The sequence below is a fragment of the Artemia franciscana genome, chromosome 5, assembly GCF_032884065.1.
Source record: "Artemia franciscana chromosome 5, ASM3288406v1, whole genome shotgun sequence".
NCBI classification, from domain to species: Eukaryota; Metazoa; Arthropoda; class Branchiopoda; order Anostraca; family Artemiidae; genus Artemia; species Artemia franciscana.
The window spans coordinates 23,820,010-24,064,824 of record NC_088867.1 but is presented as its reverse complement, the minus strand read 5'-3'; the positions used below and the strand labels follow the sequence as shown (position 1 = coordinate 24,064,824).

The following is a 244,815-nucleotide window of genomic DNA, read 5'->3' as shown; positions in this document are numbered from 1 at the left end:
AAATCCATCAAAAGGATTTGCAAGACTCTTTTTTGTCCCCTCTTCAAGTGAAGAATTGCCTAGTATACATGAATATATAAATGATGTTTAAGGAGACTTGGAGATCAATTATCAATGATTGGTATTGTAAGATTTTCTTTTTAAAAAGGTATTATTATTATTAGTCAAATCCAGGGGGAGAGACCCAAAGGTCCACGAGCAGTAGCAACATTCCCACGTCCACTAATAACGCAGTCTCTACCAGGAACAAATTTTCTGTGCCCATCACTAGCACTAACGAAATTCCCGTTCAAGAGGAAAATTTTGAAATAAAAATGAAGTCTTTAAGGGCTATTTAAGATTATACACACTAAATCTTTTATTTACAAGAAATGTTAACAATGCCAGGTGAATTATTGAGGGACTGAGAAATACTTTTGTGGGGGGGGGGGGGAGTGGTAGAAAAGATTTCATAATGAAGAAATAAAGTTTACATACACAACTATCAGTCGATGTTGTTTTCTTCTAAAGATGGCAAAGAAAATCAAAAGTTTATTTTAATAGTAAAAACGGAAAATTCCCAAAGAAAAATGGTAACATCCAGAAGGTTTTAGACGATTACGTTTCTAAAATAAAAAAATAAGGTGAAAAATACTCTGAAAATGGTAGTGGTTTAAACCATATTTGCCACTGGGAGGTTGGACGTTCACTTAGTGTTTGCGACTATACTTGTCCCGTAGTTGGATGAAAAAGCCCTCAAATTTCTTCTCCGCTAAAGAAAGAACGTATAATTATTGGTTTATGGTTTATTATACGCTTTGACCAAGATAATGAATAATTTCAGGCAGCTTTAGCTGCATGGCATCAAGTTTTGCGGGAAAATGCAAAGAAAATGGAGACCAAGAATAAGATAAGGAACATTGTTTGCTGTTTCAGCTAAGTAAACGTTTGCTGGAAAATAAAGCATGGAAGATAGAGCATTCAATTTTTGGACACTTCTAATCTCTACGTCTAAATCGCTTAATGAAGCACTCAAAGAAGTGAAGAGTAATTTTCAAATATTAAGATTTTAAAAATAACTTAGGATGTTGAATTTTTTTTTCTTATTCGCAAATGGGTTTTCCCCTATGCTTATGTGGACTTATTTCAATGTTTTGAAGAAAAGGCTTTACCAGAAAAATAGTTGTTTTTTTTATAATTTAATTTAACAAGAAATTTCTTAAGAGGAACATGAATTGGCACACAAATTTTGGAAAATAATTCAGTCAAGTTTGTCAATTTTTTCGTTTATAAAGATTCAAACAGTAGCATCCCAAATAGAATTATGCGTCCAAAAAAACTACACCTTATTCTGTTTGCTATTATACGTTTTTAACCTTTTTTTGCTGAATTTTAGCTCGTTTCTTTTTGAATTTTGCACCCATTACTATACAAAACTGCGTAAAGAGGGTTTCATTATAAACCGAATGCCTGCTTTTTCCGAATCCTTGAACATGTGTATGGTTGCGCAAGTTTCCAATTAACTAATTTAAACAATCAGATTTCAGTTTCACTGTCCTTGGCCTTTTTTCCAGAATATCTAGCTGAACGTTCGGCAAACGGTGAAAATTGGTTTGTTTATTCAAAATTTGACATCAACTTCTAAAATGCATAACAAAACATATAATTTTCGGAATAAGAAAGACAGGAGATAAGAAAGTAAAAACAATGGAATGTTAACTTCAGGCAGCTTGACTAAAAACGAAAACAAACTTCACTCACAACCTCTTAAAAATTGGAAGCTCATTTACATGGCATTACATAGTATGATTATGCGTATAGTTCACAAGCCCAGATCGCTGCTTCTGTTTCCTCTGCTCGGTCATCTAGAAAAACAAGATTAGTATGTGAGAAAACCTATTAGGGAATACGCATATCACTAATAGTGAGCACACAAAGGCAGATTCTAACTGAACAGAAAAAAGATCAGCAACCAACAGCAGATTTAAAAGATCTAGATTTTGATTGATTGAAAAAATACTTGGTTATTAACTAAAAATATATTTGTATCAATCTAAAAATACTGAAAGATTTCCGTTATTCTGAATCTTGTCTCTATGAAGAAAAGGGGAAAGAGAGAAAGGTTATACTCATCCAATGAAAAAGAAGTATATGAACAGTCAGTGGTTTCAATTAAAGGTGAGAGGTGTGTATCGGGAACAGCGGGCATATGCCCCTAAATTATCCCTCACTTAGATTTTGAGAATACCACTTTCTGGGGGTATCTTTACTGAAAAATGCCTGTTTTGATACTTTCAGAGAAAAAAAGAGAAGAAAAACAACAAAAAATTGACCCCCCATAGATATTAAAAAATTCTCTCCCCTTAATTTTGTAAATTGACACAACTGTGACCACTAAAAGATCGTATTGGGCCGTACAATTTATAAAAAAAAATGAATAAACAGAGGAATATCGTCTTTAAAAAATAACAGAGAAATAAAACAAAAGGAGAAATTAATATATAGGATCTGTAACGCTGAAAAAACTTAGCTGTAATCCTGAGAAAAAAAAATTAAATAAAGACTTAAATAGCGACGAACACCATACTGCCTTTAATCATAAACATCAACCAACAACAAGAAAAACAGGGAATAACTTTTGCAAGACAATGGAATTCTGTATTTGAATGGATATTTCAACCCTATGTCCAAGGGTCGTCCTCAGAAAAACATAAATACATAAACGAAAAGAGACTTACAATAACATGCAACCATCAAAACTAAAATGAAAATTTTTAAACAGACCCAGCATCCTTACTTCAGCGAAGTTCAACCAAGACTTTCATTTTAGCTTTAATGGTTGTATTTTAATGTGTTCGATTTCTTTTACATTTACTTTTGTTCTTATTGTTGATGTTTATAAATAAAGACTGGTCCATAACTCCTTCTGAATTACTGCAGCCTAGCTATGTACGTCACATGGGTAGCTATGGCAGTATTTACATAGGTTCTGGGACCAGACTGGATACAGAATGCGTACAAAAAAGAAGAAAAAAAAGAAGAAAAAACAAAAAGACAAACCGATAAAAGGATAATTTTCAGCAAATCAATAATGAAAATTAAGCAAATATTTCGGCAAATTTGTCCGCGAAGTTTGTTTCTTTTTTTGTTTCCATTTCGTTTCTAAATTGAAAAACCTCGAGTATTTTTTTTTTTTTTTATTTTTTTTTTTTACCTGAAAGAGTCAAGTTCTATCACCTTCTCTTGTTGGCACCTTTAGGGTCACATTTACTCCCCAGACAGCATTTAGAAAGTATTTGGAAAAATAATGAACCATGAGGAGCCGTAGCATAATCAGTTAACACATTAAACGTCCAAGGCACCTAAAACACCCCAAGAAGTGTACAGCCGATATTCCAAAAATTTCTATTGTTACCTTGTCTGTGACATAAGGACTAGGTTAGTGGGTCCTAGACACATAAATATTGTACTATGCTCTACTCTATACTATGCTGTGCACTTACCAACTAGGATAAAGCTAGCATAAGTACTTAACACAATGCAAACACATAGAAAATTCAAAGAACAGGGGAAAGCAAATTTTCATCAATATTAAAAGCACCCTAAAATATCTGGTCAAAATGAATGAAATGCAAACATGAAAAATAACTTAAAAAGATTAAAATCGAATCAATCACAACTAATATTTACAATAAAATAAAGAACAAGCGGTTTTGTACAGGCAGGGATGATAGATTCATTTGAAAGGAGGCAGGAAATAATAAATACTAGAGGTAAGTTGGCGCCTTAGTTAAATGTCAACGCATCGCGTACATACAACACAGTGGCATTAATTATGGGGAGGGGGCAGGGGAGCATCCAATTTTAAATTATAAATAAAAAGGTTGATCAAACAGTTTATAATTTTGCGTATAATTATAACTTCTAAAATTATACCTATTTCTTACTTTGCATTGAGGATTGCCATTTGGGACAGTGCAACTTTCTAGACACTTGAAAAGTTAGTCGTCAACTACACAGAATAACTACTTACGAAATCAAAAGCAGAAACCAACTATCACGACGGTATCCCGGGGGGGGGGAGAGGAGGGGTACGATATATAACCTTTGCCCTAGAAATTTTTGCCCAATTCTTAAAAACGTATGACAAAAATTCATTAAACCCCTCCTTCTGAACAAGAATTCTGGATACGCCCTTTCCAACCATTATTCTTTAGCTATCTAAAGAAACAATGATTGAATCCGCCATATTTTCCCAGGCAATTTCAATCAGACTTCATTTTTTTTCTAACAATATTATTTTTGGCTCTGTCTTATCTAGTCCTGATTTTAGATTAATGATATCCTTTCTTTTTTCTGAAATTAAACGGTGGATTATAGATCAAGCCTTTCTATTTTGAGGTTTCGAATTGATGAATTACTAGGATTTAGTTCCTGTTTCACAACAGAATTTAACAAACGGGGTTATAATAGATAAAGAAAAAAGAGAAAAAATTATAAAAGGCAACATAATACAGAAACCAAAAATGAAAAGGAAGACATCCAGCTAATCAACTAAAACACTAACCGTGACACACTTTTTCCAGAAACTAATTAAATGGAAATACTTTTTCTAGTTCTTACTAAATTTTTTTTTAGAAATCTTTAGCTACATTTTTTTGACAAGACATTTATTTCTGAAAATTCTTTTTTGACAATGGAAACATACCATAATCCCTTTGTGAAGTATTTTATTATTCATTCTAACCACTTGAAAATTTATTTTCTGTAAATCTTTGACCTTTAAGTAACAGTTACTACTCTGGATATCTGTTACTACAGCTTTATGGCATGCTTCGGTTAGCTTAAAGCTATCAAAGCGCATAAGAATATTTATGGTTTTACTAGCGCCAGAATAGTCTACCTGATCTTTTAGGTCTGAAAGTTGTTTTGAGAGGACGAGAATAGCTTCTTGAGTTGTAGCCAACTGGCCTTGAAGGGTTCGAAGTTCGTTCTGCTCGGATACTTCACTGTCATCCAGCGACAAAGCTCTCAATCTGGGGAACCAATCCAAGTTCTTCTCCTAAAATAGCAATAAATGATAGAATTTGGCAAAGAAAAGTAAAATACAGAAAGAGAGAGGATTGCGAAAATAGAAGTAAGGTAGGTTTATTATTGTTTATATTAAGTAAACTAAAAGGTATTATCGTATTAATGTAGCTGCATTTCTAATTACATCCAATAGCTTAACGTGTGCCAGCATCAATTATGTGTCCCGACCTCATAATACTTACCTTACCGATTTGTCAAACCTATTAGGTCTAATAGTTATTGATAGAATTATGGTGTATTTTTAGCTTGTGGCTTTTTCTTAGTTTTCACATTACTACCTGTCCTAGAAATTCTCATGCCAAAAGTATGGCATGTTTTAAGGCTTACTTTTGAAGATAGCGTTTGAAAAGGATTAAGAATAAAGGATTAAGATTAAGAAAAAAGGATTATGAAAAGGATCATTCTTTTTTAATATACCACTACACAGAGGTGGCGATAGGATTGAATTTAATAACTATTTAACAGTTTTACTTATTCTCGTTGACCTTGGCTAAACTTTTCGCTAAGAAGTAATGATGAATAGGCTATTTTAAAAAATGGATTTTTAACAAAGAACTTTTATTGTAAGTGTGTTATTGTTTATTATTTTCTTTGCTGAAAACGGCCCTTAGATATAGGGCCGAAATATTCAAATAGGTTTTGTTTGTTCACTGTCTTGGGAAAAAAAATTCCTCTTTATTCATTATAATAACATTATATAACATTAGAACATTAGAAAATACGTATTTTCCTCGTTTCTATCATATCGTATGCAGAGTCTGAAACCTTAGAAAGTGAAATCTAAAATTAAAAAGGTTAACTGTGGCGTTTCACAAAGGTCTGTGTTAGGACCATTTTATTCGTTGTACAAATTAAATGATCTTAATAAAACTATTACGGATATAGCTGATTTTGGTTTTGCGTAGTTCGTGGATAACACGTAATTAATCGCAGTTGCCACTATAGGATAAAATTTATTGAAATTGGCTAGGATTAAAAAATGAACGTTAGTAGATACACTTTCATTAAAGCATAAAAAAAACTAAATTTCTCTTGTGTAGAAGACCGCGTAAGTAGTGACAGTGCAAAAAAAAGTACCTCGGAATAGTTGGCGATGAACCTTTGTTTTAATAATAATACTGGATAAATTGGTTTAAAAACTTGGTATGATGCCTACTTCGAGGTATATGTTTCAGCCAGTTATTAAATGGATGCTACATTTTTCATTAGTGCACCCATTATTTATTGTGTGAGTATGTGGCGCCTTGACTTCCTTTTTCTCAGGGCTAGCCGCAGGACTTTCCTCTGGACTTTCTCAGGATTTTCCTTTCGAATTTAGATAGTTCAAGTATTTAGCAACATAAAGCTATGTAAGCATTGGGTGACAAAAAACAGAAAGAATGTCTAAGAGATAATTGCAAATATTTATATATTTTACCTTTTTATGAAATTATTATATTAAATCTTATATGAGTTTATTTATGGCTAGGTCTGAAATGAGCACTCTTACGGATTGTTTTCAATTTATTTTAACGCAAGTTCACAGGAGCAGGGTATACACAACTCTACATTGCGTTGCCACCAAAAGCAAAAATAAATCACCTTTTCTTAAAAAAAAAAAAAAAAAAAAAAATCACCAAAAAACATCAAGACAAATTAACGGAAAAATAATCTTCAATATGCCTAATACAGCCATCTCTACAAGTTTGCTTCTTTAATGATTAATAGGTGGCATAATTATGGTTGCCCCCTATGATTCGCTATTTTGATAAGTAACAACGATCCTTCTTCTGCCAAACGATTGCTAGATTCATAGCATTGTCACAAGAATTTGCCTTGCTGCTTTCTGAAGTTGCAGCTCAAACAGAGTAAAAGCACTAATCTTATAATAAGATCCCAGTTTTTTAGGTAAAATCCCCATACCATAAAATCACCAACGGTAGCATCCCTGATTCCACAGAATTAAGGAAATCGAAAAGTGTCACAAGACCTTGTACCTTATCCGTTACCTGATTTATAAAATGATCTTCTAGATGAATTGAAGTAAGTGAAGAAAGTCAATGAAGAATTTCGTGCCTCCTTGAAATGTACATGTTCGGATGGACAGAGAAGAATAGCATGTCGTTAATGATGCGTGTAAGGGTGAATGTTTAGATGTCTGAGAGTGAAGTTACAAGGCATTTCTGACTGAAGGAGATATGATTTTTTATGGGTTGATGGGTTGGGTTTCAGTTTTGGGGCTTGAGAGGAAAAAAAAAGTAAAAGGAGAAAAAAGGTGTTTTTTTTTTCGTTTTATTTTTGCTTCTTGCTTGCTTTGGATGGAAGAATAAGAATCAGCATATTGGTTTACATATAGCTATGCAATCTTATACAAACTTCTACTTTAGGAATGATGTAACTTGCGTTGTTCTTAACTCTGTATGGTCACTTTCGGATAAGAAAACAAGAATAAAAATATGTGTTTGTGAGAAAGAGAAAAGAGAAGGCGAGAGGAGAGGGAGAAAGAGGAAAGAAGGAAAGAAAGAATTAGAGAAAACCCTTTGCAAATGTATTTTGCAAATTTGTTTTCTAACTAAATTCTTTGTAAGTAATTTTTTAATCTTTAATGTTTAGAATTTTAAATTTAAATTATAATTTCAATTTACTTTAAACTCTTGATTTAAAATTTACTTTGAATTTTGATTTAAAATTTAATGTTAGGTTTTGATTTGAAATTTACGAGCTTATTAAAATTTCATTTTTTAATCTTTTGAAGTAATTTTGTTTTTACATAACAAATTCCTTACTTGAATCATGTCAGCAACAAAACTTTCAGGACCAGTAAACTCGGTAGGATCTTTAGTTTTAATAAGGATGAGGAAGAATAGATAGTGCCACATGTTGTGCTCGCAACGAATGTGATATTCAAAAGTAACAGCCTTGTTGTCAAATGAGGTCCGCTCCAGTCCTGAAAGAAAAAAATTCATATTATAAATGTGTAAATTAACATAAATTTACTAAATAAACCATATCTAGGGGAGAAATTCCTCCCCCGAAAAGAGCCTATGAAAACTGCGAAAAACAAGATATCTTTGCGCTATTGTGAATCCCTCCCTTCACATTTATGCCTATGGCGTTAGAGACCATCCAGTGGCGCTAATTCATGAGAATATGGGGGGGGCATGTTTATCGTTCCCCCTTGCATTCCAACAACTAGGATCAACAGTTATTACAGTAAATGCAGAACAATAGCTTTTCCTTTCGTTATTCTGAATCCTGGTTTCTATTAGGTCAGAACCCTCCTATCACTTCCGGTTTTGTGCAAAAATGTTTGTTGTTACAAAAATAAGCAATGCTATTGTTAATTATTTAGTAAATTTTGGAAAACAAATTTTTTCCGTAAAATTAAAAATGTAACTTTTGAATTTAGATTGAAAATTTGCATTAACGAAGCTTACTAGACAATACAGCAAAATCTTAAATGTTGGCAAAATTCCAAAACAAAACTGATGAGAGTAGTACATTTATCATTTTCTAACAGGAAAACGTAAAATTTTGGGGATCAGTGCAATAAAATGTGTCCTAAAAGTGACTTTGCCAGACAGAAAAGATAAACTGACCAAACACTTTTGCAGTGTTATGCGTTAGCATTATTGGTCCACTTTTCAGACAAAATGATTTGAGACGAACCTTTTTTCTTTTCTTTTTTTTAATGAGAGGGAAAAAATGGGGCTTGGCAAATTCAATTAATCACACAAATTCAATTAGTTCATTTCAATTAAACAAACTAGCAAAAATCGACTGATACAGACAGCATGACACAAACCTGGGAATTTTAACATTTCAGTGGAGGGGCATCAGAACGAAGACCTTCCCCGAAGTACGTCCCTGCTAGAAAGTACTGCTTATATAATTTTTCCTATATCAATTAGCAGGATCATATTGAGGATTTTTGTTGGGGGGGGGGGGGTAAAAAAACCGTGTACATATACTACATGAGATTCACATGCATTAAATTTATTTATTGGGAAATTAAATTGGGGAAAGGATTCAAACCGAGTACCCCCCACCCCCGCTCTGGATACGGCCTTGTCAATAAGTAGAATTATTTTTAGCTCACTAGTTTAAAAGCTACGAATATTGCATACATATCCAGAGTATAAACTTGGTTAATACACTGAACCATAACGTATTTGATCCATGCAAGCTGCTCCTATGTTGCCTGAGCTTGTTATGTAAATATTGACATTTGAGAACGACTTCATTCAAAGCTTACAAAAGAAAACAAACAAAGATGGGCAAAACACCTTTCTTTTTATTTTAAGAGCTCATCCATGTTAGAATGGACCTTGGCCGCTGTTACTAAACAATTTTCTGAGCACTTGAGCCACCTATCCGTTGTTTTTATGAGATTATTACAGATTGGGCATCACTGCTTTTATCATCAATTGCAGTTAAGTCCGTTTGAAAAGGAAATGAGGAATTTATGGGGTGGGAGTGGGGAAGGGCAGTAAAAAGCCGTATCACACAAAACATAGGAAATAACGCGAAACCTAGTTAGAGGGGAGTCAAAGATGAAGGCTTCTACCATGCACACGTGCCTACTGATTGACCTTTTTAGCTCAAGGTTTGTGCCATTCCATAGGCCTGATCTTCCGTTTTAAACGGGCAAGTGGATCCGCTAATTAAATATATTCCCGCATCTGGTTTTACTACATGTTGTTCTAAGCCCGTTCTAAATAGAAAAAAAGGTACAAATTTCAATTACGAATATATATTAGTGCCTACACTTGGCCATAAATTACCGAAAAAAAAGGAAAAAAGGAAGCTTACCACAGATAAAACAGGAATTTTTTAGGATTTCTTCTCTTTTGTCTTTCTCAGTACGCTTGTCGGCAAATGTGTCAATGATAACACCGAATATGAGGTTCAAAACGATGACAATCATAACGAAGAAGAAGAACATGTCATATACGACACGGTATATGTAGCCAGGCTCCTTGAAAACAAAGAGAAAAAAATTAACTAATACGAATCAAACAATACCAAAAACAAGTTCCTTAAATGATGAAGAAAAATAAATGAACAAAGAAGAGACGCCAATAAAGATAAAATAAGATAATTACATTGCCACAACTCAGGAATAGGAGAGAGAGATAGAATGAGCGAGAAAGAGAGAAAGAGAGAAAGAGAGAGAGAGAGAGAGAGAGAGAGAGAGAGAGAGAGAGAGAGAGAGAGAGAGAGAGAGAGAGAGAGAGAGAGAGAGAGAGAGAGAGAGAGAGAGAAATGTGTAGGCTCTTCAGTATAAAAAAATAAAGTCCCATAAAACTTTGGGCAGCTGATCTGGCTAACTTAATAAGTCAAAGTATTGCCACCTACAAAGTATTGCCACCTACAAAGTATTACAAATTTAATGTTATTATATTCTTTTATATAGATTTCAGGTTATTTTCATTTTAAATGCCTTAAATGAGTCGTCGGCGTGGCAAGCATTGCAAATTTACCGAAAAGAAACTTTAATCTTGAAATAAAGAATATTCAACATAACAGAAAAAATAATGTTTGGCTAAATAACATTAATACATTTTATTAATTATTTATTATAAATTTCAGTGGCTAAATAAAATGCAATAATGCAACTCAAAAAGTTATTCAATTTACTCAATACTACAAAAGAAAATCACTGGTATCTTTAACAATATAAGGTATGGATTATTGCAGATTATCCTATGTTTGTTAATGCCTTAATGAGTACTGCATCTTAGACTATTTGGACATGTAAGATTTGCATATGGGCACACACCTTGGCTGTCCAAAAGCAAAACTAAAAAAAAGAAGACTAAATCTAGAATATATTTTTCATTGCGAGGGGTTGAGTTAAGCAGCAATTAAGGTCAAAATCAGGCTTATAGTTGAAGGAAAAAATAGGGCATTAGTAAGCAACTTCATCTGAAAAGATTTAAAAATATATATTTAACATTAAATTACCCCAGTCAGAAAAGTCAGTAGATATCTCAATATCAGGGGTTGGCCGTAAGGAAATTCTCGGAAAAAAAATGAATTTCGTTATCTCGTAAACAGAAAAGTGACTACTCAAAGGCGGTCAGTGCCTAGGTCAAATGTATCGGAGAGGGTACATTCGCTACCTTATCACAAACATTGACCTCTGAGGCCAGCAAGCTCACAAAAAGACTTTATTATCATTGATTACTTTAGTTACGTATACAAAAAAGCAACTTTGATTACGGTACTTAGAACAAAGATTCTACTGATTTAAAGCCAAACTTCGTCAAAGTACGAGCATGGGTAACTAGTAAGAGAGTATTTGCGTTTGGATAAACAAAATCGCTGATAAAATGCACTTAAGGTCATCAGTGGCTTCTTTTTGCTTTTTCGATGGGCGATGAATCGCTTCTGATTTCCTCTTCAGAAAAAGTAATTCAACCAATTCAACTTTTGACCTTTCTCCTATACGCGATGAGCATTTAGGGCTAATTCTAACATGCTTTCAGTCAAGCCAACATTGACTCCTTTTCTTCATCCAAACATCCACTTAAATCTTTCAGAGGAGCATCAACAACTTCTTTCTCCTACTCAACCATCTCTTTCCTTCGTGAAGGATCTGTCTCTAGCTCAGCTGTCTTCTGCTTCTTGTGGGCCATCTCCTCAACTTTAATTTTAACATCTTTCTTTTCCGTTTTTACCTTTCTACTTCTTCCTGTCTTCGTATAGCTATCAGCTATATCTCATAACTAGCTCTAGCTGGTTTGAAAAGCAGAGCCGCTTTTTTCTTATTGCTGTAAATTACCGTCTCTTCTCTTAAGAAAGTGCCTCATCGGCTCTATCTGATCTGGTAAGACAGAACAGCTTTTTTATCGGTCCTCTTCTCTTAACGACGTATCTCATCGGTTTTGGCTGTTCTGACAAGTCAGAGTAGCTTCTTTTATCACTACAAGCTATGGCCTCTTCTCGTAATAACGTACCTCATCGCCAATAAAAGCTTTAACATTCACGTTCCGAAAATGTAATCCTAGCGAAATAAAACTCCATCTACACAGCACGCAACGCAGTTTTTGCAGGCATGGCAACGTTGAGGTCTCGTACAAATAGAGGTGGGATGGTAGGGTGTTTAAAGGATTTTCACCTTCCAAGAGTTTTAAGGGATTTGAGAATCCTAAGATCGTCGCACCCACCTGAGGAACTTTTTAAGGGGCAGTTTTATTTTCTCTACTTTTATGCTATTTAGTACACAAGAAAAACAACGTTTGAGCAATTACTGGGAGCTACAGAGGATTTTTTTCTACTCTAGTTTCACTGAATCGAAAAAACTTTGCAGTATAATTTTGGAGATAAATATTATCCGGAAGATGGATGGAATGAATTTACAACTTGAAGGATTGACAGACATTCCAGAAAAGTGCTATTACACAAATGATAAATTTTAGTTCTGTACCTGATAATGCCCGGGACCTTCATGAAGAAAAAAATACAAAATAACTAAATTAATTTGCATTTCAACTCTTTGAGGTAGACAGCACGTGCTCTCCACCCACTTTCAGTGTTGCAATAACCAATACCCTTTTTTGTCTCAGAGGTATCTGTGTTTGCCCAAATGCGAACACCGTCTTTTTTTTTTGTACATTCAATCTTTTATACACTGGTTGTATCAAAATACGGAACAAGCTGATTAAGCAACCTTTTCGTTTAATAATAATAACAATAAAAAAAAGACAAATAGCCTATTCCATTGGACAACCATATAACAAAACAAAATGCTGATTTTTTTTTTGTCTGAAGAATTACAAAATTGACACTGTATTTACAAATTTTAGGAATAAGACTAACTTGGCTGAATTGATTATTAATAACATCATAAAAAGGCTAAAAACAAAATATATCATAAAACAACCCAAAAAGCTGAAGGATCCTACCTCTGGGCCTATTTTTCGAAGAATATCCCCCACACCTCCACCGCTTCTAACTCCAAGGTGCAAAGCCGTAATGATACACATTAATAGGGTATCACAAGACCGTTGCCTCGTTGATTCACCTAATTGAGCCAAACATTCACTGCTTTGAGGCAAACCTGAAATATCCAAGTTTTGATTAAATATGATTAATTATCTTTTGATTACATTTATTGCTTTTAAATTAATTGTTTTTAATTATTTGATATGTCTAGAAGCAAAAATTTTGGGCCCATTTTCGGGCGGTTCAAAAGCATTTCTTGTGATATCGAAGTGTCAAGTGGTTTGAATAAAAAACACTTTGACAATTTTTCAATCCAACCAACAATAAAATATAAAAATAAAACCGCACTCCTGAGGCTTTCTGTGGGTCCCAGTAATGGGTTAAATTGCATGGTGATGCAGACCATCATCATGGGAGTATCCTCTATTGGAGGACAACTGCGACAGGGCGTAGTATATGTATCTAAAGTATGCCCAAAGTATCAATTGACAACGGCCTCTGCAAAGGGATGACCAGGATAGGCCCAGGATTGTACAAGGCCTATATTCTACAAGAGGCCCCAGGGACTTCTTGCTGTCGGGTTCTAAGCCAGCTTAAGCGCTTCGGTGTAGACTTGGGGAGATGTGCTGGTCCCCATCCTGCACTTATATCCGGGACTATTGCTTTTCCTTAGGTCAAAATAATTTCAATGATATAAAGAATATGAAGAATGTAACTTGGAATGCTAGGACGTCAAAAAATGACTATCGTATCAACGTTTTGACAGACGAATTCAGACGAATTTAACTGGACTTATTGGGAGTTTCCAAAACTCATATCCCAGGGATAAGAAGAATGAAATTCGGAGATATAAAATCGGTTTACTCAGGCACGAAGGATGGGGTACATAGACAAGGAGTAGGGCTCATGATGAATAAGGAAGCTACTAAGTCTTGTTTAGGCTGGGAAGGTAATAATAATAGAATACTAATTGCTCATTTTATGACTAAAAAGTGCAGGGTATCAGTCGTAGTAGTGTAAGCCCCCGTAAAACCGATTGACGGAGATATTAGTGACTTAGATGAACTTTACTTACAGTTACAGGAGCATATAGACTGGGTCTCAGGTAGAAATATGGCGTTTTTATTAGGATATTCTAAGGCCCAAGTCGATAGAGACAGGAGTAGATGATATCCTAGCCAAGGTAAATTTGGTGTAGGTATAACAATCTAGTTATAAACAATGCAGCGTTTGGTCATAAAATAGCACATAAGTTAACATGGTATTCACGTGATGGTAAGACAGCAGACGTTATTGATTATTTTATTATAAACCGAAGACTGGCAGGATCAATACAAGAAACTAGGGTATATGGGATTGATTTTTTTTTTATGTTAAAAGTAAAGATCACCAAATGGTAGTGTCTAGGGTTAATTTAAAGCTGAAATTTCGGAAGAGTAGCTACCTTCCGGGAAGTTATATTATTGGTAGACTTCAAGATGAGAATTTGAGAGAAACTTTTTAGGAACAGTTGAATACTAAAGTAAAGAGTTTAAAATTTGACAATGTGGACGATGGATGGATTAACTTTAGGAAAACAATTTGTGAAGTTGCTGATAGTATCTTGGGGAAGAAAGTTAGGACCACAACTACGAAGATTCGAGAAAAGGCTTTATGTTTAATTGAGAGGAAAAGGGGCTTGTACAAGAATTATCTGAGTGATAGTCATATGAAAACAAAAGGAATGTAAAGAGAGAGGAGAAAGCTTTAAAACATGAACTAAGGAGATGTGAAGTGGAGGCCATGAATATGAATTGTCGAGGATCTTGAAGTTGCGGCTGGACGGCATAATAGTAAAATAATCTACTGGCATATTTATAAATTAAAAGAGAGTAGTCAATCTGGACTTGTCCCAGTTAAATATAAGAACTTGGCCACAATTAGTGATATGGAAAGGGTTAAAGAGAGATGGACAAAAAAATTTGAGAAAATGCTAAACCAAGATACAGTTGCAGGAAAACATATAGAAGAAAATAAAAAAAGTTGGTGCTACCTTGGCTGTAAAGGAATGATTTGTTTTGTGAGGAAGAATTACCGACAGTACTAAAAGGATTAAAAAACAATAAGGCTCCAGGTGCTGAAAGTCTGATAAATGAGTTTCTTAAATATGGTGGCTCAGAGGTTAGAAATAAATTATTGAAGATTATGAATAAGATTTTTGAAAAAAACGGAAGTACTTAGCGATTTTAGAAAAACCTTAAGTAGCCCACTGTATAAGAAAGGTGATAAGAGTGAGTGAGGTAATTATCAAGGCATTGGCCTGGTCTCTGTAGGTAGCAAATTACTTAGCAATATCATAAATTTTAGACTGAGAGATGCGTTAGGCAAAGTTTTAAGAGAAGAACAGTACGGTTTTAGAAAAGGTAGAGGATTTGTCGTCCAAATTTTCACTCTTAAGTTAATAATTGAGAAGAGCTTGAGTTATCAAACACCTTTGGTCTTCACTTTTATAGATTATGAGGAAGCGATCGATTCTGTTGATAGAAGAGCTTTAGCAAAGTTTTTATCCGTGTATGGTATATCAGACAAATACATTAAAGTGATTAGTGCTATGTACGAGAACAATATTGCTGCGGTTAAAGTAGGAAATGAGGTCAGCAGCTGGTTTCGTATTAAATCAGGAGTTAAGCAGGGTTGTATTTTATCAACCTGCCCATGAATCATTTTGATGGATTTTGTCTTATGAAGCACATGAAAGGCAATGGAAAATTCTCCTGAACTTAGATTATGCTGACGATTTAAGCATCCTAGATGGGAGTACAAGCAAAATGAATGAACTTTTAGAGACTTTGCAAATTCAGGGTGTTGGAATAGGTTTGAAAATGAGTTTTAAGAAGACTAACTCACCAAGGCTAGGAATAAGTGAAGATGAAAAGGTGACGTTGGCCAATGAAATGATTGATCAGGTGGAAAGCTTCACTTACTTTGGTAGTATTATTAGTAAAGAAGGTGGGAGCAGTAAAATAATAAAAGTAGAATAGCCAAGGTTCAGGTTTTTTTTTCACAGTTAAAAAAAAGTTTGGAGGAATAGAAAAATAAGGGTGCAAACCAAGATTAGAATATTGGAAGCTACAGTGATGACAGTTGTCAAATATGGCTCAGAAGCATGGGCGCTCCGAAAAGCAGATGAAGATTTGCTACATATTTTCCACAGAAATTGCCTTCGGATTGTTCTGGGTACCTGGCTGAGAAAAGTGTGGATAAATCCCACTTTCTAAGGCTGTAATGAGAGAAAGGTTGAGATGGCTACGGCACGTTCTGCAGATGAAGGATGGCATATTGTCAAAGATTGTCCTTGTCGGCCAACCGTTTAGGGCTTAACAGAAAGCAGATCTTCCGCGGTTGGGGTGGAAGGATGTCATAAAGAAAGATTTATAGGAGATGAGATCTCCTGGGAGGGTGTAAAGAGGGATGCTTTGAACAGATTCAGATGGAGGAGGAGCAAGCGATGCTGTATTGGCCTCAGCCGGCTCGGTGCAGTGGCGAGTTGTTAGTAGTAGTAGTAGTGATTTTCTTACAATTATCTTAATCCTCTGCTTCCTCGTTCTATCCACACTTTATATCTGAAAAAAAATATTTCCAAGAACTGTATTTTTAGGTAATCTGTATTTTAGGGATTATTGTTCTTTCAATTAACTTAATTGTCTGCTGTATTGCTCTATCCCATACTCTAAGCCTGAAGCAAATTCTTTCCAAGAACTCAATCTTCAGATGGCATGTATTTTAGGTATGACTTTGCTGACAATTAACTTGATCTTCTGTTGTCTCGTTAAATCCCATACTCTAATTCGAAAAAAAATTTGCAAGAACTGTATCTTTAGATAATCTGTATTTTAGGGATTCATTTTCATTACTCCTCTCCTTCCTCGTTCTATCCCATACTCTAAATCTGAAAAAACATTATTTCCAAAAACTGTATATTTAGATAATCTGTATTTTAGGGATTATTGTTCTTACAATCAACTTAATTCTCTACTAACTCGCCCTATCCCATACTCTAAACCTGAAACAAACTATTCCCAAGAACTGCATCATTAGATAGTGTATATTTTAGGCATTATTTTGCTTAGAGTTAACTTAATCTTCTTCTGTCTCGTTCCATCCCATACTCCCATACTGAAAAAAATTATTTTTAAAAATCAAATTTTTTAGATAATCTGTATTTTCGGGATTGATTTTTTTCACAATTAACTTAATCGAGGGCCGAGGTAGACCCCGGTCCTCTAAATCTGAAAATATTATTTTCAAGAACTGTAGCTTTAGACAATTTACATTTTAACGAATGTTTTTCTTACAGTTAAAAAATAAAACATTTCTCAAAAATGAAGGTTTTAAAGAATATTAAAATCCATGTTAAAACCTAAAAAGAGCAGAAATGCAGACATATAATTGGTTAAACTTAAAGCGAACATAAATTACTATGAATTAGTAAACGAAAATCGAAAAGAATAAACTAAAGTGAATTGTCATGCCAAACTTACACATAACAGGTGAAACCGTCCATTCTTTGCTGTTATTTTGATTAGTGTCAAAATTTTCTTTATTGTTGCCGTTCTTATTATTTTGAGTATTATATGAAGTAAAGACCACACCGTTCACAATACTTATTGTTTTCAGCAGATTGCGAATAAAACTGGAGCCTTTCAGGGGTTTGAGAGGAAGGAGGGAATAACATTACTCTTATTTGTGGTAGTAGTCAATGTTTTGACAAACGTAGAACAAGCTGCTCGCAATGTAAATCGCTTTCAGTGAAGTACAAGTGACAGATTAATCTTCATAGGCTTCATAGGGTTTGAAGGGGCAGTAGCCTTACTCTTTTTTGTGTTCACTCATGTTTGTTTTAAGTTTGACTTGTTTATTCCTTTTAATTTCTTTTCGTTGTAGATTTCATCTATTCAAAAGAGTATGGGTATCTTACAATACTGGAAACTGGTGCTAATGTCGACAAAAAAAGCACCAATGCCACCTAGCGTTTGGCATTTCTCGGCATTTTTCATAGCGATAATAAGACAAGATTAGTGTAGTTTGCGTAATCATCAAAATTATTGTATTAATAAGTGTCTGATGTCACTTTCTGAAAAAAAACGCAATTGCGAAACTTGAAAATAATGCAAAAAAATGCCAAAGGATAGATGACGTTGATGTTTATTTTTTCTTTTAGACATTAGTGCCACTTTCGACTCTTATAAGTTGCCCAAACTCTTTGATCAATTCATCCACGGTATTATTCATTTTAATTTATGGTCGTTTTAGGTTTGTTTAAATACTCATTCATAGCCATTTCTGACACCTGAGTCATTACATCACTAATTAGCTCGTTTTAGATTTTAACAAGGCACTTTCCTTCTTTAAATATTTTTCCATGATATTTTTTTTTTAATTGACCTCTGTTTGTTTTCGACTTGACTTATTTTTACATATTTGACATATTTTTGAAGTTAGTTATATAGCACCCCCGTCCCCTCTTCCGAATTAGTGTTGGACCAACATTTTTGTCTGTGGAGATACGCAAATAGTCAGATGAAGATACTCACCGGATTCAAATTCAGAGACATCGCCACAACTAGGCCGAACAATTGGCTCAATTTCCAGTTGGAAATCATCTTGAAAAAATATGAATCCGACGATTGAAAATAAGTAGACTAGAACAAAGCCGAGGGCAGCAGTGAGAATAATTGATCGTCCGTTTTTCGTAACAGATTGAATGACATTCTTTAGTGTTTCTTCCCGATAAATCACGTCCAAAAGCTTAAAAAGAATACGAAATAATGAACACAAAGCATTAAAATACACACAAAAAAAAACAAGAAAAACGAATGAGTGCGGGAGAGAGAGAGAGAGAGAGAGAGAGCGAGAGAGAGAGAGAGAGAGAGAGAGAGAGAGAGAGAGAGAGAGAGAGAGAGAGGAGAGAGAGAGAGAGAGAGGAGAGAGAGAGAGAGAGAGAGTCGCAAATCTAAATTCCTAATTAGCAAATAAAACCATACGAACGAACTTTATGTCTAAATCATATTAAATTATTATATCTTACTGCCCTAAGATCAGATAACTAGAAATTGCCGAATGAAAATGTTTAGAAGTGAAAGCAACTTTTACCTAATCGACAAGCATTCTTTTTAGCGCACAATTTTCGGTAAGTCTCCTTCCCAAGAAACAGCTGAGGTTAAAACAAGGGATAGGATATGACAATAAAAGCCAATGTGACGCTTACAACGTTTTCTTTCTATTGCACACATGAATTCTTGTTGTGATAATAGGTCCAAACACCGTAGATGAACGTCCGAGTCTGAAAAATAGTTGATCGGCATAGAAAAACATAACTATTGAACATTTTCCAAAATGTTCAATAGTTATATTTTTTCATACCAACCAACTGTTTCCATCTCTGTTACAACTTTCCATTTTTCAGTTCAAATACTTCATCACTTTAAACAAATACTGCTTCGCTTTTCCATCTCTGTTTTTACATGTAGAAAGACTGTAAGTCATTATAATAGTATTAAACACCTTCGACTAAATAGAGTATTCTAATTTACAAAATTTATGAACTCTGTTTGAACCGATAGTTGCTTCTATGTTTCAACAGCTGTTTTTTTTTTTTTTTTTTTTTCGAGAAAGCACATACAAGCTAAACATAACACTTTAGAAAGTACAAAAAATGTTTTCAACAGAAAACGTTTGTTCGGCTTTAATTGTATATTCTTACACTAAATTTACCCCCCCCCCCCCAAACAAAAACACCATACATAGAAAAACATTTGACCAAATATTACTTGCGATTCATTAAAGCTTAAAAGTAATAGCCAAAAACAATTTTTTTACAACTTAACATAGCACTTTTTTTTAATACCACCGATAATTCAAATTAATAATATTTACGGACTTACATTTACCAACTTGACGATAAGAATATAGCTGGATATAGCTGTAAGGTGCATACACAAATTGGATGGTTTTGCGGGTTTGTATTAGTTTTTGTGCCTATTCCTTATAAACAATATAGCCAATACAAAACCCAGCAAAACCAGTAACTTAAAAAAGCCACTTTAAAGGCTCTTCCCTTACAAAAAGAAGAGTAAAACTCGGAGCGTAGGAAATACCCATTTCTGGTAAAAATATTGTTTTTCTGGGGCGAAGTAGCGGGAATTAGCAAAAAAAAAAGTTATCAAAAAAAAAGGTAAAATTTCATAGCCTTGCCTTTCAGACAACAATGCTAGGGTAAAATGCCTAATGTTATGCCACGGACGGACTAATTTAAAGAAAATTAGGATTAGGAAAAGTGAGTTTAATTTTTTTTGCTACCCTTCCAACAAACCCCAATTACCACTCTCAAGATTAACTGGGATGGGAGGAGGGGTTTAGCTCACCCCCCCCCTCTCCCCCCCAAAAAAAAGAAATCTAGTAAGTTGGCCATGAAAATGCAAGCAAAAAGATTATTCTATCCTAAGAAAAAAAATAAATCTATTTCTGTGGCTCGTAAACCGATTTAAAAATGCAGGTAAACTTAAAACTAACCTCCTCGCAGACACAGATTGTTTTGGAGAGACAAGCGTTAAGATTAGAGATTCGTCTGAATTTCTGAGATGAATGAAAAGACATTTCTGCACTCCATATACATTAGCTGCACATGCAAACGTACTAATTTTCCTAGGTCTCTATTCTATACTCTAAGTTAATATATATTGCAAATTAATAGATTATGATTAAGGTATAAACAAATTACAATATTTACCAAAAATGCATAGCAGAAGGGATGAATGATGAGACCGACCAAGCTGACCACTAGATACAGGAAGTGATATACCAGCTCGTAGTTTTTTACAGCTTCAATGAAAGTGTTAGGAAACATCCCGTAGTTGCCCATAATGCTCACTATATGGACAACCTTGATAACCACCTAGATCGAATACATGTATAATGACGAAGCGAAGAAATATATATACAAATAAAAATAAAAATATAAAACCATCAATATATAAATGTATACATATATATATATATATATATATATATATATATATATATATATATATATATATATATATATATTCTCAGAAACAACTTGATATTTTTTCGGGAAAATTGGTATTTTCGGATATCCTTGCATAAAAAAAAGATCTAGATAGGTCAAAAGTCTGAAAAAAATTCGTCAAGAGCCTTGATTTTGCTTTTTGTAAGTGGCTTCATGTTTAGTACATGAAATTTTAAAATGAAAGTGTTCTTATATTGCAATGACGGCACGTACTAACATAAAACTTTCCTTATATGACGTTATATGATATTCATATTATAAATAAGAAAGCTAAGTTTCCGTAAACGTAAAATAGCGTAATCAGTTATTTATTTATCGCAAAGTCCGTAGGAAGGCACAAAAAAACAAAAAAATTCAGTTACAGTTACTATAAATGATGATTCTTTGGAACCAACACCAAAACAATCAAACGTGATAAGACGTGAAAATCTACAACCTTGACCATCAGTTGCCACAGCACTAATACGAGCAACTAAAGCAAAGGGCATTGCTCCATTGTCTAAAATAATCAAAATCAAAAATCAAGAAGATAGACAAACGATTAATGATTACAATATATATTACATCATTGACATTTCAGGTCACAAGAACGATCTAAATAGGTCAAGACTTTAAGGAAAAATTCATATTTTTTCCCAGGGTGGTTGTAACGAGCCTGTGGTGACGTTATGACATCAAAAAGCGGTGACGCCATGACATAAAGAAAAGGATATATTCTATGCAGTTAGAAGACGAGCGACAATGAAAATCCATATATAGAACCCTGCCGCGAGCCGAGTACCGGTGGCGAAGCCACCTGGCTCAGTAGTCATAATTAAGATAGAAACGGTTTAGAGCCTCAGCTTACCAGAATTTTTTTTTTTTTTTTGTATTACAGAGAAAGTTTCGGTCCTAGGGCAATTAAAGTTACCCCTAAATTAAAGAAAATTCCCTAACACTAAGAAAAAGCCGAATTTTTTAACGTAAAGCGTGTCATAATTGTAAAGTATTGATGATTAACCGTTTAAGCTTCCTCGGCTGCACTGGAATAAGAAGCCAGTTACAGCTACACTAGACATTAAATGACTGATTCGTGAATATTAGCAGCAGAAACATCCTATGATTTCGACGATTCTTTTATATATATATATCGTTCATACATTTATAATTTTTTCATACCTATTTTATATTTGTTATTCCTTTCATAGTTATTCCATTTATGTTTATCTTTTATATTTATTATTTTCAAACACTAAAGCCGAGAAATAAAATTTCTCTATTGAAAATGCTATTTTTTTTTTATATCTTTTTTGGATAATCTTTTTTTCTGTCTTCTTGATTATATTCCCTCTGAAATATCAACTTTTTGACAAGCCTAAAGCTGTAACTATCACCAGAAAGATGTTTGTAACCACCAACTGTAACCACCGAAATGCTTGCATCAATGGATTCATTAGTTTCAGATCTGTAAAGTCACTGAGCCAAAATTTTAACATTATTTTAAGAGTTTCCCTTACAGAACGATACAGCAAGACTTGAAAGTAGGAAGAAGTTTAACGATTCAAGATTCATTTATCTAAAACAGCTTTCATAGTATTGGCAAAAGCCTCAACTAAATTACGTTACCTCTTACAGCCCAGGAAAAAAAGAAGAAAAAACTAATCATGATTAATGACACCTGTATAAAACGGACTAAATGAATTGCTGAAGCGATTCATTCGCTTCATAATGGATAGGGCTGCTTCTTTTCAAACAGCCATATTGGCAAGGGTGGATTGCGTCGAAAGTTCACGATACATAAAAGATTTGATGACCTTGGCGAGATTTGGAGTAACTGGAATTGGAGAGTTGTTCAAATGATTTCGGGTCCTTCACTTTAGGTATAGCCCGAACATATGCTCTCTTCCATGCTTGAGGGAAGATTTGATCGTTGAAGGACTGATTTATAACGGGCGCCGAAGATTTAGCCAGGAATGGTGGATATTCAATTACAAGTTTGACTGGCAATTCTCTTGGATATGAAGCACAGTTCTTTTTTAACTTCTGCAGTACCCTACAAAGTGCAAATTCAGGTATCTCAGCAAACTGGAAGTCCAAAAGGTCAGCTGTCAGACTTTCGACATTTGTTTGAGTGAGTAATGAGCAAGTCGAACATATATTTGCGATGAATGTCTTCACTTTGGCTGACGTGACGACAGAAGAATTTCATTGTCTTTTTGTACTTTCAGGTCATTGCTAAAACTCATACCAGATAGCTTCTTGACCTGGGAGTGCCATCTTCAGGGGGGTCAACCGTCAGAACTAGCAATACTTTACCGCGAACGCATGCATTCTGTGCCGTCCTGTTAACTTTCACGAAGTGGTGGTTACAGAGTTTCTTCGCAGCAACGGTTTGACTAGTCGCATGCTGTTTGCAGCGGGTCATGATTAGGGTTTAAAATTCCTTCGTTATCCAGGGCTTGTCACTGGCACTTACCACGAATATTTTAGTGGGGAAATGTTCATGATATTTCTACAGGAGCAGAAAAGTTAGTGACTCGACTTTGAGGTTGATATCTATTAATAAGCAAATTTCGTCAAAGTCGAAGGTTCCTATCCATCTCCTGAAAGAACAGAAAAACTCCTTAGTCATGGGCCAACTTGTAAACTTCTTCTTCTTTGGTCTGGGGTAAGTAGTGTTAGCTTACCACAGGGTGACGAAGTGGTCAGAGCTTTTTAATGGACCGAGGGAACGGGGAGGGAGGAAAGTCGAGCAAGCTGGACACCCATTGTTTGTGAGTTTGATTGAAATTGCCGGTAACTACGAACGCAGGAGCAGCGTACTGACAGCACACATTGTCATTAAACGTTTGTAGACAATGTATCAATGTATCAGGATAGACCGTAAGATACAAAAATCATCTTGAGAGAAAGTTCGGCTTGCATTCAGCCTATATCACTTTCATGACAAGTGTCTGTAGGCTGGCTTAACAGCTTACACGGTATGTTTTGTCGAATTTACACGCCAACACCTCCACCGCGGAACGGCAAGCCTCGACTGGGTTTTGAATTAAAAGTTTTATAACAATGTATTCGGCCAGTTTCATCAGCAATGTCATAGCATTCAGTAGCAGCTCTAATCGGGCAACTCGTTTGATAAGATCTTCTAGCTCACCTACCTTGTTGTCATTAGAGACCTTACATTACATAGCGATTGTCACGTTACGCGGCAATCGCGTCTTTGCTGTAAATACTTCAAGTAAGGTTTCAAGTAAGGTGAGTCTGAAGCAGTCATTATGACTAGTTCTTCATGTCATGGTAATAGCGGAGGAGGAATCATGTACGGAGGTGAACGTTGAACTGCCGTTAATATTCGACGTCTCTTACTTCCACGAGGCCTCCATTCTTTTCTCTAAAATTTTCAACAACAGACCGTTGCTCAAACAGTAGCCACGCGCTACACACATATTAACAATATATTCATTTTCGTACGGGTTCCCATCTAGCCCATGTCCGCCACATAGCATTCAAGGTTCTCTCTTCAGGAGAGGCGGGGAGGGGTTCCCGCCGTCTTCAATCACTTTCCAAATAGTATCTGTTCATTCCCTCAGCTCAGGCCAGTATTCTCAGCCCATTTAATTTTTCACTATTTTTTTCTATAGTGACCCTCTCATATAAGGTCTATGGATTATCCTCAGGGTTTCTGGTTGCAAATCTATAATTAATTAATTTAACGCAATGTTTTTTTTTCCTCAGCTTCCTAGTCTGGGGTAATACCATTTTACTGACTACCTGGGCATTTTTGTTGGTAAAACTTCCTGAGCTTGTGAAAAGCCTGGACAGTCAAACCCAAGACACAAACATAGACAGTCAACTAAATATTAGTCAACCAATATTTAATTCATTTTTTGTTAGCCCAACTGTCTTAGCTTTTAAATGGGTTCACTCGCCTAAAACTCTAGGCAGAAAGGCCCATTTAGGCTTTGGACGCTTATTCCTCTTGCAATGCCAGTCAACTTGTTGTTCAACTAACATTGAATTAAGTTTTTATTAATGCAAATATCTAAGTCTATGAACTGAATCAATCGATTTGCCTGATACTCATTGCAGATGGTCCCAATTTGACTTTATACGCTTGTTCGCCCGTCATCCCACGCAAATTAACGGTCCTGTGTCAATTCTATATTCTTGGTTCAACCTGCCTAAGACCATAGGGAGGCGTGCCTTGTTTACCTCTCATTCCGGGCAATCTAACGGTTCTATGTAAATTCTTGGTCAGCCTGCTGGGACTCCAGGCCTGCCTGCCTTTCTATAAGCTAACAAAAAAGTATTGGTCCAATAAGAAAGTCATACTTACCCCAGCCGTTTACCCGTACCATACAACCAAGCACTTGGAAAACTATAGGTTCTATGGCTATCTTAGTTCTATGACTATCTACCTTAGTTCTTCTGCAATAGGAATGATGCATGGACGGATAATAGATAGACTTATCTATCTACAAATGAACTAACATCATTTTTATACAATCCCAATAACGGGGTTAATGCCGGATTTGCCTCTCACTCAATCAGACTATTTGTCTTGGCCTTTTCTACAATTAGCCATGGCTTGATGCCCACAACTACTTGATTTTAATTCAACTGCTGATTTAAAATAGCATCGTCACCCGGAGTTAAAGAGTTTAAGGAACATTATAAATAATAATAAAACAATATGACGTAGTTCCTGAATAATTATTATATTCATTCAAAGGATATGATTCTGAAAAGCGACGAGCAGCTTTACAGTACTACCTAGGTTCAATAGGGTTATAGTACTAGTTTTAATTCATCCATAGTTCAGATACTATCCACTGTAACAAACCATGTCTGTGCGTGCTTTATAACAAGGGGTTAGAAACTAGATCAAATATTATCTGCATTTTAATTGTCTCTAATACATTTAAGGCTACATTACATGTGTGCATATATGGTTCAGCTGGCGACGAAGTCAACATTTAGTTTCGCGTACATTTAACGCGTATATTACATATATATGTTATCGTGAATGTCCGCAAATTGGTGAATATCGACATTCACCGTTGAATGTCCAAAATACCTTTTTTTTTCTCCTTGAATTTAGTCAGCGTTCCCAGTCAACTTTTTCAATTTAATGCAAGGTTTGATGATGACAGGATAAGTTAGGTTAAATTAGGTTTGGTTAAGTTAGGTTGGGTTAGATTAGAATAGCTTAGATTAGGTTTTTAATCCTTTTCTGATATTTATAACCAAATTTAACCTAATCTGACCTAACCTAAACTAACATAATCTAACCTAGCTAACTTTAACTTTCATCAGCATAGCTTGCATAAGACTAAAAAAGCTAAGTCACAAAGCTAATCGAATCCAAGCAGAGAAAAAGGAATTTCGGACATTCGCTAGTAAATGTCGGCATTAACCAGATTTCCATTAACTAGATTTAACTAGGCATTAACTAGATTTCGGCATTAACTACATTCGCAGTAACATACACACATAAAGTACCAAGGACATCAAAATGAAAATATGTATTCTCTTGGTTCCAACTTCGGTTTGTTCATACCTGAAATCGACGATTTTCTAGAATTTCTCTTTTGGTTGGTGCGCAACCGTAAGATATTTTGTTGTTTAAATTATCTCCTTTGTTGCTATACTTGAACCGTAAAAAAAGACAAGCGAAAAGTTTTTTTTTATATATATATATATATATATATATATATATATATATATATATATATATATATATATATATATATATATATATATATATATATATACACAAACAAGCCCAACCAAAAGGATGCAACACCAATTTATCCACAGCTAATCGTCGATTAATAGAACAATCAATTGCATGATACGATCATTATGTTTAGTCAGGCTTTTGAACAGGGTAGTAGAAATGTTATAAAACTAAGTAATAAAACTATTATTTTTGAACCAGAAGTAAATAAGGATCCTATTTACATGTCAATAGTCAAATAAAGGGATAAATATAACAAAAGAGGATAGCCTAGCTAGTCTTTTTAAAAATATATTTTTGTAGATAAATAAATTAGCAAATATTTTCAAGTTTTTAATCTTGAATAGCATATTAATGAATAGCTTAAGATTTATAGCAGCGTCTATCTTTCGCTATAGCAATCAGGAAAGTTATAGTTTCAAGAGCCCAAAGACGATATATTTTTTTCGCTCATTTTCTGCAAATTTTTCAAACACGTTCCTTATTTTCGAAGTTGGCGCCCGCTAAGGGTAAATCTACCAAAGTGCATATGGAGATCTTCTTAGTGTCTTTGGTAATTTAAGGTTAATTTAGGTGCAAAGTCAAAATACTTTTTTTTTCATCTGCTCCAGACTTCAAATTCCAAAGTCGGCGGATCGAGTTCTGTCGTCGATGGTTATTTGGTTTGTAACAGGGGTCAACGGTGTGACTCTGTAATCAAAGCCAGAGTCGAAATACTTCTAAATGGGTACCTGAAGAAATCTGGAAGAAAAACATGGGAAGCGTTGGATGATTTGCCCCAACACCCCAATGCACTCCCAGCCGAAGGCATTGAATCAGGAGATCGGTACCTGCACAACATAGACCATTGGTCAGCATACCAAGAATTTTTTTTTTTAAGTTTTTCCTCGAATCCCTTATCAAAGTGTTGCTCCTGCAAAACATTTGTTGGCGAAGTTAACATTGTATAACACTTTACTTTGTCTACGCAAATCTAGTATATACTTAAGGATAATGTACTGATGATAAAAAATACTTTTTAGACCTACCCAACCCCCCAACCCGGAATCTATTAAATTTTACTACTTTACTACAATCAAATTTTTCGAATTTGTAAACTTACTTTGAATTTTTTTTTCTTCATGGGAAGGGGAGAGGCTGACACCCACCCCTGCATTACCCTTGATGCTATTCCAAATAATTTCAATATTGAAACTTACCTTTAATGCACCAAAAAATACAAGCGCAGGATGAGGTCCAAACAAAATCACAATTAGCAGCACAAAGGTGCAAAAAGCTAAGTCCTTTGCCTTTTGTTTATCTTTGTAGATAAATGACGTCATCAAAGAAATTAAGAAAATGCTGAAAATGAGATTAAAATATCTTTGCAGCGTGTAGTAAGTACCTACAAAAGAACAGAAAATAAATACTAGATTTAAAATTCGAAAATAATTATTGAGAGCAAATCAAAGAAGATTTGACGACAAAAAGACTAAGATGTCCAAGGTGTACATGTTTCTGTAGATACCGCATGCCTTAAGGCTCATTTTTGGCTTCTTTTTATTCCAAATTTGGTTGTGTAAGTCTTTCAATATTTATATCGTCTACATCAATATAAAGATATATTAATATATATTTTCGATATATTTATTAGCCTATAGGGCTCCGCATCGCAAATTTTCTTAGACTTTACTTTTGTTTACTTTACAGTCAAAAACAATGGAGGGAGATCACAATCATGAACTTTCCGTTAATGCTAAATTTACTTTTACTTAGAATTTCTGTTAAATTTACTGTCTTTTAAAGTTTCGATTATTGAACTAGATCAGAGGGTACAGGAAAAGATACGACAGATAAATCAAGCCCATTAATATGAATTTAATAGGAATTAGAAAATAATAGCGGCACTGAGATTGCAGGGATATCCAGTAAAAAAAAAATTAATTCAAAGCCTAAATTTCGTTAACTTCACGACTCGATTCAGCCAGAATTTTTCTGAATGTAAGTGGGCTATTTTGTTTATAAAGAGAAAGAGAGGAGTGAGTGAGTGAGCTTGTGAGTGTGAGAGAGAGAGAGCGAGAAACAGAAAGTGAGAGAGCGACAGAAAGAGGACGAATTTGTTAGGGGTAGAAGTGCTAATAAAATTGTATATCTAAAATATGGGAACAAAAGAACGCTAGTGATAAATACACTGAGACAATTAATGCTCAACCATTGCTGCTTTCTTGTCAAATACAATGATCAAAATGACTGTTTGTGGAAAAGGCAGTAATAGTTTACTGAAGGTATTCAGGTAACAATGCGTTTTGCTTGTGGCCCCTGTTACTACGACCTATTTTAGAAATTATGATTTTGGCCGGTGTTTTTGGGAAGGAAGCAACAACGCTAGAACGCTACATCAAACTTTCCAATTGGAACTGCCAAATTTCCCACAACCCCAATTTCCCACAATCGCACCTAAAAACATGCTTTTTACTTTAAAATATGTACAGTTGCACTTACAGTCAGCTACAATTCAAATATACATCTCATTGTAAAGTGCATACATAAGACATGAGATTTTCGTTTAAAAAGATTCGTACAAAAAGTTGTTGTCACTAGCAGGTCGTCAGTCGCCATTCCCGAAAACCCGACACAAAATTTTTTTTTCTTCTTCGCCAAGAAAAGATGTGAAGAACTTTGCGTTCTGGCTGAACGTAGCAGACCAAAAAGAGTGCTGGTGAATAGGCAATGTGTCGGTAACACAATTACCTTCTTCTCAAAAACGTCAGCCAAAATGATAAAATGTGGAAATAGCTCTTACAACAACCATCCAGTAGTTTTTTACTGTCCATTTATCTACTATCCATTTTAAAATATCTATTATTCAACCTTCGAGTTTTATATTCTTAGTACAATAGAATAATACCCCCAAAGGAAAATACATGATCAATGAACACGAACGATAAAGCACAGAAACCACTACGAAAAACCAAGAAAACATTTTAGGAAATCAAGGCTATACAAGACCTGTCTCTAAAATTGCAAAAGAAAAGAAGACATTTTAAAAAAGATACAAAACAAAAAATTAAGAAAACACTCTTGTTCCCAAATACACTAGAAAGTAAATATTTTTTTTCTATATTTCTATATTACTATATTAACTATATTACTTAACACGAAAAAAGAAAGCACGGGGTAGCTACGATAAAACTCGTCACTGGATATATAAAATAGGCTACAACAGCTCTTTGTTTTATTTTCATTTTGTCTCCGTATTTTCACTTTTTTTCAGTTTTGTGATTAAGATTATGATTTTCTTATAATACTTAATATTGGTTTTATAATCACACTCCTATTCTCGTCTTAATATTTTTATAATTTTTAGGTACCAGGATCTTTTTCTTTCTTTTACCTTTTCGTGCCTTGGAGAAAACCGCATTTTTTCTTTAAATTTCGTTTTTATTAACAAAACTTTTTATCCTGACTTTTAAACTATCCAAGGGCCTTCCAAATATTTCATTATTTAGGGTTATCGATTACAATTTCTGAAACTTAATTAAAAGACAAGGCCTACAAAAAAAAAGAAAAAAAAGTATGTGATAATAGACAGTTTGGTTGAATCAGGTTTGTAGAGATCGTGTTGATTCAACCATAAGTATGTGAAATCTCAATCGTAAATAGCGCAAATTGAAATAAATTATCAGGTTACGGAAAAGTAAAGATGTGATCCTTAATGACATATAACATTTATCTCTTATCTCAGAAGTATCCAGGCATCCAGAAAGAGCTGCAAGTCATCTTTCACATTTCCTACTGCCCTGACGTCTTCCCACTGGGGACGGACTATCTTGTGAATGTGTTTCAGGCCCCGTTGGAAGATGCGAAAAATCTTTTGTCTCACCATAAAAAAAGAGAAACAGTCTTGTCTACAGGCTTTTCTAGAGGAAAATTTGTATTTTATAATATGCAGAAATTTTATAATAAATGGATTTTCTGGATCGTTTCCACCTTAATTGACGTTTCTCCACTGAATGTTTTTTTTTTTTTTTTTTTTTTTTTTTTTTTTTTTTTTTTTTTTTTTTTTTTTTTTTTTTAATGATATTATAGTTCAGTATAAATTTTTCTCGTGTTTCCATATTTTGAATATTTACGCCATTTATTTCTTTGTCAACGAAGATGCACAATGCCAGTTTCAAAGATTCTAGAATTTTTTAAATGATTTTCGTGATATATATTCAGTTGGGTCGTATAACCACCATTAGAGGGTGGGGAGACTTGTGATACAGAAAAGGGAAAAAAGATGAAGAGAGAAAACTTACGAGAAGCTTCACCGAAGAATGGATAGAAGAATATAATTATGACGTTCACCATCAGGGCAAGATAAAACAGGATTCTACCAGATTGACTCATTTGCGCACTTGTCCAATATAATGTCGAAAAACCTGTAAGTATAAAGGTAATGAACCAACAAAGTCATTAAGTATAAGAAGCATAAACATTTAGTTTTAATTCTAAGTCAGTTTCTAAGAGCTTGAATTGCGGCCTCTTTTCTGTTAAATTTTGTTTCACAGACACGGTGGCTAGGAATTCATGTTTGGAAAAGTCTATCAACCCTGCGTACTCAGGTTCTTAGAGATATTAAGAAAAGCTTAAAGTTGGCAATGGTAAGATTGTTCCAACCCTCGGGTGATACTCTCGCAAGGCATTGCTAAACTACATTCAAATTTTGGTGATCATTCTGTTCTGTTTTTATGGGGTTTTACCCACTTCTGAAAGAAAAAGATCTGTATGAGGTTCGCATTCTTTATTTTAGATACTGCAAATCCTGCTTTACCTTCCGCGATGGTGTCGTAAGACCGCTTTGTTCAAAAATACGGTGGCACCAATATACTTTCTTGTTTTGAGTCTTTAAGTACCAAACTGAAAAAAAAAATGCGGCTGTTTCCTTAGGCACTTCAACAATTTAATCCGTCTGATCTTCCACAATTTTTGTTCTGCAATTCTTGCTTTTATTATATTACTCCGCTTGTGTTGTTGCATAGTGGGCCAGAAATAAGTTAATTTTATTATTACAATAATGGCCTAAGCTCAGGTCATTTTTTCCAATATGACAGATTTTTATTAATTTTTTTTTCAAATGTGACTTTATTCTTTTCCTCCTCCAAAGTTTTCTTCGTAACATTTGTGTTGTTTTGGCAGCACTATCCCATGTAGGAGTGATTTCAGGTTTGAGTTCCTCAACACCGGAAGTAAAAAGGAGTACATACGGAATAAAAACAAGAGAAAAAAGGTCGACGATGTAGTCGTCCCCTCACCTATCCCCATAAACAGAAGTAACGCAGGGGAATCTGTGATGATCACTCTATTAGAAAACTGTCAAATCTACTACGTTCCATTATTATCTAGCATAATCTTATCATAAGCATTGCAATATCAATGCCTAAGTAAAGAGCGATGTGGACACAATGCATTATTCATTTATTTATTTATTTATTGTTTAGACCAGGGCACTTCGTATCGAAAAAGTTGTCGTAGAAACTTCGAAAACGGCTCATTCGACTCGAAATTGAAAGGACTAGTGCCCTTTTTAAAAGTCAAAAGGGATTGGAGGGCAACAAACCCCCCTACTACGCCCACCATTTCCCCAGACACATTCAATTGAAATTTTGAGATAGCTATCTTGTTCAACGTAAGTGAAAGATCCGGAAATTGTGTCTTTGAGGATGACACACCCCCCCTTCCAGCCCTCAGGGCAAGGGTTGTAAGTTATGCCCTGGAGACATTTAAGGTTTATATAGAAAGGGTGATCATATAAACTTCAGATGGGGCTCATTGGATTAGTAAATATAGATATAATAATTGATATAGTTCTAGAACCATCTTTAAGATTCAGAGTGATCGGAGGGTGGATACCCCTCACCTCGTATTTTCCCGAATGTATATTATAGAAATTATGAGACGGCCATTTTTTTGTTGCCGAAACTTCTAAAAAGGCTCATTGGATTGGAAATTGAAGGGGCTAGTACCCCTTTTAACAGTCGAAAGTGATTAGAGGGCAACTAGCCCCCCTTTCACGCCCACCATTTCCCCAAACATATCCAATCAAAATTTCAAGATAACTAATTTGCTTGGCGTAGTTACCCCTACAGCCCTCATGGCAAGGGTTGTAAGTTATGCCTTGGGGGCACATAAAGTTTCTATATAAAGCGTGGTGATATAAAATTGGAAGGAGACTCATTGGTTTGGCACTCAGAAGTTCCAGTACTCTTTTTAAGATTCAAAATGATCGGAGGGTGGATACCCTCCCCATACCTCGTATTATTCCTGAAATACATCCGATAGAAATTTTGAGATGGCCATTTCTTATCGTAAAAACTTCAAAAAAAAACAACAAACCAATTGAAAGAAATTGAAGGAGCTAGTGCCTTTTTTAATAGTCGAGAGCGATTAGAGGGAACTAACCCACTCCCATGCCCAACTTTCCCCAAACACGTCCAATCAAATTTTCAGATGGCTATTTTGTTCAACGAAGTTAAGAGGTCCAAAAATTACACCTTTCAGGGTAACAGCCCCCTCCCCCCACAGCCCTCAGGACAAAGGTTGTAAGTTATGTACTGGGAGCGTATAAAATTTATAGGAGGGGTGGTCGCATAAACTTCAGAGGGGCTCATTGGATTGGTAATCAGAAGTTCTATACCTTTTTTAGATTCAAAGTCATCAAAGGGTGGATACCCCCCCCACACCTCGTATTTTACAGAAATGCATCTGATAGAAATTTTGAGATGGGCATTTGTTGTCGTAGAAACTTCAAAAATGGTCATTCGATTGGAGATTGAAAGGCCCTTTTTTAATAGTCAAGTGATTGAAGGGCAAAAAGCCCCCCCCCCCCGCCCATCAATTTCCAAAACACATCTAATCAAATTTTGATATAGCGATTTTGTTCAGCATAGTTGAAAGGTCTGGAAATTATGTCTTTGAGGATGAAAAACTCTCCTCCCCCCTCTAGTCCTCAGCGCAAAATTTGTAAGTTATGCCCCGAGGGCATGTAAGGTTATTTTTTTATGGAAAGTGTGGTCGTATAAACTCCGGAGGGAATCAGATGTTCTAGTTCCCTTTTTAAGAGTCAAAGTGATCAGGGGCACCTGCTCATCCCCTCCATACATTGTATTTTCCACAAATGCATCCAATAAAAATTTGATTTAGTCATTTGTTCAAAAATAGTCCAAAGATCATATAGTAAGGCTATTGAGGTAGATACCCCCCACAGTCTGGGAGTAAGGGTTGTAAGTTATGCCTCAAAGGCATATAAGGTTTTTATGAAAGGGATGGCAGTTCAAACTTTAGAAGAGGCTCATTTGATTTGAAATGTATAGTTCTAGTTCCTTTTAAGAGTCAAACATGACGGAGAGCAACTAGTCCCCCTCCCTGACATCCTCTTTTCCCAAAATGCGTTTAATTAAAATTGCGAGATAGCCATTTTGTTACCAATAGTCAAAAATCATATAGTAATGTCTTCAGGGTGGACACAATCCCCCAGAGCCCATTGGCAAGGAATGTAAGATATGCCCGAAGTATATAAGGTTTTTATGGGACGGGTAGCCGTATAAACCTTGGATCGGACGAATCTCATTTGATTGGAAGTTTGAGTGCTCTTTCTAAGAGTCAAAAGTGAGTAGAGGGCAATAAGCCCTCTCCACCAAAGCCTATCACTCCCAAAAACATATCTGATGAAAATTTTAAGAAAGCTGTTTTGTTCAGCCTTGTTGAAAGTTCCAGTAATTATGTCTTTAGGGATGACAACCTCTCCACAGTCTTCAGGACAATGGCTTTAATTTAGGCAATTCGTTCATTGTTCACACATAGTATATGTTATTGAGAAAGGCATGCACGTTTGAACTTTACTTTTCAAGAAAAGGAAGAGTATTCAGAAAATAGGGTATCGTCAAGGATTGGTTTAGGTATTAAATTGGGACTTTCAGAGAATACTTAGAAGGGAATATCATCTCAGCAAAAGGCAACATGTTCATAGTTCTGCTAATAATACTGCAACGGCTACATTTACTACTACTACTACTACTACTACTACTACTACTACTACTACTGCTACTACTACTTCTATTACAACTACTTGTGGGGTTAAGAGCGTTGAGATGAAAATTTTAGGAAGTATATGAGCATGCAGGTTATCAAAAGGACATATCAGCAACGTCATAGCAATGACTAATTCTATTAAGTTGAAAATTCCAGCACTTGATGAGAGGGAAATTCAAACGACCAAAAGGCAATAGGTTAATACAACTGCTGCTAGTAGTACTACCGCTATTCTATTCTATTACTAGTAATACCAATACTACTACTGTGACTACTATTACAACTATGCCTAAGGGTATGAAGGTGAAATTTTCAAGAAATTTTGAGGGGGATTGATGAACTGATTCAGAGCACGCCCTCTGTATGCGGGTTGTCAAAGGGTGTAACAGCAATATCTTAGAAATAGTTTGGGGTGTAAAGTTGAAACTAACAGTGCTTGTTGTGAGGGATTTTGGACTAAACCCCCCCAAAAATATTTTTTTACTGCTACTGCTACTATTGCTATTAAAACTGAGGATATTAAGGTGAAAAATTTGGGGCACATATAAACTTTATGGAACTAATTCAAAATACGCTATGCCCACGTAGGTTGTCAAGCAGACGCGTCAGAAATGCTTGAGGAACGTTTGATGGTATGTATAAAGCTGAAAATTACATCGTGTGTTGAAGAGGATGTAGAAAAAACAAAAGGTCTTATGCACATGCTGCTACTAATGCTGCTACAACTATTGCTATTGCGCAAGATCAAGGTATTAAGGTGAAGCTTTTTAGAAATATTTAGGCGGATGATGAACTAAAACAAAACAAACTATGAACATGTGGACTTTCAAAGAGGTAGCAAATCAATATCAAAAGAGCAACTTATATTATTAATTCAAACCTTTAAGGGTAAGTTGTGTGGGACTTTGAACTAGCCAAAAAGCTCTGTGTATACATTTAATACTACCAATACAGTTACCGTAATTAATGATGCTAAGAGAATCAAGATGAAGCTTATATGGAACGTTTAGGAGTTTCAATTAAACGAAAAAACTTCCAGGTTTTCAAAGTAGCATTTAAGCAACGTAAAATACACCACCGCTCTATTATAGCTAGACATATTTTTGAAACTTTTATAGGAGCTAATTTGATTCAGAATCAAAAGTTCTGGTGCTCTTTCCAAGAGTAAAACAGACAGGAGGGCAAGCAGCCCTTCTTTCAAACCCTCCATTTTCCAAATGCATCCAGTCAAAATTTTGAGACAACCACTTTGCTCAGCGTAGTAGAGTGGTCCAGCAACTATGGCTTTAGAGATATTAGCCGTGTCAGTAAAGAGCTCCATTAAGACAAGAATCCACGCCCGAGGTGAAGTTACTTAGATTAAATCTGTTTTGCTTTAGAACCTTTTTGAAAATAAATTACGATTGCGTTTTTTCTGTCTTCTCATCTCCTAAAATAAACTTCTACTACCATTGTCTAAAATTTGGTTGCATGATTTACCAGTACCACCGTCAAAACTAATTTCAGCTATGCTACGAAGTGGCCACACTTGTATGCAGAACATGCTCACATCCCAGACACGACTATCTAGATTGCATTTACTTCTATTTTATTAAAACAACTTACTCCTGAGTTTTTTCTGCCATCGCATCTCCTCATATAAGCCATCCACTCTTGAGAAAAAATCGGACACCTTAGAGCCTTTATCATCTCTATCACAACTTTGAAAGACTTTTTGCTTTGTTTCTTCGACTATGTATTCACATATTTCAGGAATTGGGAAAACAATCTGCTCCAGTCGCTTATCCTCCCTTTCAATCTAGAAATACACAAAAACATTTTTATGTTAATTATGCATGCTAATGAAAGTTTTTTTTGCATTAGAGCTAGACATAGCTGGTTTAAAACAACGTGAGACACCGAGCCTCGATACGATACTAAAATGTATTCAAGCCCTAATCAGTCAGTTCCTAAATGGTCCATGTGAGCGTGCGTTTTATTTTCTAGCATCTTAAAGCAGAAAGTTTCAGATTACGGCTTTAGCAGCATAAAATTTCAGGTTAGGGGTTTAGAAGCTAGAATTTTCGGATTATGGACAAAGAGGCTTCAAGTTTAGAAGCTTTAGTTTCACGTTGTTGAACGGGACTCAGTTGCACGGTTGTTCAGTTACACGAGCATTCAGTTGCATTGGGTTTCAGTTGCACGGGAGTTCAGTTACACGGAGGTTCAGTTGCATGGGTGCTCAGCTGCAGAGGGGTTCAGTTACACGGGTTAAGTTGCAGGGGGGTTCAGTTACACGGGAGTACAGTTGCACGATGGGTTCAGTAGATTGTGGTTCAGTTATACGAGGTTTTAGTTGCAATGGAACCACTCTGAACAGATTGAGACGGAGGAGGAGCGTATTCAGCTGTGTTGGCTTCAGGTAGCTTGGCACTGCATTAAGGTGCTAGCAGTGTAGTATGTAATACTTGTGTATACTAGTTTCTGATTGGTAAATAGTTTTCATAGTTTTTAGTTCAGAAACTGAAAGGTGGATAAATTTGATAGGTTGTCTGGTCTACAATGACAAGATTTAAAAGGAATTTTCTCACTAGAAAAAATCATATTCTCCGAGCATTATTAAGATTTGGCATTTTTCTTAAAATTACATATCTATATCTTTGAAATAAAGATAAGAAAAACATGTAAAAAATTATTAAGAAGTGGTGAAATATTCAATATCTTCCTATGGTATATAGAATTAGATTTCAGAAGCAGTAGTTAAAAGTATGAATATATTAAACTATAGTATACCTTCTAATCAGCCCCATTATACAGGTTTGCTTCTGATGTCTAGTTTTGAAAAGTCTGAGCTAATTATTTTTTTTCACATAAAGTAATCCAGCATGGGATCTACAAACATAAGCTAGTATTACTGGGCCTGTGCTGTTAGTCTATTAGTAAAACGTCGAGACGTGCCCAGGGCAAGTCTGCTGTGAGACCTTGATTTAGGGGAAAGGTCCTTTCAGGGTTGAAGTTCCAGCGAAAATCAGGATCTGGGAAAGTTCTCACAAGTTTTATTTCCACCTTACTCCAAAGGTTCTGTCAAACTATTGCTTCCATTATAGCAAGTTGGAATCGAGCAAATAATAGTCCAACGTGAGCCACTATAATAGTTAATGCCTTAACCAGCAATTTTCAGTTCGAGACGATACTTCGTAAAAAAAAATCACATTTATGTGAACAAAAAGTGTGTGTAATGGCTTTCAGTAGCATTATTATAGCCAAAATTAAATCTCGATATGGCAACTTTAGTTTCAGGGGGTAAAAACAACAACGAAGGTGACACAGATTAGGGATTCTAGAAAAGTATGGGGCCCCAGAGCCCTGAATGGGGATCTTAACTAATTGTACTACTGGTGTTTTTATCTATATTTAATAATCTATTTTTAACCAGTCACTAAAAAAGCAAGAAGACCAAGAACAACATAATACAAAAAAAAGAAAGAAAAGAAAGGAAAAATACCGGACAAGCACTTAAAAGAAATTAAATCAAAAATAGTACTGAAGGAGGGACGACCACTCGTGCGACAGCCTTGAGTTAAAAATTGTCGATCTATTTTAGAACGGCCCCTGTAGCTTTATAACGAAGTCTAATCCATGAATTACGCGCCCACAAAGGCAGTCTCAACTGATACTTTGCAAGACCGAATTTGCTTAATATTAGATTTCCAGAAAGGTACAACATACAGAATATGCGGCAGCCCAGTTGCATTACATAATCTAGCTAAAATCATACATCAGTTTATTTGCCACAATGCTACCATATGATGCGTAAATGACTAATTAAGAGCGAGCGGATAGCTCACCCAGGAGTTGTGATGGGGAGGCCCAAATAAGTAAACGTGGCTTAATGGACAGTAGCTTAATGGATGTATCACCATCTAATAGATACAAAAGTCGAAACTTCCAAATTTAAAACAAGAATCTCAGGATTAGCTTCAGTGAAAATAGAAGCAATTTTCTGGTATTTATTCAACACTTCAAAATTCTCCTCAAGGCACACTATGGTCCGACATGGCATTAAAACGTCATCAGCATTATAAACTAGGCTTAGAAACCCACGAACTATACATGAAAACTCGACGTAAAACCTAAGTTAGGTATTGTTTTCTTAGACCACACTGCCGTTCTATGACGAAAAAATAAATTGCAAATGGGGATAAATCCTTTTTTTCACTCTCTAAATAAATGGATGTATCCAGATGTGAAAATTTATTTGTTCGTCATAAAACGGCAGTGTGGTCTAAAAAAAGAGTACCCAACTTATGGTATTAGGTCGAAAATACATTGTATACATGGCGAAATGAGACCAATCGAGTGAACAACTATAAACTCAATATTTCGTTTGCAATTAGAAGACACAGAAGTCTTTGCCACCTTCATTGGAAATTTGTTTCACTTTTGGTCAAAACTAAAGAAGGAAATTTACATCAAGACATTGAATGAACTTTTTCAGCGAAATCTCTGAAAATAATCTTGAGAATAATCCGAAAGTTCGTTATTTTGTGAATGACCCGAAAAGTTATTTATTTTTTGTGGATAAATATACTAGCTTTAATTATATTATTTTAGTGATTCTACTGATGACGAGCGAGGCATCTGGATTTTTGTACCTGTTTTTTCACTGGTTAAATAAATAGATCTATCCACATTTGAAAATTTATTTGTTCGTTAAGAAAACTCAATTGACGATTGTGGATGCATTAGTGCGTTGTTGAAAAAAATCAGGTGAAACAATAGATCCCTGTCTCACTCCATTATAAACTGGTAATAAAACATAAATATCACACAGGCCAGGAAACTTTTAAATTAGGTTAAACTAAGATCTGACAGAACAAGGGATGTTGTCAGAAGAAAATAACGAAACACCCTTAATATGTAAATTCTGGCTTGTGTGCTTAGTGAGATTAGTGAAACCAAGCTTAGTGATCTTACATGGATAAATGCAACATGGATCTTATCTATATTTATTCAGTATGGGAAGGAAAATGGCTTTCCACCAAGGCCGTATCCAGGGGGGGGGGTAAAGGGTTTGAACCTCCACCCGAAATGTTTGTCTGACTCGTAAAAACGTAACAAGAATGGAAATCAAAAAATTATGCGTTTTTTTTAGGTTTTTGTTTGTAATACCCTCCCCCCCAAAAAAAAATCCTTGTGAAAAACATCCCCCCCCCCAAAAAAAAAAAATCCTGGATACAACCCTGCTTTCCACACAGGGATTTCTCTTTTTGTTGCTTTTTAATGAAGGGAAGGATTTTCTTCTTTTTTTTTTTACGAAAATACAAAATAAAGATAATTTTATAAATCTAGGAAAGGAATAATATAGAGTCTACGGCCCCTAGAATACTAAATATTAAATCGAGCCATATTAAAATCCACCAAGCTTCAGTTGTATCCGGAGTTAAGTTTTTTGATTGAAATAGGTGACAGTTTGACATAAACTATGGTAATTCTTAATCTACTAGGAATCAAAATTACAAGGTCGCTACCTCGTCTGAACCCATTTAAATCTTACCTCTATCTGACCTGTATGGGAAGCAAAATATGATAAGGCAGCTTCCGAGTCTGAGTCTTCAACAGGTTTCAATAAGGCACTCATTTCTTTATTATGTTTTGCCAATTTGTGACATAGAATGTAGAGGTTGTGACCCATTTCTTTGAAGCCTGCTCCATGCAAACCTTCCTTATGGCCCTTCTGATAGGCTGCCACAGCTGCTTCAATCTGAAATTATACACCCTTTAAAATCCAGATTTAGTTGGGTATGTTCTAATCAAACGAAAAACTAATGTGAATTAAGTTATTTTCGCAAGATCGAGTTGAATGGGAGATTGGAGTCGGTTAAATGAGGTTCAGTTAAAAGGTAGTGAGTTGAATGTGGATGACTTAGATTGGTTCGAAGTGAATTTAGGTTGAGCTGAAAAGTTACCGTTTTTAACCATAGTACCTACCTTGTAATATAAAGAAAAAACTTCTAAATGAAAAAAGTACAGCAATAACAATGTTTAACTTGAAATCAGGAAAAGCTTTTCAGCTTAAAAAAGACTATACTGAATTATGAAAACACCATCGAAATTAGAATTTAACGTTATAAATTGTAGACGCAAGGTGGCTTAAAATATCGCAAATTTGGGGTTCGGCTCCTAACTAGTGTTATTTGGGGTGAAATTATGTTTTTTAAAATTATGAACATTCCACTAAAATTATAACTTAATATTATAGTTTGTACATGCGAGATGACTCGAGTTTCCACGAATTAGGGGTTCAACTTCTAACAAGTATTTCTTGTGGTAAATTTCACTGAAACTACAATTTAATATTATTAATAAAAGTTGTAGACGCGATATGACCCAAAATCCCAAAAATTTGATTTTTCCCAAAAAAGGAAACGATTTTTTCCCAAAGAAGGAAATTCCATTGAAGTTGTAGCTTAATGTTATAGCTTGTATATGTGAGACGGCTAGAGTTCCACGGACCTGCAGTTTAACTTCTAATTAGCATTTTTTGTGGTGGATGTATGATCTTTCATGATTATCGAAATTTCACTGAAATTGCAACTTAATATAATTAATAAAACTTCTAGACACATTATGACCCAAAATTCCAAAAATTTTAGGTTTAGTTTCTTACTAATATTTCTAGGGGTAAATCTACGATTTTAACCTAAAAAGGGAGATTCCATGGAAGTTGTAACTTAATGTTATACCTTGTATATGCGAGATGGCTAGAATTCCCACGGATTTGTGGTTCAACTTCTAGCTAGGATTTTTTGTGGTAAATATATGATCTTTCATAATTATCAAAATTCCACTTAAATTGCAACTTAATATTATTAATAAAACCTCTAGACGCAATATGACCCAAAATTACAAAAATTTGAGGTTTGGTTTCTTACTAATATTTCTTGGGGTAAATCTACGATTTTTTCCTAAAAAAGGAGATTCCATTGAAGTTGTAACTTAATGTTATAGCTTGTATTTGAGAGACGGCTCGAGTTCCCACAGATCTTGGGTTCAACTTCTAGCTAGTATTTTTTGTGGTAAAAATATGATCTTTCATAATTATCAAAATTCCACTGCATTACAAATTAATATTATTAATAAAACTTGTAGACGCAATATGGCGCAAAATCCCAAAAATTTGAAGTTTGGTTTCTTAACATTTCTTGGGGTAAATCTACGATTTTTTCATAAAAAACGAAATTCCATTGAAGTTATAACTTAATGTTATAGCTTGTATATACGAGATGGCTCGAGTTTCCACGGATTTGGAAGCTAGTTGAGGACTTGTAGCTAGTTGAGGACTACGGACTTGTAGCTAGTTTTTTTTGTGTTAAATATATGATCTTTCATAATTATCAAAATTTCACTGAAACAACAATTTAATATTATTAATAAAAGTTGTAGACGCAATATGATCCAAAATCCCAAAAATTTGAAGTTTAGTTTCTTATTAACATTCTTGAGGTAAATCCACGATTTTTTCCTAAAAAAGGAAATTCCATTGAAGTTGTAGCTTCATGTTATAGCTTGTATAGCCGAGATGGCTCGAGTTACCACGGATTTGGGGGGTTCAACTTCTAGCTAGTATTTTTTGTGGTAAATATATGATCTTTCATAATTATCAAAATTCCACTTAAATTGCAACTTAATATTATTAATAAAACTACTAGACGCAATATGTCCCAAAATCACAGAAATGTTAGGTTTGGTTTCTTACTAATATTTCTTGGGGTAAATCTACGGTTTTTTCTAAAAAGGATATTACATTAAAGTTGTAACTTAATGTTATAGCTTCTATAAGCGAGATTGTTCGAGTTACCACGGATTTGGGGTTCAACTTCTAGCTAGTATTTTTTGTGGTAAATATATGATCATTCATAATTATCAAAATTCCACTCAAATTGCATCTTAATATCATTAATAAAGCTTCTAGACACAATATGACCCAAAATTACAAAAATTTGAGGCTTGGTTTCTTACCAATATTTCTTGGGGTAAATCTAAGATTTTTTCCTAAAAAGGAGATTCCATTGATGTTGTAACTTAATGTTATAGCTTGTATATGCGAGATGGCTCAAGTTCCCACGGATTTGGGGTTCAACTTATAGCTAGTATTTTTTTTTTTTTTTTTTTTGGTAAATATATGATCTTTCATAATTATCAAAATTCCACTGAAAATGCAACTATTATTAGTAAAACTTCTAGACAAAATATGACCCAAAATCTCAAAAATTCGAAGTTTGGTTTCTTACTAATATTTCTTGGGGAGATCTACGCTCAATTCCAAAAAAAAGAAGATTCCATTGAAGTTTAAAGAATATCTTGCCCAAGATTTATCTAATGCGTATTATTGATTCAACTTTCAATTTAGTACAAATAAACCCCTTATCTATACAGATTTCATATAGAATAATTCTGTTTCTTAAGCCCTAATGAGCACAAAAAAACATTTAATATATACAGTTCAAGGTATTTTACCTCGCAAAGTAATGATTATATTTGCAACATAAGTAGTAATTAGTGATTTACTAACTTCTCAGTAATGTGTGATTTATTCTGATATGCAAGATTGCTAATTTACGGTCCGGTTTGTCAGTAGAGATGAATTTTTATCTGTATAAATGTGATTTAAAATATATGCAATTGAAAATGTGGCATACAAAATATGAAAAATTAAGAAGAACAAAGTTAATTCAGAAAGAATAGAAAGTGGACATCTGAAACATCCGAGTATATTGTACAGCCTCCATGTTTAGACTGAGTAGTTGTCAAACCCCGAAATTGGTTTCAATAAATCTCTCCCGTGGATATACGACCCTCCCAACTAAAAGGATTAAAATAGGGCAATGTTCAAGGTTTTATTATTAATACCATATTTACACAGCATATTAAATTCCAGACAGAGACAAAACTTGACAGAGTCGGGAACAAAAAACACTTAACGCATAAATTTAAATTAATCGTACCCCTGCTAATATTCCACTTATATAGATCTAAACCAAAATCTTCAATTTTCTATTTCAAACTACCCTCAAAAATAAAATGCAAAATAATAGGTAATTCATCTTTTCAGACTCCTCAGCACAAAAAAAAAAAAAAAACTAAATTCCAGAAGTTTTACTATATTTATTCAAAGCATCAACAGGGGAAAAGAGACCAACTCCTCCCAAACACGCCATACAAAAAGAGGCGTACAGATGTATGTACAAGGACATATACATACTTATACCAATATACACATACATATATGTAAACATACACATACTAATTAACAAATTACCCTTTCATTAGGCATCCTTAATTTTATTCTTAGTGTTGATAGGGGAAAAGAAACATCAAATACTTTGAACATTTTTATGCCTGGCAAGAAAGGTATTAAAGCCTACACGCAGGGGAGCTTCGGACCTTTGCTCCTCATCTATTTTTATCGAGTGTCACTTTTCATTATTGTCCCAAAGTAATGATAGTATAATTTATATAATATAACATAATAAAATTTATTTAATATAATAATAATAACTATATTAAGATATATTATAAAGGCTATTTCATCGGTGCATTAAGGATGACAATAAAAGCGAGCTTTAACTGATTTTTATGGATTTTAACCCATTCTTGCATATATTTACTATTTCTTTATTGTAAAGTAGGAATTAAAAGAAATATTGGTAAAGGATAAAGATGAAACACGTTAAGTTACTTAAATTGATAAAATCAGTTTAAATGGACTGTCCCCACTGTCTAATAAATCCCCACTGTCTAATTATTATCACTTTAGGCTTTCATTTCCACATTTATTTGCTTCCATTTCATATCAATTTTCGTTTGTTTATTAGTAATACCTTACCTAATCAAGGTACCTAAGTAATACCTTACCTAATCAAATATTCCCAAAATCCTTTTAGAAAGGATCGTAGCTATACAATTACTGTCCATTTGAACTTTTCCTCTGTATTCATTCGCTTTCATTTCATGTTCGTTTTCACTGATTTATTAGTAATAGGATACTAGTGAACCTATTCAAGGATACGTAAATATTCACAAAAAAACTTTTTAGACATAATTCCAGCTATCTACTTAATATCAGTTTAGGAGTTCATTTCTGTATTCATTCGCTTTCGTTTCATATCTGTTTTCATTTATTTGTCAGTAACAAGATTACCTAATCAACAAGTGGTAACCTAATAACAAATGAACCTAATGAAAGATAGGTAAATATTCACAATAAAAAAACTTTTCAGAAAGGATCCCTGCTGTCTACTTACTATCTATTTAGGCTTTCATTTCTTTATTCCTTTGCTTTCATTTCATATCTATTTTTGTTTATCTAGTATCAACAGGACACTAAGGCTGTTTTCAGGGGAAGGTGGGGGGAGGGACTCCAGTGAGCTCTACTCCAGAGCAGAATTCACTTTTCCATCAGATATGAATTGCTATCAGAGCAAAAAAGGAACTATCCTCTGTGGACGTCTATTTTATACGGAAAAAGACGAAAAAGACGATACTAGATACGAAAAAGACGAACAAATTGGACTAATCGCTTTTCGAACCAATTTTATTTGACTTTTTACTTTAACATTTTCTTCGACTGATAAAACTTTTAGGAATCAGCTCAAACACAAATTCCTGTAACTTGGTGTTTCATCTATTAAGCTCAGCCAGCTTCTTCAAAAATTTTACTGAAATCTTATCAATGACATCAATTCACGAAAATTAGAGAGAGACGGACAATTTTTTTCTCCATGAAAACACGAAAAAAGAGTGTTTTTCAACGAAAATATCCAATTCAAAATATATTTATTTTTTTAATGGGGATGGGTATAAAAATCAAGGGGGAGCACCCCCCCCCCATTGACGCCATTGGACCTTGTCACTGATTAGCCTGTATAATTTAGTAAGGAAATCAGCAAAAAATGACGTGTATTATCACATATTACTTACCATCTGTTTGGGGTTCATGTTGCCTAAAATTCTCTCAGCATTCTCCGTATCTGTTCGACTTTCCATAATGGCTAATAAGAGTTTAGAGGCATTATTCTTCAATTCTAAAATTTTGGTTTGATCTACAAGTACATTAATATCAGCTGTTAAAAGGCCAACTACTATGTCTAAGCCATTTGATTCATGCATTGCTATACAATTCTGGTTGTCATGACAAGGTCCCTGAAATTAATAAATATTAGTATTAAGAAAAGAGGTAGTATTAAGAAAACAATAAGCTGTACGAAAACTGTGGTTGAATCCCACTTTCTAGGACTATAATGAGAAAAAGGTTGAAATGGCTAGGGCACGTTCTGCAGATAAAAGATTAAAGATGCCAAAGATTGTCCCTTTCGGCCAACCGTCTAGGACTAAACGGAAAGCACGTCGTCTGCGGTTGGGGTGGGAGGATGTCATAAACAAAGATTTAAAGGAAATTCGAACTTCCCGGAAGGGTGTAAAGACGGAGGCTTTGAAAAGAATGCGATGGGGGAGGAATGTGCGTAGTTGCGTTGGCCTCAGGCGGCTTAGTGCTGCGGTGAGGTGTTAGTAATGGTAGTAGTAGCATGGCTCCAACCCTATGCTTTCTCAAGGTCAGATCACAACTTGCACTTTACTGAATAAAAAATAAATGAATGTACATTGTCAGTTCAATATACATACATTCTTTCAAATCTTAATAATTTTTCATTTATCAAAGTTATAAAAGTGAAAACATTTAAATTCATTATTTTTTTTTAGCAAAGTGCAAGTTATGTTCTGGTCTTGAAAAGGCATAGGGTTTGTAAGCCCTACTCAGATTAATTTCTGCTCGTTTTGAGTTTGACTCGATTATTTATTGTAATTTCTGTTCGCTTTGGGTTTCATTTATTTATTGATGCCGATTTGTGGTAGTTTTATGCTTGGTAGATTATTTGATTCTATTTTTACTCAGTTTTAGTTTAATGTAGTTCTTTACTTTTCTTTGAAAAAATTATTCAGTGGAAATTTTTTTTCTTTAATTAATTCAGTAAAAAAAGAGACTCTTTATAAATAGGGAATGAATGAAATACAGAATCAAAAAAGAAAAAATAAATGAAGCACAGAGGGGAGTTTAAATAAAGAATAAATGAAGAGACAATATCGTTGCACTACAAATCCAAGGGCGTTGCTCATATCTTCGTAGCATTATAAGAAAGGTAAATTAGATTTTTAATCATATGTAGACATTGATCGATAAAATAAGTTATGTAGCCTATCAAATCAGTCAAAATAGTATATAGCCTACTTCACCCTAGAAAAAAAAGCAAAAAAGGTAGAATTAAGAAATTTATTCTTGATGAGTTTTTCTCCTCGAGGATTTCCGATCAATATGAATCTAAAAAAAAAAAAAAAAAAAAAAAAAAAAAAAAAAAAAAAAAAAAAAAAAAAAAAAAAATAATACAGCCAATAAAATCAAACTAAATATTTTGTAAAAATTAAGGGAGACCATGTTCTTAAAACAAATGTGAAAGAAATGAAATAAAAGGGATGATAAGGTTTTTAACCTATTTTTTATTTGAGGACTTAAACCTTGATATAGAACTATATACCTAAAAAAACAACCATATTACAACAAAGTAATAGTTAATGCGTAGCTAATCGAATTATGCAGCTAATAAAATTAAGCAGAATAGTCTCTAGACCATGCATTATTATGCATCCAGGAAAGAAATAATCCGAAAAATAAATCATGTTACCTGACAATACTCCGTGAGGCTTTCAAGAGTCTGATTAATCAACGATATGTTCTGCTTGTTTATATAAAGTGCAAGGAGGCCAAGGCTACCAGTTGTAGAGCCACAGATACAGTCCAAAAAAACTAGAGTCTCTGATATAAGGTTGTAGTTGTTTTTGCTATTTTGTGTCCTTAGAAAGTTCTGTAAGAGAAAAAATTCGACAAAATGAAATTTAAGGTTAACTGTTAAGTTTCGGATCAGTTACGAAGCTGTATTTTCGGAAAATTAGTTACAACATACCAAACCGTCTTTCAGAAAAATCACAAGCTAAGTGCTGTAATTTCGACGTGATGATATAAGAGTAAGACGAGAAATTATGAGTAGACAAAAGGAAGAGTAAAACGAAGTAAGAGAAAACAAAAATGAACAAAAACGTAAAACAAACGAGATAAGAGTAAATAAAAGTAAGAGCAAACGATCAGACAAAAGTGAAACAAAGCAACAGCAAACAGAAATAAATAAAAGAGTAAAAGAAACAAATTAGAGCAAACAGAGGTAGATAAAAGAGTAAAACACGAAAATAAGTATATATAAAATAAGACTAAAAGGCCAGACAAAAGAGAAAAAAACAAGAGCAAAACAAGTGAAAAAGGACAGAACAAGAAAATAAGAGAAGATATTAGAACAAACAAAAAGAGTGAAGTAAAATAATAGCGGAAAAAGTAAATAAAAGAGTAAAACAAAAACATTAGAATAGATAAAAGTAAGATAAAAAGAGCAAACCAAAAAGAGTAAAGTAAAATAAGAGTAAACAAAAGTAAATAAAAGAGTCAAACAAACAAGATAGGAGTAAATAAAAGTAAGAATAAGGAGCAAACAAAAGAGTAAAACAAACAAAATACGCCGAAAAATTGGCTTTTGGAATTACGGCTTGTTTTGTCAGAATTCAATCCGAATGTCACTTCACCCCACATCCAAAAGCAAAAACAAGTAAAAACAATTTTCGATATCGTGAAAAATCAGGGCATAGACGGTTCTAATACTTTACGAGTTTGTTTACTAAAAATTCTACGACAAAGAAAGCAAAAGAAAGCGGAACTAAGGGGAAAACTTAAGACATTTCAGGAAGCGACACAGACTCAAAGGCTCTCCTGCATAGAGCACAGGGACAAAATCTCCAAAAAAACAAAAAATAATGATAATAAAGATAGAATTACCTATACTTTCATGATTTTCAGAGGGCATGATTTTTTTTTAAGAAGAAGAAGACGATAAAAGCAAACGTTACCTTAATCTAAGGAACTAGGACGAGGGGCGTCAATTGCCACCCCCTCCCCTTCAAAATTTAAGACCAAACTATTTTTTGTATTTTCATTGAGAAATCTAGAGAAAAGTTTTCCCCTCTCCCTTGATTTGAAAATTAGCTTTGTTTCGTGTGATGATTAAATAAAGAATCAAAGAAAAATTCCTGTTCGCCTCTACAGTTTCCTGAACTGACGCCCTACGAAACAAAGAGAGATGGATGGCAAATCAAACATGCATGCACATACACAAAAACAAAGTAACGCACAGATACAGTAATATTCATAGGCATGGGGATGGAACCGAAAAATTAATAAGGATGAGCATATACGTCACACAAAGTACAAAAAAAACGAAAGTGGGAAAAAAGGGAAAAACACAAATTTTGCTGAGACTGCAGTTCTGCCATGTTTTTCTTTAGTTAGTTGGCTTGGTCTGTGTTTCGGCCCAACACTTTCCACTACCTGTTCATCCCTAGTGAATCAAACCGTGAAAAACCTAAGCGTCGCTTATGGAAAAACATCCCAAAACAAAAGCCGTTACAACCGCAACGGTTTGTGCATGATTTATAACGCTTATTTCGCCCCTGTGCTTTTGTTTTTATCAGACATGGCTTATCAGTTGCGTAAGAAAGATCATCATACTCTACGTGCGGCTTATTTCAAATATTGCAAATTCCTCCTCCAGCTTCCTAGATGGCACCGAAATAAAAAAAAAAATAATTGCTCGATTTGGTTTAATAGATGTGCCTTCTCAGATTTGGTCTTCCAGTGATGATTTATGTAAAAATACTATCAACTTTATTCACGTTTACGACCCTCTGCAGCCTTTTTTCCTTACTGATACTGGCTAATTAGTCCATGTTGTCTTTTGTTAGTTTGAATTTTTTTTCCTTCGCTGTTTCTCGTTTTTGTTTTTGTTTATTTATAATACTCCGTACTTTGTGTTTTTTTTTATACTTTTACGGGTAATAAAGTCCATTCATTCATTCATAGAAGATAATTTGGAAATTGTAAAACAAAAACGAAAAGAGAAAGATGGCTAATTATAGATCTATGCTCACATACAAAGACAAAGTATGATCCACACACATGAGTAAGCGTGCGCACAAGATCAGATATATACATATACACAAGGATGAGCGCAAAAATCTAACAATAAACAGGAGGATTTTGTACGAACTTGATATGAAAAGATAAACAGATAAACTGCAAAAATATTCATGCTTGGATTTCTTACAAAGGAGGTGTACAAATCAGAAAATGCTGAATACAGAACAAATAAAGGAAAAAAGTAGCCTTAAGATAGTACGCTGATAAAAATATTAATAGTTGAAGATATCGGTTGGAATTCCCACAAAGGAGTTGCAAAAGTCTCAAAATACTGAAGGCATAACAAAGAGATGAAAACAGCTAAAATAATAATTAAACAAAAGAAAAAACTGAGCTCATAATAAACAGGAAAAAAGAGAAAAAGTGTTCATACTTGAAGATCTCGGTTGTGATTCTCACAAAGGAGCTGTAAGAATCGCAAAACAGGTCCCATGACATTAATCTTAGGTGGTAATTCGACTGCTTCTTTTCCTGAGGAGTCAGAAGGGTTTTCTGCAAGTAAAAAGAATCAAGAGTTGAGTACAACAGGAGCAGACCAACACAAGCAAATATATCTCGCAGATAATAAATGTGTATGCCACCGTATCATGTTTGCAGATCCGTTATGATTATTGCAGGCTATTAAGATCGTGACAGGAGCGGAGCAACACAAGCAACTATAGCCCTCGTTTTCAGACCACTCATATTCAACACGAGGTTCGACACGAGTTGTGCAGATTATAGTTTTGAGTGCCTTGTATGTGAAACACAGGTAAATGTCTTCTCAGAACCCATGTTCAACCATGCTATTCTGGTGTGTTACAGTTTTGAGAAACCCGTGTCCAGCACACTTGGAACCCGTAAGATGATTAAATAAAAAAAACAAGTTTTTTGAAATGAAAGTAAGGAGCGACATTAAAACTTAAAACGAACAGAAATTACTCCGTATATGAAAGGGGCTTTTCCTCCTCGACACCCCGCTCCTTACGCTAAAGTTTTTTATTGTTTTAAAAAGTAGAGTTGCGAGTAAGAATCAAACGTAAAATTTCAAATTAAGAAATTAAATTTTTTAATTTAATTTCTGAAAGTTTTTGAATTAATGCATGTCTGATTTTGGCTCTCCGTACATAAATTATTAAAATGAAATTTGCATTTTAATTCTTTTTTTGGCTAAATGGCTTTCTCTTAGTTTTGATCAGACAATTTTGAGAAATAAGGGGTGGGGAAGGAGATCTAGTTGCCCTCCAATTTTTCGGTTACTTAAAAAGGCAACTAGATCTTTTAATTTTTAACGAACGTTTTTATTAGTAAACAAAATACGTAACTTAAGAATTAACTTACGTAACAAACTTTTATATTCTTATATTTTTGATTATATATATGAGAGGGTTGGTCCTCTCGTTAATACCTTGCTCTTCAAACTAAATCTTGTTTTGTCCCAATTCTTTAAGAATGACCCCTGAATCAGAAAGGCCGTAGAATAAATAGTTGAAATTACTTAAATTTTTTTAGCATAAAAAGCGAAGTATTTATCTCCTCCTAAATACCTCGCTCTTTATGCTAAAGTATTTCTAGAACCCCTCATATGCGTAATAATCTCTGTTTAATTTTTAGTTTTAATGCTTCTCCTTACTTTCAATTGAAAAAACTTTTTCATGTTTATATTTTCATTGTTTTTTTTTTATAGTAATGCTAGAAAGTCCTGCGCCCTTTTCATTGAATTTCTCTTCCCCCATGAAATATTCCTCCAAGGAAAGATCCTCCCATATAGCCCCCTCCCCTGAAACCCACACCCAAACAAAAAAATCCCCTTGATAACGTCGGTACACTTCCCAGTAACTATTACTGTATGTAAACATTGGTCAAAGTTTGCAACTTGCAGCCCTTCCCCCAGGGACTGTGGGGGGTAAGTCATCCCCAAAGACATAGTTATTATGGTTTTCGACTATGCGGAACAAAATGGCTATCTCAAAATTTTGATCCGTTGAATTTGGGAAAAATGAGCGTGGGAGGGGGCCTAGGTGCCCTCCAATTTTTTTGGTCACTCAAAAAGGGCACTAGAACTTTTTCTTCCGTTAGAATGAGCCCTCTTGCAACACTCTAGGACCACTTGGTCGATACGATGACCCCTGGAAAAAAAAACACAAATAAACACGCACCCGTGATTTGTCTTCTGGCAAATAATACGAAATTCCACATTTTGTAGATAGGAGCTTGAAATTTCTACAGTAGGGTTCTCTGGTACGCTGAATCTGATGGTGTCATTTTCGTTAAGATCCTACGACTTTAAGGGGGTATTTCCCCCTATTTTCCTAAATAAGGCAAATTTTCTCAGGTTCGTAACTTTTGATAGGTAAGACTAAACTTGATGAAACTTATATATTTAAAATCAGCATTAAAATGCGATTCTTTTGATGTAGCTATTCATATCAAAATTCCATTTTTTAGAGTTTTGGTTACTATTGAGCCGGATCGCTCCTTACTACAGTTCGTTACCACGAACTGTTTGAAAACTCTTTATAGTTTTGCTGGATTGAACACGATGACCATGGAAACAGTTTTGTCGAACCTACAGAAGACACGCTTCAAACCAGTACCTGAAAAAAAAAACAACTTATATCTCGCGGATAATAAATGTGTATGCCACCGTATCATGTTTGTAGATCCATTATGATTGTTGTAGGCTATTAAGATTATAACAGGTTCGGAGCAACGCATGCGATGATATCTCACGGATAATAGATGCATATGGTCCCGTATTACAGATGTGCTATGATTATTATAGGCTGTTATTTATAAGGTCAATGTGTAATCAGAGAGCTTCTGGAATATGATCTGTGTGTGCCAAGTAATCGTCCAACTTTGTAACCGCATTCTTCTTTCTTTTCTTTTTTACCTGTATTAAGACTATAAATATACTGTAGTTAACGAACATCCCAAAAATACTTTATTTTCGGATATAGAAAAGTGTATGTCTTCTTGCTTATTTTTCATGTTATTAATCGTCTAGATCTTGATAAAAATCAAAATAAAAAATTATTGAGCAAAGGAAATAAACCATAACTTTTTCTGTTTGGAAATCAGGATTTCCAATATTATTTCCCAAAAACTATTAAGAGATACAAAAATTTTGCTTGGATCTTCGAAAAGATCCAAAAGATTTTGGATATGAAGTTCTATCAGTATTCCAGTTTATTTGATTTCTAAGCTTCGATTTCTGGGGCATTTTACTTAGAAAGAATATAGGGGATTCGCAGAATCAAAACTTATAAATAGAAAAGGTCCCAGGAGAAAATTTATCTATGGAAAACCTTAATAGGGTAATATCTATTCATCCGCCTTGTAAAAAATTTCTACTTTGAATAGGAAATAAGTTACCTCTTGGATATCTAAAATGGGAAGCGTCATGACAGCCATGGAAATTATTTATAAGTGAACCAAGCAATTTTGTATACAAGAAAGTTTATACCGTATTACGATCTTTTTTTTTTTTACATACTTTGTACTAACTTTTGCAGCTAATATTCTTATTGCGCTCTACAAATTCGCTTTCACAGTGACTACCCCAACGCTTCACAATAAATTACACGTTTTTTTTATCCATAAACTTACCCCATTACGCACAATCGATTATATCGTTTATTTTATTTTTTATTTATTTTTTTTAAGAAGAAGATTCAAGAAAAAAATTGATAGTATTGCGAAATGTTTAACACAAATGATACAAACGATTGGTTACTTTCGTGCATATAAATTACTATTTAAAAGGAAAAAGGCAATCTTTAATTTGTGTGGTGCTGGGATAGAAAAACTTCAATAAATGATTCAAAAATATTTCCTCTAAAAATATGCAACGGTATCCTCAAAATTTGTCAGTTAGCCCACAGAAGTTCATATTTTACAAATCAAAGTTATTCTCTACAGCAGATTCTTGGAGAAAATATAAGAATTTTTAGACGAAAGTAAAACAGTTCAAAATAGGGATGAAACCTTCTTATTGACAGTGAATAGATATAAAATTATTTAACTGGATATTTCGAACACATATACAGTGTTCATCATCAGCAGTAAAACTAATGATGCTAGTTTTACTGCTGATGATGGACACTGTATATGTTCGAAATATTCAGTTAAATAATTTTATATCTATTTACTGTCAATAAAAATGTTTCATCCCTATTTTGAACTGTTTTACTTTCGTCATGGAAAGGCAGTGTGGTCTTCGAAGTTATCTAAGAATTTTTAGAGACGCTTACGAAGAAAATAGAAAAACAAAGTCTTAAAAACTCTTGTCTAAAACTAAAGAAGAAGAAGACGCAAAAAACCTGAAATACCTTTCTTTTTCATACTTGGCTCGTCGTCAGTTGAAGGATTGGATCCTGCTCCGTATGTTTTAATCTCTGTTTGAGCTTCTCTCATTTTCCCACAAATGACCTGAAAAACAAATTTGTAAAAAACACAGTAAAAAGATGAGCATATGGTATAACCTTTACAACGTTGCCGCTACCACTGCAGCCATGACAGATAGTTTATCAGCTGCCAAAAATAACGACATAAACTTAGAAAACAGATGTGAAAGGCAGTTATGCAAAAATGTTTTTTTTTTTGCCATGATAGACAGTTTATCAGCTGCCAAAATACAAACACAACGACAAAAACCTTGGAAAAACAGATGAGAAAAACAATTATGAAAAAAAGGAAAAAAAACTAAATTGCCAAATTCCGAATCAACATTAACTAAGTTAACGTCATTATAAAACTATACACTCCTTGTTTAGATTACACATACCTAACAAATTATATATGCATCACAAATCTTGTTCAGAATCGTTTTTCTGCTGTTATTTTTTTTATGGGAATTAAAGAGAAAATTACATATAGATATATAATGCACAAATATATGTATAAACATTACACATATATTATAAATAATTATAAATATGTAAATTTAGAAAGTCTTCAACTTTGGACTAGATGACCATACAAGGCTCATTCTAAAGGTATGGTAAGTTCCTTTTACGTCTCCCCCTTAGAACAGGAATAGTGTTATTTCGAAGAAGTAGCCTTCTTCAGGCCCTTTATTTATTTGTTACGGGCCCTTAACCACCTGTTGAAAGAAGACTTACTACATTAAAAACTGAAACAATCAATGCTAAACTTCCCTGGACTAGTACAATTTTATAGTGTTTAGTTGAATGTTTACTCCGTTTTGACATTCATTTTAAATTTTCATGATTAATAGATCAATAAAAATAATAATAATGCCTATATATATAGTGAAACAATTCAAATCAATAAAAGCTTTCTAGGGGACGAACAACCTCGAAGCGACAAGCGGTTTTTGGCCCACTTTCAGGTCCCCCAAGGCCCTCCTCTCTCCCACAAGAGTATCTGGAATCCTTTTAACTTGAGAAAAATTCCCTGAAATTTTGACCAAGAAAGTCCTTTGTTTCATAAAAAAAACGAGCGTAAACAAAGTAATTTGCACTATTTATGGCCCTTCCCCCAGAACAGTGTAGGGGTCATGAATATCTAAAAATTTTGATCGAGTATCTTGGGAAGGGGCTACAGGGTGCCAGGCAGGAAAATGGTGCAAGAAGAGTTGGTTTCCGTCCAATCCCTTCCAACTCTAAAAAAGGACATGAAAACTTTCAATTTCTAGTCGAATACGTCCCCTTAAAAGTTTTTACGATCATACCTTCCACATGAAAATGCAAGGAAACAAAAGAAAAGAGGAAGGAATAATGAAGAAAGGAAAGAAAAGACAGGAAGGACAGGAAGGCAAAACATACCGGATAGGAATAATACAAGGAGGGCATCCGACTCTTTACTTGAATATTCACCATTTATAACAGATGGAACTTTTTTATAAACTTTTAACTATTTATAGACTCTCTTCATGTTATGAACCGAGCAAGAGACCTGAATATTATGTTGTGTTCTTGTATCTATGGAATATTTTTCCTAACTTTGCTCCACGAGAAACACATTGGTGTTGTACTTTTTTTTTTCTTTTTTTTTTCTTTTTTCTCGACTGTCAATTTCAGTCAGTTCAGAGAAATTGGTACTCATTTTCTTGAACCGTGTTTCTGCTATCGACTGGAAGGCTCGGTTCAAATAGTACTCAAGCTGTGGGAAGATTCCCATTGCCCAATTGTCAAATTATCTTTCGAAAGTAATCGACTAAAAAAAATTATACATCCAAAATAGGAGCATTTTCCCAGGAGCCAAAAAATGCTGACATCCACTGTTTCTCGTAATGTCAGGGTGTAATTCTCTTCAGCTTGTGATTTTATTTCTATGTTTGGGGCTGAGGTAGAGGAAATTTATGATTATCTCAGTGTTTATCAGCGAAATTTGAATTTAACTCTCCCTTTTTTGCTCTCATACAAAAACAATTTAATCCCGTCTGAGTAAAGTGTGATTTTCAGAAAACAATAGAAAAATGCATTTCAAACGGGGCACAGAGACATCCATCGAGGAGTGGGGACTGAAAATCAGAAATCTTTTGCAATTTTTAAGATGGTACCGAACAAATGGCACTTTTGAGCTGACCCATCGATTGACAAAAAAAAATAATAAAAAATACAAGTCAAATGCTTGAGAGACAACCCATTCATCTGAAGCCTAATAAAAATGTAATACCTTTAAAAATTCCTGAGCAATTTCTGGGTTTTGCAGCTTATTGTAAATACTCTTTTGTATAACAGGGTTACCTCCCTCCAAAAGAGCTATGCCAAGCTCAATGGCACTCTGAAATATGGCAGTATTTGTGCCACATTTCATGATGAGCTCAACAACGAGATCTGACGCACCCTGGCTATCTAATGTGCACTGAACTTCATGAAGGGTCTTTCCAGCTCTTCGAACCATCATACCTGTAAGTTATTACGAATTAATGGTAAGTTAAAACACACTGGAACACAATATACTAAAATGAACAAAAATCTGTTGTCCTTATTTGAAACACAAAAAAAAATAATTAATTTTTACATCTTTTCACTGAAAGGAAAATAAGTCATAAATATGTTTGTTCTTAATTGTCTTGCAACTTAAATCACTCACAGTTCTACTTCAACTGTTCAACTGAAGAAACTACTATATCTTCCTAATAGACATTACGCATAAGTTTCACTTCCATATAATAGTGTTGACCTGACGAATACATTCCATTTTGGTGTGAAGTTTGACTCACTGCCTATGCCACAGGGCATTTCTCAACTGCACAAAAGTAAATACACCAAATGTATCTTTAATAGTCGTCCGATGGTTAACCAGTGGATAGATCTTTACCAGGAGATATGTGGAAATACAGCCAGAATTCGATAGCAACTGCTGCGAGGCCGATGAAAGAGGCTTTGTAGCTAGAAGCGTTGTTACCCAATTAATGAACAAGATATTATAAGTTGCATATCAGCATTGCGGCCTTGTGTGTCAATCGAAGTGTCCAACCGCTTTGCCAACGCGGTCGTTTTTGGCACAATTTAGAAGCCCTGGTACAATGCGGTACATTTGAAAATTTTTGAGTACAATACGATATTTTTACATTTTTGATTTTACTTGCTCCTTTATTTCTCAGATGTCTGCTCAAGTTTAATCGAAAACCTTCTTCTTATTAAGACAAATTTTTAACCTGCTGTTCAGGTACTACAAACTATTTTCTTATTGGACAACCTTAGTCGGAGCGGTACAACTTACTTCAAATCATACCGTCATTGCACGTTCTGCTAACCTGTCAATGACAGCATCAACGAACACTGATAAGAGAACGCATTCCTATACGACCATTGACAAGTTTTCAGGGCGATTTAATCCACTCAAGCGAGATATCACTATCCCAGATGCTCTGTTTCCAATTGTTTCCTCTGCAATAACCCTAGGCGTAATATTTACAAGTGACTGCTCGTTTAAGCTGCATGTAGACAATATTGTGCACAAGGGTCACTATTCAATCCAGAGTTTAACAAGTATGCGCAGGTTAGGCTTCTCTGATCGTCAGCTGCTTCTGACGTATACAACCTACATCAGGCCTTTCCTCGAGTATTGTTGTCCCGTTTGGGGTCCCCAAACTCAGAACATAGCTTACATGGCAGATGAACTAGAACATGTCCAAAAACGCACTACTAGAATAATACTTGGACCCAGTTTCAGCAGCTACGAAAGTGCCTTTGAGCTCTTGAATTTGCCCACCTTATTCGATTGAAGACATGAGCTAATAATGAAATTTGGGAAATCACTATTAACAAACGAAAGCACCGATCCATACTTCCACCATCCGCATCAATCAGCAGACTATACTGGGTATTACAACAAACTAGAACCAGTCAAGTGCCGTACGAACAGATTCGCAAACTCTTTTGTACCATATTTCGCAAGAGCATTCAACAAGTGTTAATTGTAATTTTGTGGTTGTAAAAGTAGCGTAATTTAGCGTTCATTTTTGAGTGCTACGATAGCTATTTAAATAAACGAATACGAAAAATAATTTCATTGTTACGCGATGACTGTGTTACTTCCCAATATAATATACTTTGTAAAATACAACTGTGATACTTCCTAATGTTTCTGGCGGTGGCACTTTCCAAGTGTTTGACAAACGTTTGGACAATGAATTTTGACCTGATCTTTTATGAGGACATTGTGAGTATATTTTGTATGTTTGTCAGAACATAGGTTTGTATTTATTTATTTTATTCAACCAATAGAGTTCAGTTTTGGATTCACATCGAACCTAATAGATCATCATCAAAGGTGAGTGGAAGCAAGTCAACAAAAAAAGTAATGAATAGAGACATGTCATTATCTAGTAAAGTTGTCTTCCTCGGTAAATTAAACGTTCAGGATCCGATATACATCATGAATTAAGCTCAGGATGAATATAGGGGGGGGGGAGGGTCCAAGTACTCGTCTCTGTAAATAAGATTGATTAGAAGAGATATTGAAAAGAAGTGCATTACGCCAGTAACAAAGTAAGTTGGTACGAAGAGTTCAGTCTTTGATGTAAATCAAACGTATTTTGCCGTCTTCAAAAGGTGAGTGAAAGCTGTTTATGGCATTTTAAGTGGAAAGAAAATAATTTGTCGAATAAAAGTAAGGAACGATATTTAAGCTGAAACAAACCTATATACTTCCTAAGAGTGCAGCAGTCTGTTCATAGCTCTAAAACATAATATTTACAGAAAAGTGGAGGGGATGTAGAGAAAATTCGAGAGACTTTACGGAGAAGTCGAGAAACTACTCTAAATAGTACTTGAATAACTCTTAATTAAAGCTAATTTTTTTGGACCTTTTTAAACAGAATTACAGCTGAAATTTAAACTAAGTAAAAATGAAACATAAAATTCTTGTAATTGCTCAAAAACAATTTAGGTAGCCAATAATTGAATTGCAATCCAACGGGCGGAAAATCGTCTTTTTTTAGTTAAATGTTTTATAGTAAGAATGCCCGCTTGTTCCCATCATATGGCCTGTATGTCAAATAATTTAGTGGAACATTATAGTTCAACAGGAAGTCCAATTTTAAAGGCAGAATTCTATAGTATGAGGAACTCATCTTCATCCAAAATTCTATCTCCTGAACGCCAAATGCTTTTTGATGTATCGCTTGGCCTGATATCTCCATTTTACATCCAATATCCTGAAAATCCCATTTACCGCTCAATATAATATGAAATAAAACTCTCATTTTTATTTAATATTTGAGAGGATTTGAACTGGATCCTCATCCGTAGGCTCCGATATAGCAAAAACTCATTAATATTTTAAGGGAGCCCCATATTCGGTTCCCTAACTCCCTCTTTCTCCTTTTTTCTCGGACTTTCTCTTCACCCTCTCTTTCCCTCACTACCTATCTCGTTTAATCCGAGAGAGAGAGAGAGAGAAAGGAAGAAAGAAAGAGAAAGAAAGAAGAGAGAGAGAGAGAGAGAGAGGAGAGAGAGATGAGAGAGAGAGAGAGAGAGAGAGAGAGAGAGAGAGAGAGAGAGAGAGAGAGAGAGGAGAGAGAGAGACGGAGAGAGAGAGACGAGAGAGACGAGAGAGAGAGAGAGAGAGAGAGAGAGAGGGGGGGGGTTAATGAAATCACGTAAATAGAACTTAAGTATAGTTTGTACATACCACCTGGGCCGGCAATTTTCTTAGAATCTGTTGTCTGTGATTGTTTGTTAGCTTCTTTTGGTTTGTTCATGACTTCTTTGGGCTTGCCAGGGATTTTTTCTGTAGGTACTATCTCTATATCAGATCCTAAATACTTTTCAATTGCAGTTCTTCTTAGTCTTCTTCCCTGAGGATAAACAATAATAACAACAATAGAAAGGAATAGCCAATATATATTTACGTCATGATGACTAAGGTACAACTTAGCTTATTCACTATACAATTTATAGTTATGCTATAACTTATACTTATCAGCTTATGACACCATACAACTTAGCTTATTCAGATTTGGGAGAAAAGAAGAAAAAAAAAACAGAACTAGAACAGGGAAAATGACACTTTAGGACAGATAAACACACTAAAAAAATATCCATTATTTTTGAATAGCCTTTTTTAAATCTGCAGTTCGGTTAAGGAGTTTTTTTTAGGAATTATTAAAAAGTGGAAATATGCAGTAAGATCGCGTAGTCAAACTTGTCAATCACATACCCATTTGTTTCACTCGTTATCGCTATTGGGGTTTTCCCTAAGACACTGACCGTAGATTTTTACGAAAAAGTTGTATGGGTCTAACCTCTGCAGTTTCACAGAAAATGTGGACCTTCAGCTACACTACTGAAAACGAAACGGTATTTTGGAAGCTGTGTATCATCATTGCTTGGAGCCATAAAGGATGATGTTTGGTTTTTCTTAAGCCAGAGCCAACAGTACGTGAGCTGAAGTGGAAATATACAGTCTGTGTTAGAGAGCTGTTCCAAAAAGCTCCTATTTTTTTGAGCCAAGCATATGCCTTCAAGTGGAAAACTCCATGCAAATAGCTTAAGATATACCACAGCTCATTTGCCGCATCATCAAAACATTTACTTTAATAATAAAAACAAGAGCCAAGAGCTAATATGGCACTTGTGACGAGGTTGGAACCTAAAATTAGACTCGGTACTAGAGTTATAGATTTCATCTTCCTAGCACGTCAAAAAGTTCTGAACTCACCAAAGCACTAGAAATCCCTCCAACTCCCCCAAAGAGGTCGGATCCGGTCCGCTTATGTCAATCATGTATCTATAACTTGTGCTTATTCTCGAACTCACCAAAGCACTAAAAATCCTCCGAACTCCCCCAAAGAGAACAGATCCAGTCCGGTTGTGTCAATCAGGTATCTAGAAGCTGTGCTTATTCTTCCCATCAAGTTTCATTCCGATCACTCAACTCTTAAGTGTTTTCCAAGATTTTCGTTCCCCCCCCCCCCTCCATCCCTCTGTGTTCCCAGATCCAATCCGAATTGAAAATCAAGCATCTTAAACATGAAATCTCTCTATATATCAAGTTTCATTAAGATCCGATCACCCATTCGTTAGATAAACATACCTCAATTTTCACGATTACCCCTCCCTTCAGCCCCCCCCTAAGATGGTCGAATCAGGGAAACGACTGTTATCAAGAAAATATGGGCACGTCCCTGACACGCCTACCAATTTGCATGGTCCTAGCACGTCTAGAAGCACCAAACTCACCAAAGCACTGGAAATACCCCCTCCCCCAAAAGAGGGCGGATTTGGTTCGGTGATGTCAATCACGTATCTAAAACTTGTGCTTATTCTTCCCATCAGTTTTCATCCCGACCTCTCCACTCTAAGACATTTCCCAGGTTTTCAGTTTCCAGGATTTCTGTTTCCCCCTCCAGCCCCCCCCCCCCCCCCCCCCATTGTCCCCGAATCCAATCCGAATTGAAAAAGAAACATCTGAGAAATGAGATCTCTCTATATATAAAGTTTCATTAAGATCCAATCCCTCATTCGTAAGACAGACATTCATCAATTTTCAAGATTTCTCCTCCCTCCCCTCTCCCCTCAGATGGTCGAATCAGCCGAACGACTGTTATCAAGTCAATTTGTGAGGTCCCTGACACGCCTACCAATGTTCATCGTCCTAGCACGTCCACAGCAGCACCGAACTCGCCAAAGCACTGGAAATCCCCCCAACTCTCCCAAAGAGAGCAGATCTGGTCCGGTTATGTCAATCATGTATCTAAAACTTGTGCTGATTCTTCCATCAGCTTTCATCCCGATTTCTCCCCTCTAAGACTTTTCCCAGATTTCCGGTTTCCAAGATTTCTGTTTCCCCCTCCAACCATCCCCGTTGTCCCCAGATCCAATCTGAATTGAAAATGGAACATCTGAGACATAAGGTTTTTCTATATATCAAGTTTCATTAAGATCCGATCCCTCATTTGTAAGACAAACATACCTCAATTTTCATGATTTCTACTCCCTCCGCCCCTCAGATGGTCGAATCGGCGAAATGACTGTTATCAAGTCAATTTGTGCAGGTCCCTGACACGCCTACCAGTTTTCATCGTCCGAGCACGTCCAGAAGCACTGAACTCACCAAAGCACTGGAAATCCCCCCAACTCCCTTAAAGAGAGCAGATCCGGTACGGTTATGTCAATCACGTATCTAGGACCTGTGCTTATTCTTCCCACCAAGTTTCATCCCAATCACTCCACGCTAAGCGTTTTCCAAGATTTCCGGTTCCCCCTCCAACTCCTTCCCATATCACCGGATCCGATCAGGATTTAAAACAAGAGCTCTGAGACACGAGGTCCTTCTAAATGTCAAATTTCATTAAGTCTCGATCACCCATTCCTAAATTAAAAATACCTAATTTTTCCAATTTTTCCGAATTACCGAATTGCCCCTCTCTTAAATAAAACTCTCCCAAAGAGAGCGGATCCGGTTCAGTTATGTCAATTACGTATCTGTGACTTGTGATTATTCTTCCCACCAAGTTTCATTCCTGATCCAACCCCTCCCAGTGTCACCGGATCAGGTCGGGGTTGAAAATAAGAGCTCTGAGTTAGAGGTCCTTCTAGATATCAAATTTCATTAAGATCCGATCACCCACTCGTAAGTTAAAAATACCTCATTTCTACTAATTTTTCCGAATTAACTGCAAGCTATAAATACTTGGTAAATACCAAATACAATAAAAATTAAGATAACCAAAAAAGGACCATTCCCTCACGGGTCCAAGAGTGCTACCATCTACTGACCCTATCCATTGTTTGGGATTTCACAATAAAAATTAAGATAACCAAAAAAGGACCATTCCCTCACGGGTCCAAGAGTGCTACCATCTACTGACCCTATCCATTGTTTGGGATTTCGTTTGAGTTTGTTATGTCATTTAATAAGACTGGGAGTAAGGCAGAGTAAGGGCATGGCACATACCTCTTACACTTACAATCATCTGTGATGCTAAAGAAATTTGCTGTTTTCTTAGTAGTTTATCAAAAGATAAACAACATCAATTTCAGTCATTAAAAATACTTTGCTGTTCGTTGGCTTGGACGTTAACCTTTAAAACAAATAGAGCTATTTTTTGATGAAACGGAACAAAAAAGCGTTACATCTGATTCAAGAAATCAATTCGTCACTATCACCTGACACAGCGCCACCCCAACTCCTAGTTGGTGGGGCGCTTCGCTCCCGGTCGTCATTTATATTCCCTGTGTCCCGGTCGTCATTTGTGTCCCGGTGTCCCGGTATGTAATTTCATCAGTTGACAAACATGACGTCAGTCGGCAAATAACATCATGACGCATACAGCTCAATCCTTATAATGACGTCAGTCGACAAACATGACGTCAGTCGACACACAAACATGACGTCACTCGACACACAGACACACCGACAACTTATTTTTATATATATAGATAGATAGATGTCCCGGTTTCCCGGTCGTCAATTGTGTCCCGATGTCCCGGTCTGTAATTTCGTCAGTCGACAAACATGACGTCAGTCGACACACAAACATGACGTCACTCGACACACAGACAACATATTTATATATATATATATATATATAGATGATTGCCCTTGAGCTTTGTTGATGGTGATTGCTAATCGAACATTCCCTGTGTCCCGGTCGTCATTTATATATCCCCCTGTGCCCCCGGCGTCCCCGTTGTAGTTGTATCCCTGTGTCCCGGTCGTCATTTATATTCCCTGTGTCCGGTTGTTATTTGTGTCCCGGTGACCCAGGCTGCAATTTCTTTTTGAGTGTCCCGGTCGTCATTTATATTCCCTGTGTCCCTGTGTCCCGGTCGTCATTTGTGTCCCGGTGTCAAGGTCTGTAATTTCGTCAGTCGACGAACATGACGTCAGTCGACAAACAACTTCATGACGGCATTATGCTCAATCCTTACAATGACGTCAGTCGACACACAATCATGACGTCAGTCAACAGACACACACAAGCAACTTATTTTTATATATATAGATATATATAAATATATATGAGCCACGTGCAGGAAGGAGCATGAACGTATGGAATGTCTTGTTTTATTATGTTTTAATCCAATATTTGTTTTATTTTTAAATTTCAATTAATCAATTTATTAACTGTATTATTATTTATTAGTTTTTAATAGATTGATTTGTTTTAATTTATGGTTGCTCCACAGAATTGCTATTGGAGGCAAAGAAAATTACCATTTTTTTCTCTTTTAATGAGCTTGTGAAAGCTTTGCTCTTTTATTCTTATTTTGTGTGTCCTCAACAGGAGTATTCCTTAAGGTAAAACAAAAATTATTATTTGAATTTATCTCTTTTGTTTATTAGTTAGATTGTGAGTGTGCTGTGAATCCGTAATTTCGAACCAAATTGAACTGAACTGAATGCGGTGTCAAGCCAGTACAGAATAAAGTTGTCTTTCAGTAAATACAACGTATTTCGAGACCATCTTGAAGGAACGTTTCATCATTTATTTTTGAAAAAAAATTTTTCTCGGAGCATACCATTTTAAATCTTGAAAGAGTTAACAACTACAGAGTTTGATCAATGGCAAAGAAACCAAACCAAAGTGATACTCCCCAAACATTTTGTCGACAAAGTCGCTACAACATTTGCTACAACCAAAAGTTGCTATAACACACTATATTGTCAAAGTAACTTAAATCTAGAATTTTTTCGAACTTTCTTCAATTATCATTCTTCTACAAAGCAACATTCTTCTATTATCTAATGTTATGTTTTCTAAGTTGCATTTAAGGTTTATTGTCTCAAATGTCTAACTAATATTTTTATGAGAAAATTAAAGCCATGTATCTAGTTTATGCTGAGTAAAAAAGGGAAATGAAAAAGCTTCCCTAGTGGGAGAATTGCATTTAATAACGTGGGATTTACTTTTATATTATATCTAAACGGCCTTTTCCTAGATCAGCCCCCTTCTCTACCTCACATTTCAAAGTGAAACCCTGCTTATTTTTGTGGGTGATAGGACTTGGGCAATCCTGGTCAATTGTCTCAAAAATTTAAAGTATAATTTTACAGTGACAAAAAAAGAGAGAGAGAAAGCGTAATGTGAACTGAAATGTGAACCAGTAACAAAATCCATTTCAGTTAGCAATTATCATTCTATTATAAATGCCTTCCCAACTTAAGCAAGACTTAGCAGCTTCCTTATTTATCATTACTCATACTCCCTGCCTATGCAACCCATCCTTCCTGCCCGAGTAAAAGTATTTTATATCACCTAATTTTATATTTCCTACCCATTCTATGCAAATAATATGAAGAAGCGTGAGAAAATAGAAACTTCCTAATAACGGTTAGTTATCGGCAACTAATGGGAGTTTGAAACCTCAGGCTAAATTTATCGAATTTTTTTAATAGATCAAGCCATTATTCTAAACTAAAAACAATTTGATACATAATTTTAAATTTTGAACAGTTGACTGGGAGGGAAATTTACTCCTCCCTGTGAAAATTCCTGATTATAAGGATATTAAAACCTTGATAGGAAATGCAACTGACCTCTTTTCTAAATCTCGATTTCAATGCCATCATTTCTCTAAGGGAAATCAAGACCCTGAGACAAAGTTTTTCTTCTTGAGTTTCAAAAATCTTCTTCGTATGGGCAATCAACCTGTATAAATAAGTTCAGTAAACTATGATATATAGAATCAATACGACCTTAAATATGGCTTAAATCATCAGTGGAAACAAAACAAATCTATAAAGGGGGGAGGGAAGCAAATATTTTGAGTGAAGAAATGTATGTTGCATCAAAAAGTGGCTTGAAATAATATATTCATAAATTTGTTTCTGAAAACAGTTAGAAGCTAAGCCACAGCTGAATTTAAATTTAACAAAATACAAAACAACCAATCAAAGCGCATTGGAATACAACTTAGGCATTTTAATAGTTTCTGATTTGAATGAAGTCGCATATTCTAAAGTTTAAAATATATAGGAACCATTTTTAAAATTAGATTGACTATGCTAAAAATAATTAAAAACAGATAAATTATTTACCATCACTAAAAAATTGTATTTTTATTTCCTCTTCTTTTTTTTTACCTATAACTAGAATCAATAGGGTAAGTCAACCATAAAACAAAAATAATAAGGCAAGGCGTTTTGAGGGGTGCTAAATATTCAGAGGACTTTTCTAAAGATAAAGGAGGGAAGGGCTCAGTAGCACCAATTGGGGGTAACACGAAATTATTCTTTTTGGTGTATGTAAAAAAATTGATTAAGTAGCATCGTGACACAATTTCCGCCTTTTTATAAACTTTGGATTTTTTTTTATTATTTTTATTAGCTTTCGATTTGAAAGGAGATTGAATGTTCTAGAGTTCAGAAGATTTCAGAAAACTTTTCCAAAAATGTACATTATAAATTTTCATTTCATTCGCAATTATTACAAGAAACGTAACAATTATTAATATTATAGAACGAAGGAAAACACAGAAAAAGAAAGAAGAGGCAAGAAAATATCAAACCGGTTTTCCCCAAGACAAAAAAAGGGAGAAAACCTATTGTGTTACAAAATTTGCAGAACTTGTATAAAACCTTCGAATTTTTACAATTTGTATAGATCATATTTTCAACTGCAACTTTTGTTTCCTATGCAAGATAAATATGTTCTGTTCAGAGCGTTTGTTTCATTTTTTTTTTTTTTTTTTTTTTTTTTTTTTTTTTTTTTTTTTTTTTTTTTTTTTTTTTTTTTTCATTTAGTACTTGATTTACTCATAAATTTGTGCATACACAAGAATGATAATAAAGGTATCTTTAATACAAGATCTAGTTTAAATACAAGATAAGAGAGAAATGCGGTCAATCAGGAATAAGGTAAGTACAGACTATCTTGCATACTAGGTGATGAGTTTGAATTTGGTCTTAAAAATAAGATTTGGTTTAACAAAAAGCACTTTTTTTCTTTTTTTTAGCTATGGAGTTGCAAATTATGAATTTAAGAGTGACTAAGTTCATACTAAATTAAAATCCAGCAGATTCTTAATGTTTACTAGAGACTTAAAATCTAGATACTTAACATTTACATTCCTGTATAAGTTTTTGCTAAGTCATTTTTCTGCAGTAAATCATATGATTAAAATGTTCCAAAGCAGGACTATAATGCTGTTACCATTCGATAGCTGAAATTCAGCTTTATCCATCGAACATATTACAGTTTTGACATTTACTTTGCATTTTTTTTAGACACAAAAATACGTTGAAAAAACACGGAAGATCCACAAAAATAGTAAAATAATCCCGTTCTCAGGTGTCTCGGAGAGGGGCAGCTTTTTTGTTTTTATTACTGCCATTTACCCAGTGTGGTCTAACAAGAGAGGTTTTGATGTTTCTATATAAATGTCATGTAACAAGGTCAGAACTAATGTAAATGAGCTGTTAACCAAATATACCGAGATTTTCTTCTTTTTTTGTCTAAAAAAAAAATCTGGGTATAAATGGTTCACAATTTATTTAATCACTTCTTATCAAGGGCGTATCTAGGATTTTGCTGGGGGGATAGGGTATAAAAACCTTTAAAATGCACCACAAATTTGTTTACATTCATTTTCGTTACATTTTTACGAGTCAGGCAAACATATCGGGAGGGGGTTCAACTCGTTCCACAAAACAACCCCACCCCCTACCGAGGGTACCGCCTTGGATCTAAGTAATACAATAGCCCTGGCTTAGAGAGTGGGTTGATCTGAATCTAATAATCGTAATGATATAATTATCGTCTTTAATGTGCATACTAGAGCTAAAGGTATATTTCATCACATACACAGCGAACATAAACCTAAAATTCAAAAATTGATCTTCGTAAAATGAGACTAAAAGTTTTATTCCCAAGTAATATATAAATCTCAGATGACAGGTGAAGTGGAAAACGCATGGTTCTGCTGCTAGATAAAGTAGAAGAGGAAAAGGTAGTATTTCTAATAATATAACTCACTTCTTAATAAAGCCAATTTCTTCGCATTTCGTTTTAGCAGACGTTCCTGCAATGAACAAAGCTTCTGGGCGGTAGAATATATCAACAAGGACTGAAAGTTCTGCTTCAATAAGCGGCGCGAGTCGAACTTGTAATTCATCAACAATGCTTGTAAGACTGTCAATTATTGTCCGCTCTTGTTTTACTATCTAAAATAAAAAAAAAGGTACAATCAGCGACAAGTTAACACCCCACCTCTAGTTAGCAACTTATCCTAGTCAATATCGTTTTTAGCCTCTAACCTAAAGTAAAATTGTCTTACGAACAAAAGATGTACCAATTCCCTGTATGTCATCCTTCACCCCTGAAGAAAATGCTCTTTTGTTTTAGAGAATTTTTACAGCTTTTTACAGCATAGAACTTTTTTTTTTAAATTCATATAAAGAATTTTTACAGCTATGCAAATTTTGGCTAAATAAGTCTCGTTAAGAAACCAATTTGATGAGGCGCTTTTTTTTTTTTTTTTTTTTTATAGTACTACTAGTGACAACTAAATTTTTATCCGAGTTGAAACCTATAGTGTATTAACCTTTATACGATTCTGGTTTACAAGTCGTTCCTTGCGATAGAGGATAAACCCATAATGAATAAAATTGACCCCTGGTCTGTGGTTTAAGAGGGTTCACAGGCCTTCTTTGTGCCTTTGATCAGTCATAGCGAAAATTTTTGGATCATTCTCCTTCGACCACGGGGAAACATGCCTAGGTTTTTGTTAAAAATCTGGTAAAAGGTCCTGGAGGGACCATGGAACCATTTTGTGCCTCAAATTATATAGGTTAAAATAATTACACGTTTTCAATCGAAAAACAGAAAAACATTATCGACTAAAAAGTTGGTAATTGGAAAATGGGACGCAAGATCCGGCCCATTGTGGTCCACCAATCAAATACATTTAAAATCACTGCATGAATCCGCTTTAGACAAGGTACAACATCCCTACAAAGGAGACACCCGAGTTTAACACAGCTGTGAGTGCTTTACCTCCACCACTATCTATTGAATCAAAACTTAACAAATAGCAACTGTTTTACAAGCATTTTACTGAATATGCCAATATCTGAATGCAACAACCAGCAAAATCAGCTGGCGACAAAACCCCTGATTATATTCCCCTGAAAATTTTCAGCAGTCGTAGCATTAGTGAAGTAATTAATCCCAATCAGACATTATTTTTAGATATGTCAAATAATTGTTGAGTTCGAAAAAGGACATTTGATAAAGAAGATATAGGGCAATATCCTCCCTCTCATGATAGCAAACCAACTGCCAAATGATCCGTATTTACTAATCAAAATGAAAGAAGTCCTTAAATAAAGAAATATACGAGTCCTACTTCAGCCCTTCGAACCTTTGTTTAGTATTGTTCTCTAGGTCCTCAACAATGCTGTCCACCAACGTGCAGGAGAAATTCACTATTATCTGTTAGACACAATTTTATGCGTACTAGCCATTTCTTTTGAGACGATGGATGAAAAAGCTTCTGCAATTTCGATTTTTTTTTTTCTTACGTTTATTTTGCCCTTACAAGAGCCGGTCATTATTTTCGACTCTATTTTTTTTTCAAAATATCCTTTAAGGCTGTAAAGAAGACCTAAAAAGTTTAAGATATATATATATATATATATATATATATATATATATATATATATATATATATATATATATATATATATATATATATATATATATATATATATATATATATATATATATATATATATATATATATATATATTTATATATATATATATATATATATATATATATATATATATATATATATATATATAATATATATATAAATATATATATATATATATATATATATAAATATATATAATATATATATAAATATATATATATATATATATATATATATATATATATATATATATATATATATATATATATATATATATATATATATATATATATATATATATATATATATATATATATATATATATATATAAGAAAAAATTTCTTGAATGGTTTTTAAGGTAAAAACAGTGACAAAATCCATCAAGAAATTTTTCAAAATCCCTCCTGCCTACAACTTTATTACGCGTGTCTCATGCAAATGCGTATGTTAAGTGTATTCTATAGACATCAAGCACGGAAAGTTTCGTTTCAATGAGCAGCAGAAGCTGAATTTGCGATCCAACAACATTACTTCGATTATTAAACTTTAAATTATGGTATGCTCATAGCATCAAACTGCAGAACACGGAGTGGACACGTCAAATTATCCTACTTGACATCAATTTCTATCGTAGGGAGAGATCGATATTAGCTTCAATTGTGTAAATTATTTGATGCTGCGATAATCATGGAGTTTTTTCGACAAATTTAGTTCTCTAATATTGCTTAGAAAGAATCTTATAATGCTTGGAGTGACAAGCACATATACGGAAAAAGACGAAAACCAAACAAAAAAGAACACAAAAGAGAAACAAAACGAACAAACACGAAAGAGAAAGAGAAAAAAGAACTGTCCTCTAAGTGAGACCTCTCAACCTACCCAATTAGGACACATATTGTTATATTAGTAATTTCAGATAATCTTTAAATGAGATATCGCTATTCTATTCAGGAATTCGGTCATTTGACATTTAAAAATCAAGTTTTCGTCTAAAATTGAGATAAATCTTGTACATTTATAATAGAGAAAATAGGGATTTCAATCAATTTATTTACTTACCGGGCTATCTTCTCTTGCTGTAAGGGGATCCCTTAACCACTTTGCAGTTTTGAAACCCCCAATGGTTTTTGAGACCACGGTTGCTAGTTGGTGCTCCAAATCCTGAGGAATAGATATACTGACTTGTTTACCCGTATCACACATCACTCGAAGGCAGTTTTCGACGTTACTTCTCTTATTGGAACTCAGCCAGGAACACTGACAGAGTGTGTAAACTGCTTGGAGTAACTGAACGAATACAGGCTGACGACTCTGCAAAAACATTTATAACTTCATGAGAACAATGTAGTTACAAAAATGGTTTAGATTATAAAAAAGTTTTGTGTTATGAATCTCTAAATTCTTCAATCAAAAGTCACACATTTTATTTGTCCTTTTACTTCACATCTTGTTTAACAGATATTGAATAAGAATTAATTAACATTTGTGATTATACCGGTATATAACAGCTTTACAGTTATTTAACTGCTGAAAGCAGTTTCGCCGAAAGTAAAAGTTTTTGTCCATATATTTGAACTGCCTGAATTTTGTGCAGTCTTTGCCGAATCACATATTGTTTAAGGTGGTTTTGCCGAATCGCTTTTGCATTGTCCGTTTTGTCGAAAGTTGCCGATTTGTTGAACGCGACCTTGAAGAAGAAAAAGACGATCTTTCTTATCTTGATGAGCAAGGGATTATAAAGCCCGCATTGAAGTTTCCCAGCCATTAAATCTCATTACTGTCGTTCCCAAAGTTACAAAAGTTCATTGACCCTTCACTCAATATAAGAAAAATGCATTTATTGTAGAGAATTAATTGTGCAGAAGATGGTAAGCTGCCTCTAAAGGTGCATCTATACAGAAAAGTATCCAACTGTGATCTTGCATTTCCTATTCCTAAAACTGATTATGTCTGTGAAGAAAAAAGGTGGTAGAAAAAAAACAAGAGCTAAGAGCTCATATGGCACTTGTGACGAGGCGAGAAGAGCTAAGAGCCAAGAGACCATATGGTATGAGCTCTAACAAAATTCTATGAATCAATAGATTGATTTAAAAAGGAAAATAAGAGGCTTAATGCCAGTCAGGATTTAAAATAAGAGCTCTGAGTCACGATGTCCTTCTAAATATCAAAATTCATTAAGATCCGATCACCCACTCGTAAGTTATAAATACCTAATTTTTTCTAATTTTTTTCTCCCTTTAGCCCCCCAGATGGTCGAATCTGGGAAAACGACTTTATCAAGTCAAATTGTGCAGCTCCCTGACACGCCTACCAATTTTCATCGTCCTAGCATGCCTAGAAGCACCAAACTCGCCAAATCACTGAACCCCTCCCCCCAACTCCCCCAAAGAGAGCGAATCCAGTACGATTCTGTCAATCACGTATCAAGGACATTTGTTTATTCTATCCACCAAGCTTCATCCCGATTCCTCCACTCCAATTGTTTTTCCAAGATTTTCCCCTCCAACTCCCCCCAATGTCAAAAGATCTGGTCGGGATTTGAAATAAGAGCTCTGAGACATGAATTCCTTCTAAAAATGAAATTTCATTAAGATCCGATCATCTATTCGTAAGATAAAAATACCCCAATTTTCACGTTTTCCAAAAATTCAGGTTTCCCCCTCCAACTCCCCCCAATGTCACAGGATATGGTCGGAATTGAAAATTAGAACTTTAAAGCACAAGATCCTTCTAAATATCAAATTTCATTAAGATCTGGTCACCCTTTCGTAAGTTACAAATACCTCAATTTTCAAAATTACCCCCCCCCCAATTCCACCAAAGAGAGCAGATCCGGTCCGGTTATGTCACTCGCGTATCTTAGACAGGTTGCTATTCTTCCCATCCAGTTTCATCCTGATCTCACCGCTTTAAGTATTTTCTAAGATTTCCGGTCCCCCCAACTGCCCCCCCCCCCCAATTACACTTGATCCGGTTTTAAAATAAGAGATCTGAGTTACGAGGTCCTTCTAAATATGAAGTTTCATGAAGATCCGATCACTCCTTCGTAAGTTAAAAATACGTCATTTTTTCTTATTTTTCAATTAACTCCCCCCCCCCCAATAGAGCGGATCCGTTCGAATTATGTAAATCACGTATGTAAGACTTCTGATTATTTTCCCCACCAAGTTTCATCCTGATCCCTCCAATCTAAGCGTTTTCCATGATTTTAGGGTCCCCCATCCCAAACTTCCCCCAATGTCACCAGATCCGGTCAGGATTTAAAATAATTGCTTTGAGACACGATATCCTTCTAAATATCAAATTTTATTGAGATCCGATCACCCGTTCGTAAGTTAAAAATACCTCATTTCTTCTAATTTTTCAGAATTAACCCCTCCCCCAACTACCCCAAAGAGAGCGGATCCGTTCCGTTTATGTCAATCATGTATCAAGGACTTGTGCTTATTTTTCCCACCAAGTTTCATCCCGATCCCTCCACTCTAAGTGTTTTCCAAGTTTTAGGTTTTTCCCTCCCAACTCCTCCCCCCAATGTCACCAGATCCGGTCAGGTTTAAAATAAGAGCTCTGAGCCGGGATATCCTTCTAAATATCAAATTTCATTGAGATCCGATCACTCGTTCGTAAGTTAAAAATACCTCTTTTTTCTAATTTTTCAGAAATAACCCCCCCCCAACTACCCCAAAGAGAGCGGATCCGTTCCGTTTATGTCATTCACGTATCTAGGACTTGTGTATATTTTTCCCACCAAGCTTCATCCCGATCCCTCCACTCTAAGTGTTTTCCAAGTTTTAGGTTTCCGCCTCCCAACCCCCCCCCCCAATGTCACCAGATCTGGTCAAGTTTTAAAATAAGAGCTCTAAGACACGATATCCTTCTAAACATTAAATTTCATTGAGATCCAATGACCCGTTCGTAAGTTAAAAATACCTCATTTTTCCTAATTTTTCAGAATTACCCCCCCCCCAACTACCCCAAAGAGAGCGGATCCGTTCCGATTATGTCAATCATGTATCTGGGACTTGTGCTTATTTTTCCCATCAAGTTTCATCCCGATCCCTCCACTCTAAGTGTTTTTCAAGATTTTAGGTTTCCCCCTCCAAACTCCCCCCAATGGCATCAGATCCGGTCGGGATTTAAAATAAGAGCTCTGAGACACAATATCATTCCAAACATCAAATTTCATTAAGATCCCATCACCCGCTCATAAGTTAAAAATACTTCATTTTTTCTATTTTTTACGAATTAACCGGCCCCCCACTCACCCCCTCCCCCAGATGGTCAAATTGGGAAAACGACTATTTCTAATTTAAGCTGGTCATGTCCCTGATAAGCCTGCCAAATTTCATCGTCCTAGCTTACCTGAAAGTGCCTAAAGTAGCAAAACCGGGACCGACAGACCGACAGAATTGGCGATTGCTATATGTCACTTGGTTAATACCAAGTGCCATAAAAACGGTACCGAATTACCTGAAAAGGTCAAAACCTCTTATGCAAAACCTCTGAAAGGAAAACTAGAAAGCAAAGAAGAAAGAGATAAAGACAGGGTTTCGGATGATCTTGTATTGTGTTTTGCTAAAAGGGGATGTTTCGTCCTTTTTTTTACAGAAGGGAGATCACAAGCTTTAATTTAGCTGCTATTCTTAGCTTTCGCAGACAGACAGCAGAGCTAATCAAGGAAGTTTACTGTTGTTTGTGGTAAGAATGTCTTGCTGGTAGAAGTGGAAATGTTACTTGGTCAGGTTCATGTTTGTCTCAAAATCGTAATTAAATAATGAACTACATGATGCAAGACATCCCCAGGAAGCATTCAAACGTCCAATGCAGGAGGTCTATGATTTTCCCAGCGTCATTAAAGGGTCTTTGAAGCACAAGGAAGTCTTTTCGCTTCTAGACTTGACAGAAAAGCTTTTGATTGTTCAGCCCCGTGGCCCATTTGTGACTATTCAAATGACCAAGCAGAAACTTTTTGATTACGCCAAACTATCCATTTGCTTTAACTATAGCTTAGTACCATTTTTAAAGGTGAAGATGCTACAGTTTAAGCAAGGACTAAACAAAAGGGTGTTCTATAAAACTTCTTTTGCGGAAACTACTCCTTCTGTAGTGCTGATCGCATCAGAGGCTAGCCTAAAGAGGCCACTGTCCAATGTGTCAGCAGTGAGTGTTGTGGAAAGGTTGCTGCCTCTTGTACCTTTTAGCACAATAGTTGTGTTGCCAACAGCAAAAATAAAAGACATAAAATGGCTTTGCCGTTTCATTCCAGCAGCAGATGTGGCATAGGTGAAAAATCTTATTAGAAGTTGTAAGAGAGCTGAGGTACCTAGTACTTCATCTGAAATCACAGTTTGCCCCGAAGCAGCCTCTACCTCCAAAGTTTAAAGCTTGAATTACAAGGAGCTTCTTGCTAATTGACACCTCCCGCTGATCTTTTCCTACATTTAATTGTAAAACATCAAGTTAATTCGTCAAAATTTAAACTTGTCTGTCAAATGACATACGTTTTGCCGAAAGTCGCACTTCTAATTCACGCTGAGCCAAATCCGTTTCGCCATATCTTACTCATCTTCCTGAAATTTCAGGTGGTTTTGCCGAAGCTTTTATCCATTCCGTTTTATCTCAGGAGCAGCTCACATTAAACCAGTAAAAATAAGCACAACAATATATGCAATTTTTCTTCTTAGTTTTAAAACAAAACCAGCGCTCTAGCTAAAACTGATCCTGAGAAAAAGATACCACAATTTTCAAACTTGTTTTTCTCGGATTTTTGAAAAAACAGATTCGGCAAAACCGCTTTCAGCAGACGTGTTGCCTATGCTTATCTTCTTTGACCACAGCCAGGAGTATTGAGAAACGGTGTAAACTGCTTGCATCAGCTGAATGAATACAGGCTGAGGTAATAACATTCAACACATCATGAGAACTCACCATAAGAAACAAATAAAGTAACAACAAGCAAAGTTTAAAAGAAAATTAGAAGTTTTGTTGAAATAACTGTACACAAAAAAGCTATATTACTTCTGAAAATACCTATAATTGATAGCATTTCTATGGAAAAGTTTAATTAACATTTTAAAACTCTGTTACAATCACACCAATAAATAACTGTTATTTTAAAAGACTCCAATGAAGATGACGATGCGAAAAGAAAAGGAAACGAACATTTACATTTGTGCGTCATTTCTTCTTAAAAACGTAAATACATTTTCTTTTTTGCGCGTGTGTGTATGTGTAAAAATAAACAAGCTATTCAACATTCCCAGAAGTGTCAGGTGTTAGAAAACCACCTTAGGGAGACGTAGTTTCCGCATTTCTTTAATCTGCTATATCCCCTACTTATATCCTAGCAAAAGCATGTTTTCAATGACTTATTTCTTGAGGTAACTAAATTAAGTTTAAATTACTTCTACAGAGGTGTCTTGGGAAACCTCTGCAAATTACAGAGGGAAATTACACGAAATGGGAAATTGCATGAAGGACTGAAATTTTTATATGATAGTTAATTATATGAATAGGTAATTTTTATTTATTATTAGACGAAATATCAGATTACACGCGTCCACATACATAAGATAAAAAACTGGGTCTTAAGACTAATAGCAATGATTTTCTTTCACACACTAGGGATAAAAAGCCAAAACCTTAAAATCCAATTGTTCTACTGCTACTAGTATGTATAAAGAGGTTCATTTAAGGTTATCCTTATTCGGAAATGATTATATTGCTTGTTATTATTGCTTAAGATAAGAAATTCATTTTGTATAATAGTAACAACTGTACAAGCAACAATAATATTACTTGCATAGTAATAACAATCGCAAATCATCAAGCGACTTAAATATAATAACAAAATAATGATATAACATAAAAACTACTTTCATGAGAGTTTTGATTGAACCATTGAATCAAAGTGACATTATTTTGGCCATGTAAGAAGTTAATAGTAATCCTAATTTTATTAAAAGAAATGAAAAAAAAAATAAGACTGAACCAAAATAAGAAACTCGCTTCCCATACTTTTCTTTCCTAGACCGTCGAGGACTGCTGAAATATACAAAAGCCCGTCTTTATCATTCAATAAAATAAATAAAATAAAAAGCGAAACTAGCACATTTCAAAGGAAAACTGGGCAACAACTGAAACGTCAGAAGCTCAATAGCGAAGCTAAAACTACTAAAATTTTAACTGAGTTCCTGTAGGTGCAAATATAAGAGAGAAGCCAATAAAAAAGCAAGACAAAAAATAATTGCTGTAAGCTAATCCAATCTTCAGTGTAACAATTAGCCAAAGTAATATATCTTTTATAAAAGACACCTAGAGCAGTTTCTTTGTTATATTATACTGTAAGATTTTACTGTTATGATAAATACGTTGAATTATCCTCGAACGGATTACTCATGATCCTCCAGGAAACCGAAGTATTAAAAAAAAGAAAATTTGTAGGCACAAGCACATCATTCACTAATATTCTGCAATTCTATGCGAATTCCGCTATTCTCTTCCAAATCCCAGTGTATTTTTCAAAATTTTGAGAAAATGGTAAAACAGTGATTTTTTCATTTCTGGAAATGGAGAAATAGATGAAGATAGAAAATTTCATAAATAAGCTTGACAAAATCCACTTTCTTCCCATCTTTGCAACCCATTCTATGCTGGACATGGATACTAGTTTTTGTCATTTTTGTTACGTCTGTACTAGGTTTTAGCCGTGGAAAACCGATGAAACCTATTTTATTTCCAGCTGATACTAGGTTGCATCTCAAAAAGTGTAAAAGATATAAAAACTTTAAACCATTGAATTCGCCGTTTTACGATTAGGGAAGGTCCATCCTTAACTCAAACTTAAGTTTTTGCGTGGATACTAAGTTTTGCTGATGACAGTTGAATTGCTTGCTGGGAAGGGCTGTTAATTCGGAAACCATCTTCAATGATTTTATTTTTTACGAATGAAATGGCACCACCTTGAAGTAGTTTTATTTCCCTTGATCTTGAGTTATTTCATCTTGCTGAAATGTTTATTTAAATTATTTTTTTTAAAGCATATTTTACCTTTACTTCTCTCTCATCATCTCTAGTTCTTCTTTATGTTTATTTGTTTGCACGTGTGAATATGTATTTATCTTGTGTGAATTAGGTCACCTCTTAATTATGCTTTATAGGGTGTTGCATTCTCGATTTCAACGCTAACTCTTATGTTCTTTGAAACTAGGGTGGGACGAAAATATCCTTTTCCGAATCCCGAGAGATGGTGTGGATCTCTAGGATGAGTCATAGATGATGCATCTGTCGATGAGCTCTCAGCAAAAAGCAACGGCTCTATCAACCTAGTCTTGACGAGATGCCGGCCAACATGTGAAAGAATGTCGTCTGGGATATTGAGAACCAGTCGGTTAAACCTTTTCCCGTGAATAGTATGGAAATAACAGAGAATCGTAATAAATTGAGTGCCGCTAAAGATCGTTGGCCTAACCCAGGCATGCTACAAAATCATGCCTGTATCCAAATCAACAGGGAAATCGCGCCTTAGTTTGAACGTTGCAGACAAAAGTCCGACCTAAAACCATCATAAACGGCCACCATCCCTCTTGAACTGTTCATAATTGTCGCAGACCTGATAACTCCTTTGCTTCAAGGACACTTTGTTATAAACCACTCCCAAGCTGAAGCGCGGAGCTCAGTCAAAATTCTGGATGAACACGGTAAAATCTGACCTAGAACCAATTCGTGGGTTCAGACGGCACGGCAACCGATGGAACCAATCTCGGGTTTGAAATCGTTGCCCCTTTGATCCTCGACCGCAACCAATGGCATCCAACCACCTACCACCTCCCAGCACCAAGAAAAGCTGCAAAGCTTGTATCCTGATCCAAATACAAAGTTTTTAATTTTATGGATTCTTTTAGGCAATGAATTAAACTAGATTTTTATAGAAGATAATTAGAATTCAATAGAACAGTGTAGAAGATGAGCATGCAGACCCAAATACCCTGATTATTATACATTTTCTCGGGAGGGGGGGGGGGGGGGGTAAACGATCCTTACAGATATTCTATAATCATTCCTCTAGTAGCCATGGGGGCTGATATAATGAAGAAGCATAAAAAACCAAATTGTGCGTCTCAAAACTATGTTTTTCATAATCTTTGCCTTGATGCTTCCCATGCACGCTATACACACACACACACACACACACACACACACACACACACACACACACACACACACACACACACACACACACACACACACACACACACACACACACACACACACACACACACACACACACACATACACATACACACACACAAAAAAAATCTTAAAAAAGGGAGATAAATATAAAAGCATATTACAAATAATTACACTGGTCAATTGGGCATACAGGCCATTGCGCTTCATTAAAACATAAATATGAATCTGAACTCTATGATTTTTGATAATCTCAGCCTCGAGGCTTTTCATGTATATTATACACAATGAGCCTTAAAAAAAAGGAAAGACATAAAAAAGCAAATTACAAATAACAGGGCTGCGGATATGTCACAACATGGCTTGCTTTTATTCTTGCACGCATTTCTTAACTTACTTCATGCCAAAATTCATTTGAACAGGAACTAGTTATCCTCCTCGGCAAAATACCATATTGACCTAAGAAATGCTGGGCAAAGAAAACAAAATTATGACCACTTTTAATTGTCATTTAAAGACTTAGGATATTATAACATGGATTTGGTAAGGATTTAATAACTGAGTTGTCAATAACTGTTCTTGGTTCTTTATTTTCTCAATTTTGATTTGCTGATTCCAAAAGCCTTAGAATGCAATAGACACAGAATGACATTGTTTTATAAACATTTCATGTGTCTTTTCTTTAAGGACAGAATACATTTTATAAATAGGCCTTAGAAGAGAAAACAATCTTAGGGCTAATGTACACAATCATCTACATTTTTTTTTTCTCATTTACTATTAGCCATAGTTCCAACCGTTTAGCAAATTATGAATATTTTCACCACAGTAAGCTTAAACCTCCAGCCTTAGCCCAGTCCTACCCATTGAGCTGATTCTGAGCATATTTCTCTTGGGAAACATAAATCCTCTGAGATTTAGCCAAATAATACCCATTTATCTAGTTATGATTGTTTCACCCACAGGAGGCCTAAATCCTCTCATATTACGCTGACCCCACCAATTTAGTCAACTATGAAGGTCTTGCCCAGGGGAAGGCTAAAACCCCCTGGATTTAGCTGACTCCAACACATTTACCTAATTATAAATGTCTCACTCACAAATTGCCTAAATATTCTCGGGTTTAGCCAAACACTACCCATTCAGCTAATTACAAGCATTTTGCCAATGGGAAGCCTTAATCCACTCAGGGTTAGCCAAATCTTACCAAGTTTTCCAACTGCGAATTTAACCAATTAAGAACATTTTGCTTGCAGGAAGCCTAAATCCTCTCGGTTTTTAGCAAAATCCTACTCATTTAGCCAATTATGAACATTTTACCAACGGGAAGCCTAAATCCTTTCGAACTTAGCCAAATCCTACCCATTTATCTAATTCTTTACGTTTTTCCTATAAGAAGGCTAAATCTACCAGGAGTTAGCCAGGATCTGACTCAAAGTGAGAGTCTCGCAATATATGATCATTGGCTGACTCAAAAACTTTGGTTGCAACACTTTTAGTTGTTGTTTTTTGTTTTGTTTTTTCAGTTCTACTCCTGCAGATGATAAGGGCTGACCAATGTGAAAAGAATCACGTCGGCTATTTACTTTTAAACACACAACAAAGGTAAGGATGTAGTAGCATCCTTTAGCTGAAATGATAGGATGCGCAACGGAAATAACATTTTTTGATACCCTCCTTATTGACTTGCGTAATTAAAAAAGACAAGAAAAATGGCTAATCTTTTTTATGTGAGTAATTCAGCTGCATCTATTCAATCAAACCCATTTGAAACCTAATTTGTTCTTTTGTCAACGGGTTTCACTATAGCTAGGAGCTGTATTGAAAAAAAAAATTGTTCCCTGTTTGAGAGGAAAAAAAACTAAACAAGAAAGATCAGACAACTAAGTTCAACAAGAAATCGATTATGTGCTTCATGTAAGCGTGTTTGTGATTAGTATTTTTCGGCCTTCTTTACTGGCAATTTTTTCAATTTGCTTCATTGTTCAAGTTTTTCTTTAGTTAAAGAATTTAATGTACTCCTAAGAAACAGCAGGTTGCATTTCGAACGCAAAGATTTACGTTCAGATATAAAGGCTTTTATTAAGTAAAAAAAAAAAGGTTTGAAAATTTTAGTTGGTGACACTTAAATTTATTTATTTAATTTTGCAAGTATTTTTAGGAATTTTATAATGGTGTGATCCATGTGGTTCAGATTTTTTATCAATCTTAATTTTTGGCATGTTTCTAAGAGGTCATGGCCCCCTTTTCCTCGCCATCATCAGTGTTACATAATTTTTGTTGTTAATTCTTGCAACTGAATTTTTTTTATATATTAAACCTCGAGATACAATCTTTGTTAACTAAAAATCAAGTTCAATCCAATTTTCACATCGATATATAAAAATTATAATTTTGTAATTATTGATGTGATGAAGAAATGAGAAAGAAACGGGAACACGAGAAAGAACAATGTAATGCTCTTCTCTTTTAGGGTGGATTAGAGCTGTATTAGAGCTGTCAAACTCTAATCCTTTGAGGTACCAAGGAAATCAAATGAAAAACATTTTTTGCCCCCCTGGACCCATCTTAGGTCTATCCATACCCAAAAACCGCAATTTTCAAAGATTTTTTTTGGTTGTTTGAAAATTACAAATTTTTGGTAGAGCGCCATATTTTCATCGGTGTTGCCACGTTCAACCATGAAAACAAATAATGAAAACCAATGGGTTAAATTTGACAACGGTTTCCATCCGTAAGTTAAAAACATTTTTTTGCTAGTAGAAAAGCATAGCCGGCTCAGCGTTCCATAGCTTATTTGTATTATTCCCGATTAGCAGAAAGCTGCCAGACCGTTATTCGCGAGAAGGCAAAAATTGGCCAATCTTGGAAAACGAATCCACGTTGATAGTGGAGGGTGTACCTGGCTAGCGGTTTTTAGCACTAAATTCAAATTATAACGCTCATAAATATAACAAAACTTTCCATTTTGACTTTCTTTGTCATGTTATTATAAATTACTTCAAGAAATTGATAGGCTCTCAAAAAAACTTGCGAGATAATAACTAAGATCAATAATAAAACTGGTTAATTCATAGAAAATGATTGCAACAATGGAAGCGTGGTCAGTTTTTAAACCATTTGTATTTTATTTCGTTATTCTCAACTAGTCGACATAGTTTTCACTAGACCGTCTTATAAGCCAGCTTCGCTTTCCGTTGGTTTTTCATGACTGACACTTTTTCCCGCTAAGACAAGTTTTGTTGCGAAAATCTCCCTTAAACATATACTATCAGTCGATTCCCGAATACGACTAAACCTCAAAGGAAAACTTCTTCTGCTGTTAGTTGCCATGCATTTTTAGCTTATTTTTTACTTATATTTCACCTATGTTTCTATTTTTTAAATTTGCCAACCCGATACTACCAAAAACTGCATATGGAGATACAACAAAAATTGAGATGTCCATTGGTATTTTTTTTTTAAGATAATTATGGCTATATTTGATTCTAGTGAACCAATCTGAACCGTCCTGAACCAATCTGAACCGTCCTTGGTACTTAGAGAAATATCTTGCAAAATTTGAAGGGGTACCCATCACTAGCGTTTTCATCTCCAATTATTGCATTTTCCAATACGAATCGCAGGAGAAGAAATAACGTAGAATTTCAAAATCACAACAAAAAAGGTAACTTTAATAACATACTTTTTTTTAGTAATCATATTTGAACAGTTTAAATATTTCAAGACGATACGTTTTGTTTAATTTAACAACAGTTTCAACAATTTAATAAATTATCAGAGATTTCAAACATGGAAAAATTATAGTACTTAAATATATAGTAATTAAACTGTTTGAAATCCTATCTCTTTTGTTGCATAAAAAAAATTCATATACTTATTCAAGAATTTAGGCTAATGTTTTTACAATATCACAGCGGAAAACCTTTGTATTTTGTTATAAGACTTATGGATATTCATTACTTGAATATGTCTTGTCTCAATTAGTAAGTGTTGTTATTAATTTTCCAGGAATAATGATTAGTTATTTAATTTTTCCGATAATTCATTAGTTCATAATATATCGACAAAATTTATAAACTAATAATTACTTACAATAACTAATTAATTGGTTTTGTTAATAAATTTCTAAGAGCCTCCGTATTGGCAAACTGTCTCTGTCTGCCTTTATTGTGGGTAATAAGTAAAATATAAAATCTAACAAAGATTTTCTAATCACATCAGGCTTTCTAATTTAAAGTCTTTCAAGGCTGATTCGTCTCAGGTTTGTTATTGTAACTTTAATGATACCTGGAGTCTAATAAAACCTTCCTAACCATCTCAGACTTTCTAATCGAAAGACGTTCTAATCCAAATTATATCATGTTTCTTAATGCAGCTTTACTAACACCTGGAGTCTCAAAAAGCCTCTCTAATCTTCTCAGTCCATCTAATCAAGAGAGGACAAGTGTAGACTTCGCCGTCCCCTGCCACACCATCATTATTGTCAATATTACAATTTTTGCCGAAAACTATAACAATTTCAGCTTTTCTTGTCACCCCCCCCCCCGGCGTGTGCCCCGGGAGCTTGTCACCCTTAGCCCCTCCTCCTAGATCTGGCCCTGCCTAAAGCATCTCAGGTTTCTTAATTTAGCTTTACAGACATGTGGAGTCTAAAAAGAAAATTTTTCTAATTATCTTAGTCTTTGTAACCTATATCTCTCAGGCTTTTTAATGCATCTCTTGGCATTTGGAGTCTCATACCGTCTTTCAAATCATCTCACTTTATCTAATCTAAATTATCTCAGGTTTCTCAATGTAACTTTACTGACGCTTAGAGTCTAATAAAATCTCTCTAATCATCTCAGTATTTGTAATGCAAACCATCTCAGGGTTATCAATGCAGCTTTAGAAACACTTGGAGTCTAATAAAGTCTTTTTAAGTCAGCTCAGTTTTTCTAATCTTAAGTCCTTGTAATCTCGATCGTCTTAGGTTTCTCAATGTATCTTTATTGGCATTTGCAGTCTAATAAAGACATTTTAATAATCTCAGTTTTTTCACTCTAAAGACTTTCTAATCTAAAACATCTCAGTTTTCTTAATACAGCTATACTCACTCGCAGAGCCTAAAAAGCCTCTAATCATCTCAGTCTTCCTGTCTAACGTCTTTCTAATCTAAAAATCCCGAGTTCTCGATGTAGCTTTACTGACATTTGGAGTCTAATAAAGTTTTTTTTTTTAGTTAGTTCAGTCTTTCTAATATAAGTCTTTTTAATAATCTCAGTCTTACCAACTTAAAGATTTTCTAATCTAAAACATTTCAGTTTTCTTAATGCAGCTATACTCACTCGTGGAGGCTAAAAAAGTATCTCTTATCATCTCAGTCTTCCTATCTAACCTCTTTCTAATCTAAAACATCTTAGTTTTCTTAATGTAGCTATACTCACTATTGGAGTCTCTCTGATCATTTCAGTCTTTCTATATAACATCTTTCAATTCTAACAATCCCTTGATTCTCGATGTAGCTTTACTGACATTTGGAGTCTAATAAAGTCTTTTTAGTCAATTCAGTCTTTCTAATCTGTCTTTTTAATAATCTCAGTCTTTCCAATTTAAAGACTTTCTAATCTAAAACATCAGTTTGCTTAATGCAGCTATACTCACTCTCGGAGTCTAATAAAGTCTCTCTAAACATGTCAGTCTTTCTATCTAACGTCTTTCTAATTTAAACCATTCTAGGGTTCTCAATGCAACCTTACTGAAACTTGGAGTCTAATAAAGTCTTTTTAGTCAGTCCAGTCTTTCTAACCTGTGTTTTTAGTAATCTCAGTCTTTCCAATTCAAAGACTTTCTAATCTAAAACATCTCAGCTTTTTTAATACTGCTATACTCGCTCTTGAAGTCTAATAAAGTCTCTTAAATCATCTAGGTCTTTCTATCAAACGTCGTTCAAATCTAACAATCCCAGGTTCCCAATCTAGCTTTACTGACATTTGGAGTATAATAAAGTCTTTTTATTCAGTTCAGTCTTTCAAATCAAAGTCTTTTTAATAATCTCAGTCTTTCCAATTTAAAGACTGTCTAATCTATAACATCAGTTTGCTTAATGCAGCTATACTTACTCTCGGAGTCTAATAAAGTCTCTCTAATCATGTCAGTCTTTCTATCTAACGTCTTTCTAATTTAAACCATTCCAGGGTTCTCAATGCAGCATTACTGAAACTTGGAGTCTAATAAAGTCTTTTTAGTCAGTTCAGTCTTTCTAATCTAAAGTCTTTCCAATCTCAACCGTCTCAGGTTTCTCAATGTAATTTTACTGGCATTTGCATTCTAATAAAGTCTTCCTAATTATAATCTCAGTCTTTCTAATCTAAGGAATTTCGTCTCGGTTGTCTTAATGCAGCTGTACTCACTCTTAGAGTCTAATAAAATCTCTCTAATTATCTCAATCTTTCAAATCTAAATAATTTCAGGTTTCTCAATGTTAAATTACTGACAGAGAGCCTAACAAAGTCTTTGACTAAAACTAATAAACGATTTAAGACTTACCGTTGCTACAGTTTTTGTATCTGAAAACGGGCTTTTGAAGAAAGTAGCAATAACGTTCACCATGGTCGCAGTGACATAGTTTTCCAACGCCATATTTGCAGTTCCATGATCGTAATTTGGATCCGACAGTATTGTCAAGTCTAGAACAAAGCTTTTCACAAACAAATCCCAAATACGACAAGACGCGAAAATGTCTTTAACTTCAACTTCTGTATCAATATAACAGTGGTTCAGGAATGTAATGTAAACATCTTTCACCTTAAAATAAACAAAATTCATTATTAGTTTTTGGGGTTCGTCTGAAAGACTTTTTTTCCGCTTGTACTCTTTTTTCTCTCTATATATATATACTGCATTAACTAAAAAAAAGGAAATAATTTCAACAAACTATTGTCTAACTGAGCAATAATCACGATCAGATCAAAAATTCTAAAATTTCAAATAATTAATAAAATCAAAAGAAAATAAATTTGAATTAAAAATATGGCTGAACTAATATAATTAGTAATTAATTTATTATTAAACAAACAGAAAAAAATTTGACACGTCAACATATGTAAATATGGAACTATTACAACTACAAATTATTGAAAAGCATTCATTATTTATATGGCGGTATCAAATACATTATCTTATAAAACGCGAAAAAAATTAAAAATTCGAGTTTATACATAAAACATAAAAAAAAAATATTTAAAAAGTATGAATAAATGAATTTTAGTTTAATTGAAGTACTGTACTGAACGAAAAAAAAGAAGATAAAATCCGAAAAAAAAAACTTATCAGATAAATACACCAGAGCGATTAGTGCTATGAGTTGGAATATCATTGCTGCGGTTAATGTAGAAAATAAGATTAGTAACTGGTTTCAGATTAAATCAGGAGTTAAGCAGGGTCGCGTTCTATCCCTGTTTATATGGATCATTTTGATGAACTTTGTCCTAAGAAGGACAGCAAATTGAATGGGGGAACATAGAATCAACTTGGGCAGTAAAACTCTCCTTGACTTAGATTATAATAATGATTTAAGCATCCCAGATGAAAATTTTTTTCAATTTTAACGAGTTTTTAGAGGGGTTGCGAGTTCAGGGTGCAAGAATAAGTTTAAAATTAACACTAAGCAGCCTAAGTCGCTAAGACTATGTAGAAGCAAAGATGAAGAGGTGAAGTTGGTTAACGAGAAGATCGATCAACTGAACAACTTTCAATTACCAAGGTAGTATTGTTAGTATAGAGTATAGACGACGAGTGCAGTGAAGATGTTTGAAAGCAGAACAGGCAGAGGTACAGGGCGTTTTTCCAAAGTTGAAAAAAATAATTGGAAGAATAGGAAGATAAGTCTCCAAATGAAGATTAGAATATTGGAAACTGCAGTGATGATAGCGTTCTAATACAGTTCTGAAGCGTGGGCGCTCCGAAAGACGGAGGAGGAATTGCTAGATGTTTTCCAGCGAAATTGTCTACGGTTTGTTTTGGATATCCGTCGGACTGACCGTATTACAAACAGTAAGCTGTACGAAAAATGTGATTCGACTCTTTCTTCTAGAGTTAAAATGAGAGAAAGTTTACACGTTCTGTGCATGAAGGATAACGCATGGCCTAAGATCACCCTTGTTGGCAAACCATATAGGGCAAAACAAAAAACAAACCGTCCCAGAATAGGGTGGGAGCATGCCATAAGGAAAGATTTAAAGGAAATTGGAACTTTTTAGGAAGATGTAAAGAGGGGGGGGTTTTAATAGAATGGGATGGAGAAAGAGCGTGAGTAGCACTGTTGGCCTCCGGTGGTTTGGTGCTGCAGTGAGTTGTTAGTAGTAGTAGTTAATAAGCAGAAGTTTTATTCGAAATTTTTTTAATTATTTTATTTTTATTTCTTAATTTTTATTTTACTATTGTATCCTGTTTTCACTTCTTTACTTTTTATTTTAACTATTGCATCGAGTTTTTATTTGTTCTATATATTAAATTGGGTGTACTAAAGTTGATTGAGTTGAGCAATTCTTTTTGGACAAACCCAAGCAGGCTATCAGCTATTAAAATGTTGGATCTTGAATTTTTCGAATTTTATTTTAGTCCCAATTCAGTTACTTCTCTTATTTTTTTTATTCAGTTTCCGTTCGTGTGTAACTAGCAAAGCTTTGTTACAAATTAATGACAGTGTTATTTGTCATAATAATTGGTATAGTAGTGCTAATTGGTACACCAATCCTACAGCCCGTGTTTCTATTTCTCTTTTCCGGAATTCAGAGTGGGTAGAAAGTGGGCAAATTTTCGGCCGACTAGAAGAATATATCGGTAAAAGAAACCAAAAAGCGTTTTTGTATGATTTGATCTCCTATAAGCCCTGGGAGCCAAACACAGAATTGTTCTTGTCAGCTTTAATAAGCAGAATACACCATTGAGTTCAACTTTCGGCACACTCACAAGCATATTGGAGTGTCACTCTTTTTCTTTTATTTGAAAAACTTTCTTTTAAAATTTAATATGGAAGATATGCAATTTGAGCTATATGAGCCGGAACAATTTTTTCTCAATCAAAATGGAAATGAAATAACACTTTCTGGATTTCCTTAACCAAAATCTGCTTGTAATTACCAATAATTTGGATGCCATCTGCCAAAACCTAGCAACTGCATTTTTCAAATTTTTGAGAAAATAGCAAAATAGAGATCTTTTTTAAATTCTAGAACCGGCTAAATAGACGAAGATACGGAGTTTCGACAGTAGGTTTTCAAAAATCCGCTTTCTTCCTGTCCTCGTCGTTTCTTTTTCGGTTAATTCCAATAATGATTCCATTTCCAAAATAATTCCAATTATAGTTGTTGAAAATCTGGGCAAATCCAATTTTAAACCTGTAGATACTAGGGGTACTTCAAAAAGTATAGCAGATTAAAAATTATATGGATTAACGCAGTAAATAAGTAAATAATTGTGCAGTTACTGTAATTATAAAAAAGCGTAACTCTGGTACACGAAATGAATGGTAGACATTACCGACCAAGACTTTTATTTTTAATGTTTTAATCTAAATTAAAATTCTTACTACTAAAAGCACTCAATGATGCACTTAGAACAACAAAAAGTAAATTTTACGTCTAAAACTGTAAAAATAACTCATTATAATATAAGTATTTGTAGTATTTATGTTCTAAAAAAAATGCAATGAATGTGATTTATGTAATCTTTGATGAAAATGCTAAAACAGGCTTCCAAAAGAACCTACCTCTGGTAAACAAAATGGATCGCAGACAATAGCGACCAAATTCTCTAAAAATTCTCACTACTAAAAGTACCCAACGATACACTAAGAACAACAAAAAGTAAATTTTACGTATAAAACTGTAAAAATCACTCCTTATAATATAAGTCTTTGAAGTATTTATGTTCTTAAAGTATGCAAAGAGTGCGATTTATGTAATCTTTGATGAGAATACTAAAACAGGCTGTCAAAAGAACGTACCTCTGGTACACAAAATGGATTGCAGACAATATCGACCAAATCCTCTAGAGGCAGCATGCTTTGGGCTTTCAGTTCGGTAAATAAATTTTTACCGATTGTGCAATATCCAAGAAGTCGAATCAGCTCAATATGGTACCTAAAAGGTTAGTATGACAATTATGATAAATTCCATTCAAATTGATTAAATCGCTTCAGCATCAAATGAGGCGTCTCAGCTGAATGGTAAGCCCGCTAGACTTAAAATCCCTTTTCCGTGGGGACAGGAATCCTGGTGTCGCTGTTTATTTGGTTTGGAACGGGGGTTAGTGCCGTGACTCTGTAAGCTTGGCCAGGGTCGACCCAGCTTTAACTGAGTATATACAGAAATTTGGGGAAGGTAAATAGAAAGGGTGTGTAAAAGAAAGGACTGACTGGCCTCATATTTCCATTGCACTTCCTGGCTGAAAGATCATGAAAGAGGAAATCAGCACCACCAGTAGGGCTATCAGCCCAATGTGGTACTCTTTACCTTTTTTTTTTACCTTCGTCATCAGAATGACATAATCATACATCACTAATGAATAGTTTAGACACAAGAAGAAGAACTCTATGAAACTTGGTCTGTGATTTTACAGATTTGTTTTGATTGTTTTAAATTTGCATAGGAAATTCTGCATTTCCTAAGATCATTAAGAAAAATTTAATTCAAATTAATCAAAGCACCCGACCATCAAAATGATACCACCCAACTTCAAACGAGCAGTTCATAAGCAAATCAAAGAACTCCATTTATTTTTGCTTGGGATTTTAGGGATTTCATATTTTTTGGGACAAAGTTTTAACTTTGTTTAGAAAATCTCTTTGTTAATAACATTTATAAGATAAATCCCATCTAAATTGATTACACCAACCCACCATTAACATGAAAAGGAAAGACATAAAAAGCAAATTACAAATAACAGGCTTGCGGATATGTCACAACATGGCTTGCTTTTATTCTTGCACGCATGTCATAACTTACTTCATGCCAAAATTCACTTGAACAGGAACTAGTTATCCTCCTCGGCAAAATACCATATTGACCTAAGAAATGTTGGGCAGAGAAAACAAGATTATGACCACTTTTAATTGTCATTTAAAGACTTAGAATATTATAATATGGATTTGGTAAGGATTTAATTGCTGAGTTGTCTGGTTTGATTTGCTTTGCTTGATTTGCTGGTTCCCAAATCTGTAGAATGTAATAGACAGAATAACATTGTTTTAAGAACATTTCATGTGTCTTTTCTTTAAGGATTAAATTAAAAAAACAAGTTTTTTTAACTGAAAATAAGGAGCGACATTAAAACTTAAAAAGAACAGAAATTACTCCGTGCATGAAAGGGGCTGTTCCTTCCTCAACACTTCGCTCTTTACGCTAAAGTTTGACTCTTTCTCTCAATTCTACTTATATAAAACAGTAAATAATTTTAGCGTAAAGAGCGGGACGTTGAGGAAGGAGCAGCCCCTTTCATACACGGACTAATTTCTGTTCGTATTAAGTTTTAATTTCACTCCTTACTTTCAGTTAAAAAAAATTATTTTTTTAATTTAATTTCTGAACGTTTTTGAATTAATGCATGTTTGATTTTGGCTCTCCGCAAATGAATAATTAAAACGAAATTTGCGGATTTATTTTTTTTTTTTTTGCTAAATTGCTTTCTCATACTTTTGACCAGACGATTTTGAAAAGGGGTGGGAGGGAAGGCCTAGTTGTTCTCCAATTTTTTGGTTACTTAAAAAGGCAACTAGAATCTTAAATTTTTAACGAACGTTTTTATTACTAAAAATATACGTAACTTACAAATTAACTTACGCAACGAACTTCTATATTCGTATATTTTTATTATGTATATGAGGGGATTTTCCCCCTCGTTAATACCTCGCTCTTTAAACTAAAGCTTTAAATTTGTCCCAATTCTTTAACATTGACCCCTGAATCACAAAGGCTGTAGAATAAATAATTGAAATTATTAAAAATACTTTAGCGTAAAGAGCGAGGTATTTAGGAAGAGATGAACCCCCCATATCCGTAATAATCTCTGTTCGTTTTAAGTTTTAATGCTGGTCCTTACTTTCAGTGGAAAAAACTTTTCATATTTATTTTTCCATTGTTTTTTTTTTAATGATGCTAGAAAGTCCTGCGCCCCCTTCATGGAATTTCTCTTCTCCTATGACAAATTCCACCAAGGGAAGATCCTCCCACGTAGCCCTCTCCCCTCACCCCCACCAACCAACAAATCCCCCTGAAAAGGTCTATATACTTCCAAATAACCATTACTATATGTAAACACTGGTCAAAGTTTGTAACTTGCAACCCCTCCCCCGGGGACTGTGGGGGAGTAAGTAAGCCCCAAAGACATAGTTATTATGATTTTGACTATGCTGAACAAAATGGCAAAATCTCAAAATTTGGATCCATTGACTATGGGGGAAAAATTAGCGTTGGAGGGGGCCTAGGTGTCCTCCAATTTTTGTCACTTAAAAAGGGCACTAGAACTTTTAATTTCCGTTAGAATGAGTCCTCTCGCGACATTCTAGGACCACTTGGTCGATACGATCACCCCCAGGAAAAAACAAATAAACAAACAAACAAATAAACACGCACCCGTGATCGGACTTCTGGCAAAAAAATTCTAAGTTCCACATTTTTGTAGATAAGAGCTTGACACTTCTACAGTAGAATTCTCTGATCCGCTGGATTCGATGGTGTTATTTTCGTCAAGATCGTATGACTTTTAGGGGTTGTTTCCCCCTATTTTCCAAAACAAGGCAAATTTTCTCAGGCTCGTAACTTTTGAAGAGTAAGACTAAATTTGATGAAATTTGTATAAATAAAATCAGCATAAAAGTCCCATTCTTTTGATGTATCTATTAGTATCAAAATTCCGTTTTTTAGAGTTTCGTTTACTATTGAGCCGGGTCGCTCCTTACAACAGTTCGTTACCACGAACCGTTTGACAGAATATATTTTCTAAATAGGCCTTAGAAGAGAAAACAATTCTAGCGCTAATGTACACAATCATCCGCATTTTTTTTTTCTCATTTACTATTAGCGATATCCACAACCTGTTTAGCAAATTATGAATATTTTGCCCACGGGAAGCTTAAGCCATCAGACTTAGCCCAGTCCTCCGTTTTTAGCTAATTCTGGGCATTTTGCCCTTGGGAAACATAAATCTTCTCGGATTTAGCCAAATAATACCCATTTATCCATTTATGATTGTTTTGCCCACAGGAAGCCTAAATCTTATCAGATTAAGCCAATCCTACCAATTTAGTCAATTATGAACGTATTGCCCACGGGAAGGCTAAATCCCCCAGGTTTTAGCCGACTCCAACCCATTTACCCAATCATGAATTATAACTTGTCCATTTATCCAATTATAATTTGGGCCAACCACTGGACCCTTGTATACCCCAGGGACTAATTGTGGTTATTAGTATTCTTTTTAAATTCAGAACGTACTCAAATCATGCACAAAACAATAATTTTCTTCCTGAAGAGAATGAGGTGAGTAAACAACACATATGTTTACATATATTGCACAATGTACATATATTACACACATATTACAGAAACATATGTTTGTTTATATATTTTTTTCTTATTATTGTTGGCCTTTATTTATGTATATTCTGGTATTAAAGGGTAATTGAGTGCGTGTTTTTGTCCTTCTTTATTTTTTGTTTTTTAAATAAATAGGTTGAGAATCAGAGGGTTGCAGCCGTCCAACATCAGGTTTTTTGAGCCTTCCCCAGGCGGTTGTGTGTATGTATAGTTTTTGTAATTTAGTAGTTAATAAAGAGTTCATTCATTCAATATGTAATTTGATTAAAAGGGAAACAGAATATTGTTGTTAAAATTATAAAAATCTAGACTTTGAATATTTCGCTTGGGTCAAAATCAAGTGGCTCACGAAAAATACAAAAAAAAACTTTTTTATATGCATTTTTAGACATATTCCTATTATCCATTGCACTTAATCTCACTAAACCACCTCAAACCCAAAAATAAGGTATTTGAAAAAACAATGAAAATTCTTTTTCGAAAACCAGTTTTCAAACTGTTCATGGTAACGAACTGTAAGTAAGGAGGAACCCGGCTCAATGGTAGCCGAAATTCTAAATACGGGATTTTAATCCCAATAGATACATCAAAAGAATCGGATTTTTATGCTGATTTCAAATATATAAGTTTCATCAAGTTTAGTCCTACCCGTCGGATTTGGCTTGTTTTCAAAAAAGGGGAAAACATCCCCTAAAAGTCATATAATCTTAATGAAAATCACACCGTCAGATTCAGCGCATAAGAAAACTCAACTGTAGAGGTTGCAAGCTCATACCTACAAAAATGTAGAATTGTGCATATTTTGCCAGAAAGATAACAGATGCGTGTTAATTTGTTTCGTTCTTTCCAGTTTTTTTTTCATTCGAATAGAAATTAAAAGTTCTAGTGCCCTTTTTAAGTGACCAAAAATTGAAGGGCAACTAGGACCCCTCCCACGCTCATTTTTTCCCAATGTCACTGGATCAAAATTTTGAGATAGCCATTTTGTTCAGAATAGTCGAAAAATATAATAGCTATGTTTTTGAGGATGACTTAATCCTCCACAGTCCCCGGGAAAAGGGCTGCAAGTTACGAACTTTGCCTATTATTCACATATAGTATTGGTTATTGGGAAGTATACAGACATTTTCAGGGGATTTTTCTGGCATGGGAGGGGAGAGGCGGTTACGCGGGAAAATCTTTCCAAGAAATTTTCATTGGGGAAGAGAATTGTCCATAAAGGGGGTGCAGGACTTCCCGGCATTTTTAAAAAAGATCAGAAAGATCAGAAGTTTTCCACTGAAAGTAAGGAGCAACATTAAAACTTAAAACGAACAGAAATTATTACGTATTTGAGGGGGTTCACCCCTCGTTAATACCACGCTCTTTAGGCTAAGTTTTTTTTTTTTAGTACTTACAAAACAGCTATTTATTCTAATTAAAAGGCCTTTATGATTCAGTGGTCATTCTCAAAGAATTGGAACAAAATACGAATAAAGAAGAATACAGAGTATTGAATAACAACTTCATTCGACGTTGCACTTCGATCTGAAATGATCTTCCGCGTGAATTTGTCCATAAATATTTCTCGATTGACTTTTCAAAAGAAGGTTCAACTTTCATTTAAAGCTTCGAAAAAACACTAGCCGTAAAACAGACGTTTAGTTATTTAGGAATAAAAAAAACAAAACAATTATTTACAGTACATTATATTAAGCAGTTATTTGACCAGACCGAAACCGAGACCAGTCAAAGTGATAAATTCAATTTTTTCAGGTACCTTCCCTTTCGGCTCAATAAACTAAGGACTGCTATTTATTAATACGTTGAAAAAATGGCAAAAAAACACGAACGCTAAATGATTCTTTTTCTTTTTTTTTTTAAACTAGCATTAGTTGTTAGTTTATAATATTTTCTTTTCTTTATACGTTGAGGGCAAAAGAAACAAAAAACAAGCAGAAATTGCAGATTCAGTCATAACTTAGCCATATTTGAGTATATTTAAGACTAATCAAAACAAAGAAAGGCAAATACAAATAAAATATGGTATATTTACCTTAGCGGACTAGCATCATCTGTTCTATGTCTTTCTGATTGCATCATTTCAAGGAAAGCTGAAAATGAGGGTCGATCCGAATAAAAAACAAGGACATCATCTGCACCACACAACTAAAATGAATACGAAAAGGTTAGAAAAAAACAAACCAAAGTAAACATATAGTTTGAACAGAAAAGAGACTTGACAAAGATATTCAACTACTAAAGAAAGCCAAAATTACTTCAAGGATGGCTGAAAACGAGGCTCATTCCGTAAGAGAAACAAAAGACATTGTCTGCACCAAAATCTAATTTTTTTTCTTGGGGGGGGGGGGGTGTAATTTATTTAATGCATCAGAATTTATGTATATGCATTATTCATACTTTTTTACGGGTCGGACAAAACTTGGGGGGATCAGCCCACTATCCCCTCCTCTGGATATGGTAGCTAAAATAGATAAGAAAATGTTAGAAAAAAATGCTGCTAACGTCTAGTTTCAATAGAAAAAAATCCAATAAATTCGTACAACTAATAACGCAAGGCCGAAATTATTTTAATGAAGGCCAAGAAGTCCGAAAGAAAAACAAATCAGAAGACAAGGACATCATCTTCACTACAGAACTGAAACGAATACGGAATGGTTAGCAAAAGCAAAACTATGCATATGTCTAGTGTGGGCGGAAAAAAGACCCCATGAACTCTTACAACTTATAACGGAAGGCCAAAAATAAGGATTGGTCCATGCAAAGAAATATTAACTAGACCACATTAATGAAAACGGAGTTTGGACAGAAAAATATTTAGTAAACTCATTCGAGTTATAGGGGTAAAAAGAGTGTCAATTTGTACTATTTATTTTGGAGGAGAACTTCCACGAAGTAACTGTAAGTTATTTGAACTGATGTTGTCTGATATTGAAAATTAACTATTGCTTGTTTATCAAAAATTCTTGGGGCAAAAAATAAAATACATCTAATAGGATAAGGACGTGAAATACACACAACACACACAAAATACATATTTCCTTAGCCAGGGCCCTGTATATTTCCCCTATCAGTTTTTTTTTATTTAAACGAAGAGTAACCTAGGCTTAACTATTCAGTCATTTTTCAGTTTAAGAGTTTTATTAGAACGCCCTTGCCCCCCCTCAATCGAATACAAAAGATCTAGTTTTTCAATCAGACACTAGATCCTCTATATATATAAAAAGCTCAATTTAATAGAGAGGTAGCCACATTTTGAGAGCCGCATTCAAATATAAATACATTTCAAAATTATTCTTTGCTTGGATATTTAGGTTGATGAGAAACCCATTTTTTATTGATTTTTTTATGGAGTTCTCGCGCTGGAGTGGCCTACTATATCGTCTCTAACCTTGTATGTGCTTTTTCATTGATATATCAGCATTTTTGTTTCAGTTGTGTATGGGCGATACAGTTTGTTTTTTGTTAGCCAGTGTGGAGCACTACTTTTTATATTGTTGAATAAATATCGTTAATATTAGTCACAATAAACTTTATTCATAAGAAAGTACAATAAATATTGATGTCAACAAAAGTTGATGTAAGCTAAACTTTCCTAGATACTTTTTTCAATTAACAAAAGACTTTAGACATAAGGAAGTAGAAGACGAAAAAAAGAAAATTTAATATCCTACGACCTAAATATAAGTCGAAAAGATATGCTACAAAGTTCTATACAAAAAATGCGTGATGATGAACAAAAATTAAGATATTTAAAAAAATCAGTTTAAAAGAAAATTAAGAGAAAGAAAATTAATCTAAGAATAGTTTAAAGAAAAAAGAATGAAGTTTTGCAACACAATTGAAAAGTTACAAGGTAGAAAACTTTCTACTGGCAAAATTATATCGCACTAACACGACAAAACAAATAATTTGGTCAAATACCCATGCATCAGAACTTATTCCAGGTACCAAAACCCAGTGGATAAAAAATAAACTGGAAATTTGTTATCCTAGATGATATAAACAACGAGCCCCAATTAAAGGGGATGGACAGTATCAATTAAGCCACAATCCAAATTGGGCCCCAGGAATAAGCGTGGAAACCTAACCTACACAAAAAAAGAACTAATTTTTAATTATTTCAAATATTTCCCTGATTTTAAGTATTTCAACATTTTGTCTGGCGATTGTGTTCTTTCCCCTCGCCAAATGTCAAAAAAGGCACATCTAGGAAAAATGTCTCTAAGTCTCACCAATTTTGGTTGAGATCTGGTAACACCATCTCCTAATTCTAGAGATTACTGCAGCTACTAACAACACATTTCAGCACAAAAACATCTAAGGCTAACACAGCTGCGCACGCTCCTCCTCCATTCCAATATATTCAAAAGGTGAGAAGAATTTAGGTATCCCTTCGTGAATAAAGTCACACATGGGTGAGACCGCAAGACATAGTTGAGACACTAGCTCCTAGTTCCCAGAAAGTAAATTGACATCCAAAATGCTTTCCTGGTATATGCCCTGATGGTATGAATTTAGGCAGCGCAATACACATTTCCAATATATTTAAAGTGGTCATTTTTATTCATTTTATTATTCATTGGGTCTTGATGAAAAAAAAAATCTGAGCATTTTTTTTTTCAAATGAGTATTTTTGTTAGGTTCCTATGACCTATACAGCGGATACACGCACGCTAAATGCATATAAAACAGGTGGGAGTGTCGAGGGCATATCCATTTTGGTACTCGCTTTATCACACTTTTTGGTCTCTTCCCAAGAAGCACTAAAATGTTTTCTGAATTGAATATATCCTTTTGTCTGTTTGGATATCCGATGTTTGGATGAAACCCAAGGCCAGCAAATAAGCAACATCTGAGACTATAGGCCGGGTATCGAAAATAATTTGACCGCTAAGCCCAACAAATAGAATACTTTTTATTCATCAGTCAGAATTAGTTTTAGAGATCGGACTGCAAATTCATCCCCACCTACGATTTATATTCCTCTGTAAAGGACCAATGAGTACAGACAACTTATATGAGTGAAAACTGGTGCTAGAGTCTAAAAAAGAAACAAAAATAACCAACAGAATCTAGAGTTTGGCTTTTCTTGGCATTTTTTCAATGTAATACTAAGCAGAATTAATGTAATTGGCAAAGCTAGTGTACTAATAGCGTTCTGGCCACTGCACCACCACAAGACGCTCAGTTTCTGAGAACAATTACGAAGGTTGGAAAAAAAAACCAAGAAACGTCAAACACTATACGGCGTTTTTTTTTTTTTTTTTTTTTTTTTTTTTTTTTTTTTTTTTTTTTTTTTTTTTTTTTTTTTACAGTGCCTGTTTTCAATTTTACATGTTGCCTATGCTTTTTGGCCGAGGCCATATTTCAAGTGCAATGACCCTCTAAACTGGGATTCCTGGAATCCTAGGGTTCCACGTTAGGTTCCTCACATAAGCGATAACAGGCTTTTTTTTCTGAAGACATGAAGACTGGCATTCTAACACCAAGTACCCAGGCACAAAATCAAATAAATCGAACAGTGACAATACATCCGTTAATATACAGCTTTGACAAACAAAAAAATTATTTCAAACTTGTCATCATTTACAAAGTACCAAAGAAAGAAAGATCGGGGAAAATTCAGGAAAGGGTCCCAAATGACAATGTTTTTCGTCATTATAAACAGAAAAGAGCGCAATATGACTGCTCTAAATCAAAACATACTGCATACAATGTATTTAATTATTTCTAAACTCATTAATTACAGTCTTAGGCTTTTCAAAGATTCTTTAGTTAATTTTCTAAAAATTTCTTAAGTCATGCAATCAACTAAAAGGCACCACAGGCTTGTACGCAGAAGAAGGGGGAACACCCCCTCCTGAAATTCTAACTTTTCCCGAATTTCTTACTACTCCTAAGTCATATTCTCCAGATTTTTTTTTAATCACCCCCCCCCCTAAAAAAAAGAATCATGCATACATACTTGCAGCACCACGTTCCTTTCCTTTCTTTTTTCCCTGCAGGTTTTTCTTTTTTTTTTTTTTTTTTTTTTTTTTTTTTTTTTTTTTTTTTTTTTTTTTTTTTTTTTTTTTTTTACTGAATGCACTTCTAAACCAGAAGAAAATTCATAAAACTTATTTAAACAATTTGCTAAAATGTCTTCCGTCACAATATCAGTATCATCACCATACTAACTTTATTTCTTTTTTTCTTTCTTTCTTTTTTTTTTTTTTTTGATACTTACAATTTGAACTTTACTAATAGTCACTTGTTATTCGACTCAAAACAGATATTTATGTTCAATTCGAAATTTGACTGCTAAGTATAAAATAAAACTTAATAAAAAGCAAGAAAAATTCAATAAATATAAATACAAAAAAGAAAAGCAGAAAATATCAACTCCGAAATAATAAGGTCCAGACAACGGCTAAGGGCTTGATTTGTTGGTGTAATAACTCTAAAGAAGAAACTTGAGGTCTGAGGTTTGCTCAATATGAATTTCAATACAGCGGACAAAAATAAAGAAAAGCAGAAAACAATACTTCAGGCATTATAAAGTCCTGGTAACATCTGAAGTAGAGAAGGCTGACGTAATAACTTACTGAAGAAACTTGAGGTATTAGGTTTGCTTGACTTTCAATACAATATGTATGTATGTATGTATTTATTTATAACCCATCATACAAAATAATGAAGTGATGGAGTACATTGAAAAAAAAAGGAAAAAAAGAAGAAAGAAACAACATATCGTAATTACATTCTAAAATACAAACAAAAATAATTCCACATCAAAAAGCAACATTTTGCCATTCATGGCCAGTTTGCTTATTGCACATGTGTACATTCAGCTCAGCTAACTTAGCACACGGGTCAGACAAGCTATATTTTTTCCTCAAATAGGAGTTGCTGGTCCACGGAGGAACTCGTAACAGAAACTTAGCAAATTTGAAGAAAATGCGTTTCATCCTAAGAAGGTCAGATTCACTAAATATAGGGTATAACGGTACTAAATACAGAATATGGGGCAGGACGACACTATTGTAAATTCCCGCAAGATGGGCTCTATTCAAATGAAACTGAGAACTAACAATTGTACTATATGCACGACGGATTCTCGTTTCCATACTTTCTAGCATCAATAGCCTAGTTTTCTTCAGATTTTTTCCAATAGGAAGGCCAAGATATTTCAACTTAACACAAGGCTTTACTTCTGTACTATTCAGATCTATAGATATATCATCTGATCTAGTCGCATTTATTTCATTAAAAATCAAAACATCACATTTTTCAGCATTTAGGGAAAGTCCAATATCACTGTAGTTTTTACATATCTCCAAAAAACATTTTTCTAGCCCACTGGTAGTCCTACTAATATTAAAAACATCGTCTGCATAACATAATATCGACAAATCAGTACCTTTATATATACAGGACGAAGAAAGTTGGCACTGAGCTGGAAGCGTTGCATTGTTATAAACCGTGGGAGAAGTAACGGCACCCTGCTTAACCCCGATATGAATTGGTATATCATCAGTCAGCAAATTGCTTCCAGGTATACGTATTTTTGCTTTCATATGGCGGTACATGTACAAAGAGGTCTAACTAAGTCTAGCGATACACCACGGTTCAAAAGCTCATTCATTGCTTGGGGATGCAACAACGAATCAAATGCTTTACTAACATCGTATGTTCCAAGCGCTAGAGTACCACCGGATTTATCTGCATCGATCAACAAATTGTACAGACATTTTATAACATGGAAGCAACCAAGCTTATAAAGAAAAAGAGAAAACAATACATCAGACATTTTGGCAACGCCTGATGGTCTCATTGGTTGGCGTAATAGCTAACTTAAGTAACCTAAGGTAAAAGGTATGACTTTTAAATAAAGTAGATATAAATTTAAAAAAGCAGAAAACAATACCTCAGCCATTATAAGATCCTGGCAACGCCTAAGGACTTGATTGGCTGGCGTAATAACTAACTGAAGAAACCTGAGGTAAGAGGTGTGCTTCATGTGACTTTCAATACAGTGGATAAAATGCTGAACAACCTTCTCGCTTACTTCATTACAAAGAACTTCGTTGTCTTCAAAAATGGCACACATAGTCTCTGCTTCTAGCAACTGCAACAATAGTTTGTATCTAGAACTTATACTCAAAATACAGATTTTAACTGATTTAGACACGAGCTTTTCCAATCATCATTAAAGATAGAGAGAAAGAAAAAAACGAGAGAGGGGCAGAGAAACAGAGAAAAAATATAAAAGGTCGTTACTGTTTAATATTGATTTCTCGGCATTTTCAATTTGAAAAAGAAAAAACAGACATAAAGAAGAGCATACGAATCAAGTTTCAAGATTTAGATACAGTTTAAATAAAAGTTAATACATAGTTTAAATTTTGTATATCTATGTAGTAAATATATATGCATAATATATAAATATAGATACACTTTTATAGTTTCTATTTATATATGACATAGTTTGAACAAATACGGATTCACCATCGTATTTGACTAAAGAAAAATATTTTGTTGAGACAGTTGGACTTAAATCGATTCCTTTCATATAGCCATCCAGTCAAAAATACAACTAATTATTGAATTGAGGCTAAAATGGGTTGGCTAAAAGTAGAGGCCTAAGACTAATATAGCCACGCCACTAGCAAGATGTCTAGAGAAGGTCTCTACCTTCTTATCTTGCTGGTAAGTGCAATTTAAGGTAAATTATAAGATTACTTCCTTAGATTATCATTTTTATATCTAAGGAACAGTTAAACTTACACCAGGAGTGAGAAACAGATCCAAATGTTTATGAAGCAGATTTTGATTGGCATTATTCCAACGACAAAAACTCTGGAGAAACAAGTGAGCTAACTTCATCAGTTCATTCATTCTGGAGTCATCTTCAGTATCGTAGGGGATGCGTAGAAAGTCTAAAACAACCATGTGAACACCCATGTTTCGGAGTAGTCTTTGCTCATGCTTCTTTGGCTTGGTTTCGCCACCAGATAAAACCCGAGTACATAGTTTGATCATGCGCATTAATATCTAGAATAAAATTTGAGTCTGAGATAATAAAATATAGTCAGTTTTAGGGCTTTCTTTTTCGACAAATTGGATAACAAAACCAATATTTTAAGGCAGGCATTAGGAATAATAATTTATAAATAAAGAAACTATGGCACTAGTTTCACTTATCCTATTTGATCTGTTCTGACCTAAATTCTGAGTACATCCAAACCAAGCAAAACTCAGAATACAACTTAAAATAAAGCTTTTACTTCACATCAGACGAAGATATTAACTAAAAACTAAGATTTGAATTAAAAAATAGTTTAGAACAGCTATTTTTGGATTGTTTACTATCACACAACGAAGCATTTGCAAATTTGGAAATTTCTTGTCAAAGATTTAGATGTGAATCGAATTAAATGATTTGATTAAAACGACTAGCCATAAATTCATCTTAAAACCAATTTAGAAATACTGACGGGTTTTTTGTTATTCTGCATCATGTCTGTACGAAGGAAAGGGGAAGATAGAAAGGGTTTACCCCCCCCCCCCAATCCAAAGTGTTTGACATTTTTTTTTTCTAAATTTACACAAAAGATATCATTTTATTACTAGTTTCATCAACTAGTATATAAAAAAAAAAAAAAAACGAAAAACAAGCGTGTCTGTTTAGACCAGCTTAACGTAATTTAATGTGAAAATATATAGTGAGCAAAATCTCAACGGGGGGGGGGGCAAAATATTCTATTGGGTGAGATGGGTGCATAAGTGTCAGAGTTGAACGAAGTTGTTTGTGTAGTTATCTCTTCCATATACTAAATGAAAAATATGGGAAATACAGACATTAATAAAAACAAAGTAAAAAATCATCTGATGCCACTTTAGAGAAACTCGACCCCTATATTGACTTTATATATATATATATATATATATATATATATATATATATATATATATATATATATATATATATATATATATATATATATATATATATATATATATATATATATATATATATATATATATATATATATATATATATATATATATATATATATATATATATATATATATATATATATATATATATATATATATATATATATAGAAAACATAACAAAACAGACAAAGGAAATTGTAGTAATTAACAGAAAGTCATTTTATTTACCTCCAAAACCAAACCCTTTAGAAGAGACGTACTCCCAAATAAAAGAAAGTAAAAAGTAACTAGAAACAAATCGGTCTTCCCGACGAAGTTTCACCCAGAATTTACAAAAATTTTACATGTATTGCCCATTCCAACAAGGTACAATTACCTCCCTTACCTCCCAACATTTCTAGCGAGGGACAAGATTGCGAAAGGTACCCCCTCCCCCCCAAAAAAATTTAATATTAGATACAGCCCCGACTAGGTACAATGTAATTACCTGTTGAATGGCTTTATAATTGTCTTGTTGGGCTTTATCTACAGGAGGACCAATATCCAAATCAATAGCTGATTCAGATCGATCGTCTTTCGTCAGTTTCCTCGTAACTCTACGCACAGAGGATTTTGAGCTTTCTTTGTCTTCCATGTTGTTATTATTATTGTTATTGTTGTCACCTCGATTGGCAATGTTCTTCCCTTTGTAGACCCAAAGCTCGGACTTTTCCACAAGAAGCCGCAATTCATCTAAATCCTTTCTGATTTGCTTATAGTGCTCAATATCGCTGTCGGACACAAGAAGTTGCACCTGCAATGATGCCTATTATTTTCAGACACATCGAAAAACGGAACGAGTGAAAGAGTGAAAAAAACAAGAAAAAATGATTAGTAAATTTTTACGACCAGAAAAGTCTAAAGTATATAGATTCCAGAGACCTTTCTTTCGTCCTTTTTCCATTAGATTTATTCATTTTAACTTTGCTGAATACTTTGTATTATATAACTTAGACTTTTTTCAGGATACTTTCTAAAATAAACGAGCCTTAGTGCTTTCACACATCATGGTTCTCGCGTGCACACTTTGAATTCTTAAATTAATTATATTATTAGCATTTTTTATATCAGTTACATTTTATCACTTAAATTTTCATCGTTTTATCACTTTTTATTAATTATATTCCATTCAGGCTCCTCACGAAAATGTACAAGGTTAGAGCTACCACATACCGTGGTCCTCGTGTGCAGACTTAGCATTCTTACAACAGTTATATTATCATCACATTTTACATAAATTAAATCTTATCATTTTATCACTTTATACTAATTATCATTTTATTCAAGCTCCTCTCGCAAATGCTCAAGTCTTAGACTTATCACATACTGTGGTCCCAACGTGCACACTTTTCATTCTTACATATATTTTATCATAATCACATTTTAAAAGTTACATTTTGTCACTTATATTTTTATCATTTTATCACTTTATATCAATTACATTTTATCCATGCTCGTCTCGAAAATGTGCAAGTCTTTGAGTTCACATACCGTGGTCCTCGTGTGCACTCTTTGAATTCTTACATATATTGTATTATCATTACTTTTTACACCAGTTACATTTTATCACTTATATTTTTTATCATTTTATCACTTTATATCAATTACATTTTATCCATGCTCGTCTCGAAAATGTGCAAGTCTTTGAGTTCACATACCGTGGTCCTCGTGTGCACTCTTTGCATTCTTACATACATTGTATTATCATCACTTTTTACACCAGTTAAATTTTATCACTTATATTTTTATCATTTTATCACTTTATATCAACTACATTTTATCCATGCTCGTCTCGAAAATGTGCAAGTCTTTGAGTTCACATACCGTGGTCCTCGTGTGCACTCTTTGCATTCTTACATATATTGTACTATCATCACTTTTTACACCAGTTAAATTTTATCACTTATATTTTTATCATTTTATCACTTTATATCAATTACATTTTATCCAGGTTCCTCTCGAAAATGTTCAAATCTTAGTTTATCGCATACCGTGGTCCCCGCGTGCACACTTTGCATTCTTACATCAATTTTATTATCATCACTTTTTACACCAGTTGCATTTTATCACTTATATTTGTATCATTTTATCACTTTATATCAATTACATTTTATCCATGCTCGTCTCGAAAATGTTCAAGTTTTAGAGTTATCACATACCATGGTCCGCGCGTGCACTCTGCATTCTTACATCAATTATATTATTATCATTTTTACACCAATTACGTTTTATCATTTACATTTCTGTCATTGTTGTTGTTTAATTGACGTTTGAGTGAATCAACCGCTCGTATACGTGCGATCCTCTTTTAAACTTGGGCTGAATCCACGTCACTTTGAGAAACACACAAATAAAATTTTGGCACAGGCCACGTCAACACTTAAGATATCTTGGGAGAGTACTAGGACGTTGTACAGAGTGTTCTTGCTTAAATTACTGGCACTAGTATGTATATCACATCTCTATTCTGCTATTATTGCTTAAAACATCTGTGAAAAGAAACTTACTCAGAGTTAAATAAGGCTGAAATAACAAGAAAAAATAAATAGATAAAAAGGTTAATACAGTAAATATTAGAAATTAATACAGTTACTACAATTAAAACATCTATAAAAGTAATAATAAACGTAAAACGTAAATACGAAATAAAAAGGTCAATACAATGAATATTAAAGTCAATTCTATTTTAAAAAATTCTTTGAATCAAAATAATATATTTTCTTTTATCTGTTAGCATAACCATACTCACATCCAAAGCCTTTGGAATGATCAAAAGCAATCTGAAGCCAGACCCAAGGAAAAAACAAATGAAACGTCGAAATATGAAAAATACGACTATATATGACTTTATACAACTTCATGTAAAATTCTTTTGAAATTCTAATTTCTTTTTGAAGCTTTTCAGCTAAAGCCCCCTCCCAGTCGCACACAAGAATCTTCACTCTCCCTCCAAAAAAACGTAGTTGGGAAACCACATAAGATGTTCATAATCTCCTAGGATTGAAAAACCCTAGCAATAAATACTTCCATTCGTGCCAAAGTCCCCAAACAATTGCCCTTTGAACCAGATATGACAGAAATACAGTTCCAAAACTTTTTCTTTTCTCAATCTCAAACCTAATCTGAAATGTATACGATTTAAACATACACGCATTTCTTCCGGTAGTATATACTACATGTTAACTACTCCATGTTAAGCCTCCCTCCTTAATCGACTAGGCTTTGGTGGGCCTCCACACCGAAGTCCCTTTTTGTGGTGCTCATGCGCCTTGTAATCCAGGCTTGATATGGGCGTTTACCTTAAAAGCTTGAAAGTCCCTAAAATATACAATAACAAAATATAATGATTGATTGGCACCTGTTTGAAAGCCTCGATAACTTCTTGTCGTTGGCTGAAGTGCCGAAAGAGTAGGCGCAAGGATCCAGTTACCAAGGATATGGAGTCATGCAAGTTCAGTCCAAGAAGAACACGAAGAAACAATTTCCCACCTTGTCCATCAAGGTCCAGAGCAGCGTATTCACCACTGAAACATAAGACATTGAACTTATTACAACAGACTCAGGTCAGTTTTGATGCGTAATTTACTGGTAGAAGCCACATAAACTAAAAACAAGTGATATGCAGGGTACTAAAATGTCAAAGAGCACAACAATAGAGGATTATAATTCTTAACACAATGAGTTTTAATAACCACTGCAATCAAGTCTGGTTTGAGCTTTAAGCTTGTTTGCAATCCTACAAATTAGCAATTACAGATTTTTATGGTGGATGTTATTTCTAATTTTGTTAATTTTACATCCACTGAACGACGACCGTCAGGGTCGTAGCTCCACAGTTTTTATTGGGGGGAGGGGGGCATAAAGGTTCCATATCCAGAGAGTCGAGGGACATGGGCTATACAATAATTTCTTCTCCGAGTTATTTGGATGAGGCAACTCCCCCCTGCTCCTCCCCTCCCAAACGACGCAATTAATGACCGTCAATAGTAAAACACAGAAAAACGACCGGGAGCACAATCCATAAAAGACTCATTTGTAGTTTCGACGATAGTGCGCAAATTACCTACAAATGATTAGCATTTAATATTTCCCGGAAGGGTCAAAGACTAATCTTTATCTTTTTACGATTTGAAGTGTTTTAGATATTTTCCGTCGACCTTTTTTTGGAGGGGGGGGGGCGATACATGTTTGTTTGTTTGGTCCTGTAAAAGTTTGATGTTTTTTTTGAAGTTTTACAGTTTTGGACTTGGAAAATCTTACTGTTAGGAAAATATTTCATGATACAACTTGTTTTGCTAAACTAAAGATTTCAGACAGATTTAAAAAATAATTTTCTTTTATTCTAATATATCTAATATTGCAACTTATTTTAACGGTTTTTTGCACAGTATACCTACAACAATATATTCTATAAAATTACTTCAGAAAACAGTTTCTGATATTCAATAATATCTACTCTACTCTCTTTAAGAGGGCAATTAAATATAAAAAAAACAAGTTTTTTTTTTTTATTAATGAAAGTAAGGAGCAACATTATAAGAATTAATAGGAAAACTACTTGGACTCAACAAATCAAGAAATCTCTTGACAAATTAGGCCTCTCTTATTTGTGGATGGAAGGAAAGGGGCCCGGAAACACAATGCCTTCCAGAAATTATGCAGAGATTGAAAGACAAGAGATACAAGAGTGGGGTTGTTTAGTACGTTCGTCGGAAACACTGAAAGAATATAGTAAAGTAAAGACATTTTTGGGGAAGAATACTTTAAGTTAAATTTACCTATTAAATATTTAAAATTATGGATCCAGTTGAGGGAAAATTGCCTTCCAATGCATGGGGAACAGAGATTAAAGAAAAAGGGTACAAATGGTAAGTGTGGGTATTGCGGAATTGAGGATAATAAATTTGCCCATTTCCTCATGGAGCGCCAGGAGCTTGAAAGTCTTAGGGCTGAAATTTGGGGGGACCATCGGTTGGTGCTACTTTCTGATATCCTGAGGTCTTCGAAGCCTGGAACCATATGCAAAATGGCAGGATATGTGGAAAGGGCGGGAGAGGCTCAGCCCGAGTGAATGAAAATAAGTATTGTTTTATATTGAGTGTGTGTTCTATGCAGTGTTGTATCATTAAATCATGTTGTGTATGACCGTAGGGCTCAAATAAACTTTTTCTTTCTTTCTTTCATTAGAACTTAAAACGAACAAAAATTATTGCGTATAAAATGGGGTTCTCCCCTTCATCAATACCTCGCTCTTTACGCTAAAGTTTGAATTTTGTTCCAATTCTTTAAAATGACCCCTGAATCACAAAGGATAATTAAAATAAATACCTCTTTTGAAAGTACTAAAAGAAAAAAATTTAGTGCAAAGAGCGAGGCATTGATAAGGGGGCAAACCCTTACATATACGTAATAATTTCTGGTCATTTTAAGTTTTATTGTTATTCCTTACTTTCAGTTCAAAAAATTTGTCTTTTTGTATTTAATTTCAGATCGTGTTTTAATTAACACTGGAAAATCTGGCACTCCCTTCATGGAAAATTCCCTTCCCCCATGAAAAATTCATCCAAGGAATGGTCCTCCCACGTAACCTTCTCCCCCTCCCCCCCCCCCCCTCACCAGAAACAAATCCCCTTTGAAAACATCTGTATACTTCCAAATAGCCAATACTATAGTAAACAATGGGCAAAGTTCATAACTTGCAGCCATTCCTCTGAGGACTATGGAGGATGAAGTCATCTTCAAAGACATATTTATTAGATTTTTCGACCATGCTGAACAAAATGGTGATCTTAAAATTTTGATCGGGTGACTTTGGGAAAAAATGAGCATGGGAGGGGACCTAGTAGCGCTCCAATTTTTGGTCACTTAAAAAGGGCACTAGAGCTTTCAATTTCGGTTCGAATGAGCCCTCTCGGGATATTCTAGGACCACTGGGTCCATACGATCATCTTCGGAAAAAAAACAACAAAAAAACAACAAATAAACACGAATCCATGATCTTTCTTCTGACAAAAAAATACAAAATTCCACATGTTTGCAGATGGGAGATTGAAACCTCTACAGTAGGGTCCTCTGATGCACTGATCTGATGGTGTGACTTTCAATAAGACTATGACTTTTTGGGGGTGTTTCCCCTTTTTTCAAAATAAGACAAATATTCAGGCTCGTAACTCTTGATGGGTAAGACTAAACTTGATGGCACTTATATATTTGAAGTCAGCATAAAAATCCAATTCTTTTGATGTATCTATTGGTACCAAATTCCGTTTTTAGAGCTTTGGTTACTATTGAGCCGAGTCACTCCTTCCTTACAGTTCATTACCACGAACTCTTTGGTAATTGTGTTTGTATTTCTGTATGTATTTTTTCACGAAAACAGCCCCTTTTTTTTCTCTTTCTTTTTTTTGAGAATTGGCACACTAGCATTTTCTGACCTGAAAAACGATCCTTCATTCCGACGAGCCTTCATTTTTTCAAAACATTTTTCGTAATAATGTAATGTTTATATTTATTTAAAGAACAATTTACATAATTTTTCCCAGGGGTGATCGTAATGTTTTTGATATAAACGACGCATGCGTAATTATACAAGATGACAAATTCCCCCGAAAAGGTAAGGAAAAAGATGTGGAAAGAAATGGCTGAGGTAATGATGAACGAAGATGAAGCACAACGAAATCTCTGGCTAGAAGAATGGCGACAACGAGCATCATAACGAATCACATATGAAAATGCAAAGGAAAATGAACACAGCGAAATCTGCGATTAGACAAATAATAGCAAGAATCACGCCGAATTACAAACGAAAATGATGAACAACGCAATCTTTGGTTAGAAGACAAATCAAAATCTCAGTGGAATGAAAGAACGCGTGTTTTTGTGCAGATTAAAAAAGAAGTAAGTAAGAAAATATAATATAACAGGTGTATTAAATTAATACAAAGTACTTCAAAAATATATACCTACCTATAGTTAAAAATATTCCCAGCCCTTTCTTCGATTGATTGAATATCAATAGAGTTTTGGAAATCAGCAATAGCGGCATCTCTATCACCATCGATCCGACCAAAATCTTTACGGAATATACTGAGCAAGCAACTAATACGGTAATCAAGACGGACATTCATAATAAACTAAAAAGGAGGCCAAAATAAAATAAATCAAAGCCAAGCAAATTAGGGAACTAAGTAGAGAAAAACATGCACAAGGCTACGAAAAATGCAAAGACTAGAAAGTGGGGCATTAAGTTCCAAAATTGCAAAAAAAAAGAAAATGCAAAAAAATAAAAAATCATACAGGATGGACAAAACAACAACTTGAAAGTAAAAAGGAATTACTCACAGTCCTTTTTTTTATACTCAAAGAAACATATTCTTAATACAAACATCAGTATTTAACTGCTTTTACTGATTCTACGTACTAGTAACACAAAAATGTAAAAAAAACGTAACATTTGAGGAATAGTCTATATTGTTATTTTGACAAAGTTGATTTCCAGCGCACGAGATTACTTCAAATCCATATTTAGCATTTAAAAAAGTCAATCCCTGTTCAAAAAACTGTTTGGACATTTATTAGTAGTAAATAACGTTGAATATTTGAATCTGTTTTTTTTTTTTTTTTTTACATTTATCTAGGTTCTAAGTAAAGGTTGGTCTTGGGCAAAATAAAGAAGTAACAAATAAAAGCTTCTTAATTTTTTTCTTTTGAAACAAGACAGATTAAAAAAAAAAAATTAGACCCCCCCCCCTGGACAAGTTTTTACTTCTGTTATAATAAGATCTTCTCTTTATATTCCCAGAACCCTTACCTAAAGATAACAGATTCACAGATTTTCGTTGATAATAGTAAACAAGTGTCTAGGCAATACAACGTCAATTGCCAATACGTTCTACTAAATCTCAAGAACATTGCTTTTATTTGATTTCAATGGACATATGAATCCTGAAATACAGCAATAACGGTGGACAGCAGTATACGTTAAATGCTTACGAATAAAGCTTTGGGGACTATACAAACTATTCATGACAAATTGGTTGGAAATAACAAATCTTCTAGGAAAAGATTACTATCCAGAGCAAGTAAAAATAAAAAATACGAAAAGGGTAGGAAATTATTAGGCAAAACTGCTAAATTATGGGAAATAAAAAAAAATTGAAATACAGGGGGTAAAAGCAAAGGCCAGAGCCCTCTCTCCCACCTTTTTCATATCTGATAAGAGATGCAAATTCCTGCACTTTGAGCGGAGGTATTAGGGATAAAGTTCAGGGTGGTATAGTTTATCATACACTGAAATAAAGGATGTCCTCCCCTCAGGGACGTATTGACAAAAACGGTTAGAAGCGAGAACATCGAGATAGTTTGAATCAAAAATGCAGTTTTGTTAAGTTTTAGTTTTTAAGAATCTCGACTCCCAAAAAAATATATTCTGGCCCCTAAATATTAAGACAAATTTCACATATTGTACAGCCCATAGAGGTTCAAACTCAAAGCCAGAAGGTGTTCAGATATATCATGAGATTCGATTGGCCAGATTTGATTTGAGTTTTCATGATTAGTCAGTGTGATCTCAGAACCTATTTACATGAGATTTTCATATAAACAGATGAGTGGACGTATATGCAGAAGCCAGTCAATGTGGCCACATTACACGGATACTTTAACAGTAAACTTGTTCTTTTATGTAGCAACAAATTGACTTAGCAGCCTTATTAGGGATGTTTTCAATGACAAGTGAGGCCAAGTGATGACAAATGACTTTTTATAATCTCTGCATAATGCTCATAGTCACATTCTGCCTCAGGTTTTGTACTGACGGGAGGGAAAAGGGGAAGCTGTAATTGTGGTATGATTTCATTTGCAATCAATTACCAAAGGCCTTCGTATTTCTCATAAATTTCAAAAACCCTTTAGCAAATTTCAGTTATAAATTTTCTGAAAAATTTACTTTTTCTGTCCTCAACGATTTATGGGCAAATCGGCTAATAAATCAAGAGTCATGGGCAACATGGTGAGGATAAATTGATCTTCGGGCTAGTAGGACCCAACTGTAGTAACTACAGACAGACACTGGGAAAACAGTATAATCGGAGGAATTTCAAATCCAAATATCTATAACGCATTTTGCTAAAAACATAAGGATTTTCTGCACAAAATAGACTTTTGTCAGTAGGGAATTCTCTAAGACTGCAGGTAAAAGCTTTTCAACATTTCATACCTTATGCAAAAATCCTTTTCTTTTCTAATTTAAAATTTATTTTCTTTCTTTTAGTTTTAATCCAAACACCGTTTAAAACATTTGTCAGCAAATATAATGCCTCACTCTATAAAAAAAATTCCGAACGAATTTACTACGAGCTTACTACAGAAATAAATTTGCTTTCTAATTTACTGATGCTTGAAAACCCCCAGCAACCAACAGGAATAATAGAAAAAAGGATAATTCGCAGAAAATCAAATCAAAACGAAGAACATTTTCAGCCAGTTAAATGGAAACATGCAAGACGCACTCGTGACAATTCAATTAAAACAAATTTTGAACAAGTTTTATCACAAAAGTTTTAGCAACAAGTCCCAATAGGCTAATTGAATGAAACAGAGCAACAGATAAGCTACATCAATAGCATAGACAGAAACCATGCTCAATTAAATGTTTGAATGGCTAACTTGATTTTTTTTTTTTTTTTTTTTTTTTTTTTTTTTTTTTTTTTTTTTTTTTTTTTTTTTTTTTTTTTTTTTTTTTTTTTTTTTTTTTTTTTTTTTTTTCACCTTCTCTTGTTACAATAGTACGATTTGTCTTGTCACCATGGCTGTTTTTTTTCTTCTTCTAACTATTTATTCGTCTTAAACGTTTTCATTAATGTTGAATGCGGCTTGGAGAATGTCCTTGCCAAAATATTTGCTTTCTCTTTTGTCGCATTTCATTCAATTTTACGACACTTCCTCGTTTTGGTTTTATTTTATTCTCTGCGATTTTCCATTTTTCATGTCTGTTTAATGTGGTCTTATAAATCATTGGCATGAATAATGCAGAGAAGCTAAATGCAAAGACTAACTCTAAAGTATAATGCAACCCCACACAACCTATAATTTAAATCCAAAGAAGAGTTAATAAGTGAAGTGAATAAAATAAAAAAAAACCTCGAGTATTTCAATAATCTTGAGCTTTGTGTCTAAAACGATGGGATCCTCGTGAGCTGAAAAGGTCGACTGAGATTTCGGCAGGGTGTCGATACCAACTGTACTAAGTGCCAAATTACCAGCCACCACGCTCATGTCTCCAATGGACCCTTTGACACGGCCCTCCTCTGCAAAAGAAGAAGGGTCTTAGTCAAAATCTGTACGTTAATATGTTTTAAAATAAGCTGTACAGAGAGCTCAGATATCTTTCTGAGTGATACTGGCAACAAAACAGATAAAAATAACAGAGAGATCGCAGTGGTTCAACTACGGTTTTGCTAGCGCTTTACTGTAAATTAAGATTGATGCGTTTTCACGCAAAAAATGGACGTTTTTATGCAACCCATAAAATTTCATCCCGTTTTTGCAGCAGGCTTATGTGTCATAACGGTTCAAAAGCTGTGTCAAAGCATTTTTAATAAGTCGACAAAAAACGCGTTCTTTATTTTGAATTAAAATCATTTTAGAATTACGCAGCGCAAATAATTGAGAAACTAATCATGCTTATCAGAAGCCGTTTATTAATATATGACCAAGAACATGAGGGCCATGCAATTTTAATCCTCAATGTCTGGGAGAACATTTCGAGGGATAGGAACATAGAAGATAAGGATTATTTATTATCAATTGTGCACAGCTAGTCTATGTTTTGAGTATTTGAGTATCTTTTGAGTATTTTTCTTGGCTTTTCATTACTTAATTTAGCCTATTCCTATGCATATACTGTTTAAATACCTCGTAATATTTTTCACGCTTCAACGGCTGCAATGAACCGTTTTTGTGTAAACATTTTTGCGATTTTCCTGCATCCGCTGCCCGCGAGCAGTTTAAAAAAAAAAAAAAAACAAGAGCCCACATGGCACTTGTGATGAGGTCGGAAGAGCAAAGAGCCTTCAGCCCCACCAGATAGTAAAATCGTGGAAAACGACTGTTATCAAGTAAATTTGTACAGGTCCCTGACACGCCTACATATTTTCATCGTCCTAGCACTTTCAGAAGCACCGAAATCGCCGAAGCATTGGACCCCCCGCCCTCAATTACTCCCAAAGAGAGCGGATCTGGTCCGGTTATGTCAATCATGCATCTGGAGCTTGTGCTTATTCGCAAAATCACCAAAGTACTAGATATCCCCCCAACTCCCCCAAAGTAATCGGATCTGGTTCGGTTATGTCAATAATGTATCTAGAACCTGTTATTATTCTTCCCATCAGGTTTCATCCCGATCTCTCCACTCTAAGTGTTTTCCAAGATTTCCGGTTTCCAAGATTTCCGTTTCCTACCTCAACCCCCCATGTCCCCGGATCCGATCCAAATTGAAAATAAAGCGCTTGAGATATCTTTCTATATATAAAGTTTCATTAAGATCCGATCACCCATTCGTGAGAAAAACATACCAACTGGACCCCCCCCCCCAGATCCCCTAAAGAGAGTGGATCCGGTCCGGTTGTGTCAATCACGTATCTAGGACTTGTGCTTATTCTTTCTAGCAAGTTTCATCCCGATCTTTCCACCCTAAGCGTTTTCCAAGATTTCCGGTTTCTCCCTCCAACTCCCCTCAATGTGACAAGATCCGGTCGGGATTTAAAATAAGAGCTCTAAGACACGAGATCCTTCTAAATATTAAATTTCAATAAGATCCGATAACCCGTTTGCAAGTTAAAATACCTCATTTTTTCTAATTTTTCTGAATTAACCGTCCTTCCACTCCCCCCAGATGGTCAAATCGGGGAAGCGACTATTTCTAATTTAGTCTGGTCCTGTCCCTGATACGCCCGTCAACTTTCATCGTCCTAGCTTATATGGAAGTGTTCGAACTAGCAAAACTGAGAACAAGAGACAGACAGACAGAAATCGCTGTATGCCACTTGGTAAATACCAAGTGCCATAAACAACCACATCTTTGTGAACCAAAGATTATGGTTAAATTTAGGCCTACTCCTAATAGAAAAATTTTTTAATACCCGATCTAGAGGTTAAATTTAGCGCCACGTTTACAATGAGATTTTATTAACACCGAGATTTAGCTAAAGCTGATTTAAGCCAAACTTTTTCGTGTAATTTTTCAGAAAAAAAAAATTCTATAAAGAATCTGATTGTCCCAGATTAACACTAGCAAACCATCGGTATTAGTAAAATCTTATTGTGAATGGGCCTTTATAGATTCAACTAGAGGTATAGAAAAATTATGTAACCTATGTGGTCATCTAGATGAAGCCTTAATATTAACGAAGAATTCTCATTTATCAATATTCAGAGAGTCCAATCGAACAAAAAAGATAGATAATCAACAGAATCAGATAGTCCCATTCGTGGATGACTAATCAAACAGTTCGTGGCAACGAACTGTAGTAAGGAGCGACCCGGCTCAATAATAACCAAAACTCTAAAAAATGGAATTTTGATACCAATAGCTACATCAAAAGAGTCGCATTTTAATGGCGATTTTAAATATATGAGTTTCATCAAGTTTAGTCTTACCCATCAAAAGTTAAAAGCCTGAGAAATTTTGCCTTATTTTAGAAAATAGGGGGAAACACTCCCTAAAAGTCATAGAATCTTAACGAAAATCACATCATCAGATTCGGCGTAGAAGAGAACCCTATTGTAGAAGTTTAAAACTATTAATTATAATAGACATCCACATTTTAAAACTAGAGATAAATACCCCTCCCCACCCGTATCTCTAGCCTCGCCTTGCGCAAATTAGAGAGCGCAAATTATCAAATTGAATATACATGTATTATTCTTTGTAAAAGAAAATAATTTAAAAATGTATTAGGCAACATTAACTTTCTATCTATAAATGGAAACTAACGAGAGCCAAGGTATTGACTACGGTTGTGTGCAATATTTCTAAATAAATGATTATTTTCACTTTGTTAGGATTTCATAAAGGCACAGACTATAATTAGGATTTATTGAAAGAGTTGCTTCAATATTAGCTAACAAGAGGATTATTTCGCAACGGAATAGTTAACTTACTTTCAATTTGCATAATTTTCCCTCAGTTGCTTTGACGTTCTCATTGAAGAAACTCTAATAGCTTCTTTTCCCTACGTAAGTCAGTAGCGACAGTTGTATTTATTATTACTGGTGGTGGTTTTATTTGTTTTTAGTTTAGTGTTTTTTTTTTTCTTTTTATCTTGTGCTGAGGACGTCTAGTTGAGATACAGGCGAAATATCCGCGTTATTTTAGTCTTTTCTCTCTACTGGCCACAGTCTCGTTTGAGATTTTTTTTTTTTGGGGGGGGGGGGAGTTTTATCTCTCTTTGTTGTTTGTTATTTAGAAAAACAACGAATTACAGCTTATTGAGTCTGATGCACGATAAACAAATAACTAATGTAACGGGTTTCAATAACTATAATCGAACACAATTTAACAACTGCAATCGTCTACTGAATGCTAAAAATTACAATAAATAATTAATTACATTTCGGAGAGCCCAAATCCCTTTTCGGTAATTTGGGGAAACCTTAAAATTTCGAGAGTAATGGAAGCACTATCCTTCCCAAATATTTTCTTTCCAGGCGTAGGCTTCTTCTGAACGAAAAAAAATATAATAAAAGGTACTACAAGGGCATATAAATAGCAATTCTCTAAGAGCTATCTTCGCGCGTTCGGCCCATTGCTGTTCCTTTAGTTAGAAGAAACATGAACCATCACGGGTATCCTGGTGTGGATTTACCAGCCTCTGCAGCTTATTTTGTATATGAGTTTTGGGTATATCAAATACATTTTTTTTTTTGTCCAGATCCTTTTTCCTCCAGTGAATACACAGGAGACCTACTGTAAAGATATAGGAACCTCAGCTTTACATTGGGGTTTTCCACTGAAAGCTTCATGAAATCCGAATAACATACTGATACACACGTCTCATAAAAAAAAGGAATCTTAATGATCCTTCTGTCAACCATGGGAGCAAACCTTACCATAACAAACATGCACATACAAAAAAAACATACTTTTTAATTCTCCGAGAGCCGCCGCGACGTGTTCACTCGTGTTTGTTCCATCAAGAATAGCAAGTAGTATTCTTGTCAAGCGAAGAAGATCCTTAAAGCCGTAGAATCCGAAATAAACAAGTTCGCGAGCCAGTTTCACCACTTCAAATGTGAGAATGTTGCGGCCTTTTTCGTCAAATGTCCACATGTCACTTGATAATTCTAGCAAGTAACTCTCAACGAAACTAAGTGTATCAGCAAATTTCTCATGAATACCAGTTACAGATTTACTGCTTAATTGTTTTGCGTCATAACTAGAGAAAACAAAATGACAATTAATCAGGATATAATAACAAACCCTTATCCGACTACGTAATAGCTGAACCCTTACGGACAACTAGGTGAATAAAAACAATGACAACATCTACCCAAATTTACATAAAGCTTATTTGTAGATCCCTGAAGGTGTACCGCAATTAACAATCACTATTACTTTTTGTTCTCGGTATATACGTAATTTTATCTATTTTTCCTTTTTCATACAATTGAAATTTTTGTTTACAAGCAATATCACTTATGCTGCATTTTCTGAGGCTAGTAGGTATAAATTATCCTACAAATAATCCAACCGCGCTTATGAACTTGCTCCCAGCCTTTCTTAGTTGTCATCACATCTAAAGGAGCCTTCTTTTTACAATGTAACGTCTTTTTAGAAAATAAAAAAATTATTTGGCTTTCTATAAACTTACTATAGGTTATTCAAATGTTTAGTCTTTTTAAACATATGAAGTAGAGGTAGATATACCTGAACAATTTTTTTTAAGCTTGTATAATAAATTTTTCTTCTTTTTACAATATAATGCCTGCCAGAAAATAAAAAACTTATTTGGCTTTCTAAATGTTTATTCCTTTTAAACATATGAAGCAATGGTAGAGATACCTGAGCAAATTCATTTTCAAGCTTGTATAATAAATACGGCTTATTAACTAATAAGTTTAAAAAGGTCACATTTACTTATTTAGAACATTGATCTACAGGAATATGCTGGAACAAAACAAAAAATTTGCCCGCTTTTATGAAAATTGCCCAGTTTGCAGCCCTTTCTTATAATTCAGGATTTTGGTGTCCAGCTTAAAATTTAGCAATTCAGAGTTCGGGTTTTAAACCCATAAAAAATCTTCTTTACTTATAAATTTTTTTTTAGAAATCGTTATTAATTAGCCCATTCACTGGTAGATCTCAGATTTTTGGGTCAAACCTTGAATTCAGGAGTCTGCAATTCAACTTCCAGGCTATGCACTGAATGATAAAAAAAAAAAAAAACTAAATTCGTCTATCTTTAATTTTGTAAGAGATACTAATAAACAATATAATTTAAACAATGATGAGCTATTACTTTGTAAATTGTTTACAATTTATGCTAAAATTTATAACGTAATACATCAAACAAACAAAAAGAAATAATAAAAAAAACTAAATTCGTCCATCTTTATTTTTGTAAGATATACCAATAAACAAAATAAACAGTGATACACTATTACTTTGTAAATTATTTATAGTTTATAATAAAAAAAAATTACGTAATACATCAAACAATTCAAAATTTACAAGCAATTTATAAAAATAAATAATATATCAAATACAAGGGTAGGATTCAGCTTTCATACATAAAGCATCAGAATCTGACAATTCAACTTTTGTGTTTTAATATACATGGAAGCAGTAGACTGCTTCGCTTATCAAATATATGCAATACGCCCCATTATTTTACCAAGCTTTAGCCAATCTCTTCGTTTTATTGTCTTTTAGCAGGTAAAATAAAAAACTGTGAGGTTTTACTGTTATGGGTGGACCTATAAATAGATGGATAGATATTTATTAATTTATAGTCAATAATATGAGCGCATAGAAAATCGTATGCAAAGATCTATGGCCGGGAAGACAGGGAGACTACTTCATCCACCTTTTTTTTAATCAATATTATTATTTACTTGCAGTACTATTATTTTATAGCAAATAACATCGAATGTCTCCTGCAAGGCCCTATAGCCGAGAAAGCAGGAGGCTATTTTGTGTTTTTTTTTGTTTTTTTTTTTTTTTTTGTGGTATCCTTTAATTTATTCAATAGCATAATTCAGTTTTCGATTTTACAGCGCATGAAAAGGAAAACCACATTCCACAGAAAACCTCTTAAACCACATAATTAATTAAATAAAAGAGGTAAAAAAGAGAAAAGAGAAAAAGGAAAAGTAGAATAAATTAGAGAACAAAAGGAGGAAAATTAGACACAAAGCAACATTCAAATAAAATGACAAGCCTACGGCAGACATGACCGAAGAGTAGCCTACCAAACTTTTTCTTTTAAAAGCAAATTAAGAGTTTTGCAGTATGTCCTGTTGTTTCACCCAGCTCTATTGATCTATCTGATTATTTTATTTTCTGATAGTAGCAGGAAAAAGAACATGTAAGGTCTTATCATCATGGACAGACTTATAGACTACTTTATAGCCAGCTACTAACAATGCGGAGTTCATTTAGTCACGAGCTCAAAAATGAATTGAATATGTTCAAATGGTTGATTAAGCTAACAAATTATTGGTTCAAAAAGAACACTTGAGTCTTCTCTAGTCTCCTGCCATCGTCTTCTCTATGCGGCAATCAGGGCCCTATCCGGGAATTTGTTCAGGGAGAATTTTTAGCTTGTATAAAAAAAATACAAAACGCATCAAAAATTTGTTGATATGTATTTTCGTTACTTTTTTTTAAGTCAGAGAAAAATTCTGAATCTGGAGGGTTCAGACCCAGTAAACCACCTCTCCTTAGATACGGCCTTGGGGGCAACCACCAGGATTTGCTTCTCCAGTTGTTCCTGACACAAAAGATGGTGGATGTTGGGATAGAAGGTGAAAGACATATGGGTACCGAAGTGTCAAATTCATAAAATAAAGGAGAAAACAGAAAATAACAAAAAGTGCAACAACAACAAAATAATAGTAGAAGGTGGATCATACTCCTTTAGGCCCAGATGTTTAGTTTTGCAGGTATATAATATCGCAAAGAAATACTGTTACGTATAGAAATACCGCATAGAAATACCGTAAAATCTAAGTTATTCCCTTTTACCCAAAGACTTCACCCCTAATGCGGTTACAGTAGAAGTCTGTAAATTGAGCTGAACTTGAACACTATTCCTCCTTCTCAAAAACGACACCACATATTTAATAATTAATGCGAAAAACCCAAATGGCTCATGGTCACAAAAAAAAAGGAAAAAAAGAAAAGAATATAAAAAATAAATAAGAAACAATTAAAAGAATCAATTAACCAAAGCAATAAAAAGACACACACAAACACAATTAAGAACCCTTGAGAAAAAATGTACTTCCAAACCAGCGGTCGATATGCTTTCTCTGCGCAGTGAGCGCACTCATGCTCTTGCGCTTTTGCTTCAACATCATTGTTTATATAATTAAAGAAGTAAAGAGAAATAAAAGAATAAATGACAAAGACAGAAAATCTTACTCTTCGATACTCAGTTGCTCTGGGATTTCCGACCAGAGTCTGGCATATCTAACTTGGGTTACAGGCTCTTGAGGATCTCTATCAACATGCATGTGCAACATTAATCGACAAAATGAGGCGCGCAGTCCACAAGGAAGTTCAGTGTCAGACATACATCTACAAAATGAATATTTGTTTAGTAGCAGTAAATGAGTTTTAAAAAGGAATACAAATACACGCGAAATTTTTTCATAAACAATGCTTTGAGCTCACTTAGAAGGTGGCCAAAGCAAAAGCATCAGACAAAATGGGATGAAAGAGGAGTGTTTTCCAGTATGTAAGTCATAGATAGGCCCGCCATAGTTCAAAAGGCCGAAGATAGAGACTTAGAGACCCATTTTCATTCGAAAAAGAGACCATCTCGGAGTCACAGCTTGCTTTCAAAATGTCTTAGGAAAGAAAACAGTAACACAATTAGATACTCAGATTTCCTGCAAAAGCCTTTCCAAAAACCATCATACATTACATAGATTTTGAAGATAATAATATCGAGGAGATGTTTGCCCTTTCAATTTACGTTCCTCACTCTCAATCAGTCGAGAACCAGAAGCAATTTTTTTTTTTTGTGTAGCTTATAGTACATTTTTTGTCTGTATATTCATACACGTAAAGTCGAATATATGTCTGTCTGTGTATCCTGTAAGAATTACTACACTGTTTACACAGTCACCAAGAAACTTTAGGAAATTGTTGAGTACACTCTTGCGACGGTTTTAGGCATAAATTCCCCTCTCCAGGGCCCTCTTAATCATTCGAACTCTTTTCGCATAGACTGAAATTAGAGATCTCTCTGAACGCGAATGCTTGTCTTTAATGTACTTGATAGAATAATTATGTTCAAACAAGTGCTTTAACGTAAACTCTTTAAAAATGCAAAGATTTATTAACAATAAACATATTTGCATGTGAGAAGGTTCTCTCGGAGTGAATATATAGTCCAAAGAAAATGGTAAACTTATACGAGTAGGATCCTCAACGATTAAACATGGAAATATAGGAGTTATAATATGCTAGCACGAGCAACAGTTTTGTGTCTGGGGACTAAATTAAAAAGTAGGAAATTATAAGGAAAGTTGAATAATTTATATAACTATCTTCAATTTTTTTAAGATTAGGTCTTTTTTTAAGTTACCTTTTAAGTCCAAATCCAGTCTACATGAAGTAGGTCTAGGTTAGCTTGAGGACATCTTGACCAGTTAAATAGGCTAGCTGCCTTAAAAGCAGTTGGGTCTAGTGGCGACGAAATTCCAGGGTTTTTTTACCACCCCCTAAATTTCAAAGTATCATTTAAAAGACAAGCATGCAATACATTAAGGTAGGTGAAAAAAGTAGCAAAACACCAGAAGCCAGAGGGCGCTGGTCATTTCCCTTTTTGACATAAGTGGCACTTTCCACTCTAGGTTTTCAATACTCTTCGATTCTATTACAACTGTTGACAGAACATAAACGGCTCTAGTATCACTGTCTTATTCACCCACTATAATTTTGGCATGTCGTTCTGGGTTTGTTAATAAGCATTTCCTCTAATATACAGTACTGTAACTTCATGGCACTACCTCTTTTTCCTTTTCTATGCTGAGCTAAATGAAAAACACCATTTTGGGAGGAGGGATACCGGAGCCTAGGGTCAATCCTTTCTTTGAAGTATCAAAGACATCAAAATAAAACATATTGTAACCCTAGATCCATTTTATGTGTACTTATCCCGGAGAACTGTGACTCTTTTGCATTTTCTTTAGGCCGTTTCAAAATTATGAGGTTCTTAAAACAGTATCATGTTTTCATCAGTGTTTCTAAATTGAACCGTGAAAATAAGCATTAAAAATCAGCAGATTTCAAAATTCAAGGGAATACCACACTACTGATATGCTGCTTCCCTTCACATTTTAGAATATTAATTATCCAACAACACCCGACGGTTAAGTTAGTATTACTAAACTGTTTTTGTTTGTTTTTTTTTTTTTTTTTTTTTTTTTTTTAAATTAAATTTAGAAATTAAAAAATACGATTGTTATTTTACATGCGAGGAAAATTATCAAAGGGGGAATTAGCGGGGGAATTTTGAATGGGCACGGGGGGAGGGGATTCCCCGCAAATAACTTTTTACGGCAGAAATTTTCCACGGAAAGGTAGTTTTTTGCAAGGGGGAGGGGAATTTCCCGGAGCAAGAAATTTTCCATGAATTTCTTTTCTTTTGAGATCACAACAAGGCACGACGGGTAAGGTAGTATACAATAAAAGGACACTCAAGCGCTCTCCGAGTAGCAAACCGACTGAGCTCTAACATATGCTAACCAACTGGATGCAGAGAAAAAAGGTATTATAAGGATAATAGATTAGCCTATTTATTAATTTTGTTACATGATCAAGTGAGAAAAAAACCACGTAGACAGAAAATGGACAATAGAAATGAGTCAGAATTTGATTTTGGTGTGATAATAGAAAACAGGTTTTCGAAAGGCATCTAAAGATGTTATTACCAGTCACATCACAGAAAAACACTTAAAACCAGATATTACCACAGAACAGTCGATGAAAGAAAGTTAACAGTCTCTAGACTATTAGCATCAAGTGTGATGGCCAAAATACTAACCAAATTATTTTTCAACGGATTGAGAAGAACGTAAGTTTACCAGCGAAAACTTTTACACAATTAACATTAATAATTTGGTTGTTCGGTTGATAATTCGGAAGCATCTAGTTACAAATAGTTAAAATAGTTAAAAATAGTTAAAGCATCTAGTTAAAGTTTATTTTCAAAAGATAAACATATACCTGATATTGTTGACACTTTGTCACGCCGACTTATATAACAAAATATGACGTATTCAGATTACAAATTTCAAGTTTTTTTCCAATTTTAATAATAGACAATGATGTAGAGCGTCGTTGTCCTTTTATGTTCTTGTTTTCTAAACAACATCTCTTGCTTTAACCCAGAACTAAAAATAATAACCAATTTACTAGGGTCTTAAATTTAATCAAATAATTTTACTAAAGTTAGTTAGTGATTTATAATGTAGGAAATGAGAAAGTAGCAACGCCTACGTTTTAGAGGCCAGAAGGACCCCAATTCCTGATGCAGAATAAGACACGTGGTTTTTACATTAAGAAATGCCAAATTCATATCTTTTGCTTTTCAGAGCTAAAAGCTCCCTCAGTTTCCTGTCCGATAACCAAAATAGTGATATATTTTCAGGGTTGTGAATTTATATTTCATTCAGTTATCCCTTTTGAATTGTTTTAGTTATAATATATGTTATAACTGATTTAAAAAATATGTATAATATATCGAACTGTTTCCAAAGTAAGTCAGTAACTTCAAGCTGCGATTTCTCAAAGTTTATTTTTAAGGGATTTTACTAAGATTTCTAGCAGCCATTGCCAATCACAATGGATCAAAACTTGTGTTTTCTAAAACTGGATTAATTCTTTAAGATAATCACTCGAGGATTCGACTAATTCTACATTATTTAACAATTGGATTACCAAACCATTGGTTTCCTTATTGAGATTTCTTGCTTTAGAAAGTGATTTCAGAATAGAAGACAAGTTACATGTAGGTTCTGTTTTACTTTTCTCGGTTAGTCGTTTTATGAGTTAATTAATTTGACAAGTGAAAAGCTCCTCAAGTGAAACTCCGTACTCAGTGAACCCTCAATTTGACAAACAGCCAAGTAAAACTATCTTGCTTGACTCAAAAAATATAGTTTATGTAATGACGGAAGATTAGGAAAAGACTTTTTTTTTTTTCTTTCAATCTTGATACTGAAAAACAAGGAGGATATCCATCTAACGAATAATCGTACCTAGTGAATAGTAGCATAATTGCAGAACCGTTCCTGGGCGTGAGGAGGGGGAGGGGGCAACGGGGCCAGCTGCCCCAGGTGCCGTAGCTGAGGAGGGAAGCCATGGCTAGGGGATTACCCACTTTGATCCAATTTTTCAATTTGATTTGGCTATTTGCTTATATTTGAGCAGTGACAGGGATGCTGTGACTCATTTTTCCCTGGGCATCACCAACCCTAGGAACAGTTCTGCGTAATTGCATAGTAAGGTTTCATAATTACAAAAACATATATATACCTAAAGTAACGTATCTACCGAAGGGATTCAAGTTCAAATTTTTTTGTCTTTTGTATGGGCTAGCTACTCACACAGCTGACAATTATCTAGAACAATGGTTCCCAACGTTCTTTGGCTAAGCTCAACCTGCAGCACCTCTATAATCTTAGTCACCCCCCCCCCCTCACCTCACCAGGACAAATAATCATTAAAAACGTCTATTCACTGGGATGCCGGACATCGTAAAATAATTAACAGCCCGGCAAAGCTTGAAAAAAAAAAAAAAAAACACCTACTTCAAAATTAGCTCCACATTTAGATCTTTCGAAAAGGCATTAATAGCGAGATATTGTCTATCTAGGCACATATTTGAGTAAAGATCTAGTTGGTGTCTATAGTAATTAAGAATCTTCAAGTCATCAGCTAATTCGTTTTTAGCTCCAGAAGCAATGTCACTGATCACCCTTTGCCGAATGTTTTTTCCCCAGGCAAGGGCCACTTGAAGCTCCGGATTCTTTTCTTGACCAGATTCATCTACTTCGTGTACTTCAACAAAACTAAAATTTAGAGTAGATATGTATTAACAAGGGAAGTAAGGGATACTTAGTATATAAGAGCAAGGACTACTTAGATCCGTTAATTTTTTTTTGCCAGATTCATCCACTTTGTGCAATTCAACAAAACTAAAATCGACAGCACTATCTGATATCTAGCTGATTGACTAATTAACACTGAGATTATCTCATCTTTCAAAGAAAATTTCGAGAAAAAAAGAAAGAAATAAAGTCTTCTATATATAATTCTCCGAAAGAAAAAAAATTTCTTTTTTTGCAATACGTTGACAATTATTTTCTTCCTTTTTTGTTTGATCATTTTACAAACGATGAAGCCATGCCTGGAAACTCCACAAACTCTGGTTCAAACACAACTATCCCCAGGCCTTGCCAGACTCACCTTGCAGAGACTGAACAACAGACAGTGAAAGTGCTAAAAAAAAATAATTTAAGTACTCATAGTCATATTAGAATTATGTATTTTCAAGGTACAAACAAAAGTCAGAAAGAAAACCTAAAAAAAAATCAATAAAATCTACAAGTTTGAGAATGAAGAATATACTTCAATAAATTATGCTAAAATTCGATAGAGTATACTTAAATTACGCCAATAGGAACAACCTATTAATTTACACTTTGCTGCTAGTCCTTTTACAGATCTGTTATTGTCGGCAAAACCGATCCTGCTATACGGAACTGAAACTTGGCCTGCACCTGTATCTGTCCAGCGTCGTCACAACACTCTTCAATCCAAGTGGCGTCGGACAATCAAGGGAATCCTAAGGACAGACTTTGTCACCATCAACCGCCTACGAAGTATGACTTTAGAGTCACCTTTGTCACACTTGGTTGTCGAGCAGAAACTTCGTTGGTATGTCATCTTTTACGATTGCCCGTCGACAATCCGGCTAGGATTCTTTACGACTTTAAACCAACCAGCAGTGGATGGGAGCGTCCAAGAGGAAGATTCAAGTTCCAGTGGAGTGATATTCTCGGGAGTTTCCTGGACCAAGCTGGAATTTTGTTGTCTGATGCACAGTCCCTTGCTGCAGACTGCCCCACGTGGAGAAGGCTTACGACACTCTCAAAGCCACCCCGGCATGAGGATTAAGTAAGTAATATTTGAAGAAATACTGCCTTAAGAGATTTAAGATTATTAAATTGCATTTAATATCCATATGGATGGGCTAGTCCAACAAATTCTCTTCCTTGAGCTTCGATTTATAGATTTAAAATTTTGCCTAGAAAACGCTGCTTCGCCTATAGATAGGGCGTTCAGGTCTTTTTGAGCCTTTGAATGGTTGAAATGCGTGTTATTGATTTTTTTTTTAGTATTTGTTTCATTTTTGTTTCTCTCCTGTTTGTTTTTTCTGGCCATAGAGCCTTACGGGGGCTATATTCTATATTGAAGTGTTTTTGTTGTAAATTTATTGGTCGAATAAATTGATGGATAGAAGTCCAAAATCCCAGGAAATTAACTCTGGCTTGCATTTAATAACTCAAAACACAAAACCAACTATAACTGAAAGCAGAAGATTTTTAGGGCACCAATTTTCAAATGCCTGGCGTCACTTAATTACTGCCAGTCAAAGTAAACCCCTCCAAAAAAGAGCAACAAATTACTTTGATCCGTTTCAGATACAGAGCAATTTTAAATGCTGCAAAAAATAGCATAAAAAATTAAAAGTGAAAATTTTCATTTTCAATTAAATATCAAACAGTTCGTGGTAACAAACTGTAAATAAGAAGCAAAACGCCTTAATAATAACCCAAACTCCAAAAAACGAAATTTTGATACCAATAAATATATCAAAAGAATCGCCTTATTAGGCTGATTCCAAACATAGAAGATTTATTAAGCTTAATTTTACCCATGAAAAGCCACGAGCATGATAAATTTGCCTAATTTTCTAAAAAAAAAAGAGGGAAACACCCCTTAAAAGTCAAAGAACCTAAGTGAAAATCACACCGTCAAATTCAGCGTATCCGAGAACCCTACTGCATAGGTTTCAAGCTCCTGTCTTCAAGAACGTGGAATTTTGTATTTTTTGTCAGGAGAAAGATGATGGACTCAAGATGATGGAAAGATGATGTGTTTGTTTGTTTTTTTCCAGGGGTAATCATATCGAACTATTAATCCTAAGAAATCAGGAGAGGGCTCATTTGAACAAAAATTAAAATTTTTAGTGTCCTTTCAAGTGACCAAAAAGATTAGAAGGCAACTAGCTCCCCTCCCCCATCCATTTCTTCCCCAAAATCGTCCAATAAAAATTTTGAGATAGCCATTTTATTCAATGTAGCCGATAAGTCCTAAAACTATGCTTTTAGAGATAAATGCCCCTAGGCATAGGTTGTAAAATTTCCCATTGTCTACAGATTTTATTTGTTATGAGGAAGCCCACAGACACCTTTCGGAAGAGGGGAGGGGAGGAGGATTAGTGCTTGGGATGGGTTTTTTTTGGGGATAATTTTCCGTGTGGAGGCAGATTTCCAGGGGTAAGCTTTCTAGGGGAAATTTTACACTGGGGGGTTTTGTCAGAATTCCTATATGAAATTATTTTTATTTGTTTTACTTTCTCTTTGCCTGCTGCTCAATTGTGCATGTGGATATGTTTCGGGAGAATTGTCTAGGGGATTTTTTCAACGTGATTGGATATCCGGGAAATAATCTCCACGGAGGGGGGATTTCCAGAGTAATCATGAAAATGAATAGAACTTATGGCTTTTCCAAATGAAAGTGTGCTAAGGAGAATTTTCCAGTCTGAATCTTCTGCAAGAAATTTTATATAGGGTAGGAGAGGGAGGAATTTTCAGCAAGGATGGAATTGTCCAGAAGGAATTTAATGTGGGAGGACCTTCTCAGGGAGGAGATTGCCGTGAAGAAGGGAGGATGGGGAAATGTTCATGGACAGTGAGCGCCAGATTTACTGGCGTTATTTGAAAAACGATCAGAAGTTAAATAAAAAAAAAGTTCAAATGAAAGTAAGGAGTAGCATTAAAACTAAACAAGAACAGAAATTATTCCGTATACGAAGGGATTGCCCTCTCCTCAATACCTTGCTCTTTACACTAGTTTGACTGTTCGTCCAAATTTTTTAAAAACTACAGAGACACAAGGGCCGTTAGTTAGAATAGGAAGCTTTTTTATAAGTGCTAGCCAACTTTAGCGTGAAGAGAAAGGTATTGAGGAGGGGGCAACCCTTTCGCATACGGAATATTTTCTGTTCATTTTGTTTTAAAGCTACTCCTTACTTTCAGTTGAAAAAAAAACTTTTTTTATTTATATTTAATCAAACAGTTCGTGGTAAAAAAAAACTAAGTAAGGAGCGACCAGGCTCAATAGTAACCCAAATTCTAAAAAACGGAATTTTGATACCAATATATACATCAAAAGAATCAGATTTTTATACTAATTTCAAATATATCAGAGTCATCAAGTTCCGGAAACCCTGCTGTAGAGGTTTCAAGCTCCTACCGGCAAAAATGTGACATTTTGTATATTTTGCCAGAAGAAAGATCACGGGTGAGTGTTTATTTATATTTTTTTTTTCCAGGGGGAACGTATCGATCAAGTGGTCCAAGAATTTCACAAGGGGGCTCATTCAAATAGAAATTAAAAGTTCTAGTGCTCTTTTTAAGTGACCAAAAATTGAAGGGCAACACCCCCACCCACACCTCGTATTTTCTCGAAATGTATGTGATAGAAATTCTGAGATGACCATTTTTTGTGGTAGAAACTTCGAAAACAGCTCATTCGATTGAAACTGAAAGGACCAATGTCCTTTTTAATAGTTGAAAGTGATTGAAATAGTTGAAAGTGATCCCTCCCTCGCCCACCATTTCCCCAAACACATCAGATCAAAATTTTGAGATAGCCATTTTGTTCAACGTAATTGAAAGGACCAGAAATTATGTCTTCGAGGATTACAACCCACCCACTCCCACAGCCCTCAGGGCAAGGTAAATTATGCCCTGTGGGCATGTAAGGTAAATATAGAAAGGATTATTGTAGGAACTTCGTAGGGGGCTCGTTGGATAGGTAATCAGTGTCCTTAGTGTCCAAGTTCTAGCGTCCCTTTTGAGATCCAGAGTGATCAGAGGGCAAATAACCCCAAACCCTCGTATTTTCCCAAAAAGTATCTGATGGGAATTTTGAAACGGTCATTTCCTGTCGTAGAAACTTCGAAAAAGGCTAATTGGATTGGAAATTGGAGGGGCTAGTGCCCATTTTATTAGTCAAAAGGGTTTGAAGGGCAACAAATCCCCCGCACGCCCATCAATTCCCAAAATACATATATTTACTTTTGAGATAACCAATTTGTTCCGTGTAGTTGAAAGGTCTGGAAATTATGTCTTGGACAACCCCCATACCTACTCAAGACCAAAACATAATTTGCACTTTACTGACAAAAATGGCTGTGGATTGTCAGATTAGTATAAATATACTGATATATTTCCTAAAGTTTTAATAATTTTCAATTTATTAAAATTAAGAAGTTAAAACACTTTAAACGTATTTTGTTTATTTAAATCATACAATAAATAACCGATTCAGGCTTAAAACGAGCAAGAATTAACATGAGTAGGGCTGACAACCCCCATGCCCTCTGAAGACCAGAACATAATTTGCACTTTACTGAAAACAAAGTACATTTAAAAGGTTTTCACTTTGTTTTAACTTGTTTATAATGTTTTTACTAGAAATATCAAGGGGAAAGTCCTCCCCTTGCAATCCAATTACAGCGCGAGTGTCTGGTGCCCGTTTTAAGAGTAACAAGAGATTGGAGGGCAAGCAGCCCTTCTCTCAAGCCCATTCATTTTCCGAACGCATCCAGTCAAAATTTTGAGACAGCTATTCTGTTCAGCATAGTAGAACGGTCCAGCAACTATGTCTTTAGGGATATTAGGCATGACAACCCCCATAACTATGCAATTTGCCCATTATACTTTAAAACTGAATGTTACTCTAAAAATAAATCAAAAGGCATTGTGTTAAATGTATTAAAAAGGCATTGTCTGGATATCAAATTACGCTTGAAATGTTTTCACCTTTCTTACTTTCATAAATGAAAAATTATTAAAACCTTAACGAAGAAATGTCAGTATATGTCAATTTAACTGACAATCCATGGTCATTTGTTTTTTGTTTTTGTTTCAGTAAAGCGCAAATTGTGTTCTGGTCTTGGGCTAAGGCATTGGGGTTATCAGCCCTACTCATGTTAGTTTTTGCTTTTGAGTTTGACTCGGCTATTTATTATAATTTCTGTTCGTTTTGAGTTTCATTTATTTATTGACAGTGATTTGTGGTAGTTTTACTCTTGGAAGATTATTTCACTTTATTTTTGCCCATTCTTGGTTTAATAAAGTGCTTTACTTTTCTTTGAAAAACTTGTCTTGTGGAAAAAGTTTCTGAAGTTTAGTACAGTAGGATCAGGGTTTCCATGGGTAGAATGAAATTGCTGCTTTTATTACTTTTTGATCGAAGTATTACTTTTTGAATACTTTACTTGAAAATAGTACATTTTAACACTATTTCGCGAAAGCAGTATGTTTAATCCAAAATGGTAATTTTTAAATAATTTTTCAGATCAACTTTAAACTATTTCGTGTCGTCGTGAATTTTTCGCTTCATTTTGCAATACATCATAAAGAAATTTCAGAATCGTATAGTCTACTTAAAGATCTCAGACATTAGATGAATTTGGAATGTATCCAACAGTTGGTAGAAACGAACTATAAGTGATGAACGACTTTGACCAAGAGTTACTGAAACTCTAAAAATGGAATTTTGATAACAAAAGATACATCAAAAGAATTGGCTTCTTATTCTGATTCCAAATATTTAAAATTCATTATTTTTAATTTTATTCATCAAAAGCGACGAGTCTGAAAATATTTACCTAATTTTCGAAAAAGGGATGAAATACCAACAAAAGTCAAGCGATCTTAACGAAAATCTAACCATCAGATTCAAAATATTAGAGAACTCTACTAGAGATTCCAAGCTCTTATCTACAAAATGTGGATTTTTTTATTTTGTGGCAAAATTTTACACGAAGGAGGGGGGAGGAGAGTTGAAGGAGATTTCCTGCCATGATTTGAAAGACAGTCAGAAATTAATTTTTTTTTAAAAATCAAAATTTTTCCACTGAAAGTAAGATGCAAAATTAAAACTTAAAACGAGCAGAAATTGTTCTGTGTATGAGGGGGGCTGCCATTTCCTCAACCCTCGCTCTTTACACTAGAGTTTGACTTTTTTCCTGATTCTTTAGGAAATACTACTCAAACATAAATGCCCTTAATTTTGGTTCTGAAATATTTTTAAAGAGCTTTAATACTTAAGCGTAAAGCGAGAGGGTTAAGAAGGTATAGCCCCCTCATTTACAGAATAATTTCTTTTCGCTTTTAAGTCTTAATGCTGCTCCTTACTTTCAGTTAAGTTTTTCTTTTTTTATTTAAATTCTAAAAGTGATGTAAACAATTAGGTGAAAATTTTAAAACAAATGAGTTTTTAGGCGCTCAAACATGTAAGTACCAACAACTATGCAACCTCCAATGGAGCGAAGTTATATACACTAGCTCATTTTTAAGCTAGTACTGCAGCAACTCTAACTATGTGAGTAAGTATAAAAAAAAATTATGTATGAATTTATGTGCATCTATAAACACAAATAAACATATATGCCTTATTTGAGCTCTTTGCACTTGATCAGATACAAAAGTTGAGAGCTTTAGAGAGCTGCGACAAAGGAATATCATTTTGCCTTTTATATCATATTATACTTGAAATAAAGAGTGGAGTGAACAATGACTGGCCAGGGCTTCGGATCCTTGACTAGTCATCGCCACAATCTGCTTTTTCTTGCTATGTTTCTTCGATAATCTCTCTTTTCTGGTATGTTCAGGGACAGTTGAGACAGATGTAGAAGTCATAAAAAGGGTGTGAGGGGGGGGGGCTATTGAAGAAAGAGCTCGGTTAAGGAAGAATGCTACTTCTATACTTCTGAAAATCAGTGCCCATTCTCATGGGTGCTACTGGGGTCCTGTTTCTACTGATCTACCCGCGTTCATGAAGGGTATTATGTCTCTGTCTCACAGCAGAGCTTCGACCGAATCCCAGATTTGGCATTAAAATACGAACATCACTTTGAAAAATTACTGCCCAAAATATTTCCAATATTCTGCATGTGAAAAGCCATATTCCTAGTTCCGAAACTTTGACAGTTCTAGCAGAACTGATCAGGAGCACAAGGAAACGGATTGATTCACACACGACTGAACGAAAAAAATAAATCCCCGTAATACAATATGCATTAAACACATCTCATTTAGTTATTTTAATTAAATAAGTACTGAAATATTGGACACCCGTCATAACCACTGCTTTAGTAGTCGCACACATTAGTTCTGACGAAGTTCAACTTTGCGATAATGTTTTGCGATTCGTTTAGCAACTGAGAGTTCCAGGTCTGCTACTTTAAATTTAGCAACAGTTTGTGAGTTGCTCTACCATGGAGGCAGGCAGAGTAGATATTTAGCAAATTGGAAAAGCAAGGAAATGATTTTATGCTTGCCAGTTTTGGTCAGCAGCTTCCAAAAGGGAGTAGCGTGCTACTTATTAACTTATTATAGTATTAACTTAAAATCATTTAAGTTAACTTTCTTATTTAATGACTCCTAAATTCTTTTCTGCGATTAATATCATTTTAATAACTGAGAGACCCTTTATATAGTATGATTTGAATCAATATAAAGAAAAATAGCAAATATGCAAAATACAAAAGAAGCAAAGGAAAACTGTTTTTTTAATCAGAACTTTGAAGATAGCTCCTTTCAACAGCTCAAGTACTGTTTTGAAGGATTGGGTAACTGATAATCTTATAGTACCCAAAACGAATGCATTTTTGTTTGTGTCGGTTGCATTATTTGAACAGATGATTACCGCAATTTAGAATTGACCTCGGCTGACCGTTTCCAAGCAATAATTTAATAGTAATTGACCGTTTTGTAGAATAATAAAAGAGACGAAGATGAGAAACCTGTTTGAAACACAGGCCAACCAAAAAAATCTTCCACTTTTTCGTCACAACAAAGAGAAATCTACCGAATCGCATGCGCGTATTAAGCGAAACGTAACACAAGCTACAATTTTTTGTAAGGTTTTTCGTTTTTTAATAGCATTAATTCTGTTCAAGCGGCAATCCTGTGTAGGACAGAGATTAAAGGGTAAAAATTCAGAAATTTATAATTTGGACTAAAAAATAAACTTTGAAAAAAAAGTGAAGATATTTAAAAGGCTACAGCGCAAGATATCGGTTAGGGATATTTTCAAACGAAGGATATTATTGTACCAAGAAATTTTATATCTGTCAGGTCAAAAAAGCAACCAATTCCGTAGAATCATTCCAGAAATAGAACAACTTTATCATTTTTCCTAAAATAGAAAGTCAAGCCTAGGGCCTGAGTATGCATGCTTAATAGTTTTTATCAACAAAAAAATTTGAGTTTTTTCCAGATTTAAACGTTGTTCATAATTTTCGTTAAAGAAAACTTGAACTATGAAGGTGAATTTTTTCCCGTTAATGCAAATAAAATCCAACTTGGCTTGTTCACATAAATTTTACGGGTAAAACTATGTATGAGAGGTTAAAATACATCGCTAATAAAAATAACGAACAAGAAGAAAAATAGAAGAAATAGAAGAAAAAACGATAAATACCTGGTAGATATCAATATATCACGGTTGGTATTCTTCAGAACACTTTTACAAATTAACTCTTGTGTGGCAGGAATGGCAGTGTGATTTGAAACACAGAGATCGCTCAGGTAGTCCAAAAACCTGGAGTCCCATTGACTAGCATTATCACGAACGAGGCCTACAAATGTTTCTATTTCGGTTTCGGTTACATGCTTCTCTAATAGCTTCCTATTGTTGTGAAGTAAGGCAGTGATTGTGTCCTCAGCAAGTATATCATAGCCAATTTGCTTCTGCATAAATCCAAAATATTTGGCAATATACTCCTAGAAAGACATTCATTTGATGAATTACATCTTCAAGGGGTCTACCAAATTTCGAGGTAAAGGGGGCAACTAAGGAAAGAACTATATATATTTTGTTTTCAAAAACTAAACATGCTTGGTTTTAAATATTGTGCTGAAATGCTTACAGCCATGACTTTTAATATAAAATATGTTTAGATATATATATATAATATATGGAAATTTATAATATATATATATATATATATATATATATATATATATATATATCAGGGTTCGGACAGGTCGGTTCCTTTCAAATTATAGGCTCTGTCCTATTTTTATAGGATTTCCTGGGCCCAAATATAGGCCAAATATAGGATTCGGAAGTCCTCGGGATCAAATTTGTGGTAGATGGTGTGGGATGCCTGGTCACATAAATTACCAAGTTTCATCCTGATCCCTCCAATCTAAGCGTTTTCCATGATTTTGGGTCCTCCCAAGTTCCCCCCAATGTCACCAGATCCGGTCGGGATTTAAAATAAGAGCTTTGAGATACGATATCCTTCTAAATATCAAATTTCATTGAGATCCGATCACCCGTTCGTAAGTTAAAAATACCTCTTTTTTTCTAAATTTTCAGAATCAATCCCCCCTCCCAACTACCCCAAAGAGAGTGGATCCGTTCTGGTTATTTCAATCATGTATCTAGGACTTGTGCCTATTTTTCCCACAAAATTTCAGCCCAATCCCTCCACTCTTAAGTGTTTTCCAAGATTTTAGGTTTCCCCTTCCAAACTCCCCCAATGTCACCAGATCCAGTCGGGATTTAAAATAAAAGCTCTGAGAAACGATATCCTTCCAAACATCAAATTTCATTAAGATCTGATCAACCGTTCGTAAGTTAAAAATACTTCATTTTTCTATTTTTTCTGAATTAACGGGCCTCAAACTCCCCCCCCCCCAGATGGTCAAATCAGGAAAATGAGTATTTCTAATTTAATCTGGTCCAGTTCCTGATACGCCTGCCAAATCTCATCATCCTAGCTTACCTGGAAGTGCCTTAAGTAGCAAAACCAGGACCGAAAGACAGACAGGCCGACAGAATTTGCGATTGCTATATGTCACTTGGTTAATACCAAGTGCCATAAAAACACTATGCGACAATGAGATTAACCGAACAGACGGACCAAAGGATGATGAGGCGATAAACGATAAAAAGCTGATTCCGACAATCTTCCATGCAGGAGGGCCAACTTTGCACTTATATCAGGGACATCAAACTTACGAATTATCTTACCATTGCTATACCAAGGGGGGGGGATAAAGTAAAAATTTATAATATCTGAAATAACAAGTCCGAATCTGATTAACATCATTTTTCTTTAGAAGGGGATAAAGACCAGATAGATAAAGGACCGATTGATCACAGAATGTAGCATATAGCCTACCCAGTGCACGTCTATTATACTTCCCTCGATTAGCAACTATCTTAGAATAGCCCATTTGAATAACTGGGCCGTATTCACATCAGCCAGCCAGCATTCAGCCAGGAAACACATAAGTCGCAAGAACTCCAGTCTCATTAAGCAGAGACTGCTAGCCTATATACTGATCTTTGCTCATTTCGGACAGGCCCAACATGACAAAAAACAAAACATAGGCTACTAAGTCAACACAACAGCATAGCCCAGGCAGAAGCAGCTTACCAAACCCAACACAAAGCATTAGTTAAGTTCAAAAAGCTCAACAGTTGTAATTAATTATCAAATTACACCAAAAGACAGAAAATTGCAAATCATGAGCAATGTTCTTAGTGCTCTTCAGCCGAAAATATAGGAATAATAGAATTTTAGCCAAAATATAGGTAGTTTATAGGAGTGCATTAAAATATAGGAATTTATAGGCGAGTCCGAACACTGATATATATATGTATATTTAGATATAAATGAAATATTAAAATTTAAATTTAATTAAAATTTATTTTTTTAATTCGATTTTTAATTAAATATTTCAGCCTTTAAATAAGTTGAAAAAAATATAAAAAATGTTAATAAATGTTGTAATTAAAATAAATAAAAATTTAAATATAAGACTGAAAACTCCATCAGCGTACCACCACTATCAAGATTAAAACGACCCATAAAAAAATAACACTCAGTCAAAATAAAAGAACTTGGAAACAATTCGAAAAAGATCTATACAAAAAAAAAGAAAAAAAAACACATAGTAGTCAACGTAACAGAACGTTGTAACAGAAAAGTTGATTGGCCTTCTTACATCAGTCCTCTCATGCAGCTCAGAATAATCCCTTTACCTTATTGGAATCATCTCTCTGGTGAACCCTATTTGATAGGCAATGAGCCCATGCAGTCATTTACTTGTTTATTCTTTTAAATATGATGTACTTTGATTTTAATTAATTAAGATAATTCTCTTGTACAGGGTGCAATACTATTTTCATTTTAGGTAATGAAAAAGGTAAAGGATCCGGCACTAAACTGGTGCCGGTACCAGCACTGTAGTCCAAAGCGCGGTGCTGATCACCATCTCTTTTTTTTCTACTTATTAATTTTGCAATTTTAAAGGTGGTTTAAATTATTCTAATTACTATTAATTTACCATTTTTTATTATTCAGTCATTATTCATATTATTTAATTATTATTTTTTATATTATTTTATTGTTATTAGTTTATTACTTAGATCTTTATTTTACTATTTAAATGTGGTCTTAACTATTTTAATTACTATTAGCTTATCATTTAATTTTTATTATTTGTATCATTATTCAATTATTATTTATATCATTTAAATACTATTATTTACATTATTACTAATTTATTATTTAAATTGCGATTTCACTATTTTGCAACTTCAGAGTATTCCGATTATTCTTGCTGTCCCTAGAATCTACATTAACTAGTATATGTTTAATATGTAACTCTAATGCTGATAAATGTTATGTCACTAAGGTCTTGGACCACACAAAGCAACATAAAACTAATAAGATTTTCAACCAGTAAACAAAATGCAAAGGGCGCAGTTAATTCGGTACGACCTCCACAAAGCCGTATTTGATGCAAGAAGAAGGTTTTACACAATCACAAGAAGAAAAAACTAAAACTGTAACAAACAAAAAGAATCAAATGCAAAAGCATAATCATCCTGATAAAAAAAAATCGAAAAACCGAAATATGAAACTAAAATACCTATTGGAAATAATTTTACCTGGTTTTTACGATAGTTCTGCTGACTGAGCTTAAGCAGACGATAGCATAGTCTACAAAGCGTCTTGTAAGCAGAATGTTTAGCGTCCTTCAAATCAGACAACTTGAATGGTCTCTTATCTGTGGCCAAATCGGGAAACTAGAAAAAAAGAGGATCAAGGCAAATTCTTATATTTTTTTCCAGTACAAACAGTTTACCTGCATTTCTTATGTTTCTGATTGGAACTAAACCACATCGTATCAAGGTCAGTTTTAATGCAATTAATTGTGGTTTTCCAATCCAGCTTTCCAACTGGAGATAAAGTGTGCCTACATTTTTTCGAAATCATTTTAATTAGCTTACAGTATTCGCTTTTAGAATTTTCCGGAAAGTATATAGTTTTATTTTTATTTATAATTTTAATACGATATTTCTTCGAGGATACAAGGAGGCTAGATGAGACCAAGAAGAGACCAAGTATTACACCACATCGTATCAAGGTCAGTTTTATTGCAATTAATTGTGGTTTTCCAATCCAGCTTTCCAACTGGAGATAAAGTGTGCCTACATTTTTTCGAAGTCTTTTGAACTAGCTTACGGCATTCGCTTTTAGAATTTTCCAGAGCGTACAAAGTTTTATTTTTATTTATAATATTAATACGAATAATATTAATACCTCGATTTCTTCGAGGACAGAAGGAGGCTAAATGAGACCAAGAAGGTTGGAAAGACAAGACCAAGTCGTTAAACTAGTACAGAAATACAGGTTAGCCAATTAGCCAGATGTATTATCTTTCAAAATCACTTATTGATCTGTGTTTCCGAAATCATACTTCGGGAAACCAGAGATATATTAAATATTTTCCAATTGACTTTTTTAAAGTTTTCATCAGCTATCAATTTGTTATACTTTTAAAAAAAATGGAATCCAAAGAAAAATTGAGCAATTTTTAAAACAGCAAACTACACTGAAATTCATAAATAGAATTTTTTTCTATTTCTTAGATTAAGACTTTTTTTCAGCATTTTTATAATGTCGTTTTAAAAGGTTGAGTTTTACTTGTTGTTTTAAAGTTTGAACATTCTCAATATAGGACTTAGTCTTATAGTCATTTAAGCTAATGCAACCTTGCTTAATATGCAACTCGATGGCATTTGACATTTCTTTTCCTTTACTTGTTATGAGGATGGTCCAAATCAGTTCCGTCTAATTTCCATGGAAATATTTCTTTTCCTTTTACATATTAATATTATTCATTAAAATTTGTTGCTCCAATGTCATATTCGAATATTTTTAAAGAAATTAGAATTCATTTTAGCAACTGAAATTTTCACTTAGAGCACTATGGTATAAGGGCATTGGTATATAAGGGCTAGAGGGGGGGGGGCATTTTATTTCGGGCTTTATGAAACTAGGGGTTCTGGGAATATTGTGCAGGAAATGCGGCATATAACTCAAGCCCCATTTATTATTAGAAACTTTCTACCGAGCGTTTGAAATAATCCCATATAATACTCATAAGACCACGGTGAAGATTCTTTCTCGCGAAAGAGCAATGAGGAGTAGGTTATTTCTATTTCTTCTTTCCATCTTTCCAATTTTTTTTAAAAGGGTATTCTCTCCTATTTCATTTCTTTGAGTCCTCTTCATACTATTGAGTAGATGCAAAGATTGTTTCTAACCTGCTATTTATGTCAACCGAAACCACACTATTTTGTTGACTTTTTTTCTATTTGGTGCTGTTCTGTATATTTTTTAAAAATAGTAGAGCATATTACACTATATACAGTATAGCCTACTTAGTATAGTGTATATCATGAATAAATCGTTATTTGCCCCCGGATGATAGAATTTATCACAAATATCACTCTCTGACGAACTTCCTTTTTCACAAGCTTTTCACTCTTTCAATTAGATTTACAGTCTTTTTATCTACGGCTAAACTTCGTTAGTCGGAAGCGTAATTCAACTGAATGCTAGCATCGAGATGGCTCAGGATACAAAAATAACGAACCTTTTTTGCCTTGCAAGTCTTTTTACATCGGTTCAATAGTATGCGTTGCTTAGATGCGCCAACACAAATATCTTTGAAGCTTTAAAAAATTGATCCTGCGGGGTGTGGCTACAGGGATATTAATTTACGCCAACGATAAGTATACAAAAAAAATTAACATTTTTATTTTTTTATAAAATGAGATGAATCGTCGTCATTTGGGTCTACTTATTGTAAATAACGTTTTTTAACTGCAATATGAATTTAATTTAAAAAAAATTAGATTCAACAATTACTTTTGTTTTACAATCAGCCATTTCATCTTATTTGACAACCCAAAAGCTTAAGTTAATCGAAAGACATACCCAGATAGAAAATCATATTTAAAAAAAAATGTTTACTCTTTTTGTGTGAGTGTATTTTTTAGATCGACCAAGCTCAAGCCAGAAAGCTTTTAATTGATCTTGAAAGAGTGAAAAGAAAACTTTAATTGACTTCAAAATTTTTTCCTCAAGTCCTTAAGAATCCGAAACAGAGAAGAACTATAGGAATCAATGATCACGAATGCGCAAAACATATTTTTCATATAGTTCGCCTTTTTTTTCTTTTTTTTTTAATTCGAGCAACTCGGAAAATCATAAATGAGCTATTTGAGCTATAATTGAGCCATCAAGGATCACGAATGTGCGGGGCATATTTTTCATATAGCTCATATATATTTTTTATTATTATTATTATTTGACAAGCTCCCAAAACCATAAATGTGTGCTTCAGAATTGCCCGTTGCTGTCGGTAAATTATAATGTTAAGGAATATCGCACCTGAAAAATCATAAAAACTTTCTTCAAACCTACCTATTACTGTTGGTCGTTGCTACACTGTTGCTAATTTGTACTGTTAGATAAAATGTCTTTACTATGATACTGTTGATAAATTATAATGTTAGATAATAAGGAATATGGCGCGTACCTAAAGAATCATAAATAAATACTTTAAAATCGCCTGCTACTGTTGGCAATTATATTGTTGCTATTACAGTAATAATAATTTTGGCTGTTAGATTCTTAGCCAGCTACAATTATGGTGTTGGTAATTTGTACCGTTTGATACTAACACAATATCATATGTACCTAAAAAATCATAAACATAAGCTTCAGAGCAACTTGTTACTATTGGTAATTACACTATTACCATTATACTACTGGTAATTTCTACCGTTACGAAAGTAACCTTATACTGTTACATTGTTGGTAATTTGTAATGTTAGAGAATAAAGAAAATTCCACTTACCTCAAGAATCATAAAAATATGCTTCAGAATTGCTTGCTCTCTGAGTAATTTTTGTCTATCTCGATTCGGATTGGCTACAACAAGTTCCAATGCATCTGGACGATTTTGCTCCGCCTCCAGATTGGCAATAAAATATATAACTTCTTGTACAAGAGATATGACACACCTAGAAAAAAATAACTAGACCTACGTGGCCTGGGCAACGTGAAGTGTTGCGGCAACCTTTGTCCGGCTTCGCCGATAAAAGTGTTGCGAGAGCAACACTTTGGTTTTGTTTCTTCGCTATCGGTTAAATTCTGAAGTTGTCAAAACTATCAAAGCATTCAAAACGGCATATTCAAAGCAGAACACAATCAGTAATCACATGATCAAGTTCTTCAGCGTTGAAAAAACAACAGCAAAAGAATATCGGAAGAAGGGACTAAATTGAGTTTGCAGCCAGTTGAACTTTAACCTTTTCAATCGTAGACATCGTGACCGATGGAAACTTGGAACATTATCTTATATAATCTAGTTGGTATTATAAAGCTATTCGTGACTTTTCAGGATCAAATACCATAGATGTGCACCAATTTGCACAAATTTTTAGCCTCTGATGAACCTCCTCTAGCAACCGATTCTTACTTACAAGTCCCTCTCCCGTGATATACATCCAAGTTCACCGGAAACAAATAATGGGTACACCAACTAGCAAAAGTTGCAAACCCCTTATCGCTGAAGTCATTGTAGCCTAACAGCTGATTATTACTTACAACTCCCCTACATGTCTTACAATCGGGAACCAAGTTGTTCTTACCATCAATTACACCAGAAACAGATAATAGGTACACCAATCAGCAAAAGTTGCAAACCCCTCATTGCCAAAGATGATTATAAGCTAATAATCGACTGTTGCTTGGAAGTCCCTTACATATCTCACAATTGGTATCGGCCTATTTTTGGTTCAAGTGTGTACCTTACCACTGAAGTTGTCAACCCCTTGAAACTTTCAAACTGGTGTATGTCATGAAGGAATTTTTGTAACAAAAAATGGATGACATATACTTTAATCAGCTCATCAAGGTCTATCGATTGTCATTGAAAAAAAAAATTCTATCTGTCTTAGTTCAAAAGTTGACTTTTTTGCCGGAGGCCAACTTTCTAACACCACCACCTAGAAAGGAGCAAAGGATAAGCTCTAATTTCTTTAGCAATGAGAGAACTTTTAAAGTTTAAGAGGTATATCTGATACCATTTCTCTATTGCAATCCCAAGTAGAAAAAAAAAGAATGGTAAAGTCAGCTGAAATCACGAACAGAAATGGCTAGAAACAATAGATGGCAGCACTTTTGGACCCGTGGGAAAATCGCACTTTTTTGTTTCTGTAAATTTTTCTATTTATCACTCAAAGAAGATATATTGGCTGTGGGGCCGGGGAACTACCGCATATATTTAACACTTATAGATTTTAGTCCATCTTCAATTTGAAACTGGTGCCTGCCTGCTTGCCTGCTAGAACGGAGCTTTCCACTCGAAAGCAGAAACATGGTTTGATGAAACGAAAGCTTGGCTGCACAACTTCAGATACTCCTCTCTGACATAGGCTATATAACTCCACTTCACTTCGCACACCATAGGCTCTGGCTCGAGGACAAGCAAAAACCATCCTTTTTGGCCCCAGGCAAGAGTTCTACGGAGCTTTCCAAAATGTAATGTCATATTCATCAATCCGGCCTGAGGTCCACACTTTCCGTAAAAACCGCACAGGTTAGACCCTTACCAGTTTCCAGGAATAAGCTGAGATCGGCGGCATAGGAAAAAAAAAAAAAAAAAAAAAAAACGGGACAAAACCAAAGTGTTGCTCTCGCAACACAATTAGACGAATATTAAATACGAAAATTAGAAAAAAAACAATTAATGAAAATCTTAAATGGAAGATTCAGAAAGTAGATTTTGAATAAAATAACTTACTAAAGTTTTGTTTTACACTTATAAATAAACAAATTGACTTTAAAACTTTTAAACTAACTTTAAAAATTACACAAACTTTAAAACTTATAAACCAACTTTAAAACCTAAAAATTAACTTGTTAACTTTAACTTGGAAATAATAATTTAAATCAAGAAAAGAAAGTAATAATACAGACATCAGTTAAACGTTATGTTGTCAGTTAGGAAGGAAGGCAGTGTATGGCCAAGACAGGTAATTGGGTAGTTGTTTTCAATTCAGCAACAACTCTCACACAATTGAGAGCTAGAGTAAAGAAGTTTAAATAGGAAACTCAAATTTAGACCTCAAATTTTCCCACTTCCTAAAGGCCTGATGCATTTAATACATATATTGATTATCCGGCACAGTTGTGAGCATAGTTATTTTATATTTTTGCTAGTGACAAGTCATGCAGTCGGGCCAAATTTCCAAATTGCTTTCAGTTAATCTTCGTCAATTTTGTATTTTCTTCGTCAGCTGGCCTGCAGGTGACCTGACCAAAACAACCTGCCTCAGAAATAGATGAGATACCCAACAAGTCCGGTAATGCATATTCTCTTTAAATATATAGGTATTTCTTGTATCCATATTGACCATACGGAACATGCTTAATAAATTCTCAAATATTCTTCAAATATTCAACTCCCAAAACCATAATCTTTCTCATTCACAAAAAACAGACTCTCTAACATAAATTCTAAACTAGGCTTTATTCAGGCCCTTAACCTCCCCCTGTACCACCAAAATCAAATTATCCAAGGCAAGAGCAAAAAAGAAAGAATGGGGAGATGGAGATTCACAAACAGGAGGAAAATGAGAAGAAAAATAATATAAACTTGCAAAGAGGGTGGTATAGATGAAACTACAGTAAAAGTCTTCTTCTTCTCGAATATTCAAGATACTCACTTTCGATCATTTATGGAGACTGTTCCATCATTCACACTGGAAACGAATTTCGTTAAAACATTACAAGCATCATTGGCAAAATCCAGATCTCTAACTTCAGTTGGGGATACAGGCACAAGAGCAAATGCTTCTCTATCGTTCTCCCCAGATAAACCAACCTAAAAAAAAAATCCATTGCCTACAATGAAACAGGTTTTCGATCACAACATCTACATTTTACAGGCACGTATTTGAAACGGCAATATTTCAAATGCTAACGATCCAATTTTTAAATCAAATACCAGAAAAAATTCTTTCTTTTAGTCACATTGACAAGCTAAAAGGTTAACAAAAAAAAAAACACTGTGAATTGAAGAAAAATCAATATGTTGAAGTATAAAAAGAAACAAATCATTTTAGGTATTACTTGTGGTATTTTTGGTACTACTTTTATTTATTTTACATGTTACCTTTAGATGTGGTCAAATATAGTTATACCGTCATATTGACCTGAACAAGCTTGAAGCTACTAAACAAGACACGAGGAATTAATGAAAAATCCATATATCAACAAAAGAAAAAGGTTTTATACACATTTTATTTCAAGTATTCAACCGTAGTTTATATAACAATCTCCTTTGTCTCTCAATTCAAACGCTACATGTATATATATATATATATATATATATACTAGCTGTTGGGGTGGCGCTTCGCGCCACCCCAACACCTAGTTGGTGGGGGCGCTTCGCGCCCCCCCCAAGCCCCCCCGCGCGCGTAAGTCGTTACGCGCCATAATAGTTACGCGCCATTGTAGTTGTGTCCCTATGTCCCACCTGTGAATATAGATATATATATATATATATGGTTTTAACTACGTAAAACTTGCGAATATACAACATTCTTTGCTGTCCCATTGTCTTTGCATATAAATAGATTGTCAGGTTATCCCCCTGTTTCCCCCGGTGTCCCCGTTGTAGTTGTGTCCCTGTGTCCCGGTCGTCATTTATATTCCCTGTGTCCCGGGTCCCGGTCATCATTTGTATCCCGGTGTCCCGGTCTGTATATACATTCGTTTTTTAGTTTTGTTTTTCTCCTTTTTTTTTCTTTTTTAGCTTATTTAGATTTTTAGATTTTTTAGTTTTTTTTATTAGTTTTTAGTTTTTATTTCTTTTTAGTTTTTTTGTCCCGGTCGTCATTTATATCCCCCTGTTTCCCCCGGTGTCCCCGTTGTAGTTGTGTCCCTGTGTCCCGGTCGTTATTTATATTCCCTGTGTCCCGGTCGTCATTTGTATCCCGGTGTACCGGTCTGTATATACATTCGTTTTTTAGTTTTGTTTTTCTCCTTTATTTTTTTCCTTTTTTTTTCTTTTTTAGTTTATTTAGATTTTTAGATTTTTTAGTTTTTTTATTAGTTTTTAGTTTTTTTTTCTTTTTAGTTTTTTTGTAGTTTTTACCTTCTTTTTAGTTTTGTTAATTTTTTTTTTTACTTGTGTCCTGGTCGTCATTTATACTCCCTGTGTCCCGGTGCTTTGTTGATTGCTAATCGAACATTCCTTTTGTCCTGGTCGCTTTCTCTTTGAGTGTCGTCATTTATTTTTTTCTTTTTTAGTTCTTTTAGTTTTTACCTTTTTTAGTTTTTTTTTAGTTTTTAGTTTTTTTAGTTTTTTACCTTTTTTTAGTTTTTTTAGTTTTTTAGCTTTTTTATTTTTTTTATTAGTTTTTAGTTTTTTTGTAGTTTTTGCCTTTTTTTTTAGTTTTTTGTCCTGGTCGCTTTCTCTTTGAGTGTCGTCATTTATTAGTTTTTTCCTTTTTTTTTTTTAGTTTTTTATTGGTTTTTACCTTTATTTTAGCTTATTTTTCAGTTTTTTCCTTTTTTTTAGTTTTTTTTTATTTTTTATTTTTTTTAGTTTTTTACCTTTTTTTAGTTTTTTTAGTTTTTTTAGTTTTTTAGCTTTTTTACTTTTTTTATTAGTTTTTAGTTTTTTTTTGTAGTTTTTGCCTTTTTTTAGTTTTTTCAGTTTTTTTTTTAGTTTTTTATTGGTTTTTACCTTTATAGTTTTTTTAGTTTTTTAGCTTTTTTATTTTTTTTATTAGTTTTTAGTTTTTTTTGTAGTTTTTGCCTTTTTTTAGTTTTTTCAGTTTTGACGTCACCTAATCCAGTTTTTTCAGGTGACGTCACCTGACACATCCATCCACACATCCATCCACACATCCACAGACAGACAACTTATTTTTATATATATAGATATATATATACTAGCTGTTGGGGTGGCGCTTCGCGCCACCCCAACACCTAGTTGGTGGGGGCGCTTCGCGCCCCCCCCAAGCCCCCCCGCGCGCGTAAGTCGTTACGCGCCATAATAGTTACGCGCCATTGTAGTTGTGTCCCTATGTCCCACCTGTGAATATAGATATATATATATATATATGGTTTTAACTACGTAAAACTTGCGAATATACAACATTCTTTGCTGTCCCATTGTCTTTGCATATAAATAGATTGTCAGGTTATCCCCCTGTTTCCCCCGGTGTCCCCGTTGTAGTTGTGTCCCTGTGTCCCGGTCGTCATTTATATTCCCTGTGTCCCGGGTCCCGGTCATCATTTGTATCCCGGTGTCCCGGTCTGTATATACATTCGTTTTTTAGTTTTGTTTTTCTCCTTTATTTTTTTCCTTTTTTTTTCTTTTTTAGCTTATTTAGATTTTTAGATTTTTTAGTTTTTTTTATTAGTTTTTAGTTTTTATTTCTTTTTAGTTTTTTTGTCCCGGTCGTCATTTATATCCCCCTGTTTCCCCCGGTGTCCCCGTTGTAGTTGTGTCCCTGTGTCCCGGTCGTTATTTATATTCCCTGTGTCCCGGTCGTCATTTGTATCCCGGTGTACCGGTCTGTATATACATTCGTTTTTTAGTTTTGTTTTTCTCCTTTATTTTTTTCCTTTTTTTTTTCTTTTTTAGTTTATTTAGATTTTTAGATTTTTTAGTTTTTTTATTAGTTTTTAGTTTTTTTTTCTTTTTAGTTTTTTTGTAGTTTTTACCTTCTTTTTAGTTTTGTTAATTTTTTTTTTTTACTTGTGTCCTGGTCGTCATTTATACTCCCTGTGTCCCGGTGCTTTGTTGATTGCTAATCGAACATTCCTTTTGTCCTGGTCGCTTTCTCTTTGAGTGTCGTCATTTATTTTTTTCTTTTTTAGTTCTTTTAGTTTTTACCTTTTTTAGTTTTTTTTTAGTTTTTAGTTTTTTTAGTTTTTTACCTTTTTTTAGTTTTTTTAGTTTTTTAGCTTTTTTATTTTTTTTATTAGTTTTTAGTTTTTTTGTAGTTTTTGCCTTTTTTTTTAGTTTTTTGTCCTGGTCGCTTTCTCTTTGAGTGTCGTCATTTATTAGTTTTTTCCTTTTTTTTTTAGTTTTTTATTGGTTTTTACCTTTATTTTAGCTTATTTTTCAGTTTTTTCCTTTTTTTTAGTTTTTTTTTATTTTTTATTTTTTTTAGTTTTTTACCTTTTTTTAGTTTTTTTAGTTTTTTTAGTTTTTTAGCTTTTTTACTTTTTTTATTAGTTTTTAGTTTTTTTTTGTAGTTTTTGCCTTTTTTTAGTTTTTTCAGTTTTTTTTTTAGTTTTTTATTGGTTTTTACCTTTATAGTTTTTTTAGTTTTTTAGCTTTTTTATTTTTTTTTATTAGTTTTTAGTTTTTTTTGTAGTTTTTGCCTTTTTTTAGTTTTTTCAGTTTTGACGTCACCTAATCCAGTTTTTTCAGGTGACGTCACCTGACACATCCATCCACACATCCATCCATCCATCCATCCACAGACAACTTATTTTTATATATATAGATATATATATATATATATATATATATATACAAGTAAGATTTTGGGATAAGAAAAACTTCTCCGTAAGAAAAGGGGTTTCAATCAAGATTACCAGTCAGCGATCTAACTAGCTTGGAATACAAGTGCAAGTAACAAGTAAGATTTTGGGATAAGAAAAACTTCTCCGTAAGAAAAGGGGTTTCAATCAAGATTACCAGTCAGCGATCTAACTAGCTTGGAATACAAGTGCAATGGTAAATGCTTTTCTGTCCTTCTCCCAAGAAAAAAAAGAACACTGTTGATATTAACGTTTCCTAAGTAAAAAGAGATTCAATGAATATATTCAAAATCGTCAATCGAATAAGACAAGAAAAAAAGAAACATAGTTGCTATTAATGTTTTCTTAATAAAAAGAGATTTGATGAATATTATCAGAATCGCCCATCAAACTGGTAATGTGGACAGGAATGCATTCTTCAGTTTTTCGCATTACAAGTTAATAAGATGTCGTATGTTCCATCTTCTAATCCAGAGGATGTTGTAAGTTCTGGAAGTTCGAATAATTTGAGAGCTCAATACTCAGTAGTGATTCTTACAATCAGCATTCCAGCCTTAGTTCTGAAATTATTTATGCGTGACAAACAGAAGGTTTCTGCGTTGCGTTAAGAATAATAATATATAAATACTTTCGTTAAGTCATCGCATGAACAAATCAGACGAATTCATTGTTTGTAACAGATGTACTAACCGACAGACAAACAACTACTAACCTACGTTTTCAACTGTTTTTCACACTTTGCTGACTACTCAAAATAGCTTTAAGCTAGATTTTGCAAAGGGGAAAAGTGACCAATAACGGGACGACTCTTGAGCCGTGCCCCTAGAACTTAGCTAAAGTGAAAGCCAGTGTGTTCCTGACACTTAGGGCAGCTTTGCTAAAACTATTTTACCAGTGTAGAACTTGATGTAACAATTAGGTGATATTTTTTAGGGGTTCCAATTTGGTTTTACACAGACTTTGGTGACCAATTACGGGATAAACGGAATATAATGGCGGTAATTTTTTTATGAACCAGAAATATATTTAGGGGTAAGTATTATACAGCGCAATGAAAGGCTTTAAAGATATTCTGTCAATAGTTCTCAGAAATTTCGCTCGATAAATTTTTGGCCCTTTGTAGGTCAAATTACAATTTTCGTACTTCATGTTGATAGTAGCTGCAGGGTTCTGGTACATTTTGATTTTTTTTTTTAATAAATTTCATCAAAATCACGCCGTTTTTTGGGGGGTCTTTAACCCCCTTTTTTCTAAAATTATGCAAAATGTGACATGTCATTAACTCTTGATGCAGAAATTTTGAGCTAATAGCATTTGTATATTTAGAATAATTCTAAATATATGGTCCTGTATGCATACATTGCAATTCAATTTCTGCCCTTTAGGATTGTTATTTTTGGTGACAATAATCTTTCTTTGATCAAAGTTTGTAACTATGTAACTGTTTTATCGAGGTTCTCTTAAGTGAGGGGAGACTGCAACAAGAGACTTGTATAGTTAATGCAAGTCTCTACACAACAATGCATAATCAAAGGAAGTCGCAAAAAGAAAAAAAAACTCTGTTGAACGAAGCTTAAAATGGTTGTCTATATCAATCGTTAATTTTATATAGGCTACATGTATCTTTAAGAATAAGTGAACCCCGCTCAGCATTGTAGTATATGATACTGAGAATGAGTGAGCCCCCTCCATATATTCAAAACGAGGAAATAAGCTTCTCATAGGTCTTTGGCGTTTTGCAAAAAGGACCTTACTCCACTTTTTTTTTGAAAATGATTTGAAAGAAATCAAAGAGATCAATCGATTGGTCCATTCAAAATAGGTTTATCTTTAATTCAGACCGAGTTATAAATCATCCCAAAAGGGCGTAAAAAAGAGTGCAAGTCCCTTATCTTCTAAGTAATGAACAGCCTTTCTGACATTTCTAGTGAATTACATTTGAAAAGTTAAATTGGGATCTTCCTTTAGAGTTTCAAGTTTCTTAAACTCTGATTTGCGAGGAAGATTTTTTTATTGTGCGTTTTTATTTTCATTTGGCTCTACTGTATAATTAGTAAAAGTGGACTTGGACCCTTTTTACAAAACATCACAGAAATGACAGTTAGCATTAAGTTTTGGTTACTATTGGCATGAACTGCTTGATCGAGGAAAAACAAAGTTTTGAAATATAGGTTCCTAGTCTTAAATGGTTAAAACAGAACCACCTGATTAACTTAATCCATGCACATGATAAATGGATAAATTATATGGAAAACATAAGACATATGAAAAACAAAAATGTATAATACTCGTGTGTCAATCCGCACCTCGTACTTATACATCAGGAAAATGAATAAAAACACGAGAAACCGAAGAAGGAATTTTGGAAACTAATGAAATTGAAGAAACCAAAATAGAAAAATTAAGATGATATTTACAAATAAATTAGAAGAAAAGGCTTTTTGTGTGGTAAAACTTCTTTTTCTTATAAAAGTGAACTGTAGTGTTTCTTAAAAAAGTGTTTCTTATAAAACTGTTATAAAGAAATCTTTCCTCTTATCTAGTAAAAGGTTCTTAAAAATAGACAGTTATAATAAAAAAGCCATATGGACAAACTGCTTTAATACTACAGTTAACTTGAGATGTTACAGCTTGGATATGATTTTTGAGTTATTGGAATTTGTTTTATACAATACTTATATAAGATTTGGGGGTGATTTGTACAAGCAAATTATGGGAATTCCCATGGGGGGGAATGCCAGCCCATTTATAGCTGACTTGTTTTTAAGTCAACTAGAATATAAATATATGATGGATAAGAATAATCCAATTAATTTAAAACATGCTTTGTCAAATAATAAAAGATATTTAGATGATATTTTGGTCTTAAATTGTAAGGATTTCATTGATATTTCTAAAAATATATATCCATCAGAGCTTATTCTTGAGCCTAGTCATGGCGCTGGTCATGAAGATCATTTCTCAGATTTAAATATTAATATTTGTGATAATAATAAATTAAGTTTTAAAATGTATAATAAAACGGATGATTTTGATTTTGAAGTGATTAGTTTCCCATTCCCTGAAAGTAATATACACTCAAATATCACATATTCAGCGTTTTTCTCACAGTTACTTCGTTATGCAAGGATTTGTAGTAATTATATTGATTTTAAAAATAGATGTAAAATCTTAAGCCAAAAATTGATATCAAGAGGTTTTTCTGCAAATAAATTAACTTGGCAATTTAAAAAATTTAGTTTTCATTATAACGAACTTTTAAATAAATATCAAAAGAATTATCTAGAAATACTTCAAGAAATTTTTAACTAATTTCGGAGGTTCGAGAAATGTTGTCACAGCGCCATTTATTTTGAATTGTGTTTCTAATTGAGCGGAATTTTTAAAAATTAGCCACATGGTAAAGATGAATTCTACAATTGTTTAGTTCATTCAGGTTTTTTGCAATGTGTTAATATTTGTGATTTGGTAAAATTTATAATATTTAGTTTACCTATTGTTGCTAAAGGGAGGGATATATTAACAGGATAAGCTTGTTTTGGTTTTACTTGGTTGTTTTACATTTGCTGTTTTTTTTTCATAGGCATGTATTTTGGGGGTGATACCTGATGCGGGGATGCCATGGATATTCTGTGGTAGCCACAACACTGTGCTGGGTAGAGAATTTAGAGTGGCGAAACCCTATATAGGCCAGTGTATTCTCCTGATGAGCCCTTATGTTGGGTGTTGCCTCTGAATTATTTGACTATATTATTTTTTCTATTGTTTGGTAAATGACGACTTATACTTATTGACGACATGACTGCCTGTCCATGGATTATTCTTTATGGTTGATTGTGTGTGGCTATGCTGTTTGACCTATGTGATTGTATGGATGAGTATGGTTAAGGCCTCATTCAAGTGCTGGTCTATATTAATCACTAATTTAGGAAAACAGTCTTCCTTTTCTCCTTCTGTCTCTTTTTTTTTTTTTTTGTGTTTGTGCTGTAGCATTGGCGATTTCTCTTTTCATGATAAAATAAAAGGACGGGGAAAATCGAGCAAGAACAAAATTTGAGGGATGAAAGCTGTTTGTACTTTCATACTTTCTAATTAACATGTTTTTATAACTCACTCTCGCCCTCAGTCCCTCATTCTAAGCGCTTAAGATTTTGAGTGTTTTGTATGAATTAACTTTTAAAAATGTCTCACAGTTGTACTTGAACGAAAACGTGACTTATCTTATAATTTAGGGATGTTGATCCTACAACCATGGGTGACCCTTAGAGCATTTAAACGTGTAAAAATTTTTGTAGAAGGTAACTAAACTGTTATTGAAACTATATCCACCATGATCATAAAGCTGTACGTCTTTCCACGTTCCTTGCAACAGTGTCCCCTCCTAATAGTGTACTAAACATTGAGTTCCTGAGTGACACCCCCCCCCCCCTGAGTACAGATATGATTAATAACATTATTCTAGGGGTTAAAGCATAACTTTATAACTAAGTAACAGCAGAGGTTAAAACAAAAATTACCATAGACATAACAGGCTTCTCTTCATCCCCATCAATAGGTATAGATGTGCTAGTCACCCACTTATCACTAGCAACAAGGCGAAGTTTCACGTAAGAAGACTGAGGGACAAGAGAATCGGCACGACGAGCGACTGAAGTTTGGCCCAAGTCAAAAACTGTTCCAACATCGTTTAAACTGTCCGACGGCACTAATTGTAAAACTATATCGTCGGGTATATCTAGATGAAAAGAAGGTGAGATTACTGTACCAAATTAGAGTTAAGCAATTATATAGAATAAAGATGAAATCCGTGAAATATTTCACAACCAAAAGACTTAAGTTTGTCCAGAGGCCAATTAAAAAGCTTGAATTTATGGAAGTAGTCTGCTTCTGAGCTGTTGTATTGCGGAAAAATTTGAAAACATTATACAGTAAGCCTTTACTCGAGAATTTTTAATATGTGGTACCGTTTCTTCTTTTCTTTCTCAATCTTCACGATTACCCTTGGAAGTAGTAAGCTCGAAAGTTTATATATAAATAATCCAACACCACCAACAAATATTTTCGTACGAAATTGTTAACGAGTGATTGGGCCATTAGGCATAAGACCCAGCTTGTCATAAAAAGAGGGACGATAAAAATTATCCCTTTTCTGTAAATTTTAGAGGCATACTCGTAGTTTGTTTAACGAGTTTTTTTTTATATCGATCATACTAAAAAACGAAAGACTTTCGCAAATTGTCACGACTTTAAAGGGAAGCAAAGGCAAGGTTACATTTAAGAAATATTTACGGTACGTTTAACTTTTACATTTATATAGGTTAAGTTAGTAACCTAATATAGTAGTTTAGAAACCTAATATAGGTTACGTTAGTAACCTAGTATAAACGTCTACAACATAAGTATTAATTTAATTAGGTTTATATTACCTTACTTTAACATTAGAACCTTTACATTGGATAGATAGATTAACACTTGTTCACATGCAGTCAACAAGCAAAACCAAACTACAACAGCACATTCAACATCATATACTCCCCACTAAGGTCTAAAGCAGGGAATACAGAGAGAAAAGAAAGAATGAAATTGGATAATGTTAGGTTAATTTTGGGCCGATAATAACGGTCAATCTTCACTACCGAAAAAAAAACACAAAATAGATTTAAATGCACAGAAACAAAACTGCAACTTATAATTGAAAAATATTCGACTACGGAAACATATAAAGAAAAACAATATATTTTAATTATACGGTATGCTTCTTTTCAGCACAATATTCATTACCCTGACGATGCACCCTACTTCCCTCTGATGGAAACATATGCAGCCCTAATTATATATCTATTTGTTGTTCTTTTTATTGATAGGTTCGTAATAACACTGGTTACTCAGCGTTCAGACAAGATATTCAATTTAGCTTGAGAGTTGAGTGATGTGTTGAATATTAGACAAAAAAAAAATAAAATACTATTTTAAATGAGTTTAAAATGTGAATAACAATAGAAGGAAACATAATAACCTGATTAATATAGATATGCTGTATGTTACAAAGTAAAAATTTCCCTGCTTCAGATTTTTTTAGTTTGATTGCCTATATTTCTTATGGCTATGTATGGGGCAATCAGGGTGGCTGGGGATGAATTGTCACAAACGCGACAAAACTATAAAAAGAGCATAAAAATAGTAATATGAAACTGCCTCTCTTTTTGTTCTAGCATATCTCTTTCTGGATAGCCGCTATTCGGCAATGTTATTAATATATATTTGTAGGTATTATTATTATGAAAGAACTTTCCAAATAAGTTAACTACAATTTTTCTACAATGATCTGTTAAAAATCAATCCGGTATGGTCTAGTAGCTAGATCAGTGGGCTATTTCCAAGTGGTCCTCGCCTTCGGATATCTGGGTTTCAGCTAGCGGGCCAGGGTTAAATTCCAACCACCAGAATTTTATTTTACCGTAAAATTTAAGACTCAAAACGCCAAGCCACTGTCCACATATCTAAACAATAACTTCATCTCCTATCTCAGTCATTAGACAAAGCCAGACCGTGATGCAACTACTCCAGAGAACATTTAAACCAAGATGAAAATAACCGATATAAGATTTATCATGGGTAGGCACGCCTGTGGCATTCGTATTCACAGCCTGGATGGCAGAAAAAAATCAAGACGAATCGAGCGTCAAGGGGATAAGGAAGAATGCAATACGGTTGAAGAGATAAAAAAAAGAAAAGGAAAAGTATTTAGTCTGGCTATTATAATGCAAAGTTAAAGATAACATTGGCTTGAGAATGAAAAGGAAAAAAAAGAATGAGTTGATCAGGATAATCAAGGTAAAAATTATTTGAACAGTGCAATAACGTGATGACATTTGATTATTAAGTTTATTTCTCCATGTAGTTCTACTTTAAAAAGAAGTTTTAAAAATAACATGAAAACCCCAGTATACGGGGATGGTCTTTTTTTGCAAATTTCGTTCTTGCTTTGAAAATCAAATGTCTCTCGAAATCCAACTTTTGGACTGATAGAAAACCCTTCTCTTAGATAAAAAAGAAGTGGCAACATTATATTTATCAAAAATGAAGAAAAAAATCAAGCCAATTGCATAACTTTCTCCACAGGTCATTAGGCTATTTCATAGCGTTATAAACAAAACTTTATTCGTTTGCTGCACCTTGTGAGAAACCAAGAGGATTACAATCTTTAAAACTGAGAAATACTGTAAGTGCTTGAATTGTCAAATAACGGGGATAGCTCTAAAGGTGGATAGGATAAAGATATTCAAAAGCAAAAAGGGGCATTATAACATTGTATTGGCTACCACTCAAAGCCTAAGCGAGGACAATTTTCTTAGAAAGCCAAGCTAATTACACCAATACAGCTAAAACGAGAACTAAATGTAAAGAATCAAAAGAAAAAAAAAGAAAAATATTCTCCAAAAAAGAAAAGGCGAGAAGTCCGTATGACTAAAATCATTTGTTTCGGCATCTGCAAAACTCTTTTGCTATGTCATAATAAAGCTTAATAATTAAGCTACAGCAAATTATGCAATCAAGGCCACTGTTGGATCAAGTAAAGGATCATATCCCCCTCCCTCTGGCTCCAAACATGCCCTGCACCCAACAAAGCTTGATTAGCAGCCGACAATAAACACGGAAATTTCCCTATTTTCTAGAATTTAATCCAAAGTCAAGCCATAAGCCATGCCTGTGAGATAGGACAGTAGCGAACCACTTTGCCATCTCACCCCCTTTCCTTCTATTTTCACAATCATAAACAGTACAGGTTCGCACCATTTTTTAAATTTGCTCGAGCTACTGGGAAACATACAAATAAGCGCTGAATCAAAGGAAATGGGAGGAGCTTTAATGCGCGCCGAGACCCTTGGTGACAGATATTTTTTAGTTTGATTCTACTGCCTAGACATGTGTACTGTGGTCAAGATCGAGTAGCTATGAACGTTGTCCAGGTGCGACAAAAAGTTAATAGTATTATGAATAAAAAATAATTTTTCTGTTCCAGAGGAGATTCAATTTACAGTCGAAAAGACAAAGCATCTTTCATCGAAAACAACAAGCATCTTTAGTGAATTGACTTCTGTAGTCACCGTTAAACTGGGGAAAATGGAGGCAAATGACCAAGCTAATCAGTGTAAGGAATACGAACCCTATCAAAGCGAAAATGGTGGCTTAAAAAACACCATTCTAATCACCAACTCGTGGTTAAAATGGGAGAAGCTTTTCCAGGCTCAAACTTAATTATGATTAAATTTGAAACAAAAAGGAATTAAAAAGTGATTTCCACGAGGGGGGGGGGGCACGGTATGTTTTCAAAGAATATCATAAAAATTCCAAGTTATTGGCTATTGGGTATTTGATGATTGTTAAATTTTTATATTAAGTTTTTTCATCCATACTAAATAAAAAATAAACAGAGGTGGTTTTAGGAGAAAACACAGGGGGCACTTACCCCAGGCACAGAAATTCTAGGGGCACAAAATTTCTAATAAGTAATTCAACGGTTGATATCATCTTTTTAATTTTAAATTTTATTAATAAACTAGCTGTTGGGGTGGCGCTTCGCGCCACCCCAACACCTAGTTGGTGGGGGCGCTTCGCGCCCCCCCCAAGCCCCCCCGCGCGCGTAAGTCGTTACGCGCCATATTAGTTACGCGCCATTGTAGTTGTGTCCCTATGTCCCACCTGTGAATATAGATATATATATATATATATATATATATATATATATATATATATATATATATATATATATATATATATATATATATATATATATATATATATATATATATATATATATATATATATATATATATATATATATATATATATATATATATATATATATATATATATATATATATATATATATATATATATGTTTTTAACTACGTAAAACTTGCGAATATACAACATTCTTTGCTGTCCCATTGTCTGTGCATATAAATAGATTGTCAGGTTTACCGACTCTTGAACATGCAACATATAATGGTCCGTGGGAAAACAATCCGTATTCAGATCTATACCTCATGATTCTAATGATTGCCCTGAGCTTTGTTGATGGTGATTGCTAATCGACCATTCCCTGAGTCGCCATCGTCATTTATATATCCCCCTGTGCACCCCGGCGTCCCCTTTGTAGTTATGTCCCTGTGTCCCGGTCGTCATTTATATTCCCTGTGTCCCGGTCGTCATTTGTGTCCCGGTGTTCCAGTCTGTGATTTCTCTTTGAGTGTCCCGGGCGTCATTTATATTCCTTGTGTCCCGGTGTCCCGGTCGTCATTTATATCCCCCTGTGCCCCCCGGCGTCCCCATTGTAGTTGTGTCCCTGTGTCCCGGTCGTCATTTACCTTTTTTAGTTTTTTTTCTTCTTTTGTATTAGTGTGAAATAATTCAGACGTCATATGCGGACAAACACGCAACGACATATGCGGACAGACAGACATAACCCACAAACAACTTATTTTTATATATATTTATTCATATTTTTTTAGTTTTCTTTTTCTCTTTTATTTTTCAGTTTTTTCCTTTTTTTTAGTTTTTTTCTTTTTCAGTTTTTAGTTTTTTTTTCGTCATTTGTGTCCCGGTGTTCCAGTCTGTGATTTCTCTTTGAGTGTCCCGGGCGTCATTTATATTCCTTGTGTCCCGGTGTCCCGGTCGTCATTTATATCCCCCTGTGCCCCATTGTAGTTGTGTCCCTGTGTCCCGGTCGTCATTTACCTTTTTTAGTTTTTTTTCTTCTTTTGTATTAGTGTGAAATAATTCAGACGTCATATGCGGACAAAAACGCAACGACATATGCGGACAGACAGACATAACCCACAAACAACTTATTTTTATATATATTTATTCATATTTTTTTAGTTTTCTTTTTCTCTTTTATTTTTCAGTTTTTTCCTTTTTTTTTAGTTTTTTCTTTTTTAGTTTTTAGTTTTTTTTAGTTTTTTATCTTTTTTTAGTTTTTTTTATTTTTTTTTATTTTTTTTTAGTTTTTTTAGTTTTTTAGCTTTTTTAGTTTTTTTATTAGTTTTTATTTTTTTTTGTAGTTTTTGCCTTTTTTTATTTTTTTCAGTTTTTTTTTAGTTATTAGATTTTTACCTTTTTTTAGTTTTTTTTAGTTTTTTAGCTTTTTAGTTTTTTTTTTTTTTTAGTTTTTTTTGCAGTTTTTACCTTTTTTAGTTTTTTTCTTCTTTATTAATATTTTTTTAGTTTTCTTTTTCTCTTATTTTTCAGTTTTTTCCTTTTTTTTAGTTTTTTCTTTTTTAGTTTTTAGTTTTTTTTTGTTTTTTACCTTTTTTTAGTTTTTTTAGTTTTTTTAGTTTTTTAGCTTTTTTAGTTTTTTTATTAGTTTTTAGTTTTTTTTTTAGTTTTTGCCTTTTTTTAGTTTTTTCAGTTTTTTTTAGTTTTTAGTTTTTTACCTTTTTTTAGTTTTTTAGCTTTTTTAGTTTTTTTTCTTTTAGTTTTTTTATAGTTTTTACCTTTTTTAGTTTTTTTTCTTCTTTTGTATTAGTGTGAAATAATTCAGACGTCATATGCGGACAAACACGACGTCACTCGACAGACAGACAGACAGACATAACCCACAAACAACTTATTTTTATATATATTTATTCATATTTTTTAGTTTTCTTTTTCTCTTTTATTTTTCAGTTTTTTCCTTTTTTTTTAGTTTTTTTCTTTTTTAGTTTTTAGTTTTTTTTAGTTTTTTACCTTTTTTTAGTTTTTTTAGTTTTTTTAGTTTTTTAGCTTTTTTAGTTTTTTTTTATTAGTTTTTATTTTTTTTTGTAGTTTTTGCCTTTTTTTTATTTTTTTCAGTTTTTTTTTAGTTATTAGATTTTTACCTTTTTTTAGTTTTTTAGCTTTTTAGTTTTTTTTCTTTTTAGTTTTTTTTGTAGTTTTTACCTTTTTTAGTTTTTTTCTTCTTTTGTATTAGTGTGAAATAATTCAGACGTCATATGCGGACAAACATGACGTCACCTGATCCACAGATCCACAGATCCACAGACAACTTATTTTTATATATATAGAAGATTAGAGGGCAATAAATGAAAATAATTATATATCATGCAATGAGAATAAAAATATAAAAACATGAAGATCATTACAGGCAGTCAAACAACCTAAGCTTCATTTATTGTGCTTTCAATCACCAGCAAAATTTGTCTTTAAATTTAAAGCCTTTTTAATTTACCCAGGCGATACGTATTACAATCTTCCAGCTATCTTACCATAGATTGATCTGTCTATCATATTATGCTGCCTGAATAGTTACTACAATATCAAACTACATCTTCTGTAGTAATAGAAAGGTTTCCGAAATAGTAGACACATCCCACATTTTAAGGAGTCGCCAAATTTTTATTGAACGGGGACAAAAATTAAAATAAATACAGTTGTCAGACAAAAAAATTTTCCCAATTTTTCAGAGAGAGGGGAGTCATTCCAACCGATGTCAATATTATTAGTGGAGAGTACCTTCCACCATGTTTGCTGGCATACGGGTTTTCCCAGGTCCAAATAAACAGCATTTTGGGCTTGATTTGGATCTCAGTTTACAATTGCCAAGCCCTTGAAACATAAGATGGAATACAAAATGTGGATATAAATATAAAAAAAGGAATACAATATATAGAATATGAAATATAAGACGTACCTGAGTGTCTTCTTCGGTTGGACTCTGCATTAATTATAGCCGGATCTAATTGAGCACCACCAAGATAGAAACCTGTGGCTAAATGTTTAAATCGAAAAAGTGAATTCCAATGCGCGGCTCCACTTTGACAGGGGTCTAATTGTACTATTTCTACTTCCCATAGAGCTTTACTTGAAGTAGCAGCAGTCGCTGATGAACGTCCTAATTTTCCAAGGATAGAATTAAACTACAGTCAAAGCCAGTTTATAGGAAGCCAGAAAAAGCTAGGTAATGGGAAGTATGCTAGTATATTTGTTCTATTTATTATGCGTCCAATAGAAAATTAAAAAAGATAGAGCAAGGACAAGGAAAAATCTGAAGCAAATTCTTCCAGTTCAACTTCGCTTGGAGCGGTAGCCATTCCAACCTCTAATTTTTGGATAACTATAACCAAACAAATACGCAAAAAAACAAATGATTTCTCACTGGTGTCCCAATAAGACCCTTCTGGGGATGTGAGGAGGGCCCATCTCTAGAATATTTCACGTAGGGTAGAAAATAAAATAAAAAGCCAAATAATCCTAATACTCATTTAAAATATTAATTAATTCTGCATCTTCATTCTGTTTTTTTTTTGCAGGGAGGAGGGAGGTTAGCTGTTTCTTTCTCCTTCCTTGTCCTAAAATACATTTCCAGGATTCAATTTATATATTTAAGACACTTTAAAGGAGTCGACAATTCCAACACAAGTGATCTCGTAGGGGATTCATCTCCTTTTCCAACATACCAGTTCTCCTTTTCTTTACATCCGTCTTTTTCTTTCCCTTCTATCCTAAATAAAGATTTAAGTATCGAATTTTTCCCTTAAAATTTAAGACAAAATTCTAAATGAAAGTATTTCCTATACTTTGGGTATGCCTTTCCATAGGAAATCCCTAAAATACTCCATGAAATGTAGTTTTGTTGCCTAAGAGACTGCATCGTTAACAATATGGCCAGTTTCTTATATGCATGGTGTTCTTAAAGAAGATGTACATAAAGCTACAGTTTTTAACACTTAATTTTAGACACAAAGCTACATAATAATTTTCATTTTTGAAATATTTCACGATAAACTATTAGAGATTAAGAAAAAGGCAATGCTAAATAAGAATGAGATTGGCTCAGAAAACTGAAATAGGCAGGCTTTGTTTATCAGATACTCCCTGTTTGATAAAAGAAGGTATTGTACCTATAAGTACAAATATGCTATTCTTAAATGATCAAGTGTTTGCCCTTTTCACACTTCTTTCTTGGCCCTGGTGCAGTATATATTTAAATATCGGAAGTAATGTTCAGGCTTTGAGAGATTTTTTTTACATTGGTTTCTATTTTATTTAGTTCTTTGTTATATATTTTTTTCGTTTAATGCCTATTTATTATTTATACATTTTTTAGCATTGTTCTTTTTTTTTAGGTATACCAGGATACAATCTGGACCACTATTATGTATAAGACATTACTGATTATACACAGGATTACTGGGGCTACAATTTGGACTGTAAATTTATTTCTGATGTGATGATACATGACTCTTACTTTAGAGACGTAGAGTCCACATACAGAAGTCTTGTGGTGGCACAGTAGATATTTGGAAATTTACAAGAAGCAGTCCAAAAAGGAACGTCCGCTCTGAAGATTGACGGTTACAACAATCAACATTCATAAATTCAACTGAAAAATATATATGCAAAAATATATAAATATAAATGCAAAATTAAAATCAAATATGAATCTCTCGTCCTGACGAAAACCATTCCATTCCCAGTAGACTGTTTCAATTGAATTTTAAGTTGCTGCAGGAGTTCAGCCACTTTCTATTAATTTTTTTTCAGTTTAACTTGTATGTTCGTTAATGAAAACATTCTTTTCTAGCGGTAGATTATTTTGTTCATTCAGCATTTACACTTACTAATAACAATATGGATTAGCTATTTTATGGGTACTAGGTTTTTTTGGCTGTTTTTAATATTGAAAAATCAAATACACCATCATTCAAGTGAATTATGCAAATCCTTATCATCGCATCAATGAAGGAAGCAGTTATTTCTCTTTTTGGATTTTTCTTTTGCTATAAAAAACTTCTTGGCCCCTTTAACGTATTTATAGTTAATATCTTCTGCTATATATATTTTTTTTTTATTTTGACAACCCCTTATCAACAGTGAAACATAAGGAGTTGCAGTAGTTTGATCTGATCACGCAGTTTCTAAAGTGGGGCGATATCCAAATAGAAATTAATTCTAGTTTTTAATGAATAATCTAAATGGTTTAGATCAAATTCACACAGCCCGCAGTCCGCAAGTTCTATGAATATAACTCATCAAAACAAAGTGAAACTACAATTTTTTGACTAAAATATTCAGTACTGAGTTGAAATTTTGGTATTTATTAATTAAACGAAACATACTCAAGATTTGCGCTTAGGTTAGATCTGAGAAAACCGGTTTCATAGCAACAAAGGCAAGTGACGGGTGATTTGACACACTCATCTCAAATAATATCCATTCCATTAGAACTGAATATGTTGAAGTTTTATAATTTAATAAAATATTTATGGAAGTATTTCTCAGTATAAGGTTCCATCCTAAAGCTCCCTAGGGGGAGGGGAAGATTTCCTTTTCTCCAACGAAAATACCAAAAAAGGGCGATTTTTCCAAGGAAATACCAAAAAGTATCTTTAAAAATCTAGAGAGGTGGGGGGATTTAGAAGAACTCTTTCTCCCTAGATATTATAACTATTTTTTCTTTAGGCTCACGTAATGATGTAGTTTTGTTGTGTGTTATATATTCATATTTATATTTTTTTTTTTTTTTTGGTACACTGTATCACCATCAACACCCTATATCCATTGGACTTTTTTTGTACAACTCAGCAAGCAATACTTCTGGTGTACTACAGGTTTGACTTTGTTTGTGGTGTCCGAAAATATTTTATTACAACTCCTAAAGTTTCATTCTATCACATTTAACTCTGCAAGACAGGAAAAAACGAAAATATGCAAAACAACATTTTATATATTAATGCTACTAAATTAATATATGTATATATATATATATATATATATATATATATATATATATATATATATATATATATATATATATATATATATATATATATATATATATATATATATATATATATATATATATATATATATATATATATATATATATATATGTATATATATATATATATGTATATATATATATATATATGTATATATATATATATATGTATATATATATATATATATGTATATATATATATATGTATATATATATATATATATATATATATATATATATATATATACTAGCTGTTGGGGTGGCGCTTCGCGCCACCCCAACACCTAGTTGGTGGGGGCGCTTCGCGCCCCCCCCCCAAGCCCCCCCGCGCGCGTAAGTCGTTACGCGCCATAATAGTTACGCGCCATTGTAGTTGTGTCCCTATGTCCCACCTGTGAATATAGATAGATATATATATATGGTTTTAACTACGTAAAACTTGCGAATATACAACATTCTTTGCTGTCCCATTGTCTTTGCATATAAATAGATTGTCAGGTTTACCGACTCTTGAACATGCAACATATAATGGTCCATGGGAAAACAATCTGTATTCAGATCTATACCTCATGATTCTAATGATTGCCCTTGAGCTTTGTTGATGGTGATTGCTAATCGACCATTCCCTGTCCCGGTGTCCCGGTCGTCATTTACATCCCCCTGTTTCCCCCGGTGTCCCCGTTGTAGTTGTGTCCCTGTGTCCCGGTCGTCATTTATATTCCCTGTGTCCCGGGTCCCGGTCGTCATTTGTATCCCGGTGTCCCGGTCTGTATATACATTCGTTTTTTAGTTTTGTTTTTCTCCTTTATTTTTTTCCTTTTTTTTTCTTTTTTAGCTTATTTAGATTTTTAGATTTTTTAGTTTTTTTATTAGTTTTTAGTTTTTTTTTCTTTTTAGTTTTTTTGTCCCGGTCGTCATTTATATCCCCCCTGTTTCCCCCGGTGTCCCCGTTGTAGTTGTGTCCCTGTGTCCCGGTCGTCATTTATATTCCCTGTGTCCCGGTCGTCATTTGTATCCCGGTGTACCGGAGTTGTGTCCCTGTGTCCCGGTCGTCATTTATATTCCCTGTGTCCCGGGTCCCGGTCGTCATTTGTATCCCGGTGTCCCGGTCTGTATATACATTCGTTTTTTAGTTTTGTTTTTCTCCTTTATTTTTTTCCTTTTTTTTTCTTTTTTAGCTTATTTAGATTTTTAGATTTTTAGTTTTTTTATTAGTTTTTAGTTTTTTTTTCTTTTTAGTTTTTTTGTCCCGGTCGTCATTTATATCCCCCTGTTTCCCCCGGGTCGTCATTTATACTCCCTGTGTCCCGGTGCTTTGTTGATTGCTAATCGAACATTCCTTTTGTCCTGGTCGCTTTCTCTTTGAGTGTCGTCATTTATTTTTTTCTTTTTTAGTTCTTTTAGTTTTTACCTTTTTTAGTTTTTTTTAGTTTTTAGTTTTTTTAGTTTTTTACCTTTTTTTAGTTTTTTTAGTTTTTTTTAGTTTTTTAGCTTTTTTATTTTTTTTATTAGTTTTTAGTTTTTTTGTAGTTTTTGCCTTTTTTTTAGTTTTTTTAGTTTTTTAGCTTTTTTATTAGTTTTTAGTTTTTTTTGTAGTTTTTGCCTTTTTTTAGTTTTTTTAGTTTTTTAGCTTTTTTATTTTTTTTATTAGTTTTTAGTTTTTTTTGTAGTTTTTGCCTTTTTTTTCTCTTTGAGTGTCGTCATTTATTAGTTTTTTCCTTTTTTTTTTTAGTTTTTTATTGGTTTTTACTTTATTTTAGCTTATTTTTCAGTTTTTTCCTTTTTTTTAGTTTTTTTTATTTTTTATTTTTTTTAGTTTTTTACCTTTTTTTAGTTTTTTTAGTTTTTTAGCTTTTTTACTTTTTTTATTAGTTTTTAGTTTTTTTTGTAGTTTTTGCCTTTTTTTAGTTTTTTCAGTTTTTTTTTTAGTTTTTTATTGGTTTTTACCTTTATAGTTTTTTTAGTTTTTTAGCTTTTTTATTTTTTTTATTAGTTTTTAGTTTTTTTTGTAGTTTTTGCCTTTTTTTAGTTTTTTCAGTTTTGACGTCACCTGATCCAGTTTTTTCAGGTGACGTCACCTGACACATCCATCCACACATCCATCCACACATCCACAGACAGACAACTTATTTTTATATAGATAGATATTTATATTTTGTGTACATACCTGTAGCTCGAAGGAATATATAATTAACATCTTTGTATTCATCACATGTTACGAATCTCTCTTGCTCTGTGTGAAACAAACGAATAACGTCACCTCCTTTTAAAATTTCCTCCTGATTATCTTGGTAATCGAGGAACAAATTGATTTTCCACGGCGTTGGAGTGTTTAAAACATTCACCTATAAAAAGATATAATAAAGAAAACAAAAACCTTGAAGTGCCAAGAACATCAAAATAAAATCCTTTTTTGCACCTCGATCCATATTGACCCCTACCCCCGGACCCATTAATACGAGAGAATCGCGATTTTCTACTATTTTTCTTTTGGTTGTTTCAAAATTATGAGGTTTTTTGGGGAGTAGAAATCTTATCAGCAATGCTACGTTGAACCGTGAAAATTCAAACATCAATAGCATGCTAATTCCTAATGTCTACTACAATTTCAAAGGTAAGTTACAAATTAAGTTGTTTGGTACCCCATGTTTTTAGCTTATATTTTGCTGATCATTCAGACAAGTCTCATTTATTTAGATTTGGCACCCAACACAATCTAAAACAGCATAACGGCATGTGGAGGTCTTATTTGTTAAAAATTGAATTTCCGACTTTTCTTAATTTAATAACATATAATTAATAGCATTTCTAAATCTATATAGTTGTGCAAGATTCAGTTTAACCAATTCAAACAATCAAGTTGCCACCCTTCTTGTTGTATTAAACTAAAAAAAGGAAAGTAGGTTACAAGTCCAGCTTAACCAGCCCATGACACTTCCGTTTAAACTTTAATTTCTAGTTGAATTATCGAATATTCCCTAGCATTATCTAGCTCAAGTAAGCTTAGCTAATGAAGCTCTTTTTATTGTCTAAATGCTCTGAAAAAAACTAAAATGCTTTCAGTTTTTGAAAAAAAATCACATCCACCATTTTAAACTCAAGGGCATATTTTAAGTTATATTTCTGTTTAAATAAATACGATCTTCTCCTACATTAATATCATTTTTTTTCTTCTCTAAATGAGCCAATTAAACTTTTAAAACTTAACATTTTTCTCATTCTTTGCATAAGGTAAGACAAACATAATATTTCCTAGAAGTACACTTAAACAGCGTACAACTTCGAACAAGAAGCTGGCTTTTTCTGATAAAAGGCAGTCTGCTTGGCAAATACTTTTAAATTAGAACATGCATACCCAAAGAAGAAAATATTATAGATCAGCCATCAATAAGTGTATAACTCGAAGTTGGATGAGCTGAAGTCTCAACAGCAAGTTTCCCACAAATCCAGCATTAAAAATATTCAGTATCATTAAGTTAAACTCTCAAACTTAAGGTGAGCGCAGGGAACGCTCAAAATGAGCATTAATTTGCCAACAAGTCCTGAGTCATAGTTGCAGCAAGAGCATACCCTACAGTAGAAGAAATTTCAAAAATGGGTTTTTAAGAAACTGTCTAGAGACAAATATTTTCCATGGGATACTATTTCTAAAATAGGAATTTTCTTCGAAAAAAAATTCCTGCATATGTGCCTGAATTTCACCGCTCAACCAGTTGATTTTCACAGCAAATGGTAAAAGAAAGAAGAAGATAAAAGTTCGATACTAGAAGTAGCTCAAAAGCCCCTTTATTAAAAAAAAAAACTTTCCGTGAATTATTTTGGTTTCTCGAAACTTGATTAATAAAACTTAGGCTTCGTGCGTTGCTGTGGTCTCAAAGGAAGGAAATTCAAGAAAAATTTACCTTACAACCCTTCCCGACAATTCTGTTTCACTGGGAAACCAAGTCCATAAATCAGAAAGATGATGATGCATTGAATCGATAAACACGAATATCGAATTTTTATAACATCATGTTTTCCGCATTAGCGTTAATCCCAGACTGAATATAGTTGTACTTTACTCTACATTTAAATGAATTATCTAAATAATTTATTTTGCTTAAATATGCGGAGTGGGAAAAAGATGTGCAAGAAAAAGAAAAAAATCATGCCTAAAACCTTCGCAAGAGTTTGGCCTACTCAACAACTTTTTACAGCTTTTTGATGAACGGAAGAACGGTGCAGTAAAGCACACAGGATATTCGATTTTATATTTATGTTACCGTGAATGTCCGAAATCTTGTTAATGTCGACATTCACTGCTGAAAGTCCGAAATTCCTTTTTCTCTGCTTGGATTCAATTAGCTTTACGAGTCACGTTTTTCTGTCTTACGGAAGTAATGATGGTAAAAGTTAAAGTTATGTTAGATTCAGGCACGTAAGCAGGAATTTTTTTTTTTGGGGGGGGGGGGCAAAACCTTCGAAACAGCAGATATAAAGTAGCACTTTTTTATTTAGTAACTAAATAAAGGCAAAAAGCACGTATGTCGGAAAATACGGATTAACTTTATCTATACTTTAAATCGTAACCTTCGAGCAGAGCTAATAGCAAATTTCTCCAAAATTTCATCGACTGATACGAGAACATCTCTGTGGACATTCAAGAGTGCCAAGCCATTCAGTCGGTCTTCACTCATCCAACTGCGAAGATACGTTTTGATCCTTTTCATCGAAGAAAATGACCTCTCAACACATGCTGTAGACGTAGGAATGACACAAAAGATGCTCAGTAACTTGTGAATATTCGGAAATATTCCACGTTCGCACTCAGCCAAGCTCTGCAATGCTGTCTTCGGGAAAAGACTGGGTGCTACTTTCAGCCACTTAGCTCGCCATAGTTCAAGCTTAGCCATCACAGCGGAGTCTGGACTCGTTAGATTTGAGGCATGACACAAAAGATGCTCAGTAACTTGTGAATATTCGGAAATATTCCGCGTTCGCACTCAGCCAAGCTCTGCAATGCTGTCTTCGGGAAAAGACTGGGTGCTACTTTCAGCCACTTAGCTCGCCACAGTTCAAGCTCAGCCATCACAGCGGAGTCTGGACTCGTTAGATTTGAGGCATTATAATTTGATCAGTTCTTTAAGATCGCTGCTAGGCTGTTTCACAACAAAAGATGGCAGTATTCCGCTGAAGCCTTTCAGCGTGACCTTGTGCTTTGTGAATCGAGATTCAAGTGATTGTATTAGCTGATCTACAAATGGGAGGAAAATGGAGACGCGATAGTAAAATTCTATATGTTTTTCTGCCGGGATATCACTTGGGATTTTGACAAGTTTCCTCTTTCCTGGCATGACAAGAGTAATTTCTAGTTCTCTGCATAGCCTAGTTGCTTCCAGAAACAGCTGATGAAACCTTCCCTCGGCACTATTTCGGATTTCTTTGAACATTTCTGTTTCACTTTCGACGCACTGAATGCACATAACCATCTGTATAACCATCTGTGTTTTCAGACTGCAGCAGCTTAGATAGATTCAATGTATACCCAAGAAAAAAATCCATCACAATGAGGGTCACTATGTAGTCCAAGCTCAGGATGTTGTTGAGCAGACTTCTGGCTTTCGACAACGTTACCGAGTCCCCGTCCGTCTGTATCTCCTCTAGGGCCTTAAAGATCGGCACAATCAACTGTTTTGAGATCTGAATAGCATCATTTCTGTCGACCCACCTAGTTTCGCACAAGCCTTTAAGATTAAGTGCAGTATAAGTTTTTAGGATAGCGCTTCGCTTTGCACTAAAGTGGGAGAAATTAACTGTTTCACGAATTACCATCATAAAGTGCTTGATTTCAGCTATTTTGCTCGAGTCCGTGAGGACCAAGTTTAGGGAGTGAGCGATACAGTGAACGTACTTGGCGAGCGGATATTTGCTCGAAATAAAAGCCTGGACCCCTGACAAATGTCCAATCATGTTTGGAGCTCCATCATAACCTTGTCCCCTGCAGAGTTTCATGTCGAGGCCAAGTTTCTCAATTCGACTTAGGATAAACTGACCAAGGCTTTCATCGCGCAAGTCCTTAGCAACAGCGAAATCGATGAACTCTTCCCTAATCTGCAGCGTTTCACTGTCCACAAATCGAAGCCCTGGAGCCATTTGTTCCTGCCTTGATATATCTGTAGTCTCGTCTGCAGGAATGGTAAAAAAAATTGGCAGATTTAACTTGGTCAACTATTTTTTCGGTTATTATCTGCCCACAAATATCAATTAATTCATTCTGGATTCTTGGGCTGCAATACTGAGCATTGCCTGCACTTCTCTCAAAGATATCTTTCATAACTGGATCGTCCTTCATCCGATAGCGTATCAAGGTCCTGAAATTTCCATCGTTTTTTACAGGCTCAACAAAGGTAAATTTCCCAGAGTCTTCATCACCACGCAGAGCAATACCCTGTCTTCCACACATATGGCTTTAAAACAAGCTGACCTAATTTTTGATGGAAACCTCGTCCGGCTTGGTCAGAAGCAAACACAGTACAATACTTACAGAAAAATCCTTTTTTTACTGCCGAAAAACTAGCCAAACATACTTATCCGTCCAGCTAATCTAAAACTTCCTTGTTTTCGTTCCTATGACTTGAACTGGGAATGGATGGTTACTGTTGGGTTTAAAAGGCCCTTTGAGTAAGTTGTACTTTATTTCATCGGAAAGCGAGCCTCTTCTGTCAAAGAAACTTCCTATGTCAAGCACAATGTCAATATTTATTTCAGCTTTCGTCACTTCAGCATTTGCTGATATTTGCTGAGCTGAAGTCCTAGGTTCAGTTCCAAAGGGTACGTTTTCGTGAGGTGGAGACGAAGGCTCATTACCGACGGCAGTATTCACTTCGCTATTGCCATCTCTTTCTGATTCAACATCACTAATTCGTCTTTTTTTTTGCTCCAAAGTTCGCGAACACTCTGCTATTTTTTCGGCATTTTCACATTTGGTAACGACCTGTAAATAAAGAACCATCGGTGGCAACAGTAATGGAAAATCTAAAGAAAAAAAATTAAGCATGTTTGGTGACAACATATAGATCATAGAATATTCACTTTACGGTAATTGTAACACTGTCAAATTTATTAAGCTTAATGGCACCCGTTAAAAGTTAGTAGAACGTGTAAACTTTTATTATTTTATAATAAAAAAAGCCCCCTGTCCAACCAGAATCGATCTGATCTTAGCGGAAACTGCACTGTCTAATTCTGTACTCCTAACATTCTCTAAACAGAATTTCCAAGTCCCTAACTAAGAAATGCAAAATTTCTGATGTTACATGGTTTATCAATATTATTTAAATTTTTTTTTGCTAGTGTATCAAACAAGCAATCGTAGAAATTCTGGAGGAATCTCATTTCAAGATGTGTTGTTAGCTCTTTAATAGTATTAAGGCATAATTTAGGGCTGTTGCTCCCGGGACTATGGGTGCCATTGTATCCGATCTTTCGAGTATTTTAAACAAAATGGCGATTTTAAAACGCTGATCCAGTGGAAATTGGGTATATAAGGACCCCTAAGGCACATTTGTTGTTGGTCGATCTGTTCTCCAATCGTTTTCAGTGAGAAAAAGGAACTAGAAAAAGAGCTCGGTGTTTCTTTTCGCGGATGGGGACAAGAAGACTGAAGCCTCAAAAGTACGTTTTAGGCTCAAGTTATGTTCATAGCGATTTAGAACCAGTGATTAATCTATTATGTCCCACTGAAAGGGAAATTTTAGGGTTAACAGTGCAATATGGGTGCTGTGGGGGGGTAGTTCTTCTATTGCGAAAACGAATGAAAAACGATAGTTTCCAAAATTGATCCATTAAAAGCTGTACTTTATCCTGAAAAGGGGGGATAAACGCCCTAATATCAAGGATAATTCTATTTTGCAGTGGAAAGCACTCTCTTTACAAAAAAAAAAATAACAATACAATCGCTAATTAGGGGAGGGTGGGGTTGGTTTGGACAATGCCCGAATGCACCCCACTGTAGTTGTCCGAACCAACCCCACCTGAAAGAAAAAGCCTGAAACCTCACCTACGCCTCAAAACTTACAGATGGCGCCAAAAACCAAAATTGAAACAACTTAACAAAGTCTAAGTTAAAAGTGTCACGCATTAAGGAAGCTAAATGTTTATTAATATAGGATAAATTAAATCTCAAAGTAAAGAAGATACAGGATGCCTTACCTTGGTTTTTTCAGTTTTTTTTTTTCAAATATTTCCAAAACGACTGCACTTGGGGTAACAAAACTACATACGCAAGTAGAATGCTAGATGGCAGGTCTACAGTGTTTTTTTCTTCATTAGCAGACGGTGCTGTAGGAAGAGAAGCGCTTGTCCAGATTCAGCCCGCGTCCGAACCAACCCCACTCTCCCCTACTTCAAAGACGGTAAAAAGTTAGACAGAAAATGGGTTAATAATTGGGCAGTGACTTGACCAGATAATGGTATGCTGTAAAATCACAAAAAAAGGCTTCACACATGATTCTTAATAAAAGCCCTACTTTTGTCAGAAATCCCAAGAAACCATGCGAAAATTAAACATTTCACAAAGTTTCGGGGGGGGGGGGCTGGGCCCGAAGCCCCCCCCCCCCCCCCTGCGTACGTGCCAGGTTAGATTAGGTTATGTTAGTTTAGGTTAGGTTAGATAAGGTTATGTTAGGTTAAGTTTGGCTATATATATCAGAAATGGACTAAAAACCTAAGCTACCAAACCTAATCTAACCTAACCTGTCATCATCAAACCTTGCATTAAATTGAAAAAGTTGACTGGCAACAATGACTAAATCCAAGGAGAAAAAAAAGTATTTCGGACATTCACTAGTGAATGTCGACATTCACGAAATTCGAATATTCACAAAATAAACAGTCAGGGGCAACAGTCATTTGCCCCTTTCCTTTTTAAAGAACAAAAAGTAAACAAAAAGTAAAAAAATTTTAAACGCTTATGGGGGATATGGCACCCTCACTCAGTTTGTTTTAGTAGTAGAGCATTTCTGCAATAGATTAGCTCAGTTTATTTAAACCATGCAAAACACAAGCAGTACTGAGCATTTTTCGTGGGCATAATGTGAAAAAAAAAACCGTTACTCTTACTTCTTTAAAGCCGGCGTCAGTAATATGAAACGATTAAAAGGGTGATATTTAAAATAAGTCTGAACCGGGCATTTGAAGTATTGCGTTGGGCGGAGGTACATTTCAAACGAAAATAACGAAGGTACAATTCACACGAAAATAACAAAGGTAGATGTTGTTCAGACGTAACACCTCCACAAAACAGAACGTGTTAGATGGTTCGACAGGATACGGAGCATGAAGATCCTCCAATCCTTTAAGTTGTCACCCCTGTTTGAGCAGCTTAGCATGATCATCTACTTCAGCTGCTTACTCAAACACCCGCATGAATCATTCTCGAGGTTGACCCAACTGCAAATGGCATGAAACACCCCTGAGATAGGTCACGCACAAGATGGGCGGACGTAATCCGCGTTTGATCTGCTTCTCGGACAGAAGGTTCAATCATTGCCCCAGGACAAACACTCTGAGACAACTAACCGCACCTCTACGCTGGTGACGTTGTCGAGCAGGAGCTTTAAGTCAAGTAAGTCAAGAATTCTGAGACATTCCTGGATTTAGTTTTGCACGATCATTTTGCTTGTTGAATAATAGATTTTCCTACACTGAGTAAACTGAATTCTCCCATATTTAAACTACTCCTGTATTGAATTAACAACAATGAGCGACATATTTTGAACATACAAAAACTAAGCAACGTAATACAAATACGTTACGTTAAAAAACCCTACATTAAGCTACCTAAACACGTCAACAAATAACGTAATGTACTTACTTCTTTGAAGCCTGGCATGCCAGGTAAGTCCATAGAGGAAACGTGAAGGGCTTGATGGCTATTACCAACTGGATTAAAAACGACAGGCTCTCCTATAACAATAATATCACCATTCGACCTAATCTTGTAACAGGGTGAAATATAAAACCACGATCCTTCATTTCCTGAAGAATCTAGATAAACTCGCATCGCGTTCTTCTCGACTAAAGCAGGTAATCTCTTATTCACTGTTAGGAACTTGTTGGACTTAATATGGAGTAGCTGAAAAGGATAAAATTAATTAACTGAGAAGGAAGATAAAAGGATAATGGTAAAGTCTTAAAATAGAGCAAAGAGTAAAAGAAAACTAAGAATAAATTAAGTATAACGTTAAATGCGAAAGGCAAGGGGTAAACAAGAGAAAATAAGGGAAAGTATAAGCTATAATAAGCCATCACATTCTTCTTAATTAAAGCATATAATCTTTTATTCACTGTTAGGAACTTGTTGGACTTCATATGGAGTAGCTGAAAAAAGATAAACTTAATAAGTCAAAGGTATAAAGTGAAAATGAAGGCAAAATGACAGAGGTATAATGACAAAAAGATTAAAATGATATTAAAAGGATGAAACAATATTAAAAATAAAATGCAACTAAGGCTGAAAGGGCAACACGCATCCGATTATTCGCAACTAAAGAAGGTAATCTTTTATTCACTGTTAGGAACTGTTTGGACTTTAACTGGACCTTAAATGAAAAGGATAATGATAAAAGCCATAAAATAGGGCAAAGAGCAAACTGAAAAACTAGGAACAAACTGAAAAAACACATTAGAGGGGAAAGGCAAGGGGTGCAACCTTATAACTGTTTGCAAAGGCAAACTTATAACTTAGTTTTGATTTGGGCAGGGCAGTGCGATCAGCTACGGAAAGTGTCGTATAACAAAAAATGGCATATTTTTATATTTACACTGAAAGACGGAGGAGGGGATTCCAACTCCGATACTTTAACATAATTGTTTGGTTCTCACAAATTCTCAAATGATCAGTTGTATAATAGATAACCCTTATCAATGCTAGCTAACAATAATGTAATAAATAAGTATTGAATTCCCAAATTTTCATTTTTAAATTGGCCACGCCCAAAATCAAGGAGTTTTCTAAAATCAAGGAGTTTCCTCAGCATAAACTATAACAAAGGCATCAAGAAAAATAACAATTTGACACCATAAATGTGTTACTATGATTTCAAAAAAATATGATCGTTCAAAAAAAATCAGAGAAATTCACAAAAATCACAAAATGAATGCAAGGAAAATAATAAAGTATAGGCAATAATAAAGGTATCAACAAGAATTACAATTCGCGATTTATACTCTTTGTTCTTTGTATTATAAATTGACACCAAAACTTTTATTATACTAACTAAATGGTGAATTCTAAATAGTAAAACCGAAAAATTTTCTGTGGCTATACTTTAAATCTAGGGTGAGGTTGTAAAAGGGGGTATTATAGGGGTCCACACATTGAATAACCACCGAAGATAATATAAAAGATAAAAAATACGAAAAAAAGTCAGCAAAGGATAAAAAAAAGATTAAAGAACTAGAAACATATGAAAGAACAAGAGACGCTAAACAGCTGGATATTTCTTCATACACTGAACAACCATCAAAGATAATGCAAAGGATAAAAAACCGCGGTTAAAAGACACGCAAAAGATATAATAAAAGATGTAAAAAGGGAGCAGGTGTAATATAGCTATTGATTAGAGCAATCTTGCGGAACACCATTGGTTAATAAACTCTCGAGCTTGACCGAGTGTCTTCGAAAGTCCTATTCCTGAGATACCACTTTTCCATACCCTGGAAAGGTTCTCTACTTCTTATGGTTGAAAATGTTTATGCTTCGTCTTCTGGTTTCTAAAAAGCATTTGTAACAGTTTTTTTTTACTAGAAAAAACTCAATCTAACAGCATTTTTGTATATGGCAGTAGGTTAAAACTTATTTCTTTAATTTACAAGTGCATAAAAGTGCAAAATTGATTCTTCAATTTGACCACTCAAAGGATTTTTTTTTTCCTTTTTTAATATGTTTTCTTCTATTTACTCTTTGTGATCCCTTTATCCTCAATAGCTCTGAGGTAGCACAATGGATTGATGCTCAGCTTGACAGTACAGGACTCGGAATTTGATTCCTGCTGCCGCAAGGTTGGGCAACAGGCTTTCTACCTATCCCTGTAAAACTGATCAGGCAGCAAAAACGTCGATTTGACGCCCTTATGCGCCATCAATGGCTCTAGAGGATCTTAATTCTTTTAACCCTTCTTCTCAATATTTAGAAACAGCTATTCTAAATATTCTAGCCTGTATTTCAGAAGTCAGAACAAATTATGCCTATGTATCTGTATTAATGAATTAAGACAAGAACGGTAACTTAGAGGAACCATTGTTGACAAAAAAAGTTTCTTCGCAGCAAGAAAAGTACAGCTATGTCTGAACAATGAGAAAAAAAAATATTATAATTATATAAACTGTACAAACTATTTCCACAGTAGTGCCAATCAAACCCGTCAGCTACCAAGATTCACCCTTATGACACACTTACACATTCTCCATTTTCACAGGATTGTTTCTTCGGTCTTGGGGGACCATTTCTGGCTGTGAATGAACAATTGAAGAAACGAAAAAACGCGTATGAAACAATACGTCAGGAAATAAATCAATGGAAAAAACGCAGATGAATTCATTATCCGTCAGGACCGTTTCACTCTATTACAAAGACATTAGTGCATAGTACAATACGTTTAAGTTCATTTCACATTAGTTAGTATTTATTCTATAACTTCTGTTGTTAGTCAGTTGTAAATTACTTCATAATTACTAGCTACTTCACTTCTTTTTGGTAACTCAGTAATAGTTTAGCTTTAACACTGGGATCTAGCGCTGATTTGACCCAATAAGATTTTTCATAGAACTTTCTGATTGGCTGAAAAATTCTACAAAAAATCCTGATTGACTCAAATTAGCCCTATTCAAAATCTCAGTATTAGTGAAACCTCATTGTGAAAGGGACATTTGTGCAAGCAAAGACCTTAAAATACAATAGCCATGAAAAACACTTTTTCAAGGAATTTTCTTGAATTTAGTCCATTTAATTTATTTTAGACTATAAATTTCATGCATTTCCACAAGCTATAGTTGGGCAATATTCGTTATCCATATATCGTTCGAAATATCGATAATAAATATCGAAACGTAAATAGCAATATACTAAACCATACTTGAAATTTTTAGACTATTTTTGGCTTTTTCTACCATCTACCAGTAAACGAACACCCAGTAGTAAAGACCCAACATAGAAAAGTTTTCGCATATGTCCGAGAAGAAGAAGAATAATGTATTGAATTTAATGATCCATGCATATTTAGTGCGTCTGATCATGCCTTATCGACTTCCCACTAACTTTCGTTACAAAAAAAAATAGTTTACTTTTTAATATTTCATTTTGTATTATTAAAAGTTTGAACAAAATGATACAAAATCCTTCTTAATTTCGATTTTCATTATTGAACTTCGGAAAGACCAAGAGTTCATCATACCCAAAAGCGGATTGGAAATATCGATACGTCAAATATCGAAAGTAAAAAATGTCGATAATAATGCATCAAAATATCGCCAAAACACTACCGCGACCTTCATGTGATCCGTCTTCAATGCCACGAAGAAAGGTTTCCTGATGTTTCTTTCCAGAGTGTTCTCTATTATTCTAAGTGTCCAAGGAGAATCCACAATTGCCGCGTGCAGGGCGGTGTTGACCTGCTTGTGAATTGCAATGATTTTCCTATATTATTTGGTATATTTTCAGGCAATAAATCTAGGGTTTAACTCACGAAAAGGCTTACCCATAAACATTTCCCCCACGTGAAATTTAACTCGTCTACGTTTCGTTTTTTAAGTATACATTTAAATTAAAACAAATGTTAACAGATAAATACATTAATAAATCTATATTTATATTGAAACAAATTCTCAAAATCTAGAAATGAGAGTGCCAATTATGTTTTTATCATCTTTGTCCAATGAAAATGCAAAAGAATGTGTTTTTTAGATGAAATACCAAAAAAACAAAAAAAATGTCGATACCTTGAAAGGCGAAGCCAAAAAATCAAGGCTGCCCCCTCCCAAATAGCAGTGCTGAAGGCAGGGAGGGAGGAGTGGCAAAACAGAGTGTGGGATCTTACCCCCTAAAATGCAACCTTTGTAAAATATAACTCGTCTTGACTTTCGTCATCTAAGTTTATGGGCATTCGCAAATCGCTCTGGATTCACCAGTTCCAAAAACTTAAGGATAATATATGCGCCAAATCTCATTATTTAACCGATCCACATCGATGGCAAACACCACAATATTCTAGTTAGCATAAGCCTTTGATTGTGATTAATTTGTATCTTAAACTAAAGCTTTTAGATTAATTAAATAGGCGTACCTGAACAGCGTTTCCATAATAAACTTCTGAACCATAAACTTTTTTATTCTCCGTCTCGTTTTGCTTTCGTTCAACTTCGGCTGCATGCTAAAAGGACAGATAATGAAGAATAAGACATTGATCAAATAGCGAATAGACATAATAAGATACAAACAATAGGGAGTAAAATCTGGAATGGTTGATAGGAGAACTAAGGGAATAAACAGAATAAAAGAAGGTAACAAATATTAGATTATTCATCACTTCAAATTTTCAGTCCCCCCCCCGCCCTTCCAAAAAAATGAAACGTACCAATATTTATTCTAATTAACAATAATTGTCAAATAAGCGAAATAACAAATTAAGTAATATAAGGAGGTTACATACTCAATAACTCCCGCGTCTATATTACAGATGGACAATGGTTTCATAAACACCATTTCTATCGATTTGTGGCCTCTGAGAAAATTAAATTCAGACTGAGATAAAAGATAGAGTTTCAATCCTGAAATGGACATACAAAGAATCTACTGAAGTAATAGATTAACGTTATTTTCTAGTCCTAGGATGGCTCATTAGGGGTGATTTGTGCTCCTTGGGATATCTCAAACACTGGGTTAAAGCAAAAGCTTTGGGATTCTTTGTCCTAAATAATAGAACTTCAACCTAGATTCCAGAGCTATTGGGTTCCAAAAAATCTTTCAAAGAGATCTAGTATTCATCACGTACTACAGTTTAATTGCGCAGAAATCAAGGTCTTTCAGAGATGGATGAGGGAGCGTATGAAAACAAGGAAAAGATCGGCAATTATCCCAAGGAAAAAGATTCTAGCAGAGTGGGGGACAAGACAAAACAACAAAAAGTTCTACTTGTAATCAATTTTTATGACAATCCTTCGTCATTAGTACATGTTTTAATAAGTTCAAATCATTCACGAATCATGGAAAATGGCCTCACCAAACGTATGGCCCTGATTGTTTTACGCTTTATATTTTATAGCTAAAACTAAATGTAATCAACTAAAATCTAATCTTTAAGTGTGAGGAGGACAAGGGGAATACCATAGTTGTTTAAACCCCAGTTCTAAAGACCTAATTCATGATCATGCCATTGACCAGTACAGAAAAGTAATTCAGACATTGAGATTTTTGTTATGGGGAGGGAGATTGATTTTCCCTTCGATCCTCACACGTTTTCTACCCCTTTGTGACGAAAATGACGAATTTGGCGCAAGCGAGGCCACAAAGCTATCGAGTAAAAATTCTAGGATAGCCAATTGATATAAAATTATCCACAGACTATACATTGAGCTTTCTAGTTTCAGAGGCAGTAACAAGGGTGCCTATCAGAGAAGGGCCGGGAACTTAGTTGTCCACCACCCCTACATTTTGAAAAATACCTCCTTTTTGATATTTTCAGTTAAAAATACCTTTCATCTGGCGAATTTTAATGAACAAAAATAAAAACAACACACATCATATTACACTGGTTTGAGATATTTTGGCTTTTATAAGACTGTCTTTGGGTTAAATAGATTTTATAGAAAACATACTTGAAAAATATACATAGAATATCCTGTTTAACATAGAAGTTGAAACATCCACCAAAGTGTGACCAAATGGTCCAAGGAGGACAAGGGGATACTTACTAAACCCGCACAGCTAATTTTTTTACATTTTCGAAATCTAAGAAGGGAAGGTGAAAAAAATGGGGTAAAAATAGGATGCACGATAGAGGGTATGATAAAATGTTTGTGTCAGAAAAGTACCCTTTTTTCGAACATTGCGAAATTTCGTACTTATCGATTTAGGGGCTTCCAAGAGCGAGAGAACTGCATTAGAAAAACTTTTATTTCACTTTAATATTTTAATATGAGAGTAATGTTAGTTGATAAAAAGTACTATAATTAAAAAACTTCTTCCATAAAAACAAAATAAAGCAGAAAAAAAGGCTAAATGATTTTCCAAGCGTAAAACTACCACAAATCACCATCAATAAATAAATGAAACCCAAAACGAACGGAAATTACAACAAATAGCCGAGTCAAACTCGAAACGAGCATAAATTAAGGGGAGTAGGGCTGAAACTCCCTGTACCTTCTAAAGACGAGAACATGATTTATATTTTAAAGAAAACAATCTTTATTTCGAGCTCCCTGTTCCGATTTCTCATTATATCGATAAAAAAAGATTTAATCCCCATCATAACCAGGATGACTGAAAACAAGAACAAATAAAACAGAAAGAAACAAATTAAACAGAAAAAAATTTCAAACGTATTTTATTTTTGATAACCAGCAACCCACATAATGCGTTTTGATTTAGCCAAACGTCCCCCTTAACAGTTCCTGAAAATTCCAAATTAATACCATTAGGCTTGGAAAAATGATATCACTAACAGCAGTGGTACTTCTAACAAAAATAGTAGTAGTATTCACATAGGGCATTTTAATTAGTTCAACATATCCCTCAACATGCCCTGAGATTTTTAATCTAGTACTTCAAGTCGTTCTTGAGACACTATTGATTCAGTCTTCTTACAGCTAGCATGTACTTATTGTGTTTCAGTTTAATCCAACATAACCCTCAACATTTCGTGAAACTTTCTTTTTAATATCCTTAGCCTTGAAAGTAGTATAAATAGTACCAGTATTATGCACATACTACCTTATGGTTAGTTCAATATCCCCCTCAACATGCACTGAAAGCTTCAACTCAATACTCTAAGCGGTTCCTGGGATATAGCTTTTACGCGTGATTAAAGCCTGCATCCACATAGGGTTTTTCAATTCAGTCAACACGCTCCTTGCTATTCCCTGAAAGTTTTACCGCAATACACTTAGCTTCAGTAGTACTAGTAGTAGTTGCAGCAGTAGTAGTCGTAATAGAACTGGTAGCAGTTTTAGCAGTAGTTGTAGTGGCAACAGTAGTAGTATCAGTCGTTGTAGTATGCACGTTTTGCATTTTGGTTAGTTCAACATCACCCTCAACATGACCTAAAATTTTAAACTTGATACTCTAGACCATTCGTGGGATACTGATTATACATCTTTTTGACAGCCTCCCTGCATAGATTTTGATTTAGTACAACACCCTCTTAAACATTCCCTGAAAGTTTCACCTTTTTACCCTTAGCCTCAGTACTAGCAGTCATAAGTAATAGTAGCACAAGCAGTAGCAGTAGTGGCAGTAGCAGTACGCATCAAGCGCCTTTTGGCTTGTCCAATATCCGTGTCAAAACGTCCTGAAAGTTTCAACTTAATACTCCAAGCTGTTCCCAAGAAATGACTCATACATCCTTTTGAGAAGCTGAATGCAGACAGTGTTTTGATTTAATTTACGATCTCTCCTGAAAATTTCACCTTAATAACCTCAGCCTCAGTAGAAGTAATAGCCGTAGCACTAACAGAAGCATTAGTGATAATATGCACATAGTGTCTTTTGGTTAGTTTAACATTCCCCTCAAATTGCCCTGGAAGTTTTACCTTAATACTCTACAAGATGAGAATACTCTATACTCTACACTTAATACTCGACAAGATGAAACTAAAACAGAAGAAATACTTAGCAAGTGGGGTCTTAGAAGTTATTAACTTAATACTCTAATCCTCTCCTAAGATATTGCTTTTTTGAAAACCTGCATGCATACAGTCTATTTTGATTTAGTTGCATCTCCCCCTAAACATTCTTTAAAATTTTTACCTTTATGTCATTAGCATCACTAGTTAAAGTAATCGCAGCAGTAGTAATATGCACTTAGTGCCTTTCGGTTAGTTCAAAATCCATCTCAACATACCCTTGAAGTTTCAACTTAATAATCTGAGGAATTGCTGGTACATCCTTTTTACAATCAACTTGCTCATTGTGAATTTTGATTTAGTTCAACATTCCCTTGAATATTCCCAGAAAGCCTCACCTTAATACGCTTAGCTTCAGTAGTAGTAGAAGTAATAGCATTAGTAGCAGTACGCCCCTAGCACTTTTTTTTAACAGCCCCTCAATGCAAGCTGAAACTTTCAGTTTAAAATCGTAAACGGTTCCTGGGGCTTTCCGGATACGTCCTTTTGAAAACCTGTGTGCGAATAGTGTGTTTTGTTTAAACCTGCTTTAACATTCCATAACATTTTTGCCTTAATATCCTAAGCGTTAGTGAAAGTTGTAGTATTAGTAGTAGCAGTAGTAGTAGTAAGAGTAGAAGAACTCGTAGTAGTAGTCCTAGTATTAGGAGCAGTAACAGTGGTAATAGTAGTAGCCGCAGTAGTAGCAGTTTCCAAGATATTACCAATACACCCTTTTGACAACCTGCATGCAAACAGCGTGTTTGATTTTTTTCAAATTCCCCAGAATATTCCCTGAAATTTTCACCTTCATACCCTTAACCTTAATTGTAGCAGTAGTTAACAGTAGTAGAAAGAAGTGGCGTTTGGAAAAGAGTGGGGCGGAGGAGAAGCGTGCTCAGCTGTGTAAGACTCACACTGCTGTGATAAAATTTTTAATCCAAATAAAACCAGATCTTTTTTAAATTAAAAAAAAAAACTAATCTATTCAGTCAATCAAACAATTCGTGGTAACGAACCTTAGTAAGGAGCGACCCGGCTCAATCGAAACTCAAACGGAATTTTGACACCAATAGATATATCAATAGAATCGAATTTTTATGCTGATTTTAAATTTATAAGTTTCATCAAATTTATTCTTACTTATCACAAGTTAAGAGCCTGAGAAAATTTGCCTTGTTTTGGTAAATAGGAGGAAATACCCCCTAAAAGTCATACGATCTTAACGAAAATTGCACCATCGCATTCAGCGTTTCAGAGAACCCTACCGTAGAAGTTTCAAGCTCTTATCTACAAAAATGTGGAACTTAGTATTTTTTGCCAGAAGACCGATCACGGGTGCGTGTTTATTTATTTTGTTTGTTTGTTTTGTTTATGATTTTTCCCAGGAGTGATCGTATCGACCAAGTGGTCCTAGAATGTCGCGAAAGGGCTCATTCTAACGGAAATTAAAAGTTCTAGTGCCCTTTTTAAGTGACCAAAAAATTGGATGGCACCTAGACCCCCTCCCACGCTTATTTCTTTCCCAAAGTCAACAGATCAAAATTTTGAGATAGCCATTTTGTTCAGCGTAGTTGAAAAACACAATAACTATGTCTTTGGGGCTGACTTACTCCCCCATAGTCCCCAGGGGAGGGGCTGCAAGTTACAAACTTTGACCAGCGTTTACATATAGTAATGATTATTTGGAAGTGTACAGATCTTTTCGGGATGATTTTTTGGTTGGAAGGGGGGTTGAGGGGAGGGGCTAAGTGGGAGGATCTTCCCTTGGAGGAATTTTTCGTGGGAGAAGAGAAATTCCATGAAGGGGGCGCAGGATTTTCTAGCATTATTTAAAAAAAAAACAATGAAAAAATAAATATGAAAAAGTTTTTTTTTCAACTGAAAGTAAGGACCAGCATTAAAACTTAAAACGAACATTGATTATTACGCATATGGGGGGTCCATCTCGTCCTAAATAGCTCGCTCTTTACGCTAAAGTATTTTTAGTAATTTCAACTATTTATTCTACAGCCTTTGTGATTCAGGGGGTCAATCTTAAAGAATTGGGACAAAATTAAAGCTTTAGTGTAAAGAGTGAGGTAATAACGAGGGGGCAAACCCCCTCATATACATAATGAAAATATACGAATATAGAAGTTCGTTACGTAAGTTAATTTGTAAGTTATGTATATTTTTTACTAATAAAAACGTTCGTTCAAAATTAAAAATTTTAGTTGCCTTTTTAAGTAACCGAAGAATTGAAGGGCAACTAGACCTCGTCTCCCACCCTTTTTCTCAAAATCGTCTCATCAAAACTAAGAGAAAGCCATTTAGCAAAACAAAAATAATAATACGCAAATTTCGTTTTGATTATTCATTTGCGGAGGGCCAAAATAAAAACATTAATTCAAAATGTTCAGAAATTAATTTAAAAAAACAAAACAAGTTTTTTTGACTGAAAGTAAGGAGCGACATTAAAACTTAAAACGAACATAAATTGCTCCGTGTATGAAAGTAGCTGTTCCATCCTCAACGTCCCGCTCTTTACGAAGAGTTATTTACTGTTTAATAAAGTAGGATTGAGAGAAAGAGTAAAACTTTAGCGTAAAAAGCGGGATGTTGAGGGAGGAACAGCCACTTTCATACACGGAGCAATTTCTGTTCGTTTTAAGTTTTAATGTCGCTCCTTACTTTCAGTCAAAAAAACTTGTTTTTTTTTTAAATTAATTCAATATTAAATCGACACAAGTTAAAATGCTACAGGACCCAATAACGTAATAGAATTATAACATTGTACAAAAGCGAGGATCAAATTTTGTTCACACTCCACACGTCACAGGCAATCGACTACAATTCGGGAACAGGCACTGTTGCTTGGCAAGGAAGTCTATTAGTAGTAAGTAATAATATTAGTAACAACATATTTCGCATGTAAATATAGGTGTTGCGTTAAATTCTCTACGAATTGCCAGAATCGTACATTAACCTTTACATTCATTTCCATGATGAACAGAAAAGGCGGTAAAATTGAATATTATTTTGTCACAAACAATTGAAAATTTTAAATAAACGAGCAATACTGGCGAAGAACGCCATCAAAGAAGAGCGTCTCAAAAATAAGAGACACAAGCAAGACCGTAGCCAGAAGTTTCGTTCGAAGGGGGTTATTTCTTTAGGGAGGGGCGCGGGACATAAAAAATTTATGAGTTGGACAAAATGTGGGGGGAGGGGGGTTCTGGGAAGAACGACTAAGAACGTAAAACACACAGTACGTTTTTAATGAGAAAAGAAAATAATCGTAATAAAAAAATTTCGGATAATAAAAAATAGCGCAAATTTCGGATATGACTTTATAACAGAATTCTCTACCAGTATCTGATTGCAATATCGTATTTATTGCAACAACTTAAACTATTATAACACTTTGAATTTGACAAAAGGCCCTTGATAGAACTGTATTTGTTTATGGAACACTTCCTTTTGTAGTGACAGCGCATATAGCCTTGCCCACCACTTCCCGAATTAGCTGCAGCCGCTTCTCTCAGCGAAATTTCCTAAAAATCAAATTTCATCCATAGAAAATAACTTTTTTCTACAAATTACAAACTGATAACGTGTGTAAACCTGCGTGAGGGTACCATTTTCGTATGCAAGTTTATAGAAGTCGGAGCCTTCTATTACAATAAAACATCCAAAACGTTTCAGTTATCTATGCGATCAAGGTCGTATCAGGGACTTGTATTCGTACAATATCACCAACTTGAGTCAGACGAAATTGTTTTGTGAGGATCGCAAAATTTTTGTCGATGGCAGTAGAATATTTCCGTTCGCTACCCCTCTTGCTATAGAAATTAACTTGCGTTTTTCAGCCAGAACTTGATGCGAAAACCTAGTAATTTGCATGTCGTCTTCGAACTTTTTCTTTGGAATATGGTTTTTGGTAAGAATACCGCATATTTTTTTTCTGAAATACTACTTTTATTTCTTTTTTTTGCTGATCCTCGGTTTTAAAAGCAATGGCAATTTCTTTAAGTTGTTCTCTGGTTTAGTATTTGCATTTGTTCGCTAGGCAAAAAAGAAGAAGATGCTATGACTATGACGAGGCTTTCCATGAACTATCTTAACATATTTCCACATAGCAAAGATTTTGGATATGACCTAATTACAGAATTTTCTATCCAATATCAGATTGCAACATGACTGGAGCACCGAATGTTAAAAATATTGAAAGAACTTGATGCGCTACATCTTACACCCTCTTTGTTTCGTTCACTAGAGATAAGGATCGGATTTTAAGGATTGGAGTTTTTTCTCTCTTTTTTGGACATTTACCAGAGCAAATCTCTGATTGTCGGAATTAACCGGTAAGCGTCCGAATGCATAAGAATGTAATCAAATATTGTTCTTTCACAGACGTATTTGGTGTTTGTTGACATTCACCAGTGAAGGTCGACATCCACAATTTTTTTACATTTACGGTAATACGTACATATCTGAAAATCATAGAAAACAGCCGTAATTTGTTTTGATTTTAGAAATTTTGTCTGCTAAAGGCCCATTCACGATGAGGTTTTACTAATACCGGGATTTTTTCTAGCCCTAATTTTAGATTTTTCAGAAAGTTTTCTGATTGGCTGATTCATGTTAGAAAATTTTGTGTTTCACAAGTTATGTTCGCTGAAAGTTTATTTCTTTTTTTTTTTTTTTTTTTTTTTTTTTTTTTTTTTTTTTTTTTTTTTTGTTCAATTTGTCGAGCAGTCTTAAACGCGCTCAGTTTTATAATTTTTGATCATTGACATTAATGGTTTTTTTTATTTTTTTTTTATTCATCATTATTCAAAACCATTCTATCTCATTTTCATTTTATGGTACTAAGAACACATAAAATCTCTCCAGAAACAAAAGTAACATTCGCGAGTGCATTTCAGGTAAATTAATTAAAAGAGCGTGTAAATTTTAATTTTTCTTCGTTTTGGAATTCCTTTATTCATTAACAGCAATATCCGTTCATTTTAGAAAAAAATACTCGTTTTCAATAGTCGAAAGATCTAATGAATATGCCTCCGAGTCCTTGCCTCTGGGGCTACAGGGGTCGTGACAGCCCCAGAGGCATGTTTATTTGACCTTTCCAATATGTTGAAAAAAGTTATCCGCAAATTTTTAAAGAATGACATGGGAGAGGGGGAACAGTGGTGTCTGGGGGGGGGGGGTTCAAATTAGCAATTTCAAAGCAAATGAGCCCCCCTTCCCTTCCACCCAGGTTTCTTCAACCACCTCTTCCAGACAAACTGGCAAGAGGAAAAAGTAATACGCACGAGCCACTCTACTCTTTACCTAGTCAACTCTACCGTGTTGACTCAGAAAACAAAGGAGCGACCTATAAAAAATCTACTTGTCTGCATTCAGAATCAAAGCAAAATACAGGGACAAGCTGGAATTAATTTTTAATGCCCAAAGAAGAGTTATATTGGCTTTGTTATATTTCACTATGGCATTTTTCTTCTTTATCAGAGGTCTATTTTTGTACTTTTATAATAGTATGTCAAAATTGTCAGTGGTACTGTCAATTTCTCAATAACAATGATAATAATTTGGACAACGACTGTTTTATTCAACCCTGAAAGGTTTGGGCTTACATTTGAGCAAAACAATTTAGTACCAATACGAATATATTCATTTAACACGATTGATTTTTATATTATTTTTTTAGGATGTATGCTAAACGTAACGAAGGCCAGGCAGCTGAAAGTTAAATCATCTAGGACTTCTAGATATTAAATAATATATTATTGATTAATCTTTTATTAACATTAATAGATATAAAATATGGCAGATACACTCAGAGTAGAGGTCTATTCTTATTCCACAGAAGCCAAAAGCAAATATACACAACAAATAACAATAAGTTCCTTTTATCGTCCACCTCCTTCTCAAGGAAGAATCCTCAGACACAATGCTGACAATGTTTATCAATTTGCGCGCACACAGATGATTAAATAAGTCAATACATTTTTACATTTCAATAATTTTGATTAAGCTACTTTTTCTGTTTTGTAGGGCCTTTCAGCAAATACTAGTCGTTTTTAAAACAAAAAAGATAAAATATATCTTGAAGCATAAAGATATGTCTTTTCCTTTTTTTCAAAGAAAATCAGAACAAGTTTTTGTTTCACTCAACTAAGGCTCTCAGCTTCCACATTAAGCGGAAGTTCAACTTCCACACCATCACTCTAGTAAGAAACGTGCGAGGGTAAACGACTCTATTAAGAAGCGAATCCAAGCGTTGAATACTTGGAATTTTTTTGGTATCATTAGAAAAAAAAAGTCTGAAGAGATTTAGATAAAAGGAACACACCAGATGATGTTTCAGAAGCAAATTGAATTATTTAATATGCAGAGTTATTGTAAACAGATTCTGCTAAATTGTCTATTTCTAAAATGTCTTAGGCTAAAAATTGATTGAAAAAAAAACTTTTTTTATACATTAGCAAGTGCTAGGAATACAGAATAATGAAAAACTTACATGCAGTCTTGTCATCAGCTCTGGATCCACAGGGTTATTGGTGCTTGCTGAGTTTTGCTTGGCAGCTCTCCAAAATTGTTTCTGGGCAGAATATCGGTTCATAGGACATATTTTAAAACGACAGTCTGAAAAAAATAAGCTAAATGAAACCCAGGTATATAAAAATCAAATTTGCAACAAAACAATATGTGTTCAATTTCTGTGGTCTATAATGCGTTCAATATATTTCTCTTGATAGACAAGTCATTAATTTTGGGAAAACTTTAGGATTTAGAAGCAGGAAAGTTTTGACTTTGGCCGAAGGTTGTTGCACGTGGGAAGTCAACTGCCACTACAGTCTGCCCTCCAAGAAATTAAAAAACAAGGCATAAAAATACATTTTGCTGGATTTTAACCACCTAGAGAAAGTGTGCTAACCCCCTCCTTCAGGATTGAACCAGCAGGCATGTATGCCTAAAACTATAGGACGACCAAAGTCCCAGTAAATCTTCACTATGTTCCGTATTATATCTTACGTTTCAATGTCTGGCGAGTCTTTGAGAAGTACTACCTTCAGGTAGCTGTGAAATATGCAGACGGATATTTTATTTAATTTCATAAAGAGTAAAATTTCAATGATCAAACAGTTTGTGGTAACGAACTGTATGTAAGGAGGGACCCAGCATAATAGTAACCAAAACTCTAAAAAACGGAATTTCGATACCAATAGAGGCATCAAAAGAATCGAATTTGTATGCTGATTTCAGATATATAAGTTTCATCAAGTTTAATCTTACCCATCAAACGTTACAAGCCTGAGAAAAATTGCATTATCTTAAAAAAGGGGGAACCATCCCCTAAAAGTCATAGAATCTTAATGAAAATCGCACCATCAAATTCAGCGTATCAGACCACCCTACTGTAGAGGTTTCAGGCTCCTATTTGCAAAAATGTGGAATTCGGCATCTTTTGCTTGAAGAAAAATCACGTATGCATGTTTATATTTTTTTTCTAGGTTGATCGTATCGACCTAGTGGTTCTAGAATATCGTAAGAGGGCTCATTCGAAAAAGTTCTACGGTCCTTTTTAAGTGACAAAAAAATAAAGGGCAGCTACGCCCGCTTCCATGCAAATTTTTCCCAAAGTCACCAGATAAAAATTTTGAGATAGGCATTTTGTTCAGAATAGTCGAAAAATCTATTAAACTATGTTTTTGAGGGTGACTTAATCCCCCACAGTCCCCGGGAGATGAGCGAGGTATTGACTGGGGGCGAGACCCCTGATATGCGTATTAATTTTTGTTCCTTGTAAGTTTTATTGTTGCTCCTTACTTTCAATTAAAAAAACTTTTTTTTTATTTCTGATCGTTTTTTTAAATAATGCGGGGAAATCCGGTGCCCCCTTCATAGAAAAGTCCCTTCCCTAATAAAAACTCCCTTCATGGAAAGATCTTCCCACGTAACCCCCTCCCCTGACCTCCCCCTATCGCCAAAAACATTCCCCCTGAAAACGTCTGTATACTTCCCAATAACCAATACTATACTTAAACAATGGGCAAAGTTCATAACTTGCAGCCCTTTTCCCGGAGACTTTGGGGAATTAATTCACCCTCAATTATATGGTTTATAGATTTTTTTCGACTGTGCTGAACAAAATGGCTATCTCAAAATTTTGATCAGGTGACTTTAGGAAAAGACTGAGCTTGGGGGGGGGGGGGGGGGTTCTAGTTGCTCTCCAATTTTTGTCACTTAAAAAGGGCACTAGAACTTTTAATTTCCTTGGGAATGAGTCCTCTCGCGATATTCCAGGACCAGTGGGTTGATACAATCACAAAAAAATAACAAATAAACACGCATCCGTGATCTTTCTTCTAGCTAAAAATTCAAAATTCCACATTTTTGCAGATAGGAGCTTGAAACCTCTACAATAGGGTTCTCCTGATACGCTGATTCTGATGGTGTTGACTTTCTATGACTTTCAGGGGGTATTTCCCCCTATTTTCGAAAAAAAGGCAAATTTTCTCAGGCTCATAATTTTTTATTGGTAAGACTAAACTTGATGAAACTTATATATTGGAAATCATCATAAAAATTCGATTCTTCTGATGTATCTATTGCTGTCAAAATTTCGTTCCTTAGGGTTTTGGTTGCTATTGAGCCGGGTCACTCCTTACTTACAGTTCGTTACCCCGAATTGTTTGATAAAGAAAGAAAATTCGAGATGGCTAGGGCAAGTTCTGCAGATGAAGGATGACAGAATGTCAAAGATTGTCCTTTTCGACAGGTTGTTCCCAGTTGAGGTGGGAGGATGCCGTAAGGAAAGATTTAAAGGAAATGGGAACTTCCTGGGAGAGTTTACGGAGGGAGACTTAAAGAATCAAAAGTGATCAGAAGGCAACTGGCCCCTCCACGCCCTCTTTTTCCTAAATGCGTGTGATCAAAATTCTGCGATAGCCATTTTTCGGTAAAACTCCAAAGGTCAAATAACTATGCCTCCATGGTTGACAAAGCCCTCCCCAGCCACCGGCGCAGGGGCTGTAAGTTGTGCAAGTTGTCCATTGTTAACATATAAGGATTTTTACGTAAGCGGTGGTCGTATAAACTTCGGAAGAGGTTCTAGCTCCCTTTTTAGGTGTAAAAAGTTATCAGACGGCAACCAGTCTCTTACCACGCCCTTTTTTCTCCAAATGCTTCCAATCAAAATTTTGAGATAGTCATTTTTGATAACTACGGTCCCGGGCTTGACAACCCTCAGCCGCCGGGACAAGGGCCGTAAGTTATACAGGTTGCTTATTGATAGTGGATAAGGTTTTTATGGAAGGGGTGGTCGTAAAAACTTTGGAGGAGGTTAATTCGATTGGAAATCAAAAGTTTTAGGGTCCTTGTTAAGATTCAAAAGCGATCGAAGGGCAGTCATCCCCCATCCCTCCGCAAAAAGCCCTCCGCAGCCAGGTCAAATAACTATGCCTTCAGGGTTAACACACATCCCCCCAGCCTCCGGGGCTAGAACTATAAGTTATATATTTTGCCCATTGTTAACATATATGGATTTTTATTGGAAAAGAGGGAGTGTTTGAGACTGGGTGTTCAAAAAGGCTTAGGATATTAAACTGAAGCTTTAAGGAAATTTTGAGAAGGATGCCGAACAAATTAAAAACACATTATGTGCTTGCTGATTATTAAAAGGAATATCATTAATATCCAAAGTTCAAAATTTCAAGGTATGCTGAAGAGAGATTTGAGGATAATCATCCCCCCTCCTTACCTTTTAGGTGCCTCCCCCGCTCAACACTGATCGAAATTTTGATGGGAAATATTTTATTCTGGGTGTATCTGAAAGGGCTAAGGGCGTTAAGGTAAACGTTGGAGAATGCGGTGGGGCATGCTATATTGAATCAAAAGCACTACGTGCATTCAGTTTATCAAAAAGGAGGATCTCCAATATTTTTAGAACGACTGAGGGTATTGAATTGAAACTTTCAGGACATGTTGAGAGGAGTGTTTAAAAGGGGTTGGAAGGCCACCAGCCCCCTCCTATGCCTTTTTAGTTGTCCTTCCTTCCAAAGTATTTGATCAAAATCTTGAAAAATTGACATCTTGCTAAAAATATTCAAAAGCTAAAACAACCATGCCTATTGAGATGACATAATCTCCTGCAGCTTTGGAGTGGGATGCCTAAAACAGAGGCCTAAGAGCAATGTAGGCACAATGTATTATTTCATTTTTTCGTTGTTTTTTTTTTTTTTTTTTTTAGACCAAGGGACTCCGTATCGAAGGAGTCGTCATATAAAATTCGAAAAGGACTCATTTAGTTGGAAATTTAAAGAGCTGCTGCCCTTTTTAATATTCGAAAGTGATTGGAGGGCAACTAACCGCAACTAACCCCCTTCCACGCCCGCCATTTCCTGAAACACATTGAATAAAAATGTTGATAGCCCTTTAGTTCAACATAGTTGAAAATCCCGGAAATTATGTATTTAAGGTTGACGACTAAGCATCAGCACTGTTTCTGTTTTCTGTTTCTGTTTTTTCTTGCCTGTTTCTGTTTCTGTTTTTACAAAAAATAGAACAGAAAACAGAAACAGGCTACCTGTTTTTGTTTGACCTGTTTCTGTTTCTGTTCTGTTTTTTTTTTCATCTGTTTTTTTCCGTTTCTGTTTTTTTTTTTATCTGTTTTTCTGTTTGTTTTTTTTTTTTTTTTTTTTGAATGCCGCGCTATCTAGCGGGTATGATACCGAAATCGTCCTTTGTCAACAAGAAGAGTAATTTCTTTGATATTCAGGTGAAATCATAGCGACATCTAAACTAGAAGCTCGATTTCCTTGCTAACCTTCGTCTAATTTTGTGTGTTGGAGCAAGCATCCTAAAGGTAAAAATTATGAATAGTTAAATTAGACCAGCCATGCTAGTCTATTTGAACTTTTGTATGTATGAGGGTTCTAGGCTTATTGTTATCAGTCAGCTCATTCCAGATACAGCACAAGCCCATTTAACTTCTTCCTTTTTTTTTTCTTTTTTGTACTATGCTGTAACTCAGACTTATTTATCCCTAGTACCACACAATTGGACATGCAGAATTCAAATATCACATTGATTTTTTTTCATTTTTTTTTTTAAAGAATCATCACAACATTGTCGATAACTACATTGTATGCAAAAATTAGTCCTTCCTTCGTCTAATCTTTCGTCTTCGTATTTGTGCGCTGGAGCAAGCATCCTAAAATTAAAAATTATGAACAGTTAAATTAGACTAGCCATGCTAGTCTATTTGAACTTTTGTAGGCGTTTAGGGTTCCATGCCTATTGTTATCAGTCAGCTCATTCCAGATACAGCACAAGCCCATTTAACTTCTTCCTTTTTTTTTTCTTTTTTGTACTATGCTGTAACTCAGACTTATTTTATCCCTAGTACCACACAGTTGGACATGCAGAATTCAAATATCACATTGATTTTTTTTTACTTCATTTTTTTATTTTTCAAAAGAATCATCACAACATTGTCGATAACTACATTGTATGCAAAAATTAGTCACCCTGAATGGGTGTATCAGGATTCTTGTAGGACAAATGCCTGTCTGTAATTTAAAAAAAAAAAACTGATTCAAATGACTTTCAGGTACAACTGCAAAACTGTCATGGATATTTCCTCTGATGAAGAGGTAGAAGTTTTACCTAAAATCATAAGGAAAAAGCCAGTTTGGGCTAATTATGGTGTGAAAGACAAATGCAGCATCACCTGCAAGGTTTGCAAAAAGACTATCAAGGCTAGTGGAGGTTCTTCAACTAATTTTGTCAATCACCTGGAAAATGTTCATAAGATTAAGGTGAAAGTACAGTCATCTGCCTCTACTGCACCAGCACGGCAGGACATGGATAATGTTGCCAATGGCCCAGAAGCTGTTGTTTGTCGTACAGTACAGGGTTCATTGCCAGGATGTGGGATAGCTGAAGAACAGCCAAAGAACCAAAAGAGCAATTTTTCTTTCTCTAGAAAAGGAACTAGAGATATCTGTTCTCTGATGTTGCGCAACCGCTCAAGTCAACTTAAATTGACAAAACAGTGTGTAAGAACAGTACTTGCAGACAAGTTACCACTTTCCATTTTTGACGTGCAAGCCATGCGTTGACTGATACACTCCTTGACAGGCGGTATTTTGCCTCCATCGGGTCGTACCATAAAAAGGCATGTGTTTCAAGCAAAGAAAAAGAAACTGTTGAAACTGGAATTGGATATGAATCAGACACGAAAGGTATCTATAACATTTGACTGCTGGTCATATACAGGGCGAGGATACTTGACAGTGACTGTACATTACCCCAAGCTAGTCAGTGGAAAATGGGTTGTTCACAGTTGCATCTTGCACTTTAAGCGTCTCAAGGTTCGGCATACAGCAGCAAATATACTTGCAGCAATCATAGTAGCCCTGAAGAAATTTGAACTTGAAGACAAATTGATCTGTGTTGTAACTGATTCTGGCTCGAGCGTCGTAAAAGCTTGTCAAATTGGTGGAATTGAACGTTCATCTTGCTTTGGCCACTGCCTCCACCTCAGTGTCACAAATGGCCTCAAATTTTGGGGAGAAATGAATTTGACGTAGAGCAAACACCGGAATGTGATTCAGATGATGAAGGTGAACCCGAACAAGGCACTAGTAGAGAGCAACGTTCCTCAGAGATTGGTCTGACAGAAGATGACCTTCCTGATATCATAGATTCAGACATTGTTGACACTGCTTCAGATGTATATGACTTGGAAGAGTACGACTCCGAAACAGAAACTGAATGGGATGAATGGGCCAGTGGTGCAAATGATTTTACTGAAATTGAAGACTCAGTCTCGCTCAATGGTGCACTCAAAAAGTTGCGTCGGACACTCAAGCTGCTAAAAAAGTCAAATATTCAACACGACCTCTTTGAAGGGCTTTGCAAAGAAATAGGACTAAGTGGTCACATCCCTCATGATATGAAAGTGCGTTGGAATAGCACTTACGTGATGATTAGTTCCATGTTACACAGAAAATCTGCTCTACAGAAATTTTATGATGTAAATGTTCGCAATGCGAAAATTAGAGAACTTGAACTTACTGAGCAAGACTGGTCACTTTTAGAATGTGCAACAAGTTGTTTGAGCCCTTTTGAAGAGGCCACCGAACTGGCTAGTGAGTCCACTTACACTACTTCAAGCAAAGCATACATGCTGATCAAGGGATTGGTGAGCTTCTGTGAAGCGAGATCGAAGAGGCTGCTTGAGAATCGCCTGTAGGATCAGCTGCTTATGCAGTTAAAAAAGTATTTTGTGCCAAATCCTAGATTCAAGTTGGAGCTCTACCAGCGTGCAGCTTATCTTGATCCTTGTACATATGAACGAATGACTTTAGAAGAAAGAGCGGCAGCAAGACAGTCCCTCATATGTTTACTTTGACCACCAAAAGGTCGTAAGTACCAGTAGCCTATAAAGAGTGGGGGCTAGAGATTTTTTGACAACCGTGGTATATAAGTCTGCTATTTTTGCTTATTGCCTTTCTTGGCAGGCGAATGGCGAATAGTGTTTGTTTTCTTTTCTGAATAAATGTATACCTATACCTATTCTTATTGAATGTAGAAAAATCTTAGTAATGTCAAGCAAGTTCGAGAAAACGAAAGAAATGTAAAAATTTTTGTCCCTGGCTTAGGCAGGGTTTAGGGGACGAAAATTTTTGTTTCTTTGCCTTACTGTTGGCTCTTACAGAAACGCTTTCTGAATTCTATGGTTGGAGAAGTTAAGGGAAACTTGAAAATAAAACTATATGTCATTAATGTAAGAGGTCTTGCTATTTTTCCCTCTCCCCTCTCCATTCCGTTGTCCTTCTGCCTCTTGTTTTTAGCCTAATTAAGGTGATGCTTTCTGCAAGGTAACGGATCAGTTCGACTTCTTGAGTCAGAATCGATTTTTTTTCGACAATCTTTTATAATAAATGAGTGACAAAGAATTTGAGAAAAAATGCAATTCGGCCGTTAGGCCTAAGAATTTTTGGTTAAATTGCACCCGATTGGACGCATTTTATGACAAATTTTGCCAAATTTCGAACCCCCCCCCCTAAAAATACGCTAGTGTGTTGAATTACAAGAAGTTGCTCATCTTTTGTATGTAACTAAAAGGATTTAACAAGAAAATGTTTTCTTTCCTATTAGAAATAGAAGAAGTAAGGAAAAAACAGGAAAAACAGCTGTTAAAACAGCTGTTTTCTGTTTTTTCGAAAAACAGAACAGATTACAGAAACAGGTCACCTGTTTTTGTTTGACCTGTTTCTGTTTCTGTTCTGTTTTTTTTCTAACTGTTTTTTTCTGTTTCTGTTTTTCTCAAAAACAGAAACAGTACCGATGCATATTGACGATCCAGCCCTCAGGGCAAGGGGTGCAAGGTATGCCCTGGGGGTATATAGCATTTATACAGAAAGGATTATCGTATAAACTACGAAGGGAGCTCATTTGATTGGTTTAAATCAGAAGTTTTAGTGCTCTTTTTAAGATTCAGAGTGATGGAAGGGTAGATACCTCCCCCCCCCCAAACCTCGTATTTTCCTGAAATACATCTGATAGAAATTTTAAGATGGCTATTTGTTGTAGTAGAAACTTCGAAAAAGGCTCATTCGATTGGAAACTGAAAGGGTTAGTGTCCTTTTTAATAGTTGGAAGCGTTTGGAGGGCAACAAACCCCCCTCCCACGCCCAAAATTTCTCCTAACAATCCAATCGAAATGTTGAGATAGCCATTTTGTTCAACATAATTGAAAGGTCCAGAAATTATGTTTTTGAGGTTGTAATATATGCCCTGGGGGTATATAAGTTATATATAGAAAGGGTGATCGTATAAACTTGGGAGGAGGCTCATTGAATTGGTAATCAGAGTTTCTAGTGTCCGTTTTAAGATTGAGAGTGATAGAAGGGTGGATATTACACCTTGTATTTTCCCGAAATGCATCTAATAGAAATTCTAAGATGGCCATTTGTTGTCGTAAAAACTTCAAAAAAAGGCTCATTCGATTGGAAAATGAAAAGGTTTGCACTATTTTTACTAATCTAAAGTAATTGTAGGGCAAAAATCCCTGCCCCCACGCCCATCAGATTCCCAAAAAACATCTGATAAAAGTTTTGAGATAGCCCTTTTGTTCAACGTAGTTGAAAGGTCTGGAAATTATGTCTTTGACAACCCCTATACCTTCTCAAGACCAGAACATAATTTGCAATTTACTGAAAAAAAAAATGATTGTGGATTATCAGTTTAGTATACAAATACTGATATATTTTCCTTAAAGTTTTAATATTTTTTTATTTGTTTAAGTCTAAAAAGTAAAAACATTTTAAAGTATTCTATCGTTTAATGTCGCAGGATACAAGGACTAGAATGGCTTTTGATTCTTCAACGGGAAAGTGAACGCAAAACAGATATTTTTGTTTAAAAAACACAAGACACGATGAGTTTGTTCTAGAAGAAGAATAATAACTGATAAATGCCCAAGGGGCATATAAAGTACTTAAAGAAATGGGTGGTCGTATAAACTTCAAAAAGGGCTCATTGGATTGGTAATCTGAAGTTCTATACCTTTTTTAAGATTCAAAGTGATCGGAGGGTGGATACCCCTCCCCCACTCTCCACATCTTATATTTTCCTGAAATGCATCCGATAGAAATTTTAAGATGAAAAAATTTAATGTCGTAGAAACTTCAGAGCTCATTCAATTGGAAACTGAAGGGGGCCAGGGCCCCTTTTCATAATCGAAAGTGACTAGAGGGCAGCTGACACTCTCCCATGGCCACCATTACCCAAACATCTCCAATCAAAATTTTTTGATAACCATTTTGTTCAGCGTAGTAAAAAAAAGATCCAGAAATATTGTCTTTGAAGATGACAACCCCTCCCCCCCAACAGCCCTCAGAGAAAGGGTTATAAGCTATAGGGTTGCTTACAACCTTGTTGCTTACAACCTTGTTGCTTACAAGGGTTGTAAGTTTTACAAATTTTAATTAAAAGTTTAATTAAAACATAAAGTTTTTTAGAAAGGGTGGTCGTATAAACTTTGGAGAGGGCTCACTGGATTGGTAATCTGGATCTGGTATACTTTTTAAGATCCAAGGTGATCGGAGGACGGATAACCCCCTCCCCTTCCCCTCCACACGCACACCTCATATTTCTGACAGAAATTTTGTGATGGCCACTTGTTGTCATAAAAACTTCAAAAGAAGCTCATTCGATTGGAAATTGAAAGGACCTTTTTTAATAGTCAAAATTGATTGGAGGGCAACAAGCCACCCCTCTACACCCATCAATTCTCAAAACACATCTAATCAAAATTTTGTGATCGTAATTTTGTTCAGAGTAGTTGGAAACTATGTCTTTGAGGATGACAACACCCCTCCCACAGTCTTCAGCATGTCCCAAGGGCATATACGGTATTTATGGAAATGATGGTCGTGTACACTCGGAGAAGGTCAATTAAATTGGAAATATGATGTTCTAATTCCCCTTCTAAGGGTCAAAATGATCGGGGACACCTGCTTCCCCCTCCGCCCTATGCCGTGTTTTCCACAAATGCATCCAATAAAATTTAGAGATAGCCATTTGTTCAAAAATAGTCCTAAGATAATATAATAAGGCCTTTGAGGCGGACAGAGTCCCCCAGAGTCTGGGGGTAAGGGTTGTAAGTTATGTCCCAGGGGCACATAAGGCTTATATGGAAAGGGTGTATTTCTAGTTCCTTTTTAAGAGTTAAAAATAATAGAGAGCGACTATTCTCTCTCCCTGACATCCTCTTTTCCCAAAACGCATTCAATTGAAATTGTGAGATAGCCAGTTTGTAACCAATAGTCCAAAAATCATATAACAGCGTCTAAAGGGTGGACACAATCCCCCAGAATCCATTGACAAGGGTTGTAAGTTATGCCCAGTGCATATAAGATTTTTGTGGAACGAGTTGTCGTATAAACTTTGGACCGGATGGAACTCATTTGATTAGAAACCCTTTTAGAGAGTCAAAAGGTAATGGAGGGCAATCATCTCCCTCCACCCAAGCCTATCATTCCCACATATACGAACATATACGATCGAAATTTTAAGAGAGCTATTTTGTTTAGCTTTGTTAAAAGGTCCCGTAAATATGTCTTTTGGGATGTCAACTTCCCTACACTCCTTAGGACAAGGGCTGTAAATTGGCCATTCGTTCATTGTTTACACCTAATATATGTTATTGAGAAGGTATGCATGTTTGAACTTTACTTTCCAAGAAGAAAAATACGTTGTAAATGTTTTCACTTTTCTACTTTCCAAAAAAAATTACCAAAACTTTAAGGAATAAATATCATTATCTGTCAATTAAACTGACAATACACGGTCATTTTTTTCCCTAAAGCGCAAATTATGTTCTGGTCTTAAGAAACCATGGGGGTTATCAGCCCTACTCGTGTTAATTTTTGTTCGTTTTGAGTTTAACTCAGCTATTTCTTGTAATTTCTATTCGTGTCAAGTTTCATTTATTCATTGATAGTGATTTGGGGTAGTTTTATGCTTTGAAGATTTTTACTTTATTTCTGCTCATTCTTGACTTAATGGAGCTCTTTACTTTTCTTTGAAAAACCTGTTTTGTGGATTTTTTTTTTAATTAAATATTAAGAAAGGGAGGGGTTTTTTTTATTCTATATGTATTCGAAAAAGCTAAGAGTATTAAGGTGAAACTTTGGGGAAGGTTGAAGGGTATGTTAAACTAAATCTTAGCATAATATATGCATCCTGCTTATCAAAAAGGTGTGTATGCAATATTGCAAGAACAGCTGAGGGTACTAAGTTTAAACTTTCAGGGCATGTTGACGAGGATGTTAAAAAGTAGTCGGAGGGCAAACAGTTCCCCTTCCATTCCCTTTTAAACTGCCCTCCCACCAAAGATATCTGATCAAAATTTTGGAATAAGTCATCCTGTTCCAAACAGTCAAAAAGTCAAATAACAATACATCGGGGAGGGAGACACAGTCACAATGGCAAGTGTTATAAATTTTTTTCTGTCCATTGCTTATATACAAGGCTGAATATTGGGAAAAGAAGACACGTTTGATCCTGAGTCTCCCAAAAAGACTACAAATATTAAGGTGAAACATTTAGAAAATACTAAGGCGAATGTTAGACAAAATCAAAGCAAACTATATGCAGAAGCAATTTTAAAAAGACACAGCAGCAATATCTAAGGAACGGCTAAGGGTATTAAGTTAAAGCTTTAAAGGCGTATTGAAAGATGTTGAAAAATAAATGAAGGGCAACCCCTCCCCTTCTCCTTTTAGATGCTCCCCTAATACTGATAGATATCTTAAAAATCCATTTTATTCAAAATAATCACAATGTTTAATAGCTATGCTTCTGGGAATGCCATACCTCCACAGCCCCAGGGAAAGGAATGTAAATTTTGCAATTCAACCATCTTTTACATGCAGGATTTATGACTAGGAAAGGGTGGAATGCTTGATTCTGGATGTGTCCGAAAAGTCTAAGGGTATTAAGGCAAATGTTTGGGAGATGTTGAGCTAAATCAAAAGACTTTATATGTATCCAAGTTATCAGAAAGGCGTATATACAATATCTGAGGAACTAGTAATCATATTAACTTAAAATTTCAACGTCTAGATCTATTTGTGACTGCTTTCAGAGAATGCTGAGGGGGATGCTGAACTTTGAAACTTTAATACTGAAAGAAACATCACCTTGATATTTTGTTACTTTGATGTTGAAACTGAGAATGTTGAAAAACTTGAAACTTTGGAAATAAAATCGAATAAAAATTAACTCTTTACAAAACGGATTATAAAAATAAAAAAATAAAATTCTTTTGTATTTACAACAATCATATTTGAAAATACAATCTTGAATAGTAGTGAAATAAAATCTTAAATTATTGAGCTTTCGGCAATTAATATCATTATATACCAAATAGTGAGTTCAATTTTATTACTTTTTTCAAAGAACTGTTCAAGATACATAGTCTTCAATAAAACGCAAAGGATGCAATCGGCTTTTACAGTTAGGGGAGGGGGAAGGGGTTAGTTGCCAAACTCTCGCTTGTAGTGATTTTTTTTTCGTTTTTAGTTTGATTTAAATATTTAATTTAAGTTCCACTTGTTTCAAGATATATTCATCCATTTATATTAGTACCTGTTGTATGATTTTTTTTTATTTAATTCCTGTTCATTTTGGGTTTCAATTACTATTTCATAGTAATTTCTGGTCATTTTGAGTTTGAATTATTATAAGAATTCATTTCTCTGTTCTTACGTTTGATATGGCTCTTGACTTTTCTTTGAAAAACTTCTTTTTCGGAAAGTTTTCTTAATTAACTTAAAATAGTTTTTAATACTTGACTAACATTATTTTTTTGTAGCCTATGTTTTGAGACACCTTTGAAAGAAAAATTGATCCTCAGGCAAGTAAGATTTATTATTTGAAAATAACTTTCTTTGGTGTCTGATTATCTTTATTTTATAAGTTCTTTTCCGGGGCGTCATTAAAGGAAAATGTTACATCTTAAATAAGTAAGTTTTTCTATTTCAGAGCAAGCGTTATTATTACTTGAGTAATTGTATTTACTTTTTTAGGTTGCTTTTGAGACACCATTGGAGAAAAAAGGTGAATCTCAGGTAATTGCGTTTTAGTATTTATTAATTGCGTTTTAGCAAATTTTGTTTTAATTATTCATCTGTGGAGAGCCAAAATCAAAACATGCATTAGTTCAAAAACGTTCAGAAATTAAATAAAAAAACAAGTTTTTTTAACTGAAAGTAAGAAGCGACATTAAACGAACAGAAATTACTCCGTGTATGAAAGGGGCTGTTCCCTTCTCAACGCCCTGCTCTTTACGCTAAAGTTTAATACTGTTTAATACAGTAGAATTGAGAGAAAGAGTCAAACTTTAGCGTATAGAGCAGGATGTTGAGAAGGGAACAGCCCCTTTCATACACAGAGTAATTTCTGTTCGTTTTAAGTTTTAATGTTAGCGACATTAAAACTTAAAACGAACAGAAATTACTCCGTGTATGAAAGGGGCTGTTCCCTTCTCAACGCCCTGCTCTTTACGCTAAAGTTTTTTACTGTTTAATAAAGTAGAATTGAGAGAAAGAGTCAAACTTTAGCATATAGAGCGGGACGTTGAGAAGGGAACAGCCCCTTTCATACACGGAGTAATTTCTGTTCGTTTTAAGTTTTAATGTCGCTCCTTACTTTCAGTTAAAAAAACTACTTTTTTTTATTTAATCAAAACTTAGCACGAACAGAAATTATTGCATTTATTAGAGGGACTGGCCTCTCCTCAATCCCTCGCCAATTACGCTAAAGCTTTTTAATACGGTACTTTACAATACTTTCTTATTCCAATTCAACGGCTTCTTCCAGGAGATCGTTTTTGAAGAAATAGGACAAAAAGATAAGCTTTAAAGCAAAGTTTAGGGGATTGAGGAGAGGTAACACCTTATCATTTACAAAACAGTTTCAGTTCATTTAAAATTTTAATGTTGCTCCTCACTTTCAGTAGAAAAACTTTTTTTCATTTAATTTTTTTGTCTTTTTGAAAAAAAAGCCAGGAAACCTGTAGCCAATTCCATCATGAAACTTCCTCCTGTGTATATTTCTTTGGCACATTTCCCTTGGACAATGCCATCCTCATAGAAAACTCCCAAAAATTCTCCTCACTTTCATTTGTAAAAAAAAAGCTTGTTTTTTAGCAGATTTCTGATTGTTTCCCAAATTTCCGGTCTTACTATTGCTACTTTTGCTCTTACTATTAAACAAACTTAAAAGGGTTTATGTGAATCCAGGTTGTCAAAATAACAAAGATACTCTATCTTAAGAGCAGAACAGGGTATTATTTTTTTTCAGGCGAACTTGAGGAGGTGCAAAACTAAATCAAAATATAATATGGTGTTCCATGATACTAATAAAACACCCATTTCCCAACAATTTTTCCACCTAAGCTCCCCCTAATCCACTCCAAAAATCTCCTTCCTCAAATCCTTTAACCCTTCACACTTCCCCAGAAAATGCAACAAGTTTTCCTCCCACTCTCTACATGTTGGGCAACTGTAAGGACTATTCTCCATTCTAAACTTTCCCAAATATCTTTTTCTTCTTTGGCTAAGTGGTATAAAACTACCTCTACAAGAAATTATCAATTTATTATCATTCCTAGATAACCCAGCTCTTGAATATATCTCCTCTCCCCACGTCTCTTTTACCCTAAAATACAAGTCAAGAGAGCCAGAAGTTCGGATCTGGCACCTGTCCCTTCTGGGAGAGACACCTGCATTGCCCATCCTGCCCCAAGGAACATAACTGCCTGTAGTTATGTTAATTTGGAATCTAAATTCAGACTTATTTTCAACTGTCTATCTTTACACAATTTTCCAATAAAGAAAGGGCTCACCTCTAAATTTGGCAGGAGGAGTAGTCAAGTCACCACCCTTGGGTTCAACAACACATCGATCATCAACAAGACTAGAAGAAAAATACACATAGTTAGCAAAACTTGGATAAATCAACTGTAATAACAGAAACAACAGAAAGCTATAGAAAGTAAATTATCCACAAGAAAATATGGATGCAAAACAACAAGTATGAGAAGAAAAAGCAATATTAATTGAATTCATCTTCCCTCTGTAAATTATGCTACATTATTTTTGTAATCTTGTAGTGTTTTCCTGTTTAAACAAAAGATGAAAATTTTACCATTACACCATACCTGAGAAGAAATTCTGCAAAAAATATAAGTAACATCATAATTCTGGTTTCGTGAATGGATAAACCTGAGACTCATGAATCTAGTGATATGAGTATCATAACCTTTTGGTACAAGTTACAGCTACAGGCTTGTCACAAAACGGCTAGTTTCAGAGGGAATATACCATAATTGTCAGAAATAGTAGATAACAAACATATATGATCAAAAGGATTCATTCTTATCACTGACAAATACAATTTAATTCAATCATCAATGTAAGGCAAGAATTGTGTCTAATAGGCTAGGATTTAATGGTAATTTTCTTTAAGTTTAAATAATAAAAAACAAGTTTTCCTAGACTGCAGACAGCCAATCATTGCCAAGTCTCAACCATCATCAAATCCCAATGACCAAAAACTGTCTGTGTCATGGTTGCCTTACTAGGAGCAATCTAGTATGGAACAAACCCTTAGTAACCAAGCATTTAAATACATTATTGAAAAAAACTGTTAAGTGAGAAAAAAAATGTCATTTAAAGTTCATTCAAGAATGGAAACTATGAATTCAATTAATCTTAATTGTAAAACTTTATGAGAAAAATAAATCTATGGGAATTTAGATAACCTTAAAACTCTTAAAATGGTGTAAGACCAAAATAAAAATCATATCAAATGAAAACTACAGCAGTATAATAAGCATTATTGAAAACCTAAAGCCCCCCCCCCCCCATCAGCTCTGAACAACAAGGAAGCTAGAGCATTGGGACATAATCAAAAAAAGGAAAAAATAAGTAAATTATAGCAGAGTTGCATTTGAAAATGTGTTAAATACAATTAATCTGTAGATTCTGTACATAATGAAGTAAGAATTGTTATTTCTAACCATTGTATACAGCCAAAAATTAGAGCAAAGATATCATCTTTTGAAGGTCTGTAACAGGATTAACATTGAATTTATAAGGTTAAAGCAACTATTATAATCAGAAAGAGCATAACAAAGCATCAAATACTATGTTTACCTTATTTGTAGGTCATTAACATAAACTACCCCAAATTTTCCCCTCCAAAATAGAAGTAAATATGTTTTATTTTTTTTAGTTAGATTACCTATATCCTAATGCTAACTTAGATAATTAGTATTATTAATTGAAACAGTGGTAGGTTTGTATGCATACGGGTATGAGGCTTGGGCAGGCCTTTGGGTATGTTTCTATCTTTCAAGTTGGGAGCAGTGAGCTCATGGGTGTTGAAGTATTTATGGATTTGGGTTCTAATGGGCATTTAAGTATTGTTGATCTAAGGCTACAGCCAATATGGAATCATAAGAAGGCTGGAAATAAATCATCATAAATTTGACTTTAATCTTAAAAAAGCATAAAATTAGCAACCTAAAATGTATCTCTTTTTCCAAGCATATCTCCTTCTTTAGACTCATCATTCTGCAGCTTAACCAAATATTATTATAGAATTGGACACTAGGTATTTGTCTAGAGAACTAACTGGAGAAAAGGAAACAAACATGTTAAGAAAACAATTCTTATTTCATAACATGCAGAATAATCATAGTTAATACATTTTGCAGACAGCCTTGATATACTTTCCTGCCAACTCCTCCCCCTAATGTGCAAATATATACCCCAAATTAGATATTTTCAATACATTCTGACACCTGTAACTTGTTGTTCCTTTTTTTGTTTTGTCACAGTTGATTCAATTTACAGGTACACATGTTAAAACAACAAAGGCACATTAGGAGGATAGATAGGAAAGATATAATTTGAATATTGCCATGTTGAATATTAATCAGAAGGGCTAAGACAAAGCATATTCCACCTAGTTCAATGTTCATGCTGTGACCTCAGTTTAATCCTTATCCAACTAGGTAGTTACAAGTGTAAGAATCTAAGAAATAATTATTATCTATCTAGCTTAATATTTTATCTTGATACTAAGTGTAGTTGGATATCATTTTTGCATTCCATTCTATAGAATATAAATTTTTAAGAATTTTCATTGGGCAGATTTTAGCTTACTTGCCAGATAAAATAAAGTATAAGAGCTAACTAAGCTCTTTAACTAGGTGGATAACACTTTATCTTAATGCTTCTGATATTTATCCAACTAGAATTTAATTATCTGCCTAGTTGGATGATATAAGACAGGCTAAGATAATGTAAATTTTTACTTTCTTTTCAAGAATGATTACAGCTTCTTATTAAATCTCTCCTAAGTATTATCCACCTAGTTAGATGTTCATGCCATGCCTAAGTGAAATAATTATTTGGCTAGTCAGATATTACAACTAATTTGTTTTGAGAATTTACTTACCTGCCTAGTTGGATCTATATCATAAGGGCAAAGATAAAGCATTATTTATCTAGTTGGATGCTCATGCAACACATAAGATAAATAATTATCTTGCTAGTCAAATATTATCATCCAATTACTTAGAGAAGTTACTTACCTGCCTAGTTGGATGAGAAAAGACAGGTTAGTACAAAGTAATATTAACCTAGATAAATTTTCATGCAATGCATAAGTGGAATAATTATTTGGATAGTTGGATATTATAACTAACTTGCTAAGGGAATCTACTTATCTCACTAGTTGGATATATATCAGAAGGGCTAAGATAAAGCATTATCCACCTGGTTGGATTTTCATGCTACACATGAGAGAAATAATTATTTAGGTAGTAGGATAATATCACCAAATTACTTAGTGAAGTTTCTTACCTGCCTAGTTCCTTATTGCCTCAATTAGGCAATGCATGAATATCTAACTAGGTGGATAATACTTTGTTCTATCATGTATTATATTTTGCCATGGTGCATGGTTGCACAGCCATGGTGTTATTCTTTATGTAATTTTAACCATTATATTATATGTATAGGCATCTAAAAGTTTGTTTGAAGTTGGAAAATGTACTTTTGTAAAGTGAGCTCCCTGTATTTGTTGGAATAAAGCAAGGAGCAATCACATCACCAATTATCCACAACAATGCATCTCATCCTGTGCAGATTGGCCTACCAATTAGTTGCATTTCAAAAGGGATGGATACAACAGTGCTTTGTTACCCAGACAATCTGTTAAATCTGTGTCAGTTAATAGCTAGTCTTCAACTGAGTTTTCATAACCTATATGGTAGATATCTACAAATAGGACTAAATATGAATACTGCAAAGTCTCAAGTCCTCTTCTTTAATTTACACAGTAGTTATGTGCCCAATAGTGTCAGTCTAGGTGATAGTGAGGAGGCACTGACCACTGTACTAACATATTTAGGTTTCCTGATTGGGTCTTTGATTAAGAATATACAAAAGCTTTTGGTTTGGAATACTGAATGCAAACTTAGAACTGCTTATGCTAGTGTTGTTACATTGCAGCTTAATCTGGAACACAAAGCCCTTTCTCAAATATATAATAGTGTGGCTCTCCTTTGTAGTCTATATTTGATGACATTTTTACTGAATCTGATGGGTGAGTGTTGTGAAAATACTATTTTAAGTACATAAAGTTTGTGCTTCAGGCCCCTTGGTGGTTCAAGAATAGGTATATAGTTAACCATTTTGGTGTGGTGGAACTGGTTCAGGCCAGGAATGAACAGTTTTAGAAAATGAATAACCAGTCCTCTTCTCACCCATGGAAGGGCATACTATTTTAGATTTGGTATTATTAATATTTTGTGTATATCTTTATGACATGTTTGTTTTGTTTTCCTTTCTTTTATTGTACTCTATTGTTTTCTTTTTTTGTTTATAGATGGGTAATAAAGAACATTAATTTATTCATTCATTTGTTATCCAACTAGGTAGCTAAGTAACTTCTCTAAGTAATTTGGTGATAATATCTGAGTAGCGAGATAATTATTTCTCTCGTGTGTAGCATAAACATCCAACTAGTTGGATAATGCTGTACCTTAGCCCCTCTGATATTTATCCAACTAGGCAAATAAGTAGATTTTCTAAGCAAATTATTTATAATATCCAACTACCCAAATAATTATTTACCTTAAATTACCTTACCTTAAATCGCATTTGCCAGCGAGATAAGGTGGTAGATCCTCCTGTAGTTCTTGCTGGTGGTGAGTGATGTAATTATGTTGGCTTAGCTTCCCAGTCCAGCCTCCACTCGGCCCTCTCCCAGTCCCTGTCGACTCCAGCCTTGAAGGAGTGGGGTGTCTCAGCTTGGATGGTAGACTCGGATAGGCTATTCCAGAGGGGGACCACCCGAATGGAAAAGAAACCACGTCGTTCCCTTCTCCGACATCCAGGCAGGTGAAGCTTAAGACTGTGACCTCTTGAATTGTTAGCCAAAGAGGGGGTGAAGATCTGGTTCAGGTGACCGGATTTGAAAATTTTGCGTGCCATGATCACATCTCCTCTATATCTTCGATAGGTGAGGGTTGGAAGTCTCAAAGATCCTAGGCGATCCTGGTAAGGGACATTATTTAAGCCACGGACCAGTTTGGTCCGTGGCTTAATTTCAGTTAGTCATTGCACAAATGTCTACTTAGGTGGATAAAACTTTGTCCTAAAATGTCTTTTATTATCCAACTAGCCTAGGAGGGTAAGTAACTTGACTAAATAACATGGTGATACTATCCAACAAGCTAGATAACTATTTCTCTTAGGTATAATATGAACATCCAACAAGGTTAATAAGGCTTTGTTTTAGCCCTTTTCATATATATCCAACTAAGCAGAAAAGTAAATTATCTAAGCAAATTAGTTATAATATATAAATACCCAAATCATTATGTCACTTATGCATGTCATCAACATTAAACTAGGTGGATAAAAGTTTATGCTAGCCAATCTTATAGCATCCAACTAGGCAGATAATTAAATTCTATTTGGATAATATCAAAGGCATTAAGATAAATGTTATCCACCTAGTTAGAGAGGCTGAGTTAGCTCTTATGCTTTATTAGGCTATATCTGGCTAGTAAGCTAAAATTTGGAATCTGCCCAACATAAATTCTTAAAAATTTATATTCTATAGAAAGCAAAAAGGTAAAATTCTAGTTAATTGACTTCTTGCTATCTCAGAAAGGGTTTAGGTTAGGAAAATGAAACTTTCAGGGATGGGTCTACAGGCTAAAGTATGTCCTGGGAAGGTATTTTGAGTACACACCTCTACTCCTTCTCCCTCTACAGGGCCCTGAAATTTGTCTACATGACAACATTTTACCTTAATTTTCAGTTACTAGTTGCTTTTCTCTGCCTTTAGTTCTGAAAATGCAATTCCTGTTATTTGAGTAGAATTTTGAGCCACATCAATGTTTTTTTTCAAAATTTAGGATGTGTATTTGCATATCTTTAAAACATTATAAAATGGAATTGAGCAAAGTTATGAAGCTGAAAACAATTTTGTTGTACATCATTTAAGCAGTAGATCTATTTTGCAAGGTTTCACTTTTATAACACACATATTTTTAAAGGTCATCAAAGGTCAGGGCCCTCTAGAAGGAGAAAGTGGAGGTAGTTGCTTCAAAATACCTTCCTGGGACATACTTTAATCTGTAGATTCATCCCTGAAAGTTTCATTTTCCTAACCTAAACCCTTTCTGAGATAGCAAGAAGTAAATGAACTAGTATTTTACCAGCAAAAACAATATCCAACTAGGCTATACTTAATATCAAGATCAAATATCAAGCTAGACAGATAAAAATTACTTCTTAGAATCTTACACCATTAACTACCTAGCATTCTGAGTTCTTTAACAAGCATTTGCATCAGAAATGAACTTTAACCCCGCCCCTATATATACCAATTCAGGAAGTGTTTGATCTTAATTAATTTTAATAGAAACCCTATTGACAGAGAGCTTGATTTTTAGCCATTCATTGATATATATATAATCACTTGATATGTTATTTTTACATCCTGAAAGTTTCATTTCCCTAACCTAACCCCTTTGCAAGATAGCAAGAAGTAAATAAACTAGAATTTTACCCTGGTTTTTTACCCTGTATAGATTAAGAAGTAAGAATTATTCTCTCAACATGCTTCTTTCTCTCCAATTAGCTCTCTAGGGAAATAACAAAAATATTTTGTAAGCTCATTGAGAAAAGATAGAAAGTCAGAGAACTCTCTTTTGACTAGGCAAAATCCTAGCCTATGTGTAAAACTCACCCAAGAGTGCTCAGGAAACCAGTCTCAGCTGAATCGGCATAGAGGGTGACTATATCCCCCATATGAAGCAGCTCATTTTTTGAGTCACTCATAATTCAGTTGCATCTAAAAGAAATAAACCACTAAAGAGCTAAGTAGGCTACTTTCATTTGATTCTAATTCCCAAAATTTTGGGTTTTGTATTCTTTTCTTTTTAAAGTAGCGTTGTTTAAACTAGGTAGCAGCACAGCCCGGCATTGTACAATTGTACCATTTTGGTACATTTCACCTCTACATGTCCAATTTAGCACAATCCCACAAAATATGATACATTTTACAGAGTAATTGTACAATGCAGTATTTTTGTCCTGATGTTCATATTTTTTCATTATAAATAATTTTCTATAAATAATTTATTTCACCTCGATGTGTTCAGCATAGTCAAAACAATAGACACACAAGCAGTCAGCTGTCATCTATTTTCTTTTTTCGTAAACAGACACTTCTGGCTTCGAAAGGTAGAGAACATTTTTCTGCGTATCAAGTCTTATCGACTGATACTTTTTATTAAGGAAAGAGGAGACTTCAGAGAGAAATTAAAAGTAAGTAGAGATTCAATTATGTAGGTAAATATTTTTAAGAGTAAGTTTTCAAAACGTAAGTAAATATTTATTTTGCAGAATTGCATAAAATGATTAATTTTACTTGCAAATAAACAGTTTTTCATCCATTCATCCTAGAGTAGAACCAATGTAGATATTAATATTTGTACTAAGGTAGATATTTTCAAATTAGGGAGGTGCATATAGGAATCGGTTAAAAAAAAATAAGCAGAAATTATTTGCTTATTACGAAGTAAGAATTGTTTTCTTATAATGTTACCTTGTCAATAGTCCCCGATTTAGGTTTATGACATATATATATATATATATATATATATATATATATATATATATATATATATATATATATATATATATATATATATATATATATATATATATATATATATATAATGAAAAGAGAAATCACCAATGCAACAGCACTAACACATTAAAAAAAAAGGACAGAAGGAGAAAAGGAAGACTGTTTTCCTACATTAGTGATTAATATAGATCAGCACTTGAATGAGGCCTTAACCTTACTCAGCCATACAGTCACATAGGTCAAAACAGCATAGCCATACACAATCAACCATAAAGAATAATCCATGGACAGGCAGTCGTGTCATCAGCAAGTATAAGTCGTCATTTACCAAACAATAAAAACAGTAAAAAAAAAAAAAAAAAAAAAAAAAAAAAAAAAGGAAAACAGAAGGAGAAAAGGAAGACTGTTTTCCTACATTAGTGATTAATATAGATCAGCACTTAAATGAGGCCTTAACCTTACTCAGCCATACAGTCACATAGGTCAAAACAGCATAGCCATACACAATCAACCATAAAGAATAATCCATGGACAGGCAGTCGTGTCATCAGCAAGTATAAGTCGTCATTTACCAAACAATAAAAACAGTAAAAAAAAAAAAAAAAAAAAAAAAAAAAAAAAAGGAAAACAGAAGGAGAAAAGGAAGACTGTTTTCCTACATTAGTAATTAATATAGATCAGCACTTGTATTAGGCCTTAAACCTACTCATCCATACAATCACAAGGGTCAAACAACATAGCCATACACAATCAACCATAAAGAATAATCCATGGACAGGCAGTCGTGTCGTGAACCTCGAACGACTCTGACGAAAGACTTCTGCTAATGGTAATATTTTTATTGATGGTAGTGGATGGTGTATTCGATACTATCAGCCTCCTATATGGCAAAGGAAAGTTGGAAATTCCATAAAAGAGCTTAAATTATGGGTTCTAATGGGCGGATTCAACTGTGATTTATGCAATAGGTCAAGCCGCGCTGAACTTATTTTAGAGTCTTTACCTGCTGATTTCTGTATTGCACCAAAAGATGTATTCATAATAATTGAACTCTGCACAACATTGACCCTTTTGCATGCTCTGCTACTGTGACTTCCTCGAATGTACATGTGGATGAAGATGAACGTGATTTCGACCATCTCCTGATATCCTTCAGCGTCTCCATTTTTTGTCACTATCCCGGTTGCCCATAACTTGCAGTAACCTTGATAAGAAGTGGTGTTATAAAGGTGAATGGAGGAAAATTGGCCTTCCATTATATATTTCAACCCTTGCTGCTCTCCTCTCAAGTATTCAAGTCCCGTTCAGCTTGCTGTAAACTAGTGTCTATTTACCAAATGCTCACTCCCTTTTAAACACATATTAACTTCAAATCGTTGACTCTTTGAAGCAAGCAGAAGCTACTGTGTCCCTTGTGTCTGAGTTCGTTTAAAAACTCATAGTTCCATTTGGAAAGATTTCTCCGAATTAAAAGGCATTAAAAATAGATCAAAGTTCTGGCTTCGTATCTGGATCGCCTGCTGTCACCCAAATGCAGATCGTGTTTTTGATATTAAAAGGAGACCGAAGAAGAATTCAAGCGGTATCTGCGTAGTGTAAAGTATAATAGCTTTGAATTTCCCAAAACTGCTTCTCAACGGAGACAAGTGATCAGTTCCTCTAAGCTAAAGCCTTCTCTTTCTAGTGATGTTATTCCTGTGGCTTCTAGGATTAAGCACTATTCTAGTATTTTCACTGTCATTAACTAGGCTGTGTACTCTCGTTTCTAGTATTTCCTCAGTGATTTAGTTCCCTTGAAGCTGAAGCAGTAGCATAGAATCCCAATATCATGTGAACAAGTGCTTAAAAGTATTATGCAACTTAATTCGAAATCTGTAGATCATGATTGTATTGCTGTCTCCTACCTTCAAACAGAGTCGCGAGATTTAGTGTTCCACTAACAGCTGCTTTTCCAAATGTGCTTGGCATCCTCTCTGGTGCCTGACTCCTTTCTAAGTGGTGCAGTAACCTCGGTCCTAAAGCGAGGAAAAGATCCTTTAAATTGTTGATTCCTATAGAACCATAACTGTGGCCTGTAGTTTTTGCAAGGTTTTTGAGTATGATTTGTTACCTTTTGTAACAAAAATTATGGATAACAGTCAAAATCAGTTTAGATTCAGTTGGCATATTGGTTGCCAGCATAATCAACGAGTTTTAACTTCTGTCCTTTTAAAGGCTCAAGCCAGTGGCTCTGAGGTCCATTTTTGTGCCCTGGACTTGTCTAAAGCTTTTGACAATGTTTCTCATGCTCAAATTATGTTTTCTCTTGTCAGTTCTGGAGTCAACGTTTCTGTCGTTCGGGTTCTTCAATTTTAGCATAATAATTCCCATGTTCGGTTAAAGTTTCAGTCTAATTTTTAAGGGAATATTCCACTCCGTTCCGTAATGCGTCAAGGTGGTGTTCTTTCACTGATTCTTTTCAATACTTGTATCTACAATGTGCTATCCAAATTATGCACGATCTTTTTTTGTAATTTGGTAAAAGTGTCTTAAATTGCATGTATACTTCTTTTAAGCCGTTCTAGATCTAGCCTTCGAATTCTGTATCATCTATTTCAAAACATTGCCAAAGTGTTGGTCTGTCAATTAATAATGATAAGTGCACCTAGCCTATAACGCAGAGTAAATTCCCATTTGTCTTCCTTGGTCTAACTTCTCTGTCCGTTTTGTCTCTGATTTGCGATAGTTAGGCGTTCATATTTGTTTGAATTTGTTTATTTTTAGGACAAATATTGCGTGGGACGTTAAAGAAAAACTTGATGCGGGCTATTGTAAAATAGTGGCTAATTGTGGTCATTATTCTCGAAAAGTGCTTGCATTGCTATATAGTAGCTTTTGTGACCATTCAATACTTTTCCTGCCTGGTATTTCACCTGTCCTGATAAAAATGATCTGGCTGAATTGCGCATACTATGTTTCTGCTATTGTAAGCTTTATCTACTCCGGTCTTATAGGAACAAGAAAATAATTCGCTATTTCGGGGCTTCTGACATTATTACTTCTTTGCGGAAGGTAGGCTCAAAATCGGAAAAGGATTATGTTCTTTCTCTGGGCCCCTTCCACCCCTTAATTCGTTTATTCAACCGTTAGTTTTCACCTTTTTTCGTTTTATAGTTGTGTTATTTTTTAGAGAATCTTTCGTTAGTGGAGTTATGTGTGTATTGCATATGTTTTATCTCTCGTATAGTTCTGTTATTTTTCTTTCATTATCTTTTATTTGCCCAACTTGTCTTGTATTTTAGTGGGTTGAAAATAAATTATAATTTTCTTCTTGGAGTACCTAAGTAGAATCTGATTGATTTTGCATCAGATAATGCATCTGTGATTATGGGGAGACGAGGTGGTATGGAAACAAAGCTTTCACGGAATCTACTAAACCTATTTTTCTAGGGTGTACCATGTCACTTCATCCATTTGTTTGCCAGTGCAGTAAGTCATAAGCTACCTAAAGACATAGAAGCATTCTGTCAAGACTTCTACAATTACGTTGGCCGAAGCCTCAAAAAGGCTGAATGGGATTGTTTGATACTTTTCTTTCGGACTGAAAGCTTTAAAGAAGAAAACAAGCCAAACAAAGCCACAGCTATACTCGAAAAATTGCTGTCCCCTAAATTCAAAGCTTTTTTTGCTTTCCTCGCATAAATCCTACTGTTTGTTACTGACCTTAATCGGTTGTTTCAGTCACAAGATACTCAAATTTACATATTGTTCAGACGAGCTAGTGAGCTGTATAAAGCGATTATCAACCATTTTACGGAACAAACCTACGAGGAGACGACAAAAGCACCTTTGACCCCAACACCTCAGGGACCCCCATTACTTTTGAGACATGAAAGAAGATTACTGCGGCAGTCGTGTAGAGATTATACTTATCAAAAGCCAAGTTTCATTATCAGCGGCAACTGCCTTCAAAACCATGTGTACGGAATACATGATAGAACTGAGCAACGAAATCAGGAAAAAGTTTTTCAGTTCAAAATACTCGTCGGCTAAAAACCTAGACAGACCGGACACAAAGACACTATGTCTCCTGACCGCTCAAACTTAAACATTATCCCGCTACTCGTCCAGTTTCTAAATTTGGTAAACGAGAAAGATATGGAAAAGAATAACAGTTCAAAATAGGGATGAAAACTTTTAATCGACGGTGAACAAATATATAGAATTTTAACTGGATATTTCGAACACAATATATACAGTGTTCATCATCAGTGGTAAAACTAAAAGACATCAATAAAACAAGCAAAATCTATACCCAATAAAAAAACTACATATAGTTTATTGCTCTTATTTTTTTCAATGCAACAGAGGAAGCAAATCTCCTTGACCTTTTCGGTTCCGGTTCATTAGATTTATTTGACAAATCAGGTGGACAGAGGTCATAGCTCTTAGGTGAGGTGAGATTTACTTTGCTTGACCTCAGTAAATTATCATAAATTGAGTTCAATCCAAATTCACCTGTATCTCTGTTTATGGAGTTATTCTTGAATTATTTTTTTTTAATTTAATCTTTTTTTATTGTTTTCCTGAAAATTTGCTTTAAACCTTGGTCCCTAGAAATCAAATAAACCATCTTTCTTTTCTGCTACTTCCTATTCACTGTCGATTAAAAGGTTTCATCCCTATTTTAAACTATTATACTTTCGTCATGGAGAGGCAGTGTGGTCTTCTAAGTTATCTAAGTCGAGTATATGGGGATAATATGACCAAGGAGGTGTCTAAATATATTAACACCCACAAGAAACACGCAAATGTTATAAATCAATAAGATTTTCTTCATCAATGTAAGAAGAAAAGGATTTTGATACCTTCAATAAAATTCAATCTACACTTAGGTACTTTTAAAGGAATAAAGTTCGAACGAGGTCTACATTTCAAGACTTTAAATCATCTAATTAAAGATAAAAGGAGAAAAAGAGCTTTATTAGCGAAAGATCAACTTTTCCTGGAAAATATTCTATCAAAAAAGGTGAGTACAAGTGATTTTTGTTTTATTCAACAAACAGCAAGAAATCATTTCAATCATGACTTTCACCTTTCCAGAGAAAGATTACATAAAAAGTTTTCAAAGTTATCTGAAAATAAAGCCGTAATACCTTCGTCAGCTCTTGGACCAGGTGTAATTAATTTTTCATCAAGGACCTTAACATTTGAAGAAAAGTATATAAAACTTGCCCCATCAAATACTTTTGGGCAATATTCTATAAGAAAACAAGGTTAAAATTCCATTTCGAGCCTCTGGTTTGTACTAAAATCGTCATTTGGGACCAATTTCAGGGCGATGCTATAAACGGTCGTAAATAGCCAAAAAACAATAACTTTTTGTTTTGTTGGTGGAAATATATGTTACTCCGAAGAATTTCTTCAACTACTATCAGGAGTAATGTATAAGAGAAAGAAATTCAAAGGATTGAAGAAAGAAAGTGATAGAAATGTGCCTCCGCATGTTACGCGAGGCGTGAAACACGGAAAAAATTGGGATATTGTAAAATATTTTCGTCTTCGGTAAATTTTCTGTGCTAGTTTTGGTACCTTTCGTTTTTTGTGTGTAACACTGCTGGTCAAGTAAAAAAAGAACCAAAAAAAAAAAGAATGATGGCTAATCAAAACCCAATCATAAAAACCAAAGAGTGCTTTCCATCCTTGACTGTAGCCAAGTCTTTTGTAATAATATTCGATGTAGTCTACTGGGTTAGTAAATTATTAAAAAATAGGCTAGGGCGCGTAATTGAGCAATGCTAGGTCTATCTGTTGGCTATTTATGATTTGATGGTATATAGGCATACATTTAGATTTCAATAGCCAGTCATTTGATTTCTTGAAAGTGGTCAGTGAGATGTGTTTTTGTAAAAATTCTAGTTGAGCTACTTTGGCCAGCTTGGAAAGGGTTTAGCTTATGAAAATCAAACTCAGGGATGGATCTACAGACTAAAAGATGGCCCAGGAAGTTATTTGAAGCACCGACCTCCACTCCTCTCCCTGTGTATAATTACGCTTATGATCCAATTTCCCTTAATCTGGGCCTGTGGGGCAATTTAAAATGTTTTTCTCATGAAATAATTCATCTCTTAATTTGTAAATTTTCGAGTTGGAGGATAGAGAGGCAATTATAAATAGCATGGGACCCTTTTAACTATGGAGCCTAATCATTTTTAATCTTTTTTGTGGGAAAATTCAAAGCATTTTCCCCATGATATGTTTATCTTCTAATTTTGTTAATTTTTAAATTTAGGGGGGTGGGGTGTTCAAAAGCTTTTTACCTATGATACAATTCTTTGCTTGGGTAAAATTCTATTTAATTGACTTCTTGCTATCTCAGAAAGGGTTTAGTTTAGGAAAATGAAACTTTCAGGGATAGGTCTACAGGCTAAAGTATGTCCCGGGAAGGTATTTTAAAGTACCCACCTTTACTCCTTCTCCCTCTAGAGGGCCCTGAAATTTGCCTACATGGCAGGTCTATACCTATTGAAATTTTGACAAAACGACATTTTACCTTATTTCCTGTTACTAGTTGCTTTTTCTCTGCCTTTATTTCTGAAAATGGAATTCCTATTATTTGAGTAGAATTTTGAGCCATATCAATGTTTTTTTTCCAAATTTAGGAAATGTATTTGCATATCTTTAAAACCTTATAAAATGTAATTGAGCAAAGTTATGAAGCTGAAAACAATTTTGTTTTACTTCAATTAAGCAGAAAATCTATTTTGTAAGTATTCACTTTTATAACACACATGTTTTTAAAGATCATCAAAGGTCAGGGCCCTTTAGAGGGAGAAGGAGTGGAGGTAGTTGCTTCAAAATACCTTGTTGGGACATACTTTAGTCTATAGATTCATCCCTGAAAGTTCTATTTTCCTAACCTAAACCCTTTCTGAGATAGCAAGAAGTCAAGTAACTAGAATTTTACCCTTTGCTTGAGATAATTAACTGAAATTGTAGCTTTGGAGCAATCCTAAGTATCTTTCATCCTTTTAATGCTCCATGTTGCCCAGGAAGTTATTTGAATTAGTCTGACCTACCTCCACCCCATTTCTAAATTCTTCCCTTGACATAATTCAGGCTTGAAATTGTTTTCTTGAGTTTTTTTTTTTATTTTAGCTGTTTTCAAATAGGCTACTAGAACTAATTAGGCTAAGTAAGTTCAAATGGCACTCCAAAGATATAGGCCAAGCTGTTACTTAAAAATTACCTGAAATTACAGCCTAGAGCAATCTAACAATTTTTCCTTGTAGAAACTCCAGAGTTGATAATACATTACACATAGTTAAATACATACACTTGACTAGTGGTTTGATGTTGCTGATTCAAGTGCTTCCCAGTTATACTTCCATTCTTTTTTTGACCATTTGTTGTCAAGATGGTTCTTAAAGCTGTCTGTGGTTTGGGCAGCAATGGTATCTGGCAGTAATTTGTTCCAGAGGTTGGCAACGTTGGTTGGTAAGAAAAAGGGTGTGTTGCCACTTTGAGGAGAAATGCCTGGGTAACTGCAAGTTATGTCCTCTTGTACAAAAAAATACTTTATTTCAAATGTAAAAGGTGATCCCTTGGGACACCCTTAAGTGATTATGTTCCACAAGCAAAGAAAACAAATGACCACCTCTCTTGTGGCATCACAAACAAGTTAATATATATACATAAGGTAATGTTAGCAAGGTAGCCTAATTTGTTAAATTCAAATACTATTCTGGTATACACTTTCATAAGCAGGGTTATAAGCTTAAATGTAGTAAGGTAAGTACAGGTTTACAATTTTAAAAGTAATATAGGATTAAATATGACCAAAAATAAGCAGTAATGTGCAATAATCCTTATGGTACAGAGGGGGGAGAAATAGAGGTAGGTACTTCAAAATACTTTCATGGGTCATCTTTTAGTCTATAGATCCATCCCTGAAAGTTTCATTTTCATTACCCAAACCCTTTCCATGATAGCCAAAAGTACTTAAACTATAATTTTACCATTTTTTAATGCTCTCTCTCTATATAGATATAACCTGATGTTCTTCTAAGATGTTTTTATGATGCACAATCCTAATGAAATATACCAAAGTAAGATAGAAACATAATACTTAATAACATAATAACAAATTCAGGCTATACATTTACACATTAATTAATGAACAACTTGAGCTGTAGGGCATATATATATATATATATATATATATATATATATATATATATATATATATATATATATATATATATATATATCTATATATATAAAAATAAGTTGTCTGTGTGTGGATCTGTGGATCTGTGGATCAGGTGACGTCATGTTTGTTCGCATATGACGTCTGAATTATTTCACACTAATACAAAAGAAGAAAAAAACTAAAAAAGGTAAAAACTACAAAAAAAACTAAAAAGAAAAAAAACTAAAAAAGCTAAAAAACTAAAAAAAAACAAAAAAAGGTAAAAATCTAATAACTAAAAAAAAACTGAAAAAAATAAAAAAAGGCAAAAACTACAAAAAAAATAAAAACTAATAAAAAAAACTAAAAAAGCTAAAAAACTAAAAAAAACTAAAAAAAGGTAAAAAACTAAAAAAAGGTAAAAAACTAAAAAAAAATAAAAACTAAAAAAGAAAAAAACTAAAAAAAGGAAAAAACTGAAAAATAAAAGAGAAAAAGAAAACTAAAAAAATATGAATAAATATATATAAAAATAAGTTGTTTGTGGGTTATGTCTGTCTGTCTGTCTGTCGAGTGACGTCGTGTTTGTCCGCATATGACGTCTGAATTATTTCACACTAATACAAAAGAAGAAAAAAAACTAAAAAAGGTAAAAACTACAAAAAAAAACTAAAAAGAAAAAAAACTAAAAAAGCTAAAAAACTAAAAAAAAAACTAAAAAAAGGTAAAAAACTAAAAACTAAAAAAAACTGAAAAAATTAAAAAAAGGCAAAAACTAAAAAAAAACTAAAAACTAATAAAAAAAACTAAAAAAGCTAAAAAACTAAAAAAACTAAAAAAACTAAAAAAAGGTGAAAAACAAAAAAAAACTAAAAACTAAAAAAGAAAAAACTAAAAAAAAGGAAAAAACTGAAAAATAAGAGAAAAAGAAAACTAAAAAAATATTAATAAATATAAAAAATATAAATATAAATATAATATTTAACTCCTGCAGACGAAATGAATGCTTGCCTGAAAAATTCTAATTTATGGGCACACGTAAAAATATTAAAATTAACTACAAATATGCGTGTCCGATTGCAAAACGATGATTCTGGTCAAACATTTTCAGATCAATTGCTGGCAATTGGAAACGGAAAGCTTCCAGTAGTGGGAAAGCCAAAAATGTTGTATATTCGCAATTTTTACGTAGTTTGAAACACATATATAAATCTATCTATATTCACAGGTGGGACACAGGGACCGAACTACAATGGCGCGTAACTAATATGGCGCGTAACGACTTACGCGCGCGGGGGGGCTTGAGGGGTCGCGAAGCGCCCCACCAACTAGGTGTTGGGGTGGCGCGAAGCGCCACCCCAACAGCTAGTATATATATATATATATATATATATATATATATATATATATATATATATATATATATATATATATATATATCCCAATCTATTCAATGCCTCCCTCTTTACACCCTTCCTGGAAGCTCCCATTTCCTTTAAATTTTTCGTTATGACATCCTCCCACCCCAGATAATGATGGCCTGCTTTCTGTTTAACCCTAGATGGTTAGCCAAAAAAGCATATTTTTTGGCAATATGCCATCCTTCATCCAAAGAATGTGCCCTAGCTATCTTAACCTTTCTTTCATTATAGCCCTAGAAAGTGGAATTGAACCAAATTTTTTGTACAGCCTACTGTTTGAAATACAGTCATTCAGCTGAGTACCCAGAACAATCTGTAGGCAATTTCCCTAAAAAACATCTAGTAAATCTTCATCTATATGATATATCCACGCTTCAGAGCCATATTTGACCACTGTCATTGCTGTACCTTCCAATATTGTAATTTTAGTTTGCAGAATTATCTTCCTATTCTTCCAAACTTTTTTATACTGTGAAAAAACACCCTGAACCTTGGCTATTATACTTTTAAAATGTTCACTGATCCTACTGCCTTTACTAATAATAGTACCAAGGTACATAACACTGTCCACCTGATCAACCTTTTCATTACCCAATGTCAACTTTTCATCTTCACTTATTACTAGCCTTAGTGACTTAGTCTTCTTAACATTAATTTTAAAGCCTATTCTAGCACCCTGATCTCACAAGACCTCTTAAAGCTCATTCCTTTTGCTCACACTTTTATCTAGGATGCTTAAATCATCAGCAGATCTAAGTCCAGGAGCATTTTTCTTCCCTGTTTGATTCTGTGGTCTCCCATTGTCTTTCCTTTGCTCCTTAAGACAAAGTCCATCAAAATGATCCATATAAAGGGGGATAGAATTCAACCCTGCTTAACTGCTAATTTAATACAAAACCAGTTGCTAATCGTATTTCCTACCTTAACTGCAGCAGTATTACTTATTGTACATTAAATCACTTTAATGTATTTGTCTGGTATACCATATAAGGATAAGACCTTAGCAAAAGCTCTTTTATCAACCAAATTGAATGCTTGCTCATAAACTATAAAATTGAGGACCAAAGGTGTTTGACAACTAAGGCACTTCTCAGTTATTAACCTAAGAGTGAAAATTTGGTCAATACATCCTCTACCTTTTCTAAAACAACACTGATCTTCTCTTAAAACTTTGCCTAAAGCATCTCTCAGTCTAAAAAGTATCATATTGCTAATTAATTTGCTATATACAGAACCAGACTAATGCCTCAACACACCCTCTTATCACCTTTCTTACATAGTGGTTCAATTGGAGTTTCTCTAAAATTGTTAGGCACTACCCCTTTTCAAAAATCATATTCATAATCTTCACTTACTTATTTCTAACCTCAGAGCCACAATATTTAAGAAATTCATTCACCATGCTATCAGCACCTGGAGCCTCATTATTTTTTTAATCCTTTTAGTACTGTTGCTAATTCTTCCTCACAAAACAAATCTTCCTTCACATCCAAGGTATTACAATTTTTTTTTTATTTTCCTCTATCTTTTCTTGCCACTCCATTTTGGTTTAGCACATTCTCCAAATGTTCTGCCCATCTCTCTTTTACTCTTTCCTGATCACTAATTGTGGCCTTGTTCCTATCTTTAACTGGGACAAGTTTGGATTGACTCCCTCTCAATTTATTAACATGCCAGTAAAATATTTTATTATTATACTGCCTAGCTGCATCTTCTAGATCCTTGGCAATTTCATCCATGGCCTCCACTTCTTGCCTCCTTAGCTCATATTCTAATGCTTTCTCTACTTTATTTAAATTCGTTTTGTTTTCATATTATCTATCACTGAGATAACTCTTGTACAAACCCCTTCTTCTTTCTATTAAACATAAAATCGCTAATATTCTAAGCTGTAGTCTTAACTTTCTTTGCTAAGAGACCATCGGTAACTTCACAAATTACTGTTCTAAAATTATTTAAACCATCTTCCAAAATGTCAATCTCTCATCCTGGAGTCCACCAACATCATAACTTCCTGGGGGGTACTCGCCCTTCTGAAATTCAGCTTTAAATTAACCCTAGACACTACTAAATGGTAATCTTTACTTTTAACATCAATAAAAGCACTCCTATGTACCCTAGTATCTTGTGTTGATCCTGCCAGGCTTTAGTTTACTATAACATAATCAATAAGGTTTGCTGTCTTACTATTGCATGAATACCATGTGAACTTGTGGGCAATTTTATGACCAAACACTGTATTGTTTATAACTAGATTTTTATACCTACAAAATTGCAAATGTCTGTAGCCATTACTATTTTCTTTTCCTACACCAAATTTACCTAAGCTAAGATCCCATGTATCCCTATTTCTACCAACCTGGGCATTAAAATCTCCTTCTAAAAACATCTACAAAGTGTCAGCAAATGTAACACCTAGCACCAGTACCTGTGCTATGGATAGTGGTTTTCCTGAACCAACCAAAACACAAATTAGGAGATCTATCAGGCCACCTAAAAGTCTCAACCTCTAGTCGGAGTGGGTTTAAGAGGATGGCATGAGGTATTAGTGAAAATAGTTAATGAGTAGTAGTGCATACAAGAAGCAAGCCTAGTGCCTCTGTATGTATGCCTTGTGCTGGTAATTAAATTATTAGATGATCTGTAGAAGTAGTAGTGCATAAAAGAAGCAAGCCTTGTGCCTTCTTTTGTAAACCTTTTTGAAGGTAGTCAGTAATAGTATGCAAGCCTGCTGAGCTTAGTTCTAGTGGTTGCTTGGTGGTTACCTTAAAGAAGTGCAGGTCTTTTTCAAAGAATAAAAGAAAGAAGATGCACCATCCTGCTATGCTTGTACTTATGCTTATATAATGCTTGTGCTTAATTCATGCTTGCGTTTGTACCTTGCTTATATGTTGCTTTATTTGGAATGTAGGGTCATTAAATTGTATTGGTACAAATATTGTACCTTTTAATTACCCTAAATCACACTTGATAGTGATAGGACAAATCCTATTTTTGCTAGCTTCAGTGATGATAATTAATCCCCTGTGGTGTCCCAAGCATTGGTCCATGGTTTATTGCTTCTGTTCTTGTCAACTGAAACAAAGATCTTACTTTTTTAATTTCATTTTGTTTTAATTAAATTCTTAATTTATTTTTTTATCCTTTTTTATCAAAGTTTTTTGGTCTCCTTCTCTTGACACTTGGAATATGGATGCTAGTGGAACTCCACAAATACTTGGACATCTCCTCAGATTTTACTGAAACAATACCCTATGTCTTTATTGGAAGTGGAATTGCAATTGCATTAGTTGGACTTCTTTCCTGTTGCTGTGCTTTCTCTGGAAATGCAATATTGCTATATTTGGTAAGCATTTTAGCAGACATATAAGGCAGAATTAAGATATTTTTTTTATTGTGCATTGATGACTCTGGGTCCTGTATTACCAAGCTGAGATTAAACCTAAAGAAGGGAGTGTCAGAATTTGTTGTTCAATTTTTTTTTTATCAAGATACAAAAAATGGTATTTTCTAAAATCAAGGGAGGGGTAATTTTTGATTAATTTAATTTGGAATTTTCTCTAATTTGAAACCCTTAACCTTTATCCATGTAAAAAACATCTTTAATTTCCTAGATTCTACCAGCTAGTGGTTTCAATCCATCCACCTAAGGGCTATGGGCCCAGTGTGCTTCCATTGCATGAAGCTGCTGTTGCAAAGGAATTTTATAATATGATAATTTCAGGGTATCATTTTTGGAATATGCTTTCCAAGTAGAAGTGATCGACTGTGACAAATGTGGGGTCTCATGGTGTCATCAATTTTTTCTATACAGTTTAGGTAAAGTTCTAGATTTAACCTACTGAAGGTAAAACAAAATTCAGAAATTTTCTATCTACTTAGCATTGAGTAAAGACAACAACCAAAATTAAGCATAAAATGAGGGAAATACAATAATCAGAATGTCAAATAGTTTCAAATGAAACTAGGCTAGGTTTGCTTTACAATGGTAACGTGAAGTGTTGGTTGCAGCAACTTTTGGTTGGCTTTGCTGACAAAAGTGTTGCAACACTTTAATTTTGGTGCTCCACAAACAGTTAACATTTGCGGTTGTCAACTCCTCATGTGTTTAAATCTGGTATGTCTCAAGCCCATTTTTTTTTTCAACTGAAACACGAGGAGATGTTGTATAGTGAAGAATCAGGAACAGGTTTATAAAACGAAATTATGAAAAATTGCAGACTTGAAATTGCTGCTTCTCATATAAGTATTATCTGTTTGCAAATAATTATAAATTTTATTTATGAAGAGTGCAAACATTTATTTTAGCTATACTAATTACAAATAGACATTGTCTTTTTTATTAGAATGTAAATAGATCCATTCATTTCTGTTTTACCGAAAGAATCTCTTTCTTTCTGTTCAAAGTTGCCCTTGTTTTACCTGTGACTGCCATAGCTGATGTTAAGTTAAACAGAAGAACTGTCTGCTTGAACCGGGGACTCAGGGATACAGGTTTCAAACTGATCAGGTATAAAAAACTCATCCTTCCCTAGGGCGTCCACGAAAAACCCCCTCCCAATAAAATTGTGATCATAAGTTGGCTTAAGAAATGATCTATGAAAGTTTAGCTTATATGTGTCCGCATTTGCCGGCGTACTGGATGCTTTTGTTGACATATTCTTTAAATTCCTCCTCCAAACTTAAAATCCAAGCTGTAGTCCCATGTCCAGTGTGTCTAGCATGGATTTGTTAGTGAGAGACCATATCATCAGCACATACCGCATTTTTATGACTGAGTTTTTAAGATAATTTTAATTGTATACTGAAAGTTATTGATATCACAGCTCCTGTAGTACATTGAAAAGCGTTATAGGTTAGTTTGTTGTTGTGAGGCTACGTATTTACTTTTGACTCCTAAATCAATACTTTTGCTTTTTACTTGGTTTTTGTGGTTTCAGTAAAGCACTAGCTTTCTGTAATCCTACAAACATAGGGAAATATCAGCAGTTGATTTATTTGCACTAGTTTTATTGATGTATGTTAGATAGGCTGTGAAGTAATAATTTTTTTCTTTTTGAGGTTCTCTTTACTTCCCTCAGTAAAACTTTGTTTTTTTAACTTAATCTTTGCTCGTTTTGGTTAAAACTAATTTTGAAAGGAATACTGCCATTATCTTTTGTATTTTTGCCGAATAATTTCTGTTTGTTTTAAGTTTTGAGTTTGCTCCTTAGTTTCATGTGAAAATTTATTTTTTCATATAATTTCTAATCAACTCCAATATAGGGGAGATGGCGCTTTAACCCTTATTAAGGAGCTGAACTAAGAAGCCGTACTAGAATTGAAGGAAAAATGAGTTTAGAGTGGAAAGAAAAATCAAATCATGTGTTGTTTCTTTTTGTAAAAAAAAAAAAAAAATTAAAAACAGAAGAAAGAGACCTTTAACTCTTTGTTTTAAAAATTAAAATTTGGTAGGACTTAGTAACTCCAGGCAAGTTGCTTCGACAAAAACGTTAACTAAGCGGACTGGTTTGTATATCGACATGCTTGCGGAAAATTTTTCTAGATCAACAACAAAGTGCCTATAGGCTTAGGGATTTATTTGACCTTTCCCTAAATAAAAAGCCACTCATTACTCAGACACAAACGGAAATTTTAAAAAAAAGATAATTTCTTGTGTAGGTACGATAAATGTTATTATAAACTAATTTTGTTTTCATTTCAACAATTTTGGGAAGAATTACCTAAATTCTCCTATAGAACTTTTTTCATTTGTCTTTCTTCCTCTTTGGATGCACAATCTTATGTATGGACAGGATATTACGGTGGAATTCTCAAGTAAATAATTTGAATAAGCAAGTATAACAATAAGTGATCATTCTTTTAATATTCAACTTTAGTGCTTCCTGAACCACATGCCTACACTTCTCCAACCACAAGGGGCTGGGGTCAGGGGCGTAATTTGCTGTAGGGCAGAGGGGAACATCCACTCCTATACCTCAGTTTTTCCCCAGAGCTGAAATTATTCATTGATAAAGTGAACTAAACTTTATCAAGGACATACTTTTTGGAAATGGGTATCTGATTTCTTAATTTATTAATGATACAATTAACCGTAGACTGAAAAGATACTCCCATAAAAACAATGGTAGTTTACCCTGTGAGAATCCTGATAAACCGCAAACATAATTTACCTTCCTTACATCCCAAAAATCACTACGAATCTTGAAAAAGTTCACACACAAAATAATGTGTATTGTATTTACCAATAATTTCAAAATCATGAATTTCCTAAATTCTGGTAAAGATTATTTACTCGCCAAAGAGGGGTCTGTCAAATACCATGCAACTGCAGTAAATACTATGTAGGTAGAACTCACACATTTAGAGAAATGCCTACAACAACATAAAGATGTTATCATCAAAGCTCTAAATTCTAATATTGTTAATGTTTCTTCTGATTCTGCTTTAAGTAGCCATGTTTTTGAAAATCCTTGCCATAAAATACTTTTTGAAGAATCTGCCCTTATCAGAAGTGACGTAGACATAAAGCAGGTAGTTCGAGAAGCAATTGAAATCAGACTTAAGATTAATAATAACATTTCCTGAAATAGGGACTTGGGGTATATTCACTAAAAGCTCTATATACAAATTTAATTCAAAATGATGCTAAAAAACATTTTAAAAAATCAGTAGACATTAACACAGAATCAGTTACAAAAAGACCTTTGAGGTTGGCTGCCAAAAAGGCATTAGATTAGCAATAAAAACGTGTTTTTAATTATTCTTCTTTTATTTCAATAAATTGCCTTGTTTCACCTCACTTTATTTGTCATGGTTCAGTGAAGTTCAACCATTTGTCCTGGTTGAACTTCACTGAAATAAGACTGCAGGGACTGTTTAAAAAAATAAACAAAATTTTCTGTTTTAGTTTGTTAGTCGTATGTCTTTGTATTTCTTTTTTCCTTTATATATTTATATTTTGTGGATGACGGCCCTTGAACATAGGGCCAAAATATTCGTTCAAATTAGAATTCTACTGCCTTACAAAAAGATTCCATATTGTTCTTCTTGTTTGTGATGGAAAGGCAGTGTGGTCTTTGTTGCTATTTAGTGTAAACTCACTCATTGTGTGCTTCATCGAGAGGCTTTGGTGGCTAAAAACCTCCCTGAAGAACTTAAAGATGTCCTTGATCAAAGTGTTAAAATTGTGAACTTCATAGAAACTAGACCTAAAAAATCTCGTTACTTTAAGATTCTAGGCCGGGAAATGGGGAGTCTCCATGATAACTTATTGCTACATACGGAGGTACGGTTGCTTTTTGGGAGAAATGTTTTGTTCTCCCCAAAGAATTACTTTTTTTACCGAACACAAATCCCATCTGTCTTCTATACTTACTGATTTTGATTGGCTATTGAAGTTGGCTTATTTAAGTGATATTTTGAGAAAAACCCAACATCAGGAATTTATCCATGTATGGTAAGCACTGGTGCTTAATTTCTTGTTGGGTTTTCCACCACTTATTTCTATGAAAAGAGTTTCTCAAGTTTAACCTATCTTAAAAAGTAAATTTTGAAACAAATTAAATGTTGAAGATGGTTTAAGATTGTATTTAACTAAATTAGAACCCAATTTTGACGAACTGTGTAAAGAGAAACAAGCTCATCCTTTTCACTAATCTCTTTGAAAGTAAGTGCTTTTTGTTCTTTAAATTTTGTTTCTGTTTGTCTTCAAATAGAAATTTTTAAAAAATTATCTTCTTGAATAAAATTTTTTTGTAAAAATTATCTCTTTGTTTTTACTCCAAAATGATGCGTAATTAAATTTAAAAGGTTAAGGTTTTAAGATTTGTTTAATATTTTAGTTATGGTTTACTTAGTACCGGTAACTGAGAAGTAGTACCTAAAATGTTTTGTGGGTAAAAAGGGGTTCAGTGTCTAAATAAGTTTGAGAACCACCACTCTAGACGATTCAATCTTTGATGAAAATTTACCCCGGGCAATTACCCTCGACGTCTCCACTCATAAAATTGTGTCGGAAAAGAGAAAGCAAGACATGAGACGGATTTTGCATAGGAATTCTTGCAAATTCCCCCAGTGTAAAATATCTTCTGAGAAGTTCACTCCCTGGAAACTTCCTTCCCCACGGAAAATTATCCCCTTGGCAAATCCTGCCACGTGGAAAATTCCATCAGCAGAAAATCCCCCCACCCGAAAAATGTATGTATACTTCCCAGAAACAAATACTATACGTAAACAATGGGCAAATTTTGTAGCTTAAAGACTATTCCCCAGGGATGTGGGGTTTATAATATTTCGAAAGGTATAGCTATTCAGCCTTTCAACTATGCTGAACAACATAGCTATCTCAAATTCTAATCGGACGATTGTGAGAAAAAAGAGCGTGGGAGGATGCCTAGTTGCCCTCCAACCTTTTTGGTCACTAAAAGGACACTAGAACTTTTAATTTCCGTTTGAATGACCCCTCTCCCAATATTCTAGGACCACTGGGTTGATACGATCACCCCCGGAGAAAAATAAAATAAACACGCGTCCGTGGTCTTTCTTCTGGCAAAAAATGTAAAAATTCCACATTTTTTGCAGACAGAAGCTTGAAACATCCGCTCTAGGGTTCTCTGATACGCTGAACCTGATGATGTGATTTTCATTAAGTTTCTAATTTTTAGGGGGTGTTTCCCATATTTTCGAAAATACGGCAAGCTTTCTCAGGCTTGTAACCTTTTGTGGGTAAGATAAAACATAATGAAACTTATATATTTGAAATCAGCATAAAAATTTGACTCTCTTGATACATCTATCGGTATCAAAATTCCGTTTTTAGAGTTTCGGTTACTATTGAGCCGCATTGCTCCTTACTTACAGTTCGTTGCCACGACATAAATGTGTACTCTGGAGCTATTGGTCTTAGAAAATAAGCAATAAAAGTTCTGAAACTCTACGTAGTCCATCAGGTTATAATTATTATTATTTTTTTTTTAAGATTGTATATGTTCAAAAATAAGTTATTCAGTTATATCTTCGTCTACTAATTTAGTTAATGTGTTTTAGTACGGGTCTTTTATAATGGTTCTTCTTGTGATTCAACTTTCAGCTGGAATATCTGGATATGTTCACAGAAATAGCCTGAAAGAAGATTATTATAAGGGCTTGAATCGTAGTCTTTATGAATATACTCAGGATGCGGAAACAGCTGCTGCAGTCAACGTCCTTCAATCAACGGTAAGTAATTAGTTCTTAATTTGTGTTATATAACTTATCTAAAAGATAGATCAAACGCATATTTGTGTTATAAGTGAAAAGGGAAATTAAAGGGAAAAGAACCATTGCTTAATAGCCTAATTTTTTCAATTCTGAACCGGTTCGAAATAGTAAATTGTTTAAAATAGTAATATAAAAGAGTTTCTTTCACAATTGCGTTTTTTTTTAACAGGTTTTACCAAAATTTCCTAACTTTTACCTTTTAATGTTTATGTGTGTAATATCTTGCGATTATATAACCACCCGAGTTGTGTTCGATTTAACTGAACTTGGTTAACTAACAAATCCTCTTTTTCCGTTTTTAGGGTTTTATTTGCCAGAAAGTGAACTAAGAAAGTTTACCAGGCCTTCGGATATAGAATGGAAAGTTTGGTAGAAAATTCTAAGTTGCTATAACCTGAACCTTACAAGACATTAGGAACAGACCATCAGGTATAGAAAGGGGAGGCATGAAACAATCAAAAAATGGAATAGGCTGAAGTTATTTTAACCAATAGAGATCAACCTTCTTGTGAAATTTTGCACCTCTTATTTCCTTTTACAAGAAGAAAAGGAAACTGCAGAGTTAAAAATACAGCCACTGAGTGAGCGTATTTAATTAACACCTGCATCATTCAATATGGGATATCTTAAACGGGCCATCATATTTTTTAAGAGCCAAGTCTTTTACCATAGAGGCAAGCATGAGCTGCGGAGTTCGAATGTTTTGCCAGAAATTTTTTGTCACAAAGAATTCTCGATAGTAGTTTCATAGTTCACTTTTCAGTTTAACTAAGAATCCGCTCGTCAAAAAAAAACGTTCGAAGTTAACTAAGAACTGAAAAAACGGCTATGAAAAAAATCAACTTATTAGTTAACCAATTTAGTAAATTGAACTAGGATCTGGTTCGCTCCATTATTGATGCTGTAAAATTGCGTCTAAATTCCTTATTTTGTCTTGGGAAGAGGAAGGTTCTTCTTTTGCTAGTGAAGAGAACTCTGGCTCCAATGATTAGTTTTCTGCTAGAAGGGAGTTTACTATTAGAGAAAAGAAATTCTTATGTTCTCGAAATTGTATAAAAGAAATGTTCTTAAAATTAATAGCACTTAGCCACTCCTAATCAAAATTTCGACTGAATATTTAAATTTTGTCCAAAATTTTTATTATAATCTAATATGTCAACTCTTGTGCAGAAAAAAAACTCTACAAATATACCTATAATAATAGTAATAATTTATTTATCAACCACTTTACAAAACAGAGGTTAAGTGGAGTAAATACAAAAGAAAAACAGCAAAAGAACAACAAGAAACAAAGTTAATCACATACAGAAAAAATATGGACAGGGCGATGAAAACACCCTAGCATATAAGGCACTTCAATAGCTAGCTTGGCACAGAATTTTTCGAAAGCACCAGTAATATCTGTCGCACAATACTTTTTAATCAGTTTTGTATTTCGGTAAGAACGAGGCAGATATAAAAGAAATTTGCAGTACCGGTCAGCAGTAGTGGCCGAATACCAGTACAGAAGTGTACAGAATAATCACAAAAATTTGAGCAAAGCCGAGTTAGCGCTCTTCTCCTATAGTGTCCACGATCTGCCACAATTTTAGAGTAACCGAGCCTTAGCTTAGCAATAATATCTTTGACAGCACGAGACCGGAGAGCATTCATAGAATCGCAAACAGTTATGCCAAGCCACCGAAACGATTTAACACGGGGAATACTAAAATCATCGTAGTATAGTGGTTCTGAACAATTATTACCTTTAATAATAATAATAATAATAATTTATTTCTTACCCACAACAACACTATAAAAGTATTAAAATGTGGAGTACAAACAATTAAATACACACACAAAAAGCAAAACATACAAAAAATGAAAAGTAATGACAGTAGAAATTTTTTACATTAATACAAAAAATTAAATAAACACACAAAATAACGAACTATGAAAAAAAATTAACATTAGATACACACAGAAAATGAAATTCAAAAAACACAAAGAGAAAACCAAATACCCACACAAAGTCAACGAAAAAAACGGATAAGACGGTAGTGAGGGGATAGGCGCGCAGAAGCTGTACTGGAGAGTTGTCTGTGAAGAATCTCCAACTTTAAAGTTATGTCAGGAACTGAGAATTTTTTAACAAGAGTCCGGTTTTTTGTCCAAGGTGGAAGATACAGAAGGAGTTTGCAAAATTTGAAATAATTTATCCGAATTCTTTTTAAATTACCATTATTAAGAAGAGGGAAAAGACCTGAAGCATAAAGGACAGAATGATCACAGAAAGTAGAATAAAGTTTAACCAGCGCACGTCTATTATACTTCCCTCTATTTGCAACAATTTTTGCATAACCAACACAGCTACGCACGCTCCTCCATCCCAATCTATTCAAAGCCTCCCTTTTTACACCCTCCTAGAAAGTTCCCGTTTCCTTTAAATCTTCCTTTATGACGCTCTCCAACCCAAGACGGGGACGACTTGCTTTCTGTTTAGCCCTAGATGGTTGGCCAAAAAGGACAATCTTCTGCAATCGGTCATCCTGCATCTGCACGACGTGACCTAGCCATATCAACCTTTCTTTCATTATAGCCCTAGAAAGCGGGATTGAACTACATTTTCCGTACAGCCTACTGTTTGAAATCGGTCAGTCAGCTGGGTACCCAGAACAATCCGTAGGTAATTTCTCTGGAAAACATCTCGCAAATCTCCTTTCGCTTTTCAGAGCGCCCATGCTTCAGAGCCATATCTGACCACTGTCATCACTGTAACTTTTAATATTCTAATCTTGGTATGCAAACTTGTCTTCGAATTCTTCCAAACTTTTTTAACGGTGAAAAACACCCTTAGCCTTGGCTATTCTGCTTTTAACATCGTCACAGCTCCCACCGTGTTCACTAATAATACTACCGAGGTACATGAAGCTGCAACATAAGTTCATAAACCTATTCTAGCACCCTGAACTTGCAAAATCTCTAAAAGTTCGTTCATTTTGCTCACACTTTCATCAAGGATACTTAAATTATCAGATAATCTAAGTCCAGGAGAGGTCTCCCATTTTCCTCCCCGTTTGATTCCGTGGTCTCCCATTGCCTTTCCTGCGCTCTTTAAGACAAAGTCCATCAAAATGATTCATATAAAGGGGGATAAAACACAACCCTGCTTAACTCCTGATTTAATACAAAACCAGTTACTAACCTCATTTCCTACCTTAGCCGCAGCAGTATTATTCTCGTACATTGCATTAATAACTTTAACATATTTGTCTGGTATACCATAAAAGGATAAGACCTTTGCTAAAGCTTTTCAAAAAGTTCGTGGTAACGAACTGTAGTAATGAGCGACCCGGCTCAATAGTGTTATCAATAGTCAATAGTCAATTAGTGTTACCCATCAAAAGTTACGAGCCTGAGAAAATTTGCATTATTTAAGAAAATAGGGAGAAACACCCCCTAAAAGTCGTAGAATCTTAACGAAAATGACACCATCAGATTCAGCGTATCAGAGAACCCTACTATAGAAGTTTCAAGCTCCTATCTACAAAAATGTGGAATTTTGCATTTTTTGCCAGAAGACAAATCATGGGTGCGTGTTTATTTGTTTTTTTTTTTTTTTTTTTCTTTTCCCCAGGGGTCATCGTATCGACCAAGTGGTCCTAGAATGTCGCAAGAGGGCTCATTCTAACGGAAATGAAAAGTTCTAGTGACCAAAAAAATTGGAGGGCATCTAGGCCCCCTCCCACGCTCATTTTTTCCCAAAGTCAACGGATCAAAATTTTGAGACAGCCATTTTGTTCAGCATAGTCGAAAACCATAATAACTATGTCTTTGGGGATGACTTACTCCCCCACAATCCCTGGGGGAGGGGCTGCAAGTTACAAACTTTGACCAGTGTTTACATATAGTAATGGTTATTGGGAAGTGTACAGACGTTTTCAGGGGGATTTTATTTTGTTTGGGGGTGGGGCTGAGGAGAGGGGCTATGTTGGAGGATCTGTCCTTGGAGGAATCTGTCATGGGGGAAGAAAAATTCAATGAAAAGGACGCAGGATTCTCTAGCATTACTATAAGAAAACAATGAAAAATAAACATGAAAACGTTTTTTCAAATGAAAGGAAGAAGTAGCATTGAAACTTAAAACGAACAGAGATAATTACGCATATGAGGGGTTCTAAAAATACTTTAGAATAAAGAGCGAGGTATTTAGGAGGAGATAAATACCTTGCTCTTTATGCTAAAGTATTTTTAGTAATTTCAACTATTTATTCTACGGCCTTTCTGATTCAGGGGTCATTCTTAAAGAATTGGGACAAAACTTAAGATTTAGTGTAAAGAGCAAGGTATTAACGAGGGTACAAACCCCCTCGTATACATAATAAAAATATAAGGTTATGAAAGTTTGTTACGTAAGTTAATTCTTAAGTTACGTGTATTTTTTACTAATAAAAACGTTCATTAAAAATTAAAAGTTCTAGTTGCCTTTTTAAGTAACCGAAAAATTGGAGGGCAACTAGGCCTCCTTCTCCACCCCTTATTTCTCAAAATCGTCTGATCAAAACTAAGAGAAAGACATTTAGCCAAAAAAAGAATTAATATACAAATTTCATTTTAATAATTTATGTGCGGAGAGCCAAAACCAAACATGCATTAATTCAAAAACGTTCAGAAATTAAATAAAAAAAAAACTAATTTTTTTAGCTGAAAGCAAGGAGCGACATTAAAACTTAAAACGAACAGAAATTACTCCGTATATGAAATGGGTTGTCCCCTCCGCAATCCCTCGCTCTTCACGCTGAAGTTTGACTCTTTGCCACAATTCTACTTTTTAAAACAATTAAAAGCTTTAGCGTAAAGAGCGAGGGATTGCGGAGGGGGACAACCCATTTCATATACGGAGTAATTTCTGTTCGTTTTAAGTTTTAATGTCGCTCCTTACTTTCAGAATCGAACGCTTGCTCATAACCTATAAAACGAGGACCAAAAATGTTTGACAACTCAGGCACTTCTCAATACTTAACCTAAGAGTGAATATTTGGTCTACACAACCTCTACTTTTTCTAAAACCACGCTGTTCTTCTCTTAAAACTTTGTCCACAGCATCTCTCAGTCTAAAAAGTATCATATTACTAAGTAATTTGCTAGCTACAGAGACCAGACTAATGCCTCAATAATTACCACACTTACATATATATATATATATATATATATATATATATATATATATATATATATATATATATATATATATATATATATATAAATATATAAACAAATTTGTATAGGTATTACCAGAAGCTATTACCAGTATTACAAGTATTACCAGAAGCTAGACTAAGATTACCGCCCTCCTAAACCATGTAAAGCCCAGAGGGTCATTCGCGCTTTACTAAAAATAAAATGCACAATAAATAGTTTCTCTTATATAATTATAACATTAAAAAAGTAACAGTATTCTTGGAATTGATATCATTAAATATTATTCCTGATCGGTCCACTTTACTAGTTCTATTCATCAATCCTCAGGTCTAGTTCTAACAATCAGCCAATCCCAATTATATAAGCCTATATAGACCATGTCCATGATTAGGAGCCTGTTATCTATATTTAAGAAAGATTGGTAACATAAATATAGGTAAGAGGCTCCCAAAGTCTTTGGGATTTTTATGTGATCGTCATGGCACAAGCCTTAAACAGAATAGGGTAAAAGAAGGGTGTTTCTAGTGTGTCAGCCATGATTTGAACTTCTGCTAGCTTTGAAACTTTTGTTGAGACTCGGCCTGAGAAAATTAAGTTAGTTTTGGTTGCGAGTTGTGCTTTACTACTACCAATAAAACTTAAAATAAGCAACAAAAATGAAGTTAGATCCAGTTAAAAAATGTTGTATAGATAGTAAACCAATAATGCTAGTAGTGATAACTTGAATTTTGAGTGAATTTTTATTTGCAGCTAGTATTTGTGTTAAATATTGAAGGACGTCCAGCAACCAAGGAAAAGTTTCTATTTTTGTTGTTACTACGCAGGAGCAAAAACTAATGAAAAAATACATATTTTATTCAGTAGCTTACTATTATTAGCAAACTGTTGAATAAAAACAAGTTAGCAATTGTTTTATTAAATAGATACGTCAGGAAAGTGATAATAAGTAAAAATGGATAAATAATATTTTACAGGCTGATAACGAAGAAAAGTTTATATCTTTATTGTTGGAACAAGAGCTTTGTGCTTAATTTTTTTTTTCTCAAGTGTTTTGGTTCTATTTCTTAGTTACAAAAATACCCTGGAACGGAATTCTTGGGTCAACTTTTCTTTTTATTTTCACACATATGGGAATTGATCTTTACTATCGTATGATGTGGTAATATTTTTTTATGGTTGATAGGTTCACTGCTGTGGAGGAGATAACTATGCTGACTGGTATAAAACTCCATTTTCATATCACCAGACGATTGTCCCTAAATCCTGTTGTGTAAACCCTGAAAGCTGTGATGTATTGAACATGAATCATATATTTCAGCAGGTAATACTATTGCTCGCAGGCCATTTGTTAAAATAATTAGTGACTTTGAAAGATTTGCATAAAGATGAGATATTTTCAGCCATCTATCCTTTTGTTGGTATACTTTTTATTTAACGGAATTACATAGAAGAACTATATAGGTATACTGTTAGTGAAGAATTACCTAACTTAAAGTATTTTGAATAGTTAGCCTTTTCTTAGGAACGGGATTAATCGATACTATAAGGTTAGCAGTGTGTTCTGGTGGGATATCGTTGTTCGATAAATGTTTTGTAGCAACCAACAAATAGAAATACAGGTGAAAAAGGACTAAGTTACGTCCCTTTTTGAATTCCGATTGGTATTTCTATCGGAGAAAAATTTCAAGAAGTCTCCCAGGAATATTTTTAGAAAATAAACCTTTCAAAAAAAGAACACTAGAAGAATTAGTTCTTTCTTGCAATAAATTTGTGGAATAACTTTTCTGGTAGCAGGATGATTTTAATGAAGCGCAATGACATTTTTCATTTTATTTATTTTTAAACCAAGTATGTCGTCCGGACCTAGTTAGAACCTAGCTTAAGATTCCCGAAAGCCCAGTTCTTTCGGAAGATTGTTAATTCTGTTAAGTGATCACGATCAAGCGATATTGCTGTGTTAGTTCCGAGTGGTAAATTAGAAAAAAAGTAAAATTTTCTAAAACTGTCTTGGAAAACTTCTTAAAAAACTTATCTGAGTATTGTTCTCTCTTTTTTTCTTTTTTTTTAAGAATACCAGCATTTTATTGCCGGTTTGTAAATAGGAAGTTTTGATTCATATTTCGCAAAGGTCTAGAGATATCTAGAAAAGATATCTCTATTTTTGTTGAACCGTGTCTCCTAGTGGAGAGCTTTACCTCATTTTTATTATTACAAAATTCACTTACTAGGAAAACTAATTTTTTCAACTCGGACAAAAAAACGAGCAAAATAACAATTCACACGAAGATATCTCTTTTGCGTGTCGGGTTGCTGATTAGAAAATCGATTCCTCATGTGATTAGCTGATACAAAGTTTCCAGCAAGTATTAAACGCCTATTTTCTACCTTATTTTACATATCAAATGAATCTTGCAATTTTGACCAACATTAAAAAGTGAATTGAACATCAACTCACGTTAAAACATTTCTCTTGTGCATCAAGCTGCTGATGTGATATTTGAAAATTTAGGAAATCGAGGCAGAATTTGTGAAGTTCGTTTCTCTTTATAAAACTATTCTCTGTCAATGTTCATTTTTGACCTTAGGGTATTTTTTTATGGAGGAGAGGTATATTAGGAAGGGTTGAACTTGAATGAAACTTGCTATTTTATCGGTGAAAACTCAGCTCCCTTGTGACATAATATTACTTTGGTTGCTAAATAGGCTTCTAAGTTACATTTCTATATTCTCTCGTTGGTCTTAAGTGTGTACGCCAAAATTATAACATCCACAATTGTATTCTGAAGGGTTGTCTACACTGGATTTTAATATTCCGCTTTTTCTATACTATTGAATTCGGCAACGCTTAATAACTACCTAAAACGTTACGTCAACCTAATCGTTAGACGGAACAAAAAAGGAAGGGCTTTGACCGAAGAAGTTGAACAAGTTCTTGCTGTTTTTTCTTACACTAACGTGCCAAAATAGATGTATTTCGATTTATTTGACTTCAAAGTTTCTGCAGATGATAATTATGACCGTTGTTTGTGATAATGGTAAACTTACATAAGGACAAAATAGCGTTGCCCTGTAAAATTGTTCCGACATGAATAGGAAGAGACGTAAGAACCGTAACACGATGCGTAACCTTACTTAACAGTTTGCAGGGTCCATAAGATTTTTAGTGAATCCCAGTGAGGTTCTTGGCTTCAAAGGGTAAATAGATTGTCGGTGCCTTTGTCATTCAAGCTATGAACTTACTCAGATTAGAGACGATGAAGTTCTTTGACGCGAAAATAAAAGAAAAAAATTGAAAAGTGTAATTGCTTCATATAATCCTCAAAGAAATAAATACGGCACAAAAAGGTTTTAACAGTGGTATTAAGTACAAATACTAATTCATAATAGAAATAGCTATCTAATAGCAAGTTTTTATGTCCTGGAGCCTATTTAACAATATACAAACTTCAGGAATTATTATTTTTTGCTACTATCCACTTAGAAAAACTTAAAGTACCAAGAATGCTAAAAATGGTATCTGATTTTTAAATTGACTAAGTGAGACCTGTGAAATATTATATACATCTTAAAAAACTAAGAAAATCAGGGAACTCAATTTTTTATGTAAAAGACCTTCATCGGCAGTATGTAATTTTGCGCATAAAGTGCAATTTTAAACGTGTAAAACTTGACGCGTTTTATTCGTAATTTTACATGCCAACTTTGGAAATTAGTAAATCCTGCACGCATTTAAGTTATCAGTAAATCCTGAATGTTGTTGCAAAAGACAAAAACTGCCTTAAATCTAAATATGCACCAATATGTATATCATTGAAATTGTTCAAGAATAAATACTTTGAATTATTAGTTATTTCCCTTACCTACAAAAACATCTTTTTAAAGAACCAATAAGGCTACCCTATGTTGTTACATTTGTCTCTTTAGTTGACTATTGAAATATCAGTGGAATCCTAATTTTCTTCTGATTATCAATTTTTTACTAAGTTTTTACAAATTCCAACTAGCCTACATTTGTTCAATATACCAACTGAACCTAGCGGTTGTACCACCCTATTGATTGGTTTGTTTCTTGACCTTCAGATGTTGGGTAAATTGGGTGCTACAACCTTTTAGTTGGGCTTCTATGTAAACAAGAAAAATCTCAGCTTGTTTCTTTTCATGATTCAGTGTGGGAACACAGGGCAGAATTTATGCAACGAAAATATTTTAACAGTTGTTTAGCAACCAAAGGAAAAAACACAGAAAATCCTGGTTTTCAGGAATGAATAGATTGAAGGCGGAGACAGGGACCAAACAATGTTCTTATTTTAATGTCCTTAATATTTTAAAAGCTTTATATATTGTCCCGTTTTTCATATTCAGTGCTATATTTTTAGGGTTGTTATGGAGCCCTCATGGCATTATTGGCTTCAAAGAGTGGATGGATTGTCGGCGCTATTGTTTTATCTGTGTCTTTTCAATTAATTGGTGCTATACTTATGTGCTGTCTTGGAAAAAACACTCATCGAGCCAATTATTCACAACTACGATAACTATCATGTCTTTTAATTCCCCGATATTTTACTGAAATTTCCAATTATTAACAGCTGCGATGACCATCATCTTTCTTAATTCCCTACTTTGCTGAAATTTATAATCTGTGTTACATCTGAGTCTTTGATTTTTTTTTTTTTTTCTGTTCTATGGTGAAAAGTCTATTAATTCATTACATCGTTTATGTTTTCTCTGAATATTTTATTATTTTAGTATTGGGTACAGTTCAATACCAGCAATTTAGATGGCGTCAGAGGGGCTATTGCTCTATAGACATTCTCCTATTACTCATGCTAGCAGAACAGAATTTATTTTTGGCTTTTTGAGTGGGGATTGTGGTAAGTTAGTCAAAACTCCAGAAAAATGCGGACTATGCGAAATAGGGAATCTGGAGCATCTGAACGTTTGGGTGGGAGGGTAGAGGCTAGAAGTTATCCCCTCCTCCCCTGCGCACGTACCTATTAACGAGATTATCTGTCGCTGACATTTTTTTATTTTCAATAAGAAATAAGGATTTGCTTCATCCCTTAGTTCATTCTTTCATCCCTTATTGTGTTGCGAGAGCAACACTTTGGTTTTGTCGTGGTTTTTTTTTTTTGTTCCTAGCACCCCGATTTCAGCTTATTCCTAGAAAGTGGTAAGGGTTTAACCTCTGCGGTTTTTACGGAAAGTGTGGACCTTAGGCCGGATTGATGAATATGACTTTACATTTTGGAAAGCTTCGTAGAACTCTTGCCTGGGGCCAAAAAGGATGGTCTTTGCTTGTCCTTGAGCCAGAGCCTATAGTGTGTGAAGTGAAGAGGAGTTGTATAGCCTATGTCAGAGAGGACTATCTGAAGTTATGCAGCCAAGCTTTCGTTTCATCAAACCATGTTTCTGCTTTGGAGTGGAAAGCTTCGTTCTAGCAGGCAAGCAGGCAGGCACCAGTTTCAAATTGAAGATGGACTAAAATCTATAAGTGTTAAATATATGCGACAGTTACCCTGCCCCACAGCCAATATATCTTCTTTGAGTGATAAGTAGAAAAATTTAGAGAAGCAAAAAAGCGGCATTTTCCCACGGGTCCGATCCGAAAGTGCTGCCATCTATTGTTTCTACCCATTTCTGTTCGTGATTTCAGCTGAGTTTATCATTCGGTTTTTCGCACTTGGGATTGCGGTAGAGAAATGGTATCAGATGTGCCTCTTAAACTTTAAAAGTTCTCTCATTGCTAAAGAAATTAGAGTTTATCCTTTGCTCCTTTCTAAGTGATGACGTTAGAAAGTTGGCCTACGGCAAAAAAGTCAACTTTTGAACTAAGACAGATAGATTTTTTTTTCGACCGCAGTCGATAGCTTTTGATGAGCTGATCAAAGTGTATGTCATCCATTTTTTTGTACAAAAATTCCTTCATGAGATATACCAGTTTGAAAGTTTAAAGGGGTTGACAACTTCAGTAGTAAGGTACACACTGAAACCAAAAATAGGCCGATACCAATTGTGAGACATATAGGGGAGTTGTAAGCAACAGTCGGCTGTTAGCTCATAATTATCCTCGGCAATGAGGGGTTCGCAACTCTTTCTAGTTGGTGTACCTATTTTTTGTTTCTGTTGTATTTGATGGTAAGACCAATTTGGTTCCAGTGGTAAGACATGTAGGGGACTTGTAAGTAATAATCGGCTGTAAGGCTGCAATCATCTTTAGCAATGAGGAGTTTGCAACTTTTGCGAGTTGGTGTACCTAGTATGTATTTTAGCATCCTTACAGATTAACAACTTCAGCGTTTAGTCGCAGCGAGGAAACAAAACCAAAGTGTTGCTCTCGCAACACTTTACTCGGCGAAGCCGAGCAAAGGTTGCCGCAACACCTCACGTTGCCCATGCAACGTAGATCTAATTTCTTTTACTATCTACCTTAGTTCTGCCCTAGGAATGACGCATGGACGGATGATAGATAGACTTATCTATCAACAAGTAAAACTGACATTATTTTTATGCAATCCTTAATAAGTGCTTATGCCAGATTTGCCCACTACTACTTGATTTTAATTCAAAATAAACGGACTCGGTTTGTTGACTAGGTTTAGTTGGTATAAAGTGTCTCTGAAAAGTAATGTGGTTTAGTTTTTTGTGCATTCGAGTGTGATTTTCTTTTTCATTGATATTGCTACTATAACTAAAACGTGAATTTGGCGTTGATTCGTCTGGATTGTGTATCTAAAAAAAGGATTTCCAAAGGCTTCGAATACTCTTATGAAAAGGAGAATAATAGATAAGAAATTGGTTTAGAAAATAAAGGATTCGACATTAAAGAGATTTGGATGGTAGCAAATTAAAGAACGTGAAAGAGATAAATCCTATCTCTGCCTATAAGGGCAAAAGTTTGTCCTAAAAATCAAAAAACGTTAGAGTTTCTCTGTTACCTCATAAAAATATTTTATAATCACTTCAAAAAGTTGAAGGACTTATCTTTGTTGTAATTTTACATTACTATGTGTAGACATGTCTTTTCTTTGAATTTGGTGAACCCTTGAAAAACACCGATCTCTTATTTTCGCTAAAGTTCCTATTTTTTCCCTCGGCAACAGCCATGCAGAGAAGTATCAAAAAGCATTGTCTCCTTGTTACATAGTTGTTCTCCATTTTTTAACTTTATCTTACCGTATCTAAATTTGTCATGTTTTTACTTTGCTCAGTTTTTTATCCTTTTTTGGTTTTGTACATTTATTTTTTTCTTTTCTTTTCTCTTTCCATCTTCCCTTAATGTTTTATTTTTTACTGCGATGAGTTTTCCATTTAGTTTTATAGTTTAGGCTAATTTTATTTTATTTTTTTAATCTTGGTATTCATTTCCACTTTTTTTTTAAAAACTTTCTTTATTTTGTGTTCGGTTTTGTGTTTTGACTTCATTTTATTCTTTTCGAGAATTTAATTATTTTAGCTGTCTTTATTGATACATTTTCTGTATCCATTGCCGAAAAAATATATTTGACGCGTAGATTTGTTTGATGTCTGTCACTTATTTTTGTTTTTGTTTTTTTCTCTTTTACGTGGAACGTAAGTTCTGTAGTTTTGCTTGTAAGAGTTATATCGGAAATTAAATATTATTTGATTCCAACATGGTTTTCTTACCTTTCGAAAGATGATTCCCTACAAGTTCAAAGTTTTATATATATATATATATATATATATATATATATATATATATATATATATATATATATATATAAAGATTGATAAGTTTGAATTTTATCGAATTTGAACTATGCGAATTTTTCTAAAATTGATGTCCAGACATTTCAGCAAACAAGGACCCATAAAATACAAATTAGCAATTTAAAAGCTCACAAAAACTTATTAAATATTTTTATAATAAGATTGACTCATTAAAATAAAATAGCTCAATTTCTGTTATTTGTTTTTCGCTATTTTCTAATTGATTGTTGCATCATGGGACACTGATTTTGCTGATTAACGAATAAAAATTACCGCGTTGCTCTCGTGAAATATTAAGAACAAAAAACAACTGTGTTTTGATTGATCAGAGATGGGAGGCCTGCCTAAAATCAAAATAAGTTTCTTTTTTGTTAAAGTTTTTAGCTGAGTAAACTATCCCTAGTTATCAAACATACCAATCTATTACAGTTACTAATAACTTACTCAAAACCAACGTTCTGAGGCCAATACAGCCACGTACGCTCTTCCTCCATCCCAATCTATTCAAAACCTCCCTCCTTACTTTCTCTCAAGATGTTCCCATTTCACTTAAATCTTTCCTTGCGACATCCATCGATCCCAATCGGGAACGACTTGCTTTTATGGATATAATATTAAGTGATAGTAATTTAATGGGTATTAAAAACTTGGGTAAGTTTGTGGGCACAGGTATGACATATAGGGACTATTTCCTGTAATTTCTTTACCATTAAATTTAGATTCAAGGGTTTTAATTCGCTTATGATTTGTATAGTTTTATTTTTATTTTTTTTTTTTTTTTGTTTTTTTTTTTTTGTATTAGCTATGGCCCTTAAAAGTTTTAGAGTTAATAAATATCATATAAATAGCTGAATTCGAGAAGTAATGTGTCTTCCTGTAAGAACAGTGGTTTGACTGAATAGAACTAGACCCCGGTGCCGCACTGATAAGAGAAGGCCGGCAGGGCCAAAAATAGCAGCAGTGTGCAGCCGGCGCGCCGCTGCCAGTGAGATGTCGGCGGTGTGCCGCCGGCGCGATCAATGTTGAACGCAAACATTAATGTTTCCATCAGTCTTTCTCAAATCTCAGCTTTAATTTACAATAAATTCGGGCCAATTCATGAATTAGAAATTTTGCGAGTCGATTGCTGGGCCCTGGTCTTATTTTTTATTCATCAAGAGAAGTAGAACCCTGGTAGAAACGAAATGGCTGTGGCGTTTCAGAACCCTTGCATTATAGTTGAAGTTTCTAACAGCTACGTATTCCTAATATAAATAATTATCAAAATTAGTAGTATTTTTTTTATCGAGCATTACTGCATACAAAACGTCAAATACCGCATCCCAAAATTGATCATTTATCTGGGTAAAAACTTTGAATATTAGTGCAAATGGAAAAAAAACTCCTTCAGGCAATTTTCGAATGTTTATTAGAACTGCGGGATGTGGCTATAGCTATCGTGAATGAAAATCAACTTTTCGTCTCTTTGTGGACTGAGGCTGCTTCTCATCTGCACCACTACCTGGCCTGCCACCGAAAATAGTCTTTCTGTGGTTGCACTATTCGCAGTAATAGACAATAACTTGTTGGCAAGTGGGATGATGTACAGAATTTTATCCCGATTGTGTCTCCAGAACTGAAAAACGTTGCCGTCACTTTCGTATTTGGTTTCTTCTCATTTTTTTTTAAGGGTAAAGTATAGTGCAACTTGATTCCTGATTGTTTCCAGCTCTTTTTGACTCCCTTCTCCTGTTTTAGATAGCCTCCTTGCCCTCTCTTTCAGCCTTCTTTTTTTTTTCGCAGCTTCTTCAACCTAGAAAAATATCAAAGAAAATCATCACTTGAAAAATGAAAATTCGGAGCCTAAGCATCATCACCAAGAGCGTGACTGAATTCAACTGTTCTTCAGAAACTGCGGAATTAGCTGTGCAATTTTCGCAATATTCTAATTTCGGACTAGTGTACATGTGTCATTTTATGTACAATTAATACCACGAGAAATGGTACGAGACTTGTGGCGAGGATGCAGCATATAATGCGCAATTTTCGGGAAAAAGGAAAGGATCAGTTTTCAGTCTGCCATTTCTACTTCGGATCGGCTATTTTTGGGATTCCATGTGGAAACATGTAAATATCTATGAGATCGTAATGTCCGTCCGTCCGTTTGTGGAAACGCTAACTCGTGAACAGAAAAAGATATTTTCCATGAAACTTTCTAAAAGCCGACATACAGAGTAACAGCTGTCAACCAAAGTTTTTTACTGCCAGGTAATGCAGCGCTGTGTAATCGTCAATAGGAAACCTGAAGTTTAGCTTCTCTCTGAGGCTTCGCCTTATGATCTTGATCGCTGCTGAATCTGACACTTTGTCCACAAGACATTTCAATTTCTCCTCTACAAAGCAGAGGTACCGTACTCGAAGTGTAAGGTACAGTTCCCCTTCCATAACCTCCGCGGCTTCTCTGACAAGGCTTAGAAATGTGGCAAGTTCACCTAGCAATTCTCATTCCGAGTCATATAGGACCCACTGTCTTTTATGCATTCTTTTCAAACCTCTGCATATTCCAACTTTATTGACAATAACTCTATTCAGGATAGCTTTAGTCCCACTCCAGCGGGTTGGCATATCCTTTCGTAGTTACAGGGATACTGTTGCTACAAACCGCATATCAACTGATCTTTCTAAGTTGGTAGCTCGGAATCTACCCTGAGATACTCATAGACTTCAGTGGCCACATCTATCTTTTCATTCAGAGAATTTCGTTCTTCTGATCTTTCTTTCTCGAGTCCATACTCCCTTACCAGTTATGGTCCTCTATATCTCAGCGCACTTGTGACGGCATCTTGTGATCAAATAATCAATCTTCTGTGCATTTGGAAAGTCGTCAACCATCTGTAGGTATAGGTATATCAGTAGACTAAACTTGATGAAACTTATATGTTTAAAATCAGAATTAAAATGCAAGTCTTTTGATGTGACTATTGGTATCAAAATTCCGTTTTCTAGAATTTCGGTTACTATTGAGCCATGTCGCTCCTTACTACAGTTCGTTACCATCAACTGTTTGATGACCCCTGAATCACAAAGGCCGTAGAATAAATAGTTGAAATTACTAAAAGATACTTTAGTGTAAAGAGTGAGGTATTGTGGAGGAGACGAACCCCCTTGTATACACAATAATTTCTGTTCATTTTAGGTTCTAATGCTGCTCCTTACTTCCACCTGAAAAAAACTTTTTTTTTATTTGTTTTCCCATTGTTTTTTTTTTAATAATACTAGAAAATCCTTCAGTCCCTTCATGGAAATGTTTTTCCCTCAAGATAAATTCCTCCATGGAACGATTTTCCCACGTAACCCCCTCCCTCCGACCCCTCTTTAACGTGAGAAAGTCCCAATCACCATTACTATATGAAAACAATGGTCAAAGTTTGTTACTTGCAGCCCCTCCCCCGGGGACTGTGGGGGATCAAGTCGTCCCGGAAGACATAACTATTAGGTTTTTCGACTATGCTGAACAAAATGGCTACCTCAAAATTTTGACCGGGTGAATTTGGGAAAAAATGAGCGTGGGAAGGGGCCTAGGTGCCCTCCAATTTTGTGGTCACTTAAAAGGGCATTGGAACTTTTAATATCCGTTAGAACGAGCCCTCTCGCGACATTCTTGGACCACTGAGTTCATACAATCACCCCTGGGGAAAAGAAAAAAACAAATAAACATGCTTCCGTGATCTGTCTTCTGGGAAAAAATACAAAATTCAACATTTTTGTGGATAGGAGTTTGAAACTTCTCCAGTAGGGTTCTCTAATACGCTGAATCTGATGATGTGATTTTCGTTAAGACTCTTTGACTTTTAGGGGGTGTTCCCCCTTTTTTCTAAAATAAGACAAATTTTCTTAGGCTCGTAACTTTTGATGGGTAAAATTAATCTTGATGAAACGTATATATTTAGAATCAGGGTAAAAATGTGATTCTTTTTTTTGTAACTATTGGTATCAAAATTCCATTTTTTTAGAGTTCCGGTTACTATTGAGCCGGGTCGCTCCTTACTACAGTTCGTTACCACGAACTGTTTGATTACTTCATTCTAACATAAGTAGCTAGATGCGTTACCGGACACAAGGAAGGCCAAAATTTTGCCACTGATTTGTTGTTGTACGGTTTCGTTGTTTTTAACAAGACATTGATTTGAAAAATAAACTCTCATTGTCTTTACGTATCGTATTGCTATGTGAAAAACTTGCCTAAATCTGAACCTTTTCACTAGCTGATAAAATTAATAAAATTGCTAATTTTTGTGTCAGAATCTTTATTTGAAGATTTTCAAAAGACAAAGCTGGTAATCTAAAGAGATCGAATACGCGTTTTACATCCCAAATACTAAAAAGCTTCAGAAGGCTAGGCCGTCTATCAAACACACCTCTTACGAGTTTCTTGTGATTTAGTTATGCCTAACTG

At 34.4% G+C, this 244,815-nt stretch overlaps 2 protein-coding genes across 3 annotated transcripts; one reads left to right on the top strand and one right to left on the bottom strand.

Annotated features, from left to right (window-relative positions):
- Positions 1–1,581: 1,581 nt before the first annotated feature.
- Positions 1,582–207,928, bottom strand: LOC136027136 (inositol 1,4,5-trisphosphate receptor-like). Of its 2 annotated transcripts, none has more exons than XM_065704102.1 (44): positions 207,714–207,928; positions 201,283–201,353; positions 186,376–186,500; positions 176,336–176,422; positions 171,868–172,128; positions 164,182–164,359; positions 158,925–159,125; positions 151,768–151,985; positions 143,410–143,567; positions 140,535–140,700; positions 137,272–137,409; positions 133,783–134,084; positions 124,806–125,066; positions 120,406–120,561; positions 116,904–117,196; positions 112,902–113,068; positions 109,728–109,894; positions 106,120–106,285; positions 103,210–103,515; positions 101,549–101,815; positions 100,689–100,889; positions 94,815–94,927; positions 89,191–89,326; positions 85,731–85,988; positions 71,073–71,324; positions 68,333–68,520; positions 65,896–66,007; positions 60,043–60,208; positions 56,575–56,807; positions 54,264–54,363; positions 50,324–50,442; positions 47,558–47,737; positions 45,801–46,022; positions 40,375–40,581; positions 36,444–36,636; positions 31,067–31,189; positions 27,986–28,170; positions 20,768–20,932; positions 18,573–18,786; positions 12,960–13,114; positions 9,862–10,027; positions 7,836–7,996; positions 4,883–5,041; positions 1,582–1,844 (listed from the first exon to the last, which is right to left on the bottom strand). In XM_065704102.1, the coding sequence occupies exons 1-44, from the start codon at positions 207,803–207,805 to the stop codon at positions 1,776–1,778; spliced, it is 7,857 nt and encodes a 2,618-aa protein (XP_065560174.1). In that variant the 5' UTR covers positions 207,806–207,928; the 3' UTR covers positions 1,582–1,775. The 2 variants fall into 2 exon arrangements, with proteins under 2 accessions (XP_065560174.1, XP_065560173.1); XM_065704101.1 differs by having other exon boundaries at positions 12,960–13,124; positions 18,574–18,786.
- Positions 207,929–214,194: 6,266 nt separating this feature from the next.
- On the top strand, positions 214,195–240,282 carry LOC136027135 (tetraspanin-7-like). Its single transcript, XM_065704100.1, has 5 exons — positions 214,195–214,349; positions 221,368–221,556; positions 227,259–227,429; positions 233,836–233,973; positions 237,029–240,282. The coding sequence occupies exons 1-5, from the start codon at positions 214,251–214,253 to the stop codon at positions 237,182–237,184; spliced, it is 753 nt and encodes a 250-aa protein (XP_065560172.1). The 5' UTR covers positions 214,195–214,250; the 3' UTR covers positions 237,185–240,282.
- The last annotated feature ends 4,533 nt before the right edge of the window (positions 240,283–244,815 follow it).

What these genes read in the sequence shown, in the direction of transcription:
- LOC136027136 (XM_065704101.1), bottom strand. Translation starts at nt 207,805, where the DNA reads ATGAGTGACTCAAAAAATGAGCTGCTTCATATGGGGGATATAGTCACC. An exon ending in TCCTCCTGCCAAATTTAGAG is followed by an intron (nt 186,501 to 201,282) that starts GTGAGCCCTTTC and finishes TATTTTTTTCAG; the next exon opens with ACTGTCGTTTTAAAATATGT. An exon ending in ATCACAACCGAGATCTTCAA is followed by an intron (nt 47,738 to 50,323) that starts GTATGAACACTT and finishes TTTCTCTTACAG; the next exon opens with AACTTTCTAAGGACACAAAA.
- LOC136027135 (XM_065704100.1), top strand. Translation starts at nt 214,251, where the DNA reads ATGATGGCTAATCAAAACCCAATCATAAAAACCAAAGAGTGCTTTCCA. An exon ending in ATGCAATATTGCTATATTTG is followed by an intron (nt 221,557 to 227,258) that starts GTAAGCATTTTA and finishes AATGTGTTTTAG; the next exon opens with TACGGGTCTTTTATAATGGT. An exon ending in TGAATCATATATTTCAGCAG is followed by an intron (nt 233,974 to 237,028) that starts GTAATACTATTG and finishes CTATATTTTTAG; the next exon opens with GGTTGTTATGGAGCCCTCAT.